General features: G+C 39.7%; 5 protein-coding genes and 4 long non-coding RNA genes across 13 annotated transcripts; 2 read left to right on the top strand and 7 right to left on the bottom strand.

Annotated features, from left to right (window-relative positions):
- Nucleotides 1-347: 347 nt before the first annotated feature.
- Nucleotides 348-132,649, bottom strand: LOC145438202 (uncharacterized). Of its 2 annotated transcripts, none has more exons than XM_080315586.1 (9): nucleotides 132,039-132,189; nucleotides 122,165-122,314; nucleotides 112,259-112,354; nucleotides 110,745-110,840; nucleotides 110,249-110,341; nucleotides 106,540-106,602; nucleotides 103,427-103,489; nucleotides 586-703; nucleotides 348-526 (listed from the first exon to the last, which is right to left on the bottom strand). In XM_080315586.1, the coding sequence occupies exons 1-9, from the start codon at nucleotides 132,057-132,059 to the stop codon at nucleotides 504-506; spliced, it is 723 nt and encodes a 240-aa protein (XP_080171712.1). In that variant the 5' UTR covers nucleotides 132,060-132,189; the 3' UTR covers nucleotides 348-503. The 2 variants fall into 2 exon arrangements, with proteins under 2 accessions (XP_080171712.1, XP_080171713.1); XM_080315587.1 differs by lacking the exons at nucleotides 348-526; nucleotides 586-703 and adding exons at nucleotides 99,212-99,378; nucleotides 99,444-99,561 and having other exon boundaries at nucleotides 132,039-132,649.
- On the bottom strand, nucleotides 13,347-22,671 carry LOC145438205 (uncharacterized). Of its 2 annotated transcripts, none has more exons than XM_080315591.1 (4): nucleotides 22,440-22,671; nucleotides 20,232-20,279; nucleotides 14,850-15,100; nucleotides 13,347-13,558 (listed from the first exon to the last, which is right to left on the bottom strand). In XM_080315591.1, the coding sequence occupies exons 1-4, from the start codon at nucleotides 22,657-22,659 to the stop codon at nucleotides 13,391-13,393; spliced, it is 687 nt and encodes a 228-aa protein (XP_080171717.1). In that variant the 5' UTR covers nucleotides 22,660-22,671; the 3' UTR covers nucleotides 13,347-13,390. The 2 variants fall into 2 exon arrangements, with proteins under 2 accessions (XP_080171717.1, XP_080171716.1); XM_080315590.1 differs by having other exon boundaries at nucleotides 13,347-13,576.
- LOC145437117 (uncharacterized) lies at nucleotides 35,149-36,580 on the bottom strand. Its single transcript, XR_013914584.1, has 2 exons — nucleotides 35,838-36,580; nucleotides 35,149-35,361 (listed from the first exon to the last, which is right to left on the bottom strand). It is a non-coding gene; the product is annotated as an uncharacterized LOC145437117 (long non-coding RNA).
- On the bottom strand, nucleotides 65,069-86,631 carry LOC145438199 (uncharacterized). Its single transcript, XM_080315583.1, has 5 exons — nucleotides 85,967-86,631; nucleotides 84,223-84,270; nucleotides 78,470-78,571; nucleotides 69,109-69,353; nucleotides 65,069-65,874 (listed from the first exon to the last, which is right to left on the bottom strand). Exons 1-5 carry the CDS (start codon nucleotides 86,163-86,165, stop codon nucleotides 65,683-65,685), a joined length of 786 nt encoding a protein of 261 aa, XP_080171709.1. The 5' UTR covers nucleotides 86,166-86,631; the 3' UTR covers nucleotides 65,069-65,682.
- On the bottom strand, nucleotides 72,607-73,812 carry LOC145438226 (uncharacterized). The gene is made up of 2 exons (XR_013914888.1): nucleotides 73,620-73,812; nucleotides 72,607-72,797 (listed from the first exon to the last, which is right to left on the bottom strand). It is a non-coding gene; the product is annotated as an uncharacterized LOC145438226 (long non-coding RNA).
- An 8,687-nt stretch (nucleotides 132,650-141,336) lies between the features above and the next one.
- LOC145438236 (uncharacterized) lies at nucleotides 141,337-183,334 on the top strand. The gene is made up of 3 exons (XR_013914898.1): nucleotides 141,337-141,361; nucleotides 178,904-179,870; nucleotides 181,172-183,334. It is a non-coding gene; the product is annotated as an uncharacterized LOC145438236 (long non-coding RNA).
- Nucleotides 183,335-253,020: 69,686 nt separating this feature from the next.
- On the top strand, nucleotides 253,021-253,890 carry LOC145437998 (uncharacterized). The gene has a single exon (XM_080315364.1). The coding sequence runs from the start codon at nucleotides 253,021-253,023 to the stop codon at nucleotides 253,888-253,890; it is 870 nt and encodes a 289-aa protein (XP_080171490.1).
- Nucleotides 253,891-255,189: 1,299 nt separating this feature from the next.
- Nucleotides 255,190-257,073, bottom strand: LOC145438225 (uncharacterized). The gene is made up of 2 exons (XR_013914887.1): nucleotides 256,531-257,073; nucleotides 255,190-255,509 (listed from the first exon to the last, which is right to left on the bottom strand). It is a non-coding gene; the product is annotated as an uncharacterized LOC145438225 (long non-coding RNA).
- A 13,683-nt stretch (nucleotides 257,074-270,756) lies between these two features.
- LOC145438206 (uncharacterized) lies at nucleotides 270,757-282,113 on the bottom strand. 3 transcript variants are annotated; one of them, XM_080315592.1, is made up of 3 exons: nucleotides 281,629-282,113; nucleotides 280,802-281,046; nucleotides 270,757-271,415 (listed from the first exon to the last, which is right to left on the bottom strand). In XM_080315592.1, the coding sequence occupies exons 1-3, from the start codon at nucleotides 281,747-281,749 to the stop codon at nucleotides 271,224-271,226; spliced, it is 558 nt and encodes a 185-aa protein (XP_080171718.1). In that variant the 5' UTR covers nucleotides 281,750-282,113; the 3' UTR covers nucleotides 270,757-271,223. The 3 variants fall into 3 exon arrangements, with proteins under 3 accessions (XP_080171718.1, XP_080171721.1, XP_080171719.1); XM_080315595.1 differs by having other exon boundaries at nucleotides 281,692-282,110; XM_080315593.1 differs by having other exon boundaries at nucleotides 281,665-282,110.
- Between the last annotated feature and the right edge of the window lie 6,245 nt (nucleotides 282,114-288,358).

Below are 288,358 nucleotides of genomic sequence, written 5' to 3' on the forward strand. Positions count from 1 at the left end.
GGCGCGTTCGTGGATTGAGTTATACCGAAAATATAGTTCACTACGTAAGGGGTATGTTAGTGTGTGTATTTGTTAATGGTTTCTAAAGGGTGATGGTGAAATTCCCCGCAGAAAAGTGAAGGACATGGAGGGATCGTCTGTGGCGGACTGACAAAGTGCAGCTATACTGCCCCGAGTGATGTCACTTTCTGAATGCCATTGAATTTCGCGGTATGCTCCAAAATTGCCATGGTGTGTCTATGAGTAGACTGACTAACCCACCTGAAGCTAAGTTTAGTAAACTGACAGATGAACGTTCAAGCATGGTATTATGTACGTCAGGTGCCGGGAAGACAAAATTACAAATGTAAACACCGACTTTATAATCCATTGTGGTATGAATGTGATTTTATATGAATGTCATAAGATGTTTCAAATCAATTACTATACATAAAGAAATGGCTATATGATTCGCTATTTCATCATTCTTCCTCCTCATCTGTACAGTCATCCGCGTTACAGTCCTACTCCAAATTATCCTGCATGTCTAAATGACGCAAAATAAGTCCATCAATCCGTCCGGGTATATTTACTTTAAGTCATTACATGCCTCACAGAGAGCAAAAGCGTGATCCATCCATCTGGAGTTAGCATTCTGATTGTCACTCATTTCAAGACATTTCTTTAATTCATCGAGTTCTTTCCTAACCTCTGAATATGTTTCCTGCAGAAGTATGGGTATCACAATGTTACGAGATATGCTTGAAATAAATACCACTGGCATATGTTTGGGAATCTTCGGTGATCCGTGACAGCGAGTAAAGCATAGGATTACGAGTATGTATGCGATGTTATATACGATGTACATGATGTATACGATAAAATAATTGCAATTCAAGAATTCGTTGATTATTGCGGCAACTTTAAATTTTGCTGACGTAAGCGGATATTATTTTTTTATCGAGATTCAATTCTCCTCTGCGTTTCGTTCTGTATCGCTTTTTTGTCGCTCCATGCAAGAAAATGCTTTCACGAATAGGTGTACTAGGGAACATGGAGAACACATACAACGCAAAATACAGTGATCAAAGAAACTGCTCTTCGCATGATATCACCGAGAAGCTTTCGCAACGTATTGCCTTATACATGACTTTTTCTGGATTTGATATTGATCCACAAACACCTGTGACGAGCGGTGAGGTTCATGGTAGGTGAAAAGTCAGATGTTCAAATATATAAATCCAAAAGGCTAGCTAGTTCAATTGGGACTTGCTGTTATTGCATTATCACTTTCCACACCTAGGCTACGCACACAGCTATATTACATATAACATATCTACATTCTATAACACCATGTAACAAAAGTTTAGTTGAGCCGATTTTTTAATATTTACAATACCATATTCCGTAGTAAAACATGTTTCTGGCATTTATTTGCCTCAAGTGTCGTTTATAAATGTCATTTTAGTTTTTTTACACTGCCCGCACCATGTTTTTCAAGCTCCTTTTTCGAGATTCCTATTGACTGTGACGTCACATTGATTCAGAATCGTGCAAACAAAACCATTTCAGAAAAATTTTGAAGTGTTTCCATCCTTTTATAACCTGTAGTAGCCACTATTTGTGCATATTCCTTCCTTTTGTTAGTGGATTGGTACGTCCAATAAGGAATTATGCGTATTCTTACAGCGCAATTTTGAGTAATACGAGAAATTACGAAAAGAGACATTTCTCAAAGACTAGGGACACTTCAAAAGAATTTTATTTTATTTTAGTGATTGGTTAGGAATAGCAAAACACAATATATGAAATTATATACTCAAATAAAATTTTGCAAAATTTTGTTACGTGGTGTTATTTTTGGTCGATAACAAGAAAAGAGTTCTTATTTCACAGACGCAAGTCACGCAAACAAAACCACTTTTGACGATTTTTAAAGTGTTGATTTGTTACTTGATGCATGGTAAGCTATATTTGTTCAATATTAAATTTTTCATTAGCATTTTCATACCGCCAATAAATAATTATTGTGATTAATACGTAGCAATTATAAGTAAAATAAGAAATTAGACAAATTGACATTTCTTCAAAAATTTGGGACACTTTAGGAAAAATTTTGGTATTTTTGTAATTAGATTGGAATACTAAAACACAATACATAAAACTTTTTTGCCAATTAAAACTTTTGCGAAATTCTGTTACATGGTGTAATCCAGGGGTGGCTCACCCGAGGCCCGCGAGAAGATTTTCAGTGGCCCGCGAGGTAATTTTTGGAATTAGTGATATTATCTAAAATGAATTGCCCAGATTGTGAAATTGCAAGGCCAGCTAAAAATTTGATTAGTCTGACCGCAACACTTTGGATGTTCATGACTAAAATATCATTTCCGACGCATTGGCAGATCCATGGGCTAGCCACATTTTTGGTAGATCTTCGTACATTACAATAAAGTAGAATATTTTGCGGTAGATTTATTTAAAAGTAAAAATTTACTTTATGCTTCGCGCAATATGTTGTCACTAGATTTCTTACTTTAATATTGTTACCCATCCTGAAAATGAAAGAACACCTAATGTACTAGATTGAGTCTAACTATATATATTCCCAATTACGAGAGAAAGTGTCCTCCGACATGCGATCTTGCGTCTGCGCTCGCAGAAAGACCGTCGACGATGAAACCTATAGACACAAAATGATTGACGCATGTTTACCGAAGCTGTCGATGTCGATATGTCCAGGCGCCAAATAAAGTTAGGAAATTCATCTGAAATGTTTAAAGTATGGATACTATCATGGCTCTTTTCGGAACCCGGACATCCGATTAACCAAGACTCATTCAGCGAACACGAACGTTAAAACGTTCGCAAATACTTCGACATTAATCAGTCGTCACAGGATCGGTATTCATCGTCTGGTGCCTTTATATTGGAAAACGTACCCCTTATATACCTTGGCCTAATGTTGGAAAATATCCGCCTTATATACCTGGTTCATCTCCAATTTCCACTTCCTCAAACTTGCTCCGTTTTTAGTAGACATGTCGCAGTTCTCCAAGATCTTGGCTTCGTGTCTTTCCAAATGCTTGAGAGTTGGGATCAAGTCACAACCTTTGAGTCTCGAGTCATCCCGAATCCTTGCACATTTTGACTCGAGTGAAGTCAAGTCGTTCGATTTTTGAAGGTTACTCGAGTCAAGTCAAGACAAGTCAAGTCAAGTCACGAGTCAATTCAACATTCAAGTCAAGTGGATTTTTTGACGTACGAGGTATATAATTACATCATAGTATTTTGATAGCTGTTGGAAACTCGCCATTTATTTTGAATCGAGGGACGAATATAGAGTTAAATAAACATGAAAAACGGAGTCATATCGCTCACGCATACTTTTAACTGTTAAACTACGTGTGTGTAACTACATAGCATCAGTCTATAATTATCAGCCAAAATAGAGAATACGAAACCTCAGAAAGTTGAAACGAATTGATATGAGCCCACTTATACATCGGCGAGATAGAATTTAGGCCTGCGCCAATGGTTGACGGGTAATATAAACTTATACGGTTCAAATTTTCCTTCCAACCTTATGAAATTGTTGCGCTGTCTTCAAAAACGATGGAAAACAAATTTGACTCAATTCCAAGCTGCAGAAGCGGAGTTATTCAAGTTTTTTGATGATAATTCTGATATGATCCACCAATCAAGGATAATCCCAGAATTATCAAAGAAAAACTGAAATAACTCCACTTCTACGGCTTCGAATTGAGTCAAATTTGTTTTCCATCGTTTTCGAAGACAGCGCAACAATTTCATGATGTTGGCAGAAAAATTTGAAAAATTTTTTTTTACCATTTTTAGGCGAATTCAAAATTTTCAAACTCTACGAAATCCGCGAATATTGGTTGGAATGAATTCAAATTTGGTGTGCGTCGTTTTTTAAGGCAACCTAACGATTTAATCAAGTAACCTGCAAGATTCAGGAAAAAAGGTTATTTTTGAACCACCCTATTATACACTCTATTAAAATTCGATTTAAATCATACAAGAGATTAAGATTAGATCAGTGGTTCCCATCGTGGGCGATATTACCCCCCAGTGGGCGATTTTGAGAAACAAGGGGGGGAAAGGCCAAAGGGGGCGACTGGGGGGGGCAAAAATGTTAGAACGTCAAATGAGATATATTTAATTACCACGGCCAAAAAATAGACGTGGAGACGGCATATGACATGAAAGTTGACTGAAAAAAGGTCAAAACTAAGGCGACATTTTTGACATGTCAAAATAAATCAAATTTTTTTGTCATAATTGTAGCGTTAGGTCAAAAATTGTCAAAGAAAAAAGTCAAGAAAATTTGCCATCTGTATTTTATTTGTATCGTAAATGTTTGTACTGTCTGTGAGCTTATGATACGATATTTTACATTTTTTAGCCTACGTTATTATAGGCCTACCGTTGTAGACGGCACAATATCTGCTCATTGTGAATCATAAACGGCCAAACGAAACAAATAGGTTGACATGGTGTTATGCTGAACGTGCCGCAATATCCTAACTCAAGTAAAACTGCGTGATTATTGGTTCTTGCATCAAGAAGTGCATGGTGAAAAATTGGGATGTATAGACAACATTGTTAGAATGAAGCAACACGGTGTGTCACCAGCAGTGTACGCACAACTTCAGTGTTGCCAGCCAACAACTACTACTGCTGAACATTCTTTCTCCATTCTTGGCAAGCTACTTGGTAAGGACGGACACTTTCAACCCGAGAATGTTGAAAAGTGTCTTTTCGTTTGTACTCTACGACAAATTTTAAATATTTCCACCATAATGCGTGATTTACCTACTGGAATTCTTCATAGGTGCAGATTTCGTTAAAATAAAGTTTTTTCATGTAAAAATTTGTCAGTTTCTAAGTCAAATAGGTTTTTTCAAGCCAAACTTTTTCATAAGGACGAACAGTTCCAACCTTAAATGAAGATAAGTACTACAATTTAAAATTATGTGTGAAAACACCTAGTTTGCATACATGAGGTCAAGATTTGGGTACAATTATGTTTTTTAAGTCAAGAAATGTCATAATTATGAATTTTTAGGTCAAAATCTTTCCTTTTTAGGAAAAAAATTAGCAGTTACGAAATAAAAATGAAGAAATTGACCTAGTGTAATGACCATAGTAGTCGACAAACACCATGAATATACCTCAAACAAACAAACAGACTGAGCCGAGATAGAATAATGCTTGCCGACCAACCCACGGCTTTTTGTATGGCGTCCTGCTAAGCTCTTAACGTGGAAGTTATAATTTGTGTTTTCCAGCTATCTCGACACTATGGTCTATTTACGTTCTGTAACAATAGTGTCTACAACACCGCGTACCCTTATATGCTCGGTAAATTGACAAAGCGCATTACATTCCGAATATCTCACAAGCCATTTTACTAGGGTGTCATGTAGGGCAGAGAGACGAGATTCTCACTAACGAAGTAGGCTACTTCTACTTTTTAAGAGAACTCAAGTACATGTTTTCAACTTGCACTGCGTCTTCAAGTGGTTATCTTTTTAGAATACGCCACTTCCACTGCTACCATAATAAGGACAGGCAGAGGAATTACTGAGATGGGAGTTGTGTCCGGAGTGGATCGACGTCAATAGCTTGTTGTAGATTGTGGGGGGTCGTCGACATTAGGCCACTAATGTTCGGAATCCTCGATGATATCAGATAAGAACTTCTGTCGCGTTGCAAGAGGGTGATATCACATTTCCATTGACGTAGGTTGGATGTTGTTAGTCGTACAAGTCATACTTCTGTATCAGGAGTCCCGAACCTTGTACGACTCATTCCCTCAAAATTTATGCAGAGCGATCAAAAATCATAAATTCTGCCATTGGCAAGCATCTGTTGGATAATCCTGTTTGTGCGAAAAAGACAGATTTCGAGACGTCGGAAGGGGCCGCTCACACTTTCATTCGTGTGCCTTGGAGTGGACTTTAATCAAAATGCACCAGCCAAGGCTATGTAAACAAAAGGAGTTCGTGTACCATTGAAACATGGTATATTGAACGCTCTCTTCTTCAAAATTTCATGCTGGTCACGTCACATTTTGTGACATGATTGTTGATACACAATATTCTTTCCAATTCTTTACTAGTTGCTGACGATTACCCCTGATGAATGTCAGCCGAAGAAATTATGGATATATTATTTCCTGTTATGGTTTATGAAAGTCATGAGTTGCGTGAAAAAAAAGATCTATAGCCTGCTGATATCTACTTACTCAAGCAACGAAATTCTAAAGAAATGATCCCATCATACCTCAATAATCTTCTTATTCATCGTTTTCAGCTCATTCTTTTCATGAATTGTCATTTCGAGGTGGTACCTGACGACATCCAAATTCTTCTGAACCTCCTTAAATGATAATCCGTTTAGTAAGATATCGCATTATTGTAATTATTCGCCCGATATGTAGGCGTAACATTGCACAGACGGATGCCACATGATCGGGGCAAATTTAGAATCATGCTTCGCAGTGACGGATAGGAGGGAGAAAGTCATCCCGACATCCGAATTATAGGATTTCAGGATGGTAGTGTCAGACTGATGAGATTAGCAATAACACGAACGTGAACACGGCAATATGACCAATCAAATTCAATTCAAATTACAACCAAAATGTACCTATATGTCCACAAATAGTGTTGCGTTTTTTTGTTTCCTTGCATAGTGATAAAATTGTTAATTGTCTATATTAGCGATGTACACCCAATTTGGCTAAATTCCGACTAGTAGAAACCGTGCAATCCCAGATTGAATTTTCGGCCAGATTTGAAAATTATATTACTTAGTATTTACGTTGGAAAATTTTGTCAATGCGCCAAAACCAAAGAGACGGGCCAGAATGACTAAAATCTGCAGATGCTCATTTCGCGCATTAGCATTATGGCAATATTATCTCAATAATTCGAAGATATTTTTCGCGTTTAATGCGATCAATTTTATGTATGAACAATTTTGTTACGGCTTCACATTACTTATACCTCGACCGCTTGTTACGCAGGTTGTACACCCCTTCTTTATGGGTACGTTACATCATATTACTTACTTTGGACTTTGAATTTCCCATGGTCCAAGTGGTAAATCTGCGTTGTACTATCTTCGCAATTCGAAAATAATTAGTTTCATATATATCAGTTTCATTTAATGTCTACAGATTAATATAATAAATTAGTATTATAGTGTCCTTATTTGTGACCAGAAATGAATGAGAGTTTATCACTACCTTCGTATGCTCTTCCACGCGACCGCTTATACTCTTCACTGTAATTCAATTTTATTCTTTCCCTTAAAATGCTATACAACTCCTCACAGTTATTATATGATAATTGTTCGAAATAATTAACATATTTACTCCTCCCGCTTGTATTAGTACCCGCTTGCTTGCTGTATTTGTTTCCAAGGGATCGCTCAGTGAGATGGTGAGTGCGCGCAGAATCGTCAAAATTTAGAGGGAACATCGGCTCGAAGTATAAATATGTCGCTTTGACTTGGCTTACTAAAGATTTTCAGCTCCTTACATTTTACAGGAAATCACATAAAGGATATACTATTCGTTTATTTCAATATGCAGGTGTGCAACTTTACTGTAAAATATGTTCTTTATATGTTTTATTTAGATATGACTACCATACTTTTTCTCAATGTACTCGCGTTATAACAGGGGTCGTCGACTCAAAACGGGTCGCGGGCCACTTTTCAAACTTCGTATAGGTTAGGGTTACCATATTTTTGTGAAGCAAATTCCGGACGCTCTTTAGCGCCCACTAGCGGATTTTAAAATGAGGAGTAACACATTGACCGCCAATATAACGTCACACTAGCAAAGTATTGGCCATCGACCGTATACAGTATACGGTATATGTGGGTAGGCCTAAATGGACGAATAATGTATCGATTCAGAAATCCGGCCCGCCAAGTACATAATTTTCCTATATCGGGCCCGCCGACTGGAGAAGTTGCCCGCCCCTGCTATACAGGAATGAAGTGGAACATAGGTCAGGAATTGGGCCATCTGTAATGTGAGCTCTGGTGATTGCTACTTGCTAGGGTTTGCAATAGATTCCTCCACGGGTCGGAAGAAATCATCTGGCGGGCCGTATTTGGCCTGTCAGGATTGTGTTTGACAGCCCTGCTATACAGTTAGGTCGGTGCGGGTATCTGTTTAAGTGTTTTAATCAGATCCGAAACAACATTTTTTCTCCCCCCTTCCGCCCCCAAAAAACAACCATATTTATATTTATTTTGATTGCATTTTTGGCGAGCGTGGTGCCTGGTGCCCATACTAATATCATTATACGTTGCATTAGCTCGCGCGCGACTCGAAGAACAATTTTGAATAGCATAAATCTGCTTGTAAATAGTATTGTTTATGTTGATTTACGAAAAACTTTTGAGCCTGCTTCCAGCCTTCAAAATTCCGGACATTTAGTCATATTTCAGAAATTCCTCCCGGACGCAGATTTTTCAGTGAAATTCCGGACATGTCCGGGAAATTCCGGACGTATGGCAACCCTAGTATAGGTCGTGTTTATTTTGCATCGGCACATTTCCTCACTTTCCATTTTGAGCCCTGCGTATCTTGATTGATTTTTCTGATTCCGTTTGTAGCATGTTTTGATCAGCTGGCACGGTCAGTTCAATTAATGAACATACCCGATTATTTTTTAGTTTGATTATAATCAATTAAATATTTAAATAAATAATCACATCAGGGCGGTTGCTCCAGATTTCGCGGTCAGTGGTAACTGGTACATCCCACCGAATTTTTACTTGTTCGTTTTGTGTCACTGGTGCTGGGCTGAAATCATACCAGATTTTTTGTCGAAGTGGTGATGTTTTAGTGTGTGTATATTTAAAGATCAATTTCGTGGAGGTACAGAACTTCAACCCCATAGCCCCGGATGTTTATGTTTTAGCTACACACAATCTTATAAAAAACATTTCTTGATACTTACCGCCCTACGAAGTGAATAAATGTATCTCAGTATACCCACACAATGTGTAGTACACATAAACAAAGCACGCAGGAAACAAAAGTTACGGACGATTTGAAGAGTTGCAAGAAATTCAAATGCAAAAACACTAACGTGTAAGCCTCACCGGCTGGATATTTATCAAACAGACGATTTGACATGATCTTATACGTCTTATTTTCGACGGAATGTCGCATTCCTGTATTTTATATATCTATCTAATCCATACATATACTTGCAAAGGCCAATCTCGTCGGATTGACGCAAGTAGCGATCATATGCAATTATCGGTGTTAGACGAATGGCCTACGGCTTGACTATAGAATGAAATCATGCATCAAAAATGTCTACTTTCTTGGCATTCTTAATCTCCCGTATGAAAATTTAAACTATTTAAACAGTAATGCATATCGGCACAATCGTTTAGAGGTGATTAATGTTAAATTAGTTCACGCTCGTGAATATTGCGTCTCGGAGATATCCATCGATTGTAGAGAATCAATAAATTAATCGGTAGTGTACTACACAGTACACAGTGTGATACATGACACACAATTCGATGTATTTAACAGATGTGACGATGCTTAAACGACCAAGTACGATTATTCAATATCGCACCCACATTAGCCTAATGCCCGATGTGGCGGTGTTCGATTCCTGATTTCTTATTTTGAGACGCATGCCATCTTCTTTGATCGGGTCCTTCTCGGGGCCTATTTTAAAATGCCCGGCGAGACCAGTGACGTGGGGAGGACGAGTCCTGATATAACTCCGACTGGCGGGAATTCAACCCCTACGCCATCTCTCAGACGTGATTGACTCGATGTAGCTAGTAATACCACACGCAGACACGCGAAAAGCAGCACCTTTTTGTGAAATAACCTATGGGCGATATTTTTCTTCATCGGACATAAATTTTCCAATATAGCATGCACGGCACATTGCACAAATATTCTCTGACTAGGCAAATAGTATCGTGGTCATCCGCAACAAGGCAATGATTACTTTCATCTGATTAGTTCTGTTGCACAGTACATCGTCACCTTATCGTTACCGTAGCATTCTAATCTCTTCTGTTCTGCTATCGGTTGTGTTTTATATTGCCTAGAGGCACATCCGTCAGTCAGTTTACGACAAGTATGCGCATCGATTATACTAAAATGTAGATTGTTCATTTAGCCTTCTGAATTGGTACTGTAATATATTTAACCGTGATTACATCGTTATGCAGCCCATTTACGGTCGGCGGTCATCACCAGAAAACCCATTCCGTACCAGTGATCTACATGCTATAACCAACGATGATTTCGAGTGTTACAGCCACTCCAGATCGTTTATCGAAAATCGTCCGCATAGGCTCATGCTACATGTTTTTTCGAAAATATTTACACAATAATGGTATAATTATACAACGTTTGAAAAAAAAACATTTTTTTCTAGATGCATTTTCTTTAAAAGCAACCCTACATATAGGCCTACTATTGATAATAATAATCTGAACTTCGAAGCTATCTCCCTAGATTACTCGATTTTAAGGAATCACTCAGTCTCATTTTATACCTATACCTTTCCCTTATAATGATGGGAGCCTGTCGCAGCGTTTTTTCGTCCTCATGTGCTGCATTTGATCACGTATATCTCTGCGATAATTTTACATAGATGTACTTGACAGACCAAGCGAAAAGCGTCCGATTTGATTGGACGAAGGCGCCATAGCTACCGGGTACTTTACCTAATAGTCACTGCAGTGCTGAGAATTACTGGAGACCGCAAGCGTTTTGAGTCAGGCGCATGTTGTAAAACCACGCCCCTATTGATATATTAAATTACTAAATTTAAAAATATACTGCGTAAATCCCATCCTGCTGAATTGAATTAATACACACTAATGAAGCGCAAGTTTACTGAATGAATGCAATACCCTCCGAGTTACATTTATGTAGAGTTACCAAACTTACCATACGCCCTCTTTTAAGAGGATTTGTCCTCTTTTTCTGACGTTTTTGAAAGTGTCCTCGGAAGACGCCCAAATGTCGTATTTTTGACAATTTGTCCTCTTTTTTGAGAATTTTGGAACCGTTTGGCGCCGGCGTGGGTATTTTTACCCATTGCCGGTACGAGGGAAGCGTACTGTAATAGAACCACCATATATCCCGTTCCAATCGTGCTAGGTCGCTGCTGTTCATTTCTGCGGATATATATTGTTTGTGCAAGTTCATTGATACCATATTATTTGATATATATTATATCTAAGACGTCGAAATCGGATATCAAATACCGTAGATAAATATGTTGCAAAATACACTGTCTCGGCAACGCGCGCGTCATTGACCACTCTCACATAACGTACTGTATGTTTTGTTCTAGCCGTCTTAGAGCATAGTTGTTTCTTTCTGTGAAAAGCTAGTGTCCATACAAGTTCACACATATCTTCATATCTGATATTAGTTACATATAAGGTGTTCAAATCTGTGTGATAGGCCGCGTGACAAAGATATCCGCCGACCGCATCATTTCGCGGAAACGCGCGTTCCCGATACCCATCATATACCCTGTCGTATATTTGGTTGTATTCGTCATAGCCAGTTGTTGTAGTTTGTTTCTATGAATAGCGCTTGTCAGCTTCTGATTTTCTTGCTAAAACAACTATACTAGTTATGTCTGCATCGCCCAAGGTTGCATTTGAAAATCGGGAAGAGAATTCTCGCAGCCTACCGTACCAGCTTCAAGCAGTTGGATGAATACTGGTCACATAACGGGATATATATCGAGTTCTTATAGTGATATACCTTCATAGATTGTGTCTGTGAATAGTTGTTGCCTATACGATTCTAAATAATGGCTAATAGTCAAGTATAATTCGGAATAAATACAATATTACTCAGCGCATATACCTACGCAAAAGTGTGCATCAGGATATTCAAAGAGCTGTCGTATAACGATATATATCTTACGTTGTAGTAATGAAAAACATTTACGGATTGTCTCTTTCAATAGAACTAGCCAATCTCCACCTTCAAGGTCAAAATAAACAACATTAGCTATGCCTATGTCACACCAAGGCCGCTTCTGAAAATCGTGAAGGGAATTCCTGCAGACTACCACACTAGTTTCAAACGCAGGGACGAATATCTGTAACATAATGTGTTATATCCTGAATTTTATCGGTAGTTGACATTCTTAGATTGTTTCTGTGGAGAGTACATGCCCATAAGATTGTATCTACATCAGACTAACAGCTAATAGTGATGTATATATGGCAACAAGACCAATTCTACACGCAGTGTATTCCGCGCAAACGTGTGTATCATGTTTGTATGAAGTGCTACCAACTAACGTCATAAACCTTACGTAGTAGTAAGATATGCGTTTGTGGTTTGTCCTTATGGTTGGGTCTTGACAATCTCCGTTTATCAATACTAAAGTGACCCATTTACGTGCTCTATAAGCTTTGTAAATGCCCTGGAAGGCTACGCTACCTAATAAATACACGCGCGTCACTCGCTCACTCGCCGATGACTCATTCACTCTGCGGCCTGGTGCGTGTTTATTGTGCAAACCGTCAGCACTGTATCTATTGGATAATGGCGATATTAGGGCGTATTATATCGACTGAGCCATCTCCAAGATCATGATTTCCTCGCCGATATGATTCACAAGAAGCCTATGTCACAAGATATGCATGTTAAGGTTTATAAAGAGTGCAGTAAACGTAATACGTTTCTCATCAACGAATTCTCGGCTTGCTCTTGATATAAGTGGCCAGACACAGGGCTCGAAATGAAAGCGAGTGGCGCAATTGCACCCGCGTTGACGTTCTGATTCGAACGCTACCTTGGCTGCCGTGTTCCAATCCCATTAAGGTACAGTTTTTCGTTTTTGAAAATTGAAGCAAATTTTTCGAAAATTGCAGCCGGTGCCAATCGGCTGTTAAAATTCGACTGAGATACAGCAAACCTGCACTGATGTAACGCTTCGGCGCCTATATCGGGAGCTGATCATGTGAACGTGAGATTTTAAAACCATGTCGGTGTTTTCATGGAATTAACATGAGAAAGAGGAAGTCGTGTCATTTCCATGATAAAATCCATATTTATTTTTTACAGTGATTGACCGTTTTTTATAGTCAACCGACCACAAAGTCGAGAAAAATTGACCATTTTTCCCGGATTATACTCCAGTATTGTAACTCAGAAAATTTAGAAAAAGTGTCCTCTTTCCACTTTTCCGAAATATGGTAACCCTGATTTATGGCCACAGTCATGCCAGTATTTAAGTGATGGTCTTTAGTCAGAACAAAAGAGTGATGAAGATAGTAGCAGTAGGACCATGACAAGACCATCGCATCGAACAAATTGTATTGCCGGCGAATAGCGGACGATGAATTATCTAGAATGATAGTAACAGGCAACTGCAATCGTTGTGAAGTTTGGGGATCTGTTAACCATTCCTTCGTGATCTTCTCCTTTCTTGTCCACATAAAGAGCAATGTGGGTCGATTTACTTTCTTTATGCGGATATCCCGGATACCACTTGAAGTAAAGATCCCGATCCTTGCTGTCTGGCCATTTCTTAATAAAATGATATCAAGAGATTAAGCGAACCAGAATCAATTTTTGAGCCGAGTTTTGGGCTTTTAATCAAAATTTCAGGGAAACATTGTTAACACTTCGACATTGCGGAGAGAGGCTACGTGTGATGGAAATACAGATGTCTCTGTGACCCGGTTGGCCTGACAATCAAAAATTTATGTAGATATACTCTTTTCCAAGAACATCCTTCGTGGAGGATGTGTGATTTGGTATTCAATCCAGCGTTGGGATGACTCGAGTCATGACTTGACTCGAGTCAGACTCGAGTCACCTTTTCGTATGACTTGACTTGACTCGGCGTATCAGAAATGTGGATTGACTCGTGACTCGGAGTAAAATTCACGAGTCAATTTCAAGTCATCAAGTAAAATTCACCTTATCTTGCATCTTGCATCTTGTTCGGATTGTTCGCCAAACTTTTGTGTAACCCACGAGAGCGACCGATAATTAAATGATCGTGCGTTTTACTGAGCCTCCAATATTCTCTCACTAAGATATTGACCACAAACGAAGTGATCGAAGCTACAGCTTACGTTGTCGTAAACTAGTAGTAAAGTAATTAAATAGCAAAATATATATTTGTGTTCTCTGTTCTTACCTTAACCGAACCTCTTGTTTTATTGAAATTGTAATCGAATGTAGTTTATATACTCCTCAACAATTGGCGCAGACTCGAATTGTATCATATCAATATGTATAATTGGGTACTGTATTGCATCTTCTCCATTCGTTACTCGATTCTCTATCTTGGTTAGTAACTATAAAATGAGGCTATGCAATTACTTACGTAGTTCAACAGTTCTACGTTTATGTGAGCGATACAGCCCCTTATTGCATGTATATTCAACTCTATATTCGTTCATCGGTTCAGAATCAATGACCAATCAATCTGTTATTCAGAGACCTAGCGAAATGCAATGACGTAATCATGCTTCATACTTCTAAAAGGCAATTTGACTTGAATTTTGACTTGACTCGTGACTTGACTTGACTTGACTCGACTTGACTCGAGTCACCTCCAAAAATCGACTGACTTGACTTGACTCGAGTCACCTTCGAAAATCGATTGACTTGACTTGACTCGAGTCAAAATGTGCAATGACTCGAAATGACTCGTGACTCGAAGGTAGTGACTTGATCCCAACACTGATTCAATCTGATGGTATGTGAAGGAGACAGATTGCACAACTTGTTCAATTGGTAGAACGTGCATGATTTGTTGCCGATTTACGAACTGACCACACAAACTAACCATCGGATTAATAGTTCCGTTTATCCATCCATTCGCGTATGTTACACCGCCCTTTTTGTCAGCCTTCCAATGATTCCTCAGCATTGTCACGATCTCGTCATAATCTGTTTGTTTTTTCACTTCCGCCAAGTAGGATCTGCCTCTTTTGCATTTCTCAACACCTTCGTCGTATGTCATACTTCTTTCACAGGTCGTCGATATCCAAAAATATCCCACATTTGTTGAATTGACCTCGCATGGTGGAGAATTCACTGAAAAGATCAAAAACTCAATAGTGTATATTCCGTTATCAAACCATATAAGTTTCAAACACGCGGCCTTCGAGAACATTTGGTGTCGACTGCGTGGAAATTTTCGTTATGAGAATACAGTGTTGGGGTGACTCTAGTCAGACTCGAGTCAACTTCAATCTCACGTGGGCTGAGATGGGATAAAAATTAATAGTAGTATACGAAAGGACCAAATTAATCCATACTTGAGGTCACGACCAGACTATATAGCAGGACTTTAGTCGGAGTCAGTGGAGTCGGAGTCGGTGGACTCGGAGTCAGTGGACTCGGAGTCGGTGGAGTCGGAGTCGGTGGAGTCGGCGTCGGAGTTTGGCAAACTTTCGCTTGATGGAGTCGGAGTCGTGAAAACTATAGTGGCTGGAGTCGGAGACGGAGTAGTGGAACAATACTGACTGGAGTCGGAGTCAGAGTTTGTGAAAATTACCTGACTCCGACTCCGACTCCAACTTCTTTATCACGAAAACAATTGCTTTCAAAGGATTTTCATAAGGATTATCATGTACCATCAATCACTGTTATTAGTAACGAAACAGATCAAGGGCGTCCGACCGGTTGCCCGAAGGCCAAATGGGGCCCGCAAGAAGGTTTTGTGTGGCATGCGAGGTAATTCTCGAAATTAGTTATAGCATCAGGTAAATTGCAAGGCCTATCAAAATTTGATTAGCCTGACCGCGAAATTTGATGATGACTAAAACATCATCTCCTATGCATTGGCGTAACCAGGGGCCATCCACATTTATCGCTGATCTTCGTGTATGACTTTAAAGTAGAATATTTCGTGGCAGATTTATTTGACTAAGAATTTTTCTTAGCACTTCGCATGATTTATTGTCACTCGATTTCTTGCATTCAGCATTGAAAATTATAATTACGCGTAATTTACAGAATTGAATCTAAATATACTCGTAACGTATAACGAGATAACGTATCGTCCAACATGCGACTTCGCTTGTGCGCTCGCAGCGAGATCCCCGGCGATGAAACATTTGCACAAATGATGGAGGCATGTTCACCGAAACTGTCGATATTGCTATGTCTAAACGCCGAATAATCCTGCGCTTGCCAAATCAACCCAGTGGTATACGGAGGTGACGCCCAATATTTATAAGTAACATATTTATTGATAGAATTCATTCTTTACCTTTGAAAAAATTCCACGTTTCGCGCCACCAGGGCATGACTGCACAGCACACTGCACAGTTGCACACGGAGTTTTCATGACGTAATTGTTATCAATTTTAAAGCGCAGTAGTATAAGTCTTGTTTTCAATGTTACCTAATTCGGTTCGCTCCTAAAACTAAAAAAAAGTTTATCAACGTTCCCGTTGTCCGCGCAATTGTTTTTAATCTTATGTGGCCCTTTGGCCAAAATAGGTCGGCCACCCCCGATATAGATAAAATTGGAAATTATGTGCAAATTACAATTCAGTTGCATAGAGGAATAAAATCGCAATATGCGTCTTCGCTATGCAGAAACATTTAATGCAATTTTTGGAATTATACCATGATACTGCGACAGAGTAAATACATCGTCTGGTTTTGTACAATTGTAAAACTGATCTAAATATCAACAAACGCTGCTTCCCACTTGACAAAATTGAAAATATATTTAATGTAGCTTAGCGACTTGAACAAATGATTAAATAAGATTGCAAGTCCTAGTCCTTGAGTACTTGACTAAGTGCACGTAAACTAGACATATGCTATTTGACTACTTCCTAAATTTCGTTTATGACCAATGTCTATTAGTAGTAAGAGTATGTGTGCTTGCAATCAGTATAGTGCAGTGGTTCCCAAACGGTAGGGAATTCCCCACTGGTGGGGAATTCAATGGTTTCTGGTGGGGAATAGACGCATTTGTTCAAAATTATATACACGGATATATTCACGGAGACACATGCGCAATTACCGTTACCAGTTAACTGCTCTGCAATGTATGTATCGAAAATTATATTGCGTGTTGTTCACAAAACCTTATTTTTAACTCTGGGTCGCCAATCATGGCGTCACAAACGCATCCAGCACGACTAGTTTGACGTGAAATAACGCTTCCGTGAAATTTTGGGCGTTACCGGTATCGGTTTTATATTGCACTTATAGGCGATTGTCTTGCGTACTGGTGTGGTTGTGTGTCTTGTGTAGGCAAACCAGCAAATAGCTGCTCTGTGATGACAAAAGTGTTGGGTAGTGTGGAACAGGACCGTAACTGCCGCACCACAAACCCCAATTGGGGGAGGGGGTCGAGTTCGAAGAAGCCCAAAATTATTTCGTGAATCAACATAAATTTAAGAATTTTTTTTTTGGAATTTATGTTACTTTTTCAAATACATTTTTGCGCTTGGTGCACGATTAAATATTGCTGAGTATCTGATTATCGGGTACCCTTCCCACACGAAAATACGTAGAATTTATAGAAATGGAGACTTCGGCGTCAGTCATCACTGCACCACGACGCTCCAAGACATATGAAGTTATAGGCCATGTAACATGCAACTCCGAGAAGTGTGCCTCAACGATTAGCAGCGAGAAGACCTTGGCCGAGAAGGAATGGCCTTGTGGTCACCGAAAACTTCGATATATACAAGATACATATATGTTTAATTGTCCATAGGCGGCTAAATGGCTGGCGCCGAATGTTCATGTCCTGGCGATCTGAACCCTACAGGGCAAATGCTATCCCGCAGGGAAAAATTATTTGCCAGTAAAGCAATACCAAATTGAAATCGTGTGTGCCTTTTAGTTATGGCGATTTCCATATCTTTTGACATTGCAGATATAGGAGGTCACGAAATAGCATAATGTAACGAAGTCAATATACCAACGGGTCCGCTCGAAGATATTTAATTCTACTACTACCTTTTCCAACTACCTTTTCCAACACACTACCTTTTCCAACACACCTCACTCAGCTCTGCCGGTAAGTATGATTATTGGGCAGAGATGGGATAAAAAATTGATAACAAAATATATGGAATTCCCGATCATATTGACCGATTCAAACACAAATTATATAAATTTTTCGCACTTCGCGTGGAGTCGAAATAAGGCGACGCACTAAACAGTCGACCCAATGCAGCTGATAAGTAGCGGGGAAAAGCGTACATGCTCAGCGGGGCTGAGGGGGTTCTGGGGGGCGAGTTGGCTTTATCACCCTGTGGGGGCCCATGACCGAGACTTATTGGCGGGGCTGACGAAGTGCTGTTACGGTCTTGGTGGGGAATGAAGGCTCGGAATAAATATGAAGTGGGGAATGAAGACAAAAAGGTTGGAAACCACTGGTATAGTGTGTAATGGGAAAGTTAGTAAGTTACATCTCTGCATTAGTTGCTGACTCATACACAAGAGCTATACTTCGATTTTTTTTTATCCACGCTTTAATTATACAGGATTGGATATATGTCATGTTTGAATGATTCATACATATTAGGATATTAGAGCGTCCACGCTATAAAAAATGAAAAAATATGAAAAAAGAAGGATATTTAGAAAGGCGCTCTGTCATGTTAATTGCATAGTGCATAATTCGAGCTCTGTCACAATGAAACAATTTTGCATCCCACCGTTAATCCTATGTTTAATGGTTATATGATAGTTATTTAAACATAATTGTGGCATATATAATTTTCGAAGTTAATTGGTAATACTGTTGGAGTCGGAGTCGGAGTCGGTATATTGAAAATGTGTGGAATCGGTGGTAAAATTTACTTACTCCACAGCCTTGTATAGTCAGTTCAGCCATAATATTATTAACCCCTCCATTTGCCACCAATGCTCCCTCTAAACTGCGAGCACGCACTGTTGACAAAGTCTGGGCCCACAGAAAAAAACACCAGTGTTGAAAAAATATTATTACTGTATCTTTCGCAGAAGGCATTGATGATCATCCGACCAAATTGACGACCATTTCAGATGTACAAATGTGCATCACTAATTCGTTATCAGAAATTCGTAATCAGACAACTCGACCCCATCTCTTTTTGTAGAAAATTAAATAAAATGCCATAAAAACTCGAGTCTGTCGGAGCGAACGAGTTTCGCAAAATTTTGATATATTGACAGCTATCATCTTAAAAAGTGGGTAATTCCTGAGTCGAGCCAAAGTGATTACTTTTTTACGCACCCTTGTCCAAGGGACCGCACAGGGAGTAGGTGAGTTTGCGCAGACTCGTGAAAAATTAGATGGAGCATTGTTTGTCACACAATACAACCATTTTACTCACATACATGGCGAGAAATCAGTCATTAGTTGCTTTTCCGATACATATATATAAAGTGTTGTCTACAATATAGAGGAATTGTAAAATATATAAACCATGAAATAAAAGAATGGATAAATATATATTTGGGTGTTTACCATTTACGCCAGGGGTGTCAAACATAAGGCCCGCCAGACGATTTCATCCGGCCCGCGAAGCCATTTTGGGAAGATTTATTTATTTTTATATTTTCCAGCACTATTGTAGGAAATGTTGAGATTTATTTCAGAAAATACTACTATGTTCATAAGCTCCATTATAACCACCCGACTACGGCGATGTGGTTTCACTCTGGTTACCACTAGTAAAAAGTAGGTGAAATTGACACCCAATATCAAGAAAGCTAAAAGTGCTCACCAAGTTTAAAGTTTTATGGAAAAATGAATCAAAAAATAGTTCTTCACCGAAGCAAAAACCCCAATGCGGAACCGTTAAATGCAGTTAACATGGAAAATATATTAGTTGAACAAATATATAATTGAAACATGTATGGTTGCACTGCTATGTCACTTTCGACCCAATCGAACTCCAGACATGCCAACTTATATCGGCGTTAACGCGACTGTTTTAGCGGTTCTTAACTGTATTCAACCGGACAATCATCGTATTTTTGCCAATCCCAGCATTGTTCGCAAATAAAGGTGTGGCTACTTGCTACTTTAAAAACCCTCTGATCCGTGTATTATCTATATATGCTTATAAGGTATTCAAGTGATAAGCAAGAGCACAAATTAGCATTTTGGATTCAGTTGACTGGTCCCGCCTGCGAGCGATTTGAAGGCTTGAATCGGCCCGCGACGCAATTTGAGTTTGACAACCCTGATTTACGCCCTTACAATTGTTTTCCGGGAAGTATACTTTTCGTTCTTCAATTGTCATCAGACCTGGAAAGAATTTGTTAAATGTCAATAGACGACATGATACCCTCCGTAAGCATAACGCAACGTTTGTAATATATTCGTATAAAAAGACCATATTGGACAGCGTGTTTTGTACCTAAATCAGTCGACGTGAGTGAAAAAGGCTACTATTGAGACAATAACTGGTTGGATGCAAAGAATGAAATGAGTGTTGCTCGATCAAAAACGAGGACACAATGTCAATTGCTTGTAAAAGACGAGAAGCAGCATTCACCAGATTAGTGATTAGTGCGACTAAATTGAAGATGTCAACGTTCTATACTATTCTTATGCTGAAGAAAATACATTAGTTATACCATCCTGTATGTCCAATTATTGAAATTCAAAAACACGTTTGCCGGATATGTCACAAAGGGGGCCAAGAAAACACGAACAAAATTAGGAGTCAGCCAATCAGTAGCTTATTATTACAATCTTGAACTAATCAAGACCATTTTGCGATAACCCGCGCTCTCGCCGATGGCTAATTTTGAACGTTTTGCGATTAATCTTATAGCGACTTTCCTGTGAGGTTCTAGCAGGCTTACTGATGTTTCATCTTTATCAAAATCGACATAATGAGACATTACAACGCAGTATTTTTTAATTTTTTCAAATCTTGGACAATCCTAATATATACACTCAACGGTTAACACTATCGCTGGCCCAGGAAGCTCGGCGTATATCATTGGTTCCCAACCTCTTTCGATTAATCGCCCCCTTATTATCCGCGACACAAATTTTAGCCACCCCCCATATTTACGGATTCGGAAATGAGGACATATAAACGGGAAATTTAGTCACCTAACTCTAATCGCTGGTGATTTTAATGAGGAAGGCCATTTTCCGAGGTGCTAGGGCAGTGGTTCCCAACCTGTGGTACGCGTACCACTAGTGGTACGCGAGGGTCTTCCAGGTGGCACGCGAGTACATTTCCGTTTTTGACGTAGGAGACTTATCAGTTCAGGTGGAAATGATTTTTGAGTTTTTTGAAGCCGTCGTCGTCGTGGTGGTATGGTACGTCTGTGGTAAGGTACGTCTTTTGTTTCTCACCACTGTGATATGTTGTGCCTACATGACCGATCTATTTCTTTGTTGATCCAGCCGACTTGCTTGTCGGGACTGGGGAGCAAGAGGAGCTCATAGATGGAAATCCAGGATGACCAAACGGCAAAGACGAGACACAAAGATTGTTCTCCAATAAACGCGTGGTTTAGCCTGGCTTCCTTGTACTCGACGCTAGCTTCTCACGCTATTACCCAGTTGCTAATTTTCACTTCTACGTAGGAGTGCGAGCAAGGATTTTCATCCCTGATGACTATCAAATCGAGAAAACGAAACCGACTTGTTGCGTCCATGCATGACATTCGATGCGCTTTGAGCCACACATCTACCAGCTAGATGAAAATAAACAAATGCAGCCATCGCATCAAATAAATTGACCGTGGGCTGACTTAAAAAAGGTCATCTCACCAGCTCAGCTCCCAAAATAGCCGCCGGAGCGTTATTTCAGTGCTGATTTAAGGTATTTTAGTCGAATTTTACCCTATATTTAACCAAAATTCTCCTAAAATAGGAAAAAATCTCAAAAAAGAGGACGTCAACCGATGACACTTTCAAACACGTCAAAAAAAATGTCAAATCTTCTTAAAAGAGGACGTATGGTAGCCCTATGATAATGCCTACTTTAATAGAATCTGTTATTACACCTCACATCGGTCAAATACGTGATTATGACGTCATAAAGGGTAGAACTAGTGTAGGTGGTACGCGAGCACTGCATAAAACTTCGAAATGGTACGTGGGCGGAAAAGGGTTGGGAACCACTGTGCTAGAGGCTCCGAAAACCGGTTTCCATGTCTACTTTCCGTTAAGTTAACCTTTTTTCTCGCGTCATATGCAAAGCAAGCCGTCTTCATGTACATTTATTACCGGGGTAATTATATATAGTCACTAGATATTCAAACATTTTCGCCTCCAGTCGCCACTATGGTATTTACCCCTCCTTTTCTCAAAATCGCACAAGTTGGGAACCACTTGCGTAGATCATGCACTGCAAAATAGTTCTATGTTCTACCTATATCCACCTGACTGTAGAAATTTAAGACAATGATTATGTAATTACACTGATACATGTATACTTACGTCTCTCAATTTCTTGGGTAAACGCCATGATTTTAGCCAGCATTGCGATTATGATGGTTGCAAAGATGATGAGTATAATTGGAGTTGCTTTAACCCGGTTAACCCGGCAATTACTACATAGTCTGCTAACGGGATTCCCATTTTTCTCGGTGCAGGCCACAGAGTTGTCTTGGCGTACATAAGGAGTTTCGTAAATCGAATACTGATTATTTTCAGCCATTGTTGAAACTTTTATTCTGTAAAAGAAACGTTCGCAGTCTCATTCCCCTATCATCATAACCGATCGTAGGTGTCCAAAATTCGGAAAATCTGAAAAATGATGGGTATCAAAGTTGAGTTACGGAATGCATGATGATGAACAAACAACAGCTGCTTCACATAAACTTTTAAAGCATGGCAGGCTTATTGTGGAGGAAATCGCCGTAGCCTACATCTCTGTTTTGACCGAGGGAAAGTTAGAACACGCGGAGAAATATTGCAAAGGCGCTTATGCAAGTGGCGAACGAATTTCTCGTTTAAGAAGCGATGCATCATCATTGAATAGTGAATAAACAAACGCATATAAAGCTTAACAATGACACTTCTTTGTCTGATCTTATTAGGCTCCTGTCGTGGTATATAATTAAAGTTTCGAATGCTCTAAGAATTGGCCGAAACAGCCAATTATGCTGGGCATCTATTAGACTCTTACAACAAAATGAATTCACTGGTAAGTGGTGGCAAAGTCGTCAATGATGCCGCAGAGACAGAGATATAAAGGTAAGCACGGACCATGCTGGTATGTCCACTAAAAAGACCTGCACATGGGGATTAATATAGCAAAGAATGCCTGCAAATAAAGTCACATGTCACGCTACCAGATAGTATGCTATAGTCTAGAGATCTTGTTTGTTGCAATTAATATACCTGTTAAGAATCAGTCAGCCTGCGCTTGAAATGGCTACGTCATATACCAGTGGTTCTCAATCTTTTTCTTGCTCGCGGACCCATTTTAGACCGTCACGGACCGCCGCGGACCCCCGCAAATTTTAGGTCAAATTTAGGTCAACTATCGTACAATCGTCATCTATCTTGTGCTAATGATAAACGGCAACACAATGAAGTTTGTCGACAATAAAATAGCCTACTATATGTAGAAATTCGGTAGACTATTTTTCAAAGCGAGTCTTGAAATTCGCGGACATGTTTATTTAACAAAAGTATTTGCCGCTATACTGACAACGACAAATCCAAAATATTTTGCATTGATTTCGAAGTCAGCATAATTTACCATGCTATCTTGAATTTTTATATTTTGCTGCAAAACATTTTCAAAACAGCGATATGTTTGTATCAGAAGGCTATTTGCAATTTGGAAATTGAAGTGAATTGGCACAGTATAGGATATAGTTTATACCAGACGGCCTTACTTTAGACATGACTCCTGAATTTCCAGCAGTCAAGAAGCGTAACTGCCCCGTGATTCCCCTATAGCTTAACAAGCGTACAAATTAAGTTTTCAAGTTTGCAATTTCAAAGCGAAATACCCCTGGAAATGCTTCGCGGACGCCCGGTTGAGAACCACTGCCATATACGTTTCCGAATCCGTAAGTCCCAAACCAAGTTCATCAGTACACGAGATTAGCGGTAATCGCCACCAATAAACGATCAAAACTCATGCTAAAAATGAACGGTGGCGCTGAAGGCCAACATTTCACGAAAATTTGCATGCTTTTATTTTAGAAATGCGAATACTGCGTCGTAGAATATAATTTAAACTTTTAGCCCGGCCTACCAACGTATTTCCCGCTTCTCATTCGGCTCGCATGGAAACAAATAATTACCCACCCACCTAAAAATGATCAGTAGCGGGCTCAGATAATAATCAGTACGTTAGGCGATATACATATTGATCACCTTTCCGAACCATAAAACCACACAATTGGTGACCAGATAGCGTAGTGGTATAATTCACAGCTGCAACATCATTGGTTGCGGGTTCGTGCCGAACGAGGTCGACTCCAGAATTCCTACCTAAGTGGTGAAGGTTTATCTAAGCTCCTCCTATCCATCTCATCCGCGTAAGCGGTGTCTTATAAAAGCCTAGAAGTAAGCCGTGCTACAAGTCGGCTGCTACGGAATAAAAATGAAGAGAATTGGCCTGGTGTAATTTATCACAGCAGTCGACAAACACCATGGCGACCTCAAACAAACCACACGATTGGCCGACAAGGTTGTCCTAATGATGAAATTGTGCACATGCCGCATTACAACATGCTCAGGTTTTTGCTTTAAATTGTTTTGATAATAATGTTAAAAGCATCTTAGAGCACGTGAAATCATAATGTATACCTGGAGATTATATTCAAAACAATATAGCATGAAAACAGTACGAAAACAGTAATAAAAACATCTCCCTTTTAAATACCACGATAACCACGTTAGTATCAGAACCAGTCAATTGAAAATAATTAATTGGTCAGATGTTCTGGTAATAAGACATAATGAGAAAGAAATCACTGAAAACAACTCGGGAAAAATGAATCGGAGCAGTCGTTCTGAAACTTTTTTTAGACACGTCCACTTGAGTATAGTGAAAAATTTCTCGCCCCTTATCGACATATAAATAAAAAAGTAATAAAAAGTGGGACCAGAATAGTTGCAATCCCAGGGCATAATTGGATGGCATGAAATATTTTGCCTATGGCATGGTCTTGTTCCAGTCAAACCCGTGGAAAGTTTCACTAATTTTTCATAGAAGATGCAGTCAAAAGTTGCATTTATTTTTCACAAAAGTTGCACTAAAATATGCATTTATGGACAAGATTCTTGGGATTTTCAAGGTACGAGATACTCGAATTGATCCGTATCCAAGGCACCGTAGCAAAACTCAGTCTTGGCGATTGCAACAAAATCAATAGTTTGAAAAAATTGACCAAGTGGAAATAAAATTTTCGGCGGTCTATAGCATGAATGTACGTCAAATCAGGGAGAACCCTAAATTTCAACGACAGTGAAATAATCAAGCGATCTATTTACATATAGTGCCAATTATTTCCGGTAAAAGGTTAGTTGCATGAATGATCGAAAAAACTTGCAAAAAGTGGCATGAAAAATGGAAAAAAAATTGCTTGAAAATCAAAGCTGCAAAAAATTTCTTGAAAAATGGAGGAAGTTGCAAAAAGTTTCAACATAAGATTCTTCCAAACAGCTTAAAACACCATACTAAATAACTTCCAAATATTTGGGAAGCTGTAAAAATAAGGTTCAAATATTATTATTAAGGTACAATAACTATGACTAATGATAGACTATAAATGATCCTTGTTTCTTAAATTATCAATGCATATCATACATGGCGTATGGCACGACATGCTAAGGATCTTATTTCAACAAAAATTCGTGTCTTTCTACGCACTGTGCACGGACACTTTGACAGATACATCATAAAAGCGTCAGCTAAAAGCTACACGCATTCACTGCTCTGCCTACTCTTAATTCAGAGACATTTTCTGATCGGAGCAAAGTCCGGTATCAGTCAACAGCTAACATCGGTGGAGGGATGGTACAACGCGATTAGGACATTTAAATCGTAGCGTAATTTACATAGTTGCCAATTTTAAAACTTGGAACTTCTAACATAAATCAAACTCATTCCGAGTTCAAGAAACATCATTTTTCTCTCTGACAGCTTTGCACCGCCCTTCAGATGCTTTGACGCCCCCACAAATGCAATTGTTTTAAACAGTGTTTTAAACAAAGGCATTTAAAAAATTGTGTTTTTTAAACTTGTATAAATATGCCTTAATTGTGTAAATACTTAACGAAAACATGTTGTATGAGTCTATGGACGACAAATACCACCTGACATATTCGACTTATACGACATGGGATGGTTTGAACCCTTGAAATAGTCGTTTCAACAGATATAGTACGTAGATATAGATCATTGGTACAGAATGAATGCTCTGATGATGATGACCGCCGACCGTATAAATGCTGCAAGACGATGTAGTCCAGGTTGAAGATATTTTTAGTCCGTATATGACACTATGACGTAACACGAGAATATGCGAGACCTCATGGCTTGAAAAAAGGAATAAAATACTTGTTTTAAACAGGGGCCTTGTTTCAAACATGTTTATTTTGAATTGGTTTTTGTTTTAAACACAACCCTAGTTATCAGGAATCATATGTAAGAGTGTGCATGACTTGGCCTCCAGTGGAACCCCTGAGACTGACTGGGGAACTTTGGTAAAGTACCAATTCATTAGAAAAACTAATTCATGGTTTTTGGTTAACAGCAATCCATTTGTTGCCAACAGTAAAAACCGCCAATAATAAAATCCATATATTGCTGATATTGCTATAGTATGCAATGCGATGCAGATGTTTATCTACGAAATTTCACATCTTTCCTCGCGAACAATACCATCCCTTAGGCTTCAAAATTTATATTATGTTTTTCCTGTTGTAGCATGTGCGTTGTGCGTGTTCCTGATATTTTATAATGCGTATATCCCGGATAGCATGACAAATTTTCCCTCTATGCAGTATAGCCATTATCAATGCTCCCACTGCGGAGTTTTTCTCGTATTTCTACTATGAAAATAACTTTCACTCATATATTTCATACAGAATACCAACAGCTGCGTTTCATTTCGGCAATTACGGAATTCTGATGGAATTGTAATTGTAATTATAAAAAGAGATAAAGTAATTGACTGACAATGTAATTAGGTCTAATATCGAAAACGTAGTTCTACTGCAAAAATATTCATTATTCCCACATGTACAATGAACATATTACCAGAGGTGGTCAGTAATGAAGTACTTCTACTTTTTCGAAGTACTCAAGTAGTTTTCCTCTACTTCTGGTACTTACTCAAGTAGATCTGATTTTCGCAACTTCTACTTCTACTTCGTAAAATTTTGTGATCTACTTACTTACTTTTCGCTATTTTCAGTTTGTCAAGTAGAAGTAGTTTAAACCTTGAATGAGGAAGATAGCCTGAGGAATTTCTGGGCTGTTTTGACGGATTTATCAACATTTAATTTTCATAAAAGTTGCTTAAACCTTGGAATTTTCGTCGCGCTTCGCACGCAGGGGTTACGGAATGATCATTATAATTTCATGAAAGTATCGGTGAATATAATTTAGGTAGCGGGTTTTCGGGGTTCCGTTCAAACCGCATTGTCGCCCTTCGCCCATATGAAATATTTCATCACAGTATTTATGGCTCATCATAACGTTTGAAACTGATGTTTCGCAATCTAGCATTTACTTATCATATCGTGATCTAGCAGTCCATGACGTGTCCTAATCTGGAATAGTGGACTCTGACTTTTTTTAGTATCAGAGCTGTTTTTAGCATACCAACTTTCCAAACTTTCTGGACTGAAGACATGAAATGCATGATCCGCTTTTAGAAGTAGTAATTATATTTCACTTTCAATTCCCAGTATCATATACTTTGAGTTCTAATTAATATCAGTTCGTTTGTCTGGATAACATACATGTTGAAGCGTGAAAGCAAGTGAAGTAATGCCTTTAATTTTCGGAAATAAAGTTACACAACATGGCATTTCTACGATCCACCATACTTTTGATTAACATGTACTAATCGCGCGGGGGAGGGCGCCACACCATGATATTGTCTAAAACGTGCTGTTGGAGTAAACAGAGGATTAGTATCGCATTTATATTTCAATACTATCATTTTCATCCCATGATGCAGACGAAATCCTATGCTGTCGAAATCTGGATACCTCCTGGTATGCATCAATATGAATCAAGCTAGGCACCTTTCGCATTGCTAAATTTGCACCTTTTGACATTCCGTGTGAACGAATTATGATCATTTTCACAACTTCTTACTTACTTGAGTAGATTTAAAATCAGTCAATTCTACTTCTACTCATACTTGAGTAGATATTTTCGTCGCTACTTCTACTTCTACTTCTACTTGAGTAGCTTTCTTGGCTACTTTGACCACCTCTGCATATTACTTATTCTTCATCCCTCAATAATATGATATAAGAGGATTAGCTTATTACGGTGGGGGTGGATTAGCGAAGGTACATTCGAGGAAGATCGAAATTCATAATAAGTTTGCTTGTTATAGTAACAACATTACAGCGAGTGCTGCCATGGTGAGTGGGATGGGTGATATACGCCAATGTTATGTCCATGATGATGACTAGGGTAATTTTTTTCTTCTAAAAAACGAAAGATTTTGACCTAAAAAAATCAAAACTTTGGCATTTTTAGACCTTCGAAAACTTAATTTTGACCAAATTTTGACCTAACGTATGCAAATTAGGTGTTTCCCACAGAATGTTAGAATTGTACGACTTGTCATCATTTCTGGATCGAACTGTCTGTCCTTAGTTTGGCCTGAAAAAACTTTTTTGACTCAAAAACTGACAATTTCTTTCATGACAAAACTTGATTTTAACGAAATCTGACCCTATGAAGAATTCCAGTAGTTACCTCACGTACTATAGTAAAAATAATGAAATTGTTGTGGTACAACGAAATAAACTTTCCTACATTCTGGGGTAGAAAGTGCCTGTCCTTACTAAATAAATAGCTTGCCAAGACTGAAGAAAGAACGTTCACCAGTAGCAGTTGTTGGCTGGGAATACTCAAGTTGTGCGTGCGTGCACTGCTGGGGACACACTGCATTGTTTCATTCTGACAATAGTGTCTACATAACAATTTTTCCTAATGCGCTTCTTGATATAAGAACCATGCAATGCCCACGCAGTCTCGCTTGACTTTGTATTTGGGGTAGGCCTACGTTGAGCATAACATCATGTTACCAATGTTTGTTTTATTTGAATATTTATAATTCACAATGAGCAAACAACAGGATGACTATAAAGTAGGCTACAAGCCGTAAAATGTCAAATGATAAGTTCCCGGTCAGTGCAAAATCTACGATACAAACGAAATGCAGCTTGTTAACAAAATTTGACTTTGTTTACAATTTTTGACATTTTTTGACCTATAACGCTAAAATTTTGATCTAATTTTGATTCAGAACTGCCGAAAACGGGGAAATTTTTTAGTCGATATAAGGGAAAAAGACGGCTTGCAAAAAGCCACTACATAGCAACAGCAGAGCATCAGGGTATCATAATTTTTTGTTGTATTCCGTGACGTAATGTAGGCCTATTCCAGGAGACATGCATTTCAGGTCGAAGCATAAACCTTGATGGATTTCCAACTATATATCAACGAATCACTTGAGCCGGATATGGATCAAACGTTCATATTATACATAAAACTTTGAAGGTATTAGCGGATGTCGCCATAGCTTAATCTTACTGCTAGTGATATATATATATATATACATTTGATGATGGAAATGATTTGTGGGCCGAATGCCAGACATATCATCCTTTATAATTGGGCTTCCGATTGAAAGACTATACTCCAAGCCGTTCGGACACTTCGCTATTTTTTATGTTATCGCAATCTTGTTGTGTTTCGAAGAGACGAAAATATAAATAAAACGAATACGCACCGCAGATGAGCATATTTTAGATGCAAAGCACACAATCGTGCAATCTAAGCTATACACTCTGCATCGACTAATTCGAAGGTTTTTGGTCGAAGGAAAATTTTGATTAATAATGCAATTTTTATATGATTACAAGATAAATATCACATGAGACAAATTCTTCTCTGCCTAACTTTAGCGAGGACGAAGTTGTAAAGTCAAATTCCGTGGTTTATATGGCAATTTCGAACGCGGCTGATGACTATCGCAATATCACATAGGGAACAATAGGTTGTTGTGTTGAATACACAAAGCTAAGTGGGTACGTGAAATAGCGGCTGGCAGGTTTGTTGTGGACATTACGCATATCAGGAATTATGCGAGGCGGTGACTATAACAACTTTGGTGAGTGGCCTGTGGCCTTATAATCTACTACAACTGTCAATTCATCGCATGTTAATCACATGCGATGTCTGCTGAAGTAGAATGCGTGTCAAATCCACCGTTGCTAATGCGTCAACAGAGTCTAAGTAGAATACATCCTGCATAATTACTATGCCTAACTCTAAGAAAAAAGAACTTTGAATATCTTTGCGAACTAGCGAAAAACAAATCTTCGTTACTTCCTCCGCAGAAGAACTGGTATCTGCTGTAGTCGTCTGTGCGGGTGCCAATATTCCGGAAATTCCTCCATCCTGTACGCGGTTAGAACTTTTGCGTATACAAAACATAACTTGATCAAAACTAACATGGAACGGGGAAATTAATCATTGAGTTATTCATGGAAAAATGAGCGTGGACATGAGTCATTAAACTTCCAAACCGCATTTACTAGAATTCTAGTTTGCTTGCCACGCTAATGACATATTCGTCTCTGAAATCTCCCTCGAAATTGGTATATTTTGCGCACTTCGCATGACAGATAGAGCGTGAGTGCAACGCATAGCCTACCTATGTATGGTAGGATTGGCTGTTCAGTTTCAAGTTAAATTCTTATGAAATTCGCTCTTTACAACTGATATCGAATGCCTTGCATTCACAATCAGGACCGAAACAACACTTCGTTAGCCTCCCAAAACGTTCGCCTTGCAACCCTCCCATAGGGTGATAAACCTAAGTTCTGGAGGGCTTCGGAATAGCATATATATTGCTATATATTGCTCACGTAATCAGATTTACCGGTAGAGCTGAGTGAGGTGTCTCGGAAATTGTAGGCCTCGTAAATGATAACTAAACATCTTCGGGCGGGCGGGCGGACCCGCTGGAATAATTACTTCGTTACATGATGTTATTTCGTGACATCCTGTCTGCTATGTCATAATATATTGAAATCGTCCAAACGTACTAAACTGCAAGACGCACACGATTTAAAATAGGCATTTCTTCACTGGCAAATATTTGTTGGGTTCAGATTGCAAAGACAGGAACATTCAGCGCCAGCCTATGGACAATTAAATATATATGTAACCTAATATATATATATATTTATAGAAGTTTTCGGTCAGCATAAGGGTAGTCCTTTTCGCCCAAGCTTTTCTCGCCGCCGATCGTTGCGGCACACTTCCTAGAGTCGCAAGTTAACCTGGCCTAAAACTATATTTCTTGGTACATCGTGGTGCGGTCATCGCCAACGTCAAAATGCCCATTTCTATAAATCATGCGTATTTTTTCTTTGGGGAGGAGTACCCAATAATTAAGATAATTGGCAATTTCGAAAAAAGGTTTCATTATTTTTCAAAGACATAATCTATATTATATTTCAATTCCCAAAAACATATTGGCCAATCTTTGAGCTCACCCACCTCCCAATTGGGGTTTTGGGGTGCGGCAGTTACGGTCCTGTTCACAATATACCAATTTTCCTCACTTTTACTGTTTCTGGCTGCATGTTCAAGTACCAATGCTAACATACGAAATAGCAATCTTATGGTAACTTTACTATTCTTCGAAATTATAATGAAACGTTGTCCTTTGGCCGTCCTAGTGTCGAATCAAGTCCAGTCATCAAAAAATCGCGACTCATAGTCGAACACGAGTCATTACAAGTTACAAACCTGGATTTAACTAATGTAACCACCTGATGAAATTATTCGCAATATTGATTGCAGCCTGGTATCTCCTATTCAAACTTCAAATCCTCATTTCTACACTCTACGCGTATGAGATCAGCATGACAATGATTACCAATAGCCTTCAAAAACATGTAAATAAATAAATAGCCTGCTCCCTCGTTAGCACTTTACTGCGGAATAGTTTAAGGTATATCACCAGTCAACACTATATTGAGAAACTTGCATATCTAAGCGGCGTCTCATGTCATCTTAATTTTGTAGTCTGTAATTGGTATGACAATCAGTTTAGTTTGTCTCAGCAAAAATTAGACATGCCTAATTACCAAAATATGCAATCATTCAAACTTAGTAGTACATATCACACCATGATCTCTGGTTACAATGTTGTTAGGCTGCATGATCAATAAGAGCCTTCCTTTGATATCGGAAGCTATTTGTATATGTTTGCCGTTGAATAAAGATCCATGGACTCTACACGTACCTCCAATTAATATAAGATTTATTCCAAAAGAAGTTGAAAATCTTGGGTGGTTGTAAAAAAACAATATTTAGTTGTTTCTTGTTGTTTATTAAACGAAGAATTTGGCGCTTATCACCTGTTGGTCTTTTGTACCACGGTCCATAATGGCGTAAGAAATGAAAAGCAGTCAATGATGGCGTTGGATTGAAGACATAATATTTTAAAATAGCATTTTACCAGAAAAAGGAAATTTCGGATCGGTGAAAAATAAAACAGTCACGGCCGTTCACGAATTACGGTTGCAGGACAACACAAATTCAATTTTGAAAGGGATGATTTTGTACTCGGGGAGGAGAATATCTAGTTTGTGATTCACAGATAAAATACATTGTCGGTCATATATTCGAGCGTTATGGAAAGCTATATCCGATGGGCAGACCTGCTTCATGTGCGAGCCGCATCGAAAAATCTTCGTTTTGAAAGAGCCACAACACAAAAATTCAAATATACGAATTCCATTACGTCACGATGAAATGTAGGCTGTCGAATGAGGTATATTATTTTGTGGTGATACGGTGCGTCTCCACCTGGGCTGCAAAATGTTTGAAAATAGGCTGATATGACGTAACAGCAGTAAGCGGCAGTTCCTTCAGGTTCTGCTGAGCATTTGGAAAGATTTCAGCTCGGTAATCTTATTGCTCTGTGAATCTGTATTCGTTGGCTAACTCGAGGCAAAGTTTTCGTGTTTGGTTTCGTAATGACGGTTCAAGTTACTATCATTGTGATTATTGAGCGAACCAAAGTGGTTTCCAAATTTTGTGTCGGTCGAACTGTCATTTTGACCGATTTATCCCCGCAATTTCGAGGCTTCAAACTCAAGACCGAATACGTCTCGACCTCGATTTCCGCCACTTTGTGAACTTGGCGATGCAGACCACAGAAGTCATGATATGACTTATTTGCGCATACTTTATGAGCGATAAGACATAGTCATGAATGCAAAGTCATCAGCTGTGTGGTGTTTTTCAGCATTGCATCGATAGAGATTTCCATATCAGCCTGATAAAACCATGATATACTCGCATTGTTGTCCAGCATTGACAGGCATTCAAGAAATCATTTTTTCATTCCTACTCGTGTGTAGTCATAAACCCGTTTTCAACGCATTTCCCACAAATCCTAGTTCACTGTAAAAAATCTGGTAGATTTACTGGGAAATCTCTGTAAATTTTACCACGAATTACCGGTCGCAGCCAATTACTGTGCGTAGCTTGTCATTTTACATTTTGATATGTAATATTACCTTAATATAGCTGTAAAGTAAGTTACCAGAATTTCTTCGCAAAATTACTGACAGTTACTCGTTACTGCAGTTTACCGGGCTATTGGCAAAATTGATTAGCATCAAAATCGCTGCAGCCAATGTATACGTAAAACTGAATGTTACTGATATATCATTCTAGAGGTAATTTGGCCTGATTGAACCTCGTTTGCGAGACTGGGGTCTGTCATGCCGAAATTGTTGGCCCTAGTATCAATTTAAGCTTAGTAGGGTACAAGAAATAACTGACAATCGTAGCTAATGTGGTATACCGTAGCCATATTATATTATAAGGCAATGGCTGTACGGCCAGTCTCGCTGGTTACATTCGTTGTCACGGATAAGGCTGATAAGTTAGAAAATTAGTTCAGGATGTATAATATTGCTCGGGGAAACTAGAAATATCAGCACCGCATGCTCAGCTGACCATTTGTTATTGGCGGACAAGGCGACATGTAATAGGTTACATTAGGTGACTGCTTTTTCTGAGATTCGTAGTAAACAACCAACGCACAACTGTGACATCACAAGCAGCGTCTGGTTAGGTAAGTACAGTAAGTAGTGAACAACACATGGAATATATATCAATTTATACGAAATTAGATGAAAAAAGGGACTATGTGCAATGCTAAATGTTTCTGTATGGAAAAAACGACCCAGATCAAACATTATAACGTGGCCAGTAAATATTATTGGTGTCATGTGTCAGCGGATGAATACCATTTATTTCGAAATCGTTCGAGTGTCGTCTGGCCAGTGGCCAATGGCCATTAGTGAGATTTGAGACTTTTGAGCCAAGAGTGGAGCGAAGCTTGTTGTGCTTGAAGAAAGTGGACACGATCGTTGAAGATTCCTAGGAATGCTGAATGGGATACGCATCTTAAAAGGTAATACAGTACTACATAGTATTTGTTACCGTGAATATCTGACTCTGCACACCAGCCCTCGATGACTTAGATTTCATGATTGATATATTTCGTTCGCCGCATTCTCTGTTCTATTTTGGGATATTTGTCGACTTATATAGTGACCACATACTCCGCTGCGGAGGAGTTGAAACTGTTGGCTTGGTAATGTCATTTCCGGGCCATAGCATAGATATGTTGGCGCTTCTTCGATGTACGCCCCAGATCGAAACAGTGCTCCCCATGACACCGACAAATGTTTCACATGAACACAATAAAATTTATAAACGTCAAAATAAATTGTTTTTTGTCTTTGTTATGGAAGGGGGATATTATGGTTGGAGGAGAGGGGGATATTAGGACTGGGGAGGGGGGATTTTTGGGTTGAGTAGAGTGGGATATTAGAGTTGGAGAGGGGGGATATTAGGGTGCAAAAATATTTTCTTCACATCCACAAAACGTCATTGGAATAAACTGTATATTCATTCATGATATCACGATGAAGTGGTTATCGATGGAAAAATATTGCTGCTGGAGGTCTAATTCTTCTTTAGGAGACATGCAGTAACACGAGTGGTCTCAAGAAAACGTGAATTAATTCCACCACTGGCCAAACTTCCAATTGTTTCTTTTTCTCGTTCTCATTCCTTCTGTGTAAGTAGTATCTTGCAGTTCCACTAAAAAGAATTCGTGCGTAAGTAGCTATATAAAGCAAAGTTCCTAACCTGGACAGTGGACATGACATTATAAAGACTAAGACAAATAGGCTAACAAAAATATAACATGTTTTGAAGTACCGGTACTGGCACATTGTGTGATGACGGCTCCGCCTTTTACATGACATAGCAGAGATTCATGACTTTATCTCTGTATTGAAGCAAAAGGTTCCTAATTTAAGGTGGCATGTGTGGCAAAAAAATCCAGCAGTGGATGAAAACATATCTATGCTATGGCCCGAAAATGACATTACCAAGCCAACAGTTTCAACTCCTCCGCAGCGGAGTATGTGGTCACTATATAAGTCGACAAATATCCAAAAATAGAACAGAGAATGCGGCGAATGAAATATATCAATCATGAAATCTAAGTCATCAAGGGCTGGTGTGCAGAGTCAGATATTCACGGTAACAAATACTATGTAGTACTGTATTACCTTTTAAGATGCGTATGCCATTCAGCATTCCTAGGAATCTTCAACGATCGTGTTCACTTTCTTCAAGCACAAGCTTCGCTCCACCCTTTGCTCAAATCTCACTAATGGCCACTGGGCAGACGACACTCGAACGATTTCGAAATAAATGGTATTCATCCGCTGACACATGACACCAATAATATTTACTGGCCACTTTATAATGTTTGATCTGGGTCGTTTTTTCCATACAGAAACATTTATCATTGCATATAGTCCCTTTTTTCATCTAATTTCGTATAAATTGATGTATATTCCATGTGTTGTTCACTACTTACTGTACTTACCTAACCAGACGCTGCTTGTGATGTCACAGTTGTGCGTTGGTTGTTTACTACGAATCTCAGAAAAAGCAGTCACCTAATGTAACCTATTACAGGTCGCCTTGTCCGCCATTAACAAATGGTTAGCTGAGCATGCGGTGCTGATATTTCTAGTTTCCCCGAGCAATATTATACATCCTGAACTAATTTTCTAACTTATCAGCCTTATCCGTGACAACGAATGTAACCAGCGAGACTGGCCGTACAGCCATTGCCTTATAATATAATATGGCTACGGTGTACCACATTAGCTACGATCGTCAGTTATTTCTTGTACCCTACTAAGCTTAAATTGATACTAGGGCCAACAATTTCGGTATGACAGACCCCAGTCTCGCAAACGAGGTTCAATCAGGTGAAATCACCTCTATAGAATGATATATCAGTAACATTCAGATCTACGTATACATTTTGAAGCTAATCAATTTTGCCAGTAGCCCGGTAAACTGCAGTAACGAGTAACTGTCAGTAATTTTGCGAAGAAATTCTGGTAACTTACTTTACAGCTATATTAAGGTAATATTACACATCAAAATGTAAAATGACAAGCTACGCACTGTAATTGGCTGCGACCGGTAATTTGTGGTAAAATTTACAGAGATTTCCCAGTAAATCTACCAGATTTTTTACAGTGTAGATGCGCTTTATGTAGATGCGAATTGTTTTGTTGCACGTGTTTCATACTGCAACTAGCCCATTTTAAAACTTCAATGAAACGATGTTCAGACAAATTAATGATAGGGCAATGAGTTGCCACCTGTGATCTAGCCTGGCTGACATTCATGTTTGATACCACATAAACAAATTGTTTTATGTGACGTTGCAAAACCTCTCCACTACCGCAGTGTGCGACTTTGACGCTTTTCAAAGTGAGCGCGAGTGTGACAATTTATTTGTAAAACTAAGCGGTGTCTACCTGTGTCCCGTATCTGCAATTTACAATGGAGAAAAAAAAACGCTTCAGTCGTTTCATTTTTATGTGTTTTGATTGAGATATTTGAAAGAATATTTTTGAAGGACGTGTTCAGAAACGAATCCATGGCTTTTGGTCAACAACAATCCATTTGTTACCAACGGTAAAAACTGCCCGTATTAAAGTCATATAATGCTTATATTGCTAGAATGCAATGCGACACAGATATTAGTTATCGACGAAATTTCATATCTTCCTCACAAACAATACCATCCCCTGGGCTTCGAAACTAATATTATATTTTTCCTGTTGCAGCATGTGCATGTTTCCGATAGTTTATAATGCGTATGCCGGGGAGCCTGACAAATTCAATCCAGCTCCGTTTATAAATTTTTAGGATTTTCATTGTATGCAGTATATAGCCGTTAATAATGCTCCCACTGATGAGTTTTTCTCCTATTTCTACTATAAATACAACTTTCACTTACATATTTCATACAGAATACCAACAGCAGTGTTTCATTGCAGCAATTACGTAATTCAGATGAAATTGGTATAGTTCTAATTGAAAATCGCAATGATATAAGTAATTACTGACAATGTAATTAAGTCTCGCATCGAAAACGTAGTTCTACTGCAAACATATTCATTATTCACACATGAACAATGATCATAGTATGTATGCTTTATCCCTCAATAATATGAATAAGAGGAGTAATTTTACCATGCGGTAGAATAACGAGGGTGTATTTGAGGGAGTTCGAAACTCATCATAATTTTTCTTGTAGTAACAACATTACAATGAATACTACCATGTGGAGTAGGATGTGTGATATACGCCGGTATTATGTGCATGGTGATGACTGATGATATTGATTTAGTACTGTAGAAAATGTGATAACGTTTTTCGTGGATTTAAGGGAAAAATACGGCTTGCAAAAAGTCACTAAATAGCAACACCAGAGAGTCAGGGTATCGCATTGTTTTGTTGTATTCCTTTACGTAATGTATTCCAGGAGGCATGCATTTCAGATCGAAACATACACCTCGATGGAGCTACAACTAAATAGCAATGAATCACGCCAAATGGATATGGACCAAACGAGCCTATGATACATAAAACGTGGAAATCATAATCGGATGTCCCCAGAGCTTAATCTTACCGATTGTCTTATATATAAATATCTTAACGCTTGATGGAAATGTTTAGTAGGCCTAATGCCTGACATATCATCCTTTATAATTGAGTTTCTGATGGAAAGACTACTCCAAGCCGTTCCGACACCTTGCTATCTTTTCATTTTATCGGAATCCTGTTGTGTTTCGAAGCGACGGAAATATAAATGCAACGAACTCGCACCAGATGAGCATCTTTTAGCAGAAAAGCACACAAGCGCGCAATCTGTGGTACGCGATTCATCGACTATGATTCGAAGGTCTTAGGCCCAAGAAAATTTTGATATCTCACATGTAGGTCGCAACAATTTTAATATGAATACACAATAAATATCGCACGTGACAATTGTTTCTCCTACATGTGGAAATTGCCTAGCTACAGCGAGGATGAAGTTACAAAATCGAATTTCGTGATTTTTATCGCAATTTCGTAAACGGCTGATGACCATCGCAATATTTAATGGGGAACAATAGGTTGTTGAGTTGAATACACAAAGCTAATAGGGTACACGAAGCAGCTGCCAGCAGGTTTGTTGTGGATATAATTAGGGCATATCATAACTTAACTGGCACTGCGAGACGGTGACTAACAACTCTGGTGACTGACCTGGTGCTTCATAATTTACTGCGACTGTCAATTTATCGTTTCATGTTAATCACATGCGATGTCTGCTGAACTAGAATTCATGTAAAATCCACGGTTGCTATAATCCGTCATCAGAGTATAAGTAGACGACACTATGCCTTCCTCACAGAGAAGCACTTTGAATATCTTTGCGAACTATCGCAAAACAAATCTTCACAACTTCCTCCGCAGTAGAACTGGTATCTGATATAGTAGTCTGTGCGGGTGCCAATATTCCGGAAAATTCCGCCATCTGTTACGCTGCTGGCACTTTTGCGTATGCAAAACATAACCTGATCAAAACCAACATGGAACAAGGAAGTTAATCATCGAGATATTCATGGAAAAATGAGCGTGGACATGAGTCAACAACTTTTATTCCGCATTTACTAGAATCGCAGTTTGTTTGCCACGCGAACGACACATTCGTCTTTGAAATCTCCCTCAAAATTGAATTCAGCAAATGTTGAAACCATCACATTCCCAAATCTTCTGAAATTTGGTACACGCATATATGATTTAATTTCGAATACAATAATGTTTATTTGAGGACAATAGAACTCCGGGGTCAAAAATAACGTCCTTTTTAAAATTGACGATTTTCTGCTCATTTTAGTTCTGCAGCATTCAGGTTTTATCAATGTAAAATTCGAAAAGGTGTCAACATAGGTCAACAAGGTGTGAAACATACGACCCGCAGCCAGCGAAGCTATTTTGATAAATGGCTGGCCAACAAATTTCTTACAACTCTCGAGCTTTTTTGTACGAAATATTATCATCAAATTATCCCTCAAGATCGCAAATGTCGAGTATGTTAAATTGTTCCTAGGCCACATTATAACCATCCGACAGTGGTGTTGTGGTCTCACTCTAGTCACCATCAGCAAGGAAGAGTCGTCATTTACGCACAATTCCGAGAAGCAAAAATACACACTCGATTCCGAGTTTACAACGGAAAAATGGATTAAAAAGTAATAATTCACAGAAGTGAAACCGTTATATGCCAGTAAAGCCAGTTACATGGAGATTATAATTGTTACACAAAATGACAATTCAAATATCTGTGGATGCACTCCCAATTTCGCTTATGACTTAACAGCACCTCTGCATACGGAGAAACTCAAATCGCCATATAGGCTAATAGTAATGAACCAGCTTGATTATATCCACTAGGCTTATTCGTTTTATAAAGAAAATACTAGGAATCTTCGATCTTACCGTTCCGGATGATGGTTTAGGTTCGGGATATACAAAAAACACTTTTTCAGCGGTTGAGGTCATTTTTATTGTGATCTTCTACGATCTTCCAAAGAGTAGAGGGGCCCTAAAGTAGGGTTACCATATTTTTGTTGCACAAATTCCGAACGCTTTTTAGCGCCCACTAGCGGATTTCAAAATGAGATATGAGCACATTGTCGATCAGTATGTCATTCGCGAATTTGCTACATCCTGAAATCATGGATAACGGGACGTGTTGATCAGTGTTGGGATCAAGTCACTACCTTCGAGTCACGAGTCATTTCGAGTCATTGCGCATTTTGACTCGAGTCAAGTCAAGTCAATCGATTTTCGAAGGTGACTCGAGTCAAGTCAAGTCACTCGATTTTTGGAGGTGACTCGAGTCAAGTCGAGTCAAGTCAAGTCAAGTCACGAGTCAAGTCACATTTCAAGTCAAGTTGCCTTTTAGAAGTATGAGGTATGCTACGTCATGGCATTTTGCTATCTGTCTGAAATACAGATTGAATGGTCATTGATTTTGAACCGATGGACGAATATAGAATTAAATATACACGCAAGAAGGCGCTGTATCGCTCACATATGAGTAGAACTGCTAAACTACGTACGTATAGTTGCATAGCCTCAGTTTATGTCACCAACCAAAATAGGGAACGAGAAACGAATAGATTAGATGCAATACAATACATTACCCATTTATAAATTGATATGATACAATTCGAGCCTGCGCCAACGGTTGAGGACGATCTAATAACTATATTCGAATTCAATTTCAATAAAACAATAAGTTTGGTTAAGGTAACAACGGAGAACAGAAATATACATTTTGCTATAAAATTACATTACTATACTAGTCTATGACAACGTAAGCTGTAGGCTTCGATCACTTCGCTTGCGGTCAATATATTTGTGAACGAACAATGGAGGCTCAGTAAAACGCACGAGCATTGAATAATTGGTCGCTCTCACGGGTTACACCAGCGTTTCGCGAACAATCCGAACAAATGCAAGATACAGTGATTTTTATCGAGACCGATTATTATAATTATAATTGATGACTTGAAATTGACTCGTGAATTTTTCTCCGAGTCACGAGTCAATCCACATTTCTGATGCGCCGAGTCAAGTCAAGTCAAGTCATTTTAGCCTAGTGACTCGAGTCAAGTCAAGTCATACGAAAAAGGTGACTCGAGTCTGACTCGAGTCAAGTCATGACTCGAGTCATCCCAACACTGGTGTTGATTGACCAATGAGTAGGGTTAATATACGTCCTAGTTTAAGAGGATTTATCCTCCTTCTTCCAGAAATCGAAAATGTCCTCCGAGAACGCCAAACTGTCCTCCTTTTTGGCAATTTGGTCTCCTATATAGCTCAGTCAACCAGGCTATTACGCAGAGACAACTAAGTAGCGCCATAAATGACGCGAAATCTGGACTGAAACCGCAAGGTTGACTAAAAAAAGTCAAACGTAATCGATTTTACGATAGAGGTGATCTTTTTGGAGTCGAGTTGAATAAAACGACCTTCATTTCTTAGTCAACACAATAGTATTTCCCGTTCGTTTCCTGGTCTGCTAGTATGACATAACTTGTCGAATGTGTCCTCATTTCCGGTTTTCAAAATATGATAACTAGGTCGATTTATTTTTGACATGGCAAAATAAGTCAAAATTTTGTCAAAATTGCAGAGTTAGTTCAAAAAATTAAACTTGTCTATTCAGTCCCGAATTTTTTGAAAACTACAGTTCGTTTGTATCTCTAGATGTTTGCACTGACGGTGACTTTATAATTTGACATTTTACAGCTTGTAGCCTACTTTATAGGCTTACCGTTCTAGACGGCCCATTGTCTGCTCATTGTGAATCATGAACGGTCAAATAAAACATGGTTTACATGGTGCTATGCTCAACGTACCGCAATATCGAAACTGAAGCAAGACGGCTTGGGCATTGGCTCTTGTATCAAGAAGCGCATGATGAAAAATAGTGATGTAGACGCCATTGTCAGAATGAAGCGACATGGTATGTCGCCACCAGTGTACGTACAACTTCAGTCTTGCCAGCCAACAACTGCTGCTGTTGAACGTTCTTTCTCCATCATTGACAAGCTACTTAGTAAGGACAGACACTTTCTACTCGAGAATGCAAGAAAGTATCTTTCGTTGCACCACAACAAATTTTAATTATTTCTACCATAAAGCGTGATGTAACTACTGGAATTCTTCGTAGTTCCAGATTTCGTTAAAATAAAGTTTTTCCATGTATAGATTTGTCAGTTTTTAAGTCAAAAAAGTTTTTTTCAGGCCAAGCTACTTCGTAAGGACTTTTCCAATCAGAAATGAAGATAAGTATTACAATTCTAACATTATGTGCGTAAACACCTAATTTACATACATGCGGTTAAAATTTTGTCAAAATTCGTTTTTTAAGGTAAAAAATGTCAAAATTCGTTTTAGGAAAAAAAAGCACCCTAATGATAACCCTACCAAAGAGTCAATGTAGTTTTCGTAGCCACATTGTCTTTTTGATCATAGCAAAGTTCAGTAGAGTCGTAGGTTTGTCTGAGATTCTTCTCCGCTACGTTGCTGTGTCGACAGCGTATTTGCATTAAAAATACAGAGAAAGACCCGTTCTCACAGAAAGAGAATGAAAGAAGCGAGGAATCATACAAAAGTAAGATAAAGATCGAACACTGATATGAGGCTGATGAGAGGCCAGTTTGAGAGACCACTGCGTTAAATGTTAAAAATTATTCCCTATTTTGAGCAGGCCGACAGAAAAATTTCATAGAGGAAACTTGGCCACGAGCCCAAAAAGGTTAAAGACATCTAGTCCATACTGATGATAATAATTAGCCTACTGCAAAATCAGATTTTAATCAATCATTTATAAAGGCCTTTGGAAGTACATAACTTCAATATTGCAGCAAGCAATACGTTCATATTGCCAAATTTATTCCACTAGCAGTGCTTCTCAACCGGTGGGTCGCGACGTTATTTCAGGTGGGCCGCGAAGACGATCTAAATTTCGGATTCAATTGTTCAAATAATATAAACACTTTAAATTTTCAACATTGGTAGAGTAAATGCACACTCTCCTACTCCAAATTATTGTTTTGCGCCCATAAACGCCACGAGTCACGTTGCCGTGTTCACAATAGTTCGTGAGCCAGATTTTCGTCACAGTCATATTGTTGGAGCGTGAAATCCAACAGTGCATTATTGTGCGTGCGTGAGATTCAAGTTCATACTTTCCTCCAAAGGCTTTGGGAACGTGATCGGGAAATGCAGCAATCCAGCCCGATTCATCGTTATAATCTACAAACATTTGCCGCAACACGAACTATAGTTTGTGGCATTCATGGTGTCTTATACAATGGTCATTTATACCAGGCCGATATTCTCTTCATTATGATTCCGCCTCTGACGACTTGGAGCACGGTTCACTTTCAGACTTAATAACAACTCCCCTTAAGTATACGATGGCGAGGAGCTTATCTATAGATAAGCCTTTCACGTCTGTAATTGTCTGTTACATGCAGGACCTTAACTGCCGAACTCCGATCCCCAAGTGGTGCATCGAGCTTGAAGAGGGACTAACATTATCTCCAGATAGCTGTAAAGCACTGACAAGATAAAAACTGGCGTCTAAGAGCAGTGGTTTGAACATGAATCGCGAAAGGGCGTCTGGTGGGTCGCGGAATGAAATTGGGATAAAAGGTGGGTCGCAAACTGAAAAAGTTTGAGAAGCAATGCACTAGAAGCTTTACGACTGGCTCTCAACAGGAGCGAACGCCAGTAATTGTGGTTAACCAAATTCGAAATATAGAAAGCTGCAAAAACCGATCCTTTGTCGCCAGAAGGAACATCTTTACAGGCTGGGAATCTTTCATTAGTGTATTTTTGTCATTCGGCTACTTTGCAACTGATTTTGTGTATGTTGTACCGTAACCTTGTGTTGTTTACTGCCGTTTGCGACTCTTTGTACTTGTCATTATTACGTCACAATGATAAAAGTATTTCTATATTTCGAATTCGATTAACCTCATTTACTGTCGTTCGCTCCTGTTGAGAGCCAGTCGAAAAGCTTCGAATGGAATAAATTTGGCAATATGAACGTATTGGACACTATACTCTTGGTTGGTAGAACAGGAAACATCAGACGAGAAAATCGTATGCATAACTCCTGCCAATGGTATCAACTATTGCATTGCTGACGATCAATTAGGCAGAAACAAAGTAACAAGCAACTGCAAGCACGCTCTCGTCTGGTGATCTGTTCAGCATTCCTTCATAATCATCTCCTTTATCGTCGGCATAAAGAGAAATGTGGGTTTTTGAGCATTCTTCTTTCGGGTATCCGCTGTACCATTTGTAAAAAATACCTCGATCACGATCTTTTGAGTAGTTCTTAACAAAATGATTTAGCATGATTGTGTGGTAACCTGAATTACCTTAAAACAAAGATTTGCAGTGTCATTTCTTATTTACCTACAATCATTGATGCAGTAAACTTGCATCGCTAGCTTGTTACAGCTTTTTGATTGCTAATGAACTAATCAACAAAAATATATCAGCAGCACAACGCTCACTTGAACAGAATTGAAAGATAAATATCGATGCGTCGGAAAATCATTATATGCAATCCGGAATAGCACGAGAAATCCCTGCGGTTTTCTTTCTTCCAAAGTAAAATTTTCCCGAGCATTATCAAGATGAAAGTAATTAATTATCATTTGGCGTTGATTCTATAGGGCATGTGACGAGGTCCTATTTTACATCTTTTGCTTGACTTAATTGTTACTGGTGCAAACTAGGGACGATGTGAATGTGATGTTCACATTTGCGTTCTGTGTGTGAACCCCTGAAATTTGAAGGTTTGCGTGCACAAACGAACCTTGGTAGGTACTGCGCTGTGAACCTTTTTTACGTAATACATTTACACGGCGTTTTTGGTTGAAATTCAACTTCACACCACTCTCCGCTGGCTCTCTTTTGGCGCTGGCAGCATCAAAAGAAATTCAGCACTAAACAAGCCTGTACTTCGCGAATTTCAAATATTATTTGGTCGAAAGTTTGCTCGGAATAATCAGTATTCTGTTTGTGAATCTTTAGTGACTCTCTGCTATGACCTTTGTCCGCAATCATGCAATAGCAAGAACGAAACACACTACATGTAGGAAGTCAGCGAATTGGCCTTAGTCAAAAATCAATTATTTACATCAACAAAATTGATATAAAGAATACATCGATGTCTAATGTAAGAATCTATCAGGCGTACGGGATCCGTCTTGATTCGATATCTTTATTGTATCATTAAAGCCAAATCCGTCCGATTGTGTTTTGGCTATAACCCAACTTATACTGTAACCCGATTTATACGCTATAGGCAACTGTACAGTATACATTATTGATTTTGTGGAAATATTATAGCATTTCATCGTTCCAGTTAATACATTAGGTAACGTTTAAAAAGTTAGCATATGTGGTTCAGCATTGCGTCATAATACGGCCTGAGTCGTCGCTAGTTATCATCGACATATCACTGTACGGAAATGTAGGGTTGAAATTAGCAATATGATGTCACATCATGTCATAGGTTCACGTTCGCGTTCAAGCAGAACCTTTCAAAAAGGTTCGCGTTCACACAAACCAAAACCTTTTGGAGGTACGAACCATCCCTAGTGCATACATATATCAAGCGAACTTCCTTTGGGTCAATGGTGCCATGTATCCAGGTACTAGCGAGTGTTATATCATTCGCCTTTAAACGTTTCCGGAATTTTGTCATTATTCGATTATATTCGGTTTCATTTTTCACTTGCGCCACGGAGGATCCGCGTTCGTTGCATTTCTTACCACCGTCGGCGTACGTGATGTTTCTATCTCCTGTCATCGATATCCAGAAACATCGACTACTGGTAGAAGTATGCTCGCACGGTGCTGGTCCCACTATAAAATGTGTATGATTCGATAATATCCGCATATACACTCCCGTCATCAGATCAACATGGCAGAATTGCCGCTGCGAAGTTCAGACCCAGTTGGTACGAGTATCAGATTAGGTATAATAAGCACGTACATTAGAGCTGTTCAAAAATTAGTTTTTTTTTCGGATTTTACCATTCACAGATTCAATTGTAAGGTTACCCTGGAAAACGCTGCACACCAAATTTGGTTCAATTCTAACAAATAATTTCAAATTTTTCTGCCAACCCCATGAAATTGTTGAGCTGTCTTCAAAGACGATGTAAAACAAATTTGACTCAATTCCAACCAGTAGAAGCGGCCAAAATTATACCGTTCGCGACCTATGTTTGACTCGCCATCCATACCCTTGTTGTATTTTAACCAAGAATGAGAAAAGAGATCATGACAATTCCCTTACTATTGTTCTTTTGAAAGAATGCTATCCGTTCTTCAATTTCCGCCAGACCTAAAAATTAATTTGCTGAGGGATAATAATCAAAATATCTTTAGTGATAGTAAGGAAGCCTCTGCAACAATCGAGTTTCTATATATAGCAGTTTAAAGGAGATCATGGTGCTGTCATTGTGTTTGGCTAGAAGCAATTTGAGTGTAAATGGTATGGTTATACAACGGTGCGATTAAATTGCAACAAAATAATCGACAAAGATCTGAAAATTAATTTATTTGGACTACAAACTATACCAATTAAAATCAAGGCCATACATGTGTATTGTGCAGTAGGTTGTTCAAAAATATCTTTTTTATTCATGTTTTACCGGCTATTCGATAAAATTGTTTGGTTGGTTGAAAAGGTTTTACTCAATTTTAACATGTGGCAGCGAAGCAACAGGAGTTGGAAAATATTGCATTTAATATCAAATAATTAATTTTGTTTTCAAATTCACTTTCAACCCCATGAAGTTGTTGAAGTTGTCTGTCGATTTGTAACAAATTTGGCTCAATTCTAACCAGCAGAAGCGAAGTCATTGAAGCACAAAATTTAGGTATGAAAAAATTAGTAATTACGGTGGCCAATTCTCAATTGTTTTCGAACTCGAACCGAAATACTGTTATTGAAAATCTAAAATTTTGGTCATCGATATATTAGCTTCTGCCGAGTGGAATTGAGTCAAAGTTGGTAAGCAATATTGATGCAAAGTTCCGGCAGCACACAACCATTCATTAACCTTAGCTATATGTAGCGATATGACGCAACGAAAGCCTTCCTAATTTCAAAAATAGCACGATGTTTGTCTGCTGCGAATAAGTATACAGTAGACTGTAGAGGCTACAGCAGCACACATTTCCTACAATGACTTGAATTCGAACTCAACATTTCGTATCATGCATTGAACTCGAGACCAAATCGAAATGGACTCGAGTCAAAAGTTGAAATCAGAAAATGACTTGTGAATCGGAGGCTCATGACTTGGTGACACTCCTGTTTAGAATATCAATATTATTGGTCCCATGACATTCAGCGTAGCTAATGTTCTACAAAATAGAGAAATTCGTTATACCGGTCATCTGGCTGTAGGAATCTCACACAATAACTATGTAATCACACAAATCAAACTGATGCGTATGTACTTACGTCTCTCGATCACATAAGTCCTCGACACGATTGCAGCAAGCATAGCGATGATGATGGTTCCAAAAATGATGAGTATAACGGGCTTTGAGTTACTGCATAATCCGTTAGCGGAATGCCGATATCTCGCGATGCCGGTAGCAGACGAAATATCTTGGCGTACATTGGGCGTTTCGTATAGCTCATATTGATTATTATTAGCAGTCATTGTAAATCTGTAACATTGTAATTTCAGCACTAAAATTATTAACTTTGAAGAGAGGGTACGAAAATATGTAAATGTCCCATTGTTTTGTCGTCAAATAGGTAGTAGGTAATGTATGCTGATCCAGCGATATGGGTGTGTTCTGTACCAACGCAGCACTATGTCAAACCACCTCAATGTTGGTTTCGTTCCCTTCCGCCATTCGACTGTCGGTCGAACGTCAAGAGGACTGCATCCCCATATCATCATCCTATCCGCCATGTCGTATGAATATGATTTCTATTTGGTATCTACAACAAGGTTGTGCAAACGTTTCTGCTCACGGGCCATATTCAATTCCCGAATGCATTCATTGGTCTCACTGCAGTAAAATAGGAATATAAGCCAAAACGTAATATTTTATTTTATCATTCAGTGACCGAAGACAGCGCTATAATATTTATACATTTAAAACATCCTATACCTATACTTGGTAATAACGCACGGTAGAAAAATTGAAGTTTTACGAAATCTTCCACAAAACAATCCCTAATCTTGTTGATATGCCCTTCGAGTTGCCCCCTCCCTCCAGCTGCGTTTATGCACAAATCTCGCCATTGTGGAAAATTTATGTTCCATTCCATCTCATACAATTGCATGCTATGCACTGCCAAAATGACTCCACAGTAATTTCAGTAGTGGATAATATGTAAATTGACTTATCTAGATCAAGCAATGGCTTGCCCGACGGGTCATGACACATCGCAGTTTTATGTCAACGGGGTGGACTGGTTGAGAACTGCTGGTCTAGATCGATTTGCTGCAGTTTTATCTCGCATTCACAATATATTAGATTTACCAAACGTCCTCTTTTAAGAGGATTTGTCCTCTTTTATGACTTTTTTGAAAGTGTCCTCGGAGGACGCCCTTTTGTCCTCTTTTTTGAGATTTTGTCCTCTTTTTGAAAATTTAGGTCATATTTAGAGCAAATTGCGAGTGACATGCCGCAAATTAGCACAGAAGTGAAGCTCCGGTGGGTATTTCGGAGTGAAAAACGGTGATTTTAGCTCTGAGCGAAAAGATGACCTTTTTTTTTAGTCATCCACCTGGCAATGTGGAGAGAAAAACGGTATTTTGGGAGAGACGACCTTTTTTTTTAGTCAACCGATCACACAGAGGAAAAAATTCACCGGTTTTGCAAATTTCTCAAAAAGTGTCCTCTTTTTAGATTTCCAAAATATGGTAAGCCTACAATATATTATGCATTTATCCCTACTAATATTCAGTTTTAGTACGACTAATTTCCTTCATGAAGGCGATAAACGCCTTTACTGCGTACATAAATAGCCTAATACTGCTAAGCGCGACAATTTACTGCGACTAGTTTCGTGTCGGACTACGTTGCTTCCACGAATATAAAGGAAAATTAAGGCCTATCTCCCCTATACCGCAGCAGCAGTAGCTGTAGAGCACGAAGAGATAGATATTTTTGTAGTCATCCGCTGACGTGGTGTGTGGCAGGTGGCTTCAAATCTAATCATACATGCAGCTCGGCGAAATATTAATCAATCGCGCAAAGCGGATATGGGTCAGATGACAACGACGTAACAGCATGTGGAAAGAGTTGACGGAAGTTGTCATAGCTTAATTCTTTCGATTATGGTGTATTTATCTCAACTATCAGTTGTGAGATTGTTTCTTCAGGATACACCTTTACGTATAGCCTGCCTTCAATGGTTCTGCGGTATGTGACTCACAAATTCTGGTAACATATCTGTGGTCTTATAGGATAATATTTCACCCTATATTAATCACACAACAGCACCGGGTTTAGAGTCCAAGTAAATAACTGACTGTCTATCATGACTAATGACTATACCGATCTATACATGTATCTATGACAAAAAGGTTTAATAATGACATGAAACATTTAACACGATTGAGAACTAAAAATAAACAAATTCTCAGAACTTCCACACCAGAGGAACTGATAGCTAATATAAAGGTGACATTCAGGTTGTCAAGGGTTTGGAAAACGGCACCCTCCAGTTCGAACAAAATAACATTTGCTTTTACAATACCAACACCCAACAAGGAAGTCAATCATCGAGTTATTCTCAGAAGATGAGAGCGTAAGCGCGCGTCAACAAACTTTTGACCAGCATTCATCAGTATTCGTCAGCACTGTCGAGATTTGGGGCGATGTAGATGAGAAGGAAACGCAGCTTTATCGCATCATTATCACAATTTAAGCTACTCGCAACCCCAGAGTGCTAAGCGTATAGTGGGCAAGCCCTTGGTAGCAGTTATACAATTCATTCGTTGGTTTTAGTCAGCCCACAAACACCGATCAAAATGTTGGATGCTGTACGTTAGCTCATTAATTTTTACTTTCAATAGAGATCTGCTCCTCATTGCAGGCTGTACAATCGGATACAGTACATAGACACCCCTTCTTATTCATTTGATATATGGAAACACGGCAATAAAGAGAACGAAATCACTTCCTACATCCTGGTGAGTATGATTCACGTTGGGGGGTTCAATGTCTCATCGCATCACACGCGCATCAAGCGTTGGTTCTAGGGGTGGTGTGAACCTCTGAAAGGTTCTGGGTCGTGTGAACGCGAACCATTTTGAAGGGTTCTGTGTGAACGCGAACGTGAACCTCATGACGTAACGTGACGTCATATTGCTACTTCCAACCCTACATTTCAGTGAAGTGACAGCCTATATTTATGTACACGACACCTGCGACGACTCGAGCCACATAATGCCACAAGGCTGAAGTACATATTGACGTTTTAAACGTCGCCAAATGTATCAACTGGGGCAATCAAATGATATAATAATCCCATGAAATCAATATCTTTTGTCTCTTTGCCAACAATTTCGACGAGGACTTGCAGGGGAATATTATAAGCTTACGCCTTAACGGTCCAGGCCAGACCGGATAATGTATTCGGCGTCTGAGTATTGCTACGTTGATATTGAGCAGAGTGTAAAACGCGTTTCTATATTTGCTACCGATATTACCCAATTAACTAATTATACAACAGTAGCCAACACCCCAATCTCATGGATTTGGTTTTTATGATATTTGTTGAATAAGCATCAGTCGCTGACTACCTACAGTCCTACACGCAGTCTATTTCACTCTTGATGTTGCGTGATTTCGGGTCAAGCTCACAGCAAAGAGTCACTAAATATTCATAAACGAAAAGTAGGATATTTCGAGCACACTTTTGTAACAAAGCAAGTAAAAGTTTTGAGATCGTCAAGGTGCATGCTCGTTTAGTGTTGATCATTTGTGTGCAGTCAGCGCCATGCAACGAGTATAGCCCTCAGTTGAAAAGCAATAAACTTCAACCAAATATGTTATAAAGAAGTGAAAATTGTAATATATAAAGAAGGTTCACAGTGCAGAGCCTACCAAGGTTCGTTTGTGAACGTGAACCTCTAAATTTCTGAGGTTCGCACACAGAACGCGAACGTGAACCTCACGTTCACGCCATCCTTAGTTGATTCTAAACATGATTTGACAATGGCAGACAAAACGAAAATCTAACGCATTCAAATTTGTCATCCAAATAAAGCCCTGCTATCCCACCGCGAAATATCGGATCGGTTATCGGACTAGCTAATCATTCGGAGATTGGAAGCACTGGACCAATGTTCCCTATAAGTTGCGCGCGTGCGCGGTCGCGCCCTTCTAATACAGTCTGCTCGAACAGAAATCCACGGACGAGCAAGTTCACGTTTCTCTACCCTAAATTATATTGTATTTGCACCTGTGAGCATCGCATTCCCATGCTCAAAATAATTAGCGAGTGATATTCATGTTAGTATTGTTAATATGAGTTCGAAATTGGACAGTGTGCAATTTACTATTGTGTGTGCCTACGAATTGCGATTCATTGCTGCGCATAATGGTTACTCCACAGGGCGTTGAATTACATCAGCTTCTCAGCAGCAAAATCCTGATTTTACTCGATTCGTTTGATCAATAATGTTCTATATTCCGTTAACTTGGTCGCTGCTGGGCAGACTGGTAACAACAGAGAAATATCTAATTCCAACTAATTGCGCATTTGGCAGAAATCGGATTTCAATTGTTAAGGTCATACGCTCATATAGTTCTTGCCTCAATCGCACTTGAATAATCGTGTTTTAAATCGGACTGTATGTCGTGATAGTAATGAATGGCCGATATGAGGACATCACATCACATCAGTGCTTTAACGCAGTACGCCTACGTACCAGGGGTGGCCAACCTGAGGTCGTAGAAGGAAATTTGTGAAGCCGTGGACATGTAATTCAATTATCACTTAGTATATGTTGGCGGCCCTCGTCATACAAATTGAATTTACGAAGCGACTCCCTTTTCAATTAATCTTGAAATTTTATTTTCGAATTTAATATATAGTAGCGCCCTTTGCAATCTGAGCCCCTTAGCGACATAGCGTAGTGGTACAGCTGCAATACGAATGGGTTACGGGTCCTAGTTCGACCGAGGTCGACTACGGAAGGAGGTATATCTTTCGGCTTCTCCTCATCATCTGATCTGCGTAAGCGGTGTCTTGAAAGGCATAGCAGTGGGCCGTGCTACAAGTCGCAGTCGATAAATACGGAATGATAATGAAGAGTGTCGTCCTAGAGGTGTTGTTGTTGTTGTTGAATATTTTTTAATTGGCGATTAGAATGCAAGTGGTTTTGTTCACCATATCCAAAAATCCTTTTAACATCTAGGGTTATGCACTACATTACATAATGTAAACTCGAATGTATGGCTGTGTACTTTGTGTAGCGAGAACAAATTCCCGTATGGAAAAATCAGCGCCTCAGACAACAAGTTCATTACGGTGGGGACGATATTCTTCTTCCAGCACGTTTCCATGAGAACTCTTTTCTGTGACATGTCAATAAATAATGGCTGACACTGTCTTATTGGCGGCCTTTTGAGCATTATGCTGAATCTGTTATTCTCAGTTTGAATAGGTGCGCTTGTAGTCCGCAATGTTCGGTTTGTAGCCCGAACAAAATCGCTTGATACCGTTTTGGTAGTTCATTCACGTCTGCTCTGTGGTACACGGTTAGAAACATCCCTTATATTGGCGCGACTTGTCCGATCGTGAATGGCGGTTATTACAAAGTTCGACACACGCCATCCGACGCGAAGCAGCGATGTCATGTACGGAAGGTTTGAATTCATTCGTTTGCAAACTTGCTTAACTCGCTCTTTGCCTGGCCAATTAATCTGCCTTTTCATTTCCAGGACTTTGATAATGACCAGGTATCCAAAGAATAGCTATCTCGTATCCGGCCTTTGATATCCGATATATCAGTGGTTCCTAACCTTGCCTCCAGCACCCCACAAGGGGCGCTGGCGATTTTGAAGGGGCTGGTAACGCTCAGGGGGCGATATGGGGGGCGCTGGGCTCAGAGGGGAGAAAGTGGGAGCGCTGAAGAAATATGGCTTCTTAGTAGATGATGTGGTAGTAAGACTTATCCTTAATGAGTATTCAGAGCAGACTAACATTCCACAGAACATGTCAAATCCCGTCATGGTCGTGCTACGCGACGACGTTTGCTACATATGTTTTCATGAATGTAGTGGGTTATTATAATTAATGTAAAACGAATTGCGCGTACTTTTTAAGCCCTTTGTACCTAAAATAAATTTTCAAGCTTTGTGCACAAAATGAATAACTCAATATACTTGAATTTGAGAGCTACAAAATTAAATCGTCAGAATATTTTTTTATCGTGTCATAAATGATGATACTATCCGGTGTTGTGGTTCACAACCCCACATGAACTTTACAATATATAATATGAGTTGCTTTGTTTGGAATATATTCATGCTAAAATTAAATACTGGGTACAGTACTAACTTCAATGTGAGCAGATATATGCATCCCATTCTCATTCCCATTGACTTACTTGTAGTTACACAAAGCACTAAGACTAAATCCAATATCACTAATTTTCCCCTATTGCCAATAGCAGATGCGAATTCGGGATGGTTCGAACCACAGGGTATGAGACCGTGCCCAATTGTTGTCATAACAACCTTGATTTGACTCTGAATATACCACACACAGTTATTATGGTTTATCATAGTCGAGGGGTCCTCGAACGCGATTAAAGCGCGAAATTTTTCCAATACTTAAGTCCCGGAAATACCGACTGGACTTTGACCTCTTACCACGACCGAAACTGCTGCAACCCAAACCCCCAATCGGTGAGCTCGAAGGGTGCCATAAATTATTCCGGTGAATGAACATAAATTACACATCATGTTTTGACGACTCCCCCACGGAATAATACGCATAATTATAGCAAATAGGAATATGCATTTCGGCGTCGGCAGTAACCACGCCACGATGCAAGAAGACATATGAAGTTCCGGTCAATATGAGACTCCGAGAAGTGTGTCAAAAAGATCGTCAGCGAGAAAATATTAGCCGATGAGGACCGCCCTTATGTTGACCGTAAAATTCGATGTATATAAGTCTAATTGTCCATAGGTGCTTACATCGCTCGTGCCGAATTATCATGTCGTCGCAATCTGCACCCCACAGGACAAATAACATCCGTCAGTGAAAATTATTTGCATTGAAGAAATACCAATTTTGAATCGTGTGCTTACTTTAGTCTAACACATTTATGCGTTTCAATTTTTTCGACTATATAACAGACATGAGGTAACAAAATAACAACATGTAAGGAATTAATTGTATCCTACCAACGGGCGCGCCCGAATATATTCAATGAATAATTACGTGGCCTTCATTTTCCAACACAACAGCCCACTCTGGTAAATCTGCTTACGTGGGCTCAGAGGATAAAAAGTTTATAGCAACATACATTTGGAATTACCACCTACGCATTCATGAATTGTAGAACATTTTGGTGCCTAGGGCAACCAGGCAACACAAACTTTGCTGACCATCGAAGTCACGCGACGAAGGGTTGTTACGGCCCTCCCTCTAACCCATTGTATTTATTAGAGTCATTACAATATGAGGTGGGGACACGATGATTTTTGAAAGGGGGCGCTGGAGGAAAAAAGGTTAAGAACCACTGCGATAGATCGTTCGTAAAATTGGTGCGATGGGGTGATCCGATCGCCCAGAAATATTGGTAATCGCTTGAATTACGCTCAAACAGCCCGCAAGTATTATTAGTATATTGGAATTGCTGTTTTCCAAAGCCCATTGTCAGGCTAAGCGTATCATCCCTCCAATTCTTTTATGATAGTGGTTACGGCCCAGTGTTGGGATCAAGTCACTACCTTCGAGTCACGAGTCATTTCGAGTCATTGCACATTTTGACTCGAGTCAAGTCAAGTCAATCAATTTTCGAAGGTGACTCGAGTCAAGTCAAGTCACTCGATTTTTGGAGGTGACTCGAGTCAAGTCGAGTCAAGTCAAGTCAAGTCACGAGTCAAGTCACATTTCAAGTCAAGTTGCCTTTTCGAATGCCTACGCCATTGCATTTTGCTAGCTGTCTGAAATACAGATTAACTGGTCATTGATTTTGAACCGATGAACGAATATGAAGTTAAATATACACGTAAGACGGCGCTGTATCGCTTACATATACGTAGCAATGCTAAACTACGCAATTATAATGGCATAGCGTCAGTTTATAGTTACCAGCCAATATAGAGAATAAAGAAACGAATTGATAAAATACAATACATTATTCATTTACAATTGGATATGATACAATTCGAGCCTGCGCCAATGGTCGAGGACTATATAAACTATCTTCGAATTTAATTTCAGTAAAGAGGTTTGGTTCAGGTACAGAGAACAGTAATAGACTTTATTCTCTTAAAATACTTTACTATAATAGTTTACGACAACGTAAGCTGTAAGCTTCGATCACTTCGTAAGCGGTCAATTTATTTGTGAGAGAACAATAAAGGCTCAGTAAAACCCACGATCATTAAATGATTGGTCGCTCTCACTGGTTACATCAGCGTTTCGCGAACAATCCGATTGCAAGATACAGTGATTTTTATCGACATCGACTGCTTGATGACTTGAAATTGACTCGTGAATTTTGCTTCGAGTCACGAGTCAATCCACATTTCTGATACGCCGAGTCAAGTCACGTCAAGTCATTTTAACAAAGTGACTCGAGTCAAGTCAAGTCATACGAAAAAGGTGACTCGAGTCTGACTCGAGTCAAGTCATGACTCGAGTCATCCCAACACTGGGTTACGCCGTTGATAGCTCGCGATACATAAAACGCTGCCGCAGTGGTTGTCGTAGTTTTCGATCCGTCAGTGAAAATCTGCAAGTATTCTAGCAATCGTCTTGATCAGCAGTAACGAAGAGGATTATTGTTTGAACTGCAGACTCGCCAATTTTAAATCTATTCGTGCTCGCCGTGTATGGCGAGATAGCGTAGTGGTATAATCCACAGCTACAACACCAATGGGTTGCGGGTTCGAGTCCGACCGAGGTCGCCTCCATAATTCCTACCCAAGTGTTGGAGGTTTATCTAGGCTGCTACTCGCCATCACATCCGCGTAAGCGGTGTCTTACAAAAAGCCTGGAAGTGGGCCGTGCTACAAGTCGGCAGATACGGAATCAAAAATATGGAATATCGGCCTGGTGTAAATGACCATAGTAGTCGACAAACACCATGAGTACTAAAAACAACAATATACGTGCTCGAAGCAACGTCCAAGGTGGATGAGGTATTTTACTCAACTGCAACATATCCATTTTCGTCGCAATTCGGTTGATGTGAAATTTGATTGAAGCAAATGACATATCCGGCTGACGCCGAAATGCCTATTTCTATAAATCATGCGTATTTCTCGGAGAAGGGCAAGGCATTTAGTGACAGTAAATCGCGCATAGCGCGAGACAAAAAAATTGAAAAATGTTGGAAAAAGTTTCAAAAAATTACTCTATGAATTATGTTCATTTGCAAAATAATTTTGGGCCCTTTCCAAGCTCGGCATCCTTACAATTGGGCGGTTTGGGATGCCCCAGTTACGGTCCTGCACAAAATGAATGGGTCGAAAACGAATTATTGCGCAAACTGCGCTGTTTAGCGATGAGTCAGCTCGTGTGTATTCTGTACTTGTCGCCTTCAACATTGCATCTTTAAATAAGGATAAAAATTGTAATATACCTGGTGGACCGGCAGGAATGTCGTCGCGGACCGGCGGTTGAGAACCACTGTTCTAGTTGTCTGTTTTTGTTAATATTACGTCATACAGACAAAATAGCTCGTACATTTCGAATTTGATTCACCCTATTACTGACGTTCGCTACTGATGAGAGTAAGTCGAAAAGCTTTTAGCGAATAAATTTAAAATATGAAGTTATTGTTTCGCGGTATTCTGAAGTTCTGTACCGCAAATGGCCTTTTCAAATGAGAAGTAGAAAATACGTTGGCGGGTCGAGTGAAATTTTTTAGATATATTGTTCAGCGGGTTTTAATTTTATTGCTGAATTACATTGTTAGTAAATGCTGCTAAGCGAATGTGTTGTTATTGGGTAATGAGAAATTGACGAATAAATAAAAAATATCTATTTTCCGTCATGATTGGAAACAATGTTAAACTTGATAAATTTTTAACTCTCTTTAAACCCCTATCCGCGTTCTTCTATTAAGACTTTAAAACAGATGTTTTCACGCTTTTTTTAGGTACGCTTCCCTTTATGATAGTGAAAAATTTCGCGCCCCCGTTAATATGATATTACAACTTATTAAAAAAGTGCAACCGGAATGCTAGCAATCCCAACAGATAGTGTGGAAGCTTGGAAGGTTCAGGCTGTAGACGAGAGAATTCTGAAATATCAAAGTCGTAGAATACACAGAGCAAAAACGATATGCTGAGGGTAAATCGCGCGTAGCGCAAAACATCTTTTCATTAAACTTTGGCTTCGCACCACCCTTCTGATGCTTTCACGCCCCCCCAGTTCGAGAACCACCGCATTGAAAATGTATGTGCAATAGGGCAAGACTTGTTTTCTTAGTCGCTGTCTTTGGAGCAGTGTGCAGCTTAAATAGCTGCACACTGTGTCAAAGCGAGGCGTAATTGTAAAGGATGCAGTTCGCAGTTGCTGTTTGAGGTGGTAATCGATCAATCGATTGCGACATTGAATTTATATTCTGACCATTTTGCAACAAATGTAGTGCCTCTCAATGTTAAAAGATTTTACACTACTTATCACCACAGAACAAGAAGGCAATGGGCTTTGTTTTCTACCACAATTTGAAAATACTTTTCTTCCCAGTAATTTTGAAAAACACGATTTTCCTGCTGATGCGTACGTGCTTATGACCCACGGGCCGCACTTTGCCCAGGTCTTCTGTAGAAGGTACATGGTACGAGCGAGATAGTGTAATGGTTGCGAGTCCGGCTTCTCGATCGGTAAGTCGTGTGTTCGATCCCCGGCCGGGTCAGACCAAAGACTCGAAAACTGGTATCCGCAGCTATCCTGCTAGGCGCTCAGCAATCACGGATAGCATGGAGGAGAAAAATCGGGTGTGCACACTAGATGACCTTACTATAAAGGCCGTATCGCATATCCCTCGTCAAAGCATCTCGATGGTGCAGGCGAAAAAGAATACCATATCTCTCTCTCTCTCTCTCTCTCTCTGTACTTATTGAAGTTGCGATGTATAAGAACATTATATCCAATAATAAAATCAATTCATGTTCCTGTTACACTATGTACTATACCTTCAAAACCGGACATTTCTAGACCGACTACAAAGATTAATGGGCTGCGCTAAATCCTCAAGCCATCACAATTCATTGCGGTGGTGCCGTATACTTCCACAAGAAGTTGATAATAATAAATTACAATTGCCCCTATTTTTATGTTACAATAATACGACCTGCCGAAGTACCCTAAATCTGCATCAAATGCAGTTCAGTCCGAGTTTAATACACACCCTTTTCAAGGACACACGACATCTAACCCTGTCGGAATCAGGGCTTTGGAGCAGCCGTAAATTTTAGCTGCTCCAGCTACGACTCCGAAGCTTTCTTCTATCATACATTAGCTCCGGCTCCAGCTCCGGAGCCGCATTATTACCACTGCTCCGGTTCCAGCTCCAGCTCCGGCTATGAAAATTATCGAATGGGTCTGTCTATATCAGGGGCGGCCAACCCGCGGCCCGCGAGGGTTTTGAGTGACCCGCGAGGTAATTTCCTATTATATTATCGAAATCCTGTTATATTATCGAAAATGAATTGCTCGGATTGTGAACCTGCACGGCCAACCTAAAATTACAAGTCTGGTTTCGACACTTGGGATAATGATGACTAAAATATCAGTTCCGACGCATTGGTAGATCCAGGGTCCAGTCACATAGTTAGTAAATCGTCGTACATTACAATAAATTAAAATAGTAGTGAAATTTTTCTTCACGCTTCGCGTGTTTAATTTTCACACGGCTTCTTGCTTGGTAGCCTAAACCCTCCTGAAAATGAAAAAAAACGCCTAGTTTAAGCGATTGAGTATAACTGTATTCGCAATTACGGGAGAAAGTCTTTTCGCGTTTGCGCTCACAGGAAGATCGTCGACGATGAAATTTAAGCACAAAATGATTGTAGTATATTACCGGAAACCTTCGATAAGCTATGCTGTATATCAGGTTATCAATACACTCCAGACGCCACTACCTCGCAGCAAGATGATAATCACCACTCTGCCTAGTTTCAAATATAGTAACTTATGTATTGATGTCTGGTTATGCTTAGTTAACCGCAGTTTGACCGTTGCTGCTTGGCGAGCAGTAGGCCTATCTATGTAGTATGCGTATGTATTGTACGTACACCAGACAAAGGCTTGAAATTTTGTACTCGTCAAATAAAACATTACGATGGTTGGAATCAACAGCTGCTAATATATATCATAACCGACCCGTTCTTTGCCGTTTCTCGTGACGGCAGCTTGCAGTAACTGTATTCAGTGTAAGGTAGAATTTTAAGTTCACTTTAACGAGCGCCAAGCGTTATTTCACATTTCTTCACTCGACATTTATACCTGTCGTCATAGCCATCCGCTTATACACCATGTAAGCGTGGGTTGTAGTACAATCAGGACCAAAACAGCAATTCGTCTCCCACTCCAAACGTTGGTAATGGTAGGGTTGTAACCAAGTCACCATGTTCCGAGTCACAAGTCAATCTCACTTTTATAGTTTTGACTCGAGTCAAGTCGAGTCATTTTCAATTCATCCCCGAGTCAAATCCGAGTCTAAGGCAGCTAGCATAGGGTCGAGTCCAAGTCATAGTGTTTCACTCGAGTACGACTCCAAGTCGTTATGTTCACAGATCAGTTTTCAGATCAATCCGGTTCAACAAACTTTTTTTAAACTCTGCTCGAGTGATATAGAATGGCTCGTGTTCATAATATAGTAATTTTCATCTGATTTCACAGTTTACGGCCCTATTTCCAAGTATCAGGACTGATATAGACGAAAGACAAATAATGTGGTAACTTTACTATTCTTCGAAGTTACATGGAATGTCTGTCTTGGCCGTTCTAGTCTCGAGTCATATGACTTGGTTCGAGTCATGCAAAATGACTCGAGTACAAGTCGAGTCAATAAAAAAATTGACTCGAGTCGAGTCAATTTACGCATTTGAAAATATGACTCGAGTCATGACTCGAGTCATTACAACCCTGGGTATTGGGGCTCCATAGGGTGGTCAGTTTTCAAGTTGATGACTAAATTTCGTCAATAATATTGGTAATTGCATTATAATGCTATTCATTCAGATTTACCGGTAGAGCTGGGGGCACGTAATTCATAATTATAGCATCTGCTATGTTGGTATAATTACTTTATTGTATGTTGTTAATTCGTGACCTCCTGTCTTTTATATAATCAAAAGATACTGTAGTCGCCCAAACAGCTGACTAAAAGAAAAACTCACGCGACACGTACACACAAATCATCATGTCTTCATTCCTCTGTGAGTGCCCCGGGTGGCATTTGCATTGTTGGGGCTCAGATTTAAAGGACCGGACTATTCGTCACGCCCACAGAGCGCGGCTATACTGACAATGGACACATAGGCCTACCCAAAGTTTTGGCCAAGGTCATTCTTTGGTAGCACACTTTGTCGAGTTGCATGTTGGCCGAAATTGCATACGTCTTCTGGTGTGTCGTGGCGGGGTAATGACCGCCACCGAAATGCCTATTCTTATAAATTATGCCTGCTTTTTCTCTTGACGGGGAGACGTATGCATTTCGAAATCAAGCTATTTAGAGACATTAAATCCCAAAGCTCGAAGAAAATTTTCAAGTTAATTGACTCTCTTGAAAATATTGTATAATAATGTATGTTGATTAACGAAAGTCCACCTTGGAACTCGCTCCCGGTCCGATTGGGGAGTTTCGGGTGCGGCAGTTACGGACCTGGCAAGAATGCAAATCGTTGGGTGCGACGAATAGTCTTGTATAGGATTGGGCAATGGGTGCATTATCACGTAACAAGCAAATGATGTATGATTTATAAGGAAAGTTGTTATCTCATTAGACCTTTTCATCGAAGCCTTATATTGTCTTCCAACATCTCTTCTGAAATTAGTTCTAAGAAGCAAAACAAAGGTAATCGTGAGCAATCGTGATTACTTTTGAAATGTAATCGTAATCGTAATCGACTACTTCCTGATTTTGCTGTAATCGTAATCGCGGGATTCACAAGTAATCGTAATCGCAATCGATTACATTCGTAAAGCAATCACCCCATGTCTGTTGTCAATTGTCGATAACATCGCTCGGGTCGTCAACTATGGGATTAACAATTACGCTGCCGTTTCATGCTATGAAGCGACAACAAATCTGCGACTGTAGCATCACTCGACCGTGAATCACGTGATGCCCATCTATCCGTAGGTTAGTTATCTATTGTTAAATAATGTGAAATCAGCAGATATGGTTGTTGCATATATAATAGCATCTTATGGAATACGTCGGAGCCGGAGCTACTTCTCAAATAACGGGCTCCAGCTCCGGCTCCGGCTGAATTTTATGTAGAGATCCGGATCCGGCTCCAGCTCCGGTGAAAATGCACGGCTCCGGGGCTCAGACTCCTTGCTCCGGCTCCGGCTCGAAAGTCCAGGTCGGAATACTGGATAACTTCAGCATTAACTTCCAGTTATATTATATTATCGAATTTATTTTCGTCGCGTTTGGCCGTAGGTTGTCATAGCCGGGGAAATGCCGCCGTGACCCCTCCCATTTTCGACATTGTGACTCCATTCTTGCCACTACATCTCATCAAAGTCGAATGAAAAGCTTTATGTAGCCAACGTATAAATCGACAATTTGAATATATAAACATAACAGATATAACTAAACTTTCATTAATTCTACAATTTTCTCAGTAGATCTGTGTCCCACCTCAGATTGCTCCTGTGGCCCACCAATGGACCATGGCCCGCCCTTTAAAAACCCCTGCTGTAGCTTCAACATCCGCAAGGATATTGATATAGACTTGCAAACGCGAGGTCTGCCTATGGTAGATTGCATAAAACATCTCGTAAGAATAAACAACTGGAACGCCACTAAGGTCAAAGTTTAGAAGACTGTCGTACTCACAACGCTGATGTGTGGTCCGGATTCATGGTTCTTTCACCGTTCTCTCGCCGACCTCATTTTATCCTGTTATAACAGTTCCACTAACGCTGCCTCCGCAAGACCCTTCACGTCGAATGGTTTGACCTTGTTTCAAATACTGCTGCCTTTGAAAAGGCAAATGCTAGCTATGTTGAATGAGTGGTGCCATAATCACAGCTATACGCTGGGCATGTCATATAGGCAGGCCGTGTTATTTTTGGAATATGCCCAAAAATAGCATATTCTTGGTATTTTAGTTTTGGCATCGCCATGAATACATATTATTAGACTCGAATTAACCATGTGAAACGCTTCGGTTTGGTCTTTCTTATGAAACAGAAGTCACAAAACATGCAGTATCCAAAATTATTTAAATTCGATTTGAAAACGATGTTGGAGACCAAATTTACCCGATACAAAACCGAGTGGTTCTGCAATATATATTCTCAATAGTCCAGTGCTCTTCAATCTTTTACGTCGTGGTACACCCTTTTACCTTTTTTCAAAACTCGTGCTCCCCTGACCACATAACACGCTAATTCCGTAGTAAGCCTAAGCCGGGGGTGTTCAAAATTTTCGCTATTCACGGAATTTTTCCATTAGATATATAGCATACAACCGCCATGGCATCTTGACGTTATATACTCACGAAAAATTAGCTACTGGAAACTTGGCACCGTGGATAGCCCTTACGTATAAAAGTTTTTAACTGTGCCGTAGGCTTAGACTGCTATATCTATGCACCAAAATCGGGAGTTTTATTGCTAGGGAATGCTATCTATAATTTCGGTGATACTATTGGTTGTTTCATATTATATACTGTCAGATCTTTATCCATTCTTTGCCCGCGTGATCAGACTAACGAATAGAGCTGATGTAGGGGGGGGGGGGGGTCTTCGGAAATTGGGCAGAGAATTAATGATGATGCATATTCCGGTTTATATAAGTCACCATGTTGCATGTTGTTATTTTTGACGTCCCATCAGGATTGTAGGCATGGTCGAAATATATATTGGAATCGCCCAAACGTAGCAGAAAAACCTTTTTTCGTGAAACGCACACGATTCTGTCTTGGTATATCTTCGTGGGGTGCATCATTTCCCTCTGCGTTTTGGTTATGTATGGTGTGGCGCAGAATACACTATTATATTAAAAACGAAAAATCACCCTGAATCACACCAAGCGTGAAGATATTTCAAGTTTGATTAAAATCTCTCAAATATTTAGTAACCAATTCGTTCATTCAAATTGCATATTGACGACCGTCAACACTCGCTAATTTAATTATGTGTAGAGGGCCGCATAATTATTATGACACGGCTGCATGCGACCGTACCCCTGCATGATTCCACCTCTGTCCTGGTGAAATATGGATGAACAAGGCTTTAACGTATTAGAGATTCTAAATAATAATCAGCGCTCCAGGTTCCCGGACCATCACCTAACACAGTGTTGCCCATACTGGACCCATTACCAATGAATGATGAATCAATGAGGATAGGTATTTGCTCATGACATCACAAGAGTAATGTAATTTGCAAGGTGCGTACGGCTGATATGAACATTGCACTATATTGCACAGCCGGTCAATATGTTCCGAGGTATAAACTTGCCTGTCTATTGTGATAGCCAGTCCTTGGTCCATTTCAATAGTGGGTCTGGTACACTCCAGTACACCCCATCTCAGTGGTGCACCCGTTTATAATTTTGGTACACCCCAGGGTGTACGAAACACGCGGTTGAAGAGCCCTGTAATAGTCGATTCACTATGCTCGCAAAGTTACCCGCATTCACACAGGTCACAATACTTATGATAACGATTCAAAAGGGTTTCTGACACGTTTGGATCGCAGCCTTCACTACCCAACAAATTGTTAGATATAATGACTGACTATAATAAATCAGTATAATATGAAAAATTATCCACCCGACAATGAAACACTAGGGAAGAACTAAATGTATATATGTAGGCCTACGTATGGTACGTATAGATCTGGATGCCGTTTGAACCTTGTCAGTTCGTTGATGAAACGATGTCCCTATTGGAAAACGTGACACAATCTATGAGTTATTGAACAATGAAGATGCAGACAGTTTTGAATTGCAAGTTGAAGGGGAATGGAACTTAGAATAAGGCACATTGAGCTAAATGCAACCTGGGTCGCGCGTGGCGGGTACATGATGTAACAATTAAAACGCATGCGCATTGACTACATGAAAATACCTAAATCTCAAAATTAGGGGCCTGTATCACAGATTACGAAATATGCTGTTTACTACTTCGACGTGCAGAGATCATCTACTTCCTTATCGCGAATCATCTATACTGCTTAGTCGCTGGATTGATCAATCCACACATTGATCATAAATCCAGATTTAATCACTGGACTTATTGGCCATTTCATTCACCTTTCATGGACCCCTTCGGTAGTAGTCTGCGGACCCCCGAAGGATTCACGGACCCTAATTAAGGAATTCTGCTCTTCATACACTAGTTTTGTCGCTTCATACAAACTCCTGTCAAAAATCTTTCATAAAAATCTATATTTTCAAGCTGCCTTATTTTTGGCATTTTAAAATCTTTATTTTTGACAATTTGAGAACACGACGTACCACCAGAATAGTCACAATTCGATTATTGGCCTGCACAAGATGCCTGCAATCGATGATGGTGAAGATGGGTGTTTCATCGCTAATCATATGTAAGGGTTGAGTGAGTGTCTTGACCTCTGGGCCATTGAGACTGGCTCAGGAATCCCTTGTGGTTCTCGTTATGAAGCACAGGTAAAAAAAGAGTACACTATAAGCAGGCAAGCATGACCATATCACAACACTATTTTTTACAATCCAGAGACCATATAAAGAAGAGCCAGTAGATCACAGAACAAAGGAATATAAAGCACAGCGCTCGAGTAAATAATGATCGGCACTAATTACTAGTCCTATACCAACGTAGAATCACGAACATGACACATATACTACATATTCACTGGACGTGACAAATGCTCGAAATTGACTCGATAATTATATTTATGAATTCGCTCAAAAACATTAGGACAGAGCTATAGGCTTCAAACCTTATTAGTAAGTCTACAATAGCGACAAGCACACAAAATGTCATCTGCATTTCGTGTAAATCCTAATACCACCGTAGTATACATGGATAATTGGATATACATTATGTCCAAACAAAATAACAAGCGACTGCAAGCACGGTATAGTTCGGCGATACGTTTAACATTCCTTCAAATTTAGATCCTTTTTTGTCCGTATAAAGAGTAAGGTGGGTCCTTTCATTTTCTTTTTTCGGATATCCGCCGTCTGGATACCATTTGATATAATGATGCTGATTTGAGTTGCTTGACGGGTCCTAAAAATAATGACAAAGATCTATGGCGCTTCGTGACAATAAAGCAATGTTTGGATTAATATTCCTTTATCATACGCAGGCTATATTGCATGAATATGGCTTGCGACCTGGCGTGTTAACGCATGTCATTGCATCGTTAATGTTATATATAGCGTATCGGTAACGATGGAGACCTAGTGTTGAAAATTAGCGGATTCAGCTCAGCGCTGCTTTAAAAATGACTGAAGTCACAACATGGCATTACCGATTCAATGGAGTCTGTGCCGTCATGGACTATGATCCAGTGTTGGTATCAAGTCACTACCTTCGAGTCACGAGTCATCTCGAGTCATTTCACATTTTGACTCGAGTCAAGTCAAGTCAATCAATTTTCAAAGGTGACTCGAGTCAAGTCAAGTCACTCGTTTTTTGGAGGTGACTCGAGTCAAGTCAAGTCAAGTCACGAGTCAAGTCACGATTCAAGTCAAATTGAATTTTCGAAGTATGAGTGATGATGAAAATCATTACATTTTGCTAACTGGATTAAGGATAGATGAATTGGCCATCTATCATGAATCAAATAACGAATATAAAGTAAAATAGACATGCAAGACGATGTTGCAGCACTCACGCAAACGTAGAACTGCTAATAAAATACGCGAGTAATTGTATAGTTACCTGCTACAGTCTGATGATTTTATCGGCCAATATAGAGGATCAAATACGAATCCTCTAGAAATTGAAGAAATTGATGTGGTAAAATACACTGTCCAACTACACACCCGTGAGAATATAAACGCGTAAACTATATTCGTTCGATTTATATCAAACAATATGGTTGGTAAAGGTGAGCGCATCCGCAATGTTAGCACTGAGCCGTCCAAGAATCAAAGATACACGTTGCTATTGCTACTGCGATAACGTAAGCTGTGATTGTTTCGTTGGCGGTCAAATTATTTGTGATGTGACAATGGAGACTTACAAACGTACAATCACCGAATAACTGGTTGCTTTCACTAGTAACACCGGCGTATCGAGAAAAATTCGAACATACATAAGATATGGTTATTTAATCGGCACAGCTCACTTAATGACTTGAAATTGACTCGTGGATTTTGCTCATATTTTTGTTCATATAATAAAAAAAATATATTAATCTTATCGAATTATCCGTATGCTACATAAAGCTTTTCATCCGACACTGAAGAGACTTAGTGGTACGTATGGAGTCACGAATGCACAAGATGAAATGAGAGGGGATAGGGCGGCTTTTGTACCCCCAGCTATGACAACCTCCGGCCAACAGCAACGAAAATAATTTCGATTATACAATAACTGAAAGTTAATGCGGAAATATCCAAGTATTCCGGCTGGGTCATAATGGATTGAGGAGCTGGCCCAGCACATTAATCTTCGGGGTCGGTATAAAAATGTCCGGCCTTGAAATCATTGTACATAATGTAAGAGTCACTTAAATTGGCGGTATCATTGGATTTAATGTTATTACATCGCAACTTGAAAAGGTACAAGACATATACTAGGTAGGCCTACATTGTATTACTAGCATATAAAAAAATTTCTCCACTTCTCTGTAGTATCCCATTCATCAAAGAATTGTTTGAAGCCGGCCCAGAATGGGTATAGTATTCCCCGCCAGAGTGGAATTAAACCCCCAATCACACAGTGAATGCGGGGATTGGATCATTGGGTTCCGCGACTTGAGTGGAGCAGAGGATGTACGCAAAAGTTATACAATATTACCGGGCCGTAACTTTCGCACCCCTAACCTACAATTGGGAGAGCTCTAAGTTGCTAGTAATTATTTCGTTGGTTGGTTGTCTGTTTCCCAGATCGACATTTAAATATGGACACTGAACAGTAATAAAAGAAAATTGCGTATATTTTAGAGAAATGGCCATATCGGCGGCGATTAGCCTACCACACATTGAAATACACTATGACTTGAAGAGGTGGGCCACAGAACATTTTCAAACCGGAAAATGGGCCACAGCCAAAAATGGCTGAGAACCCCTGGTCTATAGCTTACTTTCCTATTGCTACAGTTTGACACAAACCTTTCCGTGTAAATCACAATACATTTTTCTGAAATGTTGAGGGGTGTATAGTGAATTGATATTGCCACGTTACATGTTTAGGCGACGAATAATAGTATTCCTTGGGAATTCTAGTCTCGTGTAACAATTTTGTCATGTTGCATCAGTAGTCCCTAAAGTGTGCGTCAGCGCCCCCTTTGCGCGTTAGCGAACTGAAATGATACGGCATCTACAAACCGAGCGATGGATGACTCAGAAAAAGGAAGAAGAGGGGGTTATGCATCATTGAAACCTGTTCGGAAAATCCGCGAATTAAGAGCTCTACAACAAAAATATGAATACGAGGTCACATAGTTCGATGTCGTACAATGTGAATTCCATTGGAAATGGTGGCCGACGCCACCCGTAGACGTTGATTGTTAAGCGATTTATAAACCAACCAACCTATCAATTAATCCCCAGAAAGCATTATTAGCCATCGAAGTCTATTGAGCGCAGGTCCCGAACGCCTGTACAATGATGATGACATTAAAAGTGCTAGGTAGGCTACTATAATGAAATACGATCGTTTTCTAAGGGAAATTACCTTTTATTGCAATCCTTGATTGCGTGTATCCGGAACTTTATACAGAGTTTTGATTGACACAACGTATCGTGATGCCAATGTATTGGATTGGCGTAAAAAGGCCGGAAGCACCAAAGTAGTTTTCGTGTGCGATTAGCAAAACAACTTATTGTCGGATTTGTATGGTCAAAGTGCAGTGACAAATTATATCGATGAATCATCAGTTGGCTGCGTGACTCCTCGAACCCGAGGTTTTGAATTCGCTCTCACAGTTTGGGTGGAAATATGAAAATATCTGATCGTAAGGAAAACGATTTCAGATTTCCACCCAAACTGCAGCGAGGCGTCCACTGGTACAATTTGGATTTCCGATGCTAATGTCAGTAACTTTGTGGCTCTATGAGCCTATAGGTTGTGACAGGTTACTATGGAGTCAATTTTCGGACGGAATTTCGTGATAATTTTTGTCGGTGAACTGTCTCGTTTATTTTTCGGGTACTAGCGAGTTCAGTATCATTCAGATTCAAATGTTTGTTATGTTTCTCTTGATCCGATTATATATCGGGTTCACTTTTCACCTGCACTCTAAAGAAGATTCCCTAAATTGTTACCAGCGCACTGAACATACAAACTAACCCCTGGATCAATGGTGCCGTTTATCCATGCAGCCGCGTACGTTCCACGGCCATCCCCCTTCCAATGCGTCCTTAGCATTGCCATGATCAGGTTATAATATTTTTGATTTTTTACTTCCGCCACGTAGGATTTGCGTTCGTTGCATTTCTTAACACCATCGCCGTAAGTCATATTTCTTTCACCGGTCGTCGATATCCAGAAACAACCACTGTCTGTCGAATTATTCTCGCATGGCGGTGGCGTCACTGAAAACATCAAACGTAGTAATAAATTTGATCGTCCTGCTATTTCCAGACACCCGTGCCCAGGGTTGAACTCAAAACAAATGGTGTTTAAAACACTTTTGTAAAACGTATTTCAAACAGTGCTGTAAAAAGTGCCTTTAAAAATCCTTTTTCGTCTTTAAAAGTTGTATAATAGTGCCATAATTGTGGAAATACTTTCGTCAAAACAAGAATAAATGGCCTACGGACGATTTGCATCCAATATAGACAACGTTTAGATAATGAAATAGTTAAAAACCTTGAAATTGTCGTTGGATCAACCGTTGTAGCACGTAGCAATAGATCATTGGTACGGAATGTATGCTCGGATGACGATGACCGCCGACCGCCAAAATTCTGCATCGCGATGTTGATATTTTTGTACGTTTATGGCAGGGGTCGGAAGCGCTTTTCGTCAATGGAGCCTTATTCACCCCAATCGTCAGTTCACTGTGGCGTAACAACTAAAGATTCGTGACGTCACGGATGAAAAACATGATTTAAACAAGGGTCCTGTTTTAATTAATTTTGTTTTGAATAGATTTTCGTTTTGTATGCAACCCCACCCGTACCACGGATCTCAGCTCGTGGAGGTGGCCAGGATTAAATTGAGGGAGGTTTTCTATATAACATTGAGATCTGAGGACCATGCTGTAAGTCTGTAAGTTGGCATTTCAGGAACGATATTAATAGGTAATATCGGTCTTGTGTAAAATGACCATACAGAATTACCACGATCACATGAGAATAGCGAGTACCCTGAGTGCAAGATTTGGCAAGAAGACAACTAAAAAATAAAATGAAAAACGGCTACGAACCAACGTCATGTCAACGTTCAGCCCTTGCAGACTGGGTAAAGGTCCACCCCTTTTGTTTCATTTTCACATTCCCAAATTCTATTATATGTGTGAGAGAGTAGACGTTCCACCGCCATTGACTGGGGAGGCCTCGTCGCTACGTCCCTATGTTCACAGGTGTCGTTACAAAAAAAAATCCCTGAAAATTACCTGGGACTGAAAAATAGGAAGCCTAAAAAAGATCGAACACTGCTAAATCTGGCATTGGGCCAATGGATTGCCAGATTGAGAGATCCTACTTGGTCGTTTCGACATTCTTCTATCTGTTCATTACATCGCATTGTACATTGTGCGTCCTGGGTGGGTAAAAATGGTAGATTCATCGACATCCATCCACAGTCATAATCTGTAGTCCTTGTTTTTTGTTATACGTCGACCTTATTAAGCACATTTTTAAGCGGCATCCCTGCGCACTGCGCAGTTCAATTGGCACGCTGGTATGCCTCGGCACACCTGTTGAGAACCGAAGTACTATAGACTTTCTGATTGATAAAATGCATGTCTACCGGATGTTTTGTGAGACCTACGATACTACAGAAGTGGCAAGTTATCATTCGTTACCATCCGTCGCTTATCATAATACGCATCGATGTAGATGACATCTCCAATACTTCGCATATGCTCCCTAAACTTCATGAAACCGTTGTGGCCGTGAAGGTAGCAACGGTGAATGAAATAACACACCCTGGCATGCCCTTTTCAGAGTCATCGACGGTCTCATATCAATTAAAATGCGCGTCTTCGCAATATACACTCAAATTAATTAGGGTTTTCATGCCACTTCGATGTTTGAACTTCGCTTACGAATGGCACAAAGTTAAACTTTGAGGACGGAGATCATAACGTTGGATTGAATAAAAAGTCGATCATCGCATTCATCAGGATTTAACAACCCAGGTTTATTGAAACCGGATGACCCCATCGCATAGAGTCGAATTTTAATCTCATGATTTTTAAACCGGGACAAAATGTACATTGCACTGCGTAAAGCATACTTGGACAAATAGATAATTCTAGTTGTCTAATTTAATGAATTGAAGCGAAATGCCAGTAATCTAATTCTAATCCAATTTTTTAAGTGTTTCTTTGCTCTAATTCTAATTCTAATCTAATTTGTGAAATGTTCTTATGCTCTAATTCTAATTATAATCTAATTTGTGAAATGTTCTTTTGCTCTAATTTTAATTCTAATCTAATTTATTGTTTTCCTGAAGATGCCTCTTCGTCCTAGGCATTTTTCAGCGAGTTAACAAGAATAACACTGTCGCGCAGGGAAATCCAGTGCGAAGCTGCCATCGCATTACTTGCACCGTACAGTCATAGCAGTTACTGTGATGAATAACAGCCATGCGGGCATAGTACCTTGCGGTCTGCTAACAACTTTCTAGTTTCGATTTCAAACAGAACGGCAGAAAAGAAAGAGATAGCACTTTCATGCCCTCAACTACACCAGAAAAAAGAGGATGACTGCTTCAGATCTAACCAAAGAAAATATATTAGAGGATGAAGTTGAAATATATTTTGCAGCAGAGAGTGAGAGCATAGACGGTGATGTTTCGAATTACTTGAAAGGAGAAAATCGTTACCCTCGTCTCAAGGCTGCTGCCCGTATTTGGGCTAGCTACAGGACTATCTCATCCTAAAGATTGAACTTGTGGGGAAGCCGAAGGCCTTTTTCCAAGCGTCTCGGTCTTGATAGTGTCTGGGCCACTGCACGTCAAGCCAATATGCCTTTATTCACATCAGCTGAGTCTTCATCTATAGATGATGTTGCCATCATCGAAGCCGTTTCAGTTAGTGAGGAATAGTATTCTTGGGCACAGGTGAATAGCTTATTCTGAAACAACAACAATAACAATTTAAAACTGAAATCAATTTCAGCCTTTCAGAATACTTTATTCCTCGTTTTTCCAAAATCACAAATCACATCGCCGGCCACAAAATATGACCTCGCGGGCCACGTGTTGGTGATCCCTGGTATACACTGTTAAAAATATTCTATGCCAAATTACTGGTCTGGTCCTGGCAGCAGTTTTACGACTCTTAGACCGGTAAATTTGAAAAATATTTTCCCGTAAATAATATTGACCGTAATTTATTTTTACAAAGACTGACTGTTAAAATTTTTACGGAAAATTCCCGTTACCTGACGTAACGGAAAACGGCTGTAATACCAAGTTACTGGTCTGGTCCAGTGCAGCAGTTTTACGCTAATGAGACCAGTAAATTCGAAATAACTCTCCCCGTAATATGATTTTACATATACTGACAGTAGGAAATTTTACGGAAAATTTCCGTAACTAAATTTAACAGAAATCTGCTGTAATATCAATATACTCGTCTGGTCCCTTGCAGCAGTTTTACGTTCCTGAGACCAGTAAATTTGAATCAGGTTTATTTGGTGCGGGAACACGTAAAAAAAGTAAGTGTGGATAATGACGAAAATCCAGTCTTTCTTGTGGAGATCATCAGTCAGCAACTGCCTGAATGAAGAGGGCTTCATCAAAACTTCAGCAGCAGTTGAAGGACTGCACTTTTGGCCATGCTCTTTTGTAGGTTCTTCTATAATCTGAACAAAGATTATGCAGTCATCAACACAGTTACAATTTGGAAACTTTGAGACGCTATAGTATGACATACTGCGACTTTTCATATTCTTGTTAATTTCTCGAATAATGATGGCCTAGGATAGCAGTGTCGAACATAAGGCCCGCAATTCTGCAATTCTGAGTAGTTTGAAAAACCCTTGTATTACCCAGCACATATTCTAACAAATGTTGAGAAAATACTTCCTGCAAGGCCACAAATGTCAAGATCATAGACCGACTGTTATATGCAGGTCGCATGGAGTATATAATAGTTATAAAAAGACAATTCAAATATATTTGGTCGCACTGCTGTATCACTTCTACTCAAAGGCCCCAGACAGACAGAGAAACCCGAATGACGATTAATAATGAGCCAAATTCTAACGTCTGCGTTTACAATTAAATCACTTGTGTTCCTCAAAGCGCATACGATGAGTTAACGGCAGATTACGAATAAAACAAAGGGAGCATACAAATATGTCAGCTTATTCCGTCGTTAGAGTCAGTGTTTTTGCAGTTGAATTCAAAAGATCAATCTTTGAATTTTTGCCAAAATTCCGTTGTTTGCGAGTAATAGTGCTGCTAGAATATATCTATATGATATGATCGTAAATGTTATGTAATATACCGAAATGTAAACAGGATTGATAATAAACTATTCAAGCGAAAAGTAAGGGCGGGCGTTTTGATGTACCGTAACATTTTGGAATGATTTGACTGATCCGGCCCGCGAGCGGTTTGAACGTTTGAATCCAGCCAGCGAAGCAAGTTGAGTTTGATGCCCCTGGTCTAGGACTTCGTACCTGAATCATCTTTTCCAGCGTGATTGCAAACTTTTCTGGCAATATTCCTTTGCATCGCACGTCCAATGTATTTCGCACGGCACCGTGCTAGAAGCGAGAGGCGAAATGATCCCTTTCTATCACATAAGCATTCGACGTCATGATTCATAATGCCATAACGCTTCCATTTTCATGTAGTTCAATGTCAGAAAATGTAATACATTCTTATAAGCCATAGCTTCTGTTCACCATTAAACTGTAACGAAAATACATACGTCTTCAGAAACAGGACTGAGAATAACTTGCCAGGTTTGAGCTCGGATACTGCTATACCTACAATATCTGCTATCAACACCTGCAATATTCTAAAGCTAGAGTTAAGCTGTGGCTTCGAAACCCTCAATATCTTACAGCAACGCATCTTGTTATTATCCAATACGAAAACATCGCGTCGATACAATATCTATCTCGGAACATTCAGCCGCACGTGCTCAGGCTCAGATATATGTCTGACGTCTGACGCCGCTATGTCTGGAATATGTATGACGTCACAATGTACTGTTCGCTCGAGCAGCTACGAATTCATGATCAGACAATTCATAAGGCCATTCGCAGGAAAAAGGTAAAGGAAAGGACGTATACTACTCTCGTCGCAATGGCAAATGAGCATGGCGGCTAAACACCAACTCCAGTGTTTCGATATATAGTTTGCATCATACATTCGTTATGGAGTCTACAATGGTGGCAGAACTGGTCCAACATATAATTACACAAAAGATCATACCAGCAGTAAAACTACATAACATACCAAATTCGCTTGGCATGCTACTATTGCATTGCTAGACCTTGATGTCTCAAAGGATACGGTAATATTTATAAAGCGATATAAACGATGGTATCTGCAATGCCCAAATGTTCGGATACCATTCACCGATTAGCATTCAGCACGGCCATCGATGTCATAATTTGCTTGATCATTGAAACATGATGTAATGACGAAAATCACATATATATGTCCATAAGACCGTAAGCGTGTAAAATGATCAAATTGTAAGTGTAATAGCAATGTTGCAAATAATGATTGTCCAGTAAATCGCTTTTACGAATGCAAAAGTAAATCCGGGATACTTAGTATCCAGTAAATTGCTTTTACAAATCCAAAAGTAAATCTGAAATACTGGTTATCCCGTAAATTGCTTCTACGAATTTAATCTGTAATTTTTTTACCCTGTAAAAACAAGTAAATTTACTTTTGACGTGCCCGTATATTAATTTAACGGGCATTTACCGTCAATATAACTGACGGGACAAATTTACCGGTATTATTTGGGTAAATCTACGAATATTTCTAAGAGTGTAGTGCAAAACGATCCAAGCTTGGTGTACAGACGTTAACCATTCTCAAGGTTATGGGAATGCACTAGGATTTGATATGCAGTGATTTTTGCTTTATTTATTTCGCACGCATTCAATGTCCAAGCTTTTTCGAATTCAGTAATTCTAATTTTATTCTTATTTGGAAATAAACTGTGTAGCTCTAATTCTAATTCTAAACTAATTTCGAAAAAATTGTGTAGCTCTAATTCTAATTCTAATCTAATTTGAAAAATACTGTAAAGCTCCAATTCTGATTCTAATTCTAATCTAATTTGAAAACTACTGTGTAGCTCTAATTCTAATTCTAATCCAATTTGAAAATACCGTGTAGCTCTAATTCTAATGTTAATCTAATTCGGAAAAGCTGAAAATTCTCTAGTTGTCCAAGGCTGGCGTAAAGTTCTTGCGGGGAGGTATTGTCGATAATGACCGTGACGGTTGGGTCCTACGCAATGGCTCTACGTTGCGATCAGACAATCAATAATATACCCGCCATTGCAGCGCGATATAAATATAATAATACACAATCCATTTCTTCGCTGTACCGCACTGATTACACGCTGCTTTCATTTCGCGATGATGAATAATTTTATGTATAAGACTCGCAGTTTCTTTTATCAGCAGCTCGTGGTTTCATTCCACAACCTGACAATGCACAGCTAATAACGCATTTTCGCAATGTAATGCAGCATACATCCCAACACCACTTGATTAACAGTTTACCACGTTGGGATAATCATCGCGCGTAACCTTATCCAGCTTTATGCGTACGGATTAGCAATATTTATCACACGATTAGCGTTCTTCCGGTACAGCCCTCCAGACGACTCAATCCGACCCGTGTTGCAGACCAAATGAGAATACCAACCCAAGAGCAATCACCAGAGCTTATATTAGAGATGGCTCAATAACCCCGTAAATTCACAACATACATGTTCAAAAATTCACTCTTGTATGTAAGAAATATTCCGAGAATTTCCAGTGCGACGTCATATTGACAGAAAATGTGTTCATACCCAACTTTAAAACCCGCTAGCAAGCGCTAAAGAGTGTTCGGATTTTCAGCATGGAAAATATAGTAACGGTAGACCAGGCTTTCAGCTCGAAGGCCGCACTCAACATCGGAATCCATTGGCGGGCCGCATTATAGTAGCCTATATATTCGGAATTATATCCCACGAAGCAAGCTTTTATTTGATTATACACTAAACAAAGACCATATAGTAAACCGAAGACAATTTAAAAATTTCATTTGATGGACGCACTTACGTCGGATACAATAAAGAGATTTTATAAGCTGGAAAATGGGCCATCCTCATTCAAGGCGTCAAAATTAGGCACGGAAGTGGGTTGTGCCGATTCGTAACAAATGATAAAAAATTGAATATTGGAGCAGCGATCGGCTCATAGACAATGTTCCCTCCGATTTTTCACTAGTCTGCGAGCACTCACCAACTCACTGCGCGTCCCCTTGGACAGCATTGCGTAACGATTAAAAAAAGAAAAGGTCACCACTTCAGCTTTCTTGTGCGCGGCACACATCTTTCTGTGCGCGGCGACTTTGTCGGCAGTGCGCAGCCGCTAACGCGCGCAGCTTAGGTGGAGCATTACTCATCGATATATGCTGATTCTGCGATTGGTCAACTTCAGAACGGAAAGTACTGACAGCGTCATAACCAGAATGGCACCTCTAAATAAGTTTCAAAGAAAGGATTACCGTGGTAAACTTACCTCTCCACGTACTTTTGAGAGGACGACATACACGACATATTATATTGTTGTCCCGAACATTTGATTAATTCGGTTGATTTATTTTGCACCTCGTAGTTTGAAAAATTGTGCTTGTAATTATAATTATTATTATTATTATTACAAATATGAGTGGTGCTTTTCGCGATTTATGGCCTTGTGCGCCACGGTCCTCAGGAAATTCAAATCAACCAGTAACTAAATGAACTTATTACAACTTATCACAAACTCGGCGACGGCGGTGGACAATTGCGATGACGAGAGTAGGTTGCGTATGGTGAACGGCATATGTAACTGATTGCAATAGGTTATTAAAAAACGATCGATGAAAGTCGTATTTAATGCATGATATTAAAAAGTTAGGATGATTGGAAGGAAATGTTGTTTCAAATTGCGGCAACAGAGCCTTTTTGGTTTGGACATCTTATTGTAATGAATGAGTTGAGACTGAAGTTATGAATGATTTGCACCTACACGGCGCATAGAGGACGAATCTACAACTCTCTCATGAACTGTTTTACCAAGAACAGCACTGAAAGTCGAAGTTCTTATCTAAAATCACAATTGTGATCCAAACTAAGTCATTTTCGTTTTGATTTTCTTGGATGTTTAGCAACCGAAACGTTTTTAAATGTGTTCGCCTCGAGGAATATTTATCAATATTTATATTACGTTACTTGATGCCTTCGCGGGCCGCACGCCTAACTTCTAACGGTTTTCACATTTTTGATGATACGCATAATCATGCAAAACTAATCGCCACCATACGATTATTATCGAATCAGAACTGTAGAGTCATTTTTGTCTCGATTCGTTGAACGTCTGATGTCGCATCCCAAATGGCTGATGTGGCTCCCTAACCACGCTAGTAGGAAAGAGGGTGTTTTTTTGGTTTGATGTTCATGGTGTTTCGACTACATTAGTCATTTTACATCAGGCTGATACTCTTTATTTTTCATCCCGCATTTATTTACCGACTCGTAGAACGGCCAACTTTTATGCTTTTCATAGGACACCGCTTACGCGGATCACGTGGCGAGGAGGGACCTAGATAAATCTTAGGCGGCAAGAATTTCGGGTGGACCTCGGTGGGACTCGCAACCGCAGCCCATTGGTGCTGGAGCTGTGGATCATACCACCACGCTATCTCGCCACCGGAGAGAGGGTGTATTTGGCACAGCCTCGACTTCAAACGTTAGAACCTTGAAGTCATTTCGTATCAGGCATAATATGTCACGTCTTAGGGTATAAACTTTGTTTGCATACCTTCTTTGCGAAACTGAATTCTGTTGAATGGTTGACAAATAATATTCAGTAAATTAGAGTAAGTTGAAATGGAATCAAGTTGTTTGATAAGTGTAATTAAACCCAACAAAGGTTATCGTTATGAAGAAGCATTGCCAGCTACGCCCCAAAATGTTATACATTGAAAACATAGAACCACATTTGGCGCATTTCCTTTTGACAGTCTTTAAAAGTAGGAGAATGTGAAGCGGAATGTTGCTAGTTAAGGGGGCGCCAAGGAGTGAGGTTATCAACCACCCTCTACATAGCATACAACTGCAAGAAGAGAAAAATCGTTATGTTCGAATAGCCCCTACCGGATTCCGTCGGGAATCGATACAGGGAAAAGCATACGCGGCTGTCGTAAATAACCAGAAACTTTGAGCACCCTGAAATCGATGACAGCAAGACAGGCAGAGTAGTATAATATTCGTAGTTAAATTGAGTAGTGCATCGATCACCTTGTTCTAATTGTTCCGTAGCTGGACGGGTTTCAAAAGATTTTGTGATTCCAGTAGCTTTCGTTGATAAGGATGATGAAAGGGGGTCTTCGCTTGCGCCATCTACGAAAAGAAAAAAAGCGCTTTTAATGCCAAACATGCGATATTTTCCCACTTGATACTACATCCCACAGTCTTTGCTTATTGGTTGAGATCTCGTCATTTCGATTTGAGACTCCCTCGGATTCGCATGAATCATGGATTCCTTGATGGGTCGGTGGCTTGGGTACCATTGAAACGTTTACAATATGTGAAATTATATATACCTGAATATTTATTGCTGTTTCACGCCATCCCGATATAATTTTAATAGTGTTTCCCACATTTGTTCACATGCCCTGTCGTTGACGAGTTTGGATTGTTCCCCAGTAGTAAATTAATTAAAAGTGAAAAGAATTTCTATTGTTTATTTAAGATGATACCCGCGTGAAAATGTCACTTCGAATAGACTTATCTCCTCGCTTTGAACAAGTTATTGATAACGAACAACGAACAATGTTCGAGGAGTGCGTGTACAAGTTTTTCAGGCCACACCGAAAGGCTGCATCAACTCAAAAAACAGGTTGACGAGAATTGATGCTACTCCCACGCATGCGCAAAAATTATGATAGACATGTAACAATAGAGTGGACTGCCGACCGCAGCCAGACTGAATATTCGGACAGATATTTTCATTTTTGACCGAGTCGGATCGGAGCCGGAATAGTACTTTTTGGTACAGTCAATATCGTTATAGAGGCTATTGATGGGGATGACAGTTTTAAGTGTCAACATCACATCATTAGCTGTCAATCTAAATCATTGTTCAAAACAAACCTGTTCGTATATATTGTCATATTTCTTTTTTTGCAATATTCAATGTAACCTGAACTGGTGCCGTATGATCTACAGTATTGTAGTTTACTAGAAATACGTACTCGTAGTTAATTAATATTGGCGTTTGGACTTTGGTTTCGGATTGGAGTCGACCACGAAATATCTCAGAACCCCCTTATGAATCCGCTGTGCCAGTACGTTTGGTATTGTTCTCACAATGTCATCCACCAGATGTTTACCCCGTGTGATTTTAATCCGTGCTTGTGATGGTTCGAAAACTAAATAAACATCTATGAAATCGTTGGTGTCGATATCCGATTGAATGCGGTGAGCGTTGAGCATATATTGCGTGAAAAACAATTTCGTGCAGGCCAATTTCCTTCATATGTCATTGTACTTCATTCAAGCTCATCATGTTTATATATGTTCATCATTTTTTGTTGTACAGGTGTTAATAAATCTGTGGGAAATATGCTTCGTTGGCTAGAAATTATTTTCGTTAAGATTGATTGATAAGAAAACCCAATTAACATCTATGAAAATCGTTCGTGTCGATTTCCGATAGAATGCGGTGAGCGTTGAGCATATATTGCGTGAAAAAACAATTCAATTCATAACAACCATTACCCGTTCTGTCACGTCACGTTTTTGAGAAAATACCTATATGTCGATTATTACTATTCTCTCGCGATACCCAGGGAGACTTTACCTACTTGAATTACATATTCATGTAGATATGTTTTCATATTACTTTCACTTCTGAACAGTATTTTGGATGAACTATTTACCTTTGAAATTTGGGTTTTGAAAAGTGGAAAGTAGTTTTGCACCACTCTCACGGGTTAAATTATCATTAGAACTGCGTAAAATATCCTATGAATCAGTGCTTTTCCGCCTGTGCGATGGTACGCACTTGTACGAATGAAAAGATTTGAAGTGCTAATAACGAACGTGGTGCGAATGAAAATCCCGATGAAAGCGTATGAAAATCGAAAATAATTGTTACTTTTTCTGACGAGGAATAATTCAAATAAGCCAGGGAATTATATATATCACTGAAATGAACTTAATATAGAATTCAAGAGCAGTTGTTCCCTAACTTTTGTAGTTGCCACGCAATTCTAAAAAAAATTGTTTGACTTGCGATACATCGCTAATCGTAGATTTGACAATAGCTTTGTCTCTTACCAGCCGCACTGAATTAATATTTGCGCACTATAATTATTACATAATCAAAGGCTTTGTTCGAGTGCAGATGTAGTGGCAGGAATACAGTGTATCAGCACGTCAGAGGCAGATATCAGACTTGGACAACTACACAATTCTAGTTGTCTAATTTCACTAAATTAAAGCGAAATGCCAGTAATCTAATTCTAATCTGATTTGTGAAATGTCCGTATTCTCTAATTCTAGTTCTAATCAAATTGTTGTTTTCCTGAAAATGCCTCTTAATCCGAGGTATATTGCACTATTGCAGTGAGTTGAAAAGAATATCCCTCTTGCGCAGGAAAATCCAGTGCCAAGCCGCCATCGCCTTACTTACACCATGCAGTCATAGTAGATATTATGACGAATAATAGCCTGCTAGAGTAGCTGCTAGTTGCTTTATTGCTAAAAATCTCACCTCTTGTTAAAAATCTTATTAATAGTTGGATATGCGATAATTTTTCAATGTTCTCAGAATGGTGTCGTGGGCCGTATGTTTGACACCCCTGGTATAAAGCATGTCCGCTTTATTGTGAAGGAAACCGCCTATGCCTTGTTTTTATAGTGGGAACGCAAACGCGCTTATGCAAGTGGCGAACGAATTCCTAGTTTCAGAAGGGATACCTCATCATTGAATACAAAGACAAAGCGTAACAATGACACTATAATCCAGGGGTGGGCAAACTTTTGAGCTCGCGGGCCGCATTCGACATCTGAATCCATTCACGGGCCGCACTATATAAAATTGGGACTATACACCAAAACGCAGTAGTGGTGTTTGATTATATCATATAGTGATGACATGGAGATAATATATATGCTTATTCAATGCAAACCAAACATTACTTTGATGATATCTGACAAGCGTGAGAAACAGTGGCGAGATTTCATAGGTTGATCGACCGCAATAACCAATTTGTCGGAAGTCCCGATTCTTAGAACAGGATTGAAATTTAAATCTGTGAGCAGCGATCTGTTCATAGATTTACCAATTCCACTTTTGGTACAGTTCCAGGACACACAATGCAGACAGCATCATAACTATGTTAGCTTCAAACACGCTTCTACTATGTGTAGATAAAATATATATCCCCTATTTGTACGCATACAGAGAACGAATCTACCCAAGACACGCGCGAATCGTTATTACAGAAATAATTAAAACCGGACTGGCCAATCTGAAATCACACTCGTGATCCGAATTATGTCAATGTCACTTAGAATTCATGTGATGTTTACCAGATGAAACGTTTTAAACTACATGGGTCTTGAGATTGGGCTGTCGCGCCAGAAATTGAACATAAAAGTAAAATAGGAAGTATTGACCCTATAATCAAATGTAAATCGCGCGGAGCGCGAAAATAATTTCAGTTGAGCTTAGCTTCGCGCTCCCTTCAGATGCTTTCACGACCTCTAAGGAGGGTGCGCCCCTCCGTTTGACAACCACTGTCTTAGAATTATTATGGTGAAGTATATCAAGAAAAAGGTTAATCAAGTCCCTGCATTAATTCGATTTTTAGTATGCATTTTATCAATATTTTTGATAAGTTTCTTTAGACTCTCGCGGGCCGCACAGAACGATGTCGAGGGCCGCATGCAGCCCGCGGGCCGTAGTTTGCCCACCCCTGCTATAATCTGTGTGATCTTATTAGGCTCAGGTTGCAGTATATAGTTAAATAGTGAATGTTTACGGGTAAATACAGTAATTTTTTTAGGGGTATAATTATCTTCTGACAAAGAGCCATTCTGACAAAACTAATGTGATATTCGTAATCAGCAACCTCAAAAACCCCAGAAACTGTTCTCAGATATTCTGCCTAAAAATTGTTTTTCATTTTGTTGACCAGTCTAATCCAAAGAATAAGACATTACAGCGGAGCATTTTAACGATTTTCCAGATTTTGGACAACCCTTATGAACAATGCTTGTTTCCCGATACCGTATGGGGCTGATACTGTTTGTACGGCAATGTGATAATCTGAAACACTATGGTAAAAATGATAGTCTCTTCAATATAACATAATTATTAACAAGTGAATACATGCTGGATCATGCGATTTAGTATGACAAGGAAACACGGCGCGTTATTTAAATGTTTATGTTTTTGAATTTGTAGGCCTCAGCTGATGCCTTTTCTCTTATTCTGTTATTTATTACACGACAAGTTTATGTAGTTGTGAAATGCATGCGATGGTGTGACGCAAATGGCTTTAATGTGAAAAGCGTCACTGTTTCAGCAATAATATTACTAAAAATACATAATTTTGACTCGGTACCCTATAAATTGGTTATAGGAGAGGGTTGCAAACCATCAATGTACGCTTATCGCAAATTAAAAATGTCGTGCATTTAAAATATCATGAAGAAGAAGTTTCAATGACATCAACCTGACTGAATTAATGATGCTTTGTAATGACTCATGTTTGATATAGGATTGCGAATCGTATAAAACTACAAAAAAAAGATTTTATTGCGTAAAAATTACCAGTGGAAGAGTGTGTAGTCTAAAATATAACGAGTCGAGTACCTATTATAATTAGGAAAAACCTACTGAGTAGCGTACTTCGAATTAGTATAAATAAAGTTACTCATCGCCTCTGTATAGTAATACAAACTAATACGCTTCTGAGTTGATTAATTAAATATATTTCAGTGTTTTGAAAAATTTATTGACTAATTAAATAAGCTTCGTCGTAAAACGTCAATCACATAGTTGAAATGACTATTTTCAAAATATGTTTCGTAACAACACACCAGTAATCCATACACCATATACCATAAACCAGTGGTGTTTGGACTTTTTTAGACACGCCCCGTTAATGATGGTGACAAATTTGGTGCACCCCTTATCGTGATATCAAATAAAATTAAAAAGAGGAACTAGAATGTTTGGAATCCCAACACATCATTTGATGGCATGGAAGGTTATTACTGCTATGGTAGCACGTAGCATATACATATTTTAAATATTTTAATATTCATGAATTGGGCAGGGCTCAAACGATGCTGACCATAAACTAAATCAAAAACCAATGGCGCGGGCTGCACGTTATTCAAACTTAGCACTTCTTCACGGGACTAACAATATTTGTCTTCAGGTCGCAGGTGTTCGGCAGGAGAATAATTCGATTGATTACTTTTGGGCTGCCATTAAAATAGGCTTCGTAAGAGTGGCATTCTACAAAATGTGCCGTAATTGAGTATATTCTCGAAGTGGCTATATCGACATTCCAAGCCACTTCGATTAAAATCCTTGCCTCCTAAATTCAAAAGGTGCATTAAAGAAGGCGAATGACGTGACTTTATAACCAAATATCTTATTTATCCATATCGTAAAACTCTTTCTACCCACTTCGCACATAGATGCTTGAAAGGCAGATCATGAAAGCATCAGCTAACCCCTACACACATTTACCAGCTAACCTTAATTCAGAGGCGTCATCTGATCGGTGCAAGGTCTGGTATGAGTTACAATCTATCATTTGGGTATGGATGAAAATCGCAATATATTTAGGATTATTGCTGTTGTTAAAACTTGTAAGTTTCAGCGCAAATTAAACTCATTCCGCGGTTATTAACTTCATTTCTCTCAGGCAACTTGGCTCCCCCTTCAGATGCTCTCACGCCCGCGGGATGAGAGCCACTGCGCTAAACAAAGATATTTAGGATACCCTATATTTCAATATTCTTACAATTGTTCTCCTGAGAGGATGCTATTCTTTCTTCGATTCTCATCAGACCTAAAAATGAAATTGTTTCCGCTTAGCCGACATGCTATAGGGGATACGCAGGAAACAAGTTTAAAACTGGAATGCGATCGCTGCAGAATTTCCTAGCTTGGTATACGCGACACGGGGCGGCGCCGCTACAATGGCAAATCTTTACTCGGAGGTCGTATAAGACGTTAGATGTGTCTAAATCAGTTGTTCTCAACCTTTTTTGCACACGCCCTCCTTTATGATAGTGAAAGATTCCACGCCCCCTTATCGTCATATCACAAAATCCAACCGGGATGCTAGCAAGCCCACCAGATTGTTACATGTCATGAAAGGTTATGGCTATTGATTAGAGAATTAATAAATGTGAAATTAGGTATATATACAGAGAAACACGCTTGAACTGAAGGTAAATCGCGGAGAGCGCAAAATAGTTATTCAGTTGACCGCTTTTTCGCGCCCCCTTCAGATGCTTTCACGCCCCCCAGGTTGAGAACCACTGGTCTTAATGAAAGTGACGCGATATCGCTGCCTGATCAATGGCTTCCACATCGTCAAAATAAGTGTTTGGTGGGTTGTCGCGCACCAAGGGATATATTACAAGGCAGTGGGTGTAACATAGGGCGCATGAGCTGCATTCGGCCCGCCACAGGATTTTATCCGGCCCACGAAGCAATTCTGATTAGCCTTGAAAATGCTGGCTGGGTACTGTCCAGCAAATTTCTGACAACAATTGTGAAATACTTCCACAAAATAATCCCTGAAAACAGCAAATGTTGACCATGTTCAATTGTTCATAGGCGACATTATAACCACCAGACGACATACTGTTGCGATTTCACTCTAGTTACGCTTCGGAGCAAGTCGGTGTTATTTACACCAAATTCCGAGATGACAAAAAATTTCAGACTGAGTCCAGAGTTTTATGGAAAATGGAAAAAAAAATCGAAAACGCCGATGCGTAAACATTAAATGCAGGTTGAATTGATAATATCCATCATCAAGAATCCGTGGTCACACTGCTGTGGTCAGAGATGAGCGGATAAAAAACTTCTTTGTCCTAATCCAATCCAAGTCCAAAGTTTCAAATCATAATCATGAGATTTGTATTTTCCAATCCTAATCCCAATCTGATATATAGAGAGATATGATATTCTTTTTCGCCTGCGCCATCGAGATGCTTTGACGGCGGAGTCGCGATACGGCCGTGGGGTCATCTAGTCTGCGCCCCCGTTTTTTTTCTCCTCCATGCTATTCGTGATTGCTGAGCGCCTAGCAAGATAGCTACGGATACCAATTTTCGAGTCTTTGCTGGTATGACCTGGCCGGGGATCGAACCCACGACCTACCGATCGAGAAGCCGGACGCACAACTATTTCACTATCTCGCTCGGTAAACTAAGGATTACTCTGAGAAAGCCTACATCTTAGGCTTATAATTATGAGAGAAATTAAACGCGCAATGATTGCCAAAGTACATGAAGTAAAATGGATAGGACGAAAAACTTTGTCGCCAATCGCCACAAGACATCAATCTCCCCGAAAATCGGTTTCGCGAAAACTCAATATGGATGGCCTCAAAATGCTCAGCGTAGATAATACCCGGCATAATAGCGATATGTTATACCTTGTCAGCTGGCGGTTAGAATTGCAAACAATGACTATGTATGGAATCACACAAATAATAATATTAATATCTGATACATAATAGTCCTACTTACGACTCTCGATCATTTGTGTCCACGCCATGATTGCAGCTAGCATCGCGATGATGATGGTTCCGAAAATGATGAGTATAATCGACGTTGGATTACTGCATAATCTGTTTACGCAATTCTCATTTCTCTCGGTTGAGGCAACAGAACCCTTTTGACGAGCATTGGCTGTTTCATATAGCTCATATTCATTATTTTCAGTCATCGTTACTCGAATTTATGATCTAAAACTGGTGCTTCTGAACAAACGGTACAGACTACTTTGTCAGTCAAATTCCACCACCATTATGATATACCGATATAATAGGTACGGTAAGTGCTGCATCATTTCGTGAATCTCGCAATGCAAAAAATGTCATCAAGCATACTCGATAATATCCGCGATTCGTTCGCATCTCCATCGAGGCACATCGCAGCTGCCTTCAATCGCTGCAGTGTCCTTCCAAATATCGATCGTTATCACTACAAATCAAGTATTCACGAGTTCTAGTTTTATAAATTGGTGACCTAACACAGAGGTGGAGGTTAAAATGATATTCAACGTGATTCAACATAAGAAATGAAATGATTAAGTTCTTTAAAGCGACATGTAGGCAGTTCAGTTATACAAGCGAGAATGTTTATTCATCGCAAATATTGCTGAAATGCTACGAAGAGCTGCAATATTCTGTTACATCCAGTGTTGGGATGACTCGAGTCAGACTCGAGTCAACTTTTTCGTGTGACTTGACTTGGCTCGAGTCACTTTGCAGAAATGACTTGACTTGACTTGACTTGGCGCTTCAAAAATGCGGATTGACTCGTGACTCGGAGCAAAATTTACGAGTCAATTTCAAGTCATCAAGTATAAACGGTATCAAATAAATCACTGTATTTTGTGTATGTTCTTATTGTTCGCGATTCGCTTGTGTCAGTTGTGAAAGTAACCAGGCATTCACTGAATGTACGTTTGAATGATCCTCCATTATTGCATCACAAATACATTGATTACAAGCGAAATGACCACAGGTTACGTTGTCGTAGTAGTAGCAGTAGTAGAAGAATAAGAAGAATAAGAATATAATAGTAACGTGTGCTAACATTGCCCAGTGATCACCTTTACCAACCCTCTTTTATGATTTAAATCTCGCTAATATAGTTGATGCGTTTGTTTTCTCACGGATGTGTAGATGGTAGTATATTGCACCATATCAATTTGTTACAACTTCTCGAGGCTTCGTGTTCGATACTATTGGCTGATATTAAAAGACTGTAGCATAGCTATACAGTTAGTCACGTAGTTTATTGGCGGTTCTACGTGTGCGTGATAGACACAGCGCCTTCTTGCAAGCATATAAAACTTTATATTCGTTATTTGATGCAAGATAAATGGCAAATTATTCTGCCTTTCTCACAGCAGGCAAAATGTAATGACTTTGAATCGTCCCTGATACTTCGAAAATTCAATTTGACTCGGATTGTGACTTGACTCGTGACTCGACTTGACTTGACTTGACTTGACTCGAGTCACATCCAAAAAACGAGTGACTTGACTTGACTCGAGTCACCTTCGGAAATCGATTGACTTGACTTGACTCGAGTCAAAATCTCCAATGACTCGAGATGACTCGTGACTCGAAGGTAGAGACTTGATCCCAACACTGGTTACATCAGGGTCAATAGTAAGGCATTATTTATTTCCTTAGAAACTTTTTTCCAGAATGAGATAATCTACACCAGTGGTTCTTAACCTTGCCTCCAGCGCCCCCCAGGGGGCGCTGGCGATCTTGAAGGGGGGCGGAAACGCTCAGGGGGCGATATGGGGGGCGCTGGGCTCAGGGGGGCGGTATGGGGGGCGCTGGATAAAAATTGCTTCACAGTAGATGATGTGGTGATATGACATATCCCTAATGAGTATTCAGAGCAAATTAACACCGAAAACTTCGTTACATATAGCCTTCAAAATACATATAGGTTTAATTGTCCATGGGCACCTAAATGACTGACACCGAATGTTCCTGTCTTGGCAATCTGAACCCCAGAAGACGAATTCCATCTGGCAGGGAAAAATTATATGTCAGTGAAGAAATACCAATCTGAAATCGTGTGCGTCTTTTAGTTTAGTACGATTGGGCGACAGGGATATTCCTGTTGGGCGATATCCCCGTTGAGCGATTCTGTAATTTTTGATATTGCAGACAGGGGGTCACGAAATAACATTATGCAACGAAGTCATGCCAATGGGTTCGCCCGAATATGTTTAATTATTAGTAACGGGCCCTACAGTTTCCAAGACACCTCACAATGTTCGATTTAAGTTTTGATGAGTCTGCGCACACTCAACAACTCACTGCGCTGACCCTTGGACAACAGTGCGTAACGACTAAAAAAAGGTAATAACTCCGGATTTGTTGTGAGCAACGTAGATTTTCTGTGCGCAGAGACCGTGTCAGCACTGCGCACGTGCGCAGCTTAGAGGGAACATTGCACCTCACTCAGCTCTACCGGTAAATGTGTTTACGTGAGCAGAGAGAGGATACAAATTGATCTCAATTTACATGCAATTCCCGATGATATTGACCAATTCAATCATTAATTAGTGAAATTTTTCGCACTTCGCGCGAATAGGCGAGAGTAGCTGCCTCAGTAAATGGACACCCAATGTATAGATACCTAATGGGCTATCAGCAAATAGCGGACAGCCTAATGGGGGTCTGGGAGTGAAGTCCCCCGGAAGTTTGGTTTATCACCCGATGGCGGCCCAGGACCAACGTTTTTTGTCTTTTGGTGGGGCTGACGAAGTGCTGTTACGGCCCTAGTAACGAATAATTGTACCTGCGGGCACGCCCGAATATGTTTAATTATCAATTACGTGCCCTTTATTTTCCTATACAACAGCTCACTCAGTGCTACTGGTAAATCTGATTACGTGGGCTGAGAGGATAAAAAGTTCATGGCGACTTATGTATGTAATTACCACCTATTCATTCATGCATTATGGAAAATTTTGGTACCTAGGGCGACCAGCCCACACAAACTTTGCTGACCATCAAAATCACGATATGGGGTTCGTGGGAGCGAAGCCCTCAGAAGTTCGGTTTATCACGCTAAGGGTGCGCAAGGCAATCGTTTTTAGGGGGGTTACGAAGTGCTGTTACGGCCCTCCCTCTTACTCATTGTCTTTATTACATTCCTTACAATATGAAGTTGGGGGGGGGGGGGGCGCTGGAGCACGATAATTTTTGAAAGGGGGCGCTGGAAGAAAAAAGGTTAAGAACCACTGATCTACACCAAAGAAAAGCGTGGTAGACATTCTCCCGAACAGACCATCGCTTATGCTTATACCGATACCTGAGACGGTACTTTTCCGCATCAAAATGTATATGACTTTTCGACAACTTTAGCCCTTTGTAACCGGCCGGCCTACTGACCAAAATTTTACTGGATCCACAAAAAAACGATTAAATGTCATCCATATGGCTTAGATCGACGCCCAATATATTGCCGTAAACCTGAAATAGCCGCCTAGCGGTCTGAGATACTCTCACGGCTCAGACGCCAGAGGGAATAGCGTTGTGGGAGAAAATGTTCTCGATTTCTTGAAAATAAAATACAATTTTGTTCTTCTATATCTCCTGACGTCATACCTAGCCCCTCTCTTGGTATATGACCACCTGATTGCCTTCCGCATGAATCTCTATGTTCCAACGAGACATTACACGCTACTATAGCGCTTCATAGCCCAGCGCTACGATCTTGGAAAGGTTGAGATGATAAGCACAATCACGCGGCTGTCGCCGATGAGTAATCGATTACGTAATCTCGTATTCTCGCTGAAGCCAACGCGCTTCCAGCTCTACATAACATAGTAACTGGGTTGGCAACTTTTCCTGTAGTATATATCTCCATGCTTTTGAAGTGTTATCAATCCCAGTTGCTTGCTATATGTAACTTGCAACTGCAAGGGATCCGTAAGTATACGCATATTGCCTTATTCGACACTGCCCAGTGCCCATATACGCTCGGGAAGTCGTTTCACGTGATGCATTATTGCTTCATTTCACATCAATTTGAACTGTGTTTTACACGGCTAATGTTCCATGAATAATCAACAGTACTCATAGAAGCCAACAGTAACTTCGTGTGCCATCTAAAACAGATATATAACTGCCTCTATTAATGATGTTGTTATCACAGGCTCGGGTACCAAAATAGCCTAACTCGCACGCTTATTCGTGTAGTGTTAGGGCTGGTGTCGGCTTTCTTATACAATACTAAGCTCCATGATAGGGATATTGATGAATATACCAGGATAATGGCTAACCATATGTACAATTTGCTATTGCCTGAAGCAATTGTACATCTGTTTGAAACGGCAACGAGTCAGGTGATCTGACGCAGCCATGATTTTCACGTAATAAAGTATGCTTCTTTCACGTCAATTTGAAACATCTTCTACGTGCTAATCTTCGATATAAGGACTTTCATAGAATAGTATGACCAACAACAAGTCATAGAAGATAACTGTAATTGGTTATATGACGTCTAGAACGGAAGATACAATGGTTTATATTTCAGGCGGTCATTCACGCGAACATCATTACAAATTCAATTTTGCGGGCAACGTTTTTGTGTGTTCAATCTGCATTTCAAGCAGGATATACATTGCAACAATAGGTTATACATGGTCTGATGTATGCGTATTTATAAGAGCTATCTATACAAACCGATTGCAATACTTTATGACCAATATAGGTCTAGCTATCTTCGATGAAATACCGACTCCTATGTGGTAAACAGTCGCGGTCTAGTATACTAGACCGCCGGTCGCAAAGGGCTTCCCTTCATATATATCAAACTATAGGAGTTATCTGGTTTATGTCAACGATTCACGGCGGCAGCTGGCCCGCAATAAACTGGAACTTCTTGACGCATATATAAACTTTGCACTTTAAGGACGCGCTCTCTCATGACATAATAGTGTGGCTTACAGCTCCATGGACCACATACATGCTTATAAATTTAGTATCTACGCAGGAATAATGCGGAAGAGAAAATGGTGGTGATGAAATGCGTTTTTTTGCCTCTTCATTGTTCCAGCTCCTCGATTGATACCAGACAATTTAACCGTCTTTCTTCATGATGCACGCATTCTTGCACCATGATATATGCCTTTCTGGAGTCATCACTAAACATAGTTTCGCCAGCAAGCAATGTGTCATGAATGTCGTACGTAGCGCTGTTTCCGTGTTGCCTACTCAAAGTTAGATAAACATCATTCAAGCACTGGGCTACGCTTACTGACATGAAGATAAATTGAAGTAAGACACCCGGAAAATCCCAGTAGCCTACTCATAATTGCATGCTTTCAGGGGAATATAACCTGGAATAAATATTAAACTGCAGCCCAGGCCGTCAAAAGTCGAACACGTAATTAGGCGGTGTAACTGATCTACCCAACCCCCGATTCAATTTATCTAGGAATATATGTTGTAAGGAAGAGGTCTCAAACTCAAATGTGCTCGCGGGCCAATTTCCTAGTTTTCGATGAAGCCGCGGGCCGCAGCATCAGTAATAAGGATATTGAATGAATAATTTCCGAGTAGGCCTTATTTAACGAGACATTGCGAACAGACATTCCACAAACATCATGATACTGTAATTTACTATTGTACTATTGACGCTTGACAAGAAAAAAAACGCATATATTCAAATATTTGAATAATTCTTTTTATGCTAGGCATAATTCGTTAAAATAATGAGTTATTGACATCATGCGAGAGGACGCATCATGAGCAGAAGTTCTAGATATCCTTGATCAATACACGTACGCTACGTAGCTACGTTGCAAATTGCTATGGTAAAACTGTTGCATTATATTATTGCAACTAGTGGACGTTTGACGTGTCACAATTCTATGTAGAATATTTTGAAATTTACTGAAGACTGATCTGATATCAGAGCATTTGAGCGGTGTAGCCTTATCCGGGGTTTTGATATGGTCGTGATAAGTAGGCTATAGTTAATGTCATTGTCAAAGTCATATTAAATCAGCATTATATTTGCCTTCGACTATAATTGCAACATATCAATAAAAACTAGATATAATCAATATTGTGCCATAGTATTATCATTGTTTCTTAACCTTTACAGCGATTGTACCCCGTGTGCTTTTAATAAGATTTCTCGTGCCCCTGTACATTTCAACACAATTTCTGATGGCGCCTATATTAAAATCAGGAAGCCTAATCACATAACATTGCGCGTAGCGCACGAAGAAAATTTTGAAGTTGACTAGATTGGCCAAGAAAATATTCCACAGCCTATAGGCTTAATTCCACAATGAATCGCATACACCCTGATGTGGGGCTTCGTACCCCGAAGGAGTCTACGGACCCTGGTTAAGAATTCCTGGAATAGAAATGTCCATTGTCCAATCGCCGAAGAATTCATTGGTGTTACAGCTGTGGAGCGCATACTAGGCCTACTACCAGGGATGGTGTGAACCTCTGAAGGGTTCAAGTTCGTGTGAACACGAACCTGTTCGAAAGGCTCTGTGTGAACGCGAACGTTAACCTCGTGACGTCATGTGACGTCATGTTGTTAATTGCAACCCTGCATTTCAGTGAAGTGCTAGCCTATATCAATGTACGCAAAGCCTAGCGACGACACAGGCCACATAATGCCACAATGCTGAAGTACGTATTGACGTTTTAAACGTCGACAAATGAATGTATCAACTGCGGCAAGCAAATGATATAATGATCCCATAAAACCAATATCTTCCGTTGATTCGTCAACAATTTCGACGATGACTTGCAAGGAAATATAAGCTTACGCCTTTACGGTCTAGGCCAGTCGAACAACGTATTCGGCGTCTGAGTATGGCTACGTTGATATTGAGCAGAGTTTAAAACGGGTTTCTATACTTGCTACCAATATCACCCCATTAACAAGTTATACAGCAGAAGCCAACATCTCAATTGCACGAATTTGAGTGTTATGATAAAATAAACATATGAAATCAAGATTGAATCTGTACGCCTGCTACTTTTTACATCAGACAACGATATCAATTTCATTGATTGGTTGAATAAGAATCGTTCGGTGACCACCCCATGTAGTATATTTCGCTCTTGATGATGTGTGATTGCGGGTCAAGCTAAATATTTCGAGGAAACTTTTGTAACAAAGCAAGTAAAATTTTTGAGATTGTCAAAACGTACGTTATCGCTTCGTGTTGATTGTTTTTATGCTGCCAGCGCCATGCATAGAGTGGCCCGTAGTTGAAATGCAATAGATTTCAACCAAATATGTTATGATGAAGGTAAAATTGTAATATATTAAAAAGGTTCACAGTGCAGAACCTACCAAGGTTCGTTTGTGAGCCTGAACCTCTAAATTTCTGAGGTCCACACACAGAACGCGAACGTGAACCTCACGTTCACACCATCCCACCTACTCCTTTAATTACCACCGATAATAACATGGATAAAGAGAACAAACAACACCCAGGATGTAACCTACTATACGTCATCGGGGCGACAGAATGTGAATGGTTGCCATACTGACCTGATTAGATAGCTATATACCCTACGCAAAACAAGCTACGACCTTTTGATATATTACCATTCCCCATGACAATTTCATAGATGGTGGCATCCAAGTAACCATTACGAGTCGTAAGTCCTCCTCTGATTTTAACATTTGTCCCGGCTGAACTCGAGTCATTTTGATTTAATAGCCCAGTCAATCCAAAATCGAGTAATTTCACGAAAGGTCGCAGTCAACCAAACCCTACCGCATGGTAGCGTTTAAAAGTGATGTGATAGCGAATTTTGTTGGGTTTTCAGGTTTTGGTAGTCGTTTTAGTGTGAACTTTAAGTTCCTAAATCTAAAAGAGATATATGGCACTTCAATATATTGTCGAATACTTGAAATTCCAAAATGCCGTCGCTGGCAGCACAAAATGTTCTCGCGGGCCGCGTGTTTGAGACCTCTGTTGTAATCTAACATACTGTTTCTTTAACCTGCTATAGACCTCGACCCACATCCGATGTTTACTGCCATCTTGCAACCCAAGCCTCACACATCAAAGTAATGTATTTTCAACATCAGTATGCTAAATTCCAACAAGCATGCATGAAATGAAAATGACGCAGGCAACCAGCTGTATGTACGTAAGCTCTGCATAAAATATGCGCAACGGACGCGATTTTGGATAGGGTTGCAATATGTTCCTCACTGGCCACATTCGTACTGTGGCGCTCAGATTGGAAGGACGGTGCTGACTAATTCCATAATCGACCATATCAATATTTAAAGTTTTGTGCAACCAGCAACGGTCATTATGGGGCACGGTTTTATCGCAGTAAATCTTTTGGGCGCCGCACTTCTCCCAACCGCATGTTGGTCAAAACTCCATGTCTTCAAGTGTACAGTCAGGAGTATATGATATTTCCACATCCGCTCCTACCCGTAGACAAAAGCATCCTAACGGTGTTAAGCGATACCGGGATTATACCGTTCTTTCACAAGTACGAATACAGTGGGATTCATTCTGGAAAATTATGGGTATTCAAAAATATTTCGGTGTAACGAAGTTACGTTCCCTATCTTTCCTTTCCTCTACCATGCCCGAGAAACACCCGTGCAAGTTCGAGCCTTTCAGAGAAGCCAATGTGACACAAACTATATCATAGCACCAAACAAATTTGTATCATACAAAGATCAGCGTGTTTCTTGATCATTCATCATATTGCCGTAACCCAGGGGTTCTCGAATTTTTTTGATCTCGGACCCCTTCAAGTTTTACCCGATGTTGCGCGTACCCCGAGAACTTGAGAAGCCGCTGAAATGAAGGCCCCATCAAGCAGAACTTTATCAAGGCGATTTCACGCCAAAAATAAGGCAATCAATGACAAGACCAGCGGTTCTCAACCTTTTTGGACATGCGCCCCCTTCGGGATGGTCGAAAATATTGAGCCTCCCCCCGACCCCTCCCCCTACACTTTTCGTCATGCCAAAAAGAGAACATCATCAAATACAGAGGTAGGCAATCTGTTTGCTAACCACGGCCCATTTTGATTACTTATGTAGCCTGAGGCCGCATTCCAGGACATAGCCGTAATGAGCTAACTGGACGCGAAATACCTATGTTAATCCGTCCATATCCATTGCCGGTGAACTACAGAGTCCGGACGATTATACTTTTAACAAAAGCCTTTTCTGTACGTACCGAAATCGCGAGTCGCAATGTTAAGAATAGAGGCTGGGATTGCATATTGTCGCGCCGAGCGCGAACATTTTTCAGATTCACAATTGAATTCCGTAATTTATAGTAGCAGTATCAGGGTTCATTGAGAGAGTACTTTTGAAAATTTAGGGGAAGTTATAGATGATAATGCATTAAAATCTCCCAAATGTACAATGAACAAATTTCTTTCGTGCGGAGCGCACGATTCTGACTCCGGCTTAGAGTGAGAAGGGCGCTACTATATCAAAATCGGAAAATTAGGTTATGTTGATTTGAGTGGAGTGTGAAGAAAATTTCAAGATTAATTAAAATCTGTCAAAAAGTTTGGAGTGAATTCGTAGTTTCAATTTGCATGTCGACGGATGCCAACACATACTAATTGAATTAGGTGTCGACGGCCGCACAAATTCCCATCTACAGCAACAGGTTGCCCTTTCCTGATCTAATAGTATACATATGGTATATGTCTTACGCCAAGTTTGAATCCGCATTCCAGTTGTTGAGTCTTTAACATTTCTGACAAATTTCCCCACACTTGTTTGAAAATAGCAAAAAAAACATTGAACAGGACATCAAATTATTTCAAGGTAGGTTGCACTGAGAAATCCTAATGCTGGTAGTGACTTCAGAGAGCACGGCATCGTTCTGTACTGACATGCTAAATTCGATCGGTTTTGGAATTGAATAAATTGTGTTTATTTAGGGTAGCTTAATTGAGGGTGAAACCGGGCAACTTATATTGCATCTAAATCTGTCTTAGGCAGTGCAGTTTGCCAACTAATAACAACAGCTACCCAGCGCACCAAACTTTAGGCTACTGCAAAGCTATGAAGAAATCAATTACTTACACGTGGGAATTGCTCCAAAGTTTCAAGTAATATCAGATTTTTGCTCAAATGAAGTTGAAATCAGCCTATACTTCGTTGAGCGCGAATGCTGGAGTTAGAATTTGGCGAGATTTCTTGAATACGAAATAAGTTTCATCTTTAACAATCGTCTTCTCAGATTGATTGTGAAGCACATTTTCAGTCAGAATTCATACAGACGTGGTTAATTTCTCGCGCCCCCCCCTGAGAGCTTCCCGCGTCCCCTTCTGCTTGTGAAACTGCTATAAATAGTTTATTCGCAGTGTTAAGCTAGGAAGCATGCAACCGTCATCCCAGCAAAAGATTTGAATGGCATTAATAATGCCTCTCCATGGTGACCTGTGGAGATTTGAGAGCTTTACTTCGAAATTGTGACTTCATGGTGGTCACACGAGTAGGGGGAGATGTGGTACCGATGGATCAAAAATTGGAAAATGATCGCTGGTCTCAAAATGTTCAGCCGAAAACGGCAGATCTTTTGCTGGCTCAGCACTTTGATACAAGCTCTACCTATCGCGCACATATACATGAATGTCCGTCTTTTCAAAAAATATTTATGGACGTTTAAAATTTGTTGCTCGAACGTGTCATCGGTCCCCACCCGGTGGGTCCAATGGCACACTACCCGGGGGCCTATGGCACATATACACTAAAAACTCAGATGAGACAACTTTTCTTGCTCAGTATTATAATCCAAGCTACAGCAAGCCAACGAAGAATCTTTGATCGCAACTGTCAAAAAATAAAATAAATATTAACTCAAATGTTGTCACAAAATCGCGTTTCGATTTAGGCTCGGACATATAAATTTGAAGGTACATTCATATTGCCCGAAAATCGACAGTGTGACTTCCAAATACCTCGTTATAGCGATAAAACATCATACGCAATTATTACATAAAGATTTTCTGTACGTAAGCATGTTTCATTTGTTTCATGATTAGTATGCTTGATTATTTTGCTTGATTTGGCTATTGTATCATCGATCCCCACCCTACGAATATTATACATGAATCGAAAAAAAATTCCACTCAAGGAAAGTATTGAAAAAATAATAGGTGCCATTATATAGCCTGATACAAGCCCCACACTTCACAATAAAAATAATTGCTGGTTTGTTCGTGTTGAAGGCTACAAAGAAAAATATATATGTCGATCTAAATTTAGTTTACACCCCCCAAAACCAAAAACATATGTGAGAGACCCCATAGCTCACGCACGTCAAATTTTTTTTGTATGTGAGGAAAGATTTTGCCAGCATGCAATTGTAGACAAGTTCACGGAGTGAAATCATGGAATTATCATAGAGAATTTTCAAAGTATTTTCGGTCCCAGTGATCCATCGGTACCACATCTCCCCTACTCGTGAGCAGCTCTCTCCAGGATGCTGCACTTGCTTTGAACCTAATTACGCAAGAAAGAGATAGCATTGGATGGAACAGGGCGCATGAAAACGACTGCTCATTATCGAGATTAAAACAAATACCAGTATATCGCGATATCTGTAATCTGCTACATCCATACAATATCGGTAGAATGGCGATTTTCAGTTGACCCTGTCCATTAGCCTATCTGTCAAAGCTGTAAAGGAGAACGAATTATCAAAAAGTAAGACATTTCGGCATCTCCAGAGGATATATTCGATTTCGTGAAAAGGAGAACGAATCCTCCTAAAGCGAGACATATGGTAACCCTATCTATAAGTACCGTGTACATCAGGGGTCACCAACACGCGGCCCGCCAAGTCATATTCTGCGGCCCGCGAGCTGATTTGAGATTTCGGAAGAAAACTAAGAAAACCAATTTGAAATGATGAAATTGACTACAGTTTCAACATGTTACTGCTGTTGTTTCAAAATAAGCTATTCTCTTGTGCCCAATATCAGTATTCGTCACTAGCAAAAACGGCTGTGGTGATGGCAACAACATTCCATCGAGGGAGAATCAGCTGACATGAATTGGCATACTGTCTTGACTTGTAATGGCCCAAACACTGCCAAGACCGAGACGCTTAGAAAACGGCTTAGGGCAGTGGTTCCTAAAAGTGGGAAGCCGCGCCCCTCGTGGGGGCGCGAAAGCATCAGAAAGGAGAGGCGGATATGCGCTCAACTGAAAAAAAGCTCTCCGGTTTTACGAACCACTGCCCTAAGCCGTTTTCTAAGCGTCTCGGTCTTGGCAGTGTTTGGGCCATTGCAAGTCAAAACAGTATGCCAATTCATATCAGCTGATTCTCCCTCGATGGAATGTTATTGCTCTGTGTATAGTCCGGAATTCATCTTAGAGAATTCTCTTATCAACAGTCATAACCTTCCATCCCATCAAACTAGACGTTGGGATTGCTAGCATTCTGGTTGCATTTTGTGATTGATGTGATGACGATGTTTGAGTATCATAAATGGGGGATGTGTCTAAAAACGTTTGAGAACCACTGGTTTCGGATTTCCCCACAAGATCAAGCTTTACGTGAAGATGGTCTTTCGGATAGTCACGTATCTCGCTAGTCCCAATATCGATTCCTTAGTCGCTGAAAATCGTTTCCAGGTATCGTGCACAGCTCGCAGTTCAAAATAAAATTAAATTGATGAAAATGATCTTTTGTTGTATTTGTAATCCTTTATTAAAATATTAGTTCGTGTGTGGTCAATATGCCAATCGCCTACGTTAGGTAGCTCACCGTCGTACTGACGTAGAGTTTTAGAACGTTGTTGCATATTTTTCATCGACATCGAATTCATGCGGCCCGCGGCCTCTGCGAAATTTGAAAAGTGGCCCGCGACCGGTTTTGAGTTGTCGACCCCTGGTGTACATTGATATATTACTTCCAGAAATTGTATGTTTAGAACTAGCACTATGACGTCACGGCACGTCATATGTTGGTGTTCACGTTGGCATTCAGATAGAGCCTTTCAAATAGGTTCGCTTTCACACGAACCAGAGCTTTGCAGGGGTTAGCACCATCCCTAATATTTGCCTTATATTTTCAATTGCAAAATTTCCCATCCACTATTACATCGTGTTGGTGTTGGAGAGTGGTTGACATATTACCACCGCGGCTCCAGTTACGATCTCACCTCCTGAATGTAATTAGATTTCACGACATGCTTACAGATTTTCATAGTTCCGGGGTGCCGCAGAGACTAAGACTACAAATGTAACTTCGAGTTTATTGTCATTTGTAATATGAATTTGATTTTAATATTCATGCCAAGTACCCCTATTCCCATAGAAATCATTAGAAGAATCGCTGTCTCATTCTCCTTCTTTCTCGACGTTGTACTGATCCATGCTATCTTCACATTCCAAATTAAGTTCCAGGGCTAAATGATAAAAACATAAGTGTATCCGTCATTTGGCGTATGTTTTGTTCACGTATGTCTATTACCTCAACGACGTAGAAGAATTGCGCCATCTGTCAATCCAGGATTGGCATTCAGCTCTGCACTCACTTTACGACACTTTTTTAATTCGTCCAGTTCTTTTCTCATGTTGAAATATTTTTCCTACAGAAACATTTTGTAACACAATGTTACGAAATATGCGTGTCGCTATTTTATTATTTTGGGGATCTTCGTTAATATAACATGACAGAGTGGTGCGTGACAGCGAACACGGCATTGTATGATAAGGAAGTGTATGGTTATGACTTATGTCGTTATGCATTGTCCATGCTGACAGAGACTTCCGTATCAACTCACTATGAGTTGAAGGTGCACGTTTAGGTTAAGCTTGTCTTTCGTTAATTTACAGCTTAGTCTTTATTTGAGTGAGTAACTCGTAAATAGATGCATAATTGTACGGGAAGGCCCTCAACACATGGCTTCGTTGCATTTGCTATCGTACACACAATACTCATGATGCTTTACTTAATCTTTGAATAAAAGGTATCCATATCATTTGTAGTCGTAATCGTAACCCCTATTGCTACATTTTGAAGTCATCGTAATTAATTACAATATTTTAAAAATGGCATAGTAATTGTAATCGTTAGTATTGTAAATGCAATCGATTGCTCTGTGACAGGATGAGTATTCAGATTCCTAGATTTATAAGACTCTTAGAGGTATACAGAATTTCAGTACGCAATTGAATAATATAGTCATATTGAAATAAAGCCAAAACATTTTCAGCGAACACTCGTCAGGGTTTCAGGGAATTCAAAGGAACTTTGTATATCAATCAACAGTCGCATCATCCATTAGTTGCTAACGATCACTCCTGACGAGTGTCAGCCGAAAATATTCGGGTTTATTCCACTATAAAAATATTATTCAATTTCATCATTCCTTATTTAATAATAAATGTGTTGTCTGTTACCCTCTTATATATCATGTCACATGTGGAGTAGGCTAGCTGTGTAGAAGGAAAATTGGAAATGAGTATGGTGAGAAATCGCCAGACAATAAGTCGTGTAATTGAGATATTCTAATGTTAACGGACATGCCGTCACAGTCTCATTTTCCCCGCGCTAGTAGTTGTATTGTCCAGGAATACGTGTTAGTCTCAACTTTGAAATAGCAAAACAAGCTTAGGCTAATCGTCAATGTCACTACTCAACCAAATGGGAAAAATGGCAGCACATCTACGAGTCGTTTCTGGAACATTCAAGGTTACTGATTACGAATTTCGCATTAGTTTTGCCGGATTCATCCTAGTTTAGAAAATGCTAATACCTCTAAAAAGTTCTAATTACTGTATTTACTCCAAAAATATTTCACTTGGTATGAAGTTCTTCGCAGCTTTTTACTCTTATACTGCGCATCAAGATATAATAGACTATAAAGAACCATCCTGCCGTGCTCAGTTATTCAAGCAATATTAGCATCAACTTAGGCAAGATCTTTGTTTGTTAAAAATGCAATTTGTCAACTCTGTTAATTGTACTCTCTCACAACGGAAACATAAATGGTCCAGTATCAATTGGTGATTTTACCAATAAAAAAGATGAGTATAAAGCTATTCAATTTGTCCTTGAAAAGCTTAATCACAATACTCATATTCGTCTCATGTCTTTTGACTTGTAAATGGACGATTTTCAACTGGGACAACAAAGTCGGTAGGCCTGTAAACTAATATACTCATTAAACGAAAAGCTTATCAAAGGTGTGTCTCTGATGGGCCAAAGATTAGAATACGGATGAGTGTTTCTAATTTTCAAGAAATGGTTTCACTGTACAGAATTCTTTCCAGGTCTCTAGGATGTAGTAAATAAAACGTTGGGGAAAATCACAAAGCAACCAACCATAAACAGTTGATCGTAAAATTGCTATCTGCTCATGGAAAATTGCGTACAAAAGAAAATCGTACACGAAAGAGTTTTTTCAAGATATATTATTAGTATTATAATCCAACTATTTATTTTGTATTTAAAATTGGTGGTTGATATAAAACTGATTGAATTATTGCAACGTTATTTGAGTATATACTTATATATATGATATATATGATTGAAGTCTAATTGTATACATGATATTCGTGAAAATCTCCAGCTATGATCGATATTGTACCACTAAATGAAAGGATATCGCTGTATTTTGATTTCAAACAATCTTGAGCGAGTCAAAATGACAAGTAGATTGGATTTCTTAACTTTATAATGCGACTGCGCCTATTTTTTAAAAAACTGGCTCAGTCGTTATTAACCTGGGCTCTAACGGCTCCAAGAGGCAATTTGAATTTCGAAGGAGGCGGAAGCGTTCAAGGGAGATATGGAGGGGGTAATTGGCTCAGGTGGCAGTATGGATGAGGGGGGGCTGAATAAAATTGGCGTCGTATTAGATGGTACAGTAGGGACATAGGATTATATAGTAGTAGAACAACAGTTCTATATGTCCCATTGTAACTCTACAGACTTCTCATTGCAAACCAACATTCGACCAAATCTCTTAAATCTAGAAATTTTTCATCGCGCTCGCTGCGAAATATATCGATGTTGTTTGCAACATGTTCCCATGAATGCAGTGGTTTATTAAAATTCCTGTGAAGTGCATTGTGCGTACTTTTGGATCACCAATTCTCCGTTAAAACACGCTCGTCACGCTAGCTCGGGTTATTTTCCACAAAATGTTTCGAACTATAGGTATAGCATCCTCCAGGGAACAGCGTTTAGAAATCGAAGATGGCGGCTCCATATCACTTTTATGAGTGAGGCCCGTTCTTGCGTTAAAGACGATTTGAAGATTTTCGACCAAAATGATTACCTACTTGCATTTGAGAGTTACAAAATCAAATCATCAGAATATTTCTTTGTCGTATCAGTCGTATCATAAAGGATGATGCTGTTTATTGTTGTGCCTCACAACCTCACATGAGCGTTAAATAATATGGGTTGCTTTCATGTTATAGTTAATAACTTGGTGTAGTACTAAATTCACGGTGAGCAAAGATCTCTACCGCATTCTCGGTTGATTTACTAGACAACTAGTCACACAAGGAAATAAAACAAAACTTCCCCGTATTGCCAATCGCAGAGGTGAATGCGGAATGTGTGCGTCGGGTTCGAACCAGATTCCATGAGGCGGTGTACCCGACAACCTTGATGTGATACCAGATATAGCACATACAATTATCACATCGTTAATTAGTCGACTGGTCATCGGGATCGATTCAAGCGCAAAATATTTCTAATCGAAAAGTACCAACTCGGAAATACGGAACGGACTTCGACCTCTTACCCATTGATTTTTAGTACAGTTCCTTAACAACTGAGAGGGAGGGTTGGGCGCCAGACCTTGCCAGTTTTTGAGTAGGGAGGCTGGAGGAAAAAAAAGCTCAAGAACCATACTGATCTTGACCAACCGCAAAAATATGAGATATTAGTCAAAATAGGGCCTTTGGTTATCTCCAACACCAGAGCCAATTCTAAAAACCAAGGCAGTATTCGGAATGAGTGCCTTTCATAAAAAAAAACAGTCTTACTTTATCCGCCTAAAAATATGTGTTGACCAGTGAGTTGTAAGTACTTTTCCCGTCTATTTGTAATCAAATCATAGACTACTGCGCGATTGTGCTGTAATCGTAATCGTAATATCGTATGCATGTTTCAGACGTAATTGTATAGTCGATTAGATTGATACAAAAATCGCCGCATGACCGTCACGACTAATAACAGGACCAGCAAACAACTTTCGCATCGTTTACGACGTGGCTCTGCAGGCACTATGTTATGGTCACATTTAGCGATGAGCGTAGAAGCAATGTTATCCATCTCAAGCTTACTCTTACCTAAAGAGTTGTTCCGAAACATGCACAATCATATGCGCTCACGCCAAACAATAGCGCATTATTGACTATACTTCAAAACAAGACTGATTTTCTATGGACTTTGAAATTAGGGATCTAAAAATATGTACAGGATGAAATTGTTACTTGTGAATCCTGTACTGCTTTGTGGGTCATTCCAATTCCGTCAGCGGTGATCTTTATGGCTATCTGAAAAATTGTACCTCTTTGAGGGGCATATCTCATCCACATGACATGATATGCGTTCTATTTCCACTGGTGAACAGAGGTATTAAACAATATATAATAGAATAAATGCATGGGACTTTGATAAATACAACCTGTACATTTTTATAGTATTTCAAGTTATAGAATTCATTCTCTCCTGCGAATTATTTCTCTGATCTCTTTGCTTTTCTCCGATTGCCTCATTGAATGTGTACTGAGCGTGGCGCAAATAACCATCATCGGTTAAAAGCGCCACTTGTTTCCATAATAATAATAATAATACAAGAACAAACTTTCAAAACAGAAATCATTGGCTTGTCACAGTACATCAACAACAGCGATAACATGTACTGCAAACTCATTGCACAGGAAGACAAACAGCGCAAAACAAAATCTCTGAGCTATCGTCACGACAAGTACGTCAGAGAAGTCAACATGGCAACAGCTAACCTGTACACTGCTGAAAACACTGTTGCCAAACCCACAACAATAGCAAAAGCAGCCCGAGTTCGATACAAAAATGCAACACTCAAAATGAGAGAAACGATATGGGAGTCAATGCCTCTTCATGGACAGCACAAGAAGTTAACTTCACAGCCCAATGTAGACGAGCTTTCATGGACCTGGCTATCCAGCTCTGGTCTGAAACCGGCAAGCTAAGGGTTCATTTTCGCAGCACAAGACCAATCGCTTCCTACAAAATATTATCGCAAAAGAATTCTGAAGCAAAACACAGACGGCAAATGCAGAATGTGCCACAACCAAAATGAAACTGTGGCACATCTCATGTCCGGCTGTGGTGCACTTGCAGCTACCGAATACACATGGAGACACAATAGGATTGGGCACTACATTCATCTTGAATTATGCGAACATTTTAACATCACCACTTCGACAAAAAGTTGGTACGATTACAGCCCAGCACCGGTGACAGAAAACGACCAGGTAAAAATTATGTGGGATGTACCAATTATAACTGACCGCGAAATCAGAAGCAACCGCCCGGATATGATCATCAAACTAAAAAAGAAAAGAGAATGCTTGTTTATTGAACTGGCTGTCCCAGCTGATCACAATATACAACAAAAAGAATCAGAAAAAGCAGTCCAAATACGCAGATCTCAAAATGGAATGTGAGAAAATGTGGCGATGCAAAATAAACATTGTACCGATAGTCATTGGCGCTACGGGGGTCGTAAGCAATAAACTCATGAGACATATCCGACAGATTCCGGGTAACGTTCGATTCGACATGATCCAAAAGATCACAATATTGGGCACTGTGCATATTCTTCGGAAGGCGTTGAATGCACCACTGGACTAATATTATACTAGTGAATCACAGCATCATTTCTGTAATTTCGATTCTTCATTTTCAATCATCTCTACCTCTGCTCTGTAACCCTTGCCAATTCTTCATCTACTGCAATTCTGTAATCTGACTTAGACTCCATGTATTGCATAGGAATAACAATTTGACTGCATTACTGAAAATTAAAAAAAAAATACTCCAATCTCGCCATTTTCCTTTGGGTGCAGGTTGCTCCCCGGATTATGTGTGTATTGACCAGTTTTTTACTGAAAATAAAGAATATAATAATAGTATTTCAAGTAAAAGTGTCAGTCAAATACACACCAAAATATACTTTGAAACAATCTATTCATATTTTATTACTCGAAGGTTTTCGAAGTGACGCTCATCAGGGGTTATTGTCAGATTTATTACGCACATTCGGCATCATTGTTTAGCAGCAATCGGTATTGTTAATTATGACGTCATTGAAATGTTTTTTTTTTCATTCACGTTCATGTGCGAGATAAAATGCATTCACAAATAACATGCAACTTAATGCAAAATTTTCATATTGTAGGCGAATTCTTTTTATTGACATAAGCAAATTCTAATCATTGTACACTTACGTAGTGACAAATGGAATAAATTACGACCCTGTGCCAAAATGTTAAACATATCCGCTAGATGCTTGGCAGCACATGTAACGTAATCAAACTTACCGACAGAGGAATTTTTTGTCATTGCCTGTTTGTATTCCAAAGTAAACGGATTACTTAGTTGTACAATTGACATATAGAATTTGATCTAGGATTGAACATGTTGTTTCATCTTGTAAACGTTGGTTAGTCCTGCCCCCGCCAGAAGAGCATCTTTATGGGCTACGTTTTGATGTGGTATCAACAATATTGTTTTAACCGTCGGATAGCAGCTACTGAACACAGCTGACTCTCAAATCGATAGGAGACTGGACGATCCAGTAAAGGAAAAATTTATCATGAGCCGTTTTACGTGTTTTACTGTCATTTAAATACCGCAACATTTGATCGATCGCCCGTTTTGTGACATGCTCAGGATATGCACTTTCATTAACAATTTCTCGAATTTGTATGAAGTCGAAATTTACTTTGTTATTAGACGAAAAGTTGAACGCTCCAGGAATCAACGTTCCAACTGATACCACGCCGATTTGAGCTGTTAGAGCTCCATCTGAGGTAGCCTATTCGTCACTGACATTGGGCATACTAATATACAGTTGTCAGGAATTTGTCACCACATATTTCAGTCTGGAAGCTCAGGAATTCCAGGCCGGTATTTGATTCTTCGATTTCGCTAACGTGCCTTCGACGTGGCGGCGCCATAATAGCGGCTTAGTACTGTGAGAAAGTAGCTTATCTTCATCAAAACCAACAAATATATTTGTCTACATCGTCCATAATGGATACCTCATAACTATGCCCTCGACCCTTCTCTATGATATTGTTGAAGCTAAATGTCACGTAGCAAACTGCTGCTGTCACCAATCGTACGAAAATAACTCTTGAAAAAGGAGGTGTTATTAGCATGTAAGCGGAGTCATTGATCGCAATCTTGATCCTACCTAAGCAAGTAATACAAAATATTAGCAACCATAGGCTCATGTCACATAAAACAACTTTTAAAATAGTCTTCATAGCGAGGCTGTTATTCTATGATCTTTGAAGTTGGGGATTTTTAATTTCGAAAGGAATGAATTTGTTACTTGCGAATCATACACCGCTTTGTGAGCCATTCCAATTCCGTCAGCAGTGATCTTCATCGCTTCCTGAAAAATTAAACCTGTTTGAGGGGCAAGTCTCGTGCGTATTACTTCGTCTGACAAACAGAGATAGTATAAGTAGTAGGGTAGTAAACAGTGATGTTTGTGACTTTGGTGGAAACCTTTTCAAATTTTTACTTGGGTATTAAGTGTAGGTCCAGGACACACCGAAACAATACTTTTGAAAAATATATATTTTGTTACTCGGAGTATTTCAAAATGACACTTATCACGAGTTATCGTCTGCTTTAACAATACCATTAAAAGAAATCGTTCAACAATAATCATTATCGCTAGTTTTGCCGCCTTATGGAGTCTAATTTTAAATTCAAAAAGATGAACGAGAATATATGCAGACACGCACAGTATACAAGTTGATACGTTTATTTTCAGATTATAGACGATTTCTTTGTACTGGCATATCCTGGGTTGACGAAATGTAATTACCATCAGAGCGAACCAACGTGTCAACTTATCTCACGACATTTTGGGCTGTGAGAGATCCATGTTAGGTATTGGTCACTAACATTCAGCGTATTGTTAACAGTAGTCAGGAATGTTTCACCCCGTTTGTCGATCATAACACCCTGGAATGTTGAGTATTTCGATTGCCTAAAAGTGCTGTCGACGTTGCGCTGCTATAATAGGGGAATACCATTATGTGAAAAGAGCCTATCTTCACAAAATTCAACAAATATATTGGCAGAAATTGGTCCTAGTGGATACCTCATAGCTCTGCAATCGTTTTGTCTGTACAAATTATTGGATAAGGTAAATTCGCAGTAGCAAACTATGGTTCGCATCCGTTGTACGAGAATATCTCATCAAAAAGTAGCCATCGTAAAATGTATCTGTGCGTCTTTCATCTGCGCTGACACTTCTTCTTGAAAATGAACTTGGATGATTATTGGATGCGAATAAATCCATGCGTCGCATATCGTTGCTACATGTTAATCGTATGGGACAGTGTTTCTCAAACTTTTTCAAATCGCGCACCACTAATTTTCTTACCACACGGCGTACCACCAACTTGATTTTCGCTACACGGCGCACCACTTGAATCAATTACGTTACTTGAAAGTACCAGTATTTATTGGTTATTTTTGTTAGTACTATACCGCATCACCAATGGATAGCAAGAACGCATCATTTAATGATATAGTTGCAACTGTTTCTTATGCATAAGCTCGACGATCTGAGGCATGCCATTACATACACCTACCACCTAAAAAGCTATATCGCGTACCACAGTTTGAGAACCACTGCGGTAGGCAATCAGTCAACGAAAAACTCAAAGATGTCAATCCATTTTGCCATCTACACGTGACAACATAATATACCAACAGCTGCATGACCAAACATCTCATTGAAATTGGTAATGGTTGATGGTGTGACTGATCAATAACGTACAAAGCCGCACTACCACAGGTTGCCAAAGTAGTCATTATTTGTATTGAAGTAGAAGAAAAAACGACGTAACTTATTATTCAATTACAAATATAAGTAGCTATTTTAAGTCATTCAAAAACAATTTTAAGTGGAACTAGAATCGGAGCTGTGGACTCGGAGTCGGAGTTTCGCTAATCCCCCCCCCCCCCTAATAAAGGCGGAGGCGGTGTCTCAAAAAATATCACTCTTTGTAGTCGGATTCGGGGTCGTGAAAATATTATTGGCGAGATCGGTGTCGGATTTTGTGAAAATGCTCCAGACTCTGACTCCAACTTATTTAATATCAAAAAAAGTGCCTAAATATACTAATAATAAATAATATAGGATTTGCATCTAGCAACAATCACTGCTATTAGTAGGGTTGTATTTAAAACAAACATGTTTGAAACAAGGCCTTGGTCTAAAACACGTTTTTTCATTGTTTTTTAAGATTTTATAAAAGCTTATAACATATTAAAAAAAGAAGGACATTTATAAATAAATAGTTCCTTGATAATTGTACACTGAGTATTTCGAGCTGTGCTACAATGAAACAATTTTGTATGCCATCGAGAATAATATGGTTGGATGTGTTTGATGATTATATGAAAGTCATTTAACCAGGGGTGGCCAACCTGAGGCCGTAAGAGTTTTGTGTGGCTGTCGACACGCAATTCAATGGGTGCGCCCTGACCGCCGTCGACATGCAAATTGAATTTATGAATTGACTCCAGAATATTTAGGAGATTTTATTAATCTTGAAATTCAATGCGGCTTCGTATTTCGATTTTAATATAGTATCACCATTTGCAATCTCAGCCCCGGAGTACAGATGCGAACAGCAGAGGAAAATAATGAGCCCGATATAGAAATACTAACTCGAAACCGTCTGTTCCTCACGAAAGAAATATTTTTCTGGTACGTTTGAGCAATTACAATATCTGTCAACTGCACCAACAATTCTGATCGGAGGTCAAGAAATAACAGCATGCAACAAAGTGTTTAATAAACAATTGGCCCACCAGAAGATACATCATCATTTATAACTTGCCCTAAATTTTCGGAAACACCTCCTCCATCTACTCTACTGGTGAATATTCTCAGATTGACTGAGAGAGGAAATATTTTTTGATGGTAATATGTGAAACTACTAACATTAATGACGAAATTCAATCGTGAATTAGCAAATTCCAGTATCTGTTCATAACATGACCATCGCCACTCAAATTTTCGGTGCGTATAGTAAGCCGATGTGCATCAATAGATTAGTCCGCAGAATACTGCAAATGGACATGGACAGATCAATATGTGTATTTTGGGTACAATTAGTTCATTACGACTATGCCCGGGAATGCGTTGTGGCATATAATTATCGAAGTCAATAGGAAGTACTATTGAAGTCGGATTTGGAGTAGGAGTTGGAGTGAGTGGTAAAATTTACCGACTCCACAGCCCTGGGTAGGATATGAAAGTTCCAAAAGTATTCAAATAAGTAGATATTGCAGAGACGCCCAATATTTAGTAGTGGGTCGAATTTAGTTGCTGAAGAAACTGCAGGGTGACTCATCGTGACTAATGCAAAATGAGTGAATGACTGATGACACTGCAAATTCGTGCAAGTTTCTGAAATATAATAACTATAGTTAATTTCTTACGGGGGTCTATTTTGCCAAGTCAATATGGCACTTTCCCTCATAAACGAGATGGGAACTTATCTTAAAACTAATTTCTACTAACATTTTCCAAAGTCTTAGGAGTAAGTATTTTGCCTAAAACTGTTAAGTATAATTACGAGTGATAATAAAGTATAGGCCTAAGCATGCGCTTTAGTAGGTGATGCATATAGCCCAAACCTACTTGAGTACTCCGACAAAGGAGAAGTACTTCGTTACTTACTACTTCTAACTAAACCATTATACCATACTTGAGATAGAAGTGGGAACCCAAAAGTTTGAAATGTATATGTGGTGTATGACGAGGCTCGTGGCAATTTATCAATTAGTGATCCCTAGTTCTGACACCGCATGTATGCAGATAATTCTTGAACTGGGGATGAACGAGACTGACGAAACCGTATGACCAACCGTACTATTTTGAACTAAGCTAAGTTTTGGTGGTACTTTCAAATTCGAGGTGTTTCGGTAAAGTGATAATAAATACATCTCTAATATCATAATGTCTCAAACTTGAAGCGTCTTAATTCGATGAAAGGAGCAAGGTATACCTGCAGTTCTTTTATCGACGTTTTCATGTCTTCTCTTTCAACAGTGGATGTTGTGACGTTCTTTATGATATCGGTTAAATCTTTTTGGATGTCCTTGAATAATTGTTGATGCAATAAAATCTCCAGTCATTCAAATAGCTAGCCGCACAGGAAATTTTGGATTTGAGATTTGGGATGACACACCAGCATGTTATATTTTCTATTATGATGGGAATCAGATTTCAACAACATAAGATAGTGACAGACAATGAATAATGCGCAAGACCAATGGCGCAATGATTCGACTGTGAATCAGAAATCAGCTCCACTTACCAATAAAATTAGTTTATAGTATTACGTTATTAGTAATTATATGAACTATCCGACACTTTCTTAAAATACTGACTCTGTGAACTTCACGACATCGCAAAGAAATAGTTTCGATACCCGACAATATTGTTGCGTTCCGTGATATAAAATATTTAGGTGTTTAATTCTAAAAATGATACCATTATACCTCCCGTGTTTTCAATATCGACGTTTTCAGCTTTTCTCTTTCTCGAGTTGACTCGATGACGGTCTTGCTGATCTCGAGTTTGTTTCTCTTTAACTCCTTCAATAATAATAATAGGTGAGTTGGGATGATGTCTTGAAAATCCTCAAAATTCCGAAGAATGATATGTAGTAGGTCTACGTCCTCTGTTCGCGCATTTACGTCAACGGCTCTCATTTTTATTTGACAGAGGTGGTTGATTTAGTTTCAGTAGGTATCGTGTACAGTGCATTATTATAGGCCAGTGGTTCCTAACCTTTTTCGATTATTCTCCACCTTAACAACCTGAACACAAATTTTTGCCCCCCCCCCCGCCCCCCATATTTAAGGATCCGAAAAATAGGACATTTAATATGTAAAATTTTTACCGAAGTCTGATCGGTGGTGAGTTTACTGAAAAAAACCATTTTTTCGAAGTGGTAGGTGCTCCGAAAACCGGTTTCCGTGTCTACTTTCCATTGAGTTGACCTTTTTGCGCGTCATATGCACAATAAGCCGTCTACGCGAGTATTTTTGACCAAGTTTAATAAATATATCCCACCGGACGTTCTAAAATTTCGTCCCCCATCGCCTCAAGTCGCCCCCTTGTGGTATCCCCCCCTTTCCCCAAAATTGCCCCTGGGGGCGATATCGCCCACCATGGAAACCACTGATATAGGCTATCACTTCACGGTAATGTAGGGTTGGAATTAGCAATATGTCACGTGACGTCATGAGGTTAACGTTCGCGTTCACACAGAACCTTTCAAAAAGGTTCGCCTTCACACGAGACTGAACCTTTCAGAGGTTCAGACCATCCCTAATAGACATTTAGTTTCATAGTGCACCATATCAATTGGTTTCAACAATTTGAGACCGCGGGTATACAGTTACTTACGGAACTTAGCAGTTCTACTCATGCGTAAGCTATATAATGTCGTTTTGCATGTATATTACACTCTATATTCGTTACTAGATTTAAAAATAGCGGGCGAGTCAATCTGTATTTCAAACAGTTAGCAAAATGCAATGACGTAATCACGCCTCGTACTCCGAAAAGACAAGTTAACTTGAGTTGTGACTTGACTCGTGACTTGACTTGACTTGACTCGACTTGACTCGAGTCACCTTCAAAAATCGAATGACTTGATTTGACTGAGTCAAAATGTGCAATGACTCGAGATGAATTGTGACTCGAAGGTGAACTTGATCCCAATACTGCGAGCGGGTCATTCGGGAGTGGGACTAGAAGAATGACTTTTTTCAAGTCAACACCAGAACATTATCGTTAAGAAGTGGAGAAATCAGGAGTTGAATCGGAAAGATGACATTTTTTTAGTCAACACAACAAGATTTCCAATACAAAATTTTAGAATCAGCATCAACCGAATATTCCCATCATCTCACATGGTTCAAGACATCGTAGAAATCTAGACAATCATCGCCTGGTGTCCTGAGATGGAAGAGACGTCATGTTGGAAAATGAACGCATTATATACCTGTTCCGTCTGCAATGTCCAAGTATCCAATTTTTTTTTGTTTCTAATTGATCTGTGTACGTTCCTCAATATCACGGCTTCGTGTCTTTCAAAATCCTTCAAAAAAAATACAGTTGGTCTAGTAGGGTTGTCTGAAATTTGACAAATTTCGAAATGCTTGTTTGTAAAGATTCATTCTGTAGATTATTGATAAAATGCCTTAACGAGTCTGCAATACGATCACAAAAAGTCGTTAACATTTCACAAAAACCGTTTGAAAGTAGCTGTTGGTGATGAGCGGTAAGACGATGAATGACGGGCAATCACGAACACAGGATCATAATTGAGTAGAGCCTGTAATATAATCTCGTGATCGGTTCACAGGTGGATTTACCAATCATTGCCGATAATTATTGTTTTCTGCTGTATTGTCTTGATTTGCTGTCCTGTCTCTTGGTAGCACTGCAGATATGATAACTTACCATTGTTCATTTTGCCATGGAGAGTCCATAATATCCCGCAACAACCCCGGAAGGTATTGTCCAGTTGCAAAATGTATATAATAGTGTCACCATGTTTTGCTCACGTGAGTAGTAGTTATGATCGGTCAACCGGTGGCAGGGGCTCTTATGGGCGCGGTCGCATGCTAATGCGAAACTCGTGGTCGCATGCTAACGTTTTCAGGTATAGGCTCCATTGGCATGATAGCGTTACGGAGATAGGCATCAGTCGCATGCTAACGTTTTTGGGTATAGGCTGCGGCGACATGCTAACGTGAAAACTCGTGGTGGCATGCTAATGTTTTTAGGTATACGTGCGGCGACATGCTAACGCAGTGGTTCTCAACCTTATTGGCCTCGCGGCACACTTTGAAAATGAAGAATAGTTCGCGGCACACCAGCACAGTGGTTGTGAACTCTTTTGTTTTACGGCACAGGCAAACTAATAGAATGCGTAGCAGCAACCACAGTCTTACAGAGGTGGTCACTGACGAAGTACTTCAACCTTTTCCGGGTTTTCTTTTATCTCTACGGACATGTCACAAATACGTCGACGAATGGTATCATTTGACATGGGAATCGTTTTCAATTCTTCCCAAACATTTTTTTCACAATTTTATTGCAGGCCGGAAGAAGAACTTTATCCGCTTCAGTGTGAGGTTTTGAATTATCAGCTATTATCGCTGGTACCACATAACTGGCCTGCTGAGATATCGTTCAAACTTCAGGCTGAGCTTAATTTCATAACATTGGCTTGACAATAAAGTCTGCCCACTACCGCATTGTCGATGTAGTTAACCGTCGCATCGAAGAGACCAATCACGATCGTCACTAACAAATACAGAGGCGTAGAGGTGTAATATACATGGATGCCAAACGCATTTCCACGCAGATCGTGTAATAGCACCTGTGAGAATAGCAATACCTCAATAGTGTTAGTGGCAGCCACCCGCAGTTCAATTGTAATTACAACAAACCGGGATAATAAACCTCAGCGACGGGGAAATTTGTTTAACTGATATAAATTGATCAACTTTACTTCTCAATTCTCAAATTTGTCGCCTGCAACATACTGTTGCGCCCGAGCCTACATTTTACCTGCAGTGCTGGCACGCTACCTAACAATCGCAATGTGAATATCTGTTGGCAATTCCAATTTTTAAACATGAATATCACTTCCAAATGAGTTCATTTCTCGCTGGTGGGAATGCCTTCTTAGGGGTTGGAGGTATATATAGGCTCATACTCGTCCTCCGATCTGCAAAAGCAGTGTCTTACAAAAAGTGAGTTATGATCATCGATGACGAAAACATGTCAAGAATACGACTACAAATAGAAACAGAAAAATGTCATCAACCTGCGCCATGTCCCTGTTCTGCCTCCGGTTCTGATGAAGGTGACAAGTAAAAGGTGAACACCTTCGGTCACACCTCAGCAATATCACGATCCAATTGCGCGAGTTTAGTTTATCACCGTCCCAAACGATACTATATGTGAGCAAGCTAGGGTATCACACCAATTGACGGCGGAGGCCCCAGTTTGATTCATGGCAGTGCAGTAGCAAGTTACGAAGCGTCGCAGATTTAAGGGATTCTTCGCCCCGGGCGAGATAGTGTAATGGTTATGCGTCAGGCTTCTCGAGCGGTAGGTCTTGCGTTCGATCCCCGGCCGGGTCATACCAAAGACTGGAAAATTGGTGTCCGCAGCTATCCTGTTAGGCGCTCAGCAATCACGGATAGCATGGAGGAGAAAAAAAACGGGGGCGCAGACTAGATGACCTCATGGGGACGTATCGCAACTCCGTCGTCAAAGCATCTCGATGGTGCAGGCGAAAAAGAATATCATATCTCTCTCTCTCTCCCTATACGTTGCTGTGCTCGAAGCAACTTTACAATAAAAAGCCAAGAGAAAGACCAAATCCATGACCCAATGGGGATGCCAGATTGAGATATACTAGATTGAGATACCGTAACAATGGTTGTGTCGACATCCTGATATCTGTTCAGTGCATCGTATTGTACATCGCGACTCTTGATCGGGTAAATTCAACAGAAAAACCAACAATGGCACACTCAAAATTTGGATTTTTGTTATACTTCGACATAGTTTACCACATTTGCTCACGGCACACCTGATCAGTCCAATTGGCACACTGGTGTGCCGCGGCACACCGGTTGAGAACCACTGTGCTAACGTATCAGTTGTAGGGCGGGGTAATGAAGTAGTGTTTCGGCGGCATGTAAACATTTGAACTGTGGTCATCGTCGACACGGTAAATAGTCACGTGATTGATCCGTACTTAATGTGTATATCCCAAATTATTATATATGACCGATTCGAGGTAATCCTAACGTTTACGGTGAATGCGACTTCAATATATCGTTATTCTTATGGACGCGGCGACATGGTAACGTAGCTGATATAGACCTGACAGTATGATATCGTTACGGTATAGGGATCGCTCACACGGTTCTACATGAAGACGTCGTAGTTTTGTCGTGACAAATGACCGATCGTGTTCTAACTCAAGTCTTTTCTCGCTGTCTTTTGATTCGTACGTAACCTGGATAATTCCAACTTTCAGTTCGGATTATTCGCACTTTCCATACCGCTGCTTCGCACCTACAGAATAGTCTGCTGTTCACAGTCGTGACAAGAATCACAAGTATAGATATTTATACATTCATTGTATTTATTACTCTGAAATCAAACTCTTCACAAAAACACGCACAATCGTATCATTAACTTTTTGATCATCACCAAAATAATTCTAGTATTCCTCGGCTGAAAATCCTTGAGCTCTTTTTATCAAGAATGCTATAGCATAATCTCCACAGACATCCGAAGTTTTACTCTGTAACTGTTTCCCAGTCACGGAAAATTCATCCGGCTCCAGGAATTCAATTATCTGGGGTTTTAGTGGTTCGAAGCCTAGTGAATCATGAAAATGAGTATCCTCATCTCTGCATATACACACCCAATGAGACCCGGGTAAGCTCGACTCGTCGTAATTAATGGTAATAGCGAATTTTCCGCTAATTGGTTTATGGGTAACTGGTCTACTGGATAAGTCCCTAGATATAGACTTCGTGTGTCAGGATGGTTATAGGGAATGTCATTGATCTCAGACGTATTCATATTTCGACGACTTGTGTTTTTAGATTCAACTGTAGAAGATGTTGAAACTCCTTCAAACATAACAAGGTTATGGAGGTTGGTAAAGGCTTCGATGTAGTCAAAACCAGATGCACAGTTCCTGTCTTATGAAGTTGATAACACCCCAAACTATTATCGGGCATCAAATCGAACACAAAAAGAGTGTATCCATTAACATAATCTTTGCGCGAAATATGTAAAGGTGCCTCGGATTCCCAGCGACCTGTCTGAGAGAATAGTGTCATATAACCTTCGAGTCCGCCAAGTTTATCAAAATTGAAATGAAATTCGTGTCCGTTAATTTGACGCCCATCCACACTTAAAGAAAGATTTTGAACATCAAAGTGTTTAAAGTTGAACGGGTTTTTGGTCCGAACACCGTTAAATGTCGTGGTCTCGACTAAACCAATCACGATCTTCTTCGGCATGGTATCGCTAACTAACTCTCTATCAATTTTCGATAAACCCGCGGCGAATGTATGAGTCGACATTTGCAAGCGTATCCAGGGATACTTGGCAGTATTCTTCTGTAATACCGACTTGTGTGCTAAGCTTACACTTTCAGCGATCTTCATCTGTTTGACATGCACTTCCATTTCTAGTAAGTAGTTAGTATGATCGCTCGTGATTCGCCATTGGTTCTTATGGGCCCTCTGGTGACCTGCCGCGAAACTCGTGTTGGTGACCCCCCCCTCCCATCAAAGTGTTTAAAGTGGAACGGGTTTTTGGTCCGAACACCGTTAAATGCCGTGGTCTCGACTAAACCAATCACGATCTTCTTCGGCATGGTACCGCTAACTAACTCTCTATCAATTTTCGCTAAACCCGCGGCGAATGTATGAGTCGACATTTGCAAGCGTATCAAGGGATACTTGGCAGTATTCGTCTGTAATACAGACTTGTGTGCTAAGCTTACACTTTCAGCGATCTTCATCTGTTTGACATACACTACCATTTGATATGAGTAGTTAGTATGATCGCTCGTGATTCGCCATTGGTTCTTATGGGCCCTCTGGTGACCTGCCGCGAAGCTCGTAATGGTTACCCCCCCTTTTGACCCCCCTTCCGACCCCTCTTCCGCTGGTGACCTGCCATGTGTTCTTATGGGATCTCTGGTGACCCCACCCTTTCAGGTATAGGGCTCTCTCATGACCTGCCGTGAAAACTAGTATTGGTGACTCCACCCTTTTCGAGTCCCTATCGCTGATGACCTGCCGTCTCGTCGGTGATACCACCCTTTCAGGTATACGTTGTGTCGATGACCTGCCGGTCTTGTGTGATAACGTTACGGGTATAGGGATCGCTCACACGGTTCTACATGAAGACTTCATAGTTCAGTCGTGACAAATGACCGATCGCATTCTAACTCAAGTCTTTTCTCTGTTGATTCGTACGTAACCTGGATAATTCCAACTTTCAGTTCGAATTATTCGCACCTTCCATACCGCCGTTTCGCACCTACAGAATAGTCTGCTGTTCACAACCGCGACAAGAATCACAAGTACACGCATATATACATTCATTGTATTTATTACTCTGAAATCAAACTCTTCACAAAAGCACGCACAATCGTATCATTAATTTTTTATGATCTCCATAATAATTCAAGTATTCCTTGGATGAAAATCCTTGAGCTCGTTTTATCAAGAATGTTATAGCATGATCTCCACAGACATCCGAAGTTTTACTCTGTAACTGTTTCCCAGTCACGGAAAATTGATCCGACTCAAGGAATTCGATTATCTGGGGTTTTAGTGGTCCGAAACCTAGTGAATCATGAAAATGAGTATCCCAGCGAGACACCCAGCGAGGCCCCGGTCACTTTCAACTACGTTCTCGGGTTATTCGTACGTTCCACGCCGCTGTTTTCACACTTATAGAATCAATACCAACTATCTCCGCGCGTCAAGAATACCCAGAGAATATTTAATCACTGTATTAATTTATGAACTCGAAATCAAACTCTTAACAAAAACACACATCTTATCATTTGCCAACTCCAGCATCACCAAAAAAAAAATCAGGCGTCGGAATCCATTCATGGGATTTACTACAGGTGAACTGAGATAATCCACAATGAAATATTTTGACTTTGACATAGTTTCAATTGAAATAGATTGACAAACATGACTACCAACTTTCAACCCAGTCATTTTTAGAGATTATACGCATATTGATTTGAAACAAGTAATGAAACCTTACAACTCTATTCACGACTGAGTTTTCCGTTTGTCAAATAGAGTTTCAGTAAATAATATCACTATGGCATCTCGATATTTTAATGTGTTACTACACACAATCGAGTCAATCAATGAAATAGCACCTGTTGTTGTAAATATTTCTAACTTGACAACCACTTGTGCATACCGCGATCGAGTCGCGACGCGATGAGTTAAATCGGAATATTTCAATCTATTTGTCGAAACCTTGAACAAACTATCTGGTTATTTTTTGTTGCAATTGAGTTAACGGAAATAGTATTACGTCTCGACATTTTAACATCTTACCATACTCCAAAGAGTCAACAAGGAAAAACCTTGTCGAGTAAATCCGTTTGTACCTCACCCAACCAACTCAACAGTAGCCGTATGGAAAGTAGACAAGATTATGCGAGTACATACAATCGCTACAGTCTAAGATCCATATCAAGTTCGGTTGTAGTCATATACCGCCAACTCGTCTTTTTTGTTCAACTGTAAAAGTCGTTACTATTCTGTAAGATAAAGTATTTACTACTCGGTATATTCTGTAACATAAAGTAATTACTACTCAGTGCATGCAACTAGAGATTAACATATGTTTTGAATATACGAGATTTGAAAGTCTGAGCAACGTAGTTAAGAATTCATTTCTTATACGATCAAACGCCGGTGTTACATTGAAAGTTATTATGCTGTAAACCAGGGGTCGCCAACTCGAAACGTGTCTCGGGCTACTTTTCAAATTTCGTGGAGGACCCGGGCCGCATGAACTAAGATTATATCGAGATTAACTAGGCCACACAGCTAAACAACGACGCTATCTCGTCACCTACTCAACCTTAATGAATTGATATCTTGGTATATTTGGGGAACCGGGCTTATCGAACGCCTTGAAATATGAATTAAGGATTGCACCGTGCGTTGATTGATCTGATGGAAGCAGACATGGCGGCGCCTGTATGACAATGCTGTTCTCAAATCCACATTGTTTTCGTCACTATCGACGGGAAATGGCTTTGAAGTGACATTGCTGTCGCTAAAATACATTCATTAAATACGATATATTCCTTGCATATATGGATAAATGGGCGAATGATGTATCGATTCAGCAATCCGGCCCGCGAAGTACTTAATTTCCCTATATCCGGCCCGCCGACTAGAGAAGTTGCCCGCCCCTGTCTTACAGGAAGGTCGTTCAAAACAAACAAAAGTCGAGCAACGGTGCGAGATTACTCGTAGGTTTACATGAAATCGGTTATCAAATGCAGCCACACTACTGACAATTCAACCACATTATTATCATCCTTGCTACGCATCCAGACCCGTGTCTGAGGCAGACATGGGTTAATCGTGATTGATAGGGATGTGTGAACGTGATGTTCACGTTCGCGTTCTGTGTGTGAACCTCAGAAATTTAGAGGTTCACGTTCACAAACGAACCTTGGAATAGGTTCTGTACTGTGAACCTTTTTCAAATATTACAATTTTCACTTCAATAACATCTCTGTTTGAAATCATTTGCATTTCAACTTCGCACTACTCTATGCATGGCGCTGGCAGCATGAAAAAAATCAACACCAATCTCAAAAATTTTATTTGCTTTCTTACAGAAGTTTGCTCGAAATATTTATCTTTTCGTTTGTGAATATTTAGTGACTCTCTGCTGTAAGCTTGACCCGCAATCACACAACACCAAGAGCGAAATACACTACATGTAGGTAGTCAGCGAATGATGCTTATTAAACAAATCAATTAAATTGATATCGTTGTCTGATGTAAGAAATCTATCAGGCGTACGCGGTCAATCTTGATTGACTTCTAAAAAATCCTTAACGTGGGCCGTGCTACAAGTCGGCAGATACGGAATCAAATATGCAGAATATTGGTCCCGCAAATTAAGAGCAAAGAGCAAATTAACATTCCACAAAACATGTCAAATCCCCAAATTTTTGGTCCCGCTTTACGCGCCGATGTTTGCTACATATGTTTTCATAAATGTAGAGGGTTATTAAAATTCATGTGAAACGAATTGCGCTTTTATATCGTCAATTTCCCGTTAAAACACTGTCGTCACGCTTGCTAGGGTTATTTTCAACAAAATGTTTCGAATTAGGTATTATATCCCGCGGCGCACAGCGTGTGAAAATCGAAGAAGGATGCCCTGTATATCACTTTTGAGAGTGAGAGTCCCTTGTACGTGAAATATGTTTTGAAGCTTTGTGCATGAAATGAATAACTAAATATACTTGTATTTGAGAGCTACGAAATTAAATCGTCAGAATATTTCTTCATCGTATCATAAAGGATGATATTATATCTAGTGTTGTAGTTCACAACCTCTCACGAAAGTTATATAATATGAGTTGCTTTGTTTGGAATACATTCATGTTAAAATTAATAACTGGGTACAGTACTAAACTTAATGTGAGCAGATATATGCATCCCATTCTCAGTTGACTTACTTAGTCATACAAAGCACTGAGACAAAATCCAATACCATTATACTTTCCCCGTATTGCCAATCGCGGATGTGAATTCGGGATGGTTGGAACCACAAGGTATGATACCGTACCCGATTGTTGTTATATAACAACCTTGATTTGACCCTGAATATACCACGCACAATTATTATATGGTTTATTATAGTCGAGTGGTCCTCGAGCGGAATTAAACCCGACATATTTCCGATACTAAAGTCCCGAAAAGACCGACTGGACTTTGCCTCTTACCAGGACCGAAACTGCTGCAACCAAAACCCCAATCGGTGAGCTCGAAGGGTGCCCTAAATTATTTCGGTCAATGAACATAAATTACACATCATGTTTTGACGACTCCGCATTATAATTATAGAAAATAGAAATAGGCATTTCGGCATCGGCCATTACCACGCCACGATTCACGATGACATATGAAGTTCCGGCCAATGTGGGACTCCGAGAAGTGTGTCAAAAAGATCGTCAGCGAGAAAACCTTAGCCGAAGAGGATTGCCCTTATGTTGACCGTAAACTTCGATGTATATAAGTCGAATTGTCCATAGGTGCTTAAATCGCTCGTGCCGAATTATCATTTCGTCGTGATCTGCACCCACAGGACAAATAACATATATCAGAGAAATATTATTTGCCAGTGAAGAAACAACAATTTTGAATCGTGTGCTTACTTTAGTTTAATACGTTTATGCATTTCAATATCTTTTGACTATATAACGGACAAGAGGTAACAAAATAACAGCATGTAACGAAGTAATTGTACCAACGGGCACGCTCGAATATGTTCATTTATTATTAGTTACGTGGCCTTCATTTTCCAATACAACAGCTCACTCAGCGCTACTGGTAAATCTGATTACCTGGGTGAGAGGATAAAAAGTTTATAGCGACATATATATGCAATTACCACCTATTCATTCATGCATCATAGAAAATTTTGACACCTAGGCCGACCAGGCCACACAAACTTTGCTGACCATCGAAATCATGCAATGCGGTTCTTGGGAGCGAAACCCCCAGAAGTCAGGTTTATCACGCTATGGGCACGCAAGACGATCGTTTTTAGGGGGTTGACAAAGTGCTGTTACGGCCCTCCCTATTACCCATTGCCTTTATTACAGTCCTTACAATATGAGGTGGGCGCTAGAGCACGATAATTTTTTAAAGGGGCGCTGGAGGAAAAAAGGTTAAGAACCACTGGACTAGAAGAATATGCGTATTTGTTTGTATTCAAAATCTTTTTGCGTTATTTTCACTTTTACATCTGATGAACGAGCGGCGCTCCCAAAGCTGGTACAATAAATATAATTATTACTTTGCGAGTGGACGTTCAATAAGGCGTGAAAGCAACCGAGATCTCATTATTGAATAATACTGCAATTGGAAACAAACTGCACAGTGCACACGTACTTCTAAAAATGTATATTTGTAGAAGTACACTATGTTACTGATCACCGCTGGCCAAAAGTGACGCTTCAAAAACGGTCTATAACAAGGTGATGTATTCTTACTCAAGATGTGTAAAGTCTCGTCGCGACCCCACATGTAACCGCACCTTAAATCGGAAAACGAACCCATACCGTATCTATTCTCAACATCTGTCTTTTCTGATTATCTTGTTCAAGAGTTAACGTATTGAGAGTGTTCCTCATGTCAGCTAACTGCTCTCTCGTCGAGGTAATCGGTTCAGGCGACGTCGCAGCACTGTTACTGTTCGTCGGATTTGCAGGCTGAAATTAAATAGACGGGTGTCACGTGATCGGCATAAATTTTGCATCATGTGGCGCATCGGTTTTTGATAACTATACGGATAGGTTTTGGTTTGTGTGAACACGAATACTGAATCATCAGAGTTGGCATAACGCACACAAACGTGAAGCGAACTGTCGCACCATCACTAGTGATAACAATTGACCCAAGACGTCATTTGTTTTCGAGTGCTTCTCATATTTATATACATTTACTTCCACTTAATTCGGACACGGAATAATCAGGATAACCGTTTTATGCTCAGGAACGGGACAAGAATTTAAATTGCACTTAAAAAACTCCGGTTAATCCTATCAAGTCTCCGCTTACTTTGAACACATTCTCGCTATTTCTGTCGTTTGGTTATGAAGACATAAGCAGTGCGTCGTTCGTTTTAACATAAAATGGGTGATTATGGTGAAATAAAGTACATCAACGCAGTAACAATCGACAATTAGCTCATGTAAGGCCGTTCCTTTATACCAGGGGCGGGCAACTTCTCCAGTCGGCGGGCCGGATTAGGAAAATTAGGTACTTGGCGGGCCGGATTGCTGAATCGATACATTATCCACATATACAAGGAATAAATCGTATTTAATGAATGTATTCAAACGACAGCAATGTCACTTCAAAGCCATTTCTCGCCGATAATGACGAAGACAATGTGGATTTGAGAACAGCATTGTCATATGGGCGCCTACATGTTTGCTTCTCTCTGATCAAGTAACACAAGGTGCAATCCTTGATTAAGATTTCAAGGCGTTCGATAACCCTGGCACCCCAAATTGACCAACATATCAATTCATTAGGGTTGAGTACAGCGCAAATGCCGATAATGCAAGGCTTCTCGCTTCGACGAACTTACGCGTAAGCTCCACTCTCGTACGCTGCGCTCACACGTAGGCTATATAATAACATACAGCAGCGGTTCTTAACCTTTTTTCCTCCAGCGCCCCCTTTCAAAAATTATCGTGCTCCAGCGCCCCCCAACTTCATATTGTAAGGAATGTAATAAAGACAATGATTAAGAGGGAGGGCGGTAACAGCACTTCGTCAACCCCCCCCCCAAAAAAAAAAAACGTTGGCCCTGGGCCTCCATCGGGTGATAAACCAAACTTCCGGGGGACTTCACTCCCAGACCCCCATTAGGCTGTCCGCTATTTGCTGATAGCCTATTAGGTATCTACATTGGGTGTCCATTTACTGAGGCAGCCATTCTCGCCTAGTCGCGCGAAGCGCGAAAAATTTCACTCATTCATGATTGAATTGGTCAATATCATCGGGGATTGCATGTAAATTGAGATTAATTTTTATCCTCTCTCTGCTCACGTAAACACATTTACCGGTAGAGCTGAGTGAGGTGCAATGTTCCCTCTAAGCTGCGCACGTGCGCAGTGCTGACACGGTCTCTGCGCACAGAAAATCTACGTTGCGCACAACAAATCCGAAGTTAGTATCTTTTTTTAGTCGTTACGCACTGTTGTCCAAGGGTCAGCGCAGTGAGTTGTTGAGTGTGCGCAGACTCATCAAAACTTAAAGCGAACACTGTGAGGTTTCTTGGAAACTGTAGGGCCCGTTACTAATAATTAAACATATTCGGGCGGGCGAACCCGCTGGTATGACTTCGTTGCATGATGTTATTTCGTGACCCCCTGTCTGCAATATCAAAAAATATAGAATCGCTCAACGGGGATATCGCCCAACAGGAATATCCCTGTCGCCCAATCGTACCAAACTAAAAGACGCACACGATTTCAGATTGGTATTTCTTCACTACTGACTTATAATTTTTCCCTGCCAGATGAAATTCGTCTTCTGGGGTTCAGATTGCCAAGACAGGAACATTCGGTGTCAGTCATTTAGGTGCCCATGGACAATTAAACCTAGGCCTATATGTATTTTGAGGGCTATATGTAACGAAGTTTCGGTGTTAATTTGCTCTGAATACTCATTAAGGATATGTCCTATCACCACATCATCTACTGCGAAGCCATTTTTCTCCAGCGCCCCCCATACCCCCCCCCTGAGCCCAGCGCCCCCCATATCGCCCCCTGAGCGTTTCCGCCCCCCATCAAAATCGCCAGCGCCCCCTGGGGGGCGCTGGGGGCAAGGTTAAGAACCACTGACATACAGTCAAGAACGTAACAGCACTTCGTCAGCCCTTTTCCCAAAAACGTGGATATTGGGCCCCCCTAAACGCTAAACAAGCGAAACGGGCAAAAATTTCTACAATTCATGATAGAATCGGTCAATGGGATCGGGGATTGCATATATATTGCTACCATTGTTTATCCTCTCTCTGTTCACGTAATCATATTTACCGGTGATAGAGCTGAGCGAGGTGTCTTGGAAAATGTAGGGCCCCTAAATAATAATTAAACATCTTCGGGCGGACCCAGTGGTATAATGACTTCGTTACATGATGCTATTTCGTGACTTCCTATCTGATATGTCAAAAGATATTGAAATCGCCCAAACTTACAAAACTAAATGACGCACACGATTTCAAATTGATATTTCTTTACTGGCTAATAACTTTTCCCTGCTGTATGGCATTTGTCTTATGGGGTTCAGAGCGCCAGGATAGGAACATTCGTCGCCAGCCATTTAGGCGCCAACGTACATTTAAACATATGTATAATTGTATATATATATCGAAGTTTTCGGTCAGCACAAGGGCGGTCCATTTCGGCCAAGGTCTTTACGCTGCTGATCGTTCTGGCACACTTCTCGGGGTCGCATGTTACAGCATGGCCTATAACTTCATATGTATTGGTGCGTCGTGGCGCGGTAATGGCCGACGCCAAAGTGTCCATTTCTATAAATCATGCGTATTTTATTGGGGGAGGGGTACACAATAATGAAGGCAATTGTCAACATTAAATCACGCCCAGCGCAAAAATTTTTTGAAAAACTTGCATATATTTATAAAGAAATACTTCATAATTCATTTAAATTGTCGAAATAATTTGACCCCCTTCGAGCTCGGCTCCCCCCAATTCGGGGGCTTGGGGTGCGGCAGTTACGGTCTTGCAAACAGTCACTAAAATTTGACGTTTAAACAAGAAGTGGGGAATCTCGGGAGACTGGGATCACATTATCAGGTAAGACGGGAAACTGTCCGCGGGCCGGACAAAATCCCGTCGCGGGCCGGATCCGTCCCGCGGGCCGTATGTTGCCCGCCCCTGCTTTATACGGTGGCGTTTAATTCGACATAGGCTATTTGCTTCCATCTTTTAGAACAGAATGGTACCGAAAGCGAAACGCAATTATTCAAACTTCATTCGAGGCACTGTTTCAGCTACGGCGTAAACATACTGGCCCAACGTGATTTGTGGATTTAGCCTTCAATAAGCATTGATAGTTTTTCCATGAATATAATCTTCTGACCCGGTAAAAGCTTTTTCGTTTAGAGTGGGGCATGGACAAAAGCTGGAGTGGACATCCGGTCAATTTTTTTTTCATTTTAGCCGGAGCCAGATTCATATTTTTTGAGACTGCCGGAGTCGGATCGGGGCTGGATTCGTAACTCTGTGATATGGCCATGGTCATAGTCGAAAATGAGCCTATTAATGAGAATGACCGTTGTAACTACTAACCACGCGCTAGCAGCCGCCAATAGACAACTGTATATTGTTTTTGTCATGTCCAATTGGTTGCAATATTAAATAAATAACTTGAACCCGTACCGTATGATATACTGCTTCTGTAGTTTATCGGAAATAGGTTCGCGTAGACAATTATCATCGGAGATTATCGGATCGGATCTCGGTCATTTTATGAATCCGGCCTAGGAGTCGGACCGGAGTCAGACCAGAGAATTGAAAAAAACAGTTTCAGAATCGGACCGGAGAATTTGTCGATCCTCCCCGCACGGTCTGTTTTGTGGTGTAGATTTATCAAGTGAAGCTAACGTTTTAGCCTTTCCTGCATGGCTTACTACCATATTTGGAGAATAACTGTAACCTTTTAACGCCAAATTTGGCAATTACATAGTAATACACTATACTATACAGTGTCTGATGAATCGCTTGATGTCGAAATCTTGTACATGTACAATTGTACAGTACATCCGACTATCCTGAAGGTATAATTCTCGTACGTCTTACCCAGTCTTCAGAGCTATACGTCTACTTATATTTGAATTTAAATTTTTAATATTTTATACATTTATTTTTTATATTTGAATTTAAATTTACGTCGTTTTTTCCATACTTCTACTTGAGTAACAACATCAAGTACCTTAACCACCTTGGATGATAAATACTGTGAAGTAACCGCATAGCGAATACCTTTTTGTCTGGATCTGAGCAATACGATATTGCCCCTAAATACGTATATACTAACATGCTAATGCATACTAATGCATTCCATACGAAGACGCGGTGCACTTTAAAACCTATATTTCCACAATGCCATATTCTTACTAAAATAAGCTCAACGCTTTAGCGTGGGTTGCACGATATTAGGTTCTACGATATTGCATAACTCATTACACTGTATTGCCCACTACCTCCGGCGATAGACCTTTTCTATGGGATTACCGTATTTTCGTTCCCTAATATATTCCTTTAGGATCACTAGTGCGTAACGATGTTAAGCTCAGTCACAATGCGAAATTTGAAAATGATTTTTAATTGTTCATTGTCCTTATGAAAAAAATATTTATTTTTGTAATCGCAGCCGATTTATCTAATTTGGCTAACGGCGAGGCAGTGCAATTATTGTTATAAATTGCATTTAGTCAAATGGTGATAATGATTTGCCGCAAGCGCAGTAAGCTGTGCGATTTAGTTGTCTCTGCACAACTCTAGGACCTTATGTCCAGACTTGGGAAACTAGATAATTCTAGTTGTCTAATTTCACTAAATTCGAACAAAATGCCAGTGATCTAATTCTAATATAATAGCGAAATGTTTCTATGCTCTAATTTTTATTCTAATCTAATTTATTGTTTTCCGGAGAATTCCTCTTTGTCCGTGACATTTTGCTACAATTCAACAAGAATATTCCTCTCGCGCAGAGAAATCCGGTGCCAAACCGCCATTGCATTGCTTACACCGTATATTCATAGTTGTGACAAATAATATCCATGCTAGCATAGTAGCTCGTAGTCTGCGAACAACCTTATAGTTTCGATCAGTGTTGGGATCAAGTCACTACCTTCGAGTCACGAGTCATTTCGAGTCATTGCCCATTTTGACTCGAGTCAAGTCAAGTCAATCGATTTTCAAAGGTGACTCGAGTCAAGTCAAGTCACTCGATTTTTGGAGGTGACTCGAGTCAAGTCGAGTCAAGTCAAGTCAAGTCACGAGTCAAGTCACAATTCAAGTCAAGTTGCCTTTTCGAAGCACGAGGCATGATAACGTCATTGCATTTTGAAAACTGTCTGAAAAACAGATTGAGTGGTTATTGATTTTGAACCGATGAACGAATATAGACTTTAATATTCACGCAAGAAGACGCTGTATCGCTCACAGATGCGTAGAACTGCTTGACCACAGTTTATAGTTACCAGCCTAAATAGAGGATAGATACGAATTGATAGGATGCAATACATTACCCATTTACAAATCGATATGATACAATTCGAGCCTGTGCAAATGGTTGAGGACTATTTAAACTATATTCGAATTCAATTTCAATAAAACAAGAGGTTTGGTTAAGGTAAAAAAAACAGAGATTAATTACTTTACTATACTAGTTTACGACAACGTAAGCTGTAAGCTTCGATCACTTCGTTTGCGGTCAATTTATTTGAAAGGGAACAATGGAGGCTCAGTAAAACGCACGATCATTAAATGATTGATCGCGCTCACGGTTGCACCAGCGTTTCGCGAACAATCCGAACATATGCAAGATTCAGTGATCTTTATCGACACCGATTATTTGATGACTCGAAATTGACTCGTGAATTTTGCTCCGAGTCACGAGTCAATCCATATTTCTGATACGGCGAGTCAAGTCAAGTCATTTTAGCAAAGTGACTCGAGTCAAGTCAAGTCATTCGAAAACGGTGACTCGAGTCTGACTCGAGTCAAGTCATGACTCGAGTCATCCCAACACTGGTTTCGATCACAAACAGAACAGCAGCAAAGAAAATAGATTGTTAACACAGGCTTGTTCACTTTCATGCCCACAACTACATCAATGAAAAGAGGATATTTGCTTCAGATCTAACCAAAGAAACTATATCAGAAATATATGGAAATATATATCGCAGGAGAGCGTGAGAGCATGAACTGTGAAGTTTTGAGTTACTAGAAAAAGAGAAAATCGTTTTCCTCGTCTCAAGGCTGCTGTTCCAGAACTTGCAGGCATGACTGCAAAATTTGCTCCGCTGGAAGGGGTTTTCAGCCTTCAGCGACAACTGTTTAGTGCAGGGGTCGCCAACTCAAAACGCCTTGCGGGCCACTTTTCAAATTTCGTAGAGGCCGTGGGGAGCAAGAATGCATTATCGAGACAAAATAGGCTACACAGTTGAGCAACTACGTTTTTACAACTTTACGTTTGTACAATGCGATGCTCACTAACATGGGCGATGGGCATGGTTACCACAAAAGAAGTATCATTTTATTATAGAGGTACAAATACAACAGCAAATATCAAGAGGTACAAATACAACAGCAAATATACAGCGGGCCGTGTCTCGGTGACCCCTGGTATCGTGATAAACGAGTCAAGCTTGGTGTATAGTACATACGTTAACCATTCTAATGATTATCGGAAAGCGCTGTGATTTGATATGAGCCGAACTTGATTTTTGCTGTATTTCTTTCTCATTCACAATTTCATTCAATTTCGACGTTGCTGCTAATTCAGAAATTCTGAAACTTGTGTAGCTCTAAATCTATTTCTTATCTAATTTGGAAAAATCTGCATAGTTCTGATTCTAATTCTGATCTACTTTAGAAAAATTGTGTAGCTCTAATTCTAATTTTAATCTAATATAGAAACAGCTGCTTAGCTCTAATTCTAATCTAATTCGGAAAAGCTTAAAATTTTCTAGTTGTCCAAGTCTGCAATGTTTGTATTGTTGTTCATGACGTAACAAGGGAATCATTACCTGTAACACAACAAAGATTTGCTTCAAATACTACAGGTCGCTGTGGTTGTGTGTTGTAACGCCTTTTTTTTACTATCAGTTAGTGCCCCACTACCAAGACACACAGTTTAAGAACCCCTGAGCTAGTACGCATAACCCAATTGCTCTTCATCTTAAGAAAATAGTAAAAAAAAATCGACACGTCATTAAAGACTTTCAGACAGGTTCGAAGCATAAAGTTTTGGCGTGCTAAGATTGTTCGCGACCTACAGATAATGTAGGGTTACCATACGTCTTCTTTTAAGAGGATTTGTCCTCTATTTGGACTTTTTTGAAAGTGACCTCGGAGCACGCCCTTTTGTCCTCTTTTTTGAGATTTTGTCCCGTTTTTTGAGAATTTTGGCCATATTAATAGCAAAATTCGAATGAGATGCCGTAAATCAGCACCGATGTGACCCTCCGGCGGGAGCTGAGCGTGAAAGTTGACCTTTTTTTTAATCAATCACCTGACTATGTGAAGGAAAGAACTGTATTTTAGGCGCTGAGTGAAAAAGTTTACCTTTTTTTTTAGTCAACCGACCACGCAGTGGGATAAATTGACCATTTTTTGAAAATTTTCTTCCGGTTTTGAAATTCTGAAATTCTGAAAAAAGTGTCCTCTTTTCAGATTTCCAAAATATGGTAACCCTAGATCAGGGGTTTTCAACTTCTCTTGTATGACGGGCCGCATTTTAACAGCAAAAGACACTGCGGGCCGCAGAATATTATTACAATCTATTTGTGGGCTACAATTACATTTAGGCTGTTGCAGCCTATTTACCAGTCGTATACGGGCATTTAGTACATTTTTTTGCACTCTCAAGCATTAATAAACAGCGTTCGTAAGTTTTCAGTTGCTGCATTTTGTGAGAATATGTATCTTCCAGTGGCATAAGCAAATCCCTTCATTGAGCGTGCATTGCATTCGTTGCCTGGTCGGTATATTCACCTTCAACCCCTTCCGCCAGAGAACCGAACTCTTTGTTTTAATGCGTGAGCGAGCAAGTATATAACTACGTCAACTTTTTCGTTACAGAGGCCATTATCACATTGAGCTCTCAGTGTTACGAGAAGACGTCTAGCGTTCGGAGTCATTTCTGAGCAGACCAATCAACCCTTCTCATTTCTTTTCATGGCGGGGCAGTGCACCAATAGTTACATAAGTCAGCTTTGTGAAGTTGAAGTTTTTCGCTGGTCCCCTTCCCACATTTGAGCAGCTAGCATTTCCTCTGCAAATATGTCCGCTGTGATAAAATGCTCCCCGATAATTAGCTATGCAATGTCTGCAGAATCGGTGGATTCGCCCAATGCTAGGTTAAAGTAGTCTACTTGGCAACATGTTTCATAACATGCGATAAAAGATCGACTGACATTGCTGTTACTCTTCTGGTCACGGTTGAATCAGACATCTTTAGCTTTGAAATTTGTCAGGTGATATTGTCCTTGCTGCAAAGATCCGGAAACAGCAAATATTCGCACAGCGTGTTAAGGTGTTATTGAAATCACACCTTCTCTAGCAGGTTTCTTGGATTTAGCAATATTCCAAGCAAATTTGAACGATGCGTCTGTAACGTCGTGTGCAATTTCAACATTGCTTCGAATTATGGATTGCCGGGCTTGACACCTAGCTAGCAACGTTTTTTCTTTCTAAGATCAGGCGATATGTCTAATTCCAGAAGAAACTGTCGTGGTATCATTTTAAGCTTCTACGCTTCTTACGAGAACTGTAGTTCGACAAACATGACACATCAGTTTTCCCTTAATATCTGAGAAAGCAAATTCATTGCGCCACACAGAGTTACAAACCCAGTTTTCGTCGTTTAATTTCCTGCTCTTTGCTCTTGTTTCTGTTCAAACCATTCGCGGTGAATGAAACAGTCTTTAAAAAATGTAGTACATAGCGGGATTCTCCTGAACCAGACTCCAGCCGAGTACCCGATTCAAAACAATAACGATCTAAACTTGAGCATAAATCAAGAAACCAGAACACATCAAAGAATGAGTAATCAAACGAAACAGAGACGGTGCGATAAGAGAGCTAAGTAGCTAAATCAACATCTAACAATACCGAGCCAGTAATAATTGCGTTCATAATGAAAGATGTCGCGGGCCGCAAAATATACGTCTGCGGGCCGCGGATTGAGAACCCCTGCCCTAGATAATGGGAAGAAAATGGCATCTGGCACCCTAAAAAAAATGGTTTAGAATGAAATTAAAAAAAAATACAGTTCCACCGGGAACAATTTGTACACAAAAATTCCGCACATCTCCGTTATACCAGTGCTTGCAAACCTTTTTCAGTTCGTTTCATCGAAATTTCATTGTGCGACCCACCATGGGATATGATGACCACTAATGAAAACGTGAATTTTAATGTCGAACTTGATTGATTATTATCAATAAAATTGATATAAGTAATATACGATAATGGACATAATCATAAATATTGATATGTCTTGCTCTCACCGTTACCATAATTTTAATGGAATGGTGTGATAAAGTCAACTGAAGAAAGCCTCTATGTTACAGCCAACGGTTTTATAGCGTTATTTATATTGAATCGCTTTCTCACCTATGTTGCACATTCCTGCTTCATAAATATGAATCGTCCTATTACTTACTCTCGATTTTTTACCTCCCATAGTGAAATCTGTAAAACTGCGTTGTGCTATGTTCGTAGTTGGGACACAAATCGTTGGTTGATGTCTACCGTCTCTAGATTATAATGGTATTATAGGGATTGTATGAGCTGAAATGAATAACAGTATATCAGGAGTATTCCCGTAAACGTGTCCAAGCCGTCAAAGGAAATCTATGCGGTCGTGGACACGTAGTTCAATTAGTATGTGCTGGCGGCAGTCAACATGAAAATTGAATTTACGAATGGACCTCGAGATTTGTTTGATTTTGTAATTTTCTTCGCGCTATGCGCGATTCAATGCGACTTCATATTTTTCGATTTTAATGTAGTAGCTCCCTATACAATCCGAACCCCTGAATACAGATGCGAACAGCGGAGGAAAATGAAGCATCTAATATAGAAATACCAACTAGGAATATAGTGTGCCATTCGCGAAAAAAAAATTGTTTCTGGTAAAATTTGGCCGATTCCAATATCTTACCATTATATATACCGACAATCCTGATGGGAGGTCAAGAAATAACATCATGCAACAAAGTGACTAATAACAGTTGACCAACCCGGATATGCATCATCATTCAAAATACCCTAAATTTTCGAAAACACTCTCTCCATCAACTCAAACCAGCACAACGATATGCTTTCTAACATGAGCGATGGGCATAGCTACCGCAAAAGAATCAGTATTCTATTTAAAAAGTAAAAATGGAACAAGAAATATCTTGATTATCAAATGCAAACTGTAAGCTGCACACGATATCCGACGACGCTTTTAAGCGACTAAAGAATCGATATTATTGGGGCTAGCGATATAGACGTCAGTAGCTGAAAGACTGTCTCCGCCTAACGCTTGACGTTGTGGGGAAGCACTAAGCTGTTTTCTAAGCGTATCGGTCTTGGCAGTGTCTGGGCCATTGCACGTCAAGGAAATATATATATTCATATCAGCTGATTCTCCCTCGATCGAATGATGTTTTCATCAACGAAACCTGTTCAGCAATAGTGAGGAATAGCGATGTTGGACTCAGGCGAATAGCTTCTTTTGACACAGTGTTGGGATGACTCGAGTCACCTTTTTCGTATGACTTGACTTGACTCGAGTCACTTTGCTAAAATGACTTGACTTGACTTGACTCCTCGTATCAGAAATGTGGATTGACTCGTGACTCGGAGCAAAATTCACGAGTCAATTTCAAGTCATCAAGTAGGCCTAATCGGTGTCGGTAAAAATCTGTATCTTGCATATGTTTGGATTGTTCGCGAAACGCTGGTGCAACCCATGTGAGCGACCAATCATTCAATGATCGTGCGATTTACTGAGCCTCAATTGCTTTCTCATAAATAAATTGACCGCAAACGAAGGGATCGAAGCTTAGGGCTTACGTCGTCGTAAACTATAGTAGTAGTATAGTAATTGAATGGCAAAATGTCTATTCTCACCTTGACCAAATCTCTTGTTTTATTCAAATTGAATTCGAATATAGTTTATATAGTCCCCAACCATTGGCGCAGGCTCGAACTGTATCATATGAATTTGTAAATGGGTAATGTATTGCGTCTTATCAGCTCGTTCTCTATTCTCTATTTAGGCTGGTAACTATCAACTGAGGCTATACAATTACTTACGTAGTTTACCAGTTCTACATATATGTGAGCGATACATTGCCAACTCTATATTCGTTTTGCGGTTCAGAATCAATGACCCCTCAATATGTATTTCAGAAAGCTAGCAAAATGCAATTAAGTAATCATGCCTCATACTTCGAAAAGGCAACTTGACTTGACTCGACTTGACTCGAGTCACCTCCAAAAATCGAGTGACTTGACTTGACTCGAGTCACCTTCGAAAATCGATTGACTTGACTTGACTCGAGTCAAAATGTGCAATGACTCGAAATGACTCGTGACTCGAAGGTAGTGACTTGATCCCAACACTGTTTTGACACAACAACAACAACAACAACGGTATTTTGAGACTGAAATCAATGTCAGCATTTCAAAATGAGTGAGCCCAGTGTCAAAGCCGGTAGCAGAAGACACAGACAAATATGCATTTCGCAATGATAGAGAACGATGGCCACATTCTACGTAATGGAAGTCGTCCGAAAAGCGCGCAAGAAACGACCAGCATTTATATTGTCATTGCGCAAACGTCCTGAATAAACGATAAGACGAAACTCGTATGCGTGGAATAAATACTAATCGTTTAGACGACAAGCGGAAAGATACATTTGTTACGGGCGTCTGCAAGGATATACCATTTTACTTTTAACATTCTATAGTGTAAGCCTAGCTGACAGTAACATTATTATCAAGTAGATATGACTGGCTACACACATCTGATTTCTAAACAAAAGTCAAAGTTCTGTATATATTCAATCCATACAGGTATTACGTAGGGAAAATAAACGAAACAGAAAATAAACTGCCCATTTTAAGGCGCAATATATGAATTCTGTAGTGGATCGATTTGGAATTCTTGTGGTCAAATATATTAAAACGGAATTTGGTTTGGTAAGAATCCAAATGCTTTACAACTAGATCTCTTCCCCATAGGCCGTCATTGGTGGGACTGTCCCTACTCACAACGACGAACTTAACACGACGCGGCGGCTTCAAAAAACTCAAAATCAACCCAACCACCTGAACTAAAAGCTTCCTTCGGTTGAAAAAAACATAATCTAATAGCGTACCACCAGGAAGATCTTCGCGAACCACAGTGTTAGGTTTGTTTTTGCTTTTTATCAACACATCATTGGCGCTTATCGCTATAAGAGTCATTTGCGCCCAGTGTCAATATATGAATGAATGCATTTCATAAATGTCAGATGTCTTTTTCGCTTTTTTTGCTCCTTCAACGTGATCTTTAGCTGCCATCTTTCAAGAGTTCGGCTCTCTCTTCCTCCGGGCTTTTCGAAGGCGGGATCGGCGACGAGGAGCAAAGATAAACCTCCGACACATAGAAACATGGCAGAGCCGAGAATCGAACCAGCAACCATTTATGTCGTGACTGCAGTGTTTAACCAACTGCGACACCCGCTGCCCCTGCCGACTTGTAGCATGACCCACTTCTAGCCTTTTTGTAAGTCACCGCTTACGCGTATGAGATGTCGAGGAGGTGCCCAGATAAACCTTCAACAATTATGTAGGAATTCTGGAGTCGATCTCGGTCAGACTCGAACCCGCAACCCAACCCGCACTATCTCGCCACTGTAAACGAGCTTGTGTCATAAAACTATTTCCCTGTTTATTCTATAATTCGAGACCACATAATATTTAGAACGCAGCGCCCCTGTAAGTATTTTCGAAATGGACGACACTGTAGAGACGTCGGGAGATATTTAACTGTATCGTGGTGCCATGTGATAACACGGCTAAAATGATTGCATAAGCCCTAATTCGCAAAGTGGTTGTTGTCGAACTATGAAAAGCTATTTTGTTCATGGCTATCAATTTTTTTTCACGCTTGTCACAACTATGTTCGACTGCTCGTGTCCGTATCGCGTATTAAATGAAAATATTCAAGTGGAGTATAAAGGCGGTGAAATGTTTTTAAGAATCGATGTCACGGCGTTGTGATGAAATTTTATTTACGGGACCGACATATCTGTATAGGCAACTGGTAGTCACCATTTACACAAGTTTTTCTAGTAACGTACTGTTTAACAAGTAAAACTGATATCAACCTTTTTAATGTCATAGAAAAGATACATCTTGAGCGATTTGCAATGTATGAATTTATTATGACCGATACCAACAATCGAAATGAAATGTAATCGGCCGCGGACTGGAATTTGAATTGCTTCCTGGCGGCATTTAGTAGAAGTCGTTAGTTGCAAACACAAGCTAGTTTACGGTGGCGAGATAGCGCGGGTTGGGTTGCGGGTTCGAGTCCGACCGAGGTCGACTCCAGAATTCCTACATAATTGTTGAAGGTTAATCTGGGCACCTCCTCGACATCTCATCCGCGTAATCGATGACTTACAAAAAACATAGAAGTGGGTCATGCTACAAGTCGGCGGGGGCAGCGGGTGGCGTGGTTGGTTAAACACTGCAGTCACCACAGCAATGGTTGCTGGTTCGAGTCTCGGCTCTGCCATGTTTCCGTGTGTCGGAGGTTTATCTGGGCTCATCATCGCCGATCCCGCTGTACATACCAGCGCCTTGAAAAGCCAAGAGGAAGAGAGAGCCGAACTCTAGAAAAATGGCAGCAAATGACCAAGCAAAGACATTTGACATTACTGAAATTAATGTACTGGGCGCAAATGACCTTGTAGGCGAAAAGCGTCAATGTTGTGTGAATAAAATAAACAAACTAGTCGGCAGATACGTAATCCAAAATGCACAAACTCAGCCTGGTGTAAATGACCATTGTAGTCGACAAACACCACAAATACCCCAAACAAACAAACCAGCTCGTTTACGAGAAATGGACTAAACCAATACTAACAGTACTTCCACTATTATTTGTCTTCGCGTGATGCAAAATTTTCGATATAGCATACGCAATTGAACCGTCCCAAGGTTGCTCGGGAGGAAAAGTGTGCCTCGCAATTATATCAAAGTATATGTACTGAATCAATACTTATTAGATTTAAAAGAATTAATTCACTAACTTAACATATTTCTAATAATCAGCTTACCTTTTGTTATGTACGCATACTATACAATTTAATTGATAATAATTATTCACTTCGCTGTTACTAATTCTCAGTGAAACGTGGGACCCGCTGTTTCCCACCCTCTTCTTATAATGGTTTCACATACGTCGACACTTCTAGGCTACCTTGATGGCCCAATTGTATGGAATCACTACATCTCATACTACCATTATCCTTTCCCTGTATCGCGGTGCGAGCAAGCCGCAGCTTTTGAACATGTGATCATCTTCGCGATAATTTCATAGCTGTAACCGACAAACGGCGGGAAATGACTCCGATGTGATTGGACGAAGGCGCAATAACTACCGGGGAATTTCCATATTCATTTCCTTTTCGAACTACCAGGCACCACAAGAGTATCCCAGTGGAGGAAATTTATTTCGGATGTAATCGTTCTATCCACATCCCCCATACTAGGCAATACATTGCACTCTTAGAATTGACCAAATTCACCCGAAATGCGAATATATCTCTTTTTACATTATTTCAGCTCTCGCACTTTACAGACCAACTATTTCTAGCCCTTAACCAATCCTCGTAATTTAATAGAACTATTTCCGCTTCTACGCCAGCGGGATCAACGATTATGTCGGACAATTTTGAAATTTAACTATTCACATTGAAATGATAGGCAACTCGGTTGGGACGCAACATTCACAAGGTGGAAAGATTTTGTATCCATCGCTTGCAAGACTGTCAAATTCAATTATTGGTTTTCCCATGAAAACTGGGACATACGACTTCTCCAATGCAGCTTACAGTCACTGGTAAGTATGCCAAGTTCCAACCACCAGCCAATAGTCACACGAAGAAGCTACACTGTAGTAAGCTATTACAGTCACCTGCCGTGTAGCGTGAGGATCTTCTTCAAGCGAAATAACTAGCATTCAGTGTATTTTTAAATACAGCACGCAAAGTGTACAAGGGGCTCGTAGAGGTATACGAACATATTAGAACATACTATATATTAGATTGCTATCTGATTATTTCGTAGGTGGCCTCCAAACTTCCAAATGCGATTGTATAATCCGACGTCGTTTTATTATATTGGTGCTTGTACTCTAACTACTTAAACGTCAATAAGTCGTGTGTGTTTCTGAATTGCAATCCGCGCCGGACATATCAATCAATCTCCTTCCTAAACGCACTGCTTGCTAAAGTATTCCATTGTCAGTACCGCATTGGAGACCCTACAGGCGTGTGTGTTTCTGAATTGCAATCCGCGCCGGACAAATCAATCAATCTCCTTCCTCTGAGGCACTGCCTGCTGAAGTATTCCATTGTCAGAGCAGCATTGAAGACCCTACCGAAGCGTTTTTGATATATTATTGTCGTCTTAGCATTGAAAAGAACACTGACCGACTAGGTGACTACACGCCGTAAATCGTTTCGCTCTATGCCAGTGGTTCTCAAACTTTTTTAGACACGTGAAAATTTCGCACCTACTTATCGTCATATCATAAAATGCAACCAGATTGCCGGCAATCCCAACTGATAGTTTGATGGCATGAAGAGGTATGACTAGGGCACGGTTTTGTTGCAGTCAAATCCGTGGAAAGTTGCACTTATTTTTCACAAAAGTTGCACTAAAATGTTGCATTTGCGGACAAGTTCTTTGAAATTATTAGGGTATGAGATACTCGAATCGATCGATATCCAAGGCACTGTAGCAAAACTCAATTTTGGCGACTTCAACAAAATCAATAGCCTTGAAACATTGACCCAGTGAAAATATAATTTTCGGCGGTTTGGCCTGAATGTACGTCAAATCAGAAAGGACCTCAAATTTAAACGACAGTTAAATAATCAAGCGATCTATTTACATGTGGTGCCATATACTTTGAGTAAAAAGTGAGTTGCATGAAAATGAAAATTACAAAAAGTTTCATGAAAAATCGAAAAACTTCCAAAAAGTTGCATGAAAAAAAAACGGAGAAAAGTTGCAAAAAGTTGCGGTATAAGATTCCTCCATACAGCTTATAACACCATACTGACATACTACATAAGATCTGAGTATTCAGGAAGCTGCCGGAAGCTGTAAAAAAGTTGCAAAAGGTGCAAAAACTTGCGCTAGTTATGGCTGTTAATGAGAGAATTCTCAAATATGAAAATCGAACTATACACAGAGCAATAACTATGAATTGGAGGTAAATCGCGTGTTAGGGAATGTTTTTTTCATTGTACCGGAGCTTCGCGCCTTCCTTCGGATGCTATCACATACCCAATTGGAGCGCGCGCCCCAGTTTGAGAACCACTGCAATATAGCGTGAAAACGATTACCATATAATTTTGAAATTGAAGAAATTATAATTAATATATAGTGCGTGTGACTTCAGCTATTCCTGTCAGAAACCAGGTCAGATATGTGAGTACCTTGGAAATTGTCATCGTATTGTACCCTCGAAACGCAATAGCGTGATACCAATTGCTTCATGGAAAATGAGTTTATAAATATTGGAGATAGAATTAGCATTTTATATCGATGGGCTTTCGATCTCGGACCCAAATTCCCCCTGCGTATGCCACTGCACACGACGTCAATAGTCATAACGCGACTATTGATCGGATCAAATTGCCCGCAACCGATGATGGCCGAGGCGGGTATGTCATCACTAGGGCGATTTTTTTGACATGTCAAAAAAGTCAAAATTTGGTCAAAATTGTAGCGTTAGGTCAAAAAATGTCATAATTGTTTACAAAGTTAAAACTTTTTTGCAACCTGCATTTCGTTGTATCGTAGATTTTGTACTGTCGGTGAACTTATCATTTGACAATTTACAGCTTATAGCCTACTTTGTAGGCCTACCGTTGTAGAAGACCCATTGTCTGCTCATTGTGAATCATAAACATTGAAATGAAGCAAATAGGTTGACATGGTGTTATGCTCAACGTACCGCAGTATCCCGACTGAAGCAAGTCTGCGTGGGCATTGCATGGCTCTTATATCAAGAAGCGCATGATGAAAAATTGTGATGTAGACACCATTGTCAGAATGAAGCAACACGGTTTGTCACCAGCAGTGTACGCACAACCTCAGTGTTGTCAGCCACCAACTGCTGCTGTTGAACGTTCTTTCTCCATTTTTGGCACCTAAGGACAGACACTATCTATCCGAGAGAGTAAGAAAGTATCTTTCGTTGTACTACAACAAATTAAATTATTTTTACCATAATACGTGATGAGTAGGGCGATGAATAGGGCGATTTTAATTATTTCTACCAAAATGCGTAATATAGCTACTAGAATTCTTCATAGGGCCAGATTTAGTTAACATAAGTTTTTTTCATGTACAAATTTGTCAGTTTGTGATGCAAGAAAGTTTTTGCAGACCAAACTACTTCATAAAGACAACCAGAAATGAAGATAGGTTGTACAATTCTTACATTATAGGGAGAAAACATTTAATTTGCATACGTTAGGTCAAATTTGGTCAAATTTGAGAATTTTGAAGTCAAAAGTGTCAAAGTTTTGATTTTTTATGTGTAAATCTTCCGTTTTGCAGGTAGAAAAAAATCGCCCTAGTCATCGCAAATCATATGTATAGGTTGAGTGTGTGTCTTGGCCGCCAGAGAACCACTGAGAAAGGCTCAGGGATCCCTTGTGATTCTCGCCCCGTGGAATAACGGTAAAAACGATTGCACTTTAAGCAAGCCACCACCATATCCGTCCGATCACAATTTTATCACTACCCAGAGAACAGATCAACAAGAGCCAGAAGATCACAGAACAAAGGGAATATATTTCAATGCATTCGAGTAAATAATGACGAGCACTTATTATTAGTCCTATGACGACGTAAATTCACAAATATAACGCATACACCAGATATACATGAGGTTTATCTAGATTTCTCTTCGCCATCTCATCCGTGAAAGCCAGGGGAGGCCAACCAGTGACCCGCGAGTTAATTCTCGAAAATAGTTATAATATCAAAAAAATTATTCGCCGAGATAATTTATTGTGAACTTGCAAGGCCAACCAGAGCTTTATTGGCTTGAACGCGAAATTGGGGATGTTGATGACTAAAATATCAATTCCAGCGAATTTGCGTAGCCAGTGGACAGCCATATTTTAGTACATCTTTGTATATGACCTTGGAGTAGAATATTTCGTCGCAGATTTATTTGACTTAATATTTTTCTTAGCACTTCGCGCGATATATTTTCACTCGAATTCTTGCTTTTAGTATTGATGCCCCTCCAGAAAATTAAAAATACCCCCAATTTTCAGAATTGAGTCGACCTATATTCGCAATTATGAGAGAACGTGTCGTCTAGTATTTGACTTCGCGTCTGCACTCACAGAAAGATCATGATCGGCGATGAAACCTTTAAACAAAATGATAGACGCATGTTCGCCGAAATCTTCGATATTGATATTTCCAAGCGCCGAATAATCCTGTCCATGCCAAATGAGCCAACCAGTATCCAGAGGCGAGCCGCAATATCTGCAAGTAACATAATTACTGACCGAATTCATTCAATAACTACACACCGAGTTATCATGACGTAATGGGCATCGATTTTGATGCGTTACTATATAAGTTCAACATTACCTAATCTGGTTCGCTCCTATAGGACGACTAAAAAGGTCATCAACATTCAAGTAGCCCGCACAATGGTTCGTAAATCTCATGTGGCCCGTGGACCAAAAAGGTTGGCCACTCCTGGTGTAAGCGGTGTCTCACAAAAGCCTAGAAGTGGGCCGTGCTACAACTCATCAGCTACGGAATAAGAATGAAGAATATTGGTCTGGTGTAAATGACCATAGTAGTTGACAAACACCATGAATACCCATGACAAGCAAAGGATCGAAATTAATTTTATAATTACATTTCAATTCACTCGGATACATTGGACATAGCTATACAATCCTGAATAGTAGGTCTGCAGTGGCGACAAGCAGAAAAATTTCATCTGCGTCTCTTCTAAATCCCCGTGTTGTCGAAGTACAGGGATGTGAATTAAGTCGGAAGAAAATGACAAGCGACCGCAAGTACGGTAAAGCTCGGCGATCTGTTTAACATTCCTTCATGTTTTGTTCCTTTAGAGTCTGCATAAAGAGTAAGGTGAGTCCTTCCACTTTCTCTTTTCGGGTATACGATATACGAATCCGAATACCATTTGATATAAGGATGCTGATTCGTGTTGCTTGGCGGGTCCTTAAAATAAAGGCAAAAACTAAGCAAGCTTTATTACATTAACACTAGAACGATCAAGTGGCTTTTTTGACGCATTTTCATTTTTGAAGAGCTGGCATTCAGTCAAATCTTACGCTGTTCGGCTGAAACTTCTTGACTTTTATTTATTTTATGTAGGCCACCTTACCTGTGATTTTCATCACTCATCTAGTACAAATAAAAAAGTTATACACAGAACTACCTAGAACTACCGAGTGGCTTTTTTGACGCATTACAGTTTTTCTACCTTCAGGCATCGCGGTTTCATATTCTTGAAAGTGGTTATGTATCTGATAAACGCAGAAAAGCCGTTTGTAACAACAGAACTTTGTTAATATCGACTCGGTCTAACTGTGTTAGCAACAACATCCCTTGTAAAAGAAGGCCCTGGATCTTCCTCGTTCCGAGTCAACAAAACTCTGTAATATTATATTTCTGAAGCTCAGCGTGTTACAGGACATGACATTTGAAATGTACCATTAGACCAAGCCGACATCTGCATTGTCCATACTAATATACTAAGGTTGTACAAGGGCAAAGGGTCTTTGCTCCGGTATACGAGATGGATCTTCGGGGGGAGAGTGAGCTGAATCTAGTGAATTGAATGCATATGACGACTGAGGGCATGGGTGCATTATGTTCAGTCAGGCCCTCTCGAAGAACAGGTTTATGGAAGTCATGAGCTTTCTATTGACATAAGGAGTAAAAAAGGGTGTGGACTCGATAAAGATAATATTGTTTTCGTTCCTGCCATGGTCGAAATACCAGCAAATAATTGGGGTAAAATGTCAGATGGTGGACGCTGCTGCTACCAAGTATCTGTACAAGGGCGTCTCATATTTAGGCAAGGATAGGACAGGACACCTCTTCCATAATCTATACATTTGCCAAGCATAGTAATATGAAGAATCTGATGTAATCCATCTCGAAACAATGTTACGTGAATGTGGCTGTATACGCTTGGAGAAGCAAACGAAGTCCCAGTCCACACTATTGTCAGAAGTTGCTTGAAGCTACCCAGAACCAGAAGGAACACAGGCAGCTTCATGTAGCCACACTTTTCAAAGCTATCATCTTGTTGATTAGCGTAACGGCGAGATGCCAGTGTAGAGATCGCAGTTGTACTCATATATATTGAGTTCACTACAACCGGAGGTAACTGTTTCCTTCAGAAACAACACAAACAGGAAACCAGTGACGGTTAAATGTTATAACGAAACAAAACCAGGGGGATATTATTGGTCAGGTTGCAAGGCAGTATTCTATGAGGGTTCCAACAAGTCGACGATGGTCCGTGCATGTTTTCTTAGAATGTGAATGATCTTCTACTTGCCAAAATGCCGATACTATAAAAATATGCAAATCGTGGATTAGTTGCGAAATTGCATTATGCAAATCTTATCTGATAAGCTTTATGATATGTCAGCAATAACCAACAATGATGATGTGGCTAAAGCGGATCTGGAACCTACTCTAAATTTTTAAAGAACGTGCTCAAATACCAAATGCGCACCAGAGCAACACTTATATGTTACACCAAAAAACGGCGATTTGTTTTATAAGTGTTGCACTGAGGTGTATGTAAAATATTGCAAGTAGCTGTGAGCGCAATGCCAATGGTTTCTGATGCCGTTTGTTGAGATTTGTGCTGATTTGTAGCTCCGGTAAATGCATTTAATCGAAAAAAATTCAACATGCGTCAAAAAAGCCACATGGTAGTTCTAGGTAGTTCGAAGTTCCGGTAGTTCTAGTGTTAAAACCAATGTTTGGAATAATAAATCCTTTATTGTATGCGTTCTATATTGCCTTACTATGGTTCGCAACCTGCGTGTTAAGGTTGACGTGATGACCTTGCATCGTTACTGTGATATAGATTCTCGATGACGAGAGACCGAATGTTGAAAATTATCAGATTCAGTTCAGCACTTTTGGAGTCATAAAATATCATTAACAATTTGATGGAATAGTTTGTTCCGTCATGCATCATGATCTACAGTTCATGGTTTCAGTACATGATGCAGTCAATCTAGTCTCTTTATCTTAAAATGACATTGTCCATGGCTTGCATTCCTATTGCTACATTTTGAGACAAACCTGAACCGTCGTATAGGCTACTTCCAGACTAAAACTTTCGGTATTTAAGCACATTGCAATACTCTTTTTTGATATTGTGGAGCGGTTTATGATTGAATTTAAATTTCCACACCACCTGTTTAGGCCACAAAGTATAGTACTTCCAGTCTCGTGTAACAATTTTCTCAGGCTAGATCAGTTGCTCCCAACGTGTGCGCCAGCGCCTCGTTGGCGCGTTGCGAAATGGAAGACGCGGTAGCTTCAAACCGAGCGACGGGGGCGTTGACAAGAAGAGGCGTTGATCGTAAAAGAGGTAGTTACGCTCCCCGCAGATGTTGGTTGTTATGCAACAACTCAACCTATATTTCAGTCAATGGATACAATTATTAGCCAGCGAAGTCTATTGAGCACAGGTCCAAAACGCCCATATACAGGGAGGATGACGTTATAATTACTGATGGTGCCACAGCGAAATACGGTCGCTTTGCGCGGAAAATTGCCATTAATTTCAATTCTTGCCTATGTCTGTCCTAAACTGTTACAGATTGTGAGTGACACAGCGTTTACCGGAATGGCAATGAATTGGATCGTAAAGATGCCGAAAATGGGATTCTCGTTGGCGTTTACGATAAATAAACAACTTTTTGTCGGGGTTATGTTGTCAAGGTGCAGTGAAAATTTATATCGATGCTTCACATCAGTTGATTTCGTACTCCTGGTTCCATTGGTTCTGACTTTTTGTAACTTGGCTCTGACAGTTCTAGTGGAAATCTGAAAATCTTTGACACTAAGAATAACGGTTTAGGATTTCCATCCAAACTGCAGAGAAGCGTTTAATATTACAAGTTTGATTGACTAATCATTCTAATACCGGTAGGTTTATGGCTGTATGGGCATAGTGGTTGGTTGTTGGAGCTTACTATGGAGCAAATTGCCCTACGACATTCCGGGGTAATTTTTCGTGGCAAAGAAATTATTTGCTTAATATCACGGTGTGTCAACATATGTGGTGTTCTTACACCCGACCGATAATATTTTATATTATAATTTATATCTTTATATTATTCCTGAGCACCCGATTTAGTCTATCCACAGTACTATTCGACGCACCTCGATCACCACCAGCATATTTGAATTTGAAACTTTTATCATCCCCCAAAAATTTTGTTTTGTTGCCAGCCCTCTTTTACCTATATGGTCGTTGAGGCAGCAAACTTACATCGCTATTGTGCTATCACTTTGTGATGACGGGTAAACTAATCAAAAACATTATATCAGCAGCGGTACACTCACTGCGTACTCAAGTGCAAAGAAATCCTCGGGACTATCCTCCGTCCAGTGAAAAGTTGATCCGTTACGATATTATGCGTGGCGTAAAGAATTGGTAATCGACTTTTATGAGGGATATCGTGTTAACCATCAGCGCATCAGACGAGGACCTATTGTGCACCTTGTGTAAGCCAGTTCAACATGACGTATTCGTCAGTGCAGTCTAGACCGAATATACTAACTATTGGGCGAATTACCTCGCGTATTTTTCAGGTACTAGTGAATTCAATCATTCACATTCGAATATTGTCATGTTTTTCCTGATTATATTCGGGTTCACTTTGTACATGCATTCTGAAGGAGCCTCTTCCTTACATTTTAACATCGCACAGACCATATAAACTGACCATCGGGTCAATGGTGCCTTTTATCCATGCATTCGCGTATATTGCGTTTCCCTTCGGCTTCCAATGCTTCCGTAGCAAAGATATGATCATATCATATTCTTTTTGATTTTTTACTTCCGCCACATAGGATTTGCCTTCGATGCATTTCTTAACACCATCGTCGTACGTCATATTTCTTTCCCCGGTCGCCGATATCCAGAAACAACCATCGTCTGTCGAATTAATCTCACATGACGGCGGCGTCGCTGAAAATATCAAACTTGGTAATAAATTTGACCGTCTGCCCATTTCAGACAGCCGTACCACGGATCTCATCTCATTAAGGTGGCCAGGATTAAAATGAGGAAGGTTCGGAATATAGCATTGAGATGGAGTCACGATCATCTATCAATCGTAAAATGCAGGCAAGACTTTTGTCCGTATCCTGGCCAACTCCGTGTCTTTACATATAACACAAGAATGTTTGGCGTCAATATCTACATATTAGTGAGTGGCAGTTGAAATTTTGTAGATAATATTTTCCAATGATGCCGTGACTTGACGCCACGATTGCGCCTCATCGAACGCATATCACGGTGTATATTATCCAAATCGACAACTTAGAAGGCAAATCATTCTTTTGGCTTGTGAATTGTGACCGCGAAAATTCCTGTACACCATACGTATCGCATATATTATTTAGAAGTGTTACTGAGGCGTCCAGTAGATCGGGGATAAAAAATTGAGTAGGTTCAGATCTACTTTCGTGTGTGCCACAATTACGATTGCATTTAAATCAAATGGTTTGAACAAAGTGTTTTAAACAAATGCCTTTATTAAAAAAATGTTTTTTTCAAGTTATATAAGTATGCCATAATTGTAAATACTTTCCAAAATACATGTTGTATGAGCCTACGGACGGTTACCACCAGATATAGTCGACAAATACGATATGCGATAGTTGGAACCCTCAAAACAGTCGTTTCAACAGCTATATAGTACAGATATTTCGTCAAAGGAGCTATATTTACGTTATATTTGCAATTGTCAATATCAATCCCCTATGACCTCACAATTGAATATTCGTGACGTCATGACCTAAAAAATGTTTTAAACCAGTGGTTCTTAACCCTTTTCCCTCCAGCGCCCCCTTTCAAAGATTATCGTGCTCCAGCGCCCCCCAACCTCATATTGTAAGGAATGTAATAAAGACAATGAATAAGAGGGAGGGCCGTAACAGCACTTCGTCAACCCCCCTAAAAACGATTGCCTTGCGCACCCATAGCGTGATAAACCAAAATTCTGAGGGCTTCGCCCCCAACAACCCCGTAACGTGATTTCGATGGTCAGCAAAAGTTTGTGTGGCCTGGTCGCCCTAGGTGCCAAAATTTTCTATAATGCATGAATGAACAGGTGGTAATTACATATATATGTCGCTATAAACTTGTTGTCCTCTCAGCCCACGTTATCAGATTTACCAGTAGCGCTGAGCGAGCTGTTGTATTGGAAGATATAGGGCACGTAATTAATAATTAAACATATTCGGGCGTGCTAGTAGGTACAATGAATTCGTTACCAGGGCCGTAACAGCACTTCATCAGCCCCCCCTCCCAAAAAAAAAACGTTGGTCTTGGGCCCCCATGGTTGATAAACCAAACTTCCAGGTGGCTTCACCCCCAAGACCCCTCGTCGGCTATCCGCTATTTGCTGATACTGGTTATCTACATTGGCAGTCTATTTACTGAGCCAGCTATTCTCCCCTAGACGCGCCAAGCGCGAAAAATTTCACTAATTGATTGATAGAATTGGTCAATATGATCGGGAATTGCATATATATTGATATCAATTTTTATCCTCTCTCTGCTCACGTAAACAGATATACCGGTAGAGCTGAGTGATGTGTGATTGAAAAGGTAGGACCCCTCAATGATAAATATGCATCTTCGGGCGTATACCCGTTGGCAGGAACGAAACGACACTTCGTCAGGCCCCCCGAAAAAACTTGGGTCTTGGGCTCCCATAGGGTGATAAACCGACCGCCCCCCCCCCATCACGTTGTTCGCTTTTGCCACGGAATCAGCTGTATTGTTTAGCGAGCCAGTGCGAAGCGCGAAAATTGTCGATAATTCATGTTAAAATAGGTCAATAAGATCGGGAATTGCATATATATTGCTATCAATTTCTTGGCTGGTGAGTGTGCGCAGACTCGTCAAAACGTAGAGGGAACATTGTGCGGTGTATTGGAAACTGTAGGGCCCGTAACTAATAATTAAACATATTCGGGCGGGTGGACCTGTTGGTATGACTTCGCTGCATGATGTTATTTCGTGACCACCTGTCTGCTATATCAAAAAATATAGAATCGCCCAACAGGGATATCGCCCAACAGGGATATCTAGTTCTATATATCCCTGTCGCCCAATCGTACTAAACTAAAAGACGCACACGATTTCAAATTGGTATTTCTTCACTGGCGTATAATTTTTCCCTGCCAGATGGAATTCGTTTTCTGAGGTTCAGATTGCCAAGACAGGAACATTCGGTGCCAGTCATTTAGGTGCCTATGGACAATTAAACCTATATGTCTTTTCTAGGCTATAGTATATATAACGAAGTTTTCGGTGTTAATTCGCTCTGAATACTCATTACGGATATGTTCTACTACCACATCATCTACTGCGAAGCCGTTTTTCTCCAGCGCCCCCCATATCGCCCTTCTGATCCCAGCGCCCCCCATATCGGCCCCTGAGCGTTTCCGCCTCCTTCAAAATCGCCAGCGCCCCTTAGGGGGCGCTGGAGGCAAGGTTAAGAACCACTGTTTTAAACAGTGGCCTTGCACCCCTAGTTAATAGTTACAATATAAAAATACGAGCTACTACTATAATAGATTTGAAACACGTCACACCGGTAATGCATAAACCGCTACCAGTACACGGTACATACACATGTTACATAATAGTCATGTATACTGGCGGGTTTGTAAAAACGACCTTTCCCTATAGGAGTAAACAGTTTCTCATTCGTTACCTTCCGCCACGTCATCATAATAAGCATCAATGGAAATGATAGTTCCCACGTTTCGCATATGTTCTTTGAACTTCTTGAAACCATCGTCACCTTGAAAGTAACAGCGGTGAATAAAATAATTCATTCATAGCCATATACCCTTATCAGCATATTCAAATGCATACACAAACACACGCATGGTGTGATGTCAAATATCGGCTTACATGACGTTTAGCCTCGTTCTAATAATATTAATCAATTCGGTCGACATGTAGCCGCTGCGTTTGACGATCAATGTACATTGTACATCGCTGCTGGGATATTTGCTTATAGTTGGAAGAGTATGACATTGAGAATTACGAGGAAGTGGAATTTTATTTGTTTCGCATTACGTTGCCAAGGTGTTGATCTAAGATGTTTAGATTTGCTTGAAAACTTCACGAATACTATCTCAACATAAAACCGCCATTTATGACATGATCGTTCCTACTCCATTCTGATATTTGATCGTTATTCATAGGACCTCTTTTCTACGTATACAATGTGAACCGCATGGACCATAGGCCGTAGGGCCGTCAAGCGATAAGCACCTAATCGTTTTGCTAAATATTTATGACTATAACGTTCGGCGATGCGGTGGCTGAAGTTGTATAGTATAGTGTAACAGTATAAATAACTTAATATAAAGGAAATTCATGGACTGGTGGTCGAATCACAGCTTAAAGGTGGCTTATCGTATTGAATTGTACGCTATTCAATATCAAGTAATTTCCATAGAAAGTGCCATAACGCCTGTTCTGAGTCAAGAGTGATCAATCCGCAATTGCAGATGCTGGAACGCTACAAGAGTCAAACGAATATAGTAATAACTAGGGCGGTTTTTTTGACCTAAAAAAAGGAAAATTTTTACCTAAAAAATTTAAATGTTGACTTTTTTTGACCTAAACAAACTGAATTTTGACCAAATTTTGACTTAACGTATGCAAATTAGGTGTTTTCCCACATAATGTTAAAATTGTACCACCTATCTTCATTTCTGGTTGGAACTGACTGTCCTAACGAAGTAGTTTGGCATGAAAAAACGTTTTTGGCTTAGAATCATGCAACATTTTACACGGACAAACCAATATTTTAACGAAATCTGGCCCTATGGAGAATTCCAGTGGTTACAATATGTATTATGGTGGAAAAAATTTAAAAAAATTTGGAGTACAACGAGAGATACTTTCCTACATTCTTGGGTAGAAAGTGCATGTCTTTACTAAGAAGCTTGCCAAGGACGTTCAACAGCAGCAGTTGTTGGCTGACAACACTCAAGTTGTGCGTACACTGCTGGTGATACACCGTGTTGTTTCATTCTGACAATGTTGTCTACATCACAATTTTTCATCAAGCGCTTCTTAATATAAAAATGATGCAATGCGCAAGAAGTCTTTCTTCAGTTAGGATATTACGGTACGTTGACCATAACACCATGTTTACCTACTTGCTTTATTTGACCGTTTATGATTCACAATGAGCAGACAATTAGCCGTTTACAATGGTAGGCCTATAAAATAGGCTACAAGCTGTGAAATATCAAATAAGTTCACCGACAGTGCAAAATCTACGATACGAACGAAATGCAGACGTCAAAAAAATTTTGACTTGATGAAAAATTTTGACATATTTTGACCTAACGCTACAATTTGGAAAAAATTTTGACAAATTTTGACATGTCAAAAAAAACGCCCTACTAATAACCAAATGTGGCACACACAACACAACATGCACTGTTCCCGTTGACATATTGGTAAAGCGTAGGCAAATAGTGGTATGAACTAGGGATGGTGTGAACGTGAGGTTAACGTTCGCGTTCTGTGTGTGAACCTTCAGAATTTAGAAGTTCGCGTTCACAAACGAACCTTGATAGGTTATGCAGTGTGAACCTATTTCATATATTACAATTTTCACTTCACTATAAGTCGGTTGAAATTTATTGCATTTCAACTGCCGGCCACTCTATTCATGGCGCAAGCAGCATAAAAATATCAACACTTGACGAGCATGCACCTTTATAATCTCAAATATTTTACATGTTTGTTGCAAATGTCTGCTCGAAATATCCAGCTTTCCGTTAGTGAATATTTAATGACCCTCTGCTGTGAGCTTCTACGCAATCACACAACATCAAGAGCGAAATACCAGGGATATCCCAGCCAAATGCACTACCTGTAGGTAGTCAGCGAATGATGCTTATTCAGCCAATCAATGAAGCTGATATCGTTGTCTGATGTAATAATTCTAGCAGGCGTACGGATACATCTCGATTTTACATGTTTATGGTATCATAAAAACCAAATCCGTGCGATTAGGGTGTTCGCTACTACTGTATAACTGTTTAATGGGATAATATAGGTAGCAAGTATAGAAACCCGTTTTACACTCTGCTCAATATCAACGTAGCAATACTCAGACGCCGAATACAGTATCCGGTCTGACATGGAACGTTAAGCCGTAAGCATATATTCTCTTTCTCGTCGTGGTCGAAATTGTTGGCAAAGCGACGGAAGATATTGATTGATGAGTTTATTTATATAATATTTGATTTCCCCAGTTGATACATTTGGCAAAGTTTACAACGTCAATATGTACTTCAGCATTGTGGCATTATGTGGCCCGAGTCGTCGCTAGGTATCGTGTACGTACAATATTATAGGCTATCACTTCACTGAAATGTAGGGTTGGAATTAGCAATATGACACCACGTGACGTCATGATGTTCACGTTCGCGTTCAGTGTTCACACAGAACATTTCGAAAAGGTTCGCGTTCACACAAAACTGAACCTTTCAGAGGTTCACACCATCCCTAGTATGAACAAGAACCAAGCGTAGAAAGATATGTTCGTTGATGCATTACGGACATGGTTATAAATGCAACCCACGCGTCTTTCATGAATGTTAAATGTTGATAATACGAATAATGAACTCACCATCGAAGCTCTGTAAAGAAATTAATATTTGTCTGAATAACAAAATCGTATAACGCTATCGTACAATGGTGATATATGTGATGATCATATTTTCTGTTTCGTTGCTTCCTTCTTTCATATTTATAGCCATACATAGCTATATATATATTTCAAATTCCCATGTAAATAAGAAATGTGTGATATCGTAGCCCGACATTGCGTAAACCACAGTATAGCTCGTCGGGATCAGTGGATGCAGGTGGCTTATTGTCACTGACTAGTATAACTACTGCTTTCTACATAGCCCATACACTCACACTGGCGCATATATCATGGAATTGTGAATCTGAACATAACGTTAGGTAGACTAGATAGACTACGTTTTCATTACAATTTGGATTCGACCCAATTAAATAAGGCCTATACTGTTGATTCCGCAACAAGGCGTCACTAGCCACGTAGAGAGTATACATAGATCCAAGCAAATCCACATTCGTATCATTTTGCCAGCATATAAATTGTGCGCGTAGCTGCGCCAGGCTTATGTAGCACATAATCATATTCATAAAATTGGGGCTAGGGTTGATGGGCTTAGCGTTCGCTTATATGCAGATTATGTTTGCTTAAACTTTCCAAACCTAACCGATCATTGTTTTGACTAGCACACCCACTATAGTTCCTGAACGCCAACATTCAGCTTGTGATATGCACCACACCGCTATAGTAAGCTTGCAATGGCCTTTAATACGCCAGTCCGATGAACAATGAACACGCGTAGGTTTACACTCACAATAGTCATCTCGACAGTTCGCTCGCAAACATCAGTTGTAGCAGTAGCATCAGTAGGCCCATTATCTGCAAAAATATGACATCCTTCGATACGAATTCACCGTTGAACTGTATACGCTAATGCAGCGGTTCCTAAATTTTACTAACCTGCGGAATAGCCTATGTACAATAATATGCAAGTCTTCACGGAACCCACAGTTATCGGTATTTGCTATAGAAAAGGAGCGTCTGTTACGCCCTATTATACTCGCACCTTTACTACCCCCGATGATGCGAAGGGCTACAGTAGAGTTGTTTTGCACTGAGTCCTGTCCTTTGCTACTACTTTCCTCGTCATTCCTTGTCTATGAATACATATCAGACTTGGACAACTAGATAATTCTAGTGGTCTAATTTCACCAAATTAGAGCGAAATGTCAGTAATCTACTTCTAATCTAATTTGGAAAAGCTGAAAATTTTCTAGTTGTCCAAGTATATAATTGGATAACTAGATAATTCTAGTAGTCTAATTTCACAAAATTAGAGCGAATGCCAGTAATCTAATTATAATCCAGTGGTCGGGAACCTTTTTTGCCCGAAAAGCCATATTGGCCCTATTTTTTCCATCTCAACTCCCAAGGAGCCATACATGCCAATCAACTTTTACGTCACAATTGAAAAATTCGTGACGTAATGGTAGCACTAATTCGAACTCACTACATGGGATTCCTCGTGTGCGCCACATTTTCTCTGTAAAAACTGGTATTTATTGTTCTAATATAAAGCTCGAAACGAGAGGTAAGACGCAGACGGGCCAAGCATCCACCAAGGATAACGCAATTCCTTGTATAAGTAGTTTAGAATTTAATATAACTGATATTAAGCGAATGTGACTGTCACACTGATTCCAAAAATCCAAGGGCGGAGATAATAAAGTCAGCTGATCTTGGAGAATGCTAATCATGTGTGTAGCAGACCGCTGGTCCTTTTAATTCAATGTCCCTAGCTAACGCCTGGTATCTGTTATGAAGGATATATATAGTGCTCTTATTAGGATTTCACTATATCATGACAACCATTAAAACGCTACTATCTCTTCTAGATTGCGCAAGTTCCGTAGGCATTGTTACGCCAAACAGTCCTAGCTATAGTGCTGCCTTTTTCCTGCGCTAGAACTTTAATAGCCCGTTCTCATTGGCTAAAGCCTTACAATCACTTGCATTGTTACGAATTTTAAGGGTATAAAAACCCACGTTTTCTCTCATGTCTCCCCTTGAGACTTGAGATTCATCTACGGCAGGGGTGGGCAAACTACGGCCCGCGGGGCGCATGCGGCCCGCAACACCAGTGTGTGCGGCCCACGAGAGTCTAAAGAAACTTACTAAAAACATTGCTAAAATGCGTACTTATAATCGAATTAATGCAGGGACTTGATTGAACTTTTTCACAGTATATTTCACCATGATATTTCAAAGACAGTGGTTTGCAAACCGGGGGGCACGTCTCACTTGGGGGCGTGAAAGCATCTGTATGGGGGCGCGAAGCTGAGCTCAACTTATTTTTTCGCGCCATGCGCGATTTACATCCACTTCATAATTATTGTTCTGTATTTAGTGTGAATTTCATATCTAAAAATCTCTCATTGACAGTCGTAAACCTTCCATGCCATTAAAATATCCGTTAGGTTTGCTAGCATCCTGGTTGCATTTTGTGATATGACGGGAAGGGGTTGAAATGTTTCACCATCATAAGGGGGGACGGGGGCATGTCTTAAAAAGTTCGAGAACCATTGTTCCGGTACATATTTCCTATGTTATATTTTATGTTTAATTTCTGGCGCGACAGCCCGATCTCAGGGCCCACACATTTCGATAAGTTTCAACTGCTAAACAACACAGAAATCCTAAATGAGATTGATATAATGCGGATCACGAGTGTGATTTCAATTGGCCTCTACGGTTTTAGTTATTTCAGTGATGAGCATATAAAAAACGATTCGCGCGTGTCTTATAGGCAGGGATATATAGAACTCCGGGATGGCTGACTTCTTTTTGGCCTTTACCTAAGTAGGTCCAAAAAGTTAGCTGCAATCTATCATCCGACATCCGACATCAACCATCCGACAGTCGACGAGCATGTCCACATTCAAGTAGAAATACAAGCAATTACTACTAAATAAATACAGTCCATCCTCAAGATTACCGGACCACGACTGACCTATCGATCTCGCTTCCCATGACATGCCGCCCTATTTCTTGTCGAATTCTTCTTCTATACTATCTTCTTTACTTTCATTCAGTGTGCATGCCTCCTCTTTACATCGCCTAGGCCAAGGTGGGTGTCAGATTCCATAGACTACTCCTAGTCGCTTCGACATCTTCCTGTCTTTTCATTGTATCGCATTTTTGTGGTGTATTGAACTGATAAAATTGCTAATAAACCAATGATGATGATCTACCTCGAAATATCCACTTCTCTGCAAGCTAGCGATACAGTTGTTTCTAGAATAATGATTCTCAACCATTTGCAGAATAGTTAGTAAGTAAGCTAGACATTCTTCCCATATCTCAACCTTACTGCTGTATAGCCAACGAAGTAAAGCATGACACTGCTGTATAGCCGACCAAGTAAACTATGACAACTCAGAACTTCAGTAAATCATGAATGTGTTTAATTTCTACACATATAACCTGCATCAGGCCATAAATAACAGAGTGATTAACGAATAAAATCAGTGCCATCTACCTATATTTACAAAGCATTGTCGGAAACCGTGCAGCTGGGAAGGCGGGGGGGGGGGTAATAAGATTGATTAAATCAACCGTTTCAATTTGCATTAATCCACAATTACCATGGAGTAGGGTTGCATTTGAAACAAACATGTTTAAAACAAGGCCCTTGTATTAAACATACTTCAATTTTTTCCAAGCCATGACGTCAAGAATATTCAATTGTGACGTCATATTGGATTGACATTGACAATTGAAAATATAGTGTAAATATAGCTCCTTTGACAAAATATATGTACTATTGCTGTTGAGCCGACTATTTTGCGGGTTCCAGCCATCCCATATTGATATTAGTCGGCTATATCGGGTGGAAATCCTCCGTAGGCTCATACAACATGTTTTTTGGAAAGTATTTACACAATTATGGCATAATTTTACAACTTAAAAAGATTTTTTTTCAAAAGGCCTTTGTTTAAAACACTGTTTAAAGCATGTTTTAAACAAATTGTTTTAAAACACCGTTTGTTTTAAATGTAACCCCATCATGGAGCATTTACAATAACGAAAAGATAGCACGTCCTGTAAGGACTCGAAATTGTGATAGCAGCATTGTCATCTTCTTCGTCACTCAATGAAAGTTGATAAAGAAATCAACACACCATTGATACTTCTCTTCAGGTTCAAATGTAGCCGCATTGGGGGGTAGAAGTTTGGTACTATCAATTTGAGAAGCATTCGGTAGACCCAGTTGCTGAATTCAGCTGATATTTTGTTCACATAGAAATAGTTTCACGACCGCAGTGAAGAAATTACCACCATTGGCTTGACGGTACATCACGAATGGGCCTTCTGAAGCATTTCATGCCATTTATCAGTTGAGAAATATTCAGTATGATTGTCTTGCAGATTTTCCGATAGAGCGATAGATGATTCCATGTTTAAAAAAAACATCTCGGTGAGGAGGCACGAGATCCAAATATTCAGATTGTGGCCATCTTTGCCAAGATTTCAACGGGATGTCCCAGTATAATATATCAGGATATCCACTTTTGACGTGATGCAAATGCTGGAACATCGCGTTTTTTTTTATGGAATCTGCAACAAAAATGAACAAATGATGTATTTAGAGACCCAAATTAACCTTAAGAACATATATATAGATGTATGCAGAGTTGGTCAGTAGTGAAGAACTCTACTTCATTGCAGTACTCAAGTAGGTGTTGCCTATTTTCGAAGATACATCTTGTAATTTTGAAGCAGTCATCTCCAAACTTAAGTACCTTGCAGACATTTCACTTTCTACTGCTACTTGAGGAAGTTTAAATACCAGTACGCGCCGGGTATATGACTGTTAGGCCTATTCAGTAGCAATGCTGACTACTTTAACCACATCAGGATTAATGTAAATCCCTCATTTAATACCGTATCACTAGAATCAGCCAAACTTACCTTAGGCCGACTGAGGAGAGGTCCATGCTTCATTGCCACGATTTGACGAAACCATGCAAATTGAAAGCAATCTTCAGAGTTTTCTCTTCTTTCATCGTATAAGCCTATAGCAGTGGTTCCCAACCTTTTTCGGTGTCAGGGCCAAATTTAGAATTTCAGAGTACGGTCGGGGCCGCACGAATACCAGGGCAATGAAAAGGACCCAAAATAGTCATCAAAATATGAAAATTGGCATTGTTCCGATCAATCGCCCGACGCCATTGTCATGGTCATTATGGTGATTGTGCTGCTGCGCTCCGATTGTTCAGAACAATCGACCTTTGGTGGCTATTTCAGAGTAGTTGTATTGCCCTGGCGAGATTTCAATTCGTATTTTTGGAATCAGTGCGACACTAGCTTTCGATAATGACCGGACCTATCAAATTATTCAGACGCTTCGGTCGTGAGCTATAGGACTACCAATTATGCTGCTTTCGGGGCAGTTTAGTGAGTCGGCTTTTATCACCTAGACGCGCGAAGCGCGAAAATCTTCTGTAATTCATGATTGAATCGGTCAATATGATCGGGAATCGAATATATATTGCCATCAATTTTTATCCTCTCTCTGCTCACGTAATCAGTTTTACAGTTAGAGCCGAGGGAGGTATGTTTGAAAAGGTAGGGCCACTCAATAATAATTAAACATCTTCGGGGTATACCCGTTGGCAGGAACGAAACAGCACTTCGTCAGCCACCCCCCCAAAAAAAATTAAAAAGAATAAAAAAAACTTGGGTCTTGGGCTCCCATAGGGTGATAAACCTACCCCTATTAACTTGTTCGCTGTTGCCATGAAACTAGTTTTATCGTTAAGTGGGACAGCGCGAAGCGCGAAAATTTTCGATAATTCATGATAAAATCGGTCAATATGATTGGGAATTGCATATATATTGCGATCAATTTCTTGTCCTCGCTGCTCACATAATCAGATTAACCGGTAGAGCTGCGTGAGGTGTCTTGGAAACTGTAGGGCCCGTTAGTATGATTCCGTAACATGTTATCTCGTGACCTCCTGTCTGCTATATCAAAAAATATAGAGCGCCCAACCGTAGGCTTCTAAACTAAATGACGCACACGATTTCAAATTGGTATTTCTTAACTGGCATATAATTGTTCCCTGTCTCGTGAGGTTTAGATTGCCAAGGCAGTATATTTTGTATGTATAACGCAGTTTTCGGTCATCATAACGGCAGTCCTGTACGGTCAAGGTTTTCTCGCTGCTGATCGTTCTGACACATTTCTTGGAGTCGCGGGCCTAAAACTTAATATGTCTTGGTGCGTTGTGGCGCGGTCATGGCCAACGCCGATCTGCCCAATGCCTATTTCTATAAATCTTACGCATTTTTTCTTGGGGATGAGTACCGAAAAATCAAGATATTTGGCAGCATGAAATCACGCCTAGAGTGAAAAATATTTGAAAAAGATACTCTATAATTTATGCTAATTCACGAAATAATGTTATGCCCCGTTCGAGCTCGCTCCCCTCTATCGGGGGATTGGCGTGAGGCAGTTATGGTCCTGTCTTTACCTAGTGAGGTAATGATAGCAGCAGTGACGTAACGATAGCAGTGTACTCTCGACTTTCCTGCAATCCTAATTTAAAACTCCAGACTCCAAGCCAAGCAAGCGTATTTTATAAATATAAATTTTATTTTTTGTCATAAGTCGATTTCTTAATGTTTTCTGGGGGCCGCAAGAAGGCTAGCTGGGGGCCGCATGCGGCCCTCAGGGCCGCGGTTGGGAACCACTGGCCTATAGCCTATAGGCTATAAGTTTTTATATGGTAAAGACAGGCCATATCTCAGGGTCGTATCCTGTCCTGACGATTGTGTTGGCTTATCCATTCAAGGGAGTGAGCATCTTCAAGGCTTCAGTAAGAGCAAATGGTCAACAAATGTTGTGGCCATATTCTGGGAGTCAGCCATTGGCAGTTCACAACAGTGCACTTCTGTTGAAGTATAATTCCAGTATTGTAGCATTAAGGTGCCGTTCATTAACAAACATATGCCTGCCTTGTTTATCTGATATGTAACTGATGAATAGTATCTGTAACAGAAATTGGATTCAGCAGTTGTTATGGACACTTACAACTGCAATGACCTTGACGTGTCGTGTTTGTATTATATTCAAATGTTTGGTTATCCTTAATTGAAATGCCTCTTGAATCTTGCATACCGGTAGTATACTCAGTGGCTCAAATTCTTACTAGGAATAATCCAGCAATGATCTGGAATAAGACTGCAATACCAGCACAACCTGCATATTCACATAATAATCTATAGCACAAGATCTTAACAGACAAAGTCCCTCCTAACGGTCGCCTTCATAGTCGACAAGACACAGTGTAAATGTACACATGTACAATGTACACTGTACAGCCTTGGGTGGTGACATACATTATATCGCATACCATACCGGTAAGTAATGAAAAATATACCGCAAGGCGTAATCAAAATCCTACTGCTGATATCAACGTTAACGTTGGGAATTTTTCTACATTCTGTTATCTTCTCACGATTATCAACGCAGAAAAACATGTTACATAAGATACTACAGAAGCAGAGATATTCCTAAGGCGAGCAAATGACCATACCGGTATACCGGTTTTGTTTGTTTGTTTGTTTTGGGGTACTCATGGTGTTTGTCGACTGCTATGGTCATTTACACCAGGCCGATATTCTTCATATTTTCCGTAACTGCCGACTTATAGCACGGCCCACCTCTAGGCTTTTGTAAGACACCGCTGACGCGGATGACGTGGCGAGGAGGAGCCTAGGTAAACCTCCAACACTTAGGTATCGGAATTCGGAAGTCGACCTCGGTCGGACTCGAACCCGCACCCAGTGGTGTTGCAGCCGCGGATTCTACCACTGCGCTATCTCGCCACACCGGTATACCGGTAAATTGCTGCTGAGGGAATAGGGCCAATACCGCAAAGTTTCATATTACCTAAACATCTCATAACCTGGTTAACCTCTAGCTTTATAAACAGAACATTAAGATGGATATTATATGCCTCTACCGCTCTCAAAGACTTAAAATTACACACAGATGAATCGGCTGACCAGAACGTGCATCAAAACTGAATGCGCGAATCTGGACCTACTTAAGTAATACCACGATGACGCAATTGACGCAGTCAGCCATCCCGGAGTTCTATATATCCCTGCTTATAGGTATATTCGTTCTCTGTATGCGTAGAAGTAGGGTATTTATATTTTATGTACACATAGTAGAGGCGAGTTTGAAGCTAACACCTAACATGGTTATGATGCTGTCAGCATTGTGTGTCCAGGAACTGAACCCAAAAGTAGATTTAGTAAATTTATCGATCGATCGAGAGATCGCTGCTCAAAGATCTAAATTTCAATCCTGTTCTAAGAATTGGGACAACCGACTTTCATCTCTATAGTTTGACAAATTGGTTATTGAGGTCGACCAGCCTATAAAATCTCACCACTGTTTCTGACGCGTGTACAATATCATCAAAGCAATGTTTGTTTTGTTTTAAATAGGCATATCATCTCCATGTCGCCACTATATAATCAAATACCAATATTGCGTTTTAATTTATAATCCCAATTTTATACAGTGCGGCCCGCGAATGGATTCAAATGTTGAATGCGGCCCGCGAGCTCAAAAGTTTGCGCACCCCTGATCTTGCGACTCATCAACAGAGATGGCCACAGTTCGGTTCAGGAGCCGGAGCCGGAGCAGGATTTCAATGATTTTTTACCTGGCCGGACTGGATCCGGATTTTGAATTTGGGTGACGGTCGGATTTCAGCCGGATTTTTTTGCAGTAATCTGATTAATTAACATTGTTCTGGCAGGATTTTTTCGGATTCCGAACTGGATATTCACCAGCCGGATTTTTTCGGATTCTAAATTTTCAATTGCCAGCCGGATCCGGATAGATCCGGATCCCGAAATTTTGGAATCCGCCCATCTCTGCTCATCAAGTTGGAAAGCGGTTACGCCCGATGGCTAGTCGAGGTGTCCCGAGTTTTAAATCAAGTGGCGTTATCTATTGCATCATAATGAGAAAACGCGTTAAAGGCCATCCATTGTCAATTTGTTGAATGACACAGCAGCCTGCTGATAGCGAAACTGCCACTGTTAGGGATGGTGTGAACCTCTGAAAGGTTCAGGTTCGTGTGAACGCGAACCTTTTTGAAAGGTTCTGTGTGAACACGAACGTGAACCTCATGACGTCACGTGACGTCATATTGCTAATTCGTACCTTATCTTTCAATGAAGTGATAGCCTATATTAATGTACACGATACATATAGCGACGACTCGGGCCACATCATGTCACAATGCAGAAGTACATGTTGGCGTTTTCAACGTCACTAAATGTATCAACTGAGGCAATCAAAGGATATAATACTCCTATAAAATCAATATCTTCCGTCGCTTTGCCAACAATTTCGACGAGGACTTACTAGCGAATATAAGCTTACGCCTTAACGGTCTAGGCTAGACCGGACAATGTATTCGGTGTCTGAGTATCGCTACATTGATATTGAGCAGAGTGTAAAACTGGTTTCTATACTTGCTACCGATATTACCCCATTAACAAGTTTTACAGCAGTAGCCAACACCTCAATCACAAGGATTTAGTTTTCGTGATGTAGTAAAGATATGAGGTCCAGATTGCCCCGTACTCCTGCTAGCTATTTTGCATCAGAAAACGATATCAATCTCATTGATTGGTTGAATAAGCATCATTCGCTGACTACGTATTTCGCTCGTGATGTTGTGTTATTGCAGGTCAAACTCACAGCATAGAGACACTAAATATTCACAAACGGAAAGCTGAATATTTCGAGCAAACATTTGTTACAAAGCAAGTAGCCTAAAACTTTTGAGATTGTCAAGGTGCATGCCCGTTTATAGTGTTGATTTTTAATGCTGCCAGCGCCATGCATAGTGTGGCCCGCAGTTGAAATGCAATTAATATGAACCAAAGATGTTATAATGAAGTGAAAATTGTGAAATATGAAAAAGGTTCACAGTGCAGAACCTACCAAGGTTCTGTTGTGAACGCGAACCTCTAAATTTCCGAGGTTCACACACAGAACACGAACGTGAACCTCACGTTCACACCATCCCTAACTGTAATATGTCGAATTATCATCATCGCAAAATGAAGGTCGTGTCCAATTCGTTCGGTACAGCTAAGAAATGGATTATAGAATATTGGTATAGCTCTGCAATGGCGGGTACATAATAGTAGTTATATAGATCGGTCGTGACCTGCCATTGTGGCTTATGGGCCCGCTCACACGGTGCCTCGAAACTCGTGTTGGCACGGTGACCCTTTTGACCCCCCCTATCTCTCGCACGGTGCCATTGTGTCTTATGTATCCTCTCACACGGTAACCCTTTTCGGTATAGGCATCTCTCACACGGTGCCTCGAAAACTCGTGTTGGTGAGTCGTACTTCCAAGTATAGGCATCTCTCGCATGGTGCCATTGTGTCTTATGGAGCCTCTCACACGGTAACCCTTTTCGGTATAGGCATCTCTCACACGGTGCCGCGAAACTCGTGTTGGTGATTCGCCCTTTCGAGTATAGGCATCTCTCACGCGGTGTTGAATATGTACGAGTCGCCAACAATAACCGCACAAACGGAAACGTGGCTTGTTGTGAGGATTAAGCAGTGCGTGCAACCTATATTTCGAATGACCTGTGCGCTGAATTATTTCTCGTCCAGCCGCTACTATCGATTATTACACTATTCCATTCAGTGCGAAATAGTTTGATCGTAAATTATGATATATGATGTCGTAGTTTAGTCGTGTCAAATGACCGATCGTGTTCTCTTTCCTCGCTATTGGTTGCTACCTGAATAATACTTTCGGATTATTCGCTGTTTCGCCCCTACAGAATAGTCTGCTGTTCATAGTCACAGATTCATCGCGATGCCGCAATTTTCACACCTCGACCAGTAGAACAACACCGCGCTAACCCAGTTGTCGAATCACATAGGTCATACATTTTACGTGAAATGAAATATTGTATTGCGATATACAAATATGCAAACTATTCTTTCAATTCGACAAGTCTAGTTAACTGATCGATTTTCAATCTGCCGACACAGTTTTTAACACGAGTGAGTTGATATTTCTTCCCGGGTACGAGCGAGGCTTTGTTCCATTGATCCAAAACCACCTCACCAGTATCATCCTTCAATGTAAAACTGTATAATTTCAACTCCTTTCCGGCACCAGAATTGACCATCTTCTCCTCTCGAGAAACACAAGTAGCGGCGATCGAGACATACGACTGAAGAATACCCATTATTGACCTGTGAATCGGTATACGGAAATAAAGATGCGGCTATTGCGTCTTATGGCGGGGGTGACGAGCGGCTCTTATTTCTTACGGCGGGGGTCGCATGCGGCTATTGCGTCTTATGGGTGCGGTCGTGATTCGTACTTTCGGTATAGACTGCGGGCGGCATGTCGTGCTTTCGCGTATAGGTTGTGTTGGTGATTCGCCATGTGTTCTTATGGGCGTGGCGGTGATTCGTACTTTCGAGTATAGACATCTCTCGCGCGGTGTTGAATATGTACGAGTCACCAACAATAACCGCACAAACGGAAACGTGACTTGTTGTGAGGATTTACGCAGTGCGTGCGACAGACGGCGATTCGAATATCAACAATAGTCGCGTTCGCAAACTAACACTTCAAAAAGATGTGAAATATTTGTAAAATCCTACGATCGCTCACAAGATACCACTTTCGGCATATCAATCTATCACTCAATACACAACCGAAGTTGAATTGTAATTGAATGCGTAAATTTATCACCTCGACATCAAAATTCGAAAACAACAACTTGATGCTTTATGTTCCCACTCTAATTTCATGATAAGTGTAATAAGTGCCGAATAACAGATACACCACCGGCGAGACTTGAATACCAACAAATTGTCACTTATTTCTATTCTAGCCGTAATCCTTTGTGAAGTTAACGCTTATTCAAAAAGGTGTGAAATATTTGCAAAACCCCGCGATCACTGACAAGATAATTTCTCGGACATAACCATCTTTCACGACTTGGTGTCATAACCATACCGATCGCTCACGCGGTGAAATTTTAGTAATCAGTTTGTCACAGAACTTGATTTCGCTGGTAAGATTTAACAAGTAACGAATAACAGACCGCCAGTGTCGGTAACTTGAATAGCGACAAATTGTCACTTATTTCCGCTCTAACCCTAATCCTCTGTGAAGTGAACGCTTATTCAAAAGGGTGTGATATAATTTAAAAATCCGACGACCACTCACCGGATAATGCTTCAGACATAGCAATCCCTCATGCCCGCTCACAAGGTAATATTTCGGTAATTAGTTTGTCCCAGAACCATCGCAGACGGTGATTCGAAAACCAACAATTTGTCACTAGCCCGCGATCGCTATATGTTTCACGCCTCGCGAAAAGTGGCTGACTTTAGTTGCGTGATAAGATCCATGAAAATATTCAATCGATGTGTTAGTTTGTCAACTTGAAATGTAACTCACTACACAAATCAAGTTGAATCGTATTTGAATGTATTGATTCGACCCAACTCAAATCCTATTCACGCGATCTGTTGAATCGAACGTAACCTGAATATTACTGACGCCAACATTCACCCTCATCAGATCATTCACACATTCCACGCCGCTGTTTTAACACTTATAGAATCAATACCAACTATCTCTGACCCGATAATATTCAATCATTTTGGTAATTTGCCAACTTTAAATCCATTCGCGGGATGTACTAAAGGTAAATCCAAATAATCCAGAATGAAATATTTGGACTTTGACATTGTGCGAATCGAAATAGGTTTGACAAACATGACTACCAACTTTCACTCCAATGCGTTTCAGATTAATTTATTCACACGATCACCATCTCGCGGTCCTCACACTTACACGATCGCGTACTGTTCCCACTCACAACTTCGGTACGACATTTCAACTTGTCACAATAACTGATTATTCACATGTTGATTTGAAACAAAAGAAGCCTTGAGCAACTTATCTGGGTATTTTTTTTGTCACAATTGAGTTAATGGAAATAGTATTACACCTCGAAATTTTAACATCTTACCATACTCAAAAGAGTAAATCATGAAAACCTTGTCAAGTAAATCCGTTTGTAACTCGGCCAACCAACTACACAGAAAGAAGAAGACAAGATTACGCGAGTAATCGCTACAATCTAAAATCCATAACAAGTTCGGTTGTAGTCATATACCACCAAATCATCTTTGTTCAACTGTAAAAGTCGTTACTATGCTGTAAGATAAAGTAATTACTACTCGGTAAATTTTATAAACCAAAGTAAATACTACTCGGTGTGTGGTTTGAGATTAACATATTACATTTGAGTATACGAAATTTGAATGTCCGAACACGTAGTTGAGAATTCTTACGATCAAACGCGGGTGTTATATTGAAAATTTTCACGAATTGACACATTGATTTTGACATATGAGATTTTGTAATAGTCGATCATGACTTGGTTATTAAATTATGACATTATTAGATCAGGGTTGTGTAGAAGGTTATCACGACACCAACAAACTTTTCAGAAACATTGTTATTAACATATCGATTTGTGAAACTAGATTAACATATCTGAAATGTTTTGATTGGGAAGATTAAACCGTGTTCGTAAAAACCACACAGCGTATTGTGGATATCAGGAAATATTTTACAAATGTAATTGTCTCCAGTAACCAAGACTAAAGATGAAACAACAATTTCCTTTGTTGAACAATAACCGGTACAATACTTTATCGTCGTAATCTGCGGTGGGAATTGAAACACGTTCACACATTATCCACCGTCAAGATATCACACTAGACGAATTGTCATACCGCCGCATGATTAATGCTTAATCCGTTCGAACCATTTCACGCACTTTGATCATTACAAAAGTAAATTGTGATATGTTTGTTAGATGCATCCAATTCAACTAGAAGTGTCTAGTGCCCAACACTCGTAATATCAAAAAAGTACTTGCTACACTATTATTTGCTAAACGTGTTTTGCATTGTTGTTCATTTCTAGTATTGATTGAAATCATTCTTGAACCCTCAAATAATAATTCCCGACATGAAACCAAGCCGCTGAAAGTCGTTACCATCACGAAGATACAATGTGTACGATGTTTGTCAAATGTGTCCTACCTGGCCAACAGAAAACAATTTTCACTAGCTTGGTAATGAAACCGAAGTCTCCATTCGATATTTTGTTTGTGTCAAATACTTTACAATGAACACATTTGCGTGGTTGAGCTTTACATCATCAGACTGCCATCTGTACATCAAGAATACATCCGACTTGTAACTGGGTCGTTTACCTAACCGAGTTGTGTGCACAGTTTGATATTTTTGTCATTTAGTGATTGCTGAACATACCACTTCGAAATACCGCGTTGATCTTAATTTCCATCATCGTGATAAGTGAAGTACATTTGTTTTGAATTCATAACAATAGGCTTTTCTATGGTATGATAAATTATTGACAAGTTCTGCTTAGAAGATTGGTTGCATATCACGAAAATAATATACCACACATATTATTACTGTTACTCCATTCATCGGTATTTTTTCCGTTGTCGATTTTCAAACGAGTAAAATTTATTACTTGAGTTGCTCTGCTTACTATATTTAAATGTATACTCGCCCGTCTTTCAACAACAAACAATGTTAAAAAAGTATGCAATCAAACACAACAAGTTTTACGATACTAATTATTATCCCACATAACCCATTTCTTACCGAAGACATATGAAATATATTCATGTTACACGAAAATATTCGCTCATGCTACAAACCTGTACAATGATTGGTGGTGCTTTCAAACTGTTTCGATACCTCAAGAACTTTATTGTCTGAATGGTTGTTCATGTATCGTAATAATCAAGTAGTTCAACACAGAACTAGTATTAACAGAAACACCCGAGTTGTTTACACAAAAGTTTGTATGTGTACAGTATACGAATACCATGTGTAAGTCCAGCACGTTTACCTATGTAAAATTACCACTTTCACTTGCCAGTCCATCGTTTACCTGACTAAACATATTATTTTCCTTTGGAGATCTGACGTTTACCCAGAGTAAGAAACCATTTTCACTTGTAAATATTTTTTTTCCTCGGCTAACAAACCTTTTTTCACTTGGAAATATATTTTTTCTCTGGGTAACAAACCTTTTTCACTTGGAAATATATTTTTTCTCCGGTCAACAAACCTTTTTCACTTGGAAATATATTTTTTCTCTGGTTAACAAACCTTTTTCACTTGGAAATATATTTTTTCTCTGGGTAACAAACCTTTTTCACTTGGAAATATATTTTTTCTCTGGGTAACAAACCTTTTTCACTTGGAAATATATTTTTCTCTGGTCAACAAACCTTTTTCACTTGGAAATATATTTTTTCTCTGGTTAACAAACCTTTTTCACTTTGAAATATATTTTTCCCCGGGTAACAAACCTTTTTCCCTGAGCAACAAACCATTTTCACTTGGTGGTCCGTCGTTTACCCGAGTAAAAATATCATTTGCCTTTGGAGATCCGGCGTTTACCCAGTGTAACAATACATTTTCACTTGGAAAAATACTTTTACCTAGAGTAACTAATCATTTTCTCCTGGGTAACAAACCCTTTTCGTCTGGAAACTATCATTTAACTGAGTACCAACACCGTTTTCACTTGGAAATACATTTTCTCCTGGGTAACAAACCCTTTTCGTCTGGAAACTCTCATTTAACTGAGTACCAACACCGTTTTCACTTGGAAATACATTTTTTCCTGGGTAACAATACCATTTTCGTTTTGAAAACTGACAACCACACCGGCCAATTTGATATTTTTGTATATTGTTACAACGGACAGTGACAAAATATACACCAACAACGACTCCGATACATTTGTGTAATCGCATACTCACTTGCTCTGGCGCATCCCATCAAAATCGACGGTTAGCCACACACACACACACACAAACACAATAACAACGCGCTATTTCGATATGACTGCGATGTCCGGGTTCGTGCTTTAGATTTTCCAGAACCAATCCGTCTAAAGTTGTAATCCCCCACCTTTGTTAACTGGTTGATACACGGATAACAATCTTCGGAAAATGTAGGAACGCATACTACCCATCGTGCTAACGATTCCGGGTTACTTGTGATTAATTTCCTTGCTCACCCTATACAGATTATACGTACAGCGATATGTAGCGGTAATCGGTTTGGTCAATACACATCGCCCCATTCAGTATGGAATTACAAACCCAATACAGGTCAGTTCATAACCGGATCCGGATATTCAATACAAAGCGATAAAGCAGAACCAATGACCAAATGTAATTAAACATGTAGATTTACAACCCTTGATTTTTTTTTCGTGAAAAATGACAATACATATCGAATATATATTTTACGATGGTTCAACCCTACCAAGTATTCACGTAAATGTGGTTTATGACATTACATACAATGTATCAGTGTATCAATGTTGGGTGTTTATGCACACATCGGTATGACCCATAGACAACATCATCATACCCTCCAGGACTTCGTTATTGCATCGTGAGGTCAATAAAATCAATCGGTGGCATAGACGACAGAAGGCTTGGAGATCCAATGTAAAATTCAGACAAACAAACGGATATATTTGTCCATCTTGGTTATTCACTCAACTACCATTGGTGCTCTCGATACAGCGAACGGTACAGTATGCAACGCATATCATTAGAGTGATATATCCACAGGTAAATATGGGGCCTGCCCACAATAATTGTATCGAGATTTAACCCAGATTACTATCCGTTCACTGATTCACTCGATGGTTTTAGCAACTTGTAACAACACAAGATAGATACGACTGGAATTACTAATATTCATAATGTTTATGATAAGTGTCGTTACCGATCGTTCACTAAGTCGATATGAATATTCGAAAAATCGGATATCACTACTCTCAACACCAGTGATTCGGTTTAAGTTTAAAATCGATTTGATAATGTAATCCAAGGTGTGTTTCTGTGGGATCTGCTAACCTTTACGAGAGAGTGCTGTCTCTTTGATACATGAAACAATTATTATCAACCACACCTTGCGTGCATCGATTTGTCGGCGTCGTACAATTATTGTGGGCAGGCCCCATATTTACCTGTGGATATATCACTCTAATGATATGCGTTGCATACTGTACCGTTCGCTGTATCGAGAGCACCAATGGTAGTTGAGTGAATAACCAAGATGGACAAATATATCCGTTTGTTTGTCTGAATTTTACATTGGATCTCCAAGCCTTCTGTCGTCTATGCCACCGATTGATTTTATTGACCTCACGATGCAATAACGAAGTCCTGGAGGGTATGATGATGTTGTCTATGGGTCATACCGATGTGTGCATAAACACCCAACATTGATACACTGATACATTGTATGTAATGTCATAAACCACATTTACGTGGATACTTGGTAGGGTTGAACCATCGTAAAATATATATTCGATATGTATTGTCATTTTTCACGAAAAAAAAAATCAAGGGTTGTAAATCTACATGTTTAATTACATTTGGTCATTGGTTCTGCTTTATCGCTTTGTATTGAATATCCGGATCCGGTTATGAACTGACCTGTATTGGGTTTGTAATTCCATACTGAATGGGGCGATGTGTATTGACCAAACCGATTACCGCTACATATCGCTGTACGTATAATCTGTATAGGGTGAGCAAGGAAATTAATCACAAGTAACCCGGAATCGTTAGCACGATGGGTAGTATGCGTTCCTACATTTTCCGAAGATTGTTATCCGTGTATCAACCAGTTAACAAAGGTGGGGGATTACAACTTTAGACGGATTGGTTCTGGAAAATCTAAAGCACGAACCCGGACATCGCAGTCATATCGAAATAGCGCGTTGTTATTGTGTTTGTGTGTGTGTGTGTGTGGCTAACCGTCGATTTTGATGGGATGCGCCAGAGCAAGTGAGTATGCGATTACACAAATGTATCGGAGTCGTTGTTGGTGTATATTTTGTCACTGTCCGTTGTAACAATATACAAAAATATCAAATTGGCCGGTGTGGTTGTCAGTTTTCAAAACGAAAATGGTATTGTTACCCAGGAAAAAATGTATTTCCAAGTGAAAACGGTGTTGGTACTCAGTTAAATGATAGTTTCCAGACGAAAAGGGTTTGTTACCCAGGAGAAAATGTATTTCCAAGTGAAAACGGTGTTGGTACTCAGTTAAATGATAGTTTCCAGACGAAAAGGGTTTGTTACCCAGGAGAAAATGATTAGTTACTCTAGGTAAAAGTATTTTTCCAAGTGAAAATGTATTGTTACACTGGGTAAACGCCGGATCTCCAAAGGCAAATGATATTTTTACTCGGGTAAACGACGGACCACCAAGTGAAAATGGTTTGTTGCTCAGGGAAAAAGGTTTGTTACCCGGGGAAAAATATATTTCAAAGTGAAAAAGGTTTGTTAACCAGAGAAAAAATATATTTCCAAGTGAAAAAGGTTTGTTGACCAGAGAAAAATATATTTCCAAGTGAAAAAGGTTTGTTAACCAGAGAAAAAATATATTTCCAAGTGAAAAAGGTTTGTTGACCGGAGAAAAAATATATTTCCAAGTGAAAAAGGTTTGTTACCCAGAGAAAAAATATATTTCCAAGTGAAAAAAGGTTTGTTAGCCGAGGAAAAAAAATATTTACAAGTGAAAATGGTTTCTTACTCTGGGTAAACGTCAGATCTCCAAAGGAAAATAATATGTTTAGTCAGGTAAACGATGGACTGGCAAGTGAAAGTGGTAATTTTACATAGGTAAACGTGCTGGACTTACACATGGTATTCGTATACTGTACACATACAAACTTTTGTGTAAACAACTCGGGTGTTTCTGTTAATACTAGTTCTGTGTTGAACTACTTGATTATTACGATACATGAACAACCATTCAGACAATAAAGTTCTTGAGGTATCGAAACAGTTTGAAAGCACCACCAATCATTGTACAGGTTTGTAGCATGAGCGAATATTTTCGTGTAACATGAATATATTTCATATGTCTTCGGTAAGAAATGGGTTATGTGGGATAATAATTAGTATCCTAAAACTTGTTGTGTTTGATTGCATACTTTTTTAACATTGTTTGTTGTTGAAAGACGGGCGAGTATACATTTAAATATAGTAAGCAGAGCAACTCAAGTAATAAATTTTACTCGTTTGAAAATCGACAACGGAAAAAATACCGATGAATGGAGTAACAGTAATAATATGTGTGGTATATTATTTTCGTGATATGCAACCAATCTTCTAAGCAGAACTTGTCAATAATTTATCATACCATAGAAAAGCCTATTGTTATGAATTCAAAACAAATGTACTTCACTTATCACGATGATGGAAATTGAGATCAACGCGGTATTTCGAAGTGGTATGTTCAGCAATCACTAAATGACAAAAATATCAAACTGTGCACACAACTCGGTTAGGTAAACGACCCAGTTACAAGTCGGATGTATTCTTGATGTACAGATGGCAGTCTGATGATGTAAAGCTCAACCACGCAAATGTGTTCATTGTAAAGTATTTGACACAAACAAAATATCGAATGGAGACTTCGGTTTCATTACCAAGCTAGTGAAAATTGTTTTCTGTTGGCCAGGTAGGACACATTTGACAAACATCGTACACATTGTATCTTCGTGATGGTAACGACTTTCAGCGGCTTGGTTTCATGTCGGGAATTATTATTTGAGGGTTCAAGAATGATTTCAATCAATACTAGAAATGAACAACAATGCAAAACACGTTTAGCAAATAACAGTGTAGCAAGTACTTTTTTGATATTACGAGTGTTGGGCACTAGACACTTCTAGTTGAATTGGATGCATCTAACAAACATATCACAATTTACTTTTGTAATGATCAAAGTGCGTGAAATGGTTCGAACGGATTAAGCATTAATCATGCGGCGGTATGACAATTCGTCTAGTGTGATATCTTGACGGTGGATAATGTGTGAACGTGTTTCAATTTCCACCGCAGATTACGACGATAAAGTATTGTACCGGTTATTGTTCAACAAAGGAAATTGTTGTTTCATCTTTAGTCTTGGTTACTGGAGACAATTACATTTGTAAAATATTTCCTGATATCCACAATACGCTGTGTGGTTTTTACGAACACGGTTTAATCTTCCCAATCAAAACATTTCAGATATGTTAATCTAGTTTCACAAATCGATATGTTAATAACAATGTTTCTGAAAAGTTTGTTGGTGTCGTGATAACCTTCTACACAACCCTGATCTAATAATGTCATAATTTAATAACCAAGTCATGATCGACTATTACAAAATCTCATATGTCAAAATCAATGTGTCAATTCGTGAAAATTTTCAATATAACACCCGCGTTTGATCGTAAGAATTCTCAACTACGTGTTCGGACATTCAAATTTCGTATACTCAAATGTAATATGTTAATCTCAAACCACACACCGAGTAGTATTTACTTTGGTTTATAAAATTTACCGAGTAGTAATTACTTTATCTTACAGCATAGTAACGACTTTTACAGTTGAACAAAGATGATTTGGTGGTATATGACTACAACCGAACTTGTTATGGATTTTAGATTGTAGCGATTACTCGCGTAATCTTGTCTTCTTCTTTCTGTATAGTTGGTTGGCCGAGTTACAAACGGATTTACTTGACAAGGTTTTCATGATTTACTCTTTTGAGTATGGTAAGATGTTAAAATTTCGAGGTGTAATACTATTTCCATTAACTCAATTGTGACAAAAAAAATACCCAGATAAGTTGCTCAAGGCTTCTTTTGTTTCAAATCAACATGTGAATAATCAGTTATTGTGACAAGTTGAAATGTCGTACCGAAGTTGTGAGTGGGAACAGTACGCGATCGTGTAAGTGTGAGGACCGCGAGATGGTGATCGTGTGAATAAATTAATCTGAAACGCATTGGAGTGAAAGTTGGTAGTCATGTTTGTCAAACCTATTTCGATTCGCACAATGTCAAAGTCCAAATATTTCATTCTGGATTATTTGGATTTACCTTTAGTACATCCCGCGAATGGATTTAAAGTTGGCAAATTACCAAAATGATTGAATATTATCGGGTCAGAGATAGTTGGTATTGATTCTATAAGTGTTAAAACAGTGGCGTGGAATGTGTGAATGATCTGATGAGGGTGAATGTTGGCGTCAGTAATATTCAGGTTACGTTCGATTCAACAGATCGCGTGAATAGGATTTGAGTTGGGTCGAATCAATACATTCAAATACGATTCAACTTGATTTGTGTAGTGAGTTACATTTCAAGTTGACAAACTAACACATCGATTGAATATTTTCATGGATCTTATCACGCAACTAAAGTCAGCCACTTTTCGCGAGGCGTGAAACATATAGCGATCGCGGGCTAGTGACAAATTGTTGGTTTTCGAATCACCGTCTGCGATGGTTCTGGGACAAACTAATTACCGAAATATTACCTTGTGAGCGGGCATGAGGGATTGCTATGTCTGAAGCATTATCCGGTGAGTGGTCGTCGGATTTTTAAATTATATCACACCCTTTTGAATAAGCGTTCACTTCACAGAGGATTAGGGTTAGAGCGGAAATAAGTGACAATTTGTCGCTATTCAAGTTACCGACACTGGCGGTCTGTTATTCGTTACTTGTTAAATCTTACCAGCGAAATCAAGTTCTGTGACAAACTGATTACTAAAATTTCACCGCGTGAGCGATCGGTATGGTTATGACACCAAGTCGTGAAAGATGGTTATGTCCGAGAAATTATCTTGTCAGTGATCGCGGGGTTTTGCAAATATTTCACACCTTTTTGAATAAGCGTTAACTTCACAAAGGATTACGGCTCGAATAGAAATAAGTGACAATTTGTTGGTATTCAAGTCTCGCCGGTGGTGTATCTGTTATTCGGCACTTATTACACTTATCATGAAATTAGAGTGGGAACATAAAGCATCAAGTTGTTGTTTTCGAATTTTGATGTCGAGGTGATAAATTTACGCATTCAATTACAATTCAACTTCGGTTGTGTATTGAGTGATAGATTGATATGCCGAAAGTGGTATCTTGTGAGCGATCGTAGGATTTTACAAATATTTCACATCTTTTTGAAGTGTTAGTTTGCGAACGCGACTATTGTTGATATTCGAATCGCCGTCTGTCGCACGCACTGCGTAAATCCTCACAACAAGTCACGTTTCCGTTTGTGCGGTTATTGTTGGTGACTCGTACATATTCAACACCGCGCGAGAGATGTCTATACTCGAAAGTACGAATCACCGCCACGCCCATAAGAACACATGGCGAATCACCAACACAACCTATACGCGAAAGCACGACATGCCGCCCGCAGTCTATACCGAAAGTACGAATCACGACCGCACCCATAAGACGCAATAGCCGCATGCGACCCCCGCCGTAAGAAATAAGAGCCGCTCGTCACCCCCGCCATAAGACGCAATGGCCGCATCTTTATTTCCGTATACCGATTCACAGGTCAATAATGGGTATTCTTCAGTCGTATGTCTCGATCGCCGCTACTTGTGTTTCTCGAGAGGAGAAGAAGGTCAATTCTGGTGCCGGAAAGGAGTTGAAATTATACAGTTTTACATTGAAGGATGATACTGGTGAGGTGGTTTTGGATCAATGGAACAAAGCCTCGCTCGTACCCGGGAAGAAATATCAACTCACTCGTGTTAAAAACTGTGTCGGCAGATTGAAAATCGATCAGTTAACTAGACTTGTCGAATTGAAAGAATAGTTTGCATATTTGTATATCGCAATACAATATTTCATTTCACGTAAAATGTATGACCTATGTGATTCGACAACTGGGTTAGCGCGGTGTTGTTCTACTGGTCGAGGTGTGAAAATTGCGGCATCGCGATGAATCTGTGACTATGAACAGCAGACTATTCTGTAGGGGCGAAACAGCGAATAATCCGAAAGTATTATTCAGGTAGCAACCAATAGCGAGGAAAGAGAACACGATCGGTCATTTGACACGACTAAACTACGGCATCATATATCATAATTTACGATCAAACTATTTCGCACTGAATGGAATAGTGTAATAATCGATAGTAGCGGCTGGACGAGAAATAATTCAGCGCACAGGTCATTCGAAATATAGGTTGCACGCACTGCTTAATCCTCACAACAAGCCACGTTTCCGTTTGTGCGGTTATTGTTGGCGACTCGTACATATTCAACACCGCGTGAGAGATGCCTATACTCGAAAGGGCGAATCACCAACACGAGTTTCGCGGCACCGTGTGAGAGATGCCTATACCGAAAAGGGTTACCGTGTGAGAGGCTCCATAAGACACAATGGCACCATGCGAGAGATGCCTATACTTGGAAGTACGACTCACCAACACGAGTTTTCGAGGCACCGTGTGAGAGATGCCTATACCGAAAAGGGTTACCGTGTGAGAGGATACATAAGACACAATGGCACCGTGCGAGAGATAGGGGGGGTCAAAAGGGTCACCGTGCCAACACGAGTTTCGAGGCACCGTGTGAGCGGGCCCATAAGCCACAATGGCAGGTCACGACCGATCTATATAACTACTCATAATTAGTGAAGCTATTACCTAGGGGACCATCGGCACGGTCATTACCAGAAATATTTGTGCATAGGAATGGTACCCAGTTTTTATAGATAACAAGTTATCCATAGTTTGTTCTGGTTTGATAAATCAAGAGATTATCACTAACTTTATGCGCTGCGATCAACCGGTTTCCTTAATCCTGGGTTGATAAATCCTGACGAACGCGATAATCGACTTTTATGGCTAATCCAACTTTATTATCTCCGCCCTAAATACTTACCGACTTCACCATTCTCAAAGTATTCGGCGGTAACATAACGTTGCGCTACACGCATAAATTTTATACTACACAGAACGCGGAGAAAACGGAACGTGGATAGCTATGGCGTTGTTTGTAATTCGAGTTTGTAATTGTGAGTGTCACATCCACAACAGTTCATTTCGCGCCGTAGATCAGGAAGACAATGTGTATTTGAAAACTGCGTTTTGAAATGGGCGGCGCCATATCTGCTGTGCTCTTCGAGTCAACGTATCGCACAACTCATGATTTCGATTCGGATACATCGCCAGGAGGTTTGAGTCAGTAGTAACTTCGATGGCGTGGGTTCGAATCCCATCGATGTCACCACGCCAGGATACAGAGCCTGTACTCCCTGTTGCACCACGAAACGATGTCGCCACACGATAAACGTTTATTACAGAAGAGACATCTTAACAGTACGAGTAGTCGTTATGTCAGGCAACTAAATAAACGGCGCAATCAGAGAACTAATCATTAGCGTGCCAATTAACAGGTGCCGAGATTCGGCTCCAGTATATTGCAAACAATACGGGCGCATGGAATTGCGAGTGATATTTTGGCCGCTGGCGTGACAGTAACTTAAATTTGATGATTTTGAAGAGAGGGGGTCCGAGCCCCTAAACCTGAAGACGACATTGTCTTTACCTCTCAAAGACATGTTCATACTGCCACGAGAATAGTTATTTTAGCCGCGATGAAAATTTACCAACAAGTCGCTGCGATATTGATCAATTCAGTACAAAAATAAATATTTGGCAAACAGCCATATTTTATACCCAAAAGAGTCATATATGGCTCGCGAGCCATAGATTCCCGACCACTGTTCTAATCTAATTTGGAAAGGCTGAGAATTTTTAGTTGTCCAAGTCTGATACATATGTTCGATATGCTTTACTTGACCTTACTTGAGTTAATTATTACTTTAACATTTTTATCGGTATAATTCTTGTTACATAATAACAAATTAAATCTCAATCCATTCACTTTCGTCGGTAGGGTCAAGCCTATGACGTCTTACGGAGAACTAATCTTATTGTCAAGCATTGGAATTCGTACCCAACCAATTATAATGTTCTCTATTATTACTAATTGACGACAATAATTACAAATGGAACCACTGCAGCAGTGTTTTAAAACCTTTTTCCACCCACGTACCATTTCGAGGTTTTACGCAGTGCTCGCATACCACCTGCATAAGTTACGCGGCAAAAATATTACCATCGCGTTTAGCTGCCGAAGCCATCGCGTTTAGCATTTTAAGGCACAGTATATGATTTCTGTAGTGGATTCATTTGGAATTCTTGTGGTCAAATATATTAAAACGGAATTTGGTTAGGTAAGAATCCCAATGCTTTACCACTAGATCTCTACCCCGTAGGGTGGGATTGCCCCTACCCACGACGACGACCTCACCACCACGACGACGACCGCTTCAAAAAACTCAAAATCAACTCCACCTGAACTAATAACTCCCTTCGGTCGAAAAAAAGAGAATCTACTCGCGTACCACCTGGAAAACTTTCGCTCACCACTAGTGGTACGCGTACCACAGGTTGGGAACCACTGCACTACAGAAATCGTATAATACGTCCTAACAAACGAAGTTTTCGTGTGGCGAGATAGCGTAGTGGTATAATCCACAGCTGAAACACCAATGAGCCGTGGGTCCGATCGAGGTCGACTCCATAATTCATACCCAAGTGTTGGACAACATACGTACCCGACCCGCAGACAGTTTACGGTCTTACATGATAATGTGGCCCGCAGTTAAAGTCTGCCGTAACCCCCCCACTACTTACTTTACGACGAAAAATCATAGTCATTGTAGGTGTAGGGCAAGGGTGGGCAAACTTTTGAGCTCGCAGACCGCATTCAACATCTGGATCCATTCGCAGGCCGCACTATATAAAATTCGGAATACAAACCAAATTGCAATATTGGTATTTGATTATAGTGAGGACATGGAGAAAATACATATGCTTATTTAAAACAAAACAAACATTACTTTGATGATATCGTACACGCGTCGGAAACAGTGGCGAGATTTCATAGGCTGGTAGACCTCAATGACCAATTTGTCAGAACTATAGAGATGAAAGTCGGTTGTTCCGATTCCTAAAACAGGATTGAAATTTAAATCTGTGAGCGGCGATCTCTTCATAGATTTAAAATTCCACTTTTGGTTCAGTTCCAGGACACACAATGCTGACATCATCATAGTCATGTTAGCTTCAAACCAGGGCTGTGAAGTCGGAGTCGGAGTCGGTGGAGTCGTAGTCGGAGTTTGGCTAATTTTCGCTTGATGGAGTCGGAGTCGGAGTCGTGAAAACTGTAATGGCTGGAGTCGGAGTCGTGGAAAATATACCGACTGGAGTCGGAGTCGGAGTTTGTGAAAATGACCCTAACTTCGACTCCGACTCCAACCTGAACGTCTTTATCATGAAAACAATTGCTTTCAAAGTTATCTTTAAATTAATAATATAATACCTATAATAGGATTTTTATGTACCATCAATCACTGTTATTAGTAACGATACAGATCAGGGGCGGCCACACCGTTCCCTGCAGGCCAAATGTGACCCACGAGAAGATCTAGTGTGGCCTGCGAGGTAATTCTCGAAATTAGATATAACATCAGGTAAAATTGCAAGGCCAACCAAAATTTGGTTAGCGTGACCGCGAAATTTGATGACTGACTAAAACATCAGTTTCGACGCACTGGCGTAACCAGGGGCCAGCCACATTCATCGCAGATCTTCGTATATCACCATAAAGTATAATATTCCGTAGCAGATTTATTTGACTTGAAATTTTTTCAGCACTTCGCTTGATTTATTGTCACATTTCTTGCATTTAGTATTGGAACCCCTCCGGGGAATTATAAATACGGGTAATTTACAGAATTGAGTCCAACTATACTCGCAATTGGGAGATAACGTGTCGTCCAACATGCGACATCGCTTGTGCGCTCGAAGCGAGATAGTCGGCGATGAAACATTTGCACAAAATGAGAGAGCCATGTTCACCGAAACCGTCGATATTGCTATGTCTAAAACGCCAAATAATCCTGTCCTTGCCAAATGAGCCCATTGCTATACAGAGGCGACCCCCAATATATGCAAGTAATATGTTTATTGATCGAAATCATACATTACCTTTGAATAAATTTCGTGCTTGGCGCGACCAGGTCATGACTGCACAGTGCACACTGTACAGTTGCAAACGGAGTTTTCATGACATACTTGTTATCAATTTTAAAGCGGAGTTACATAAGTCTTGTTTTCAATGTTACCTAATTCGGTTCGCTCTTATCGGACGACTAAAAAATAATTATCAAAATTCAAGTTGCCAGCGCAATGGTTCGTAAATCACATGTGGCCTTTTGGCCGAAAAGGTTGGCCACCCCTGACTTAGATAAAATTGGACATTATTTGCAAATTACAATTCAGTTGCATAGAGGAAGAAAGAAGCAATATGCATCTTCGCGATATAGTCACAAATTGATGCAGTTTTTGAATTATACGATGATATTGTGACAGAGCAAACATATCGTCTGGTTGTAAAATTGATGTAAATATCACCAAACGCTCCTTCCCACTTGACAAAATTAAAAATATTTGTAGTGTAGCTTAGCTGCTTGGGTCGAACAAATGATTAAGAAAGACTGCAAGTCCTAGTGATTGGATACTTGACTAAGTGCATGTAGACTAGACATATGCTATTTGAGTACTTCCTGAATTTCGTTTAGGGCCAATGTCTATTAGTAGTGTGTGAGAGTGTGTGTGCTTGTAATCAGTACAGTGTGTAATGATAATATTAGTAAGATGCATCTTTGTATTAGTTGCTGACTCATACACGAGAGCAGAAGTTCGATTGTTTATCTACATTTTAATTATACAGGATACGATATATGTCTTGTTTGAATGATTCATACATATAAGGTTATTAGAGAGTCCATGTTCTAAAAACTGATAAAATATGAGAAAAGGAAGGATATTTAGAAAAGCAATCTTTCATGCATTGCATAGTGAATAATTCGAGCTGTTCCACGAATAAACAATCTTGCATGCCATCGTTAATCATATGTTTGCATATGTTTAATGGCTGTATGATAGTCATTTAACCGTCACTGTGGTATATAATTTTCGAAGTAAATTGGTAATGCTGTTGGAGTCGGGGTTGGAGTCGGAGTCTGAGTCGGTAGGTTTAATGACTCAGGAGTCGGAGTCGGAATCGGTCCATTTAAAATGTGTGGAGTCGGAGTCGGAGTCGGTGGTAAAATATACCGACTCCACAGCCCTGCTTCAAACACGCTTCTACTATTTGTAGATAAAATTTAAATACCCTTATTCTCAGAGGTGGTCAGTAACGAAGTACTTCTACTTTTTGGAAGTACTCAAGTAGTTTTCCTCTACTTCTGGTACTTACTCAAGTAGATCTAATTTTCTCTACTTCTACTTCTACTTCGTAATATTTTGTGATCTACTTACTTACTTTTCGCTATTTTCAGTTTGTCAAGTAGAAGTAGTTTAATCCCCCAATACGAAAGATAGCCTGAGGAATTTCGGGGCGGTTTTTACGGAGTACCAACATTTAATATTCATCAAAGTCAAGTAAAGCCCAGAAATTTTGTTGCGCTTTGCGCATAGTAGTTATGGAGTGACACATATGTTTTCATGGAATTATCAGTGAATATAGTTTAGGTACCGGATTGCTTGGTTATTCTCATACTGCATTGACGCCCATATAAAATATTTCATCACAGTAAATATGGCCCAGAATAACGTCTGAAGCTACCGTTTCGCAATATATCAATTACCTATCACATCGTAATCTAGCAGCCCATTACGTGTCTTGCTAATCAGGAAAATCCAGTTTTTTTAACTTTACACCTGTTTTAGCAGATCACCTTTGAAGCTTTATCGACAAAAGACATGAAATATGTTTTCCGCTTATTAGAAGTGGTATTTGTATTTTACTTTCAATTGCGAGTATCATACTTTTAGCTGAATGCTTTGTTTTAATTACTTTCAGTTCTTTTGTCTGTAGAACATACATGTTAATGAATAAAAGCAAGTATAGTAATGCCTCTATTTTCGAAAATAAGTCCACACTAAATATAACTTTTACGATCCACAATATTTGTTATTAGCGTATACTAATCGCGTAAAGTGATGAAACCGTATCCGATACAACTTCTACGTATTGCTCTTCGCCTAAACTGAGGCCTTATAATATGGGGTAGGGCACCATGCCATGATATTCTCTAACAACGGGGTCTTCTAGTAAACAAAGGGTTTGTATCGCATTTTCATATCAATACTATAATTTGCATCCCATGATGCGAAACAATGCTTATTCTGTCGAAAATTGATACCTCCTGGGATACATCAATACGAATCAAGCTGTCTGCACCTTCCGCATAGCTCAATTCGCAGCTTTTGACAGTCCATGCGAACGAATTAGGACTGTTTTCAAAACTACTTACTTACTTGAGTAGATTTAAAGTCAGTGAATTATACTTCTACTTCAAGTAGTTTTAGGTGGCTTATTCAAGAAGTACTTCTACTCGTACTTGAGTAGATTTTTTCGTCGCTACTTCTACTTCTACTTGAGTAGCTTTCTTGACTACTTTGACCACCTCTGCTTATTCTACGCATAGAACGAATCTATCCAAGACAGGGATATCTAGAAGCAAAGGACTAAATCTTTATCCAAACGAGAAAAAATTGTAACCTTAATGATAGACGAGGTTTTTACCGCACAGCGCGTGGAATATACAAATGGTTCTTTCATCGGGTTAACAGAAAGTGGCAATCCCGCTAAGACGGTGTTAACATTCATGGTGCAATCACTTTTTGGGAAGTGCAAGGATGTGGTTTGTCTCATTCCGGTTGACAAACTTGACACTGATACGCTGCGAACATGGTTTGATGAAGTGATGGAAAAGATCAACGATATACTACTGGTGGTGGTAGCAATATCAACAGACAACCATGTCTGTAACCGGTGAGTTTTTATATCATTGTTGGTTTTTGAAGTTGTAAAACATGCATTTATTACTTATTTTTAGGAAATTATTCATGGATCTCTGTAATGGAGAACTTCGTCATAGCATCGAACATCCATATCGACCCCGAGAAAAATTATTTTTGATTTTCGATTTCACTCACAACTTCAAAAACATCTTCAACCCTTTTGTGAATAAGAAGCAGATGCACCCCCCTACTAAAGACAATGAGGGATATACTGGGAGTGTCATGCCATGCAAAGTTCCTTCATATCAAAACCCTCTATGCTCTGGAAGAAGGCAGGGCATTGAAAGTTGCTCATGAACTCAAAAAAGTTTCTCTTAATCCTAGCAGCATCGCCCGAACTTCGCCTCAGCACGCTTTGAGTAAGTATCATATGTCATTGTTAGCTCGCCGTCTCGACTTTTATGAATCCTTGGTAAAGATCATGACCTGATTACCGACCTTTTCTTCAGGCGTGTTTAGTGATTCAACAGTAGTGGGACTAAAGCACTTCGCAAAGGAAGGACATCCAGAATTTCTGCAAACTGCAAAATATGTTGCATTCATTCAAACCATTTGGAATATCATGTCTGTTAAAAGCCCAAGTAAAGGTAAAAGTTTCATTACATAGGTTTCTTGCTGCAATTTGACTTTCATCTAATGCGACAAAATATTCGTTTCAGCCGTGTGGAAAAGGAATTCATTTTCACGCCGCTGCAAATTGGTGAGGATCATACCGGTGTTACCTATTTGAGAAGAGCCATAGACATTTTCAAGAATTGGCAAAAGTCGAGCTGTGCTGGTCTCAGCAATGAAACATTCATGGCCTGTATTCAGACAATGGGGGCTGTGCTATCGTTGACGGAGCATCTGCAAGTAACTCACGATGTGGAATATATATTATCCGGGAAAATAATGTCCGACCCAATCGAAGCCCGATTTGGGATGTACCGGCAGAGCAATGGCGGTAATTTCTTCATGTCTGTGAAGCAATTGCTGCTGGCAGAACAAAATTCGGTGTCTAAGCCTGCTGCAGCGGGATAGACTGTCCAGAGCAATCATCAGCTGTGAACCGGGCGAGGATGATGCATCAGTAAACCACGAAGATTTCCAGTGGCTTGCTGACTTCATGAAAACTGTCGTCACAAATGATGTGGACGATACTGATGCATCTGTTGTAGTCTTCGTTAGTGGATTGGATATATTGGTCGCTCAATTTTCTGTCGTAGGCATTGTGACGACTGCGGAGGCGTGCTCATATCCGATATTAATAATGTTCCAGATATTAATGGATGCATTCCTGAGAGATATAAAACGATTTTTGACATGGCAGATCGTGGAGGACTTGCTGAACCAACTGAAATTTGCTTTGCCATTACATTATTGGCTGTGCAATATTTCCCAGCTGTTTCAGCAGATGAAGACACGTTAAAAGAGTTGATGTGCTGTATGAATCAACGCAATGTTTTTTTGAATGCAATGCGTTATGTTGTGTTTTCTACATCTCGTTTTCGTCACCTCATGCATGTCAAATGTAAATCTAGCCATTTGAACTTCAACCTTATTGTGCAAAGTGCTTTCAATTGTTTTGCAAAAAATCACCTCAAGAGTTTGAATGCTAAACCGATGCTTGAAGAAGCACCGAAGAAAAACTTGCGCAAGATCCGCAAACTGACTTCGAAGGCTTCTGCAAAATGCAAAATTGTGTCATTGTGACGTCACCGCGACAACTGACTGTGACGTCACCGTGACAACTGACATCCCTCTTGTTATTTATTGTGATATTTCCAAATAAATATTTACAAAAGACATGTCCTTGATGTTTTGCGAAGTCTTTTGCAGCTGCTTGGTTGTATCAACATAGGCCTACTTCAGGGCACCTCGAAAAAAGCTGTCCAATCCCGGAGTTTCTAGATATTCCTGATCCAAGACACGGGCGAATCAATTTTATAAGCACATCACTAAAATAGTTAAAATTGGAGTGGCCAATCTGAAATCACACTCGTGATCCGAATTATGTCAATCTCGTTTAGGATTTCTGTGATTTTTAGCAGTTGAAACCTTTCAAACTGCGTGGGTCTTCAGATGGTCGAGCCAGAAATTAAACATGAAAAATGATATAGGAAGTATTTACCTTAGAAAAGTGTTTCTCCAACTATTTAAGACACGCCCCCCCCCCGCGCCCCCCTTCTCGTCATATCACAAATCGCAATCAGGATGCTAGCAAACCTAACGGTTAGTTTGATGGCATGGAAGGTTACGACTGTGGTGGGAGATTTTTAGATTTGATATTCAGACCGAATACAGAATAAAAACTAGGAATTGGGTGTAAATCGCGCAGGGCGCGAACATTGTTTTTGGTCGAGCTCAGCTTCGCGCCCCCTTCAAATGCTTTCACGCCACCAGTTTGAGGACCACTGCCTTAGAATTATCATGGTGAAATATACTAAGAAAAAGTTTAATCAAGTCCCTGCATTAATTCGATATTTAGTACGCATTTTATCAATATTTTTGATATGTTTCTTTAGACTCTCGCGGGCCGTAGTTTGCCCAACCCTGGTGTAGGGTAGCCTTTATTGCTTTGTTTTCTTTGCGTGAAATCATTTACAAATTCCAAGCGTTACTGAATGAATCCAAGTTCGCCAACTTGCGTAACATGGATATCAAACTACTTGTTACCTTCGGGTCCACATACATTTGCGAGCAAACATTTTCGACAATGAACATTATTATGAAGAAGCTGCGTTCAAATCTAACTGATGTTCAAAAACAGTCTTTTTTGCCGGTTTTTACGTCCGACATTCACCATAAGTTAAAATAACTTGCTGGAAACGTTCATCGACCACAGATGTCTCATTTACTTGAACCGCTATTGAAGAACATTACGTTAATAAATTCAGTAAATACCGTTTTGTGTCTAAGCCTTAAACTTAAAGTTACAGCAAATATGATTTACTCCTTTTGTAAGTGGATAAACACGCAATTAATGTATTGATTCCGGAATCCGGCCCGCCAAGAACTTCCTTTTCCCATATCAGGCCCGCCGACTGGAGAAGTTGCCTGCTGCTGAGCCAGAGGAAAGCATGAGCTCTACTTCGCAGCGACATGTCGCAATTGTCATTTCATATGACAACCGACTAACATCACTATAGGTGTTACCCTAATCTCATTTGACAGCTGGTAGTATTCAATTCAAGTTCAATGGGCAGTGCAAGGGCAGTTTATGTAGTGGAAGTTACCTCGAACGAACGATTGAGATGGATATGTTCCTCCTGCTAATAGAAGCGTACCTTCTATTCGTTGCGGAAGGAGGCATTCCCTTATACATTAAAACTGATAAAACACTATCGCAGATTGTTTTCTCTAACATTATAACTAGAAAATCAGATTTTGTAAATGTGATTTACTGAAATTTACCAGTCGTCTTTCCCAATATCAGAGCATTTACAAAAACGTCTTACCTGTTCCATCGCTTTCAATGCATCGCAAAGATCCAACTACAACAAGCCAAGGAAAGAATTGCGTTAACGGACCAAGCATTTCCAGCGTAAACTAAAGTGTATAAATGAGCTGTGAAATATGCAGCGAGAAAAAAAAGACATCAATTCCGAGCATACTGGTTATTTCATGAACCGATGTGCCACATGATCTCAACTGGTAAGCTATCTTCTTAATATAGTGTAAATCGGTAACCGGTAATTGTTAGGCCTATGTATAATTCCGTGATTATTGAGGCACCAAAATTACAGACGGCAGACGTTATGTGTGTGGAAAGACTGATTTCGTACGACTGAACGTCTAATTAGATATAGTGGCAACCTGACAAACTTTGAATCGCATGTCATGCTGAACAGGCTGATGCACTGTCATTTAAGTCAACGAGGATTCTACCAGAGAATTGAAAGACATTTAATTCATAAGCTACGAGTTTGAGGCGTTGCTGGGGAGAGTTTATTTGCAGCAAATATGTATATGGACTTCTTAACACTGACCGCACAGCGTAAGCAGTATATACTAAGGCCCAAGCGAATAAGAGGGGCCGAGAGTCAAAGTCGGCCGCAAAAAGACCCATAAACAACGATGCAGGGCCGCGATAGAGAACGATGGTGAAAATGTGCGTGAATCAAAAGTATCCGGAAACCATGCTGAACCACAAGACCTATAAACTTTGCTGTATTCGTTATTCCTTGTATAGTGTCGCAAAAGACCTCCATGGACGATAAGCGCCTGACAGTATGGATGCAATATATAACAATCATGAACTCGTAACTGAGGTTTCGAATCAACTACTCACTTTCTTTAAACGTAGTACACACTAACCTTCGTTTCATCTGCCAGGAAATTCAGCACTACCAAGAGTTATCTCAACGAACCACGGAAAACACACACACACACAGTGACAGGATTATATGCGGACGGAAATGTGATTATACCGAAATAAATAGGCGTCCGACTGATATAGTGACACATTATTTTTCTTTCGTATTAGTGTTATTATAATTATTATCAATATTGCATAGGTATTATACAGTGACGCTTATCGCCGTTTAGGCATTGTGCGTCACGACACGGACATAGGTACAAGCTACTTTCATAGTACAGTTCAGTATCTTCAACATCATGCAGTGCTTTCTCATTGGACGACTTTTTCAATCAGCGCATTCACTTCTTTCTCTTGCACGCGTCTGTCTTCGGGTCTCTGCTGCCTACATTACGAGAGCGTGGCTTGCTCTGTGTCTGAGCTTTTTCAACACACTGCTAGTACAGCGGTATCGGTGATGACGAGCCCAGATAACCTCCGACACATAGAAACATGGTAGAGGCGAGACTCGAACCAAGAACCATTGGTGTCGTGACGGTGTCGCTTAGCACACTGCGGCACTCCGTGCGCAGCTTAGATTTTCTATGCGCAGAGACTGTGTAGCACTGCGAAATTGCGCACGACCAAGGTCGACTCGAGAATTCCTACCACAGTGTTGGAGGTTTATCTAGACTCCTGACTGGCCATATCATCCGTGTAAGCGGGTGTCTTTTAAAAAGCCTTGAAGTTGGCCATGGCCATGCTACAAGTCGGCAGCTACAGAATAAGAATATAAAAACTTGGCCTGGTGTAAATGACTATAGTAGTCGACAAACACCAAGAATACCACAAAAAAACCGCTGTAGCGCCAATGATTACACATGGTCAACAAAATGAAAAAAAATTTTAGGCAGAACATATCTGAGAGCCGTTTCTGGGGTTTTTGAGGTTGCTGATTACGAATATCACATTAGTTTTGTCAGATTGGCTCTCTGTCAGAAGATATTTATACCCCTAAAAAAGCCCAAAATTACTGTATTTACCCTTACATATTTCACTTGGTAGGAAGAAAATCGTAGTTTTTTCTCATTTTATACTGCGCCTAAATGGCTAATTGACTATGAAGAGCCCTCATGTTATTCCCAGTCATTCTATCAATATTAACATGGCATGATGCGAAATATTTGTTTGTCAAAAAAGCAATTTGTCAAGCCAAGTCAAATTGTACTTTTGCACAACGGAAATTCATATTTTCCTGTATCAATTGGTCATTCTACCAAAATTAAAGAGGAGTATAAAACTATAAAATTTGACTTGAAAGGCTTGACTCCAATACTCATATGTGTCTCATTTCTTTTGACTGGTATATGGATAATTTTCCACTGATATAACAAAGTGGGTATACCTAGTAACCCTATCCAACGAGAAGCTTAAATCTGGTATCTGGTATATTTGAATACCAATGAAAGATTTCAATTTCATGTTAGGAAGGAGTTCACAGCATGTAATTTCTCCTAAGATGTAGTAAATAAAACTTTTTAGATGATCACAAGGCACCAAACTAGAAACAGTTGGTCCGAAAATTCGTATCTGCATATCGAACACTTGAGCACAAACATGAGCATAAAAGCTCACTTCCTGTTCAGTCATCTTGGTATATTTCCTTATCATCTTGTTGATTAGCAAGTGAAGAGGTTCTACCAAGACATCAGAATTCAACAAACGAAAGATACCAGGGCAGATGAGATGAACCATTGCACATATTATGTCAGACCATTTCCGGAACCTTTCGAGAAAGTGCACCAAATAGCTTACAGGCGAAAATCGTACAAAAAACAATTTCGATTTAAAAATATATCAGTAATATTGCATTCTAACTGATTATTTCAAATTTATAATAGGTGGTTGACGAAAAACTGATAGAATTAATGCCACGTTATTTGAGTATCTAGGTAAATACTTATATACATGACTGGAGTTTATTTATGCACATGATATCCGTGAAAGTCTATAACTATGATAAATCTATTACCCCTAAATATAGTGCTGTTGCTGTATTTTGATTTAAAATGCTCTTTCGTGTGTAAAAATAACAAGTAGATTGAATTTCTAAACTTTATAGTACGACTAAGCCTATTTTTTTATCTAGTCTATACCGCGAAAATGGGAGATTTTGGTCAAAATAGGCCCATGGGATATCTCCACAACAAGAGCCAATTTGAAAAAACTAAGGTCATATTCGGAATCAGTGCCCTTCAGAACCCCCAAAACCACTCTTACTTTGTCCGCCTAAAATTATGTGTTGACCAATGTTATCGGTATACAATGTTCATTTTGCATCGCCGCATTTTCTCATATTCCATTTGAGCTCTGCATATTTTGATTGTTTTTCTAGTTTGTCCAATGTTCTTGTTTAGTTTGATTATGATAGGGTTACCATACGTCCTCTTTTTTGACTTTTTTGAAAGTGTCCTCGGAGGACGCCCTTTTGTCCTTTTTTAAAGATTTTGTCCTCTTTTTTGAAAATTTAGGTCAGATTTAGAGCAAATTGCGAGTGATATGTCGTAAATTACCACAGAAGTGACGCTCCGGCGGGTATTTCGGAGTGAAAAACGATGATTTTAGCTCTGAGCGAAATGTTGACTTTTTTTTAGTCATCCACCTAGCAATGTGGAGAGAAAAACGGTATTTTGAGCTCTGAGCGGAAAGATGACCTTTTTTTAAATTTTTTTAGTCAACCGATCACAAAGTGGGGAAAATTCACCGGTTTTTGAGAATTCTTCTCCGGTTTGGCAAGTCTCAAATTTCTGAAAAAGTGTCCTCTTTTTAGATTTCAAAAATATGGTAAGCCTAGATTATGATAACCGGGAGGCTGCTCCTAATTTCTTGGCCAGTTATAACTTATAACTCCTAGGCCAGATATGAGATGTGTTACAGTTTTTATTTTCGTTGTGGCACATTCTGCATTTGCCATCTGTGTTTCGCTTCAGAATTCTTTTGCGATAGTATAGTACTTCTTAAGAAGCGATTGGTCTTGTGCTGCGAAAATCAATCCTTCGCCTGTCGGTTTAAGGCCGAAGCTGGGTGGTCAGGGACTGTGAAGATAACTTCTTTTGCTGTCCATGAAGAGGCATCGACTATCATATCGCTTTTCTCATTTTGGCTGTTGCATTTTTGTATTGAACTCGTGCAGATTTTGCTACTGTTGAGGGTTTCGCAATGGTGTTTTAGGCAGTTGTTTCCATGTTGACCTCGCCTATTGTTGATTCTTCTGTCTTTAGCCAATACTAAATAGCAGCCGAATTTCTCAGGAAGAAGACAAAACTAGCACCGTAGGTGCGATGGAATTTGATCCGTCAATAATGACCATTATATTCGATTACCTTAAACATTTCGAATTTACCATAAAGAGCAATAGACACAAGAAGACGGCACAAATTCATACGCAGCCTATACACAGTACACCATGGGTCGGGAACCTATTGCTCGCAAACCATATATGACTCTTTTGATGAAAAAACATGGATATTTTGTTACCTTGCTAATTTGCCCCTTGATTCATATCTTATTTATCAATAATGCTGAATATTTTTGTAAGTTTTCATAACAAACGGAATTTTTATGGTTGTGGTAGCTGAGGGTCAAAAACTGGGTAATCCCGGGCATGATAAAGGTTATGAATCCTCCTCTCAAAATGTATTTAGCCGGTAATCGCTCATTTTCCATTGCAATATAATATATTTTTATTATATATGGTGCAATCATCATCACGTTTATTCGGGATATGCATCGCTGAACGCAACATCGCACGACTTTGAATGTTGGATTTCAGAATGCGTTGATTAATCAGAGAGAATAGCGAACTTGGTGACGACTTTATGACAATGCAGTTTTAGAACGCACATTCCCATCCTGCTCATAGGCGAGAAGTGGACTCCCCTACAGGGAAGTGACATTCCTAATTACAAGTTAAAAATATAGTCAACTAAAATCCGGCCTGTCCGGTAGCTTGCTCGCAACGCGTTACAATATAGGCTAGCAGCGCAAAGTTATGTTACCGCCGAAGAATTTGAGAATTGAATGGTAAAGTTAAGCAAATGATATCGGTTCACGATAGTCCCTGCCGTTAAAGTTTATGTATGGCCTGGAGCAACTGATTGAACAGCGCATCACTGCCAGTTGTGCCACTGAGGTATATATATGGCTACCCTCGCACGTGCTGCACGCATGCATTGAGGTATTGAAGAATATGGAATTAATTCGCACGCTTACTGTTGTCTACGATTGTTGGTTTGGCTTTTAAAATACAATACATGTCTTAATGGCCATAAGTTTCAGAAAATACCATAATTATGGCTCTTTCGGAAATAAAATCAAAAATATGTAGCTCACAAAAAAAGTCACCGAACCCTGTAGCTCGGCTGGAGTGACACATGCTCAGCTGTCGTTTTTCACTGTGTCCCATACTCGAATGTTACGCAACCAGATTGATTAGTTGGGCCGTTGTAACATCACTTCAGTGTTTACGGAGAAAATATGGCTTGCATGACGAATCCCATTTACAGCTAACTTTTCCTTCGTGCCTCCGTGACGTCATGGATCTTCGATTATAACGTAAATATTGGCATTGATGTATGGCTTTTTGGGAATTACATTCGAAATTTAGGGACAATATGGCTCTCACGTTGAAAAAGGTTCCAAAACCCTGCTATACAAATTCAAATCTTTCTCAACCTGATAAAACTATATACCAACGGAAATCCACAAAATTCGTAATGTACAATATGTACGTTTACAGTGTTTCCAGTTGGTGCGCCATACCCATTCAAGTGTATGGTGTTGTCAGCATAAACATCATGTTCGACATTTGCTTTCCTGGGGAATTTACGAGCAAGTCGTACTTAAAACTCAACATTTGACAGAAATGTGCTAGAATACAATTATTTTCTTATTTGCTCAATCCATCTGCTCATCATTACTTCGCGGAGAGGATAAACTCCGCCTGGCGGACCAGCTGAAATCGTCCATCGGACAGTATGTTTGACATCCTTGATCTAGCTAGAGATTCCTATACTGTGGATTACGGCCTACTAAAAGGCCATGTGTGGAATTCTAAGATAATGTATTCGATTTATTATTTACAGGATACATATTGTAATAGAGTTCATTTCTTTAATGCTATGAATAAGACACATGAAAGGCTATTGCGAATTGACAAGCACAGCAGAGCGTGTAATGTACATGCACAATGTATATTGTTTATTCAGCACAAACCGGGATTTCTATCCATATCCGGAAAGTATGCCTACGTTGTCAAAATCATCGGCCGAAAGAAAACTTGGCGAAAATGACCGCCGTATGTTGGAAGAGACCTTCGATATCTGTATATTGTATAGATATCCAATTGTCCATTGTTTGGGCGCCTAAATAGCCGGTGCCGAATGGTCCTGTCCTAGCAATCTGGGAAGATTATGTACCCCCTCTAAAGATCAATTAACTGAGGTTCGTGTGCGTCTCACGAACGAGGCTTTCTTTTAGTTAGTCTGGTACGTTTCGGATATTCCAATATCTTTTGACTATATACATACATATAACATCTGACCACGTCGGCTGAAAATGGATGAACAATATATGCAATTTCAAATATTGTTCAAAAATTTTGATCATGCATGGAGAACGTTCTGTGCGCTACACGCGACTAGACAACGTGTACGTGGTGCCGCATTGTTTCACTTTTTTTTAGCAATACACAGTTCAAATCGTAACTCCTGACTGATTGCAGGTCATTGATCAACTCCCGCCCCCTTTTTAACCACTGGGAAATATGGACCATCAAACAAGCTACTCAGGAATCCAAGTGCAACATCTCAAATGTAATCTAACATATAGGTAAACCTTGAATGTGGCATTGGTACCCCCTGAGCTGCGCCGAAAATTGTCTATTTTTAATACGGTGTACTTTTTAACTCTAAACTACGATTTTCATCAAAATAAAGTTCATTATGCTCGAAATTAGTTCATCTATGCACGTACAAAATTCCACGAGACTTCAAACTGCGTCAGTACCAGGGCTGGGGAATCGGTAATTTTTTCCACCGACTTCACCTCCGACTCCGCCCCCAGGATGAGCTCAGTCCGGCAGACCAGCTGACATCGTCCGCCGGACCTTATGTTTGATATCCTTGATCTAGAGCTGCTCTCTTCAACCGGGCGTTTCGTATAGGGCTGGGCATAATCGAGTACCTGAGTGATTCGATTCTGAATCACGAAATATGCTTCGAGTTGAGTCAAGTAATCGAGTATCACTCATTATGACGTCATAACAGAATTAATATGTCAAAGTTCAAACATGTACCCTTCATGCGACCACAATGAATATAATGCCTGTTATCGATCACAATAAACATAATTTGGTATTTTTTCGACCATACCGATTTCATTGCACTTGGTGACAATGTTGTGGGAAGGCCATGATTTCGGAAATGTGCTATCTCCAGTAACGTTTGTACTTTGTACTATATGTTTCGTATGCTACGACACGGTCAATCAAGGTTTCAAGGCTTCAACAGTGAAGATTAGAGCCCGACCGATATTGGATTTCTGAGCCGATACCGATAAAACCGATATCCAGTACCTTCACCGATAACCCCGATATATTCAGCCGATATTCAAAAGATATGAAATCTAGCTCAAGGCCAATATTTAACATCTCAAAAGTATTTATTTCAACAACTTCACAGCCATTGCTATGCGTGAACATGAAATAAATGATCTAGGGGCTATAAAAATATATCAATAGTACCAGTCTAGTAGTTGCAGATTACAGTTCAGCACAATTTCTCGCCCCTTTGTCCTAGGAGTGAACTTCTGTAGTCTTCATAAATGATGTATATAGTGCTAAACACACTGAGCAGCCTTTCACTAGGTACCATAGTTAGTGGCACAGCAAGAATTGGAAATCTTTCTTCATTTCGGTTCCACCGCTCCCTTGCAGGGAATCTTCCCTTCAATGGTTTCACCAAGTGTTGATATTTTTCTGACAGTGCACCTGGAGCCTTCAGCACATCATTAACAAATAGCTGAAGAGAATGTACAAAACAACTCAAATTGTTCACGTCTGCTACTGTTCCACCAATCCCCTTGGGCCTTGACCATGACCAGCATTTCAACAATCAATTGATCAATATTTTACGCTCTTTTGTCAGAATTGGCCCATGTCATCATGAAATAAAACATTTTCGTATTAACTTTTGGCTTCACTCCACTTCTGCTTGATTTTCTTGCACTCTATGCTTGCATATTTCCTATCAGGGTATCCGTCAGGCCTCCGTCAGATAGATGACTTCATACATTACTGGTATAATTTCGTTCTGTTGGTACCGAGCCTTGACTTGTCAGCTTCTTACACAGACACCACCAGCACTATCTACAGAAAATGCTTTGACGCGACGTTCTTCTCTATCATCCCGAGGGTCAGTGCAGCATGAATGAAGTTCTCATCATTTCTCTAATCGATTGAAAAATCTTCTGCAGACAACTATCCATCCAGCTGCTCTCTGACATTGGTGATCGATCAATGCAGGCGATTCCCATGAAGTCAGTGGGGCATAACGGTGAAAGTATATTTTCACACAAGCACGCACACTGGCCTGTATGCACTATATGCAGCTTGGGCATTTATTTTTATCATTTACCGACAAGCAGTGAAGACCTCACGTCTTCTCTGACTCCCTACCACCATGTTGTGACGTCACGAAAATGGCCGATATTTTTTACCTCCAATGGCCGATACCGATATTTCTTTCCAAGTGTGATATCGACTCGATATTATCGGCGAGCCGATAATCGGTCGGGCTCTAGTGAAGATTAGTATCGAAGCTATAATCCTCGTTGATAAATTAACTTTCAGTGACGAGGAGCGTATATTTCCAGTACTCGAAAAAATCGTCTTTTACTACGCGACTCGAATCATTAAAATTAATACTCGATTCAGATTCGAGTACTCGAATCATTGTGCCCAGCCCTAGTCGTACACCCCAGGGATTACCATACTTGTTAAATGTGTTCCACTCGCATTACTATGGACCGATGACTATCACATTGATTACGCCAGTTTATGCTTCAGAACATGTTCACGAGATGGGCAATGTCCTACAATGTTCATATCAACGGTACTCAGTTTGTAAACTACATACATTCAGTGATGTCATAAGCAAATGCTTTTCATCATTTAACCGTTAGTAAATGAATTATTTCGTTCCTTTTTGAGTAAAATAAGGTAGAGTTAACAATTAAAATGTATTCAGCTTGCGATATTTGTCTACAATGATTCTCGAGTAAACCGCCGCGATAGCTCAGAGATTTGGAATTGGCACTTCCTGCGAGATGCTTATCGATAGCGCAGCGCACATGATTTGCGGGGCGTAGTCAGGGCACTACAGGGGGTTGGGTTTGAGAACCATCGTGTTAGATGGTGATCTCGTAACCTCGAGCCCTGTTTGGTATTTAGAACTTCCTACATGTTGCAGCCTTGCTCATCTTTACTTCGATTATGCCAGGTCCAACCAACGGACGTACGGCCGCATGCATCCGTAAAACAATAATTATACGGCCGTCTACACATAATTAAACTAGTGTGTGTTGGCAGCCGTCAATATGCAATTTGAATAAACGTATTGGTTGCCAAATCGAGATTCAACTTTAATTTTGTACACCCGTTTAACGTCATTCAGGGTGACTTGGATTTCGTTTTTAACATGATAGTGTGCTTGTAATCTGAGCCCCCTCGTACAAATGCGAATTGCAAAGGAAAATGATATGCCTCATAAATAAATACCAGGAATCGTGTGCGTTTCAAGAATGAAGATTTTTTCTTGGCAAATTAGAGCGATTTATTATATATAATTTGACTAAACAGACTATCCTGATAGGAGGTTAAGAAATAACAATATGCAACAAAGTGAATAATAAAAACCGGAAGATGAATCATCATTAATTTTGTGCCTATCATTTCACTCAGCGGGGTCGTCGGTTCAATCTCAGTCATGATCAAACCAAAGACTTGGTCATAAAATAGGTATACACAGCTTCGACGCAATGCAGACGCTCATCACACAGGAATTTCGTGGAGATGACTCGATAACTTCGCGCTGTCTGCGAATGTTCAGGCATATCGATGATGCTAACGAAAATATAATGCTTTCTGTAGGTGCAAACAAATTCTATTGAAATAATGTAACACCCGCATTAAGCTGCGGTATACACAGAAATCTCAATTTTAATGGTATAAAGATAGCTAAATATCTTCTTGTGTGCTGTGAAATTATTTTCATAACAATGTAAGACAGAGTTAAGAAGGTACAAAAAATTTTGGTGTGGATTCTTGTAAACTGGTAAACTGAAAAAAAAACGCAGTATCTTAATATAAAGACTTAAAGTCATCGAATTTCACAGATATTCAAGATATAAATCTATCTCACACATCAATTGCCTATATGCTAAAGAACAACGTCCCTGTTGTAGATTTTATGCAGATTTCTGTGATCGTAACTCAGTTGTATTTCCGCGGGATTTCTTGTTTCAAAGAATTGTAAGAAATTTACTGTTTGACAGTAGATATTCAGATTCCTAAAACTTTACCTGCAAAATACTGTATTTTCGATATAGTTTTAGTTAGAGGGTGAAGTGAACTCGGGAAATCCTCGATACCTTCAACGAGGGTATACTTAAGATTTTGAATTCATTGGATCATGGAATTCAGAAAATTCTCTTTCATAGATGATTATTATTATTTTGTTATCAGCTAGTATTATCTATAATATTCCATTCGGTTTTGACCAATAGATCCAAAGATGGTATTACTGTACTACCCACCCTCGTAAAAAGTTGTAATTCAACAATGTGCGGTATAAACCAGATGTGATCAGTAATCAGGTACTTCTACTTTTGGGAGTACCCAAGTAGACTTTGCTTCAAACATAACTCGACGGGTTTTGTTTTTACCCTATTTACACTTTATATGACGACTTTTTGTTTAAAACTACTTATTTTTGAAACTGTGAGTTTGAAAAGTAGAAAATTTTATCGGATAAATTTGTGATACTTTTATGAGTGAAATTAGTATATAGTAGCTTGTAACGGCCCGACATTATCTCGCTAACTGCATACATTTTCGACGATTTTATCAGTTTCAAGTGTCATTATCATTAGTCATTTCGCCCTACATTGTCGTAAGTATAGTCACCTCCAGATATTAAAAGTGTGATACCAATTAAACTGCTCGAAACCTGAGTACTCTTCAGACACTTCATTTCCTCTTCCACTTGAAGTCGCTTTGGTATATCTTATAAATCGCTACTTCTACTTGCTATTGAGTGGAAATTTCTAGCGGTATTTCAATTTCTACTCGAGTTGCAATGCGGACTTCTTTGGCCAACTCCGTTAATATCCACCCGATCTTGTACACCAGATCATATTGTATACGAAACTGTAAACCATACATGCAATATCCAGTCCCTACAGCCGATGATGATCTTGAAACTGATTTCGAGTTATTATTGCAAACTTTTGTTCAATGCCCATAACGATTGGGATCATGCACAATGCACATGTATAGACTGTGAAGACAGAAATACTACGTGGCAAGTGACTCTCAATCGGGGGTCCGCGTACCCCTAGGGGTCCGTGAACCATTTCCAGGGGGTCCGCGAAGCCTCTAAATTTACAACATAGTTTATAACGAAAATTCTATTTTTTTTAATCTGGAAAATCACGAGGCAGTTTCGCTTTATTACTAGTAAAACTGTAGAACTCATCAACATCAACAGAATGGCCGTCTGAGATGAAATATTCTTCTGTGCAGACTGATTTTTGTTGCTAAATTACCAATAGTCTACTTATGCAGATATTTTGCTGTATAGAGATGTTTTGTTTGGAATTGTGGAAAAAATAGGTGTATTAGCAAGGTTAATCACGGTGACTTCGAAATATTTACGAAGATCAATTTTCTCCTGTGATATACATAACCTTTTATCCATAATAACTTCAAGATGACCTTCTAGATCAGTGGTTCCCAAGTTTTTCGACTCATCGCCCCCTTATCAAGCTCGACAAACCCCCCCCCCCCCAATATTTGTGGATTCGAAAAAGAGGACATATACAATTCAGGTTCGTGTGAACGCGAACGTGAACCTCATGACGTCACGTGGCGTCATATTGCTAATTCCAACCCTAAATTTCAGTGAGATGATAGAGGTGATGTTCCCACTAATTTTGGACGAGTCTGCGCACACTCACTGCGCAGACCCTTGGACACAGTGTGTAACTATTAAAAAAGGTCATCACTTCGGATTTTTTGTGCGCAACTTGGATTTTCTGTCCGCAGAGACCGTGTCAGCACTGCGCATTTGAGCACGTGCGAAGCTTAAAGGGAACATTGGACTGATAGCCTATTTAATAATGCATACGATACCTAGCAACGACTCGGGCCGCATATTGCCACAAAGCTGGAGCACATATTGACGTGTTAAACGTCGCCAAATGTATCAACTGGGGCAATCAAATAATATATTAATCTCATAAACTAATATCTTTCATCGCTTTGCCGGCACTTTTGACGTGGACTTGCAATGGAGTATAAGCTTACGCCTCAACGGTCTAGGCCAGACCAGGCAATGTACGTTGATATTGAGCAGAGTGTAAAACGGGTTTCTATACTGGATACCGATATTACCCAATTAACAAGTTATACAGCAGTAGCCAACACTCCAATCGCACTGATTTGGTTTTTATGATACAATAAACATATATGAAGTCAAGATTGAACCCGTACGCCTGCTGTATTTTTACATCTGACAATGATATCAATTTCATCGATTGGTTGAATAACCATCATTCGTTGACTACTTACACGTAGCGTATTTCGCTATTAAAGTTGTGTGATTGCGGGTCAGGTTCACAGCAGAGAGTCACTAAACATTCACAAACAGAAAGCTGGATATTTCGAGCAAGCTTTTGTAACCAAGCAATTAATATTTTGAGATTGTTAAGGTGCATGCTCGTGTAGTGTTGATTTATTATGCTGCCAGCGCCATGCATATAGTGGCCCGCGTTGGAATGCAATAACTTTCAACCAAAGATGTTATAATGAAGTGAAAATTGTAATATACGAAAAAGGTTCACAGTGCAGAACCTACCAAGGTTCGTTTGTGAACGTGAACCTCTAAATTACTGAGGCTCACACACAGAACGCGTAAGTGAACCTCACGTTCACACCATCCTATACGTCGCTACGGTTGCCAAAGGGTACCTCTCTACCGAATCAATTACATGTTTAACAGTAATTGTCATTGTAATTGTAATTATTACTCGTTTGACAGTAATTGTAATTGTAATTTGATATTTTTAGTATTGAGTAATTGTAATTGTAATGAAATTGAAGTATGCAAGGAAGTAATTGTAATTGTAATTGAACTGAAATAATTTAATTGATCCAACTCTGCATGCTATCATTGCTAATGATTATTTTTGACAAAATATTATGTTGAAAATGTATTCGACGTCCACGCTTTATCGCCAGCTCAAAATTATTGCTCTGTGTACAGTCCGAACTTCTTAGTAAGCAGATTCTCAACATTAATAACATTCCACAGCATCAAACTATGTGTTGGGATTGCAAACATTCTGGTTACTCTTTATAATATTTTTGTTGTATGATGATAGGGGGCGCGAAATATTTCACTATCATCAAGAGGGGCGTGTCTACTAAAGTTTGAGAACCACTGTTCTAGTGGGAAAGCCGTAGTAACCAGTTCTACAGGTCATTTGTTGCTTTTACCCAGCCCACAAACACCGACCAAAAAGCCGGATATTCTACCACTATACTAATCAAATACTAAACGTCTACTTTCGATAGAGATATGCTTCCAACACGTGCTATAGCTATACGATCGCGTAAATAGAGTCATAGACATCCCTTCGTATTCATTTACGATATGGAATCGTAAGAATAAAGACGAGTAGAAACAAATAGATATCCAGGTGAACCTGATTTGTGTAGAATGGAAATGGATTAATGTCTTTTCGCACACTAGTCGTGAAATGAAATTATAACACAATACACATATGAATACACATCTAATACACACTACACAAAATGAAATGTCCATTAACGAAGTGTGAAAAAAAAGATTTTCACACAAAACGAAAACATTACAATGACTAGTTACTGCTGTTCGATTCCAGATAGTAGGCCTATCAGTTTAGAAATGCGACGCATATTATACCTTGGAATGTTTCGTCGTATTTTTCGGTCGAAACGCAACAGCTCGGAAACATTATGGCGATACTACACAATATTAGACAGTAGAGTGACGAAAATCAGACAAAACGTCATCCCTGTCTCTTGTAAATCCTCATGTTATGGAAGTACAGGGAGATCAATCAATGAGGAACAAAGTAACAAGCGACCGCAAGCACGCCTGCGCTCGGCGATTGGTTTATCATTCCTTCATGACAATATCCTTTTTCGTCCGTATAAAGAGTCAGGTGGGTTTTCTCCTTTTCTTTCTTCGGATATCCAAGTCCTGGATACCATTTGATATAACGATGCTGCTCCTGGTATTTTGATGGGTTCTTAAAATAATTGAAAAGATTAGGCATGCTTCAAAATTTCAGAGTAATTTTTGGATTGCCAATCCTTCATTATATGTAGGCTATTTAATATTGCCTGATTGTGGTTTGCTACTTGACGTGGTGTCGCAATGGCATTGCTTCTTTAATGTGATATATCGTGCTTAAATACCCACATATGACATGTTAAGCCGACGAAGAATCGTACTTTGAGTCTCCTTTAAATACTTCGTCGGGTGGGACCGGTTATACCCGAGTTGGGGCCCTCGCCCGCAAGAGACGTTAGTGACGTAGAAGCGGGCGGTAGCTAAAATCTGGACTATGGAGAAAAGTTTATTAAAGGCTCACCTAGCGTGAAAATCGATTTATGGACTATGGCTATCCGTTTGGAAAATATGTGGTTTGTGAATTCATGAATACGAAGTCACGAAGCTTGTGGTCGTACAATATAGGCTTACATAGGAAGTCGTTCACGACACTCCCCAACAATGTTCCCTCTAATTTTTCAAGAGTCTGCGCAAACACGCCAACTCGCTGCGCAGGCCCTCGGACAACAGTGCGCAACCACCCTCCAATAGGGTGATAAAACTAACAACTGGGGGGCTTCGCCCCCCAGACCCCCCTACGGCTCTTCTTCCGGTACGTATCGTGTACATTGGGTGCCCATTTAGTAGTAGCGTCCCTAAACGCGCCAAGCGCGAAAAAATTTCTATAATTCATGATTGCATCGGCCAATATGATCGGGAATTGCATACATATTGCTATCAATTTTTATCCTCTCCCTGCTTACATAATCAGATTTACCGGTAGAGCTGATCCAGTGAGGTGTGTTGGAATAGATAGGCCCTCTAAATAATAATAAAACATCTGCTGGCGTACCCGTTGATATAATGACTTCGTTACATGATGCTATTTCGTGACCCCCTATCTGCTATGTCAAAAGATATTGAAATCGCCAAAACGTACTAAAGTAAAAGACGTAGCCTAAACGATTTGAAATTGGTATTTCTTAACTGGAAAATTATGTTCCCTCGATATGGCATTTGTCTTGTTGTGGAACTCGGATCGCGAGGACAGGAACATTCGGCGCCAGCCATTTAGGCGCCCATGGACATGGACAATTACACATATATTTGTATATATCGAAGTTTTCGGTCAGCACCGGGGCAGTCTTTTTCGCCCAAGGTTTTCTCGCTGCTGATCGTTCTGGCGCACCTCTTGGATTCGCATGTTACATAGCCTTTAACTTCATATGTCTTGGCGCGTCATGGTGCGGTAATGGCCGACGCCACACTGCCCATTTCTATAAATCATGCCTAATTAATGTTGGGAAAGGGTACCCAATAATCAGATATCTTACAATAATAAAACGCGCGTAGCGCGAAAAAAAATTCCTGAAAAATTTCAAAAAATACACCATGATTTATGTTAATTCTCGAAATAATTTTGGACCCCCTTCGAGCTCGGCCCCTCTAATTGGGGGGGGTTTGGGGTGCGAAAGTTACGGTCCTGAGTAAATCTTACGCAATGTTCATGCCACGCGGAGAAGACTATATCATTCGTTAGTTTCTCGCAGATTAACTTCGAGCTAGCCCATTGATTTCGCCATTCCCAGAAAATAATGCGCCATTGAAATGATGCCAGTATCGCTCACGTGTACGAGGCCATACTAAAAAAATATCTTCCGTGAGGCACAGGTGATTATGAACTCTCATTTCTTCACGGAGCGCAATAGTTACCTTTGCGGGGCGCACTTGTACCTCGGTTTCAGACTTCAATGATAACACTATTTGGCCCAGGCAATGTTCCATTTTAATTTTCACGACTCTGCGCGCCTGCGTGGTCCATTGGTCAACAGTGCGCAACAACTATAAAAAAAATCATTTCTGATTTTTTGTGCGCAGCGTAGATTTTCTGTGCGCAGAGACCGTTTCAGCACTGCGCATTTGCGCACGTGCGCAGCTTAGAGGGAACATTGCTCCCCAAATATTTTGACTTCATGCAACATTGAGATTTGTTTTCTAACCAATCAATGAGCAGACAGAATTAATAGCCAGCGAAATATATATGGAGAGCGGATCTTGAACGTCTGTATAAGGGCATGACGTTTTGAGTGGTTATAGTACCACAATGAAATACGATCGCTAGTAAAGGGGAATTGCCTTTTATTTCATTCCATGATTGTGTATGAACCCAATTTGGCAGGGCTGTGAATCACATAGCGTGTATCGCATTGCCAATTAATTGGAACAACATAAAAATGCCAAACGCTACAACATAGTTTTTGTGCGCGATAAACAAAACAATAGTTTTTCGGGGTTAGGGGTTTAGCGTCCATTCGGTACCTGGTTGGTTTCCAAGGAGGGTGTTGTGTAAAACATGTTTGGGGAACACTGGGCTAAATAAATGTGACTTGTCTGGTCAGAGTATAGCGTCAAAATAGATCGATGAATCAACAATTGGTTTCGTGACTTCTGGATCCTGAAACTGAAACTTGTTATAGGTTCTGGCAATTAGTAGGAAAATCTGAAGATTTTTTCTAGTAAGGAAAGCGATTTCGAATTTGCACCCAAACTGCAGCGAGGCATCCACTGGTACAAGTGTATTTACGAATGATTATAATATAGGCATGTTTAGGGCCCGATGGGCCCTATGCGTTGTTGGGGAGTACGCTGGATTCAATTGCCGTGCGATACTCCGTGGAATTTTTTCGTGGCAAATTGTTTTTCTGCTATGATGGCGCACCAACATATGTGGTCATCTTAAACTATGCCGATAGTATTCCTGAAAAGACATAGGATAATCGTGATTTATATTTGTATTCGATTGCGACGATTACAAAATTTTCAAGTAATCGTTATCACAACTGATCACATTAGAAAAAAATCCAACCTAAATTTATTCGCAATCGAATACTTCTCATTTTAATCAATTTTTCTGTAGAAGAAACGTCGGATTTCACTGGTATGAATACGAGGTCATGACGCACGCGGTAGTTCAATATGCATTCCATATGAAGTCATTGAAGACCCTCCCTGTAGATATCGCTTGCAACCATGGGTGGTCAAACTTTTTTGCTGTTCACGGCCGAATTTCGATTGCTTTCGGCCGCATTCGAGGGGACAGTTGCATGAACTATCTGGACGATAAATAACCATGCTAAAATGGCTACTGGTGACTTCGCATCACAGACAGCACTTGTGGTGTCTGTGAAATTACCAATTTCTTTTAAAATATCTTGCGCAATGAAGTTTTTATTCGTATAAGCATAACGTCCTAAGCATGGTGTCGCCTTATTCTAAGACTCCCGCAGCGACGTTTGACGTTGCCCTTTGTGAGAATTATCATCCTTTGGAACATGCTGAATTCAAATAATCCTTCACGATTACAGCAGCTTAAACGTTCACATGCATAATATAGTAATTCGAATTGCTGACAACAGAGATAATGAAGTAAATTCATATCAACGGTATCGGACCACACGCTAGTGGAAACACCATAGGAACCATAGAACCGTACAATTTATATCTTTTCGTTCCCGACAAACAGCGATGGTGGTAGGCCTAACCTATACGATCTATCGCAGTGATATTTTAATGGGTAGGACTGAAATAGCACTTCATCGGCACCCCACCCCCACCTCCCTCATGTTGGTCTTGGACTTCATATGGTGATTAACAAAACTTCTCCGGGTAAAGCAACCTCCTTTTCTAAGACGTGTCATTTCAACACTCACCTTTATGCATACCATCCTAAAAAACGCACACATACCATATCCGTAGCGAATCAAATCCGTACGGTGTATATTACGGTATATTTTCAAAGGAGATGGAACAGCTACCAGTGAACTACGGATTCATCTTTTCGATCATATCGTCTTACTTACCCTTCGCGATCACGGATAATATTGTGATGAAGAGATCACGAGAGCAACTCTCTAGTCTGGCAATCGCGAAATCTCCTTCAAATTCGTGAAGAATTTCGTAAATATTATTGGCAGATGCACATATTACTATCAAATATTAATTCTTTCTCGGCCCAGGTGACCAGATAAACCGATAGAGCTGATGGGACGGCGTCTTCGAAAATTTACGGCACGTACTAAATGATGAAGCATATCGGGGTGGACCCATTGTTATTAATCAGTTTATTGAATGATGTTATATCTCGTCCTCCCATCAGGATTGTCGGTATATAGTCATTAATATTGGAATCGCCGAAACATACCAGAAAATCTTTCGTGAGACAAGAAAATTCCTTTGCGGTTCGCATCTGTACTGTGCGGCTCAGATTGCAAGTACCATACTACGATAAAACCCGAAACTAAAATCGCAGTGAAACGCCCAAAGCGTGAAGAAATTTTTAGGTTTAGTTGAAATCTCTCAAAAATCTGGGATCCATTTAGTAAATTCAAATTACGGCCGACAACATCTACTAATTGAATTTAATGTAGACGGCCGCACAATTTTCTTTTCTACGGCCGCAGGTTGACGCCGTGCTTGCGAAGATGAGTTTTGTTTACTAAGAAATCAACCAACAGACACAATTAATAGCCAGCGGAGTCTATTGACGCAGATCTAGAACGTCTGTATGAGGGGTTGACGTTTTATGTGCTTATAGTAGGCTACCACAACGAAATAATATTGCGTTGAAAGCGAAAATGGATTTTATTTATTCCTTGAGTGTGTGTGTCCGAAACTTTACAGGGTTGTGGTGGACGCAGCGTACATCGCGCTGTCAATGAATTGGAACGGCGTAAAAAGGTGAAAAGCGTGTGTGATAAGCAAAACAACTTTTTGTCGGTTTTGTCTTGTCTAAGTGCAGTCAAAAATTATATGATGGAACGTCAGTTGGTTTCGTGACACCTGGATGCTGGGGTTGTGACTTGGGCGGGAATCTGAAAATCTTTGCTAGCACGGAAAACAGTTCCAGATATCAACCCAAACTGCAGCGAAGAGTCCTATGCTACAAGTTTGTTTATTTGTTTGTTTGTGGTATCCATGGAGTTTATCGACTACAATGTTTATTTACAACAGACTGACTTTCTTCAATTTTGATTTCGTAGCTGCCGACTTGTAGCATGGCTCACTTCTAAGCTTTTTCTAGACACCACTTACGCGGATGAGATGGTGATGGTTACAAGTCGAACATACTAATAATGCTCGTAACTGTAAGTTTCTGTCTCTATGAGTACTATAGCAGGGTTACCAAGGGCTGGGCACAATGATTCGAGTACTCGAATCTGAATCGAGTATTAATTTTACTGATTCGAGTCGAGTAGTAAAATGCGATTATTTCGAGTACTGAAATTATACGCTCCTAGCAACTGGAAGTTAATTTATCAACGAGAGTTATAGTTTCGATACTAGGGGAGATGTGGTACCGATGGATCACTGGGACCGAAAATACTTTGAAAATTCTATATGATAATTCCATGATTACACTCCGTGAACTTGTCCACAATTGCTTGCTGGTAAAATCTTTCCTCACATACAAAAAAATTCGACGTGCGCGAGCTATGGGGTCTCTCACAGATGTATTTTGGTTTGGGGGGTGTAAAGTAAATTTATATTGACGTATACATATTTCTTTGTAACCTTCAACACGAACAAACCAGCAATCATTTTTATGGTGAAGTGCAGGGCTTGTATCAGGCTATATAATGGCACCTATTATTTTTTTCAGTAGTTTCCTTGAGTGGAATTTTTTTCGATTCATGTATAAAATTCGTAGGGTGGGGACCGATAATACAATCGGCAAATCAAGCAAAATAATCAAGCATACTAATCATAAAACAAATGAAACATGCCTGCGTACAGAAATTCTTTATGTAATAATTGTATATGATGTTCTATCGCTATAACGAGGTATTTGGAAGTCACACTGTCGATTTTCGGGCAATATGTATGTACCCTCAAATTTATAAGTCCGAGCCTAAATCGAAACGTGATTTTATCACAACATTTGAGTTAATATTTATTCTATTTCTTGACGGTTGCGATCAAACATTCTTTTTTGGCTTACTGTAGCTTAGATTATAATACTGAGCAAGAAAAGTTGTCACATCTGAGGTATTTAGGGTATATGTGTCATAGGTCCCCGGGTCGTGTGCCATTGGACCCACCAGGTGGGGACCGATGACACGTTCGAGCAACAAATTTTGAACGTCCATAAATATTTTTTGAATAAACGGATATTCATGTATATGTGCGCGATAGGTAGAGCTTGTATCAAAGTGCTGAGCCAGCAAAAGACCTGCTGTTTTCGGCTGAACATTTTGGGGCCAGCGCTCATATTCCAATTTTTGATCCATCGGTACCACATCTCCCCTAATTCTCACTGTTGAAGCCTTGAAACCTGATAGGTCGTATCGTAGCATACGAAACATATAGTACAAAGCTACGAACGTTACTGGAAATAGCACATTTCCGACGTCATGATCATCCCACAACAACAATGAAATCGGTATGGTCGAAAAAATACCAAAGTATCTTTATTGTGATGGATAACAGGAATTATATTCTTTCTGATCGCATAAAAGGTACCTATTTGAACTTTGACATATTACATTATGTTATGACGTCATAATGGGCGATACTCGATTACTCGACTCGACTCGAAGCACATTCCGTGATTCAGAATTGAATCACCCAGGTACTCGATTTTGCCCAGCCCTAGTTACCATACGTCCTCTTTTTGACTTTTTTAAAGTGTATTCGGAGGACCCTCAAATGTCTTCTTTTTTGATAATCTTGTTTAAATACATGGCGAAATCGACTTGAATACAGTAAATCAGCACTGAAGTAACGCTCAGACCGGGCATTTCGGAAGCTGGGCGGGAAGGTTGACCTTACTTTAGTCAAGCACCAGATAATGTGAAAGAAAAACTGTATTTTGGACACTGAGCGACAAAGTTGACCTTATTTTTAGTCAACCGACCACGATGTGGGAAAAATTTACCAATTTTCAGGATTTTCCTCCGGTTTTGCAAGTCTGAAAATTGTTAAAAAGTGTCCTATTTTCAGATTTCCAAAATATGGTAACCCTAGTCTATAATTTGGTAAATAGGATTTGTTCTTCTTTATCAGGAAAACGAAAATGCCCTCCGATAATTCCCGAATGTCCCCCTTTTTGATAATTCATCCAGCTTCATGGCTCTAACAGCGGAACGGTTGTACAATGTACAGGCACAACTACAAAACGCCATAATTGACGCGAAATATGGCATCCGGACGTTCGAATTGTATGAACGGCTATTTTTTTTAGTTTACACAACAGTATGATGCTAGAGCGGGTCGTTCGGGAGTAGAGTTGGAAAACGAACTGTTTTGGTCAATAAAACAGTAGTTCCTATAAAGATGTGCAAACTACACGTTTCTCGTCCGATATTATATATTTTGGGATTTGTGAAAATATCATCATTTGGCGCTGCGGGATTCTGTGATAATTTTTGGACGATAACAAATTTTCTGCTTAATATCACCGCTTGTCAACATCTGCCGTCTTCTTACGCCCCGTCGATAATAATCTTTATTTTATTCTTGAGCACCGGATTTAGTCTATCGACATACCTCGATACCACCGTTTGGCGGTTTCTCAATAAAATGATACGGCATGATTGAGTGTGAAACTTTTATTTGCCACCAAATAAGAGATATTATTCTACTATCAGTCCTCATTGACCTGTCGCAGGGTTGTAATGACTCGAGTCATGACTCGACTCGAGTCCGACTCGACTTGACTCGAGTCATTTTCTCAAAATACGGAAATGACTCGACTCGACTCGAGACAATATGTGTGTTGACTCGACTTGGACTCGAGTCATTGCGCATGACTCGAACCAAGTCATATGACTCGAGACTCAGACTGTCAACACCGACATTTCATTGTAATTTCGAAGAATAGTAAAGTAACCACCCTATTGGGATTTCGTCTATTGGTACTGGTACTTGAAAATGCGACCTAAAACTATTAAAACTGAGGAAAATTAGTATATTATAAATGCGAACCATTCGATATCACCAAACAGAGTTATAACAGTGGCTTTACCGAGACTTTAACTGGAAACTGAACAGTTAACACAAGGAATTGAACTCGGACTCGAGTCATTTTCCCATGACTCGGACTCGAACCTCTACTCGATGACTTGGACTCGGACTTGACTCGGTGGCAAATTGAAAATGACTCGACTTCACTCGAGTGAAAACTTCAAAAGTGAGATTGACTTGTGACTCGGAACTTTATGACTTGGTTACAACCCTGACCTGTCGTCGCAGGATTGCTGTAGTGTGCTATCATTCTCTGATAACGAATGAACTAATCTACGAGTAGCGGTACACTCACAGCGTACTCAAATGCCACAATAATTTCTCGCAGATATCCTCCTTCCTGAGCAAAGTTGGTCCCGTACCATATCAAGGCGCAACGGATTGTCAATCGACTTTTATTAGGGATATCGCGTTGACCATCAAGGAATCAAACGGGGCCTATCGCAAACTTTGTGTAAGCCAGTTCAACATGACTGATGCATTACTCTGCTGCATCCTAGACCAGTAGTTCGCAACCGCCCGTCCGCGGACCGGTGCCGGTCCGCGACGACTATTCTGCCGGTCCGCCAGATATGTTGTAATTTTATACTTCAATAAAAAATACAATATGTTGACGGCTTCTTAATTGATAAAAAAAGCAACACATCACATTTAAAACTGATTAAAAACATCCCCAGTCCCGTAATGTACATAAATGTGACGTGACACCTGATCTGGCAACATATTCGATTTGACTCCGAGTTCATACAGTCTCCGGTCAGAACATGCGACCGACACCTTCGAGCTCGCTCGCTGAATCACGCATAAATGATTCGGTAAATCTTTTTGGACGGCCGGATTCCGCTATTTCCAGGAGTTATCGTGCGGCTTATTTTATTCGTACTTCAGGTGGGCATTTCGTAGTAAGTCTGGTGGTAGTAGGTTTCGAGCAAAGGTGTTTGTCCCGACTCCTAAACGCTTCTCCTCTCGACACAATCGAATAAAAGAAGAATATTCGAGTTGGTGTATTCCAGGGGTTCCCAACCTAGTGACGCGACCCCAACTGGTCCGTCTGCCTATTCTACGGAGTCACGGGACAGAAATTAAATACCAATGACCATTGCAATAATGTCATTGAATCGGATGCTATCGGCATTTCATTTCTGAATATTTTAGTTCATTTTACAAAATATAAGGAAAACCGACCTCTGACAAATGCGAACCCGGCGAACAAGGCAGTCGAAGCGTCATGTTAAAGCACCACTCACTATAACGTAAGGTTTGTGTCTGGTCACCTCTATGAGAATTAAAGTGTCATAAGCATAGAAACCAATGGGACTGTAATTTTCCTTCCAGGAAAACTACTACAAGTGACCGATAGCGCTATGTCGTAACACAGTGGTTCTTAAACTGAGGTCCGAGGTCCTTTTAGGGTCCGCGAGATGTTTTTTAGGACCGCGAAGCACGTTCCGAAAAATTCAAAACATCCAGAAAAAAGTAATTTCTGGAATATAAAAAAATTCAGGAAACTTATTGTTAAATCAAACTCGATGGTGCCGGCATAATATCGTTAATCAACAGAAAAAAGATTATTTTGGTACTAAATTATTCAATTTCATATTGTAGTCTTGATTCGCGCGCTTAGTGTCACTATGTATTTCTCAGTTGTATTGTGCGTGTATACCAACCCCAGAACAAGATATGCATAAATTTACAGAATTGAAATCGGAAGAATCTTCCTGTATTCGTAATTATGTGAGCATCGCTTAAGGCGGTTGAAATACTTTAATCTGATGCGTAAAGAGCGGCTGCATTATCGGCATTTTGGCGCTGACCGTTTCCGCGCCAGGACACACCAAGACATATGGTGGTTTGGCTAACTCGCGACTTCACGTGAAGTGCGCTGGCAAAAAGATCACTGGAGGTATGTTGGCCGGAACCTTCGGTATTAATATGCTCAGGCACCGATATAGTCGTCACCGGTTAGTCCTAATCTAAGCTACGCGCGGTACAAATGCGACCAGTGAAGGGAAATAATGCTCCAGTGTTGAAATACGAATTGAAAAATGATTAAGGCCTTAGTTTAGTAGGGTACGTATGTGGGCGAGTCCGATACATCATTTTCGTAGCCACAATCATTACCTGGATTCACGAATTAACAACATCCTTCAACAAAGTAATTACTGTAGTATTGACAGAATTTACTCCATAAAAAACTTGGCGCTTCACGCGACAAGAAAATAACTGTACACTGATTTTCATAACACTAGTTGGTGATTACTAAGCTGAGACACAAATTAATTAGTCTTGCGTATAGCGTTAGCTAATTCAACTCGATCGTGAATCGCGTAATACCTTTTGTAAATCGGATGTGTCAAGGTCCGAAGGATTCTATCCCCAGAAAATAAGTTGATTGCCCTATGACGACCATGGCCACCGTTGTCGGGTGTTTTGTGATAATTTGGTAAGAGCCGTGAGCCATTCGCCAGTTTGCCATTCCGTTTCGTAATTTTTCTTGAAAGTTTGAGAACCACTGAGTTAACAGAACAAACAATAAACATGCCGAGCGCGGCACTGCAACTTACATATTGATGTCGGCAGTTCGCGCGACGCAGAACTCCACGTAGCAGGTGTAGATAAAAATCGTTCCAAAACAACGTCTGGGGCGGAGACGGAGATTGACGTGTTCATGATTGCATAATTGCTAATAATGCGCACATCGTCGTCAGAATCCCACATAGGCCGTGAGTAGGTTTGGGAGAGGCGGTCACCATTTTTGTTGTCAGCACGCCAAATTAAAAGGGTAGTGGGGGTCACGGGACATTTTCAAATCGGAATTGGGTGTCTCCAGGTCGCTACCATAAAAAGCTTGGAAACTACTGGTGTAATCGGCTAATCCGCGGCTTCCAGCCTTCGATACACTACCGGAGAATTTCATGAATGCCGTCATGAACACAATAAAACTCTCAAGAGGTCACTATCCAGTAGCGCTTTTTCAAATCATGGGTGCATGCTTTTATCGTAATTGCATTTCGGGTTTATTCAATTTCTGAAGGTCAACCGGTCCGCCACTATTTTTTGAAATGTTACCGGTCCGCGGGATAAAAGGGTAGAGAACAACTGCCCTATACTGAATAACCTAACTATCGGGCAGATTGAGTCGTTTTATTTTTTGCGAGTTCTAAAGAGGTTTATATCATTCGGATTCGAATTTTTGTCATGGTTTTCTTGATCAGATTACACTGGTCAACAGACAGATTAAGTAATAATGGTTTTGAAGATTCTGACGGGCACTGATTCCGAATACAATATGGCGTTAGATTACTCAGGTTTTGGAGATAATCCATGGGGTTATTTTGACTAAAATCTCGTATTTTCACTGTATGGGATAAATAAAAAACGGCTCAGTCATATTATAAACTACATTAATTCGACCTATTTGTTATTTTTACACACTAAAGACTGTTTTATATCCGAATACTGCAACATCATTATATTTAGGGGTATTCGATGTATCATAGTTCAAGGGCGGTTAACCAGTGGCCCGGGAGAAGGTTTCGAGTCATCCGCGAGTTAATTCCCGAATTTAGTTAAAATATCAATGAAAATTTTACCAGGTCATTCGTTATGAACTTGCAAGGCCAACCAAAGTGTTATTAGGCTGACCGCAAAATTTGGGATGTTGATCACTAAAATGTCAGTTTCGGCAAATTTGTGTAGCCAAGGGCCAGCCACATTTTTAGTAGATCTTTGTAGGTGACCAAGGGTTGTCAGCCTTTTCGGCCACGGGGCCAACATTCGTCAATCATTTTGTGCCTATAGGTTTCATGGTCGACGGTCTTTCTGCGAGCGCAAAAGCAACGTCGTATGTTGCACGACACTTTCTCTCGTATAATTGCCTATATAGTTAGACTCCATCCGGTACTCTTTTTTTTACAAGAGGGGTTAATACTATTACAAGCAAGAAACTGGGTGACAACATATTGCGCGAGACGTGACGAAATTTTTTACTTTAGATAAATCTACCAGAGATGAGCATGGATTAGGATTAGGTTTTGAAAAAACAGGATTTGTGAAATTTTGTCGGATTTGGATTGGATTGGATTAGGATTAGACATTTTTTTAAGATCAGATTAGGATTTGGATTGGTTTTACCTATTTTCTGGGAGATTGAAATGTCGTGTGGCGAATGGCGACAAACGTTATTCAGATCAGTTATTAATGTACTTATGGTTACTAAGTTATCTTGAATCAAGTGGATCGTTGGTTGTGAAAGAAAATTTTCGAATCCCTTCATTGCATAAATTAGTATTTTTTCTGAATTTCCAGTTCGAATCGGATTAGGATTGGACATGGACTTGAATATGAAAAAGTTTTGGATTAGGATTTGGATTTGAAGGTTCGGATTCGGATTAGATTAGGACATGGAAATTTCAAATCCGCTCATCTCTGAAATCTACCGCAAAAGATTATACTTTGTTGTAATGCACAAAGATCTACCAAAATGTGACTGGCCCATGTGTCTGCCAATGCTTCGGAACTGATATTTTAGTCATCAACATCCCAAGTGTTGCGGCCAAACTATAGTTAAATTTATGTTGGCCTCGCAGGTTCACAATCTGGGCATTCAATTTTAGATAATCTAACTTTGATTTCGAAAATTACCTCGCGGGCCACTCGCCGCTCCAACCATAGAGTATAGAATATTTAGAGGCAGAATTTTTGACATGGCATTTTTCTTAGCACTTCGCTCGATTCATTGTCAATCGAATTCTTGCTTTCATGTAGTAATGCTCCTCCAGAAAAGAAAAAATAAAATACCTTAATTTGCGGTATTGAGTCAATCTATATTCACAATTATGAGAAAACGTGCCGTCCAACAGATGACTTCGCGTCTGACCTCACAGAAAGATCGTCAGCGATGAAACCTTTGCACCAAATGATAGACGTGTATGTTCATCAAAATCTTCGATATTTACATATCCAAACGCTGAATAGCCTTGTCCTTACCAAATGAGGCACTCATACAGGGCGACCCGCATATGCAAGTACCATTATTTTGACCGAATTCATTCATACACCTATAAAATAAATTCGCGCATCGCGCGGCTAACACCTTGCTACACACCAATTTTTATGACATCATTGTTATCTATTTTTATGCGTAGTAATATAAGTCTCATTTTCATCGTTACCTTATCCGTTTCGCTCCTATCGGACGACAAAGAAGGTCATCAACATTCAAGTGGCCCGCGCAATGATTCATAAATGTCATGAGTCCCTTGAGCCGAAAATTTTGGCCACCCCTGTCATAGTTGGCGACTTTCACGTGTATCATGTAAAATTGTACATAAATAAGCTTTAATCGTGGATGTAAGTATCAACCGAAATGCTCAAATAACGTTGCATTAATTCAATCAGTTCTATGCCAATCATCTATTCGAAATTCAAAATATATTATCAATGTATTTCATCCTTAAACAAATGTTTCTTGTAATATTTACGATAGTAAGCAATTTAGTGCAGTCTTTCGAAAGGTTCCAGCAATAGTGTGCAATAATATGTTAATCTACCCTTGGATCTTTTTTTGGCGTCCTCGTGAGTAGTAGTATAGATCGGTCGCGAATCGCCATGGGGTTCTTATGGGTGCGGCGGTGAGGTGCCTGAAAACTCGTGGTGGTGATGGCACCCTTTTAGACCCCCTCTCGGCGGTGAGGTGCCGTGTGTTCTTATGGATGCGGTGGTGATGGTACCCTTTCGGGTATAGGCTGCGGCGGTGAGGTGCCTGAAAACTCGTGGTGGTGATGGCACCCTTTTAGACCCCCTCTCGGCGGTGAGGTGCCATGTGTTCTTATGGATGCGGTGATGAGGTGCCTATGTGGTGATGATGGTACCCTTTCAGATATATGCTGTGGCGATGATGTGCCCACGGATTCTTGTGTCGGAGTGAACTAACGTTGTGGATATAGGCCGCGGCGATGATGTGCCTGTCATGTATTCTTACGCGGTCTCCGGTGATTCTCTATGTGTTCTTATGGGCGCGGTCGTGATTCGCACTTTCAACCATCTCTCGCGTGGTGTTGAATATGTACGAGTCACCAACAATAACCGCGCAGACGGAAACGCGGCCTGTTTGCAAGAGGATTACGCAGCGCGTGCGACCTATATTTCGAATGACCTGCGCGCTGAATTGTTTCCCATGTAGCTGTGTGCTACTATCGATTATTACACTAATCCAGTCAGTGCGAAATAGTTTGCTAAATCTAGGAATCAGTCGCATGGTGTTACTTTAGTAATTAGTTTACCACAGAGCCGGCATAGACGACGATTCGAATGCCAACAATAGCCGCGTTCACAAACTAACACTTCAAAAATGTGTGAAATAGTTTGCAAAACCCTACGATCGCCCACAAGATAACACCTAAGACATAGCCATTTTTCGCGTCTTACCATTACTTACATCCCAATCGCTACAGTTTAATATGTCGATGGTTTTTACTATCAAGTAATAAGTAATGAATAACAGAACCGGCGCAGACGGTGATTCGTAAACCAACAATTTGACACTTTCTGCTGGTCGCTATATGTTTGACACTTCGGAACGTGGTTGACTTTAGTTGTATGATAAGAATCATGCGAAAATACAAGTAATGTGTCAATTTGTCAACTTGAAATGAAACTTACTACACAGCTCAAGTTGATTCGTATCTGAATGTGTTAATTCGGTACAATTCTAATTCTTTCGAGAAATCTTTTTAACGTGATCTTTTGATTCGACTGTAACCTGAATATTACTGACGCCAACTTTCAGCCACATTGAATTATTCGCACATCCCGCGCCGCTGTTTTCACACCTATAGAATCAATACCAACTATAACTCTACAAGAATCAAGAATCACAAGTATGTGCATTATACAGTTATTGTCTTTATCAACATGAAATCAAACTCTTAACAAAAACACGCAACTAATCACTTGTCAACTCTATCATGAAAATCCTCGAATCCGTATTATTAAGAATGTTATAGTACGGCGTCGGAAATCCACTCGCGAGATGTGCTAAAGGTAAATCCAAATAACCCAGAATGAAATATTTGGACTTGACATAGTTTGAATTGAAATAGATTGACAAACATGACTACCAACTTTCAACCCAGTCATAGTTAGAGATTATACGCATATTGATTTGAAACAAGTAATGAAACCTTACAACTCTATTCACAGTTTTCCGTTTGTCAAATAGAGTTTCAGTAAATAATTTCACTATGCTATCGCGATAATTTAATGTGTTACTACACACAATCAAGTCAATCAATGAAATAGCACCTGTTGTAAATATTTCTTACTTGACAACCACTTGTGCATACCGCGATCGAGTTGCGACGCGATGAGATGAATCGGAATATTTCAAGCTACTTTGTCATATCGCGATTTGAAGTAGGATTACCAGACAGGCTGGGTAAACTTTCACTCCAATGCGTTTCAGATTAATTTATTCACACGATCACCATCTCGCTGCCCTCACACTTACACAATCGCGTACTGTTCCCACTCGCAACTTCGGTACGATATTTCAACTTGTCACAATAACTGATTATTCACATGTTGATTTGAAACAAAAGAAGCCTTGAACAAGTTATCTGGGTACTTTTTTTGTCACAATTGAGTTAATGGAAATAGTATTACACCTCGAAATTTTAACATCTTACCATACTCAAAAGAGTAAATCATGAAAACCTTGTCAAGTAAATCCGTTTGTAACTCGGCAAACCAACTATACAGTACCCGTACAGAAAGAAGACAAGATTACGCGAGTACATACAATCGCTACAATCTAAAATCCATAGCAAGTTCGGTTGCAGTCATATACCACCAAATCGTCTTTTTTTGTTCAACTGTAAAAGTCGTTACTATGCTGTAAGATAAAGTAATTACTACTCGGTAAATTTTATAAACCAAAGTAAATACTACTCGGTGTGTGGTTTGAGATTAACATATTACATTTGAGTATACGAAATTTGAATGTCTGAACAACGTAGTTGAGAATTCTTACGATCAAACGCGGGCGTTGCATTGAAAATTTTCACGAATTGACACATTGATTTTGACATATGAGATTTTGTAATAGTCGATCATGACTTGAATATTAAATTATGACATTATTAGACCAGGGTTGTGTTGAAGGTTATTACGACACCAACAAACTTTTCAGAAACATAGTTATTAACATATCGATTTGTGAAACTAGATTAACATGTCTGAAATGTTTTGATTGGGAAGATTAAGCCGTGTTCGTAAAAACCACGGAGGGTATTGTGGATATCAGGAAATATTTTACAAATGTAATTGTCTCCAGTAACCAAGACTAAAGATGAAACAACAATTTCCTTTGTTGAACAATAACCGGTACAATACTTTATCGTCGTAATCTGCGGTGGGAATTGAAACACGTTCGCACATTACCCGGCGTCAAGATATCACACTAGGTGAATTGTCATACCGCCGCCTGATTAATGCTTAATCCGTTCGCACCATTCCACGCACTTTGATCATTACAAAAGTAAATTGGGATATGTTTACTAGATGCATTCAATTCAGTTAGAAATGTCTGGTGCACAACAATCGTAATATCAAGGAAGTACTTGCTACACTGTAATTCACTTAACGTGTTTTGCATTGTTGTTCATTTGTAGTATTGATTGAAATTGTTTTTGAACCTCCAAATAATAATTCCCGACATGAAACCAAGTCGCTGAAAGTCGTTACCATCACAACGAAACAATTTGTACGATGTTTGTCAAATGTATCCTATAGTTAGGTGTACTAGAATTATTTGTGTAACACATACACCGACAATGCAATCGAAAATTTTTCCGTTGTCATTCGCTAAAGTAAATGTCATCACAATACTCTGTCACTAAAAGACGTTACTTGTATGTGATTGAATCCCTAACAATTAACTCACTAAACCGAACTCCAAAGAAATTTTACTCACTCGACGGATATGAAACAGCGTCGCTTAATCGGTCTATATCGTTTTTTCTAAAGGTAAATCATATCCATCCAATAGAAAACAATTTTCACTAGCTCGGTAATGAACCCGAAGTCTTCATTCAATATTTTGTTTGTGTCAAATACTTTGCAATAAACACACTGGAGTGGTTGAGCTTTACATCACCAGGCTGTAATCTGTAAATCAAGCTTACATCCAACTTGTAACTGTATCGTTTAACTACCGGGTTGCATCAGTTTGCTATTTTTTGTCATTTAGCGATTGCTGAACATACCACTTCGAATCACTCCATCGATCGTAATTTCCATCATCGTGATAATCGAAGTACATTTGTTTCGAGTTCATAACAACCGACTACTTTTCTATGACATGATAAATTTTTGACAAGTTATACTTAGAATATTGGTGCATACCGCGAAAAATAATACACCACTCATATTGATAGTGTTACTCCATTGATCGGTATTCTCGAACGGGTCGATTTTCAAAAGAGTAAAATTTATTACTTGAGTTGTTCTGCTTACTATATTTAAATGTAAACTCACCCGTCTTTCAAAACCGCAACAAACAACGATAAAAAAGTATGCAATCAAACACAACAAGTTTTACTGTAGGACACTAATTATTATCCCACATAACTCATTTCTTACCGAAGGCATATGAAATATATTCATGTTACACGAAAATACTCGATATTCCATGCTACGAACATACGCAATGATTGGTGACGCTTTCACACTATTTCGATTTAGTGTAACAACAACAACAACAACAACAATTTTCACTCTCTTGACTTATGAAAACAACAGACGAACCTTCATTCAATATTTTGTTTTTGTCAACTAGTTACTTTTTCATGAGACCCTCACAACTCCTACAAAAGTACGAAAGATATTTACATCACACAAAGTAATCAACTTTACTCGATATTCTCACATTACGAAACTAAAGAATGGTTGGTTTGACTCTACAAACTGTTTCGTTACCTCAAGAACTTTATTGTCTGAATGGTTGTTCATGTGTCTTAAGAACCAAATAGTACAACACAGCACTAGTACCAACAGAAACATCAGAGTTGTTTACACAAAAGTTTGTATGTGCGCAGTATGCGAATACCACGTGTAAGTCCAGCAAAATTGCAGTATCCAGCCGAGATTAGTTAACACCAATTTATTACAACGGAGCCACGTAAACTTTCGTGAATGTAAGGCATACTCACTTCTCGAGATTCTGTCAATGTCATAGCAATAAACCAGCTACTCCAACAACAGAGTACATACGTTTTCTAGTAACGACTCTCGAATCTTACACACAGATCAATCTACTTTGCTAACGAAAAGTGCTGAGTCATCACATGATTATCCTCACAACAACCAGTACATGGAGCTGTATTAAAATGTTCCTAACCCTCTGCACACCAGTGACAAATTGTTTTGTGAATCGAGTTGTTGTTCCGCGTCAAGTCTCCATGTTGAAGCGTACATTAAACAGCGCAATCCAATTAAAACCATGAATCTATTTTCATTTCCTCACAAACTGTCACATACAGAAAAATAAATTTTATTCCGCCAAAAACATACTTGTAACCAATCGCTTTCATTAAACACACAACACCATAAAAGTATTTACTTTCTACAACATAGAAATTCCGATGTAGTCAAGAAATATTTTTATTAATCAAAATCATCGACTTCTGTTTACGGTGTTGGTGTGTGCATGTCATACATGTGGGGTCCGTATTAAAATGGACACGACGCGACTGAATGTAAGGAGATAGAAGTCTATCGCATAGATTTACATGTGGTCTTCGCTACGGTTTTAAAAATGAATCATCTCTTTTGCATTGATCGAGACCGAACAAGTTAGTTACATGTATTCGCGGTCATGATTGTGTTTGTCATATGCGAATGATAGGGTTACTGTCAAATCTACATACAACAACCTTCTGACACTCATAATAGTGTTTTCATTCTCTCCCTTCTTAATTGTAGACTCACGACAAGTATATTGTACAACTGGACAACTACGTTTAACAAGACCAACGACACTGAACACACACCTCTTACCCTAGTAACAATATCGTTTTCGTTTGGAAATATATTTTTTCCTAGAGTAGGAAACTATTTTCGTTTAGAAATATATTTTCCCCTTGAGTAACAAACCCTTTTTCACTTGGAAATATATTTTCTCCCTCAGCAACAAACCATTTTCACTTGGCGATCCACCGTTTACAGGAGTAAAAATATCATTTTTCTTTGGAGATCTGGCGTTTACCCATACTAACAAACCATTTTCACTTGGAAAAATACTTTTACCTAGAGTAACTAATCATTTTCGTTTGGAAATATATTTTCTCCCTGGGTAACTAATCCTTTTCGCTTGGAAAACTGTCATTTACCTGAGTACCCATACCGTTTTCACTTGAAAATCTATCTTTTCCCTAGGTAATTATACCATTTTCGTTTTGAAAACTGACACACACACCGGACAATTTGATATTTTTGTATATTGTTACAAGAGACGGTGACAAAATATACACCAACAACGACTCCATACATTTGTATAATCAAATATTCAGTTGCTCTGATGCATCCCATCAAAATCATTGGAGTACTCAAGTATAGGTTTGGCCTGCTTGCGCGATACTTAATGAAGTGATCAACTATTTACACTGCATCTACTTCTATTTCAGAGATTTTAGGTTTTGACCAAACTATACCTTCAATACTTACTTTTTAACTCACTCGGAAATCATTACTTCTTGTACTTTAGTAGGACTTTACTGCTACAATGTACTTTTTTCAGTGGACCAGTGGTCTTGGTGAGCGGTGTCAGTTTCATCTATATCCTACGAAAAGCTACTTGAGTACTTTACGGGTTCGTATCATCGCAAATAATATATTCTAAACATGTTTAGATAGCGAGGAGTTGTAATTATAGGTGAAAGGGACAAATTTTATCTAAAACTGACACTGTAACGTACCGATAAAGTAGTCTAGAGTATTTTTTATGTTTATTCAGCTCAACGAATATCTTCATATTGGCCTGCTTACTACATTTTAAAGATTTTCTACGCTAGAAAAATCGCTGTAACATGACAAGTATATTATAATTGATCTTATCAGCGTGGCATAGTACATTCGAGTAAATTCATTTAAGTAGCTTATGTTTATGAAATTATTTGGTTTCCGAATTCTATCTAAAACTGAAACTGACGAGTGTCGGTAAAAGCAGTCTTAAACCGTAGTCACTTATTACGTGGAGTGAGTCGATAGCGAAGTACTCGTGCATTTTGTAGTACTCAAGTATAGGTTTTATCTGCTTACACTATACTTAATCAAGTGATTAACTATTTACACTGCATCTACTTCTATTTCAGAGTATTCGGTTTTCAGGTAAACTATACCTGCAATACTTACTTTTTAACTCACTTGGAAATCATCACTTCTTGTACTTTATTAGAAATTTACTGCTACTAAATGTTGAAATGTACTGTTTTCAGCGGTCTTGATGAGTGTTGTTAGTTTCATCTATATCCTACGACGCATTTTTGCGCTGCAGAATGACTTATCGCAATAGAAATAACAAAAATACTTCGAGAATTTGCGAACTCTCACTGCGCAATATCTGAGTTTTACGATGTACCCTTTAAAGTGAGCCTACATCTTGGATATTATCCAAAAAACCACATAAAATTTCGCTCCGAACGAGGTATCCTTTGAAATAAGGTAGAAGTAGTCATTTACGAGTAAGTAAAACGTTAATACTCTACGTCTATTTCTGTTTAATACTCTAGCTATCATGAAGTTGATGTACTCCAATATCATAAGGACTTGAGAGTATTTGGTGCATGTAGGCAAAAAACCTACTTGGGTATTCTCAAGAAATACGAGTACTATACTTAACAACTCTGGAAGTTAGCGCAGTTTGTGACATTTGTATGCCATCGAAATTTGCGTGCTTTTCACTTACCTTATGTTAATAGTTTTCCTTTTCTATCTACTTTACAAGATTCAGTGTAGAAGTTTAGTGAAAGTCTAAGAGTTCAGCAAAAGAAGTTTTTGATAATAGCACTTGTCAAGGTGATACGAACGTAACCTCAAACTACTTTAAAATATAAAGTCCTAAAAGTAGATAGTTTCTCCTGACAAACCGGTAAGTAGAAGTGTAAATATCCTACAAACATAACCACCTATATCAGTTACTTTTCAATCCCTAATTGTACTTGTATTCCAGCGAAATTACGAATCGTTGAGTATCGAGCGATAGCCTCTATCATACTTGCGGAAAGTAGGGATTTGGTACACGAGTATCAAATTAGAGTAAATTGAGTAAACTCGAGAGGTTATTAGTGATTCTGCTGGAGTTTATATGAAGGGAAGTCCTGATAAAACCTTGATTATTTCAGAAAAGAATAGAGGGCTTCTTTCGATATTTTGATAGTCTCCGTCGTACTGTCGGATGTCATGAAATTGTATACATGCCATCTAGTACTACGGAAAATGTCAAGGCTGGTACTCAATGGTTCTGTTAGTAATTATATGGAATGTGTGGGAATCGAATTGGAGCGTAAAGTATGCTCCTATGGCATAGAGCCCTACGAAATGAGTCCACATACCCCGTAAAATTCCACTCCAAGCGCTGCGGCTTAGCTCAAGCGAACAAGTATTTCGTACTTTAGGTGTCAAATCATCTTTCTTATGATAAATAAGCATAGGAAGAATTAATCAGAAAATTTTGTAGAGTACCGTAGGCATCGATACATTGATAAAATGGGGTTCCTTATCTTAAATCGAAACGGACAGAATAAATCGAAACAATTTGCAGAGTCCCGTAGGCTTCAAGACATAGCTCAGGCTGAGATTACAGCCTAATAACGAGGGCAACGAGTGGGATGTTATAGGAAGCAAGACGAATCATTGTAAAGTGTTGAAACTTAATTACATCTGTAATTTCGTCACTAAAGTTGATCACGCATAGGTACGTGCTACGCTTCCGCAAACAGATTAACGCGAAGTTGGTATAGAACTGCGTTAGTTTTAAAGGTGTTCCATCATGGAATGTGTGATGAAATTTGATTTGTTCCATTGTCATACTGTCCTACATCTGTGAACCAATCTTCAAGTTGCGCATTCAATGTTTAGCTCGGTAATTCCGTTATTAAAGTTGAGTATGCGTAGGTACGTGCTACGCTGCCGCAAAAGTCGGTATGGAAATGCGTTAGTTTTAAAGTTGTTCAATCATGAAATGCGTAGTAAAGTTGTTTAATCATGAAATGCGTAACAAAATTTGACATGGTGCATTGTCCTAAAGTCTTACAACTGCGTAAACCTTAAACATATGTTGTGTACAAACAACTTTTTACAAGAACTATAAATTTCCACTCCCGGCGCTGTGGCTTAGCTCAAGCGAACAAGTATTTCGGACTTTAGGAGTCAAATTGTCTTTCTTATGGTAAATTAACATAGGGAGAATTAATCAGAAAATTTTGTAGAGTATATTCTATACTGTAGGCATCGATACATTGAGTGAAGTGGGCTTCCTTAAATTAAAACGGGTCGAATAAATCGAAACAATTTGCAAAGTCCCGTAGGCTTCAAGACATAGCTCAGGCTGAGATCATAGCCTAATAACGAGGGCTTCGAGTGGGATGTTATAGGAAGCAAGAAGAATCGTTGTAAAAGTGTTGAAACCTAATTACATCTGTAATTCCGTCATTAAAGTTGACTACGCATAGGTATGTGCTAAGCTCCCGCAAAAAAGTTTCACGCAAATGTCGGAATAGAACTGCGTTAGTTTTCAAGTTGTTCAATCATGAAATGCGTAACAAAATTTGACATGGTACATTGCCATAATGTCTTACAACTGCGTACCGAGTTTCAAGGTGGGGGGCCGATTATTAACATGGTAATTCCGTTTTAAAGTTGACTATGTATAGGTACGTGCTGCGCTATGGATAACAGATTTAGCCAAAAGTCGGTATAGAACTGCGTTGGTTTTAAAGGTGTTACATCATGAAATGTCTGACGAAATTTTGGTATGTTGTATTTTCATAATGTCCTATAACCGCGTACCAAGTTTCAGGGTGGGGATTTGATTATTAGCATGGTAATTCCGTTATTGAAGCTTACTATGTATAGGTACGTGCTACGCTAGCGAAACACAGATTTACGCAAAAGTGTGTAGAGAACTGCGTTAGTTTTAAAGGTATTGCATCATGAAATTGTGATCAAATTTGGTATGATGCATTGTTATTACTTTTACTTCTATTTAACGGGTTTTCATATAAATCTGCTTACTTTTGTAACTTTGTTTTGTGAAGTAAAGAGTAGTTTACCGAATAAGTAGTTTACAAATTCATACGATTTTTCTTGAACGATTTTTCTTGTTGCGTTCCGGGATAAAATGTAATTTTTCGCTCTTTTTTATTTTTTAATTAGTATTCATTTTACAAAAACGTCGTGCAAAGGTAAAGTACTTGTACATTTCGTAGTGCTCAAGTATAAGTTTTTAACCTGTTAACTTGACAAAACTTTCAAGTACTACTTAAAGTGTTATAAAATGTGAAAATGTGTACAAGTAGAATTATTATTATGTCATGAATAAGTAGTTTACAAATTCATACGATTTTTCTTGTTGCGTTCCGGGGATTTGCATAAGTTTCATCTATATCCTACAATGCGTTTACGCGGTCCAGAATGACTTATGGCGATGAAAAATAGCAAAAATGGTCTATTGAGCATTGAGCACGGTTCAAGAACTATGATATTCCTGTACTTGCACTTCGAAATGGTTTACTGACCGTCGGCCCCCCCAAAATATAATTTTTCGCGTTTTTTTTTATTTTAAAAACGACGTGTAAAGGCAAAGCACGAATACAAGTACAAGTTGAGATTTCAAAGTAAGTAAGTGGTTATGTTCGTAGACTAACCCCACTTCTACGTAACGATTTTTCAGTAAACAGTTATGTTTCTAGGCTACTTTTACTTCTATTTAACGAGTTTTCATGCAAATCTGCTTTCTTTAATAACTTTCATCTTTTTCATCAGTAGGCAAAGGTAATACCGGTGTTAACTCCATGGTCGGATGCGAGATAACAGCGACTCAGAGCTCATTTAGATACCTAAGCTACCTTAAAATTAGTACCCGAGTATTTGCTGCAATTATACTGCCAGATAGTTATAGCCAGAGGGTTTCGACGGTGACGTACTTGTATAATGCACATTTTAGAGAGATTAAGTAAAGCAATGATCTCAGATAAATCCATTAAATTAAGATAGAAGTAGCTATTTACGAATAAAAGTTAGTATTATAGGTCTATATTTCTGTTTAATACTGGAAATGTTATGAAGTTGAAGCAATCTGAAATCATAAACACTTTAGTATTAGGTACATATACGCGAAAAGCTACTTTAGTATTCTGATGGAGTGCAAATACTAGAACCTCTCGAATTGGTGTTTTCTAATACCTCATTCCCATGGGCGAAATTGCAAACCTTGATCTCAGCTACGGGGAGAACATTAGCTTTACGAAACTCGGGACTCTTATTTCGAGCGATCTGACTTATTTTCCACTTGCGAACTCGTCCTTGCACTGATTAGGTGATCATCTGTTATGCTTGCTAATTGAAATAATCAATCATAGTGTAATGCTTATGTGAGTTTTAGTCATATTCAGGCGTGTTTACATTTCTACTGAATTTCTACACTGAATCTTATAAAGTAGATAGACGAGGAACACTATTAACATAAGGTAAGCGAAAAGTACGTAAATTTTGATGTCATACAAATACCACAAACTGTGCTACTTGTACTTCTTCAGAGTACTCAATTAGGTTTTTAGCTGCATGCAACAAATTCTTTCAAGTGTTTATGATATTGGAATGCTTCAACACCACGATAATTATTGTATTGAGCAGAAATGGACTTAAAATACTAACGTTTTACTTGCTCGGAAATGGCTACTTCTACCTTAATTTAAAAAACTCAAGCAAAGCTTACGAACTCCATAGTGTAAACCAGAGTTGGATCAATTGTAATTTGTAATTGTAATTGAATGTAATTAATTACATTTTTCAATGTAATTGTAATGTAATTGTAATTGAAGCATTTTTGTTTTGTGTAATTGTAATTGTAATTGTAATTTGACAAAAATTTTGCTTAATTACAATTTCAATTACATTAAATTGCTATTGAGACCTGACAAGCACATATAAAATAATTGACTTATAATGCATTCTCTTTAATGTCGACAAGGAATTTGGTGGATCCATTCGCGGAAGCCCTTGACTGCGTCCTTGCGGACGAAGTTTTTTTCTATTTTTACCGCTATGCTGGCCTAGGCTGCCATTGTATACAATTTTTAGATTACTAACCAACGGATGGATTCGCAACACGTGACTCACGATTGAATACGCCGAGAAGCGAACTGCTGAGCCGGCTAAAAGCAGCAGAATTGATATTCCCATAGCTGGCGATCCAAGCGTCGAAATTTGATATGTATGGTCCTAATCGAAAGCTAGTGTCGCACTGATTCCGCAATAAAAGTATATTTCCAGGCAATTGTACCATCCCAAAATAGTCGTGAAAGTCTGGGAATCGGCATTGTTCTGAACAATCGCTAGGCGTAATTGGTAATTGTTGTGGTCATGCTGCTGCAGCGCTCTCACTTTTCAGAACAGTCGGCCTTAAACGGCTATTTTGGAGCAGTTACATTGCCCTGACGAGATTTTATTTTGTATTTTCGGAATTAGTACATCAATAGCTTACGATAAAGAACAGATGCATCAAATTTGGACGCATGGATCGCCAGCTCTAGGACCACAAAGTTTGCTGCTTTTAGCCGGCGCTGCAGTACGTTTGTCGGTGCATTCATCCGTGACTCACATCTTGGGCATCTATCCGTGGGTTGGCAATCTACAATACGATTTCAGATCACGATGCTGCATCGTTATTTCGTCTGGCTAACTAACCAGACCACTGGTTATTATATAACGTCTTATCTGACAAAGCACGGTTTTGTTTTCACTCTTCATCCTAATTCCTACGTACCTCGATAAAAATAATATTATTTCTTTAATTATATACTATATACGCAAATCCAACACGTGCATATATTATAATACTTTTTCAACGACATACTGCACCCTATCCTTAATCCTAACCCATAGGAAATTAGGTAAATAACATTTTACATTTCCAATTACGTGAGCCATAATTACCAAGCATACAAAACACGCTTATATTACGTCACAATGACATCTCACATAGCATACTATGTACGCACATAAACGCATTTAATACCACACAATCTGAACTAGACTTGAATTGTTGTTAAATACGACGCTACGGTTGTCAAGGAGCACGGTTGAATTTATGATTATTCAATTACATGTTCAACAGCAGCAATTGTAATTGTAATTGTAATGTAATTGAAGCATGCAAGGAGTAATTGTAATTCTAATTGTAATTTGATATTTTTAGCATGAAGTAATTGTAATTGTAATGTAATTGAAACATTCATGAAAGTAATTGTAATTGTAATTGTAATTGAACTAAAATAATGTAATTGATCCAACTCTGGTGTAAACGTCTCTAATGCACTGAAAAAGTACTCAATATGCTATATTTGAATCTAAAAATGTTAATTCTCGTAAAACGTACTGGGTGTGCCATTCGAACCTACGTGAACACTTGTTCATTGGAACTTAAGTCCATCACCAAAAAGCTCTAATTTACAAAATTTTCGGAGTACCGACTTATTTAGGTGAAATCTGTTATGCGCTTTGTTACTTACTCTGAAAGCAAGCAAAGTTTGTGGTATTTGATCAACATGGAAATTTTGGAACTTTGCGTTTAGGTGATATTGTAAACATGAGTTACTTAAGAACATTTCGACTCATAGGTGTGGGTAATTTAAAATACAGAGTATTAAAATCATTAATGTATCGGTCACAATTCTGCTCCAATACAAGTACACTTCTACGTAACGATTTTTCAGTAAGTAGTTATGTTTCTAGACTACTTTCACTTATATGTAGCGTGCTTTCATACAAATCTGCTTACTTTTATAACCTTATATGTTATGAAGTAAAGATTAGTTTAAGGTTATGTTTGTATAACCTTGACGAGTGCTATTGTCTCACTCGATTACCATCTTTAAATCATGGCTATCTCAATGAAGTTGAATAAATTTATGGCTTCAGAATGCGCTAATTAGACCATGTCGTTATAACGCTAGGGTTCGCGTACAGGCAGAGAGAGTGTTTGTATAATTAGAGCCCGGCGAATCTCGCGCCTGCGGCTATACTTCGTTCGATTATTTTCGCCTTGGGATTTGCGTATATGCTACTGAAGCTTCGCACGCCGGCGGCTATAGTTCGTTTGATTATTTTCGCCTTGGGATTCGCGTATATGCTACTAAGCTGTTACGACTTTAGAAAATTCTACAAGACTATTCGGAACGCGCACATGCAAGTGATTTGTTTTCGTAGCTCCGAACTGGAGAATCGCTTGCCTGCGTCTAATGAAAATAAGTCGTAAAATGTTGAGGCTGCAGAGACCGTAACTTGTATACATAAAATCAAGTTTAAAAATATGGACGGATGAGTTATCTCTGACCAATAGAATAATATAACCGCCTATAGTTTGGTGGGGTATTGCTATAATGTATATCCAAACAATCGTTGCAGACTCTGAATGTTACCTAGGTCCTTATCACAAAAAATCATGCATCAGAAGCGTAGGGATTGATATTATCAAGTCGCAGCGCTCAAAATCGCATTTTATATTAAGTAATTAGTGATGATGTGTAGAATTTTGATATTAATAATATTATCCGGAGAATATAGCCTTGCATAGACATCATAGTTTTCGCATTTATGTATAATCTGAATAGGAATTTAAATACATAGTCCTAAATACACAGAATACAATATCTGTCGATTCTAGCCAAGGTAAGTTTTGACGCGGCAATCATAAGTCCTAAAATGTGGAAACTGCAGAAACCGTAACTTATACACATAAAATCAAGTTTAAAAAATATGGACGGATGATATTAGTCCTAAATACACATAATACAATATCTGAGAAAAGTATCAAGTTGCGGCAATCAATGCAGCGATGATATAGCAATGGATGGATGATGTGGCACTATAGGCGTGGCGCTTGATGATGTGGCACAGATGACGTAGCAGATGAATGTACCCTTAGGGTATGAAAATGGGCGTGGCAATTAGGATGACGTGGCGCTCTCTGATTGGCCTGCGTATAACGATTCAACCTACACTACTAATGTGTTCGTACCACGTTGTGAAACACGCTAGTGGGCGCTAAGGGGTATTCGAAAATTGCGTCACAAAAAATATGGTAACCCTAGCCTAGGTTTGCATGAAACACCGGTAAGAACTATTGAGTTAATGACAATCCAGAGGAATGCATGCGCTCAGCTTCGCAGCAACATGCCGCAATTGTCATATCATACGAAAACCGACGAACACTAAACGCTACCCTCATATCGTTTTGAGCTGATGGTTTTCAATTCAGTGCAGTGGTAGTTTATCGTGGAATCTACATGGAACAATCGATCGAGATGAATAAATTCTTGCTGTTAGCTGAAGATTCCCTTCTAGCCGTTGCAAAAGCAAGCCTTATTCATTTCAAGCTGATAAAAATGCAATCTAAAATTTATGACTTGTCTTTCTCAATATCAGAGCATCAGAGAAACGTCTTACCTGCCCCCTCGCTTTTAATGCATCGCAGAGATCCAACCACAACAAGCCACGTAAATGGTCGTGTTAACGGACCAAGCATTTTTCAGCGTAAACTAAAGTCTGTAAATGAGCCGTAAGAGATGTAGCCTTTGCGAGAAAAAGACATCAATTAGGAGCATAGTAGTTATTTGATGAACCGATGCGTCATATGAGCTCGGCTATGCCTTCCTACTACAGTGTAAATCGGTAACTTGAAGTTGGTATGCATAATTGCGTGATTAATAAGGCACAATAATCACAGACGGGATACGTTCTGCATATGGAAATTATGAGTTCTTACGACTGAACGTTTAATTAGATATAGTGGCAATCAGGAAAACTTTGAATCGCATGTCATGCTGAACAACATGATGCGCTGTAATTTAAGGCAACGAGGAGTTTACAAGAGAATGGAAAGACATTGAATTCATAAACTACGAGTTTGATCCGTGGCCGGGGCAGGTTTATATGTAGCAGATGTGTATATGGACTTCTCAACAGTAACCTCTTATCGAAAGCAATGTATAGCCTACTAAAGCCTAAGCGGATAAGAGGGACTAGAGTCAAAGTCGGTCGCAAAAAGACCCACAGATAAGGACGCAGGGCCGCGATAGAGAGCGATGGGAAAAAGCGTGAATTAAAGTTTTCCGAAGACCGTACTGAACCATAAGACCTAAACACATTGCTCTATTTCTTATTCCTTGTAGTGTCGCAAATGACCGTCATATGGGCGATAAACGCCAAACAGTATAGATAGATGCAATATATAACAACACGAACACGTGACTGAGTCTTCGAATCAACTACTTACTTTATGTAAACGCAATATGCACTAACACTCGTTCCAACTGCCTGGTAATTCAGCACAACGAAAATTCACGGCAACGAACCATGAAAAGCATATACCTTACCCCAGGCCTGGGCAAAGTGCGGCCCGCGGAGCTATTCTGTGCAGCCCGCGAGAGGTTGCTTGAAATTGAAAATATAAAACCTTTTTTTAATGTTGCTGTTTTGACTAAAACCATAGGATGTATAAACTGAACCAGAAATTTACCATCAAGCCTGTTCATTAACATGTCGCAATTACGCATCCTGCATGCGTGTCCCAGATGCCTAATCCAGATTCAAAGTAAAGTGAATGTAGCAAATTATGCCATTAAAATTAAAGTCACAAGAAGTCACCAAACCTTCTTTGTTGCCATTGCTACATAACGCATTACACGGTCTGTGTTTCAAATTGTTACGTGATGCGTTTCCAAATCCCTAATTCGTAAAACAAGTCAAACAGAGCCCGTGATTTCTATGAGTATATCACCACCGATAAAGGATGTCATAAAAGAATCCAAAAGTCTAAATTCAAAGATGGTTCGGAGGACTAAATATTTGTTTACTACCCGTCTTTTTAGGAGTTAGTGCCGAGAAAGTCGCCGTGTTTAAGGAGTATAATTTACGTCGGTTCTATGACAAAAACACGAAGACATACACTCGACCAAGACACGGTGAATTTCGGAATAACTGTAAGCTTGGCTCAATATCAAGGCCATTTCGGCAAGCTGCACACTTCTCGGAAACCATCAGACAATAAGCTTTATAGTATCCCCGGGACCGTAACTGCCGCACCCCAACCCCCCCCCCTCAATTGGGAGGCGAGCTCGAACGGCGCTCTAAATTATTTCGTGAACGAATATAAATTATAGAGCATTTTTTTTGAATTTATGCAACTTCTTTCAGATAGGCGCGATTTAGAGATCAATGGTTTATAGAATTGGCCATTTCGGCGTCAGCCATTACCAAGCCACGACTGATCAAAATATATTACGTTCAGGCCAACACGGGATAATGAGAATGCACTGCAATTGCAACTGCTGATCAAATTCACTAAGTAAAGGCGAAAAAGTTCGACAGCGAGAATACCTTGGCCGAAAAGGACTGCCCTTATGCTGACCGAAAAACACGATGTCCAATTGTCCATAGGCAATATTTGCCCGTGAAGAAATTCCAATTGGGAATTGTGTACATCCTTTAGTTTAGTACGCTTTGGCGATTTTAATATCTTTTCACATAGCAGACATGAGGTCACGAAATAACAACATGCAACGAAGTATTTATGCCAAGGAACGGGCCCTCCCGAATCTTTCCAAGACAACGCCTCAATCAGCTCTAGCGGTAAAACTGAGTACGTGGGCTGAGAGGGGTTAACAAAATATAGCAATATATACGCAATTTCCAATATTATTGATCGATTGAAGCACGAATCATGGAAAAATTCCGCTCTTCGCGCGATTAGCGCTTAAAACGTTGCCAATTAGCGTATACAAGAAATCTCGCTCAAAAGTAGTGTTAAAACGTGCATCCAGATGGGTCTGGTCTAGGGGGCGAAGCAATTGTTAACACGCGTTTGATTTATAACTCTATGGAGGGTCCAAGACCAAAGTTTGGGGGCTGACGACGGGCTGTTTCGGCCATTCAAAATACTTCATTATGCATTGATAGAAAAATGCGGATAGTGGTTTAAAGAAGGATCAAAATGCGTCATGTTTAACATTGTTTCAAAATATGACGGCAAATGAATACTTTTTTTTGTAATCAACCGTCACTTTCTCATTCTCCAATATCAACACATCCACTGAGCACCATTTAGTGAAATTGACTGCTTTCAATTTAGAAATAAAATCAATATGCTGGAGAATAGAGCTAAAATTTCTGACTCGGCTCGCCAACATATTTTATGATTCTCATTTGGCCCCCGGAGAAAAATAATTGCCCACCCCTGCCTTACACTGTGACACCAGAGTGTATTCAAAGATGGATTGGACTGTGGACACTCGGGAAATCACGTGACCGTCACCCCTGGATGCCTTTGATGACTTTGTTATTGTCGATCCGTCTGCAGCAGTAATGAAAGGCAAAGTCGCTCTTGGTCTTTGTTGATTTTGAATGTATTCTATATCGGGTTGAGTGACAGCACGCAACGATATACTGCCGACTTCGACAACGGAATTACCAAGCTAATCATTGAAACTTACTTCGAAGTTGGATAACACAACCAAGTTGTACCATACCGAATTTCGTCATTCATCTCGGTATGGAGAACTTTCAAAATTCACATATACCAATGTCAAATTTTACGAAAAAAATCCTTTATACTGTAGGCTCAATGACTCATCAGCGAACGCAGACCCTGTATGGATACTGGAGTTGGATAACTACTTACTTATCACCAGTGTAACAGAGCCTTCTTGCATGTAATTTAACTCTATATGCGTTTATAGGTTCGGAATCAAGACCACTCAATCTGTATGCCAGTCAGCTAGCAAAATGCAATGACGTAATCATGCCTCATACTTCGCAAAGGCAGCTTGACTGAAATTGTGACTTGGTTCGTGACTTGACTTGATTTGACTTGACTCGAGACAAAATGTGCAATGACTCGAAATGACTTATGACTCGGAGATAGTGAGTTGATTCCAACACTGCTACTCACTACAGTAATAATTGAGTCACAGCCTTGAGACTTGGTACAGCAGGGGTTCTCAACTTTCCTTGCGTAACGGGCCGCATTTTAACAGCAAAAAGCGCTGCGGGCCGCAGAACATCATAACCGTATATTTGCTGACTATACTATTATACTTAGGCTAATATAGCCTATTTACCAGCCGTGCATGGGCATTTAGTTTGTATGCATTCTACAGCATAATGGACAGCGTTCGTAAGCTTTCAGTTGCTGTTTCTAGTGAGATTGTGTCATCTTCCGACGGAACAAGTAAATCCCTTCATGAAGCGTGCATTTCATTCGTTCCCAAGTCGGTATGTGTACCTTCAAACCCTTGGACCAGAGAACTGAACTCTCTGTTTCAATGCGTGAGCGAGCAAGTGTAAAACTACTGTAACTTTTTCTTTGCAGAGGCTATTGACACTTTGGGCTCTCAGTGATATGAGAAGAAGTCTCATGTCCGGGGTAATTTCTGAGCAAACCAATCAACCATTCTCCTTCCCTTCCATAGTTGATGCCCTGCACCAATAGCTACAGAAGTCAGCTTTGTTAAGTTGATGTAGTTTGCTAGTCCCCTCTCCCCACGTTTGCCCAGCCAGCATTACGTTCACAAATATATCCACTCTGATAGAATACCCCAATACAATTAGCGTTGTAATGTCCGTAAATTTTGTCCAATGCTAGGTTAAAGTAGTCTACGGGGCAACGTGTTTCAAAACATGCGATAAAAGATTAACTGACATTGCTGTTACTCTTCTTGTCACGGTTGAATCAGACAACTGCAGCTTCGAAATTTGTTAGGTGAAGTTGTCCTTGCTGGTAAATTCCGGAAACAGCGGAGATTCGCTCATTATAGTAACGTTTTGTTGGAGAAACACCTTTTCGAACAGATTTCATGGGTTTAGTAGCGATATACCAAGCAATTTTGCACCATGCGTTTTTAACGTCGTCGGCAATCTCAACAATGCCTCAAAATATGGATTCCTTAGCCTGAGACCTAGCTAGCAACGCATTTTTTCTAAGATCAGGTGATATGTGTAACTCGATATGGAACTGTCCGAAGACCTATTCAGAACAATAAGAATCTAAACTCGACCATATATCAAGAAACCAGAAAACATTGAAGGATGAGAATAAATCAAACGAAACAGAGACGGAGCGATAAGAGAGCTTTAGTAGCTAAATTGATACCGTATGCAACAATATTGTGCCGGTGGTAATTGCGATCATATTGAAAGATCTCGCGGGCCACAGAAAAAGCTTCTGCGGGCCGCGGGTTGAGAACCCCTGTGGTACAGTGTTAGATGCCATCATGAAGATATATAGTACGAATTGTTGTTATCCATCGCCGTATAGAACACAATCAAAATCTACACATACCAATACGGTCATTCGCAAAAAATCTGTTATGCCGTAAGCTGAAGGTCAGATTATTGCCTCTAACACTGAACCAATTTGTAAGGGTGTGACTCGAATATTAGGGCAGTAATTTCGTTAACAATGTCGAGTATATCAGGTTTCGCACTGATCTGGCATCCTGCCAACCGCATGACCGATTTTTCGCAAAAACCCGGAATTGCTTTATGTAGGTTTTGAATGTGTTTTACTTCACTTCGCGATGGATAACAAATTTTCGTATTATATATCGGGATTGGGGCATCTAACACTGTATCCAGTTTCAAGGCTGTGACTAAATGATTACGGTAGCAATTACGTTAACAAGTTCGAGTATGCCAGGGTGCGCGCTGATCTGGCATTCAGCCCACCGCCTAGCCGATTGTTCGCAAAAGCCAGTATTGGTATGTGTGTAGATTTGAATGAAGTTTATTTGGCGATCGATGACAAAATTTCGCATTATATATCTTGATGAAGGAATCTAACACTAGCTAGACCAAGTCTCAAGGCTATGTGACTCAATAATTACAGTAGTAAGTATCAAATTGCCGGTCGAGTGTAAATTTGGGTATAACCAATAAGCGAGACACGCAGACAACTTATGACGTGATCACAAAAATGTCAAGACAATTGTATTACACAAATTAGTTTGATGTCATGATATGATTCGTCTTTGTGTTATTTATAATTACCAAATTAATTGTCATTATATATTTCGTTATAAATTCGGCTCTTTCACTCTTTCACAAAAAACTAACTACGTTAAAAATACGGAATATATCAAATTATGTTAATGAGTATTAAACTATTCATGGGAATTAGAGAAAATAACAGTTTTATATGCAGGAGGGAAGTAAACTATATTACACCGAAACACCATCATAACATGGCATTAGTACGATCTTGAAATGACTCGAAGTATCATTATTCTGTTCTGTTTATACGGGCTATTGAAATACAGATTAACAACAATAAGCGTTCATAAAACAACACAATACATACCCAAAGTTTAAAGCAGCACATACACGTTACGATACGGTACCAATTAGGGATACATAGCCTTCGGTATTCAGGAATCCGACCATATCACTATAGCACTCAAACTAATTAGCTAGATGCTGTTATGGGTAAAAATGGCCAACTTTTCACGATCAATCATTTTATTCTAAATTGATATGAAACTTCTTAATTCATATCGCGTAGCATTTAACATCGGCAATAAAACTGTGGACCTAACAGAAAAATCATGTACCCCTATTTGATATCGCGTGCGTCACACATGTGTCGTAAAACTGCATTGGGTAAAACTAGTTGTCTGCGCCTTATCTATTCCATACATGCCGGTAAAAACGAAGCATACTGATATCGAAAATACATTCATGTCGATGCATGAGGTATGAGTCGCGGATTCAAAAGTTTAAGAACCAGTGATTAGTGGAGCAAAAATCCCATTCACACAAACGGAGTTCGTGATTAGATCATTGTGTTCCGCGACGCGCGTAGAACCGCGAAAATGTACGCAAGAGTTCTACGGGCTAAGAGAACCGTATCCGTTGCACCAACAACAAAAAAACAATGGGGGAGCTCCAAGGGCCCCCACAAATTATTTCTTTAGCCGTTTTTGGAGATCCATTCAACTTGAAACTTTTATGTCGAGCTACGCGCGAATACATGAAATTACATTTTAACGTGAACGGTAATGAAAAATGCGCATATTTTATATAACTAAGCGGGGTTGTAGTGACTTGACTGATGACTCGACTTTACTCGAGTCATATTCTCAAACTACGGAAATGACTCAACTCCATTCAATCGGTGCATTAACTCGGCTTGGACTCGAGTCATTGCGCATGACTCGAACCAAGTCATATGACTCGAGGGTCAGACGGCAAGACTGATATTTCATTGCAATTTCAAAGAATAGTAAAGTAACCACACTATTGGGATTCGTCCATTGGTACTGGTAGTTGAAAATGCGACCAGAAACTGCAAAAACTGAGAAAAATTAGTATATTATAATTGTGAACCATTCGAGATCACCAAACAGAGTTATAAAAAGTGGCTTTATCAAGACTTTGACTGGAAACTCAGCAGCCAACACAATGACTTGGACTTGCATTCGAGTCATAATACCATGGACTCACACGACCTTTTGGTCACTGACTTGGACCAGGACTTGAATCCGTTGTGAATTGAAAATGACTTGACTTAACTCGATTCAAAACTATAAGAGTGAGATTAACTTGTGACTCGGTGCCTTGGACTTGGTAACAGCCCTGGCAATAGGCATATCGGCGACGGTGATTGCCACGCATTGAGCAGGACTATAACTCAATAGGCCAGTGCTTCCAAACCTTTTTCTTCTCGCGGACTCATTTGGCCGAAAGTTGATCCAAAATCACCCTTAGTAAAAATCAACACCATGATTAAAAAATTTCCTTTTTTCCCCGCGCAAACATCTGTGGACTGGAGAAAAAAACAACCCATTGTGGTACAGACCTTCAGAATAACGCGAAATAATAACTTCATATTGTTAATTTATTCGCTAAAACCTTTTCCACGGACTCTCATTAGTAGCTAAGGTCAATGATAGGGTGAATCAAATTCGAAATGTAGGAACTATTTGGTCTGTTTGACGTAATAATAATAAAAACAAACAACTAGCAAACAGGCAAGATACGGTAGTATCGATACAAAACAAACGTTAACGAGTACATAATGTTGTTGAAAAGACGGGTGCTAATTTTGTTACATCAGCGTACCGTAAGCCTACATGCAGATGGGCAAAACATTTCGTGGGATTTTTTCTGTCCGGTAAAACCTAAAGTAAATTTGATAAGAACTCTGGTGCACAGGTCTCTGTTGATTTGTAGTAGCGCCAAACTTGATTCTGAATTGGAGAACATTCGGTCAATCTTTCAGTCAAATGGTTATCCCGATCATATCATTGAAATGACCATGGATCGTAAGTTCAAATTTCTTAGAACAGTTAGGCCGTTCGGACCTGGAAAATGCATCTACCTTGGATTGGGAAAGGGTCAAACAGGTTTGAAAAAAACAAATTAAATCGTCAGTGAGGAATTGCTTTTCACAAGTAGAACAGCAGATAACCTTCTTCACGAAATCTCTGATGACTGCAACGCAAAAGGATGCCCTACCTGCGACAAATAAAAGCAACATAATGTATGAATACACGTGCCGATGTACTCTTATCCCATCTAGAATGTCTTGATCATGAAAATTACAGTCAATTTTCTGCAGTTGCTCGTGGCCGTTCTCTTTTTCATTTGAAGGTCCTGGAATCTACGATCATAAAGCTGCGAAAGCCGATTCTCTGTCGCCAGAAGGAATGCCTCTATACTCTTGGAATATTTCATAAATGTTGTGTATTGTAGTTCTCGGTTATTTATAACCGAATATGTACTCGTTAACGTTTGTTTTGTATCGTTACTACCGTATTTTGCCTGTCTACCAGTGGTTTGTTTATGTTATTATTACGTGAAACAGACAAAATAGTTCATACAATTCGAATTTGATTCATCCTATCACTGACGTTCGCTACTGATGAGAGTCGGTCGAAAAGCTTTTAGCCAATAAACTAACGATATGAAGTTATTGTTTCGCGCCATTCTGAAGAATAACAGTTATGACGAGTATAACCGGCTTTTGGTTACTGCATATTCCGTTACTGGAGCGCCGGTATTTCGGCGTCGCATATCTTGGCGTACATTCAGCGTTTCGTATACCTCATATTGATTATTCTCAGTAGTCGTGGGGAAGCGAGTGACGCAGAAGGTTAAGCCGCGATCGTCACGATACCAATGGAAGTGGTTTAAAACCCCAGTTCCGCCTAACTTCTACGTGTCAGAGGCTTATCGGCGCTCCTCATCGCAAATCTCCCTGCGACTGCATAGCGAACGAAAAGCCCAGAGTGAAATGTGACCCGAGCAAAAATAAGCAGCAGATACGAAGAGACGGGCGCATGAAAAACGAGGGAGATCGTCGGTGAAAGAGTGCGAGTGGTGCGGAAACCCATGTAACATCCCCATTCTTCTATCGTGAAATAGATAGAGTAGGCAACGTATGCTGATCCAATGGTATTTGTGTTCTGGACCAAGACAGCACTATGTCGAACAAACTTAATGTTGGTTTCGTTTTCCATCTGGAGGGCTGCACCACCATGCCATCATCTTATCCACCATGTCGTATGAATCAGTGTTTGGATGACTCGAGTCACTTTTTCGTATGACTTGACTTGACTCGAGTAACTTTGCTAAAATGACTTGACTTGACTTGACTCGGCGTATCAGAAATGTGGATTGACTCGTCACTCGGAGCAAAATTCACGAGTCAATTTCAAGTCATCAAGTAATAGGTGTCGATAAAAATCATTGCATATGTTCGGATTGCTCGCGCAACGCTGGTGTAACCCGTGAGAGCGGCCAATCATTCAATGACCGTGCGTTTTACTGAGCCTCCATTGTTCTCTCACAAATATATTGATCGCAAACGACGTGATCGAAGCTTACAGCCTACGTTGTCCTAACTATAGTATAGAAAAGTAATTTAATACCAAAATGTCTATTCCTGTTCTGTGTTCTTAATGTAGCATCCCCGATTCGGCGATAACTGCTTAACGGGGACGTCGTAAAGAGTGTTCGGGTTCCGGAACCTCTCCTGGCGACGGACGGCTGCTAGCTTGCTACACGCAAGCCCCAACCGTGTATCATATAAATCAGTTTAATAATCCAAGGCGAATCTTCAGTACAGCCAAATACGCCATATGCTGTACACTAGCACACCATACGCAGACACTCGTATGCACGACCCCTAACCAAAACCACGTGTAGACAGCAGCAAACCTCTTGTTTTATTGCAATTGAATTTAAAAATAGTTTATATAGTCCTCAACCATTGGCGCAGGCTCGAATTGTATCATTTCAATTTGCAAAAGGGTAATCTATTACATCTTATCAATTCGTTTCTCTATTCTCTATTTTGGCTGATAACTATGAACTGAGGCTGTGCAATTACTTACGTAGTTTATTATTTCTACTTATATGTGAGCGATACAGCGCCTCACTTGCGTGTATATTTAACTCTATATCCCTTCATCGGTTCAAAATCAATGACCACTTAATCTGTATGTCAGACAGCTAGCAAAATACAATGACGTAATCACGCCTCATACCTCAAAAGGCAATTTAAGCCTAGAGGTGGGCCGTGCTATAAGTCGGCAGTCACGGAAAATAAGAAATATATTGGCCTGGTGTAAATGACCATAGTAGTCGACAAACACCATGAATACCCCAAAACAAAAAAACAAAAAAAATCAAAAGGCAATTTGACTTGAATTGTGACTTGACTCGTGACTTGACTTGACTTGACTTGACTCGACTTGACTCGAGTCACCTCCAAAAATCGACTGACTTGACTTGATTCGAGTCACCTTCGAAAACCGATTGACTTGACTTGACTCGAGTCAAAATGTGCAATGACTCGAAATGACTCGTGACCTGAAGGTAGTGACTTGATCCCAACACCGGTATGAATTTAGCTTATATTTAGGAACTACAACAAGGTTTGGCAAAGGTTATAACTCAAGGGCCGCATTCAATTCCCTAATCCATTTTGCGAACGCTACGATATAGCAATAAAAGCCAAAGTGCAATCTTTAATTTGATGATACACTCAGCCAGATACCGACGACATGGCTATAATATATATACATTTAAAACATCAAATAACAATTTGATAATATCGCACGTGCACCAGATTGACATTTGATTTCACCAAATCACGCAACGCGGGAATAAAATTTCAAAGTTGCACGAAGTCTCCTACAAAATACTCAATAATGCGAAATAATTTTGAGCTCCCTTCGAGCTCGCCCGCCCCGGCCCTGCTCATGAGTGTATCTTTCCTCGCCACTGTGAGAATTTTAAATTTCATATCATTCCGTACAACAGTTTTTTTTTGCTGTACCTAAATTAATCCACAGTAATTATAGTAGTTGGCAATATGTAAATGCAGTATACCTTTTGGCTTGCACGATCGGTAATGACGCATAGTGGTTTTTAGTCCACGGGGTTGACATGGCAGAGAGCCGCTGGTCAAGATCATTTCGCTGCAGTTTTATCAAGGCCTATATATTATGCATCTATCATTAGTAATATTCAATATTTATCCTAATAATTTCCTTCGTGAAAGCGATAAACGGCACTACAGCGTACGACTACTACTAATTACAGCAACTTACTGTGACTTCTTTTGAGTCGGACTACGTTGCTTTTACGAATATAAATGGAAATGAAAGCATTGCCCCACTATATAACAGCAACAGTAGTCGCAGAGCACCTGGCGATAAATATATTTGACGTAATGCTGACGTAATGCATGGCTCGTGGCTTCAATTCGAACTATACGAGCCGCCCGAGTGTATAATAGAAATGAATCGCGCAAAGCGGATATGGGTCAGATGAAGAGAGGCTTAATAAGTAGCACGTGGAAAGTGTTGGCGGAAGCTGACAGAACTAATTTCTGATTTTGTTATATTTTTCTGAAATATCAGCTGTCAGTATGTTTCTTTACGGATGCATTTCTGCGTATAGGTTGCTTTTACTGGTTCTACGATACGATAATTAACAGTTCTGGTAGGATATCTGGGGCCTTATATCCTACTACTATATTTCATGCTATATTAATCACACAATTACACCGGGTTTAAAGTTCAAGTACATAACTGACTTTCTATCATTACTATACATATCAAGAACTGTACTATCTATGACATGAAGTAGTGTAGTAATGACATAAAACTTTTAATACGTTTGAGAACTCAAAATAAACAAATATTCCCATCTTTCTCACCATAAGCACAGATACCTATTATAAAAGTAATCTCCAAGGTTGTCAAGGGTGTCGAAAAACTCTGCCCTCTAGTTCGGCCCTGAGTACGATTGCTTTTTCAAAGCATAACTTGACAAAGGCCAACACCGAACGAGGAAGTGAATCATCGAGGTATATTCGTGGAAAAATGGAACAAGGGCGTGAGTTGACAAACTTGTTGCCCGCATTTAACACAATTGTAGTAGACCTATGTACGGATGCGAGTTTTGAGCTGTAAACACTGAATACATCGCGGTGGTTACGGAAAGCGGGCAGATTTGTTTTCGTCTGCACGGTCGAGATGTTAGGGCCATTGAGATGCGGAGTAATCGATACTTTATCGCGTGTGAAACACCATTCTCGGCTACGCACGACCTCCTAGCGTCAGCCTGCAGCAGGAAAAGCAGCGAGTAACAGTTTCACAAGTCCCTCGTTGGTTTTACCCAGCCCATAAACACCGATAAAAATGCCGGATGCTCTACCGTCATATCTTACTCCGTCGGTTAGCTTATTTAGTAAATGTTTACTTTCAATAGAGATCTGATTCCCAAACCGTGCTGTACGATCGAGTTCACATACTATCCCTCGTATTCATTTGAGATATGTAACCAAGGGAATGAAAACGAATTAAACACTTCAAATATTATTTCACGTTTCACGTTGGGGTTTCAATGTCTCGTCGAATAACACGCATCAGCAGGCCGTGTTATTTTTGGCATATGCCAAAACTGCCAAAAATAACTTATTTTTGGCATTTTTCGATTTTTATTTTTGGCAGTTTTGGCATCGTCCTCTAAATAGATAGTTTCAGCCTAGAATTAGTCACAAAAACGCTTTATTTGGGCTAGTTTGTCAAAAGACACCACAAAATGTGCAGCATCCACGTATAACTAGTGCCAACAAACAATAAGAAGAAGAAAAAACCTAACGATTTCATAGGTTGATAATATCAAACGAAACCACAAAATGTGCAGTATCCATCGAATCGGTGCCTATTAGCAAAAAAAAAAGAAAGCCTAACAAACACGCTCAACAGCTGATTGTTACAGCTGTTGAATAGACTGAAATCATTTGCACTGTAACAGTGCTTCCAAACACAGGTCAGCTAAGTTTCTCCTAAATTCATTTCTCGCCCAGCGAATCTGGGAAATATCGGCTTCAACAGTAGCCGTTGGGGGAAAGAAAGTTGCCAGTCATCCACAAAAGGTTTTCAGAGCTTCAAAGTCTTTGGAGGGCCGAACCGGCATCCATGCATCATGAAAAGCGATCACTTCGCCAGTGTCATCGATCTCATCGCGGAAAGAATTTTCTTCCCGATCCCTTTCCAGGAGTTTCCTGTGTTGTCTCTCAACACATTCTATTTAGTAGCCCGACTATCATTTCTCCTTCAGTCTACCGATATATTTCCGGAGGACTTTTGTCACTTCGGGTGGTTTTAATATTACCAACTCGCATGGAAAAGTCCTGTGAAGGTTAGCTTGTTTAGGAACATTGACGCAACAATACTGTCTGGCAAAACGAGACTATGCAGCTCAGAAATAGCCAGACAGTTTGTTGCGTCACAATGTTCAACTCGATCACAATGCAAAAATCGTGGTTGATTTTGGGGGTTCCGGTTCCATGAGCAGAATATAGTTTATATTTTAATAATCAGTACTGCGGCAGCTTCTCATTGATACCCGTTTTATCAAATATAGCGCTCGTCAAGCCGGTCGAAAATGGTCGTAAAATTGCCTTTGGACAAATGGAAAGTATGACGTAAACCAAATGCAGTCAGCCGTTCAATCTCGCTGTGCCCACACCATTTAGGACACCCTAATGGGTGGGCTGGACCCAGATTAAGAAACCTGCCTATCACAAACGCTCTTCTCGCTTGTAACGCGGTCCTGTTGACACAACACCATGAACGAAATACACTATTTGGCAGGCCGTGTTATTTTTTGGCAGTTTTGGCATCTGGCTCCTGAAATGCCAAAAATAACACGGCGGGCGCATCAGGCTCTGGTCCGAAACATGATTCGACAGTGGCAGGCTATTCAAAAATCTAACGCACCCAAATTTGCCATCCAAATGAAGCCCTCTTATCTCACCACGACATCTCGGATTTGTGCATGCGCTGCGCACAAGCTAATCATCCGTTCATTGAAAGCTCTTGACTATGACCAAAGATTAGGAAGCGAATATGAGACGCTAATTTCGAAGTAATATTTAATCCGGACGGGTGAAATCATACCGTTGACCTTACTTTGTTAATAGTTTGTGGTATGTGGACGTACGATTTAGCAATGTATGTAATCATACGATGATAATGGGAGTGGTGTAGCGCTTTCGCTATAGTTGACATTTGCGTTTGAAATAAAGGAATGAATGGTATTAATTTCCGCGAACCGATATGATGCGGATGGAATAGAGTTGATTCATGTTCGTTTCCAGTATACGAGCCTTGATAATTCAGACGTTCAACCATGTGAACGTGTTTTTGAAACATCTGAACTGTACATGTAGGCCTACAGATGATGTCGTTTTTGAATAGCATACGTTATTGCTGGTAATAAAGTATATATCAGCCAATTCGTAATAGGGGTGTCGTGAGTACGTATAACAAACAACCACGCTATGTCGCAACATCAAAAAGCTCGCTTTAACAGAACATAAGCATAATAATCAGTGGTTCCCGACCTTTTTCATCTCGTGACCCCTTCAACCGGAATTTGAGTCAAATACCCGGGTGGCCCCCACGAGACATCAGCCCAATGGTTATAATATGTCATTTTTCCCACGCAAGCACCTGGTGACTTGAGAATAAGACGGGTGCGACAGGTGTTTTTTGTTTCAAAGAAATGCCTTTTTGACTGAGGCATTTTGCAGCGAGTGAACAAGAATGCCCCTCTCGCGCAGGAAAATCCATGCTGACTAACATGGGCGATGCTCATAGTTACCAAAAAAAGAAGTAATATTGCATTGAAGTAGTACAGATCAGAGTTGGATCAATTACAATAATTCAGTTCAATTACAATTACTCAATGTTAAAAATATCAAATTAAAATTACAATTACAATTACTGTCAAACATGTAATTAATTACAAATACAATTACAATTACAATTACAATTATTGTCAAACATTTAATTGACTTGGTAGAGAGGTGTTCTTTGACAACCGTAGCGGCGTAATTAGCAACAATCTCAAGCTATTCATGTTTCATTCATTATACTTAGAATACCCTTTAATTAAAAGTAATGCTCGAACTTATTCGTACCATTCCTAATCATGAGTGCTGAAAACTACCAACACAGAAAAATGTTTCAAGCGACTGTTAACAACCGAGAGTTGGAGCGACTAACGGCGAATAGGCTACAGGACAGTTAATGAAATGCAAAACGATTAGGCTACTAAGAGCTGAGCGAGGATAATGAAATGTAATTGGTAAGGCGTCATGGAAAGGATGATACCGATAAGGTGTGTAAAATTAAAATAAATGCAACAGGAAAGAACCTCCTGATAACTACGCATTACGACATTTTGGTTCGCATTTACATTTTCACTTGCTCGGAAACTGTTAGATTGTATTTGATGAACAGGGTGCGAAACGTTTCTGGCCCCAGTAAATTTGGCCAAGCTTGGAAGTAAAGTTGGGATAACATCTCTACAAATGCGTGATCAAGTTTGATAAAGCCTTGGTTGGAAACTTGAATTTGTTTTTGCAATTGTTGCAGCAAGCCTGGGTACTGGTTAGAGATTTAAAAAAACTCTGGCCGTGGCGTAGGACATGGTTCAGCACAGGTTTCAGAAGTGTTTATTTGCTGTTTATCAATTTTTGAAATATTAGGATTTAGTTTAGCCCAGTGGTTCTTCAACTTTTTTGACACTCTCCTCTTTATGATAGTAAAATATTTCGTGCCCCATTATCGTCATATCACACAATGAAACCAGAATGTTAGCAATCGTTACAGATAGTTTGATGGTATGGAAGGTTATGACTGTTGATGAGAGAATACTCCAATATGAAATTTGGACTATACACAGAGCAACAACTATGAAATGGAGGTGAATCGCGCCAAGCGCGGGAAAAAAGTCAGTTTACTGGAGCTTCGCGCCCCCTTCTGATGCCTTCACGCCACCCAATGGGGCACGTCCGCCAGTTTGAGAACCACTGGTTTAGCCTATATTGTAATTCACAAAGTTTTCTGTTGCTACTGAAGTATGGAAAGCAGTTTAGCATGGCTGAATTATCTAGTTATAACGTGGCACGCAAGTAGTTATTATGATCGCTCGCGAACGGCCATTGTGGCTTATGGGTGCGGTCGCATGGTGCCGAGAAACCTGGGGTGGCATGGTGACCCTTATGTCTTATGGCGGGGGTGGCATGGTGCCATTGTGTCTTATGGCTGCGGTGGCATGGTTACCTTTTCGGGTATAGGCTGCGGCGGCATGGTGACGTGAAAACTCGTGGTGGCATGGTTACCTTCTCGGGTATAGGCTGCGGCGGCATGGTGCCGTGAAAATCCGTTGTGGCATGGTTACCTTTTCAGGTATATAGGCGCGGCGACATGGTGACCCTTGAGGTATAGACTGTTGATGATTTGACTAACGTTGTCGGTATAGGCTGCGGCGGCATGGTGTTGAATATCAAGTAAATAGTCACGTGGTTAGGTAATGTGTATATTCAAAATTATTATATATGACCGATTCGAGTTAATCCCAACGTTTACGGTGATTGTGACATTAATATATCGTTATTCTTATGGGTGCGGCGGTGATTCGTACTTTCGGGTATAGGCCGCGAATACCGACAAATTCTCACTTATTTCTGATCGAACGCTAATCCTTGGCGAAGTTGACGCTTATTCCAAAAGGTGCACTGTAAAAAATAAAAACCTCGATTTACCGCGAAATGTTTGGAAGCACGGTAGCCAGACGTTTCATGGTAATATAACATTACCGTTAGTCAACGTAAATTTAACTTACATTCGTCTGGTAATCTGACTTTACACACTAGACCAGTGGTTCCCAACCGGTGTGCCGCGGCACACTAGTGTGCCAATTGGACTGCTCAGGTGTGCCGCGAGCAAATGCGCTAAACTGGGTCAAAGTATAACAAAAATCCAAATTTTGAGTGTGTCATTGTTGGAGTTTCTATTAAATTTACTATATCAAGACACGCGGTGTACAATCCGATGCAGTGAACAGATACAAGGATGTCGCGACGGCCATAGTAACGTTATCTCAATCAGGCATTCCCAGCATCAGGTCATGGATTGTGTCTTTTTCTGGCTTTTTATTGTAAAGACGCTCTTAGCACAGCAACGTGTAGGGTAGGAGAATCTCATAAATCTGCAACGCTTCGTAACTTGCTACTGTACTGCCATGAATGAAACTGGGGCCTCCACCGTCAATGGGTGTGATACGCTAGCTTGCCCACATATAGTAGCATTTAGGACGGTGATAGATAGATAACTAGACTCGGGCTATCGGACCGTGATGTTGAGGTGTGGCCGAAGGTGACCTTTTACTTGTCACCCCATCAGTACCGGAGGCAGAACAGGGACGTGACGTAGGTAGATGATGACCTTTTCTGTTTCTATTTGTAGTCGTATTCTTGCCATGTCTTCGTTATCGATGATGATTTTATACCATGCCGATATAACATATTTTGATTCCTGAGATGCCAACTTATAGCACGGTCCACTTTTTGTAAGCTGCTTTTGCAGATCCGAGGACGAGTAGGAGCCAATATAAACCTTCAACACCTAGGAAGGCATCCCCACCACCGAGAAATGTATACTCATTCGGAAGTGAGGTTCACGTTTACAAATTAGAATTGCCGACATAGCCATTCACATTGCGATTGTTAGGTAGCGTGCCAGCATTGCAGGTAAAATGTAGGCTCAGGGCTCAATGTAATGTTGCAGGCGACAAATTTGAGAATTGAGAAGTAATGTTGATCAAATTATTTCAGTTAAAAAATTTCACCGGTCCTGAGGTTTATCATCCCGGTTTGTTGGAACTGCAATTGAACAGCAGCTGGCTGCCAGTAAGACTCTTGACTGAGGTATTGCTATCCTCACAGAAGCTATTACACGATCTACATGGAAACGCGTTTGGCTTCCAAGTACAGACACCTCTATACGCGTCTGTATTTGTTAGTGACGATCGCGATTGGACTCTTCCATGCGAGGGTTAATTACATCGACAACGGGGTAGTGGGCAGACTTTGTTGTCAAGCAAATCTTATGAAATTAACCTCCTCCTGAAGTTTGAACGAGATCTCAGCAGGCAAGTTATGTGACAACAGAGGTAATGGTTGATAATTCAAAACCTCACACGGATTGAGAGAAAGTCCTTATTCCTGCCTGCGATAAAATTGTAAAAAAAGAAGAATTGAAAACGATCCCCATGTCAAATTTTACCATTCGTAGACGTATTTGTGAAATGTCCGTAGAGATAACTTAATTTCTTCTTTGAAGCAGTGAAAAGCCTACTTGAGTACACCGAAAGGGCAAAAGTACTTCGTCTGTGACCAGTGACCACCTATTTAAGACTGTGGTCGCTGCAATACGCATTCTGGTAGTTTTCTTTTGCCGTAAGCCAAAAGAGTACAGAACCACCGTGCTAGTGTGCCGCGAACTCTTTTCCATTTTCAAAGTGTGCCGCGAGGTCAAAAAGGTTGGGAACCACTGCACTAGACTGTAATGTTACAGTCTCCCGCGGTATATCCAATCTACATGTTCTCCTGTACATTTACGACCGAGACTAATTTTACCGCCTACCTACCTACACGCTGTCCGCGTAAATCAGGACTACATACCAGCTTGTAAATTCGCGTACATCCATACCTATCGCAAAGCAACGCGATGCTAAAATATCGGAAAAGTTTCTTCACACTCCCAAAACGACATTGGTGAAAACTGTATATTCATTCATGATTCACGATGAAATGGTTATCGATGGAAAAGTATTGCTGCTGGAGGTCTAATTCTTCTTTGGGAGACATGCAGTAACACGAGTGGTCTCAAAAAAAGGGGAATTAATTCCACCACCGGCCAAACTTCCAGTTGTTTCTTTTTCTCGTCCTCATTCCTTCTGTGTAACAAGCAGTTCCACTGAAAAGAATTCATGCATAAGTCGCTATATTAAGCAAAGTTGCTAACCTAGACATGACATTAAAAAGACTAAGACAAATGGGCTAACAAAAATATAACATGTTTCGAAGTACCGGTACTGGTGCATTGTGTGATGACGGCTCAGCATTTTACATGATATAGCAGAGATTCAAGACATACTTTATCTAATGTATTGAAGCAAAAGGTTCCTCATTTGAGGTGGCGTGTGTGCCAAATAAATCCAGCAGTGAATGAAAACATCTCTATGGTATGGCCCGAAAATGACAGTAAGAAACCAACAGTTTCAACTCCTCCGCGGCGGAGTATGTGGTGGCACAGGTCACTATATAAGTCGACTAATATCCCAAAATAGAACAGAAAATGCGGCGAATGAAATATTTCAATCATGAAATCAAAGTCATCCCGGTGGTGCGCACAGTCGTAGATATTCACAGTAACAAATGCTATGTAGTACTGTACCTTTTACGATGCGTACCCCATTCAGCATTCCTAGCAATCTTCAACGATCGTGTCCACTTTCTTCAAGCACAAGGCACAAGCTTCGCTCCAACCTTTGCTCAAATCTCAATAACGGCCACTCGCCAGACGATACTCAGGCGATTTCGAAATAAGTGATATATTCATCCGCTCACATATGCCACCAATAATATTTACTGGCCACGTTATAATGTTTGATCTAGGTCGTGTTTCCATACAGAAACATTTATTATTACATATAGTCCCTTTCTTTTTCATCTAATCTCGTATAAATTGATATTTATTCCAAGTGTTGTTCACTTCTTACTGTACTTACTTAACCAGACGCTGCTTGTGATGTCACAGTTGTGCGTTGGTTGTTCACAACGAATCTCAGAAACCCAGTAACGCGTAACGGTAACCTAATGTAACCCATAAAGGTCGCCTTGTCCACCATTAACAAATGATCAACTGCGCATGCGGTGCTGATATTTTTAGTTTCCCAAACAATATTATACATCCTAAACTGATTTTCTAACTTATCAGTTCGATCAGTGACAACGAATGTGACCAGCGAGACCGGCCGTATAGCCATACCCTTATAATATAATATAGTGGCCATGGTGTAAAACCACATTAGCTACGATTGCCAGTTGTTTCTTGTACCCTACTATTTACTATACTGAAATTGGTACTATAGGGCCACCAATTTCCGTATGACAGACCCCAGTTTCGCAAACGAGGTTGAATCAGGTCAAATCGCCACGAGAATGATATATCAGTAACATTCAGTGCCCCATATACATTGGCTGCAGCGATTTTGAAGCTAATCAATTTGCCAATAGCCTGGTAAACTGCAGTAACGAGTAACTGTCAGAAATTTTGCGAAGAAATTCCGGTAACTTGACTTCACAGCTAAATTACGGTAATATTACATATCAAAATGTAAAATTACAAGCTACGTTCAGTTATTGGCTGCAACCGGTAATTCGTTGTAAAATTTACAGAGATTTCCCAGTAAATCTACCAGATTTTTTACAGTGTGTGGAATAATTTTAAAACCCTACGTCGCTGACAGGATAATGCATCAGACATAGTGATCCAGTTATAGCACGGTGTCGGAATCCATTCGCGAGATGTTCTATAGGTAAATTGAGGTAATCCGAAACGAAATATTTTGACTTGGCGTAGTGTGAATTGAAATAGGATTGACAAACATGACTACCATCTTTCCAAGCGCCATTTCGATATTATACGCACATTTATTTGAAACAAGTAATGAAACGTTACAACTCTATTCGCGATCCGGCTTTCCGTTTGTCAAAGAGACATTTTAACATCTTACCATACTCGAAAGAATTATTCACAACATTAACCGGTGTTAAAAATATAGTTTTCTCTTACTTGATTATATCACTACAACTCGCAATCTTGAATTAATTCATCCTGGTTGTATTCATATGACCGATAATTTTTATTCAACTGTAAAGGTCGTTACTATTCTGTAAGACAAAGTATTTACTAATCGGTGCATATACGACTTGACATAAACCTATTACACTTTGAGTAATAATAAAATCACAGAATGTGCCACACTGAAATTATACAAAAATGTGTTTGGATTGCTGTTCATAGTAGCGATATCGATTTGAACGTCCAGAATAATTGTCATTATCTAACCAAACTACTGAAAGTCGTTGTCAATTTGTATGATGTTCACTGATTGCATAATAGAACTATTTGTGCAACGCACACGACCAGAGAAATTGGAAATTTTCCCATTGTCTTTCGTCAAAGTAAATGTCGTCAATAATCAGTCACTAAAATACCATATACTTGTATGTGATTGAATAGCCGGCAATTAACTAACTAAATCAAACCCCTATGAAATTTCACTCACTCATTGGATATTAAACAGCGTCGCTTAATCGGTGTGGGTCGTATTTTCTAAATACAAATCATATCTGTCCAGCCGAAAACAATTTTCACTCACTCGGGTAATGAAATCAGTGTGCAACATCAATACAAGATATTTTCCTCACACAAAAAATAATCAACTTCACTCGATATTCGCGTAAAACGAAACTGTACAAGGGTTTCATGTTTTTTGTGTGACATGGAATTAATACCGACCGAAGTAACCGTATCGGAAATGACTTTCAAACAAACACACTCTACGTGGTTAACATTCTCATCGATTCTATTGTGAACAATGTATACTTCATGTGATCTGGATTCATTTCGATACGGTTAAACATTCAACCAAGACAGATACGAATTGTCACACCATAGTGTCCTATATGGTGTCGACACAAGCAAATCGCACGGTTCAATGAAATTGTATCACGTCACAGTTTCCATTTGGCTACAGGCAATTTGACGGTGATTTTTGACCGACTTGCCGAGCATTAAATTTGATGAATCGGGTATCAAGCGAAAGCTGACTCTGTACTGCTTGCGAAAATATAAATTTTATTCCACTCATGGCCCTGGAACCCCAACAATCTGCCCCAAATTATTCATTGTCGAGTAGATTGACAGTGTGACGCAACAATGATGTCTGGCGAAACGAGAGACTAGCTCAAGAGCAAGGATGCGACCGAGCGGCGAGAGTGGGATCAGCTGACGTCGCGGCAATAGCAATGTGCAACCGCACCACAGAGAAACGCTGCGCTGTTGATACATTTTCTATGCGTTTCGGTACAAGCGAGCACACACCAGCCTTGCCTTGACTTGTAAGGGTAGAACTGGGTCCACGGAATGTATTAGGGCCCTACCAATTTTCGCCCAATATCCTTCAGCTGATAGAGATATGCAGGCTACGTCTAAGTAGTCTACATTGGATATGTCAGATTATTATCATATCGATTGCCTTAGCCCGCTTGTTGCGTAGGGCTCCAGAGATGCGTGGCGCTGTTGATACTTTTTCTATGCGCTTCGCTAAAAGCGAGCACACACCAGCCTTTCCTTGACTTGTAATGGTAGAACTGGGTCCACGGAATGTATTTGGTCCCTACCAATTTTCGCGCAATCCTTCAGCTGTTAGAGATATTTCTAGTAAGAAAAATATACTTTCAAGTAATAAGATTCACTCAATACAGCAAATTTAGATAATGTAAATATATCATATTGTAGTAATACAACTACAGTGTTGAGTTTTCACTCTAGTCCCCATAAGCACCACGTCGGTGACCTCGCCAAACTCCGAGAAGGCGAGAAAGTGCAAACTCTGTTGGGCCGAATGGACAATGGACATTCAGTTATTCACAGATGCGAAAAAAATACTGCAAATCCGTTTTACGTAAGTTACATTAGGAATATATATACAGGCTACAGAATGAATATATTTCAAATATCTGTGATACCACTGTATTACTTTTGACGCAAAAGGTCCCCGGCATTCAAAAAAACTATTTGGTGATTGAAAAATGCTAAACCAAATTCCAACGTCAATGTTTATAGTGATATCAGATATATTCCGGTGAAAAACAAAGGTATGAATTTGGTGGTAACATTTTGGAATCATTTGGCAGGTATGGCCCGCAAGCTTTCTAGTAACGGATTGAATCCGGACAGCGATACCAGTTTAATTCGACACTCCTGCTGTTAAACTTTATTCAACAATCAACATTTTACCTGCTGCATTCGCGGACCAAGTCCTACCCATACGGATCAAATAAAAGCTTGTAATGTATGCTCATGCTCAATGCTCCTTGCTCACACTTAACCATAAAAGCGACTATAGAAAGTATCGACACCCGCCATCAACAGCGCGACGTGTCTCTGGAGCCCTACGCAACAAGCGGGCTCAGGCAATCGATATCATAATAATCTGACATATCCAATGTAGACTACTTAGACGTAGCCTACATATCTTTATCAGCTGAAGGATATTGCGTGAAAATTGGTAGGGCCCTAATACATTCTGTGGACCCAGTTCTACCCTTACAAGTCAAGGAAAGGCTGGTGTGTGCTCGCTCGTACCGAAACGCATAGAAAAAGTATCACAGCGCAGCGTTTCTCTGTGGCGCGTTTGCACATCGCTATTGCCGCGACGTCAGCTGATCCCACTCTCGCCGCTCGGCCGCATCCTTGCTCTTGAGCTAGTCTCTCGTTTCGCCAGACAGCATTGTTGCGTCACACTGCCAATCTACTCGACAATGAATAATTGGGGGCTGATTGTGGGGGTTCCAGGGCCGCGAGCGGAATAAAATTTATATTTTCGTAATCAGTGCAGAGTCAGCTTTCGATTGATACCCGATTCATCAAATTTAATGCTCGGCAAGCCGGTCAAAAATCACCGTCAAATTGCCTGTAGCCAAATGGCAACTGTGACGTGATACAATTTCATTGAACCGTGCGATTTGCTTGTGTCGACTCCATACAGGACACTATGGTCACACACTCGACCAATATCATACCAAATAGTTACTTACAACAACCAAGACACAGAAAATTTGTTTTGGCCGTTTCGATTTTATTACTAGAGGTACTCATCACTTCGCTTAATACAATCTAGATTTAAACTCCATCGAACCTTTGGTGTCTATCATTTGCTGGGTACGAATTATGTTAGTCTAACAGTAAACAATTTTCACTATCTTGGGTTATGAACTCAGTGTGTTAGCGGTCATTCAATATTTAGTAGTATCAACTAGTTACTTTCAGTGTTGGGATCAAGTCACTACCTTCGAGTCACGAGTCATTTCGAGTCATTGCACATTTTGACTCGAGTCAAATCAAGTCAATCGATTTTCCAAAGTGACTCGAGTCAAGTCAAGTCACTCGATTTTTGGAGATGACTCGAGTCAAGTCGAGTCAAGTCAAGTCAAGTCACGAGTCAAGTCACAATTCAAGTCAAGTTGCCTTTTTGAAGTATGAGACATGATTAAGTCATTGCATTTTGCTAGCTGTCTGGAATACAGATTGGGTGGTCATTGATTCTGAACCTATGAACGAATATAGAGTTAAATATACAGGAAAGAAGGCGCTTTATTGCTCACAGAACTGGTTAACTACGTAAGTAATAGTATAGACCTAGTTTACAGTGTTGGGATGACTCGAGTCATGACTTGACTCGAGTCAGACTCGAGTCACCTTTTTCGTATGACTTGACTTGACTCGAGTCACTTTGCTAAAATGACTTGACTTGACTTGACTCGGCGTATCAGAAATGTGGATTGACTCGTGACTCGGAGCAAAATCCACGAGTCAATTTCAAGTCATCAAGTAATCGGTGTCGATAAAAATCACTGTATCTTCCATATGTTCGGATTGTTCGCGAAACGCTGGAGTAACCTGTGAGAGCGACCATCATTCAATGATCGTGTGTTTTACTGAGCCTTCATTGTTCATTGGAGTATTTGGTTGTATTAAGATTTATATATAAAAGTAGCATATACATCATAAGTTATAGCTGCAACATGCCACCCAAGATACCTCCCAAGAAATCTGAACAAAGTGAAGCTGATGCCATTCGCAAGTTGCTTCCAAGATTCGAAGATGAACTACTTGCCAGGATAAAAGATGACCTGCCATCAATCATCAATATATGTCTACAGGAACTTCTTAAATCAAGATCGTATGATACCTCCAAATTGCAACATTCTCTTGATGCGATAAATGTATCAATCAAAGAACTGAACAATGATATCCAGACAGTAAAACATGCACAGCAATTTCAAAGCGAAAAATTTGATGAATTAATGAACGAGATTACTCAGGTCCAGAAGATGGCGAAAGCAAATGCTGAAAACATACGAGAGAACACTGCATTAATCAATTCGTACAAAGAATATTCTACACAATTGGAAGGAAAACTGGAGGAATTTGACAGACTCTCTCGCATGGAAATTCTAGAATTTCACAACATTCCAGAACAGGAAAATGAAAGCACTGATAGCCTCATCAAAGAATTACTTTCTCTCATGAACATTGATATTTCGGAAAATGACATTGATTACTCATTCAGAAGACGAAAAGCTAAAAATAAAGAAACTGGTCCCATTATTGCTAAATTTATCTCCCGCAAAACTAGGAACCACATCATGTCTTCTCGCTCGAACCTCAAAGCTGCTCATAACTCCATAAACATACCAGATGTATCGAAAGTTTTCGTTGTGGAAAATCTCACACCAAAAGCACTGAATCTGCTTTTCAAGGCAAAAGACCAAAAAAAGAAATCAGGATATTCCTTTCTCTGGACAAGAAATGGCAAAATTCTTGCAAGAAAAAATTCCGACGCCAACATACTTGTCATCGAGAATGAACAAGATTTAGTAAAGATGAGTTAAATTCCTGTTATATGGCTATCAGAACTTCTGTCTCTATTATAATGCTTAACCAGCAGTATAATTTGGAAAAAGTGTTTCCTTTCTCACACCTCGGTAATATAGAATTTCATAATTTATTTTCCTGTGATAACAGACCCTATCTAACTTCTGACACCAGAAAATCACATAACCTTAAAACTAATAAGATTGATTTTTTGAATGTACAGGACTGTAAATACCAGGATACTGAACGTGGTCCACCATATTTAAAATTCAGAAGTTTTGGCCGAAATGCAATGCTCCTGGGCCATGTAAATATTAGATCAATACAGAAGAATTTTGACGAATTACACAGTTTTCTTTGCTCCCTTGACTATCCTATTTCAATTCTTGGTATATCTGAGACCAAACTAAAGAATGACCCAATAGACAATATAACTATAGATGGCTATACATTTATTCACAGTCCCACTGAATCCAATGCTGGTGGAGTGGGATTTTATATCAATAATAATGTTTCTTACAAACTGTTGAGTGAATATGCTCTTCAAGAATGCAATATTGAACAACTCTGGATTGAGTTTGAAGGATCCAACAGTGATTCAAAAAACATAGTCTGCGGTGTGATCTATCGACACCCAAAAGGCAACTTGAAGAACTTCATAGATAATCTCTCATCTAGTCTTGACCAATTAACAAACGACGGGAAACAATTCTTATTGATGGGTGACATGAACATAGACCTTCTTCGATCATCCCCTACTGTACATGATTACTTAGATATGATTACCAACTATGCCTGTATTCCCATGATAACTAAACCTACTAGAGTGACCAGAACATCGTCTACTTTATTGGATCATATGTATACTAACATCGTCGATCTTCGTTTAACGCCTTCTATAATTAATTCAGACCTGACTGATCATTACCCTATATTTTGTCTCTTGGAAACCACAACCCGATTTATCAATAGCCGCTACAAGCGTAGGGATTTTGGTAGTATGGACTACGACAGTTTTACGGATGATATCGAGGAAATATCTGCCAATCTGTACCGAACAGAAATTGATGAAAAAAACTATGATTTAGTTTTTGATAAATTTATGCACGATATATGTGATGTTGTAGATAAACATGCCCCATTGCGAATTCAATCAAAACGCGAACGCAGACTCTCTGCAAAGCCATGGCTGTCCAAGGGCATCTTGACATCTATCCGTAATAGAAATAAGCTGCATAAGTATTTATTACTCAATTTTTCTGCTTGCAACCACTCTCATTACAAGTCCTATGCAAATCTACTTTCCAAAGTCAAAATAAAAGCCAAGGAACTTTATTACGAAAAGCAATTTGCACAACATAGAAATAACCCAAAAATCGCCTGGAAAATGATTGGTGAAATAATAAATCGTGGCACAAATACTTGCATACCAAACAAAATCATAGATTCGGAAACTGGTCTAACCAAAACTGATCAACGTGAAATATGTGAAGCGTTCAACCATTTCTTTTCATCAATTGGTTGCAAACTAGCCAACCAAACTGCTCCATCACAGCGAACTTATGGCCTTTCACCAGAATCTTCCATCTTCATGAAACCTATCACAAGTGCTGAGGTCATAACTGTTCTTGCATCACTAGAAAACAAAAAGTCTCAAGGTTATGATATGCTACCAAATTATATTGTTAAATTAATTGGCACTCAACTTAGTGATAGTTTGGTAACTCTCTATAACCACTCATTAAATCTAGGAATCTTCCCAAACTATCTCAAAATAGCTAGAGTCATTCCCATATTCAAAAATGGTGACAGAGACATTATCTCAAACTACCGGCCAATATCTATCCTGTCGCCCTTTGCAATTATCTTTGAAAAACTATTATTTCAAAGACTAAATGATTTCTTATGCCACAAAAAATTGTTAAATCAATGCCAATTCGGATTTCGACAGAATCATACTACCTCTCAAGCTGTTATTCATATGACCTCGAAACTATATGATATACTATGTGCGAAGCAAACTGGATGTGGAGTATTTCTCGACCTGAAAAAGGCTTTTGACACCGTTGATCATACTATCTTAATAAAAAAACTTGAGTATTACGGTGTTCGTGGAATTGCAAAAAAACTTTTCAGTTCCTACCTGAGAAATCGATCCCAATTTGTTGAAATCAATTCAATCAAGTCATTGGAACTACCAGTAACTACAGGTGTTCCACAAGGCTCTGTGTTGGGGCCACTATTATTCATCATATTTATAAATGATATTGTCTACTCCTCCCCAGGAAATATCACACTCTTTGCAGATGATACTAGTATTGTCACATCTGGATTTGACTATGCATCTGCCATTGACAATACTAACTCTGAACTAGCCTCCGTTAGCAATTGGGTGTCTTCGAATAAATTACATATCAATCCCCTCAAAACCAAAATTCTAGTATTTGACTCTAAAGGATCTCTCAACAATGCGATCGCAGAATTCAAACTAAAGGACTCTTTGATTAAAACCAGTCAATCTGTCAAGTATCTAGGTATTATTATCGATGATAATCTAGTATGGGACCATCACATGAACTACATAGCAAGCAAAATATCTCGTGGCATTGGTGCACTCTATCGCCTGAAGAAGCTGGTTCCAATATCACTTCTCCTACCTGTTTATCATGCGCTCGTCCACTGCCATCTTACATATGGAATAACAGTGTGGGGCTGCTCTTACAAGAAGCATATCAACAAGCTCCAGGTATTACAAAACAAAGCCATTAGGATTATATCTAATATACCTGCACGTAGCAGGGTCAGTCCTGAATTTAGAAAATTGGGCATTCTCAAGGTCTCGGATTTGTATGAATTTGAAATTGTAAAAATCATGAAACAATATAATGAAAGAACATTACCTGAATATTTCAACAACTTTTTTCAATGCCCCAATTCAATTCACCATTATAACACAAGATTCTCACAGAATCAGTCCCTATTTGTTAAATTGAATTCATCAAGACTGTCAAGAAATTCCCTATCTTATATAGGTGTGAAATTTTGGAACAATGTACCAACTTTGTACCGTACTCTTCCTTATCATACATTTAAAGCTCGCTATTGCAAATTTATATTATCCAAGTACTAAGAAGAACATATCTCATGACCACAGTAATGTTGTTTGTTGTTTTGGTTCATTTAATATGCTACAATAATATTACCACTGTAGTAGTACACTGAACGCTCTCGTATTCGACATTTCGTGCTGGTGACGTCATATTTTGTGTTACGATTGTTGATATACGCTGTTCTTTCGAATTCTCTACTAGTTGCTGACGATTACCCCTGACGAGTGTCAGCCGAAAATATTCGGGTTCATTTTAATATGAATATACTATTCAATTGTATTACCACTGTGTACATGGGTCAAATTGTTATTTTCTGATCACACTGTTAACTATGGTAACCGTCCTTCACTAGTGTTGCTGTCTTTTATTTACTTTTGTTTATTTCGTTACTCTTTGCGGTGCTACTTGACTGAGAGAAAAAATTGATCCATATTATAATTAATACTGCCAATATGCTTGGGTGACTCCGGCCTAGAAGACTTCGGTCATATCGGGTCTCCCAGTCTATACCGTGCAAATTATAGTGAGGAAAAAATTTAAAAAATGTATACTATTGGACGTGAATGTTTGTGGACATTGCCTTTACTATATTTCATGGTTGACGAATAAAAGAACTCTCTCTCTCTCTCTCTCTCACAAATTGACCTCAAGCTAAGTGATCGAAGCTTACAGCTTAAGTTGTGGGAAACTAGTAGTAAAGTAATTTAATAGCAAAATTTCTATTTCTGTTCTCTGATCTCACCTTGACCAAACTTCTTGTTTTATTGAAATTGAATTCTAATATAGATTATATACTCCTCAACCATTGGCGCAGGCTCGAATTGTATCATATCAATATGTAAATGGGTAATTATTACATCTTATCAATTCGTTTATCTATTTTCTATTCTCTATTTTCGATGGTAACTGTAAACTGAGGCTATGCAATTATACCTACGTAGTTTAACAGTTCAATACGTATATTTGAGCGATACAGCGCCTTCTGGGTGTATATTCAACTCTATATTCGTTCATCGGTTCAGAATCAATGACCACTCATTTGCTATTTCAGACAGCTAGCAAAATGCAATGACGTAATCATGCCTCATACTTCGAAAAGGCAACTTGACTTGAATTTTGACTTGACTCGTGACTTGACTTGACTTGACTTGACTCGAGTCACCTCCGAAAATCGAGTGACTTGACTTGACTCGAGTCACCTTCAAAAATCCATTGACTTGACTTGACTCGAGTCAAAATGTGCAATGACTCGAAATGACTCGTGACTCGAAGGTAGTGACTTGATCCCAACACTGCTAGTTTATAGTTACCAGACAAAATATAGAGAATAGAGAAACGAATTGGTAAGATGCAATGCATTAACCAATGCCATATTGATATGATACGATTCGAGCCTGCGCCAATGGTTGAGAAGTATATAAACTATATCCGAATTCAATTTTAATAAAACGAAAAGGTTTAGCCAAGGTAAGAACAGAGAACAGAAAGATATATTCTTCTAATAAATTACTTTACTACTACTTTACGACAACGTAAGGTAAGCTGTAAGCTTCGATCACTTCGTTCGTGGCAATTTAATTGTGAGAAAACAATGGAGGCTAAGTAAAACACGACCATTGAATGGTTGGTCGCTCTCACGGATTACACCAGCGTTTCGCAAACAATCCGAACATATGCAAGATTCATTGATTTTCATCGACACCGATTACTTGATGACTTGAAATTGACTCGTGAATTTAGCTCCGAGTCACGAGTCAATCCCCATTTTTGATACGCCGAGTCAAGTCAAGTCAAGTCATTTTAGCAAAGTGACTCGAGTCAAGTCAAGTCATACGAAAAAGGTGACTCGAGTCTGACTCGAGTCAAGTCATGACTCGAGTCATCCCAACACTGGTTACTTTATATAGGATACGAATGATCATCCTCACAACTCTTACAAAAGTACGAAGGATATTTACATCACGCAAAGTAATCGACTTTACTCGATATCCTCATACTAGGAAACTAAATGGTTGGTTAGACAAACTGTTTGTGATGTCGCGAAAACTTTTTTTACACGAATAGCCACGGATCTAAATATTCAAATAATCCAACACACAACTATAGTACTTACAGAAATATCATAGTTCTTGTCACAAACTTGTATATGTACAATGTTTATCGTAAGTCCTACACATTCATGATATCGGTCCGAGTTTCACTGTTAAAAACATCATACCGACATCGCGACATCTTTCAAAATTAAAACCACGGTGACTGCTTGAGAGACCTACCAATGATATCACAGTGATCTAGTTACTTCCACAAAAGAGTATGTACTCGACTTACTTTCCCCAAATCTAACGCGCAAAACAATTTACTTTGCTAACGAAAAGTGCTGAGTCATCATATGATTGTCCTCACAACAATACAACTAAAACATACTATCATACAAAATGGTCGTTATAGTTTGCACACCAACGGTACATCGTACAAGTAACAAGTCTCGAGGATTGAGTTATTGAAAAAACGTGAAAGTGTTTCTCCTGCACCAAGTCGTTATGTTGATGAAAGCGTATATTGTAATATCATGATCGATTTGCATTCGTTGGTCACAAACTGTCACTACTCTAAATAATTATTTTTCACTCAAACACAAAAGCATACTTGTCACCATTCGTTTTCATCAAGCACGAGTTCAAGAAAATTACTTACTACGACATGAATTGTTATTTTTCATGTTGTGTAAATAGGTAATAATTAATTTTAGTAACACTATATCAACGTCATCGAGTTGTGCGAATAGATTTACATGTGGTCTTGTGGTTTTTAATCGAAGCACACAGCATGGTCTAATGTAGAGTCATCTCTATTGTACAGCAACTCGGTAATCGAAATGCATGCATTAACATTTGAACAACGATCCTGTTTCGTCACGCGAAAAATATCTTCACTGTCGCGACACTCTGATACTCTGCAAAAGATGTGTAAATCCTTTTCACACTCATAAGAGTGCACTAACGGGATACCGACGTCAAGCGACAACGTTTAACAACATCACTGACACTGAACATACGATACCTACCCAAGTAAAAATATCATTTTCGTTCGGACAACTGACGTTTACCTGTGTATAATTACCATTCTCACTTGGAGGTCAACCGTTACCTAAGTAAAAATACCATCGTCCTTTGGAGATTCATCGTTTACTCAGAGTAACACTTTGGGTTCTATCCTTTCCTAGAGTAACAAACCCTTTTCGTTTGCAAATCTATTTTTTCCCACAGCAACAAACCATTTTCACTTGGAATAATACTTTTACCTAGAGTAACTAATCATTTTCTTTTGGAAATATATTTTCTCCCTTGGTAACAAACCCTTTTCGTTTGGAAAACTATCATTTACCTGAGTACAAATACCGTTTTCACTTGGAAATCTATCTCTTCCCTGGGTAACAATACCGTTTTCGTTCTGAAAACTGACAACCACACCCGATAATTTGATATTTTTGTAAATTGTTACAACGGGCAGTGACAAAATATACACCAACAACGACTCCGATACATTTGTGTAATCGCATATCCACTTGTGCTGGTGCATCCCATCAAAATCATCGGTTACTCACATGCAATGTGCTCTGGTATATCGAAATGGATGTTTTCGGAAATTGGACAATAGGTTGCGATTTGTCTGTGATGTCCGGGTTCGTGCTTTGGATTTTCCAGAGTCAAAATGCCTGAATAAAACACCTCCTGGACTTTGGTAACCGGTTGGGACGTGGATAACGGTGTTCGGAAAACGGCTGAATTTATGTTTCCCATCGCACTGACAATTCGGGGTTGAGTTTTCTCACGTATGTTTACAATATTGTGTCTTTATTGGTGTCGCTCCAGTCAGCGGAAACCGGATAGCCATAAGAAAGTGTGTGATCGGATCCGGTATTCACTCATGAACCAACGACCAATATTCAAGTAAACATGTTACACCCCGTGTTTTGTTTCCACGAAAAAATACCATCCACACATACGTCGCGCTTGTTTGCCCACACAAGTATACGCGTAAATGGAGGTGTGTGACATTGCATGCAATGTGTTGGTATACAAATATGGGGGAGTAAACCTTCGATCCACAGACATTATCATAGCCGGTAATTTTGATGCACATCGAATGTCATCAAGCACCTCGGATAACAATAATGAGAATGGTAATTATACACAGGTAAACGTCAGTTGTCCGAACGAAAATGATATTTTTACTTGGGTAGGTATCGTATGTTCAGTGTCAGTGATGTTGTTAAACGTTGTCGCTTGACGTCGGTATCCCGTTAGTGCACTATTATGAGTGTGAAAAGGATTTACACATCTTTTGCAGAGTATCAGAGTGTCGCGACAGTGAAGATATTTTTCGCGTGACGAAACAGGATCGTTGTTCAAATGTTAATGCATGCATTTCGATTACCGAGTTGCTGTACAATAAAGATGACTCTACATTAGACCATGCTGTGTGCTTCGATTAAAAACCACAAGACCACATGTAAATCTATTCGCACAACTCGATGACGTTGATATAGTGTTACTAAAATTAATTATTACCTATTTACACAACATGAAAAATAACAATTCATGTCGTAGTTAGGGCTGGGCAAAATCGAGTACCTGAGTGATTCGATTCTGAATCACGTAAAATGCTTCGAGTCGAGTCGAGTATTCGAGTATCACTCATTATGACGTCACAACAGAATGTACTATGTCAAAGTTCAAATATGCCCCTTTTATGCCACCACGAAGAACATAATGCCTGCTATCCGTCACATTAACGATACTTCGGTATTTTTTCGTCCATACCGATTTCATTGCACTTCTTGACAATGTTGTGGGATGATCATGACTTCGGAAATGTGTTATTTCCAGTAACGTTCGTAGCTTTGTACTATGTCTCTTATGCTGCGACACGGCCAATCAAGGTTTCAAGGCTTCAACAATGGAAAATAGTATCAAACCAATAATTCTCGTTAGCAAATTAACTTTCAGTTGCAAGGAGCGTATAATTTCAGTACTCGAAAAAATCGTCTTCTACTACTCGACTCGAATCATTAAAATTAATACTCGATTCAGATTCGAGTACTCGAATCATTGTGCCCAGCCCTAGTCGTAGTAAGTAATTTTCTTGAACTCGTGCTTGATGAAAACGAATGGTGACAAGTATGCTTTTGTGTTTGAGTGAAAAATAATTATTTAGAGTAGTGACAGTTTGTGACCAACGAATGCAAATCGATCATGATATTACAATATACGCTTTCATCAACATAACGACTTGGTGCAGGAGAAACACTTTCACGTTTTTTCAATAACTCAATCCTCGAGACTTGTTACTTGTACGATGTACCGTTGGTGTGCAAACTATAACGACCATTTTGTATGATAGTATGTTTTAGTTGTATTGTTGTGAGGACAATCATATGATGACTCAGCACTTTTCGTTAGCAAAGTAAATTGTTTTGCGCGTTAGATTTGGGGAAAGTAAGTCGAGTACATACTCTTTTGTGGAAGTAACTAGATCACTGTGATATCATTGGTAGGTCTCTCAAGCAGTCACCGTGGTTTTAATTTTGAAAGATGTCGCGATGTCGGTATAATGTTTGTAACAGTCAAACTCGGACCGATATCATGAATGTGTAGGACTCACGATAAACATTGTACATATACAAGTTTGTAACAAGAACTATGATATTTCTGTAAGTACTATAGTTGTGTGTTGGATTATTTGAATATTTAGATCCGTGGCTATTCGTGTAAAAAAAGTTCTTGCGACATCACAAACAGTTTGTATAGTCTGGTCCAACCATTTAGTTTCCTAGTATGAGGATATCGAGTAAAGTCGATTACTTTGTGTGATGTAAATATCCTTCGTACTTTTGTAAGAGTTGTGAGGATGATCATTCGTATCCTATAAAGTAACTAGTTGATACTACTAAATATTGAATGACCGCTAACACACTGAGTTCATAACCCAAGATAGTGAAAATTGTTTACTGTTAGACTAACATAATTCGTATCCAGCAAATGATAGACACCAAAGGTTCGATGGAGTTTAAATCTAGATTGTATTAAGCGAAGTGATGAGTACCTCCAGTAATAAAATCGAAATGGCCAAAACAAATTTTCTGTGTCTTGGTTGTTGTAAGTAACTATTTGGTATGATATTGGTCGAGTGTGTGACAATTCGTATCTGTCTTGGTTGAATGTTTAACCGTATCGAAATGAATCCAGATCACATGAAGTATACATTGTTCACAATAGAATCGATGAGAATGTTAGCCACGTAGAGTGTGTTTGTTTGAAAGTTATTTCCGATACGGTTACTTCGGTCGGTATTAATTCCATGTCATACAAAAAACATGAAATCCTTGTACAGTTTCGTTTTACGCGAATATCGAGTGAAGTTGATTATTTTTTGTGTGAGGAAAATATCTTGTATTGATATTGCACACTGATTTCATTACCCGAGTGAGTGAAAATTGTTTTCGGCTGGACAGATATGATTTGTATTCAGAAAATACGACCCACACCGATTAAGCGACGCTGTTTAATATCCAATGAGTGAGTGAAATTTCTTAGGGGTTTGATTTAGTTAGTTAATTGCCGGCTATTCAATCACATACAAGTATATGGTATTTTAGTGACTGATTATTGACGACATTTACTTTGACGAAAGACAATGGGAAAATTTCCAATTTCTCTGGTCGTGTGCGTTGCACAAATAGTTCTATTATGCAATCAGTGGACATCATACAAATTGACAACGACTTTCAGTAGTTTGGTTAGATAATGACAATTATTCTGGACGTTCAAATCGATATCGCTACTATGAACAGCAATCCAAACACATTTTTGTATAATTTCAGTGTGGCACATTCTGTGATTTTATTATTGTTATTAGTTTTGTATTAACCAAGGTCGGTTGAATAGGATCCATCCAGTAAAGATATTCAAAATTGCTTCTCTGCTGATCAAAGTCTTAGAGTGTAACCTCGTAATGTTTTACATTTCATGCATTCGACAGAGAGTGTGAACAGAGTTTAACACGGATTAAATGACGCCGCCCGGAGTCTAAAGTGATTTATTCGTACTGTGTAAGGTTCGTATGTTTCAATTCACTGTCACAGATTATGACAATAATGTATTGTACCAGTTGTTAACCAGCAAACGAAATCGTTGTTTCATCTTTAGTCTTGGTAACTGGAATAAATTACATTTGCAAAAAATATTTTCTGATATCCACGATACGCAGAGTGATTTGTACCAAGGTGAATAATTTCCCAATCAAGAACATTTCAGACAAGTATAGTTCTACAACTCAACATGTTAATAACCATGGTAGTGAAAAGTTTGTTGCTGTCATAATAACCGTTACCACAACGTCGGGTCTAATTAACGCGAATAATTTAATAATCAAGTCATGACCAACTATTACATATGTCACATCAATGTATCAATCCTTATGTTTACAGAATGATAATTTGCAAGATAACGCCTGCGTTCGATTGTAAGAAATGAATTCTCAACTACGTTGGTCAGACTTTCAAATCTCGTATACTCAAACATATTATGTTAGTCTCAAGTCGCCTGTACCAAAGAGTAATTACTTTTGTCTTACAAAATATATCAAGTAATAATTACTTTGTTTTGCAGAATGTACCGCTTAGTAATTCCTCTATCTTACAGAATAGTAACGACTTTTAAAGTTGAATAAAAAAGATGCGTCGTAGGGATATGAATACAACCGAACTTGTTGTGGATTTTAGGTTTTAGTGATTGTATGGACTCGTGTATGCTTGGCTGTTTTTCATACTGATACTGTTTGAGTTGGTCGGGTAAGTTACAAACGGATTTACTTGACAATGTTTTTGTGGTTGACTCTTTGAATATGGTACGATGGTAAGATGTCGAGACGTAATACTATTTCCGTACACTCAATTACAACAAAACATGACCCGCATTCAAATAATCCGTAAGCTACAAGTGGATTTAAAACTTGATGATGTTTTGTTAGTTAACTCAAGTCAGTGGTCATGTTTGTGATGATTTCAGGAATGATCATGACGAGTTGGCCGGGTAAATTAGGCAATGTGGTAGTAACTATGACCGTACAGAGTTGCTGACATTCCAATATCTTTTACGCTGTAATATACGGATTCACTTGTGATAATTTAATTCTCAGTTATTGTTCAGACATTCAAATCTCGTATACTCAAAATGTAATAGGTTTTTTGTCAAGTCGTATATGCACCGATTAGTAAATGCTTTGTCTTACAGAATAGTAACGAGCTTTACAGTTGAATAAAAATTATCGGTCATATGAATACAACCAGGATGAATTAATTCAAGATTGCGAGTTGTAGTGATATAATCAAGTAAGTGAAAACTATATTTTTAACACCGGTTAATGTTGTGAATAATTCTTTTGAGCATGGTAAGATGTTAAAATGTCTCTTTGACAAACGGAAAGCCGGACCGCGAATAGAGTTGTAATGTTTCATTACTTGTTTCAAATAAATGTGCGTATAATATCGGAATGGCGCTTGGAAAGATGGTAGTCATGTTTGTCAATCCTATTTCAATTCACACTACGTCAAGTCAAAATATTTCGTTTCGGATTACCTCAATTTACTTATAGAACATCTCGCGAATGGATTCCGACACCGTGCTATAACTGGATCGCTATGTCTGATGCACTATCCTGTCAGCGACGTAGGGTTTTAAAATTATTTCACACCTTTTTGAATAAGCGTCAACTTCGCAAAGGATTAGGGTTCGATCAGAAATAAGTGAGAATTTGTCGGTATTCGAATCACCGTCTGCGACGGTTCTGTTATTCGTTACTTACTAAATTTTTCCACAGAAATCCAGTTCTGTGACATACTGATTATCAAAATATTACATTGTGGCGATTGGAATGTATGTAACAGCAAGTCACAAGTGATCGCTATGTTGAGGTGTTATCTTGTCAGCGATTGCGGGATTTGCAACCTATTTCACACCTTTTTGAAGTTTTAGTTTGTGAACGCGGCTATTGCTGGTATTGGAATGACCGTCTACGCCGGTTCTGTGACAAACTAATTACCAAAATATTACTTGTGCGTGATTCCTACCTCTGTAACACCAAACCGCGAGAGATGGCTATGTCTGATGTGTTATCTCGTGAGCGCTCGTAGGATTTTACAAATATTTCACACCTTTTTGAAGTGTTAGTATGTGAACGCGGATATTGTTGGTATTCGAATCGCCGTCTACGCCGGCTCTGTGGTAAACTAATAACCGAAATATTAACTTGCAAGTGATTCCTATATTTAGCAAACTATTTCACACCCTTTTTGCTGGAAGTACGATCGACATGCCACCCGCGGCCTATACCCGAAAGTTCGAATCACCGCCGCACACATAAGAATAACGATACATTAATGTCACAATCACCGTAAACGTTGGGATTAACTCGAATCGGTCATATATAATAATTTTGAAAATACACATTACCTAAGGATCAATCACGTGACTGTTTACTTGATATTCAACACCATGCCGCCGCAGCCTATACCGACAACGTTAGTCAAATCATCAACAGTCTATACCTCAAGGGTCACCATGTCGCCGCGCCTATACCTGTAAAGGTAACCATGCCACCACGAGTTTTCACGTTACCATGCTTCCGCAGCCTATACCCGAAAAGGTAACCATGCCACCCCCGCCATAAGACATAAGGGTCACCATGCCACCCCCGGTTTCTCGGCACCATGCGACCGCACCCATAAGCCACAATGTCCGTTCGCGAGCGATCGTAATAACTACTCACGCATATAACACCGATGAAAATAGGCTAACTATTACAGGTGGCGACTGTGTACTAAGGCCTTGCGGGTTGCGGCGCCTCGTCGTCATCCTGGTCCGTACCGGATTTTCACTGGTATGACGAATAAATGATTGATTGATTATTTTATGTTGTGATTGTCAGGTTTCCATAACAATGTAATTGAAATTGTAATTAAGCAAATTTTTTTTTATCAAATTACAATTACAATTACATGAAAAAATGTAATGAATTACATTCAGGTCAATTACAAATTACAATTGATCCAACTCTGGTACAGATACAACAGCAAATATCATGATCATAAATGTAATTTTCTTTTGAACTGAGCTGCGTACGATACCCAACAGCGCTTTTCAGCAGGGCATGTTATGGTATGGTATGGTATACGGAAGTATGGTATGGTATGGAACGAAATTTCGGTATGGAATATGGAAGAGTGCAAATATGGTATGTATGGAAATTTCACAAGTATGTTATGTAATGTTCTTTCCATACTCCCATACGTTTTCCATACTTTGGCAGTTTTGCCAGAATCGTGACAATGATCCTACTTTCGATTTGTCAAATTGCATACCTCAGAAAATCGCTCACTATCTCTATGTTCAGTGTTCATATCTTAAATTGCGATTTACCACTCACCCACCCCGGTCGACATCTATTTGAAGACAACAAAGTAGGGCAACGCGCATATGAAGGAAACTAATTATAAGAATCATGATTGTTCAAATCAAATCAAATTTTCAAAAAAACGAATGATATTCGACCGCTGTCGCGTTACAACTTGCATTTCTCTTATCGTAACTTCCACTCCGTAAACTACCAAGAGAGTTTTAAAATCGTATATTCTGAGAATGTAAAAGTTACTTGAATATTTTTATCAATTTGTTGAGCTTGGAAATAATTTTCAGCGCTTTGGAGGATAGTCATCTCGCAATATCTATTTGATGTAACCAACCATAATTGTAATTCAAAAATATGTAGCTTGTCTTGGAGCGACGTTACGATATGCCGGCCCCGAACACGCATTAAACTTAATGAAATTTGGTTTTCTCTGATAAAAGAATAGGCACCCTAATCTTAGCTAATGAATCATATGTGTGTCCCACAGATTGTCGGGAAAAATGGACATTTGATCCACAATGCCAGAATGATTGTATTGATTTAAATTTATAGTCTAAGACATATTCTAATGCAGTGGTTTCGAACCGATGGGTAATTAAGGGGTTTCTGGTCGGGTATAGACTCACTTGGTGATCGTATCTCTCATATTCAGTCCTATTAGTTCATTTGCAATTCAGCAATTCGTATTATCAATGCCTCTAGGGTTGCATTTAAAACAGAAATTAATTTGAAACAAAATGTTTAAAACAAGACCCTAATTTAAAACATGTATTATTTTTCGAAGCCATGACGTCACGAATATTCAATTGTGACGTTTAAAAAAGGCCTTTTTTTGAAACACAGTTTAAAACATGTTTAAACAAAGTGTTTTAAAATACCGTCCGGTAAATGCAACCCTAAGTGCCTCCAATTAGTGAGAATCGACTGTACAGGGCACGCGATCTCCCGCATATACGTTTCAGTCGCATGCGAAATGGTGTGATTGAAATCACCTGATTCGTTATAATAAGAGTTCATATGTATGTGAATATATATTCATTGATAGTATAGCCGGACTCGTTACAGATGAAGTGACTTATTTCTGTTCGAGTTATGGAGCGTGAGAAAGTGTAGCTTATAGCGGCTTATATCTAACAGTAGGAAGTTTATCTGGCCTTTGCATTGTTTGGCATTTACACATGTAAATTGATGCTACATCGCTACATTTGGAACATTTCAAACCCTTCCTATTTTTCTCTCGGCTTGCACATACATTTGACGGAGGCGCAACATTGCGTTTACGGTTACCAGTTCACTGCACATTCATTTCATTGCCTGCTGTTCGATTCATGGGGTCTTAATTTTCACCAATAGCAAGTCTTTAAAAAACAAAGTCTTACCAAATTTTATTGGAGGGAGCAATTTTAAAGGGTGGAAATATAGATTTCAGGTGTCGGGAATAAAGAAAAAGGGTTGGGGTACCAATCTTCTAATTTCACAATAACCTTGGTTTATGTAATTTTGTAGATGATGTTACTACTAGCTGTCCGCTGCCACACTCGATTTACATGTTATGATATTATGTTGTGATTTCCAAATAATCCCGTGTACAGGCCTATTAATTATACGTTCCGTCTTCGATGATTATTGGCAACATACATTGTTGACGACATATGATATATAGAAACTGGGGATATCATTGTTGCATCAGGGCTGTTTAAATGGATAATTTCATCCAAAATAATTATTATAAAAACGCCGCAACATTTCCACATATAAAAAATAGAATATCACTTGGGTGGTTGACAAGTTGCGAAAGTATGGAAAAAGTATCAGATATGGTATGAAAGAATGTTGCTATGGTATGGAAAATTGTCAAGTATGGTATGAAACGATTGGGCGGGTATGGAGTGTGGTAAATTCCCATTCCATTCCATTACATCCCATTCTATACGACACCATACCCTGCTTTTCAGCGACTAATGAATCGATATTGGGGCTGACCAGACATGTTACCAGCTCTCAGACTAGTGGTCGGGAACCTTTTTCGTCTAAATAGCCATGTTGGCCCTACATTTTCCATTTTAGCTCTCTAAGAGCCATACATGACAATCCATTGTTACGTCAAAATTGAAATTCGTGACGTCATGACAGTACTTTTTCCAACTCGCTACACGGGATTCGTCGTGGGTGCCATAATTTTGCTGAAAAAAATTATAGGCTACTAATCATCCTGTGATAGCGCAATTCATCGCAAAGCTCAGAACTCATAATACCTGATATTGATCGAACCCTCAATTCTCGAAGTATTCGGCAGTAACAAGAACGTTGCACTACACGCCTTCATTTTAACGGCAGTGCTGGAAAGCTACTTAGCAATTAAGAACGTGGATAGTTAAGCGTTGATTGTAACACATAAAAACGAGGTTGTCTAATGTTAAAATTGTCATAAGTAATTGTATCCTAGTCATAGACTTACAATCTTGATCAGATGGGACTTGAATTTGGTGCCATGGACGCGGAATTGTACGCCGGGTATTCACACACACCCATGCTAGGTACAAACCCCTATAATCGCCAACTGCAAATTTTCAAAATGCCCTACCATTCATTTGTAATTGTGATTGTCACTTCAAAGGCAGTTTATTTGTTGTCGTGGATCAGGAAGAAAATGTGTATTGAAAACTAGATTACAATTCTCTTCGGTCAATCAACGTTTGGTGCAATCCAAGATTGCATGGCGCGCAATGTCATCTACATCGAATTCGCGATCGACATTGGTCGCTAGCGCTGCAGTACCTCAAACTTGAGTATTTGATAATGGAGCCCAAGCCCGTAACTCTGGATACGCCACGGTCTTGACCTCTGAAAGACATGTTTATACTGCCACGAGTATAATAATTATTCTGGTTGCTGCAATATCTATACAATTGAGTACAAAATTAAAAATATGTCAAAGAGCCATATCTTATATCCAAAAGAGCCATATATGGCTCGCGAGCCATTGGTTCCCGACCATCCAGAAGATTGATGTTGTGGGACGTACTATGCCGTTTCCGAAATGTCTCGGTCTTGGCAGTGTCTGGGCTATTGCACATCGAGACAATATATGTTTATAATTTCCTGAGGTTGACACACCGAACGCGAACGTGAAGCTCACGTTCACACGATTCCTAATATTGACCTCTAGCGAACCACCGAGACTTGCTCAGGGATGCTCGATGGCTCTCGCCCGGAGAAGAACGATACATACGACTGCACTATAAGCATGAGAACACTATCCCCGATCACAATTTTATCACTCTCCAAAGAGCAGATAAACAAGAACCAGTAGATCACGGAACAAAAGGAATTTATTGCTAGAAACTCGAGGAAATAAGGACTGGCACTAATTACTAGCCCTGTGCCGTCGTAAACTCACGAATGAAACACATATACTGGATAGGCTATACTGCAGGAGGTTAACTAGGCTCCTCCTCGCCATCTCATGCGTGTAAGTGGTGTCTTATTAAAGCTGAGACGTGAGCCGTGCTACAACTCTGCCGCCACTGAACAAAATAGAAGGTGTAAATGACCATAGTAGTCGACAAACACCATGAATACCACGAACAAGATGGACGTGACAAACGCTCGAAATTGACTTTATAAATTAATTTTATTAATCCGCTCGGAAACATTGGATATCGCTATACAATGCTGGACAGTAAGCGTACAGTGGCTACAAGCAGAAACAAAATTCATTTGCGTATTCTCTAACTCCCCATGTCGATGAAGTAGGCCTACAGGGTTATAAATTAAGTAGGAACAAAATAACAAGCGACCCCAATCACGGTGGAGTTTGGCGATCTGTTTAACATTCCTTCATGATCATATCCTTTTTTGTCCGCATAAAGAGTACGGTGGGTTCTTTGGATTTCTTCTATCGGATATCCAAGTCCTGGATACCATTTGATATAAGGATGCTGATTTTTGTTGTTTGGAGGTTTCTTAAAATAATGACAAAGATCAAGTTCGAGCCAAATTAAAACATTACAGCAATGTTTGGATCAATAATCCTTTGTTACATGCAGACTATATTGTTTTGGCCATGATTTGCGACTTGACGTGTTGACGCATGACCTTGCATCGTTAATGTTATATATATCTTCTCGATGGCGAGAGACCTAACGATAAAAATCATCAGATCCAGTTCAGCGCTGCAGGAGTTATAAAATAGCATAAACAATTCAACAGAATAGTCTGTTCCCATATGCACGATGATCTACCAGTTCATCTTTTCAGCAGAGACGAGCACTGTACTGGACTTGGAATAAACAGGATCCGGACTATAATTTATTTTCGTTGGCTTCGGAACGGGCCGGATTGTGATTTTTGAAGAAAAAAATGGATCCGGTTGGGCTTGGACTTTTAACATGCCAAATTCCAGACTCGGGTACGCTGGCTTCGCAAGCTGGAGCGCGGGGAGGTGGTAGAGAAGAGTTACCCAAGGCAGTTTGTATTTTGCAATGCTAGGACCAGAGAGAAAGGCACCGACGTTGTTGAGCTGAGCCTGAGGGCAGGTTTCAATCTTGCAAATGGAACGATCGTTGTGGTCACCTTTTTTGCATGTAGCAGTATATGTCATATAGTTGCATACCAAATAATAGTAAAGATAGGTCATAAGTCAGGCAGATGTTGTGTGTAGGCCCGGGGTTAAAGGGTTGGCCACAAGAGCATTTGAGGTGGGCCACAGAACTACTTGGAAAATTTTAGAAATAATGTAAGTTTAGTAATATTTGTTGTGTTAATCGCTAAAAACTAAATTCATATTAGTTGATTATACGTAGGATACATAAAAGCTTTTCATCCGAATCTGATGAGACGTAGTGGTACGTATGGAGTCAGCATTTCAAGTCGAAAATGGGAGGCAGAAACGGCGGCTTTTTCCACTGGCTATGACTACCTATCAGTGATGAGCGGATAGTGCTTTTCGAGACTCCGAATCCCTCCGACAACTTTAGTGTCTGAGGAAAACTCCCTCCGACTCCGAAGACCTCAATCCCAGACTCCGAGATACTCCGATGAATCTCGTCAAGTATATCCGAGACAGTGCCAAGCATGGTACACTTGTTAATGTGTTTTACTAAATTAATCGGGTAATATGGTTGGCCTCATAGTTTTGTCTACTCTCCAGTCCCCATTGCAGTGCAGATGGCTGATTTTTATGCACTTGACAATCATTTTTGCATGTTACCCATCATATTACAACTTTACAAGGTGTTAACTGTCTGTGTTTTGGTTTGTTGTCATAATCAAGAGTGTATTCTAGTCAGAGCTATCCAAAGATATCGGAGACAAAAGTTACAATACTCCGACATTCTGCGACAAAATATCAGTAGTAAACTCCGACTCCGCTCCGACTGTCACAAAATCGGAAAAACTCCGCTCCGAATCCAGTCCGACTCCGCTCCGATGCTCATCACTGCTACCTATGGCTAACAGCAACTAAAATAATTTCGCTTATATAATACCTGCTGGAAGGTAATGCTGAAGTAACCAAGTATTCCGGCAGGGTCATACTGTCGTATGCCGTTGAAAGGGGGTGCAATTAACTCGGAATGAAGTGTAATTGATGTATAGATTTACTCTACTTCGACAGGTCGTATTATTGTAAGTTAAAACTGGCCATAATTGCAAATTATTACTTTTTAGCAACTTCTGGTGGAGATATAGGCTACTGCACCACCGCAACGAATAGTAATGGATTGAGGATTCAGCGGAGCGCATTAATATTTGGAGTCTGTTTAAAATGTCACGCCTGTAAATCAATGTACAAAATGTAAGAGTCACATGAATTGATAGTATCACTGGATTGAATATTCCGACATCGCAACGTCAGTTGTTTCAGTACGTGACATACAATGTAGTACATTGTACAACATGCATAATAAGAAAATCTTTCTCCACTCCTCTGTAGTATCCCATTCATCAATGAATTATTTAAAGAATGATTATACTATTCCCCTCGAAAGTGGTACTAGAATCCCAATCACACAGTGTATGCGGGAATTCGATCATTGTGTTTCGCGAAGCGAATGGAGCAGCGGACGATCATAAAATACTCATAAGTTTTAGCATATAATCTACCAAAGCCGTAACTGCCGCACCCACCCACCCCCTCCAATTGGGGGAACTAGAAGATTATTTCGTTGTTCGTTTGTTGGAAGATATTCAATCAACTTGAACATTCTCGTCCCGGCATTTTTATATTTAAATTTCATCAGTAAATAAGGAGAAAATTGCGCATATTTTAGACAAATAGGCATATCAGCGCCGTCGATTACCACGCATTGAACAGCACATTTTCAGCCCGAAAAAATGGGTCACGGCCAAGAAATTGCTGAGAACCCCTGGTGTAGGCTAGAGGTTAACAAATTAAAGGTTTCCATTATGAGGTTTTGCAATGCTGAAATTGTACTGAATTCCATGTTTTCGTATTATAGTTTACATTTTAGTAATATATTCATTGCAGAAATATATTAAAACCCGAAATTTTTCGAGCTGACACTCTTCAAGGGAAATCGTCAGCAAATGGAGAATTTCAAAAACATGCATCTAGCTACATTGCATACAACCAATTATGACGCCATAGAAACAAACAACATGAAATACAGGCAAACCGCGAGCGCAGCTAGTGACCAATTTTCAGATTGACTAAAAATTCCTTCTGCTGAAACAAGCGCGGTCAATGGATTTTAATATAAGTCGATTCCAGTGCAGACAGGTGGAAATTAGTGCGGCCTCTACCTAATATAGAGAATCTTTCATCGCGATAGTTTTCAGCGTCAGTGGCATTCTCAGCCAAATGCTTGCCGATGGCAGAGTTCATAGCCATGGCCTGATTACGTTCTAGTAATCGCAGATCAGTTACGGCTGGGTCTTCGCGAGAGTCCAATGTGCGCGATCTAATAACGCTCGGAACATGTTGTTTGATGCGTTCCTGCAAGCGCTGAGTTCCCACGTACCGACAATCACAGTGGCACTTGAAATCATAGACTATATTGCTTTGTTGAGAAGCAGGAAGAACATCTTTGCGCGTTGCAGGAAGCAATTGTTGGGTGGTAAACACAACATTTGTTTTTACGTTATCGTAACAGCGATTTACATCAGTAATCAAATGCTTTTCAAAACAGGAAGAGATGGGCCCCAGTCACGGTAAATGTATAAATACAATCTCCTCAGACCGTGTTTTGTGATTTGCTGGGATTGAAATTACTGAGTTTTATGTCCACAGAACTCTTGATGTTCGGGGTACCCGTTATCGATTATAATTTTTCGGATATATTCAATCTCCGCGTTTAATTTTACATCCGAACATTTCATCGAGGCTCTGTGCACCAACGTGCCAATCAAATTTAGTTTATGGCGATTCGGGCTAAACGAATTCCAGCGTATATATTGACCTGTAAACGTTTGCCGTAAACCGAAGTGACAAAGCTAATACCCCGTTTTTCCACTAGAAAGTCTAAAGAGTCAGAATCGTATTCAGCGATCTTAAATTAGTCTGAATCAATCATTAAAGTTTTCGGCGCAAAATAATTTTCGAAATTTGTAGACCAATGTTATTGGATGCGTCCATATAATATATTATTAAAGATGTTCACCCTTTTTAGCGATATAAGGTGGTTACATTGAAGAACTGGCCAATGTTATCGGAATCGGTGTCAAGCATGGTCGAGTGCCTGCATCGGTTATTTTGCCATCGAGATTAACTGAAAAGACGCATGCTTGCAATAAAAGTCACCAAAGCATTGTGGAACGGAAGAATTTCATAAAATTGTTAGGTTGACTAAAAACGCCGCTGGTTTTATTCCAACCGGTCGAAGAGAATTCATTAAACTAGGCAATTTTGGGTTCGAAAAATAGGGCCATAGTTCTATGATTATTACCGTAAGTAGTCTACCATATTTAAATCCCAAATTTCGTACTCCAATAACTTCGCTTGCACGGGTTGGAAGTGAGCTAAATTTGCGATGTACCGTTTTTTTTAATGAACCCTATTCATTTCATAGGGTATCCAGTTGATTTGCGATGAAAATATATATATTCTTGATACAGTGATAATTTTCCAACTGTTATTGCTTCACATCTACAGGTTGAAATTGAATTAAATGTGATGTGCAGCGTTTGTTTTACCCTACCTAACAATTTGATCAACAAGCCAGTAAAATTCGAAATAAGTTATTAATGAGAAACCCTGATGTGCATGTCGTGGAGATTGAGCATTGGGGTATTGATGAGAATCTTTCTACTTTTTATTAACAACCATGTTGCTGTAACTTAAAATTGAAATTGCGGTGCCATCAATAGCATTGAGTGTCGGCACCCTAGAGAATTATATATACTGTCGGAGACTCAAGTTCTAATACACGAAGCTCAATTATTCTCTGTGACGTGTTCTTCTGTTTTTCAGTCAAAGAATTAGACTCTGGATTTTAAAAATATTTTTGAATCTGGTTGAAGTCGGACTGTGGATTTGAAAAATATTTTTGAATCATGACGGAGTAGTACTGCATTGGAAATTTTCGGGACTGAGCTTGGACCGAAAAATCTCACAGTCCGCTCATCACTGGTTTTCAGCCCATGATGCAGTCGATCATAGCGTCTTTATCTTCAAATGACATGAAAGATAAATAACGTCCGTAGGTTAGTTATATATAGTGACATTATCTATAGCTTGCATTCTTATTGGACATTTTGATACAAACCTTGACGGTCCAGACTAGACATTTTGATGTTAAAGTTCCATGTAAATCACAATACTTTTTCTAAATTTTTGAATGATGTGTTTTTAACATTGTCGACATTGTCACGTCCTCTGTTCAGGCGACAAGGTACAATACTTCTAGTCTCGTATAACAATAATTTTCTCGGGTGAGATCAATGGTTCCTAAAGTGAGCGCCTGTACTTCCATGGGACGCTGGGAACGGGAAGGGTGCGGTAGCTACAAACCGAGCGATGGGAGGTTTTGAGAAAAACGGTCACTGAGCACGAAAAAGGGAGTTATGCACTATGAAAATCCGTTTGAAGAATTTCTGAATTAAAATCTCTACGTGTGCACTAACAACAAATATATGGATACGAGATCTCGGCGCTCGCGTTCGTACAATATGCATTCCATAGAGAGCGAGATAGCCTATATGATATTCTTTTTCGCCTGCACCATCGAGATGCTTTGACGACGGAGTTGCGATACGGCCGTGAGGTAATCTAGTTTGCGCCCCCGTCTTTTTCTCTTCCATGCTATCCGTGATTGCTGAGCGCCTAGCAGGATAGCTGCAGATACCAATTTTCGAGTCTTTGGTATGACCCGGCCGAGGATCGAACCCACGACCCACCGATCGAGAAGCCGGACGCATAAACATTACGCTATCTCGCTCGTGTCGGATGCCGTTGACGACACTTCCTCTAGATTAGTGGTTCCCAACCTGTGGTACACGTACCACTAGTGGTACGCGAAGGTCTTCCAGGTGGTACACGAGTAGATTCGTTTTTTTTTCGACCGAAGAAGTTTTTAGTTCAGGTATCAGTTATCAGATCAGACGTTAAGTTTTTTGAAGCCGTCGTCGTCGTGGGTAGGGGTGATGCAACCAATGACGGCCTACGGCAGGGTGGCCAACTGCGACCGCATGCGGTCACAGAAGGGAATTTGTGCGGCTGTGGACACGTAATTCAATTAGTATGCGTCGGCGGCCGTCGACATGCAATTTGAATTTATGAATTGACTCCTGATTTCGTGGCAGATTTTAATTAATGTGAAATTTTCATCGCGCCGCGCGCGATTCGATGTGTCTTTTTCGATTCAAAGATAGTAGGGCCCTTTGCAATTAGAGCCCCACATTTCAGATTCGAGGAGTAGAGAAGAATGATGCGCCCCATATAGAAATATACCAACTCGGGAATCGTGTACAACTGTGCATCTCACTATACCGACAATCCTGATGGGGGTCAACAAATACCAATACGCGGCAAAGTGACTAATAACAATTGGCCTACCCGAAGATGTATTATTATTTATGAAACTTGCCCAAAATTTTCGAAAACACCCCCTCCTTAAACCCTACCGGTGAATCTAACCACATCTATGGGCTGAGAAAGGATAAATGTTTGATAGCAATACGTAAAACTACTAATATTATTCACGAAATTCATTGGTAAATCTGAAAAAAATTTCGCGCTTCGCGCGGCAATTCCTGCAGTCCCACGGCACCACCAGTGACCACTCGCGATTTCCGTGCGTATAGCAAGCCTATATGATTAAATAGATTAGCCCGGAGATCACCAGAAATGGACATAGACACTATAAAGTGGGTATTGGGCGTCCCCCCATAGTTAATTACGACGATGCCTTGAAATGCGGCCGTGGGCTACATGAGTAGTTGAAATGCGGCCTTGAATGGGAAAAAAGGTTGACCATCCCTGGCCTACGGGGAAGAGATCAGTCGTAAAGCATTGGGATTCTTACCAAACGAAATTCCGTTTTAATATATTTGACTACACGAATCCCAAATGGATCCACTACAGAAATCATATACTGTACCTTAAAATGGGCAGTTTATTTTCTGTTTCGGCAGCTCAACCTGGTGGATACATTTTTGACCACCTTCGGCATGCGTAACTTATGTAGGTGGTATACGCGATCACTGCATAAAATCACGAAATGGTATGCGGGTGGGAAAAGGTTGGGAACCACTGCCGTATATGTTGATTGCTTGCAATAATAATGAGTTTCGTTTACTAATCAATCAATCAACATAAACAATTAGGAGCGGGCAAAGCCTATCGAGCGCTGAGTTGGAACGCCTGTATAAGGAAGATAACGTTTTAAGTGCTTATAGTACCACAATGAGATACGATCGCTTTGAAAAGGAAATTGCATTTTATTTCATTCCATGACTGTGTGTGTCCTCAACTTTACAGGGTTGTATTTGCCACAGCGAGTATCGTCTTGCCAATCAATTGGAAATGGGGTGTCAAACATACGGCCCGTGATCCGCATCCGGCTCGCCAGATGATTTCATCCGTCCCGTGAAGCAATTTTGAGTAGATTGAAAAATCAGTGTATCATCCAGCACATTTCTAACAAATTTTGAGACATTTAGTAAGAAATATACTATCATCAAATAATCCCCCGAGACAGCAAAGGTCTAGTATGTCCATTGTCCATAGGCCAAAATATAACCACCTGACATCGATGTTGTAGTTTCTAGCCTTCATTTGTAGAAAGTCGCTGACATTGACAGCGGTTTCCGAGAAGACAGAAAGTGCATATTGAGTTCAAAGTAAAAATTGTAAAAATTGACCCAAAACTATAGTTATATTGAAAGAAGTGAAAACTTCAATGCGAAACTGTTATATGCAGGTTATGTGGTTAAACTGTGCTGTGTGCAGGTTACTAGGCAATATAATACTTGTACAGCTGTATAATTCAAATATATGTGGTCTAACTGCTGCATCTCTTCTGACTCAAACGGTCGCCGGACTCGAGCGAAACCCGAACCACGATGTAATAATATGCAGCAAATTGCAACGTCCGCGTTTGCAGGTAGGCCTAAATATTTTGTATTCCTAATAACGCATTCCCTCGGTTAACGTTAGTAAAAGACCAAAACAAAGGGACTTCTATCATCGTTAGAGCCACTGTTTCGTCGGTTTTTAACCGGATTCTGCCGCTCAATCAACTTAATATTGTCAATTCCATTGTTTGCAAAGGAAGGTACAGTTAGACTAGAGCGCCTATGATCCGTAATGTAATATACCACTGCGTGCAATAATGAAGTGATTAAGTATTCAAATGAAAAACAAGGGCTTTGGATTTTGATGTAAGAGTTTGGAATCATTTGACTGGTGCGGTCCGCGAGCGCTCTGAAGTTTTGAATGCTGCCCGCGACGTCAGTTGAGTTTGACACCCCTGAATGAGAGCGACGCAAAAAGGCAAAAGGCGCCAACGAAGTGTTTGTGTGCGATAAGCTGTGACAAATTATATCGAGTTGGTTTCGGGACTCCTGGACCCTGAGGTTGTGACTTGGCGCCGACAGTTTGGCTGGAAATCTGAAGTCTTTGATGATTATTATAATATTAATATTATTATTGATTAAAAAGGGAGTGACGCTTTTCACCTGCAAGGCAAGGTGCGCCACGGACCAGGAAGTGCAGGCGGTATACCAAATTAGGGATAATCACTAGGGCAAGTTTTTGCAGCTTTTGCAACTTTTCTTACAGCTTCCGGCAGCTTCCTAAGTACTCGTAAGATATGTAGATTCTGTTTTGAGCCCGTTGAAGGAATCTTAGAGTGCAACTTTTTGCCAATTTTTGCAACTTTTTCGATTTATCATTATAGTATTTTCGATTTTGGTGAAATACACGGCCAAATTCGACTGAAACACCGTAAATCAGCACCGAAATAACGTTTTTAAGGGTATTTCGGGAGCTGAGCCGGAAAATTGCCTTTTTTTTAGGCAACCGAGCAAAATATGGTCAAAATGCAACTTCTGCAACTTTTGTTCAAATTAAATATTAAATGCAACTTTTTCAGGTTTTTAGTGCAACAAAAACTTGCCCTAATAATCACTTTTACAAAAGTAGTTTCGAGCATTTAACACTTGGTGGAGCGCAACTATTGGGACATTATGTGGGCAAGTACAAATTTTCAAATATGTACCACGCGACAGAAGAACTCTGCAACATGGGATAACATTTCGAAGACGGCCAGTAAATTTCCGAGTGTTGCAGCGATTTTGAGCTCACGAGCTTTGTCCAATAAAATGTTTTAGCATATTTAGGTATCAAACTATCATTAACCTCCAATAAAGGAGTTTTATTGCCAATCCTTTTTTACTATGGTCGTTGAGGCAGCAAGATCACATCGTAATCGTGATATCACTTTGTGATGACAAGTAAACTAGTCTACAAAATTATATCAGCTGTGGTACACTCACTATACTTACTCAAATGCCAAACAAATCCTGGCGGCTATCTTACTTCCTTTGGAAAGTCGGTGCGGTACCATATCAAGTCGTAAAGAACTGCGCCAATCGACTTTTATGAGGGATATCGTGTTAACCATCAGGGCATCAGACGGGGGAATATTTTGCACCTTGTGTAAGGCAGTTCAACACGACTGACTCGTTACCATGGTGCATCCCAGACTGAATGAACTAGTCGGACGAATTGCCTCGTTTATTTATCCAAGTTCTGGCGAGTGCAATATCATTCAGATTCGAATTATGTCACGTTTTTGTTGATCAGATTATAATCGGATTCACATTTCATTTTCATTACGAAGGAGCTTCCTTCTTACATTTCAACATCGCACTGCCCATACAAACTTACCATCGGATCAATGGTGCCGTTTATCCATGCATTCGCGTATTCTGCGGTTTTACCTGGCTTCAAATGCTGCCGCAGCATAGCCATGATCACATTATAATCTTTTTGATTTTTTACTTCCGCAACATTGGATTCGCCTTCGTTGCATTTCTGAACACCATCGTCGTACGTCATATTTCTTTCGCCGGTCGCCGATATCCAGAAGCAACCATCGTCTGTCGAATTAATCTCACATCGCGGCGGCGGCGCTGAAAACATCAAACTTGGTAACACAATTGATCGTCTGCCCGTTTACAGACAGCCGCATCACGGATCTCATATCTTGGAGGTGGCCAGGATTAAAATGAGAGTGGTTCGAAATATAGCATTGAGGTGGAGACACAATCATCTATCAAGCGTAATATGCAGGAAAGCAAGTTCGACTTCCGTCCGTATCATGGCCAACTCTGTGTCTTTGCATACAACACAAGAATGTTTAGCGGCGAGGATAGATATTAGGGAGTAGCAGCTAAAATTTTATGGAGAATAGCTTTGTCAAAGATGACATGACGTGATGTCAAGATTGTGCCTCAACGAACGCAGATGACGGCGTATAATCCAAACCGACAATTCGGATTGACAAAAGCGTTTTTTTGGCCTGTGACTGCCACAATTCCTGTACACAATACGTATCGGACACATTATGTAGAAGTGTTACTTAGACGTTCAATAGATTAGGGATAGAAAACATGGTAGGTTCAACAGATGTGAAACATGTCACACCGACAATGCATAAACCTCTACCCGTACACGGTACATACAGGCTGTTACATGATACATAATATAGTCACGTCTAACGGCGTCTTCGTTAAAACTGCTTTCCGTACGGGAGTCAACAGTTTCTCGTTCGATACCTTCCGCCGCATCAACATAATAAGCATCAAAGGAGATGATATTTCCCACGTTTACCATATGTTCTTCAAACTTTTTGAATCCGTTATCGCCTGTAAGTAACAGCGGTGAACAAAATAACACACATAGCGATATGCCCTTATCAGCATCATCGTCGGTCTCGAATTAATTATAATGCATACAAACGCAAAATAGGTCTACACGTACGGTGTGATTTTAAATAACCATTTACACGAACTTCAGCAACAAATGTGACGAACACTAGACATGGACTGTTCTCCATTGACGCATTGGTCAAGCGTATATGCAAAAAGTGCGGTATAAAACAGGCGTCAAATGATTTCTTCGTTTACGCATTGCTGGAATGGTTCGTGCAATTAACCGACGCGTCTTTCATGAATCTTGAAAGTTGATAATAGGAATGATGAACTCACCATCGAAGCTCTGTAAAAAAAATAAATATTTGACTGAATCTCAATATCGACTAATAACGCTGTCGTGCAATAGTAAGACATGTGGTGATAATATTTCCTGTTTCGTTGCTTCCTTCTTTCACATTGATTTTATAGCCATAGAGCTGAAGCAAATAATTCAGATTGTATTTTTGTTAAACCTATGCAACTTTATACCGTTTTTCCTCGTCTTGTTCGATTTAATGTTGCCAAATTTCTTGATTATTGGGTACCCTTCCCTCCCCCCAAAATATGCATGATTTATAAATGGGCATTTCGGCGTCGGCCATTACCGCACCACGACGCACCGAGCCATTTGAAGTTTTGAGCCATCATGTAACACGCGACTTAGAAAAGTGTGTCAGAACGATCGGCAGTTAGAAAACCTTGGCCGAAACGGACTGCCTCATGCTGAACGAAAACTTCGAAATATGTACAATTGATAATTGTCCATAGGCTACTAACTGACTGACGCCGAATGCTCCTGTCCTGTCCAATCTTAACCCCATAAGACAAACGCCAACCCGCAGAGACAAATTATTTGCCAAGAAATAAATGCCGATTTGAAATCGTGTGCTTCTTCAAGTTCAGTACATTTGGGCAATTTCAGTATCTTTTTACATGTCGGTGGTAAAATCTACCGACTCTACATCCCTGGTTTGTGCAAGTCTAAATATAAACCGTCAGAATCAGTGGATGCAGGTGATTAAATGTCGCTGACTAGTGTATTGCTTTCAGGATTGCCCGCCTGCAAACTGGCGCATATATCACTGAATTTTGTATTTGAACGTAACGTTAGGTAGACTAGACTATGATTTTATAACAATTTAGATTTGGCCCAATTAAATAAGGCCTAAATTCGCTGTTTATTCCACACTAACCGCTTCGCCCCCCAGACCCCCCTCAGGCTGTACGTTGTTTACCGCTGCTTATCTTCTATATTGGGTGTCCGTTTAGTGAGTCAGTTTTTATCGCCTAAACGCGCCAGGCGCGAAAAATTTCTATAATTCATGACTGAATCGGGCAATATGATCAGGAATTGCATATATATTGCTATCAATTTTTATCCTTTCTCTGCTCACGTAATCAGATTTACCGGTAGAGCAGAGTGAGGTGTGTTTGAAAGGGTAGGACCCCTCAATAATAAATAAACATCTCCGGATGTATTGTATACCCGTTGGCAGGAACGAAACAGCACTTCGTCAGGCCCCAAAAAACTGGAGTCTTGGGCTCCCATAGGGCGCCAAACCGACCCTCCAGGCCGCCACCACGTTGTTCACTTTGCTACGAAAGTATAGATGTATTGCGTAGTAAGCCAGCGCGAAGCGCGAAAATTTTCGATAATTCAAGATAAAATCGGTCAATAAGATCGGGAATTGCATATATATTGCTATCAATTTCTTGTCCTCTACACTCAGTTGCTCGCGTAATCAGGTAATCAGGCTGAGTCAGGTGTTGTCTTGGAAAATGTAAATATTAATTAAATATCTTCGGGCAGGTGGACCCGTTGGTATAACTTCGTTACATGATGTTATTTCGTGACCTCCTGTCTGCTATATCAAAAATATACAATCGCCGAAACGTACTAAACTAAAAGATCTCACGATTTCAAATTGGTATTTCTTCACTGGCATATAATTTTTCCCTGCGGGGTGGTATTTGTCTTGTGAGGTTCATATTGTCCAGACAGGAACATTTAGGTTCCTGTCATTTAGGCGCCTATGGACTATTAAACCCACATGTATTTTGTATATATAACGAAGTTTTCGGTCAGCATAAGGGCCGTCCTTATCGGCCAAGGTTTTCTCGCTGCCGATCGTTCTGGCACACTTCTTGCAGTCGCATGTTACATGGCCTAAAACTTAATACGTCTTGGTGAGTCGTGGCGAGGTAATGGCCGACGCTGATATGCCCATTTCTATAAATCTTGCGTATTTTTTCTTGTGGGAAGAGTACCCAATATTCGAGATACTTGGCAACTTGAAATCGCGCGCAGCGCGAAAAATTTTTGATAAAGTTGCTTAAATTTTGAAAAAATACTCTATAATTTATGCTAATTCACGAAATAATTTTGGGCCCCCTTCAAGCTCGCCCCCCCAATTGGGGGGTTTGGGGTGCGGCAGTTACGGCCCTGGGTCTAGGCCAGGTCGGACAATTTACGCGGCGTCTGAGTGGTGCTACGATGATATTGAGCAGAGTGTAACACGGATTTCTTTCAGGGATGGTGTGAACGTGAGGTTCACATTCGCGTTCTGTGTGTGGAACTCAAAAATTTAGAGGTTCAGGTTCACAAACGAACCTTGGTAGGTTCTGTTCTTTCCGTTTGTGAATATTTAGTGACTCTCTGCTGTGAGGTTGACCCGCAATCACACAACATCAAAAGCGAAATACACTACATGTAGGTAGTCACGGAATGATGCTTATTTATCCGATAAATGAAATTGATATCGTTTTCTGATGTAAAAAATCTAGCAGGAGTAGGCTACGGGGTCAATCTTGATTTCAAAATATGTTTAATTGTTTATTGTATCATAAAAACCAAATCCGTGCGATTGGGGAGTTTACTACTGCTGTATAACTTGTTAATCGGGTAATATCGGTAGCAAGTATAGAAGCCCGTTTTACACTCTGCTCAATATCAACGTAGCAATACTCAGACGCCGAATTCATTGTGCGGTCTGGCCTAGAACGTTAAGGCGTAAGCCTATAACCCTTACAAGTCATCGTCGAAATTGTTGACAAAGCGACAGAAGACATTGATTTTATGGGTTTATCATATCATTTGATTGCCCCAGTTGATACATTCGGTGACGTTTAAAACGTCAACATGTACTTCAGCAGTGTGGCATTATGTGACCCGAGTGGTCGCTACCGTAGGGCTGGGCAAAATCGAGTACCCTGGTGATTCGATTCTGAATCGCGTATTCTGCTTCGAGTCGAGTCGAGTAATCGAGTATCACTCAGTATGACGTCATAACCAAATGTAGTATGTCAAAGTACAAATATGTACCTTTTTTAAGCCACCACAAATAGTATAATGCCCGTTATCCATCACATTAAAGATAACTGGATGTTTTTGGACCACACTGATTTCATTTCACTTGGTGGCAATGTTGTGGAATGATCATGACTTTAGAAATGTGTTATTCCCAGTAACGTTTGTAGCTCTGTACGATATGTATTGTATGTTACAGTACGACCATTGGAGGTTTCAAGGCCTCAGCTGTGAAAATTAGTACCGAAATTATAATTCTTGTCGATAAATTAACTTTCAGCGGCGAGGAGCGTATAATTTCAGTACTCGAAAAAATCGCATTTTACTACTCTACTCGATTCATTCAAATTACTACTCGATTCAGATTCGAGTACTCGAATCATTATGCCCAGCCCTAGTCGCTAGGCATCGTGTACAACTGTACATTAATATATAGGCTATCACTTCACTGAAATGCAGGTTTGGAATTAGCATTATGACGTCATGTTCACACAGAACCTTTCAAAAAGGTTCGCGTTCACGCGAACCTGAACCTTTCAGGGGTTCACACCATCCCTAGTTTCTATCCTTGCTCCCGATATTACCCCATTATCAACTTATACAGCAGTAGCCCACACCCCGATCGCACATAGGTTTGAGTTTTATGATACAATGAACATATGAAATCGGGATGGACCCCGTACGCTAGCTAGATTTTTTACATCAGACAATGATATCTATTTCATTGATTAGTTGAATGAGCATCATTCGCTGACTACCTACATGTAGCGTATTTCGCTCTTGATGTTGTGTGATTGCGGGTCAAGCTCACAGCAGAGAGTCACTAAATACAAACAAACGGAAAGCTGGATATTTCGAGCAAGCAAGTAAAACTTTTGAGATAGTCAATGTGCATGCCTGTTTAGTGTTTAATTTCTATGCTACCAGCGCCATCCACAGAGTGGCCCGCAATTGAACAGAAATAGATTTCAACCAAAGATGTTATAATGACATGAAAATTGTAATATATAAAAAAAGGTTCACAGTGCCGAACATACCAAAATTCGTTTGTGAACGTGAACCTCTGAATTTCTGAGGTTCACACATAACGCGAACGTGATTCTCACGCTCACACTATCCCTACTTGTATGCACAGCACAGTGCACACCCACTATAAAGTTTCTGCACGCCTACTTTCAGTTTGTGATCAGAACACACCACTAATACGCAAGTGCAACGAACAATGAACAATTGAACATGCGTAGATTTACTCACAATAGTCAACTCGACAGTTTGATCGCAAACACCAGCGGTAGCCCCATTATCTGCAAAAGTATGGCATGATTGCGGACTCTATATGCTAATGCAATGCTTCTACACCTTTACTAATGTGCGCAACAATTACGCTAATCTACAAAGCTTCTTGGAAACAGCGTACTCAATGGTGGTGTGGACACGGTACAAAAATTATCTTCGTCACGCTTCGATTAGTTATCAACATTGGTATTGTCGATTAGGGTTACCATATGTCCTCTTATGCGAAGATTTGTCCTCGTTTTTCAAGAACTTGAAAATGTCTTCCTAGGACTCCTGAATGTCCTCCTCTTTGGCAATTCGTCATCCTTTACAGCTTTTTCATCTATAGGCTACCACATATGCTATGCTAACGCCAATGGGTTGTGGGTTCGAGTCCGACCGAAGTCCACTCGAGCATATTGTGTGGTCTACATGCTACGTCGAGCAACGATCAATTGAGACATTGATCTTTCTATTTCCTTCCGGCCGTTGCGGATGTGAGCATTGTGTTATTATTTTCAGTTGATGATACGCTATCGTAGATTGAACTAGAAAATCAGGTAAGATTTACTTGTTTTCTTTCCCAAGTATCAGAATGATTGGAGTAACGTCTTACCTGCTCCAACGCTTTTAATGCATCGCAAGGATCTGACAACAACAAGCCAATGAAAGAATCGCGTTAACGGACCTAGCATTTTCCAGCATAAATTACAGTCTGTAAATGAGCCGTCTAAGTTAAATTCTTATCGAGATATAAGACATCCATATGATGAACCACGATGCGTCACATATGAGCTCGGCTTGTAAGCTATAACACCTTCCTCCTATAGCAGGGGTCGGGAACTATTTTCGTCCGAAGAGCCATATTGACCCTATATACATGTCGATCAAATGTTACGTCACATTTGAAAATTCGTGACGTCACGTAAGCACTAATTCGAACTCACTACATGGGATTCGTCGTGTGCGCCACATTTTCTCTGTAAAAACTCGTACTAATCAATATCGAGCTGTGGTTGCCTTATTTGAGGATGCAGAACCTGAGTTATATAGATCTTTTTATTCGTATTACAGTGAGAGTCATGTGATATTTTTCGAAGCTTGAGTCAATCAACATTTCCCACAAACGTAGACAACAGTAAAAGTGTGGATCTACTATCCAAACGCAGTTTAAAGTTAATGCGTCTTTTGGTGCTGCATGGTATTACTGATGTCTTCGTAGTCTTGGTTGATAATTGTGAAGTTAAGCTTCATAAAAATATTTGAGACTTTCGTCAGTTATACGAGAACGTATGTTCAGTTCATCGTGATGCTCAGTTTATGTGCGAGAACCCAGGATCACTTGCGTAAGGGGAGACACATATGGTCACTACAGCAGTACCCACTTTTAAGGTGTGATACATATGGGAACTGGGGTCAGGGGAGGCAAGTGAAGCCGTGCCTCACCTGTCGACAGGATGAGTGAACGAAAATGGTGAAACCTTCATATACTATTGGCAGATTTTTAACATTTATTTTCCCAAAATCACGCAATTTTGCATATTTATTGTACGAAAAGAAAGCGCGAAACGAGATGTGTGGTACAGTCGGTCTAAGTCTCGCCACCTATAGCGCAACTCACCGTAAATGAGCTATATTGCATACCAACTTCCAGCTCGCAGAAAGTCTTGGGGCAACTCATTGGAATTCGAAACAGTTTTCTTACATTTTATGTCGATTCAAGGCTTGACTGCTAGTATCAATAAATAAAATGAGATCTTGGCTGCTTTCACAAATTATTTAACGTGCACTTGCTAAGTAATAATTTTATTTATCACACAAGCTTTCGGAGCAACGCGCTCTAAGTATTTTCTTAGCAATGCGTCAAAAATAAAACAACATAAACAGCTCAGAATTTATAATAACTGATGTAAATCGTATGTAACTGTCGCAGTGATTCCGAAAATC

This window comes from Botryllus schlosseri, chromosome 4, assembly GCF_051294905.1.
Source record: "Botryllus schlosseri isolate E-star chromosome 4, Bs_hap1, whole genome shotgun sequence".
NCBI classification, from domain to species: Eukaryota; Metazoa; Chordata; class Ascidiacea; order Stolidobranchia; family Styelidae; genus Botryllus; species Botryllus schlosseri.

Excerpts from the sequence above, each read along its gene's own strand:
- LOC145438206 (XM_080315592.1), bottom strand. The coding sequence starts at position 281,749 with ATGGTAAACGTGGGAAATATCATCTCCTTTGATGCTTATTATGTTGAT. Across the intron at positions 281,047-281,628 it reads TAACGAAGACGCCGTTAGAC|CGCCGCCGCCGCGATGTGAG; the intron begins GTGACTATATTA and ends TGATGTTTTCAG. Across the intron at positions 271,416-280,801 it reads ACGGCACCATTGATCCGATG|AAACCTCCAAACAACAAAAA; the intron begins GTAAGTTTGTAT and ends CATTATTTTAAG.
- LOC145438205 (XM_080315590.1), bottom strand. The coding sequence starts at position 22,659 with ATGGCTGAAAATAATCAGTATTCGATTTACGAAACTCCTTATGTACGC. Across the intron at positions 20,280-22,439 it reads TACCCAAGAAATTGAGAGAC|GTCTGATGACAATTGAAGAA; the intron begins GTAAGTATACAT and ends AATTCTTTCCAG. Across the intron at positions 15,101-20,231 it reads ATACTTCCCGGAAAACAATT|TGAATTCTCCACCATGCGAG; the intron begins GTAAGGGCGTAA and ends TGATCTTTTCAG.
- LOC145438202 (XM_080315586.1), bottom strand. The coding sequence starts at position 132,059 with ATGGGAGGTAAAAAATCGAGA. Across the intron at positions 110,841-112,258 it reads GGACATTGCAGACGGAACAG|GAGTTAAAGAGAAACAAACT; the intron begins GTATATAATGCG and ends TTATTATTGAAG. Across the intron at positions 110,342-110,744 it reads CGATATTGAAAACACGGGAG|GACATCCAAAAAGATTTAAC; the intron begins GTATAATGGTAT and ends CAATTATTCAAG.
- LOC145437998 (XM_080315364.1), top strand. The coding sequence starts at position 253,021 with ATGCCACCCAAGATACCTCCCAAGAAATCTGAACAAAGTGAAGCTGAT.
- LOC145438199 (XM_080315583.1), bottom strand. The coding sequence starts at position 86,165 with ATGACTGAAAATAATGAATATGAGCTATATGAAACAGCCAATGCTCGT. Across the intron at positions 78,572-84,222 it reads ATCCTCTCAGGAGAACAATT|ATGGCGCAAGCGAAGACCCC; the intron begins GTAAGAATATTG and ends TTCTTTTCGTAG. Across the intron at positions 65,875-69,108 it reads ACGGCACCATTGATCCAGGG|GACCCGTCAAGCAACTCAAA; the intron begins GTTAGTTTGTAT and ends CATTATTTTTAG.